The sequence below is a fragment of the Lissotriton helveticus genome, chromosome 7 (genome assembly GCF_964261635.1).
Source record: "Lissotriton helveticus chromosome 7, aLisHel1.1, whole genome shotgun sequence".
Lineage (NCBI taxonomy): Eukaryota > Metazoa > Chordata > Amphibia > Caudata > Salamandridae > Lissotriton > Lissotriton helveticus.
In genome coordinates this window covers 350,738,387-351,026,744 of record NC_136068.1, presented here as the reverse complement: position 1 = coordinate 351,026,744, position 288,358 = coordinate 350,738,387, and the positions used below count along the sequence as shown (strand labels likewise).

At 45.1% G+C, this 288,358-nt stretch overlaps 1 protein-coding gene across 3 annotated transcripts; it reads left to right on the top strand.

The window, feature by feature from the left end:
• The first annotated feature begins 125,843 nt into the window (after positions 1-125,843).
• ZHX3 (zinc fingers and homeoboxes 3) lies at positions 125,844-238,230 on the top strand. Of its 3 annotated transcripts, XM_078652161.1 has the most exons (5): positions 125,855-126,239; positions 132,108-132,160; positions 177,068-177,191; positions 200,567-203,519; positions 237,586-238,230. In XM_078652161.1, exons 4-5 carry the CDS (start codon positions 200,690-200,692, stop codon positions 237,594-237,596), a joined length of 2,841 nt encoding a protein of 946 aa, XP_078508287.1. In that variant the 5' UTR covers positions 125,855-126,239; positions 132,108-132,160; positions 177,068-177,191; positions 200,567-200,689; the 3' UTR covers positions 237,597-238,230. The 3 variants fall into 3 exon arrangements, with proteins under 3 accessions (XP_078508288.1, XP_078508287.1, XP_078508286.1); XM_078652160.1 differs by lacking the exon at positions 132,108-132,160 and having other exon boundaries at positions 126,067-126,239; XM_078652162.1 differs by lacking the exons at positions 132,108-132,160; positions 177,068-177,191 and having other exon boundaries at positions 125,844-126,239.
• The last annotated feature ends 50,128 nt before the right edge of the window (positions 238,231-288,358 follow it).

Sequence of the window (288,358 nt, the reverse complement as noted above, 5' to 3'; positions counted from 1 at the left end):
TATATATATATATATATGACGCTCCAAATCCTCCCAGACTCGTGGAAAAATATCACAGCACTCGAAGGTGGGGGGTTTCAACACGCTAGATTTTATTTAGCAAGGGGGTGCACACAGACGCGTTTCGGCGTTCTGCCTTCGTCAGTGTGTGATGCACTGTGTTTACTCCCGGCATGTTTTTAAACTTTCAACGTCACTCCCACATTCACATAAGCATGGACATAGAAAGGGGATTCACACCATACATCAAATGGCGGCGGCCATCTTACAGTGTCTGTTGTAAATAACATTGATCCACAAGAAACGAAAGTTGATGTGCGAGTTAAAGCCCACAAATGGGCAACAGCCATATACAGTAATATATATATATATATTACCTACTGGCGGTCGCCAGTAGGTAGTTATAGTTAGGACCTAGTTTCCATAGGAAATCCGCAACATTCTATTGGGAGTAACTTTGGCGCCGGTTGAGGAATTTGCGTGTAATTTTCCAAAATTTAGGCAAGCTCCGCTCCTTCCCAGGAAGTTTCAGGGGGATTTGTCATGCGGGGGCCGAGAAAAAAGGGTGGTCCCAAAACGTGTTTTCCCCATGTTCATTTCCATAGGACGTTCAGACACGGCTACAGCCCGAACGGCTGGATGGAATAACACCAAACTTTGCAAAATTGTAGGGACTGTTACGCATAAGTGTCTTTTCTATATTTGGTGAAAATTGCTCCAGTGGTTTTTACGAAAATTACCTTCAAAAACACATATATCTATATACGCGTTTCGAGCGCTTACAGGTACGCGTACCGATAAACGCACCCGGCGTGCCACGGAAGTGCACGAGCGGAAAGCTGATTGGCTCTCGGGTGACTGTCAACATTCCAAACAGTCCGGAGAGTCCGCCATCCTGTGTCTCGGTAGAATCGAGACACAAGAGGTGAAAAAAAAAGGGGGAAATGATTAAATGGGGGCAGGGTAGACACCCCCTTACCCCCTAGGTTTTTCTGAGGGGGGCCTAGAAGGACCATGATGGGCAAAAAACAATTTATTTTTTCTTTAAATTTTCACGCGGTAAGCGCTGGGTGCGTTCCCATGTACGCTTCCGGGTACGCGTACCCTAAGCGCACCACGGGGAAAAACAGTGAAAAGAATTAGAGTAAAATAATATTTTTGAGTGCTTTGAGGTAGGGTAGCTCTGAAAATAGCTGTTGTGTTATGTGGGTGATTTAACTACCTACAAGTAGGTACCAATGCAGAGTCTAAAATTCAAGAGGAAGACTCTATTCCCCTCATCTGTAAAATGTACACCATCTCTCCTATAGATGCCTTGCATGTTGTAACGCAAGTTGTTGTGGTATAAAGAACCCATACCATAGTCTCTGAGGATAGCAGAAACATATTTATTCACATGTTTCCTTGCTTTCTCAATCTGTGGACAAAATTGGTTGGACCAGTTCCATTTTTGCCTTTGGCATATATTAGAATATACCAAGGCAGTTTTTGGAAAAAGTGACATCAATTGCCCAAAGGTGTCCTTTAAAAGCATTTCCAGACCCACCCCAGTCAAAGTGCCCAGGTCATTGCCACCACAGTGCACAATTATGAGGTCAGGGTGTGGTAGATGCATAAAGGATTTTACCAATGGTATCAATTGGTGACATCTCAATCCTCTCTGGCCAATCCACATAATATCCACATTTGGTAAATCAAGGTTGTGAATACCTCTAATTGCTGCATATCTTTCACTCCAGTGAACAAAGCTATGACCCACAATCCAGACTTTAGGCATCTTGAAGGTAGATGTGGTTGTATTCAGATGAGTTGTGGAAATTAAATGGCAGTTTGAAAGTAGGAGTTATGAAAAAAAGTGGTTGAGATTCAGTGCACTTGAAAAAGAAGAAATGATTGGTGGTTTTTTAAAATTGTCCACTGAAAATTAGGGTGCATGCTTCTGTTTTTTGAAAGAAGTAATTCTAATGGTTGCGAAAAAGTCATTGAAAGAAACATTGCACATTATTAGCTAGTATATTGAGAGGTCAAACACCCTTGCTGAGTTCATTTGCAACATAGTATGATGAACTTTTCACCTGTGTGCTGAGTTAGGTGGGAGTTACCATGGTAACAGGCTGAATGAGCACTGGGGGATGGGTGAATATTATGTGAGTTTGAAAGTGTTGAAATGTAGAACCAATTAAAATGTTAGTTTGGTTTTGAAATCGTGTGGGAAGAATTTTGATTGGTTAAGTCAAGGGATATGTGTGAAGAATTACAGGGAATCAGGGCCATTTGTGGTTGCAGTGTCTGAGGTGCATTTCAGAGATTCTGCTTAAGAAAATCTGGTGTGTGTGACTGACACTGTTCTAAATCTTCAAAAGCATTTTTAAAGGTGAGTAATGATTCATTTAATATAGATAGAGTGCTCTATACACTATGGGGAAGATTAAGAAGCATATTGGGCTTCTTTATTCTTGCATTGTGTGTCATGTTTTTTTGTAATGCTGGTAAAAAATGTAATGGTGCATATTGGAAATGTATTTTAGAAATGAGTCAAGTGTGTGCACTGTAATGTAGTGGTCATTTAAATGGGCTGTGCTCTGTGTCTAAAACGATTTACTATGCTAAATGTTTTTGGGTAAAATGTATGGCTTTAACTTTTTTGACAAGGATCACACTGAGTGTCTGTGTGAAATAAGGAATTATATTTTCAAATTTTTCTATAATGTCACCTGTGTCTGCTCACAGTTTGCATCTCTTAGCTTAAAGGGTACTCTGTGCCTGTGTCTCATCTCACTCTGTGCATGTGTCTCATCTCACTCTGTGCCTGTGTGTCATCTCACTCTGAGCCTGTGTCTCATCTCACTAATTTTTGACAAGGATCACACTGAGTGTCTGTGTGAAATAAGAAATTATATTTTCACATTTGTCTATAATGTCACCTGTGTCTGCTCACAGTTTGCATCTCTTAGCTTAAAGGGTACTGTTTCATTTTGCATTGTGTCTCATGTTAGTATGTAATGCTGGCAAAAAAATGAATGGTGCATATTGGAAAAGTATTTTGGAAATGAGTCACATTTCTGCCTTGTAATGTAGTGGTCTGTGCCTATGTCTCGTCTAACTCTGTGCCTGTGTCTCATCTCACTCTGTGCCTGTGTATAATCTCACTCTGTGCCTGTGTCTCATCTAACTAATTTTTGACAAGGATCACACTGAGTGTCTGTGTGAAATAAGGAATTCTATTTTCAAATTTTTCAATACTGTCACCTGTGTCTGCTCACAGTTTGCATCTCTTAGCTTAAAGGGTACTCTTTGCCTGTGTCTCATCTCACTCTGTGCCTGTGTCTCATCTCACTCTGTGCCTGTGTCTCATCTCACTCTGTGCCTGTGTCTCATCTCACTAATTTTTGACAAGGATCACACTGAGTGTCTGTGTGAAATAAGGAATTATATGTTCACATTTTTCAATAATGTCACCTGTGTCTGCTCACAGTTTGCATCTCTTAGCTTGAAGGGTACTCTGTGCCTGTGTCTCATCTCACTCTGTGCCTGTGTCTCATGTGACTCTGTGCCTGTGTCTCATCTCACTCATTTTTTACAAGGATCACACTGAGTGTCTGTGTGAAATAAGGAATTATATTTTCACATTTTTCAATAATGTCACCTGTGTCTGCTCACAGTTTGCATCTCTTACCTTAAAGAGTACTCTGTGCCTGTGTCTCATCTCACTCTGTGCCTGTGTCTAATCTCACTATGTGCCTGTGTCTCATCTCACTCTGTGCCTGTGTCTCATCTCACTCTGTGTCTGCCCCATCTCTCTCTTTGTGTGTGTCATTTCTCTCTTTGCGTGTCTCATCTCACTCTGTGCCTGTGTCTCATCTCACTCTGTGCCTGTGTGTCATCTCACTCTGAGCCTGTGTCTCATCTCACTAATTTTTGACAAGGATCACACTGAGTGTCTGTGTGAAATAAGAAATTATATTTTCACATTTGTCTATAATGTCACCTGTGTCTGCTCACAGTTTGCATCTCTTAGCTTAAAGGGTACTGTTTCTTTTTGCATTGTGTCTCATGTTAGTATGTAATGCTGGCAAAAAAATGAATGGTGCATATTGGAAAAGTATTTTGGAAATGAGTCACATTTCGGCCTTGTAATGTAGTGGTCTGTGCCTATGTCTCATCTAACTCTGTGCCTGTGTCTAATCTCACTCTGTGCCTGTGTATAATCTCAATCTGTGCCTGTGTCTCATCTAACTCATTTTTGACAAGGATCACACTGAGTGTCTGTGTGAAATAAGGAATTATATTTTCAAATGTTTCAATACTGTCACCTGTGTCTGCTCACAGTTTGCATCTCTTAGCTTAAAGGGTACTCTTTGCCTGTGTCTCATCTCACTCTGTGCCTGTGTCTCATCTCACTCTGTGCCTGTGTCTCATCTCACTCTGTGCCTGTGTCTCATCTCACTAATTTTTGACAAGGATCACACTGAGTGTCTGTGTGAAATAAGGAATTATGGCCTAGATGTATCAAGCCTTTTGCGATTCGTTAAGGCCGAAATTCGCAGAATTTCGGCCTTAACGAATCGCAAACGGACATTTTGCATCTTTTGGGATGTATTAGAAATTAGCAAAATAAGGAATCGCAAAAAAATGCGATTCCTTATTTTGCTTAAGCATTTAAGGAATCGCAATTTTGCGATTCCTTAAATGCCATGTATGAAATTTTTTTACATTGCGAATTCAGGTTAAGGAATCGCAAATTAACACCAATTTGAGGTTTGTGTTAATTTGCGATATCCTTTCAAAAACCAAAATATGACAATTTTGAAGGTGGCATGTGACACACATACATGCCCATAGGGCATGTATGTGTGCCATATGCACACACATGTAAGTTTCAGGGGTGCATCAGGGTGTCCATGAGACACCCCTGCACCCTTGAAATAATTCTCAAATTGCGATTAGCAAATTGCGAATTCGCAATTTGAGAATTACTTCACAATCATTCCTAAGGGCCTCCTGGCCCATAGGAATGCATGGGAAATTATTCCTTATTTGCGAATTCGCAAAATGCGAATTCGCAAATAAAGATTAATAAGGAATCGCTAAAAAAAAGCGATTTTTTACATACATTCCGTTTTGCGAATCTTAAATAGCGATTCGCTAAAAATCGCTATTTAAGATTCGCAAAATGGAATCTTGATACATCTAGGCCTATATGTTCACATTTTTCAATAATGTCACCTGTGTCTGCTCACAGTTTGCATCTCTTAGCTTGAAGGGTACTCTGTGCCTGTGTCTCATCTCACTCTGTGCCTGTGTCTCATGTGACTCTGTGCCTGTGTCTCATCTCACTAATTTTTTACAAGGATCACACTGAGTGTCTGTGTGAAATAAGGAATTATATTTTCACATTTTTCAATAATGTCACCTGTGTCTGCTCACAGTTTGCATCTCTTAGCTTAAAGAGTACTCTGTGCCTGTGTCTCATCTCACTCTGTGCCTGTGTCTAATCTCACTATGTGCCTGTGTCTCATCTCACTCTGTGCCTCTGTCTCATCTCACTCTGTGTCTGCCCCATCTCTCTCTTTGTGTGTGTCATTTCTCTCTTTGCGTGTCTCATCTCACTCTGTGCCTGTGTCTCATCTCACTCTGTGCCTGTGTGTCATCTCACTCTGAGCCTGTGTCTCATCTCACTAATTTTTGACAAGGATCACACTGAGTGTCTGTGTGAAATAAGAAATTATATTTTCACATTTGTCTATAATGTCACCTGTGTCTGCTCACAGTTTGCATCTCTTAGCTTAAAGGGTACTGTTTCTTTTTGCATTGTGTCTCATGTTAGTATGTAATGCTGGCAAAAAAATGAATGGTGCATATTGGAAAAGTATTTTGGAAATGAGTCACATTTCTGCCTTGTAATGTAGTGGTCTGTGCCTATGTCTCATCTAACTCTGTGCCTGTGTCTCATCTCACTCTGTGCCTGTGTATAATCTCAATCTGTGCCTGTGTCTCATCTAACTCATTTTTTACAAGGATCACACTGAGTGTCTGTGTGAAATAAGGAATTATATTTTCAAATGTTTCAATACTGTCACCTGTGTCTGCTCACAGTTTGCATCTCTTAGCTTAAAGGGTACTCTTTGCCTGTGTCTCATCTCACTCTGTGCCTGTGTCTCATCTCACTCTGTGCCTGTGTCTCATCTCACTAATTTTTGACAAGGATCACACTGAGTGTCTGTGTGAAATAAGGAATTATATTTTCACATTTTTCAATAATGTCACCTGTGTCTGCTCACAGTTTGCATCTCTCAGCTTGAAGGGTACTCTCTGCCTGTGTCTCATCTCACTCTGTGCCTGTGTCTCATGTGACTCTGTGCCTGTGTCTCATCTCACTCATTTTTGACAAGGATCACACTGAGTGTCTGTGTGAAATAAGGAATTATATTTTCACATTTTCAATAATGTCACCTGTGTCTGCTCACAGTTTGCATCTCTTAGCTTAAAGAGTACTCTGTGCCTGTGTCTCATCTCACTCTGTGCCTGTGTCTCATCTCACTATGTGCCTGTGTCTCATCTCACTCTGTGCCTGTGTCTCATCTCACTCTGTGTCTGCCCCATCTCTCTCTTTGTGTGTGTCATTTCTCTCTTTGCGTGTCTCATCTCACTCTGTGCCTGGGTCTCATCTCACTCTGTGCCTGTGTCTCATCTCACTCTGTGCCTGTGTCTCATCTCACTCTGTGTCTGCCCCATCTCTCTCTTTGTGTGTGTCATTTCTCTCTTTGCGTGTCTCATCTCACTCTGTGCCTGGGTCTCATCTCACTCTGTGCCTGTGTCTCATCTCACTCTGTGCCTGTGTCTCATCTCCCTCTGTGCCTGTGTCTCATCTCACTCATTTTTGACAAGGATCACACTGAGTGTCTGTGTGAAATAAGGAATTATATTTTCACATTTTTCAATAATGTCACCTGTGTCTGCTCACAGTGTGCATCTCCTAGCTTAAAGGGTACTCTGTGCCTGTGTCTCATCTCACTCTGTGCCTGTGTCTCATCTCACTCGGTGCCTGTGTCTCATCTAACTCATTTTTGACAAGGATCACATTGAGTGTCTGTGTGAAATAAGGAATTATATTTTCACATTTTTCAATAATGTCACCTGTGTCTGCTCACAGTTTGCATCTCTTAGCTTAAAGGGTACTCTGTGCCTGTGTCTCATCTCACTCTGTGCCTGTGTCTCATCTCACTCTGTGCCTGTGTCTCATCTCAGTCTGTGCCTGTGTGTCATCTCACTCTGTGCCTGCCCCATCTCTCTCTTTGTGTGTGTCATTTCTCTCTTTGTGTGTCTCATCTCACTCTGTGCCTGTGTCTCATCTCACTCTGTGCCTGTGTCTCATCTCACTCTGTGCCTGTGTCTCATCTCACTCACTTTGACAAGGATCACACTGAGTGTCTGTGTGAAATAAGGAATTATATTTTTACATTTTTCAATAATGTCACCTGTGTCTGCTCACAGTTTGCATCTCTTAGCTTAAAGGGTACTCTGTGCCTGTGTCTCATCTCACTCTGTGCCTGTGTCTCATCTCACTCTGTGCCTGTGTCTCATCTCACTCTGTGCCTTTCCCATCTCTCTCCAACCGGGCATTTCAATGCGATACCTAGGCTTGACAATAGTAAAAGATATTAATAAACTAGTCCAAGTTAATTTGTCTACAGTTCTTAAAGATTGCCGTAAGCTTCTCCAATCATGGTCACACTTGCCTCTTTCATTAATAGGTAGAGCCAATCTTATCAAAATGTCTATTCTTCCAAAAATGTCCTTTTTATTTAACACCATTCCTTTATACTTTGATCAAAATACTTTAGCCAAGTTTTCAATCAAATATCTCATCCTTTATTTGGAACAATCATCTTCCACGGATTGCCTGGAAAAAACTAAGACGGCGACGTGATAAGGGTGGCTTGGCGGCTCCAGACCTAAAAATCTATGCTTGGGCATTTCAATTATCCCACTCACGAATGCTGTTGAAGGGTCCCGTAGTCTCGGGGTGGGGCTTATGTATGCAGCTATGTTGGATGGGGAAAGAAACAATCATTCTGGTTTTCTTTTTAAGTTTGGTAATCCTAAGTTTTTAAAAAAAATTAAACTGAAGACCCTACAAGGTCTTGCCAGAACTTGGCTGAAGTCATGAAATCCATAAAATTAAATTACTTTTGTGAAAAAACTCCGCTGTGGGACTTGCCTGAAAATCCTGCCTGGCTTGATGACACTCTAGCAATTCCTTTGAGAGAGGCAGGCCTGGAAGTGTGGGGTGACCTCTTTTATGAGGGGGATTTACTTTCGTGGGAACATCTGCAAGCCAAGGTTGGCCCCAATTTTTCACGTTTCAAATATATACAGATTCATAGCTGGACTGTAGCCTATAAAACATCTCCTGCCAATAAGAATAAGTTCAAACTCGGAGGGCATAGCCCACTTATCTCTGATCTACTAAGCAGCGGTCCAGCTAAAAAAGAAATATCTAAATGGTATAATTTTATTTTGGAGGAGTCAGATGGGGACTTTGTTCTTCCGGAGTCATTATGGGGCTCCGTTCTGATGGACCAGAATTTACAAAATCTTTGGATGACTTCTTTCGAGCTTCTGTGGAACATTGTCAAGCCGTCCTGGCTTCGCAGAATTCATATTTTTACCCTGCATAGGGCATACTATTCCCCTCTTAGACTATCTAAATTTGCATGAGGCCAGTCAGTGTCTTGTACTAAATGTGGTTTGATCGCTGCGTCAGATACACATATGTTTTTTGAGTGCCCATTATTAACCACATTTTGGAAGGATATCAGCAATTCCCTCAGAGAATCATTGGGAAGACTTGTCACCATAGACTTGTCTCTAATAGTATTTGGTGTCCTAGAAGGCGTACAATACCCAGCCAGATGTCTAGTCTTTTATGCTATCCTGCTTGCAAGAAGGGAGATCTGCAGGAAGTGGAAAGACCCTTTACTTCCTACTTTCAGAGATTGGCAAAACTCAGTGTTGCAGACCTCATGTACAGATCTGGCCAGATCTGGTAATCACAGAAAAAGGGCCTTTTGGTATCTACTTTCGTGGCTTCATTGATCCATCCGGGGGTTTTTTTTCCCCCCGGGTCCAATGATTGATTTCCTATGGTGCTTCTATACTTTGTACCAATGGAACAGCCGTTATCCGGTTCATGCCCGGCCCCCACTTGGCTGCTAAAACTACCCCAAGGTTTGCCGCAGAGTGGTAATATCATAGACTATGTGCCTCCCTGGAATACGGTTGAAAGCTGAGGGATAGTTGGCCCCCATAAGACTTGTCTCCCTTCCAGTTTTTCAGATAAACTGAGACAGCTATTCTCCGTTAATTCCTTTTCGTACTTTGTCTATATGGTGGTTATGAGGACAAAAAAAAAAAAAAATATGCGACAGTCAAAGGATGAAGATTATAAAAATATTCTACAAGATGTAAGAATTGGAAAAGTAAGTGAGCATGGCAAAGAAGCTTTACATGCACGATTAATTTCAAATTTGTTTCCAAACGAAAATATTCTCCCAGAGAATATTTTTAAGAAAATTGCTGAAAACAAATCTGTCATATGCTTGATGCCAACTCTACAAAAATGTTCAATCTTCAACAACAAAATGTTAAAGTTAGAAAATCAAGAGATTGTGAAACTGGAAGCTATTGATAAAATAGAGCATGAAGGAGCAACTATTATTTTGTCAGAAAAGTTGAAATCAAAATTGGATTCTTTAGAGAAGACAATATCTAAAACTGCTGGTTTGGAAAAGACTCTGTATGCATGTTTAAATTGTCGTATAATTTTACGACGGAATTTACATGTGGAAAGAGGTTTAGTAAATGGAGCAATGGGTCATGTTGTTGATTTTGTGAATTACCGAAATAGAGATGGAATTGAATTTTTAAAAATTAAATTTGATGGAATTGAAGAAGTACAACAAATCAGTCGTTGTTCTGCTCGATTTTTGCTTGTGAAAAATATATATGTCCGCCGGAAACAGTTTTCTGTTTCTTTGGCATATGCAGTGACTATTCATAAATCTCAAGGTTTAAGTGTAGATAGTGCTTTGGTGAATATTGGAAGTTCTGTGTTCAAGGAGGGTATGGCATATGTTGCTTTATCTCGAGTCAGAACTTTATCTGGATTGTACTTGATTGATTTTGATGAGACAAAGATTAGTGCAGATCTAAATTGTGTAAAAGAATATAATAGGTTAAGAAGAGAATATGCTCCAAATTTACCTCAGTATCCTCTATTTGAAAAGCGCGTGGTAGCCCGAAAAAAAAGAAATGAGAAAAATTGTAGTGAAGTTGTAGCAAAAAGAAAAAAAGTAGATGAATCAGTAATTGTAAGCAGAAAGGAAAAGGATTCAGTTAAAGATGTTGTTGGATTTCAGTTTGAAAACAGTTCTGGTGTCAACTGCTATGCTAATGTAGTGGTTAATGTTGTTTTTTTCCTCCAAAGTTTACAAGAACAGATTATTGAAAATCGAGATCGAAGATTTTGTTGTTTGTTGAATTCTGTGTTTGAGAAATGTAGCCGTGATAGTACAAAAATAGAAAGTGTTTCTGCAATTCGAAATGTTTTAGTCATATGTTCTGGTCTAAATCAATTTTCACAGAATATTCAGCACGATTGTCAGGAATTTCTAATGTATATGCTTGTTGTATTGCAAGATGAAGGTATAGATGTAGAAAATCTTTTTGGCCTTTCTTATAAATGGCAGCATAACTGCGACAATTGTTCCTTTTCAAGTACTACTACAATAGACACTAAAAGATTTATATATTTGACTTTACCAGACTGCAAATCAGTGTCTTTTAATAATCTAGTTAGAGAAGCAAATCAAAACATGGTCTGTACTCAATGTAAATCTGCAATGCTAGCAACATTATTTATACAAAGATATGGAAAGTATGTAATTTTAATGTTCCAACGATGTAGACCTGATGGAACTAAATTGACAACTTTAATTAAAAATGTGGTGGCTTCTCAATTATCAATTTCAGGAAGAGCCTTTGCAACTGCAGCAATTATTTACCATGATGGTCCTTCGACAACATCAGGACATTACACAGCTTATTTAAAATGTCAAAAAGGCTGGACTAATTGTTATGATACCCAATTGACTTTCAAACAACGTTTGCCTTCTGACTTACAAAATTCTTACCTAGTGTTTTTACAACCAAAATTTTAGGAAACGTAATTGGCCTATGAAGATTGGAGCAGTTAATAAAACTTAGTCTGCTGTTCAAAATTACTTTGTGAGTGAGAGTGATCAAGATATTAAAAAACTTGTAGTTGTCATAGAGGTAGTGTAAGTGTATCACATAGTGAGTGATATCAGTATTATAGGAAATGTTGATCATGAGTGAGCCAGAGGTGGAAATATAAGTATTGTTACATGATGAAAAAGATGTTGGAGCTTTTCTTTCAGAAAGTCGGGTAAATGCAAGTTCAAGAGTCCTACTGAGTAATTTCCAAAGAAAAGGACTTTCCATCTACTATTTGGCCTCGTGGAAAAGTAAGTGGATCACAAATGAGTTAAGATATGTTTCTTCTAAGTTTTATATTATTTATTTAAACGTTGTATGGGTTTTTTTTTGCCCGCTGTCATATGATGAGTAGTATTGAACTCACTGTTTTAAGTGAAATTCAATATATTCTGAGAACAGCAAAAATAAACCATATAACATATAACATGTTGTACAAGTTATTTTGTATTTTGTAATGTGAAATATATATTATACTCCCCTTGTCTCACGCTCACTCACCTTTTTCCACCCTCTATCACCCCTCTTTACTCACCCTCACTGCCCTTCTCTCACTCTCCTTCACCCCCGTTCCCTTACTCCACTTCTCTCACTACCCCTCATTCCCCATTCCTTCACTCCCCTTTCCCTCTCTCCCCTCTACCACTTTCCAGCTCTCAGTCACTCTACTTCACTCCCCTTCCCCTTCTTTCCTTCCTTTGCTCCCTCAGTAATTCCCCTTCCCTCACTCACCTTACTCCACTTCACTCACTCCTTCTCTCACTCCCTCTGTCCTCTCACATCCTCACTCCCCTTCCCTCACTCTCTCACTCTTACCCTCACTCCCTCCATCCCCTCACTTTGTCACTCCCCCTTCCCTCACACTCACTCCCTTCAACTCACCAACACTCCCTCATTTACCTTTCTATGCTCCCTCACTTAGTCCCCTTCTCTCACTCCTTCCTTCACTACCTCTATGTCCTCACTCCCTCACTCCCCTTGTCTTACACTCACTCGCCTTTATCCACCTTCTATCACTCCTCTTTCCTCAACCTCACTGCCCTTCTCTCACCCTCCCTCACCCCTGTTCCCTTACTCCACTTCCCTCACTTATCCTCATTCCCCATCCTTAACTGCCCTTTCCCTCACTCTCCTCCCGCAGTCACCTTTTCACGGTTCTTCTGCTTTACTCCCCTTCCCCTTCTTTCCTTCCTTTGCTACCTCAGTCATTCCCCTTCCCTCACTCACCTTACTCCACTTTACTCACTCCTTCTCTCACTACCTCTGTCCTCTCACTTCCTCTCTCCTCTTCCCTCACTCCCTCTCTGTTACCCTCACTCCCTCTGTCCCCTCACTCTCTCATGCCCCTTCACTCACCCTCACTCACCTTCCATCCCTCATTGTCGTGAATGCACCCTCACTCACTCACCCCTTCCCTGTCACTCACTCCCCTTTCCTTACTCCCCTTTCCTCCTTTTGTTTTGATAACTCACATTCCTTTAGTATCTTACTCACCTTCAGTTCATTTCTCTCTTCCTCTCTTCCTCTCTGTCACTGAATCTATCCGCCTCATTATCCTCTTAGTAATTTGCTCTCCCTCTATTTCTTTTTCCCTCTCTCTGTCCTTCACCATTCCTTTGTTTCCCTTTCTGTGTCCTTCACTCCTATTTTATCTCCTAGTACCCTTTTATGACTTTTAATCTCCTGCCTTGTCTCTTGTATTTTGAAATATATATTATATAAATTATAACTTATTTTTTTTCCCTCTTCCACAGATATTAAATTTAGTAAAAAATGTCATTAAGTTTACATTACTTATAAGGTAAGTTTGACAAACAAAATGTACTTTCTCATCACTCTTTTCCTTAACCTCACTACTCTTTTCTCACCCACCCTCACCCCCGTTCCCTTACTCCGCTTCCCTCACTTATTCTCATTCCCCATGTTTACTCCCCTTTCCCTCACTCCCCTCCCACACTCAACTTCTTTCAGACCCCCTGCCTTACTTACCTTCCCCTCTCTTCCCTTCCTTCGCTCCCTTACTCATTCCCCTTCCCTCACTCACCTTACTCCACTTCACTCACTCCTTCTCTCACTCCCATTGTCCTCTCACATCCTCACTCCCCTTCCCTCCCTCTCTCTTAGCCTTACTCTCTCCGTCCCTTCACTTTCTCACTACTCTTCCGTCACACTCACTCCCTATAACTCACCCACACTCCCTCACTTACCTTTCTTTGCTCCCTTACTCAGTCCTTTTCTCTCACTCTTTCCTTCACTACCTCTATGTCCTCACTCCCTCAGTCCCCTTGTCTTATACTCACTCTAGTTCTAGTTCAAATAACTTTATTCGATTGTAGTCGTTACAATCATAAAAGTACATAGCATCAACATACAATTAAAAACAATCCAAAGAATCATTTGACAAGTGAGGGATCCAGTGCACAGTATAAGTTAAAATGTAGAAAGCAGCGGGCAACATGAACATATACATTATAAAAATTACATTAAAAGCATAAATAATTTCATTATAGTTTCATTGTAAAATTTAAAAGTGCCTAAGGCGTCTTAGCAGCATAATTATCCATCCATGCTTTTCTTAAAGGTGATAGCTGATTTTAAAAAGTTACAGACAAATAAAGTGCAGTCACATTTCAGCAATTGTAGATAATAAAGTGCGGGTTTGATTTGTGCAAAATTCAGTTTTTTGAGGCACGGCTTTAGATATAGTTTCCGTGGTAGGAAGTAATAAGGGCAAATAAATAAAAAGTGTGCCAGATCTTGCGGAGACTTCCCGTCGCAGCCGCAAGCTGGCAACACCTCACCCCGATGGGCCCCACTTGGGACCGCCAATAGGAGATGGAACAGGTCAAGGCGGAACCTTGTGAGCAAAAAACATTCATAGCCAGTCATGTACCATGACAAGTAAGGTTCCATTTGGGGACAGGTTTTGAGAAGCAAATGTTTCCTGACACTGTCCTTCTGTAGCTTGACCTCTTCTCTATCTGAACATCTTAATATTAGCAAAGCATTTTTTACAAGGGTAACATCGGGTTTCATGATCAGGTTGGGACTAAAAAACAGTTCTGACCGGCCAATTGCCGTCAAGCAGTCCTTTATGTACTTCAACCACGGAACTTTAAACCTCCCATCAAGTGTTAAAGCTTCTTTTAGTAGGGCTTGAGTGAGGGGTATATCTGTATTAAGCCAACAATTCAGCCAACATACTACTGGGTTCACTGCTATTCTGTCACTTAGATAGGGGACACCCAGCTCCTCATGTACCGAAAAGTTCCCAGTACCCCTTGGTAGCCTCAAAATCTTTTTCAGGACATTGTTTTCTGTGACCTCTAAGTCCTTTATCTTGCAGTAGCCCCAAAGCTCACTACCATAGCAGGCGACAGCAAAACTTTTTGCCTGATATAGTTTAAGCAGGGCGGCCGTTGGGCAATTTCCAATTTTTTTCGCAAAGCCAACAATGGCCGCATTAACGCATGTTGCCTCACCCTTCTTTTTGGTGACTGCGGGACCCCAAGATAATTTATGATCCAGGAGGACTCCAAGATATGAAAAGCTATTAGTGGTAGGGATTTTCTCACCATTTAAACAGAAAGGGTTTATTTTCCGAGTACCCTGACCTATTTTCATGGCATAGGACTTAGAGTTATTAATGCTTAGGCCACGGGACTCCATGAACTCAAAGAAGGAATTTAATAATTTCTGGAGGCCATTTGCTGTTCTAGAGATGAGTACAGCGTCATCTGCATAAAGCAGCACTGGAACCCCTTTGCGCTCTACAGAGGGGTAGTCTGCTTCTGTTTTTAAAAGAAATTCCTCCAATTCGTTGATATACAAATTGAAGAGGAATGGGGCCAGGATGCACCCCTGTCGTACACCCCGATTGATTCTGAATTCGTCCGTTACTTTTAAATCTTGGGTGTAACGAACATTGGCTCTTGTATCTGAATGCAGATCGGCCAGAAAATTGACAAGATTCCTCTCTACGCCCATTTTTATCAGAGTAGCCCATAAAATGCCTCTGTCCACACAGTCAAAGGCGGACGATAAGTCCATAAATGCCAAATATACAGTTCCTTTTTTGGCCAGGGTATATTTACTTAAAATCAGATACAGGTTCAGACACTGTGTGATTGTCGAATGACCGGGTCTGAAGCCGTATTGTATAGGTGAAAGGATGTTGTTTACTTTGGCCCATGTGGATAGCCTATTTAGAATTATTCCACCTACCACTTTAGCTACTGAGTTTATTAGAGATATCGGCCTGTAACATGATGGGCTACTACGATCGCCCTTTTTAAAAACAGGGACTATAGTTGATAACCCCCACGCTTTTGGACACCCCGTATTCACTGCTGCGTTCACTACCGCCGTGAGAACGGGAGCCCAGAAGGAAACACCGGACTTAAAAAGGTCCGGTGGTAAGCCGTCTGGGCCCGGGGCCTTGTTGCTAGTTAGTCCCTGGATACCCCTTTCAACCTCATTGACTGAAAAGCATAGAGAATTATCGGATGGGGTTAAAAAAACATTTTCTGCCCGTTGCTCATTACTTTTAAAAATCATACTGTAGTGGGACATCCAGTCCTCCTCTGAAATGTTAGTGCCAAGGGCTGTGTCGTTAGGATTAACAAACAAGGGTTTGTTGATAATTTGCCAAAACTTACTGCTATTTCCCAACACTGAGGGGTCAAGAAGGGACTCTATGGTTTTAGCCTTAATTTCTTTTTTCCTAGCGGCTAGTGCCTGCTTATAAATCATACGCAGATTTTTGATTAAAACAAAATCTCTGGGTTTCATTTTTAAGGCATTCTTCAAGTCTCTACTTGTCTTAGAGCAGTTATGATCAAACCATTTAGAGTTATTTTCACTTTGTCCTTTAGTTGGTGCTGTTAACATAGTGCCAATTATTGATACTATCCCCTCAAAACCAGACAAGATGTTCTCAGGGGGTGAGTGGGAAGATGTACAAGTTAACAACTCCTTTTCACATGCATTATTTATTTTAATGTATAGCATATCTTGATTTACCATTGTCCATTTTATGCGGCGTCTGCCGTTTATACAGCTCATCGTTACCCGATCGGTTCGGGGCAGTTGTTGTTTAAAAAGGGTTCCGCCCAGGTTAATAGTTAGGGGGTTATGGTCACTGTAGGCACTCAACAGAATGGTAAAGTTCGAGACCCATATTGCAAGCTCGGTGGAGACTAGTATATAGTCTATAAAGGATCCCTGACCAAGTCCTTTAAAAGTTGGAACATCGTAGATTTTTGTTTCAGAAACCAAGGACATGGCTACAGTTAAGTTATTTTCATTCACTAGATCATTTAAGTTCTTGCCACCCCTAGTATGGGAAAAATGGAAACCTTCTATGTTGTTACATCCCAAGGAACCCATTGGGGTAGAGCCAGGATTACCACATGGGTGTACATTAAAATCTCCTACAATCAACAACTTTCGTGACACAGTGCAAACAGTATTTCTTAACAACTCTGTTAAGAACGCGATATTACAATCACCATTGCCGTTGTTAGCATTATAAAAGTTAATCAAGGTCAAAACACATTTACCACTCTTCAGTTCAAGCATCTGAATGTTACGATTAGCAGTCTGATGGTTGCATGTTTTACAGCACAAACCTAATTTAATAAAGATGGCCAAGCCCCCTTTGCTCTGCCCCTAGTTGATGCAGCTGCAGGTATGACAAAGCTTTGAAAACCCTCAATATGGACATTATTATCCACCAGCCATGTCTCCTGAAGGCATATAATTGTATATTTTTTAATAGATAATAACCAGACAGGATCACATAATTTGTCAGCCAGGCCGGCAATGTTCCAGGATACTAAGTTCATACTACAATCGCCAGGTGCTACATCTATGAGGGTTTCTCTAGTAGTAGACGCTGTCAATGAGTTAGTTAAATCTATGTATATAGTCCCCTGGTTCGCGGTACTGGCCACATCTAGATCTGAATTGGCCAGAGGGGGGATATGGGCCTCACCTTTATCCACCCTCTATCACTACTCTTTCCTCAACCTCACTGCCCTTCTCTTACCCTCCCTCACCCCATTACCTTACTCCAGTTCCCTCACTTATCCTCATTCCCCATCCTTAACCCCCCTTCCCCTCACTCTCCTCCCGCAGTCACCTTTTCACAGTCCCTCTGCTTCACTCCCCTTCCCCTTCTTTCCTTCCTTTGCTCCCTCAGTCATTCCCCTTCCCTCACTCACCTTACTCCACTTTACTCACTCCTTCTCTCACTCCCTCTGTTCTCTCACTTCCTCACTTCTCTTCCCTCACTCCCTCTCTGTTACCCTCACTCCCTCTGTCCCCTCACTCTCTTATGCCCCTACACTCACCCTCACTCACCTTCCATCCCTCATTGTTGTGAATCCACCCTCACTCACTCCCCCTTCCCTGTCACTCACTCATTCCCTTTCCTTACTCCCCTTTCCTCCTTTAGTTTTCCTAACTCACATTCCTTTAGTATCTTACTCACCTTCAGTTCATTTCTCCCTCCCTCTCTTCCTCTCTGTCACTGAATCTATCCACCTCATTATCCTCTTAATAATTTGCTCTCCCTCTATTTCTTTTTCCCTCTCTCTGTCCTTCACCATTCCTTTGTTTCCCTTTCTGTGTCCTTCACTCCTACTTTATCTCTTAGTACCCTTTTATGACTTTTAATCTCCTGCCTTGTCTCTTGTATTTTGAAATATATATTATAAAAATTATAACTTTTTTTTCCCTCTTCCACAGATATTAAATTTAGTAAAAATATGTCATTAAGTTTACATTACTTATAAGGTAAGTTTGACAAACAACATTTAGTTTCTCATCACTCTTTTCCTTAACCTCACTACTCTTCTCTCACCCTCCCTAACCCCCGTTCTCTTACTCCGCTTCCCTCACTTATTCTCATTCCCCATGTTTACTCCCCTTTCCCTCATTCCCCTCCCACACTCAACTTCTTTCAGACCCCCTGCCTTACTTACCTTCCCCTCTCTTCCCTTCCTTCGCTCCCTCACTCATTCCCCTTCCCTCACTCACCTTACTACACTTCACTCACTCCTTCTCTCACTCCCACTGTCCTCTCACATCCTCACTCCCCTTCCTTCACTCTCTCTCTCTTAGCCTCACTCTCTCCGTCCTCTCACTCTCTCACTCCTCTTCCGTCACGCTCACTCCCTATAACTCACCCACACTCCCTCACTTACCTTTCTTTGCTCCCTCACTCAGTCCCTTTCTGTCACTCCTTCCTTCACTCCCTCTATCCCCTCACTCCCTCACTACCCTTGTCCTACCCTCACTCACTTTTATCCACCCTCTTTCACCCCTCTTTACTCACGCTCTCTGCCCTTCTCTCACCCTCTCTCCCCCGTTCCCTTACTCCGGTTCCCTCACTACCCCTCATTCACCATCCTTCTCTCCCCTTCCCTTTCTTTCATCCCCCACTCACCTTCTCTCAGTACCTATGCTTCAGTCCTCTTCGCCTCTATTCCCTTCCTTCCTTCGCTCACTCTCTCATTCCCCTTCCCTCACTCACCTTACTCCACTTCACTCACTCCTTCTCTCACTCCCTCTGTCCTCTCACATCCTCACTCTCCTTTCCTCACTCCCTCTCTCTTAGCCTCACTACCTCCGTCCCCTCACTCTCTCAGTCCCCTTCCCTCATGCTCACTCCCTTTAACTCACCAACACTCCCTCACTTACCTTTCTAAGCTCCCTCACTCAGTCCCCTTCTCTCACTCTTTCCTTCTCTCCCTCTGTCTCCTCACTCCCTCACTCCCCTTGTCTCACGCTCACTTGCCTTTATCCACCCTCTATCACCACTCTTTCCTCAACCTCACTGCTCTTCTCTTACCCTCCCTCACCCCGTTCCCTTACTCGGCTTCCCTCACTTATCCTCATTCCCCATGTTCACTCCCCTTCCCCTCACTCCCCTCCCACACTCACCTTCTTTCAGTCCCCCTGCTTCACTTCCCTTCCCCTCTCGTCCCTTCCTTTGCTCCCTCACTGATTTTCCTTTCCTCTCTCACCGTACTCCACTTCCCTCACTCCTTCTCTCAGTCCCTCTGTCCTCTCACTTCCTCACTCCTCTTCCCTCACTCCCTCTATATTATCCTCACTCCCTCTATCCCCTCACTCTGTGATCCCCCTTCACTCACCCTCACTCACCTTCCATCCCTCACTGTCATCAACTCACCTTCACTCACTCCCCTTCTGTCATTTGTTCCCTCAGTCACTTTCTACCCTTCATTCAGTCATTTTATCCATTCATTTATGCAGTGCACATTCATAGAAAAAAAGAATGAGAGAATATATAAGGAATATAGCTCTTTTTGGAGAATTGGAGGTAGTTCTAAAAAGAACTTTTTTTCTTCTTTTTTCGTTTTTATATTTTTTTTACACTTTTTCAGAACGATTTTATACTTTTTTGGGGTTTTTTGGGGGAGCAAAACAAAACCAGGGAATCCAAATCTGCTCAACAGGAGCAAAAAAAAGGGGAAAAATTAGTGGTGGGTGGAGCAGCGGTGTTCTTGTTTTCTCTGCTCCCCATAACAAATCAATTCATCGCAGTCCTTGCACAGAAATTTCAGACCTGCAAAGACCGGCTGCACGCTGGGAATTAATCTTCCACCTTGTCTACCAGAAGGTGTTGCTCCACCAGTCGAGGTGCTGCCGCCATCTGTTGGGGGATTGCGTGCCAGGTCCCTGACACACTCCCTCGAATAGTTGATGGGGTGTCTCCTCTCCACATGCCTGATTAAAGTGGCATTACCAAAGCTGTATTTTTTGGTTGGGTCACCACGTGACAAGGTGGTGCCACATATTTTGCAGCACACCTTCGCCGCATTCACCGTCTGTTCACCTTTGGGGAAGGTAAAAATTTCCAAATGAAATGTTCTTTGACTTTGCGCCTAGGAGGGTCCTCTGGCACAAAGTCATCATCAGAGTCACTGGAGGTTGTCTGTCTTCCAGCCATTCTTTAGAAAAAGCAAGATATTGCAGAAGAACCAGGGAACAGCTCTTGCTCTCTCCAAGTTCAAAGTGGTAGTGAGGGAAATGGGTGGGGGCTTTCAATATTTGGAAAAAAACTGTTATGAACCAATGAAAAGTGTTGTTTTAAGGTCACATGGCTTGACGCGCTTACGCTACGCGCTCCGGAGCGCTTCCGGGTGCGCTAACGCAGCACGTACGGAGGCGCTTCCGGGGGCGCTTACGCGGTGCGTGTGAATGACGTTTTACTTGATTTTCGGAAATGTGTTTAAAGTTAAAATACGGTTATTGAAAATCAAAATACTACTTTTAGGAGTATGCCACTGAATGTCTTGCATTATTATTTACTTTAAATACATAATTATATATTTTTTTGCTCGCGGGATTAGCGCTTACGCTACGTGTACGGGTGTGTTTATGGGTACGCGCACCCTGAGCGATCCGGAGTTAAAAAATAAAAACACATTGAAAAATTAATGTTACAAAAATATAGAATATTTGAATAATTAAAAAAAATATATAATAATTAATAGCTATAAAAAATAGCTATTAAAAAAACTTAATAATTCACTTTAAAAACCGTAGGTTTCAAACTCGTTATAGTTACGAATTAGCTTTTAAAAAACCTTTGAAATTCACTGAAAAAAACATAGGTTTAACACTCGTTATAGTTAGCTGAACATTTTACTCATACAAAACCATTGAAATTCCCACGTTATAGTTAGTTGGACTTACTATAACTCGCGCGCCCGCAATCCACTGCTGATGATGTCACATATTACATCATTCATGACATGGTCAGTGACATCACTGATGACATCACTGATGAGTGAATATATATATATATATATATATATATATATATATATATATATATATATATATATATATATATCAAAACAAATCCTTTTCAGGCATAGAGTGACGCATAAATTATGCAAAAAAGAAGGAGAGAACTCTGGGTAGGTCTCAGTTTAGGTGGAAAGCAGCTCCTGTTAGAGCACTCTCAACACCAGCGACACTCTAGATCTGCTCACCTCAAATGTCTGTTTTTCTATCAAAGTTTTTAAGCATAGGATTAGACAGTGCTATCCATGCCGGGATAGAAAATGACAAAGTCTTTCGCCATTTAAACAGCAAAGTCTTTAAGCATAGGACTAGTACAGTGCAGTCCTTGCCGAGCTGTCAAATAACAAAAGCCATTTATCACTCCAGGCACAATATTACAGCTTTGAATTGGTAAAATACCAACTCAAGCCAACCTGAAATGCATAAAAGCAACCCCTGACACAGTGTTTCGCTCTAATTAGAGCTCTTCAGAGAGGTATAGCTTTGTCCAGACACAAGGGAGCACCCAGTATTAAGTCAAAACAAATCCTTTTCAGGCATAGAGTGACGCATAAATTATGCAAAAAAGAAGGAGAGAACTCTGGGTAGGTCTCAGTTTAGGTGGAAAGCAGCTCCTGTTAGAGCACTCTCAACACCAGCGACACTCTAGATCTGCTCACCTCAAATGTCTGTTTTTCTATCAAAGTTTTTAAGCATAGGATTAGACAGTGCTATCCATGCCGGGATAGAAAATGACAAAGTCTTTCGCCATTTAAACAGCAAAGTCTTTAAGCATAGGACTAGTACAGTGCAGTCCTTGCCGAGCTGTCAAATAACAAAAGCCATTTATCACTCCAGGCACAATATTACAGCTTTGAATTGGTAAAATACCAACTCAAGCCAACCTGAAATGCATAAAAGCAACCCCTGACACAGTGTTTCGCTCTAATTAGAGCTCTTCAGAGAGGTATAGCTTTGTCCAGACACAAGGGAGCACCCAGTATTAAGTCAAAACAAATCCTTTTCAGGCATAGAGTGACGCATAAATTATGCAAAAAAGAAGGAGAGAACTCTGGGTAGGTCTCAGTTTAGGTGGAAAGCAGCTCCTGTTAGAGCACTCTCAACACCAGCGACACTCTAGATCTGCTCACCTCAAATGTCTGTTTTTCTATCAAAGTTTTTAAGCATAGGATTAGACAGTGCTATCCATGCCGGGATAGAAAATGACAAAGTCTTTCGCCATTTAAACAGCAAAGTCTTTAAGCATAGGACTAGTACAGTGCAGTCCTTGCCGAGCTGTCAAATAACAAAAGCCATTTATCACTCCAGGCACAATATTACAGCTTTGAATTGGTAAAATACCAACTCAAGCCAACCATAAAAGCAACCCCTGACACAGTGTTTCGCTCTAATTAGAGCTCTTCAGAGAGGTATAGCTTTGTCCAGACACAAGGGAGCACCCAGTATTTCAGGGGTTGCTTTTATGCATTTCAGGTTGGCTTGAGTTGGTATTTTACCAATTCAAAGACTTTGCTGTTTAAATGGCGAAAGACTTTGTCATTTTCTATCCCGGCATGGATAGCACTGTCTAATCCTATGCTTAAAAACTTTGATAGAAAAACAGACATTTGAGGTGAGCAGATCTAGAGTGTCGCTGGTGTTGAGAGTGCTCTAACAGGAGCTGCTTTCCACCTAAACTGAGACCTACCCAGAGTTCTCTCCTTCTTTTTTGCATAATTTATGCGTCACTCTATGCCTGAAAAGGATTTGTTTTGACTTAATACTGGGTGCTCCCTTGTGTCTGGACAAAGCTATACCTCTCTGAAGAGCTCTAATTAGAGCGAAACACTGTGTCAGGGGTTGCTTTTATGCATTTCAGGTTGGCTTGAGTTGGTATTTTACCAATTCAAAGCTGTAATATTGTGCCTGGAGTGATAAATGGCTTTTGTTATTTGACAGCTCGGCAAGGACTGCACTGTACTAGTCCTATGCTTAAAGACTTTGCTGTTTAAATGGCGAAAGACTTTGTCATTTTCTATCCCGGCATGGATAGCACTGTCTAATCCTATGCTTAAAAACTTTGATAGAAAAACAGACATTTGAGGTGAGCAGATCTAGAGTGTCGCTGGTGTTGAGAGTGCTCTAACAGGAGCTGCTTTCCACCTAAACTGAGACCTACCCAGAGTTCTCTCCTTCTTTTTTGCATAATTTATGCGTCACTCTATGCCTGAAAAGGATTTGTTTTGACTTAATACTGGGTGCTCCCTTGTGTCTGGACAAAGCTATACCTCTCTGAAGAGCTCTAATTAGAGCGAAACACTGTGTCAGGGGTTGCTTTTATGCATTTCAGGTTGGCTTGAGTTGGTATTTTACCAATTCAAAGCTGTAATATTGTGCCTGGAGTGATAAATGGCTTTTGTTATTTGACAGCTCGGCAAGGACTGCACTGTACTAGTCCTATGCTTAAAGACTTTGCTGTTTAAATGGCGAAAGACTTTGTCATTTTCTATCCCGGCATGGATAGCACTGTCTAATCCTATGCTTAAAAACTTTGATAGAAAAACAGACATTTGAGGTGAGCAGATCTAGAGTGTCGCTGGTGTTGAGAGTGCTCTAACAGGAGCTGCTTTCCACCTAAACTGAGACCTACCCAGAGTTCTCTCCTTCTTTTTTGCATATATATATATATATATATATATATATATATATATATATATATATATATATATATATATATATATATATGAAAACCAAGTCTTCAATACCGCAAAACTCCTGCAACAGAAGACACGGACCCCAGGCTGCAGTAAGGTAGATTTTATTCACCTCTCAGGCGACGCGTTTCGAGCAACTAGTGCTCTTGATCACACACCATACACCTGGTCAGCACACATTTAAATACATTTTTTTCTTTGCAGTGCTCCACCTCCTAAGTGAATCACGTGGTGCATAGACATAGACAAAATACTTTTCTATGTTATTGATCACCGCACCCACCATCATTAAACTAGAAGGGCAAGGAAAACAAATATAACTGCATGAATGCAAAAAATCCAACTTAGTCTCATATATCACTCTTTGTCTATAAATTCATACAAAGATTATATTGTCACCTCCTATAAACCATACTAAAAAACAATAATATAGATTGTTAAAACCATATATATACACATAGAAAAATATATATATATTTCCTATATACATATATTTACATATGATGCATCCCTATACATCTATATACAACATCTACAGATATATACATCTAAATTTTGTGACTTTTATGCCAAAAAAGAATTCTAAATTATTATTGAAATTGGTCTATAGGATGGATATACGAGAACAAAAATTTTGTGGATTAAATATATTTAACAGTTCCCCTAAAGCCCATACTCAAACCCTAAGTGACAACACATACTGAGTGATATTAGATGGTTAAAAAAACAACAAAGTATAAAAAAACACCTTTGTGTTTAGTAAATAACAAAAAAGTGACTATTCTCTAAATTGTACATGATTGTTGGATGAGAGTTTTACAATTTTATCCGTTCATTATCAATTTCATTCTCTTGAAAGATGTAATTTCACAGCTAGTTCCCAATAGGTGCAACTTGATGCAGTTAATGTTCCTGTATTTCATAAAATGTTTTTGAATCCGAAAGACCCTTAAAAAACAAAAAGAACAAAAATCCACATAAGGATTTATTTCATGTTTTTTATATAAACATTTCCTGTATACTACGTAACACAACACAAATAATGTGAATAATTATAACAAATGATGTAAGTCTTCAGTTGTATTCAGCCCATTAGGATATTTACTATCCAGCTCCACTATGTACTCTGTTTCTTTTTTCCTTAAGAGTCCCTCTCTGTCACCTCCCCGACTAAGAGGAGCCACCACATCTATAACAAAATATGTCAACTGTGACAAATCATTGTTATGGGTTGATTTGAAGTGGCGTGCTACTGGGTATGTGTTATCGTTGTTTACTATTGCAGGTAAGTGTTGCAAGATCCTGACATGCACCTGTAACTTGTAACCTGTATATATATATATATATATATATATATATATATATATATATATATATATATATATGTTATACCAAATTGCCCTAAGCATTGAGAAGGCACACGTCACCTCCCGCCTTCCAGGCTGTTGTGCTACTTGCATCTATCTTCCCCGGCATTCCATTATCTTTCGCCGACGCGTTTCGGGGCCAAGCCCCTTCATCTTGGGCGTGAACAAACGAGCTTACAACCTGCATGAGTGATTGCTTGTTTTTATTCCACCTTAACCCCGCCTCCATTGTCACGTGTTTGATCACGCGGGGTGTTGTGGGGCATGTAGTTTGCCATGCAGGAATAAGTTCGAATTTGTAGGTTCAATTAAAGTTACATTATTACTCTGAGTGAGTTCCAGGTAGGATTGGTGCAAGCCCATCATGCACATGGGGACGTGACACTGTTGGCAGCTCGGATCAGTTCCAAACTTCAGCTCCGTGCAGTCGATGGAGGGCGTTTCCTTCAGCTGCCGGTGGTGCCCTTCTCCACGGCCAGGCCGCCGTGCGTTAATGTTATACCAAATTGCCCTAAGCATTGAGAAGGCACACGTCACCTCCCGCCTTCCAGGCTGTTGTGCTACTTGCATCTATCTTCCCCGGCATTCCATTATCTTTCGCCGACGCGTTTCGGGGCCAAGCCCCTTCATCTTGGGCGTGAACAAACGAGCTTACAACCTGCATGAGTGATTGCTTGTTTTTATTCCACCTTAACCCCGCCTCCATTGTCACGTGTTTGATCACGCGGGGTGTTGTGGGGCATGTAGTTTGCCATGCAGGAATAAGTTCGAATTTGTAGGTTCAATTAAAGTTACATTATTACTCTGAGTGAGTTCCAGGTAGGATTGGTGCAAGCCCATCATGCACATGGGGACGTGACACTGTTGGCAGCTCGGATCAGTTCCAAACTTCAGCTCCGTGCAGTCGATGGAGGGCGTTTCCTTCAGCTGCCGGTGGTGCCCTTCTCCACGGCCAGGCCGCCGTGCGTTAATGTTATACCAAATTGCCCTAAGCATTGAGAAGGCACACGTCACCTCCCGCCTTCCAGGCTGTTGTGCTACTTGCATCTATCTTCCCCGGCATTCCATTATCTTTCGCCGACGCGTTTCGGGGCCAAGCCCCTTCATCTTGGGCGTGAACAAACGAGCTTACAACCTGCATGAGTGATTGCTTGTTTTTATTCCACCTTAACCCCGCCTCCATTGTCACGTGTTTGATCACGCGGGGTGTTGTGGGGCATGTAGTTTGCCATGCAGGAATAAGTTCGAATTTGTAGGTTCAATTAAAGTTACATTATTACTCTGAGTGAGTTCCAGGTAGGATTGGTGCAAGCCCATCATGCACATGGGGACGTGACACTGTTGGCAGCTCGGATCAGTTCCAAACTTCAGCTCCGTGCAGTCGATGGAGGGCGTTTCCTTCAGCTGCCGGTGGTGCCCTTCTCCACGGCCAGGCCGCCGTGCGTTAATGTTATACCAAATTGCCCTAAGCATTGAGAAGGCACACGTCACCTCCCGCCTTCCAGGCTGTTGTGCTACTTGCATCTATCTTCCCCGGCATTCCATTATCTTTCGCCGACGCGTTTCGGGGCCAAGCCCCTTCATCTTGGGCGTGAACAAACGAGCTTACAACCTGCATGAGTGATTGCTTGTTTTTATTCCACCTTAACCCCGCCTCCATTGTCACGTGTTTGATCACGCGGGGTGTTGTGGGGCATGTAGTTTGCCATGCAGGAATAAGTTCGAATTTGTAGGTTCAATTAAAGTTACATTATTACTCTGAGTGAGTTCCAGGTAGGATTGGTGCAAGCCCATCATGCACATGGGGACGTGACACTGTTGGCAGCTCGGATCAGTTCCAAACTTCAGCTCCGTGCAGTCGATGGAGGGCGTTTCCTTCAGCTGCCGGTGGTGCCCTTCTCCACGGCCAGGCCGCCGTGCGTTAATGTTATACCAAATTGCCCTAAGCATTGAGAAGGCACACGTCACCTCCCGCCTTCCAGGCTGTTGTGCTACTTGCATCTATCTTCCCCGGCATTCCATTATCTTTCGCCGACGCGTTTCGGGGCCAAGCCCCTTCATCTTGGGCGTGAACAAACGAGCTTACAACCTGCATGAGTGATTGCTTGTTTTTATTCCACCTTAACCCCGCCTCCATTGTCACGTGTTTGATCACGCGGGGTGTTGTGGGGCATGTAGTTTGCCATGCAGGAATAAGTTCGAATTTGTAGGTTCAATTAAAGTTACATTATTACTCTGAGTGAGTTCCAGGTAGGATTGGTGCAAGCCCATCATGCACATGGGGACGTGACACTGTTGGCAGCTCGGATCAGTTCCAAACTTCAGCTCCGTGCAGTCGATGGAGGGCGTTTCCTTCAGCTGCCGGTGGTGCCCTTCTCCACGGCCAGGCCGCCGTGCGTTAATGTTATACCAAATTGCCCTAAGCATTGAGAAGGCACACGTCACCTCCCGCCTTCCAGGCTGTTGTGCTACTTGCATCTATCTTCCCCGGCATTCCATTATCTTTCGCCGACGCGTTTCGGGGCCAAGCCCCTTCATCTTGGGCGTGAACAAACGAGCTTACAACCTGCATGAGTGATTGCTTGTTTTTATTCCACCTTAACCCCGCCTCCATTGTCACGTGTTTGATCACGCGGGGTGTTGTGGGGCATGTAGTTTGCCATGCAGGAATAAGTTCGAATTTGTAGGTTCAATTAAAGTTACATTATTACTCTGAGTGAGTTCCAGGTAGGATTGGTGCAAGCCCATCATGCACATGGGGACGTGACACTGTTGGCAGCTCGGATCAGTTCCAAACTTCAGCTCCGTGCAGTCGATGGAGGGCGTTTCCTTCAGCTGCCGGTGGTGCCCTTCTCCACGGCCAGGCCGCCGTGCGTTAATGTTATACCAAATTGCCCTAAGCATTGAGAAGGCACACGTCACCTCCCGCCTTCCAGGCTGTTGTGCTACTTGCATCTATCTTCCCCGGCATTCCATTATCTTTCGCCGACGCGTTTCGGGGCCAAGCCCCTTCATCTTGGGCGTGAACAAACGAGCTTACAACCTGCATGAGTGATTGCTTGTTTTTATTCCACCTTAACCCCGCCTCCATTGTCACGTGTTTGATCACGCGGGGTGTTGTGGGGCATGTAGTTTGCCATGCAGGAATAAGTTCGAATTTGTAGGTTCAATTAAAGTTACATTATTACTCTGAGTGAGTTCCAGGTAGGATTGGTGCAAGCCCATCATGCACATGGGGACGTGACACTGTTGGCAGCTCGGATCAGTTCCAAACTTCAGCTCCGTGCAGTCGATGGAGGGCGTTTCCTTCAGCTGCCGGTGGTGCCCTTCTCCACGGCCAGGCCGCCGTGCGTTAATGTTATACCAAATTGCCCTAAGCATTGAGAAGGCACACGTCACCTCCCGCCTTCCAGGCTGTTGTGCTACTTGCATCTATCTTCCCCGGCATTCCATTATCTTTCGCCGACGCGTTTCGGGGCCAAGCCCCTTCATCTTGGGCGTGAACAAACGAGCTTACAACCTGCATGAGTGATCACGTCCCCATGTGCATGATGGGCTTGCACCAATCCTACCTGGAACTCACTCAGAGTAATAATGTAACTTTAATTGAACCTACAAATTCGAACTTATTCCTGCATGGCAAACTACATGCCCCACAACACCCCGCGTGATCAAACACGTGACAATGGAGGCGGGGTTAAGGTGGAATAAAAACAAGCAATCACTCATGCAGGTTGTAAGCTCGTTTGTTCACGCCCAAGATGAAGGGGCTTGGCCCCGAAACGCGTCGGCGAAAGATAATGGAATGCCGGGGAAGATAGATGCAAGTAGCACAACAGCCTGGAAGGCGGGAGGTGACGTGTGCCTTCTCAATGCTTAGGGCAATTTGGTATAACATTAACGCACGGCGGCCTGGCCGTGGAGAAGGGCACCACCGGCAGCTGAAGGAAACGCCCTCCATCGACTGCACGGAGCTGAAGTTTGGAACTGATCCGAGCTGCCAACAGTGTCACGTCCCCATGTGCATGATGGGCTTGCACCAATCCTACCTGGAACTCACTCAGAGTAATAATGTAACTTTAATTGAACCTACAAATTCGAACTTATTCCTGCATGGCAAACTACATGCCCCACAACACCCCGCGTGATCAAACACGTGACAATGGAGGCGGGGTTAAGGTGGAATAAAAACAAGCAATCACTCATGCAGGTTGTAAGCTCGTTTGTTCACGCCCAAGATGAAGGGGCTTGGCCCCGAAACGCGTCGGCGAAAGATAATGGAATGCCGGGGAAGATAGATGCAAGTAGCACAACAGCCTGGAAGGCGGGAGGTGACGTGTGCCTTCTCAATGCTTAGGGCAATTTGGTATAACATTAACGCACGGCGGCCTGGCCGTGGAGAAGGGCACCACCGGCAGCTGAAGGAAACGCCCTCCATCGACTGCACGGAGCTGAAGTTTGGAACTGATCCGAGCTGCCAACAGTGTCACGTCCCCATGTGCATGATGGGCTTGCACCAATCCTACCTGGAACTCACTCAGAGTAATAATGTAACTTTAATTGAACCTACAAATTCGAACTTATTCCTGCATGGCAAACTACATGCCCCACAACACCCCGCGTGATCAAACACGTGACAATGGAGGCGGGGTTAAGGTGGAATAAAAACAAGCAATCACTCATGCAGGTTGTAAGCTCGTTTGTTCACGCCCAAGATGAAGGGGCTTGGCCCCGAAACGCGTCGGCGAAAGATAATGGAATGCCGGGGAAGATAGATGCAAGTAGCACAACAGCCTGGAAGGCGGGAGGTGACGTGTGCCTTCTCAATGCTTAGGGCAATTTGGTATAACATTAACGCACGGCGGCCTGGCCGTGGAGAAGGGCACCACCGGCAGCTGAAGGAAACGCCCTCCATCGACTGCACGGAGCTGAAGTTTGGAACTGATCCGAGCTGCCAACAGTGTCACGTCCCCATGTGCATGATGGGCTTGCACCAATCCTACCTGGAACTCACTCAGAGTAATAATGTAACTTTAATTGAACCTACAAATTCGAACTTATTCCTGCATGGCAAACTACATGCCCCACAACACCCCGCGTGATCAAACACGTGACAATGGAGGCGGGGTTAAGGTGGAATAAAAACAAGCAATCACTCATGCAGGTTGTAAGCTCGTTTGTTCACGCCCAAGATGAAGGGGCTTGGCCCCGAAACGCGTCGGCGAAAGATAATGGAATGCCGGGGAAGATAGATGCAAGTAGCACAACAGCCTGGAAGGCGGGAGGTGACGTGTGCCTTCTCAATGCTTAGGGCAATTTGGTATAACATTAACGCACGGCGGCCTGGCCGTGGAGAAGGGCACCACCGGCAGCTGAAGGAAACGCCCTCCATCGACTGCACGGAGCTGAAGTTTGGAACTGATCCGAGCTGCCAACAGTGTCACGTCCCCATGTGCATGATGGGCTTGCACCAATCCTACCTGGAACTCACTCAGAGTAATAATGTAACTTTAATTGAACCTACAAATTCGAACTTATTCCTGCATGGCAAACTACATGCCCCACAACACCCCGCGTGATCAAACACGTGACAATGGAGGCGGGGTTAAGGTGGAATAAAAACAAGCAATCACTCATGCAGGTTGTAAGCTCGTTTGTTCACGCCCAAGATGAAGGGGCTTGGCCCCGAAACGCGTCGGCGAAAGATAATGGAATGCCGGGGAAGATAGATGCAAGTAGCACAACAGCCTGGAAGGCGGGAGGTGACGTGTGCCTTCTCAATGCTTAGGGCAATTTGGTATAACATTAACGCACGGCGGCCTGGCCGTGGAGAAGGGCACCACCGGCAGCTGAAGGAAACGCCCTCCATCGACTGCACGGAGCTGAAGTTTGGAACTGATCCGAGCTGCCAACAGTGTCACGTCCCCATGTGCATGATGGGCTTGCACCAATCCTACCTGGAACTCACTCAGAGTAATAATGTAACTTTAATTGAACCTACAAATTCGAACTTATTCCTGCATGGCAAACTACATGCCCCACAACACCCCGCGTGATCAAACACGTGACAATGGAGGCGGGGTTAAGGTGGAATAAAAACAAGCAATCACTCATGCAGGTTGTAAGCTCGTTTGTTCACGCCCAAGATGAAGGGGCTTGGCCCCGAAACGCGTCGGCGAAAGATAATGGAATGCCGGGGAAGATAGATGCAAGTAGCACAACAGCCTGGAAGGCGGGAGGTGACGTGTGCCTTCTCAATGCTTAGGGCAATTTGGTATAACATTAACGCACGGCGGCCTGGCCGTGGAGAAGGGCACCACCGGCAGCTGAAGGAAACGCCCTCCATCGACTGCACGGAGCTGAAGTTTGGAACTGATCCGAGCTGCCAACAGTGTCACGTCCCCATGTGCATGATGGGCTTGCACCAATCCTACCTGGAACTCACTCAGAGTAATAATGTAACTTTAATTGAACCTACAAATTCGAACTTATTCCTGCATGGCAAACTACATGCCCCACAACACCCCGCGTGATCAAACACGTGACAATGGAGGCGGGGTTAAGGTGGAATAAAAACAAGCAATCACTCATGCAGGTTGTAAGCTCGTTTGTTCACGCCCAAGATGAAGGGGCTTGGCCCCGAAACGCGTCGGCGAAAGATAATGGAATGCCGGGGAAGATAGATGCAAGTAGCACAACAGCCTGGAAGGCGGGAGGTGACGTGTGCCTTCTCAATGCTTAGGGCAATTTGGTATAACATATATATATATATATATATATATATATATATATATATATATATATATATATATATATATATATATATATATACATAATATATAGTGTTTTGGTACTTTTATTGCACAAAATGTACTGGTGTAAAAACCCATATATCAAAGGAAACTGAAATATGGGATATATGGGATATATTTCATGGTTGCCTCTGAAATAGGGATTTCATCTTCATAATGACAGCCCCTTAACCACTCGGTAGAGCTTTAACTGGGGTTATGCAGCATGGCAGACCAAATTATGTGGCAAGGCTATCTAAACTATGTGGCAAAAATGATTATGTAGTATATTCTCTGGCAATATTATTTTCATCCATTTGGGCTAGAAAAACCATTGTAGGCGAAATCTGAAAATGTTGAAATTAAGTGGCAAAAACACTAATCCTTAATTATACAGTACACGCTGCAAGCCTCTGAACCACATAAAGCCACTGACCCTCAATATTGCTTATTGATTTATCAGCAAATTATTCAAGAAAGATAAATGTGGAGTGGCAGCGGCACATACCTCGGCGCAACGAAGTCCGAGCGCGGGGGTCCTGTCCCCCGCGCCCGGTCAATTAACGTCCCGGACACCCAGGACACCTTCTCTTTTTCGTCCCCTGCAGGTACTGACACCGGAGCTTGAAGGACCGGAAACACTCGCCAGTGACCCCGGAAGCGACAGTGGGACGACCCCTAGCGACCCGGAAGCAATCGGCCCTGACCCCGGAAGTGGACAGCCAGACAACCACCCGGAAGGTAGAAAAAGCCCCGAGGACGAAGGAGAGGCGTTCGGAGCAACCGACTCATGGCAGGAGGCAGCGGACAGCGACGAACCCCCGAGAGAGAGAGGAGCAGCACTGCGAGACCGAAGCGAGGACGAGGAAGAGGACGTCTGGACGGAGGACTGGTGGCGTCCTCAGGAGGAAGCTGGAGAGCGGCCGCAACTCGGACGAGAGTTGCGGCGGGGCACGTGAGTACCCGTCACCCTTTCTCCGTGTCCCCTCCTGTATATAGCGGTAGTTGTAAATAGACTTGTATATAGCTTAGACTGCACGAGCACAGGGATAGAGTATATTTACCATCTTTTCACGCACACTGTAACAAAGACCGAGCACTGCCCAGCACCTGACAGCCTTCTTCCCTCCCATCTCTTCCTTGCCTGTTCCATCCTCCCTTACCATCCCCTCCTCACAGGCCCTTCTCAGTACCCTCTCACTCCCCGGTGTAGGTGGTGGTATTCCGACTGTGTACTCGGACTAAAGCCCTACGCTTCTCTCCTTTTTTCAAGCCTCCAAGGAGCCCCAGTACCATACCGAGGAGACTACTGGAGGAACAAGGAGAAGCAGGACCTGATCCCCAACTACCTCGCCAAGCCTGGTCCACAGCCGTATCCATTAGACCACCACCCCTCGGAATCCGCCCTGCGACCCTCCCTCATTGTGACTTTGTCCATCTGCTGAATAAAAACTCCTGTCATAGCTCACTATATCCGGCCTCCCCGCCTGTTATTCCGGTCCGCCTGTCACCCAATTCCACAAGTGGTGTCAGAAGTGGGATTACCCGGAGGCATGGAGGCCGCAGTCAAGCAACTGGCGCAATGCCAGGAACAACTGGGAAAAATGATGGAGAGGTTCCTCAAGACGGCCGAAGACGATCGGGGCCAACTGCATGACGTGCTGAAGGGTCAGGGAAGCGCACAGGACCAAGCCCTCGAGAAACTCACTACCGTCATGGGGCAACAAAGACCAGCCACCTCCCTACCCTCAGTCGTTCTACAGAAGTACGTACCCGGAGAGGACTCCGATTACTTCTTCACAAACTTTGAACGCCTAGCCCAGGCGGCTGCCTGGCCTGCTGATCGGTGGGGCCACTACCTGGGTCCCCTGTTGACTGGTGAGCTGCAAGCTGCCTACCAGCAAGCAAACATCCAGGGACAAACCCCATACGCCGACATCAAGACCTGCATCCTGGAACGGCTAGGAATAGATGACGAGACATATAGGGTTCGGCTGCGTCAAGCCAGGGAAGGGCCCCAAGAAACGCCTCGGGCTTTGTCCTTCCGTATACAAGATTTGGCAAATCGGTGGTTGAAACCTGCTACGGCCACCAAGGAGAACATTCTGGCCAAAATATATTTGGAACAGTATTTGGCTTCCCTGCATCCTGCCACCCAAAAGTGGGTACGCCAACATGCTCGCCTAACGCTCGACAGCGCTGTAGAAATTGCCAGCGCCTACAGCCGAGCCCAGGAAACCCAACGACCAAAGGAGGAACACCCTTCCCGCATAACTCCAGGAAGCCATCCCCGGGCCCCACGACCCCCTCAGGTGGTCAGGAAACCTGACCCCGCTCCCCTGATGCCATACCCTATCCTGCCTCGACCCCACCCACCTGGACCTCAGTGTTACCACTGCGGTGGGTACGGGCATATTGCTCGCGTCTGTCCCCAAAAGGAGGAACCCATGGACATAGGGATGGCTAGAAACTATGCATGTCTCACCGCGGACACCACCCCTCCTCCATTTCGGTGCCCGGTGCGGATAGACGGACACGGAATGATGGCCCTGGCCGACACTGGATGCAGGCAAAGCGTTCTAAGACCCCAGGAGCTACCCCACCCTGTCAGTCCAGTGACAGGCACCGTGGCTATCACGTGTGTACATGGCGACACCAAGAACTATCCGACCACCCGAGTCCATGTACAACACCCCACAGACGCGGGCAGTCTGCTAACAGTGGGCCTGATTCCCAATCTCCCGGAACAAGCGATATTGGGCAGCGATTACAGTGGGATTCCCCGTCTACTCCAAGACACAACCGATTCCCTGAGGAAATGGTGGGCCGAGGCCCCGTTCTCCCATGAACTCTCTCCTGTGAATCCAGTGACCAGACCTACCAAGACCCGAAGACAGAAGAAAAAGGAAAAAAGAGAGTTCGCTATGGCCTTTCCTGCTCAAGTAGAAGTACATCCATGGGAAACCAACCGGGAATTCCGCGCCACGCTACAGGAAGACCCGGTGTTGCAGGAGGCTTGGGCCCGTGCTCTGGATGCTGAGGACCCGCTGCATGTAGGTCCTTATTTCTTCCGAAAAAACGGGCTCCTCTACAGAAAGGGGGGACCCCAACAGCCAACCCAGCTGGTTATCCCAGGGTTATTCCGGGATAAAGTACTGTTCCTAGCCCATAGCCACTTGTTGGGAGGTCATTTCAGTGATGAGAAAACCGGACGCACGATCCTGGATAAGTTTTATTGGCCCGGGGTACACGGACAAATCAAACAGTATTGCCGGTATGCCAACGAAACAGCCGCTACCGTCCCCCCAGGGTTCCTCTACAACCCCTCCCCCTCATTGATGTCCCTTTCACAAGAGTAGGCATGGACATCATCGGACCATTGTTGCCCTCACGAACCGGTTGTCGGTATGCTCTTGTGTTGGTAGACTATGCCACCCGCTTCCCTGAAGCGGTACCCCTACGCCATCCCACAACTCAAAACATATCCAAGGCCCTCATATCCATCTTCTCGAGGGTGGGTTTCCCCCGCGAGATACTAACCGATCAGGGGACACCCTTCGTATCCTCCCTTATGCGCCAAGTCTGCTCCCACCTAGGCATCAAGCAAATAAGGACCTCGGCCTACCACCCCCAGACAGACGGGTTGGTGGAGCGCTACAATGCCACCCTCAAAACGACACTGAAGAAACTCCTAGGCCTCGAAAGCAAAGGTGGGAGGAGATGCTTCCCCTGGCGCTGTTTGCCATCAGGTGCAAGCCGCAAAGCAGTACTGGTTACTCTCCTTATGAGTTGTTGTATGGCCGAGCCCCACGGACACTCTTGGATATGGCTAGGGAAGCGTGGGAAGCCGAACCCGACAGAACCCGACCCCTACCCGAATACGTGGACAATCTAAAGACCCACTTAGAACAGATAAGGGTCATCGTGAGGCAGAACCGGGTGGCCGCTCAAAACACCCAGAAACACCAATACGACAAGGGAACCAAAGCCCGGAAATTTAATCCTGGGGATCTAGTGTTGTTGTTACTACCTTCTTCCGACCATAAGCTGCTAGTGCAGTGGCAGGGCCCCTTCCCTGTTCTAAGAGCCGTGACCCCTGTTACGTACGAAGTAGAAACCGAACCCACCCGAGGAATCACCCAAATCTATCACGTGAACCTCCTAAAGAAGTGGGAGGGACCCCGTCCTGTCCTGTCTAGTACAACAGCCCCTCCCTTCGAAGGGTGCATAGACCCTGACCTCCCAGAACAGAACAAACGGGATCTCAGACGGACCTTGTCCTCCGTGCAACCCGTATTTTCCTCCCTACCCGGACACTCCACTGTGGTAGAACATGCCATCCACACGGAACCAGGAAAGACAGTGAGGCAAAGGCCTTACCGCATCCCCGAGGCTCGTAGAGCCATCATCAAAGAGGAGACGGACCAAATGCTGAAAATGGGCATCATAGAACCCTCCAGTAGCAGCTGGAACTCCCCGATTGTTCTAGTCCCCAAGCCAGATGGCTCCACTAGATTTTGTATAGACTTTAGGGAAGTAAATAAGATATCGGCCTTCGACACCTACCCCCTACCCCGCGTAGATGAAATGGTGGAACGAATAGGCAAAGCCAAGTACATAAGTACCCTTGATCTCTGCAAGGGGTACTGGCAGATCCCCCTCAAAGCAACCGACAAACCCAAGACCGCCTTCTCCACCCCTGAGGGCTTGTTTCAGTTTAAAGTGATGCCCTTTGGACTTCACGGGGCCCCGGCTACGTTTCAAAGGGCCATGAACTTGGTGCTACAACCGCATATCAAGTACGCCGGGGCATACCTTGACGACATCGTTATTTATAGCGATAGTTGGGAGCAGCATCTACGACATCTAAGACCCCTAATCACCTCTCTAGGGAACAATGGTTTCACCATCAACCCCTCCAAGACCACCTTAGCGGCCCAGAGTGTGAAATACCTCGGTTACCTGTTAGGGGAAGGGCTCATCCGGCCTCAGGACAATAAGATCAAGGCCATTCAGGCCATCCCCTTCCCTCAAACCCGGAAGGAACTCCGTGCCTTTCTTGGATTATTAGGGTACTATAGGAGGTTTATCCCGAATTTCTCCCAAACGGCGGCCCCTTTGACCGACCTGTTGAAGAAAACCACGAACACAGAAGAACTACTCAGACATCCCGCAACCCTGGTGGTCCACGCCTTTGAACGACTGAAACAGTCCCTGATAACCGAACCAGTGTTAGTCAGTCCAGACTATACCCGAACATTCATACTGCAGACTGATGCCTCTGATCAGGGCTTAGGGGCGGTGCTCTCACAGAGGGATTCCACAGGGGTCGAACGGCCTATCCTCTACCTCAGCAGGAAACTGTTTCCCCGTGAAGTAAACTATGCTGTGGTAGAGAGAGAGGCCCTAGCCATCAAATGGGCAGTGGAAAGCCTTCGGTACTATCTGGAGGGGCGTGAATTCGTACTCTACACTGATCATGCCCCTCTGGAGTGGATGGCCCGCAATAGGGGCCACAATGACCGAGTACTCCGGTGGTTCCTCTCCCTACAGCCATTCAGGTTTAAAACATTGCACAGGAAAGGACTGCAACAGGGCAACGCTGATTATCTGTCCCGATATCCGCCTCCCAGTCCCCCTACAAGAAAGACAGCTAGGGAAAGGGGATGTGGAGTGGCAGCGGCACATACCTCTGCGCAACGAAGTCCGAGTGCGGGGGTCCTGTCCCCCGCGCCCGGTCAATTAACGTCCCGGACACCCAGGACACCTTCTCTTTTTCGTCCCCTGCAGGTACCGACACCGGAGCTTGAAGGACCGGAAACACTCGCCAGTGACCCCGGAAGCGACAGTGGGACGACCCCTAGCGACCCGGAAGCAATCGGCCCTGACCCCGGAAGTGGACAGCCAGACAACCACCCGGAAGGTAGAAAAAGCCCCGAGGACGAAGGAGAGGCGTTCGGAGCAACCGACTCGTGGCAGGAGGCAGCGGACAGCGACGAACCCCGGAGAGAGAGAGGAGCAGCACTGCGAGACCGAAGCGAGGACGAGGAAGAGGACGTCTGGACGGAGGACTGGTGGCGTCCTCAGGAGGAAGCTGGAGAGCGGCCGCAACTCGGACGAGAGTTGCGGCGGGGCACGTGAGTACCCGTCACCCTTTCTCCGTGTCCCCTCCTGCATATAGCGGTAGTTGTAAATAGACTTGTATATAGCTTAGACTGCACGAGCACAGGGATAGAGTATATTTACCATCTTTTCACGCGCACTGTAACAAAGACCGAGCACTGCCCAGCACCTGACAGCCTTCTTCCCTCCCATCTCTTCCTTGCCTGTTCCATCCTCCCTTACCATCCCCTCCTCACAGGCCCTTCTCAGTACCCTCTCACTCCCCGGTGTAGGTGGTGGTATTCCGACTGTGTACTCGGACTAAAGCCCTACGCTTCTCTCCTTTTTTCAAGCCTCCAAGGAGCCCCAGTACCATACCGAGGAGACTACTGGAGGAACAAGGAGAAGCAGGACCTGATCCCCAACTACCTCGCCGAGCCTGGTCCACAGCCATATCCATTAGACCACCACCCCTCGGAATCCGCCCTGCGACCCTCCCTCATTGTGACTTTGTCCATCTGCTGAATAAAAACTCCTGTCATAGCTCACTATATCCGGCCTCCCCGCCTGTTATTCCGGTCCGCCCGTCACCCAATTCCACAATAAACCAAACCGAAACATACTAATTCCAGTCAGTGCACACTGTTAGCTGCTCTTTGAAGAATACAGCATTTTAAAGGAACCTATCCCAAAATTAACATATAAAATTTAAAAAATACATATCGGGTAACGTGTAATATCAATCAGTATTCCCATCTTGGGGTTCTAATGAATTCCTTTGCCTTCAGCCTTCTGGTTCATCAGGTCATCAAAACTCCTCAATGGCAATATTGGACCATATTACATGGTTGCCAGTTATGTATATATGTATATATATAAAATATTCATTGAAAAAACCATAGGTTTCACACACGTTATAGTTAGGAATTAGCATTTAAAAAACCATGCACATTCATTGAAAAATCCCTAGTTTTCACACGTTATAGTTAGCTGAACATTTCTCTCATACAAAACCTTTGAAATTCCTCCGTTATAGTTAGCTCAGCTAACTATAACTTGCGCAACTGCAATGCACTGCTGATGACGTCACATATAACATCACTCATGACATGGTCAGTGACATCACTCATGACATCACTGATGACATCTCAGATGACATCACTGATGACATCACTGATGACATCATCCACTGAATGTGTGTCTTTCAGAAAAATAAATATTTTATATATGTATATCTAAAGGTCGATGGAAGAATAAATGGGTAAATAAGTGTCTAAATGGATGTTTTCTTTGTAAATTTCATTCTATAACTGACTTATTAAGTGTATCTTAGTGAATACATGTATTAGCGAGAAATGTTTAAATATGTAAATATCTGTATCAGTGACTCACTTTGTGTATAAGTGGCTGCATGGGTTAGTGAGTAGCTACATGAGTGTCTATATGGGTTATTAGTTGTTTTTCTGAGTATCAGAATGAGTGTCTGTATGGTTTGGTGGCGGGTATTACTTAGGGCACAGATGCATGAATGACTGACTCACTGTTTGTATGTGTTTTGAAGACAGCATGTGTGCAGGACTGCACGGGTGGATGAATGTGTGTATGGGTGTGCTAGTGAGTGAATGACTGCCTCAATAGTGTCTCTATGACTAAGTACATATGTTTTAAACATGTGTGAGTATCGATGTATATAAGTAAGGATATATGACAGTGACAAATTCAAAAAGTTCCTGTATAAATAAGTATGTGTTTCTATCACTGATTGTTTAAGAGAGTAAGTATGTGTACGTTTCTGTAAAAGTAAGTTTAATGGTGTGTATAGCTGTATATGCAAACAAATGGATGTTTGATAGTTTATTTGCATATGTGAGTATGTGTGTGAGTAACTGTATGAATGAGTGTCGGTGTGTAACAGTATTTATAAGTATATGAGTACATATGATGAGTGAGTACATGTATAAGTGACTATATAGAACTGTTGGTGAATGAGTGCATGGGTATGTAGATGGCGGAATTACTGAATAGGTTGTTGGTAAGTGATATTGGTATCTCCTTTTTTGTTTTTTAATTTTTACTTTCTATTTCTGAAGGTGTGTATCAAAGGTTATATTACGCCAAAAAGAGGTCTGCCATTCTTTCACAAGGATGACTTTGAAGTACTCCTGAGGCGGAAGCCAGGAGAATCTGCTCGCTGTTTTTTAAAAACGGAAATTGTATTCTGTGTGTTTTTAACTCACCCTTCACCGATTCTGAGCACTTTTCCCCTGGTAGCAGCTGGAGAATCACTCGCACAGCGGACCTTAGCGCTGTTGCAGGTGGGGAACCGCGCTGCCGCCATCGCGCGCTCGAATCTCGGGCCACGCCTACTTTTGAGGCCACGCCCACTGATCCCTAGACCTATAAAATCGCGCTGACTCACTAGCGCGCCCTAAGACTTTGAAGTACTCCTGAGGCGGAAGCCGGGAGAATCTGCTCGCTGTTTTTTAAAAACTGAAATTGTATTCTGTGTGTTTTTAACTCACCCTTCACCGATTCTGAGCACTTTTCCCCTGGTAGCAGCTGGAGAATCACTCGCACAGCGGACCTTAGCGCTGTTGCAGGTGGGGAACCGCGCTGCCGCCATCGCGCGCTCGAATCTCGGGCCACGCCCACTTTTGAGGCCACGCCTCCCACCTTTCTACATCAATGTGCTTTTACCGGACGCGCAGCGGACGAGCACAGCGGGTGCGCAGTCATCGCGCCGAAGTCGCGCCAAAGTCAAGCCCGTCTGCGCCCGTCCGCGATCGTGCGCAGTCCAGGGCTAGACCCTATGTCCATCGGGTGGGACACATACGGTGGAGCAGGCAGGAGCTGTTGGCTTTCCGCAATACCATTGCCAACACATGCTCGCATACTATGCGAGTGGAGGATAATATAGCCTGTGAACATTGCCACTTCTCCTATGATCTAGGTAGAAAGGTGGCATCGGGAGACCTTACCCTGGCCTGTGGTCTGCTCAACGTACGTTCCCTGCGGAAGCACAGACTAGACCTTTACGACTTACTCACTGAGCAACAGTGGGATCTTTTGTTTCTCACTGAGACATGGCTGGATGAAGGCTCTACCCCATATGCTTTAGAAGCACTACCGGAGGGCTATACTATGCTTAGGCAGGATAGACCCACTGGTAGAGGAGGGGGTATCGCTATTATAGCTAAGCAAAGCCTACGATGTCAACTGGATATTTCCCCCATTTTAGATAGTGAGGCGGGGAACTTCACCATCAAAGTAAAAGAAGGCTGTACGCTGAAGGGCTTCCTTATCTATAGACCTCCAGGCCCTATGGCCTATGATCACTATCTGGTACCATTCTCCGTACGTATTCCCGGGACAAGAGTATTGGTGCCAGTACCACTATACCACTCTAGGCAGAGATGGGTAAACTTCTCCCAGGCAAAGTTCTGTGCGGCACTTATCAAAGGAGGGAGTCCTGGGGGGGATGATGCGGACACTGCTAACTCCAACCTCTGCAAACGTATCACTGAGGCGCTTGACTGCATGGCCCCACTCTCTCGTACTAAATTAGGTGTCCGCACTCAGAAAACAGCCCCGTGGTACAGTGATGAGCTGCGGGTTGCAAAAGCAGCACTGAAGCGAGTAGAAAGGCAATGGCGAGTGGCCTTTTCAACGGAGACTAGGGAGATTTACCTAACTGAGAGGCGACTCTATCATGGACTAATTAGGAAGTCCAAAGCTGTACACTATGCCACCAGAATCAGTGAAGCTGGCAACTCCACGAAGGAGCTTTTTCTGCTTTATAAATCTCTCTCGTGTGGGAAACCAGCTACTGCCCCAGATGACTGTTCGGCGGAATCTTGTGATAAGATCGCGAATTTTTTCGCCGAGAAGGTAACTAAAATCTACTTGGCATTTCCTAGTCACCCCATGGCAGGGACTGAGTTCGTGGAAATCCCGAGGGATTGGGGGGATAGACACATATTGACCAACTTTGTCACCCCGCCCCCGGAGGACCTCCTAAAGATATGCAGATCTATCAAGTCTGGATCCCCTCGGGACCCCACCACGCCTAAACGGCTAGCCGATAGCTTGCCAGTATTGGAACCCTACATCAGGCACGTGCTAGACTTGTCATTTGAGACTGGGACAGTGCCTAGAGACTGGAAGCAGGCGGTGGTTCTACCCCTTAGGAAGAAATCTAACATCAGTTTCGAAAAATTAGAGAACCTCCGACCTATCTCCCTCCTGCCCTACCTGGCTAAAGTGGCAGAAAAAACGATTAACGCCCAACTGATGGATTTCGTGGAGGAGGCTGTCCTCCTGCATGACACCCAGTTTGGTTTCCGCCCCCACCACTCAACTGAATCGGCGCTCCTGATGGCAGTGGAGACCCTACGCCAGGGGGTGGATGAAGGGCAGACCATGGCCCTCATCCTACTGAACCTAAGTGCAGCATTCGACACTGTAGCTCATACCACCTTGCTACAGTGTCTGAATAATGGAGGAATATCGGGTACTGCACTTAAATGGTTCCAGTCCTTCCTGACAGGGAGAGGCTTCCAGGTCCGCCAGGGCGAATGCTATTCCGGGGAGATCTGTTTGGGACAGGGCGTGCCCCAGGGCTCGTCCCTGAGCCCCACCTTATTTCATTTATATGTCTCCCCAGTGGCATCTATTGTGGAGGGTCATGGCCTGCACATAGTATCCTACGCCGACGATACACAGCTGGTTATCTCCCTATCGCGCGCGCCCGGTCTTGCGGTGGACCGATTCAGAACCTGTATGCAGGAGTTGGCAACCTGGATGTCCACCAATTGCCTCAAATTAAATGGCAATAAGACCGAGGTGCTCGTGGTGGGGGGAGCCCATCTGTGTGGTCGTCGGCGTGGTGGCCCTCTTGCCTAGGCGAGGCTCCAACCCCCTGTCGGGAAGCCAAGAATCTTGGAGTTTGGCTTGATGCTGATTTGTCCTTTGGACCTCAGATAGGCCGTGTGGTGGGTGTCTGCTTCAGCGTCCTAAAAAGTCTGCGGAAGGTCTTAGATCTCCTTCCCATGTCTGCCCGTAGGACGCTGGTGCATGCCCTCGTCACATCGCGCCTGGACTACGGCAACCTACTGTACCTAGGAGCAACCAGTAAGGTATTAAATCGTCTCCAGGTACTGCAGAATGCGGCAGCTCGCCTCATTCTGAAGTTCCCTAAAAGATCGGCCTCCAAAGTAGCCCTTCAGACTCTTCACTGGCTTCCAGTGAAGAGTAGGGTCGAGTTTAAGGCCCTCTGCACCTGCCATCGAATCCTTAATGGGAGGGCACCAGCACCACTCCAGAGTCTGGTTTCCAGATACGAACCTATGCGAGCTCTGCGCTCCTCCCATGGTGGCCTATTAAAGGTCCCTAGGACAAGAAAGTCTCGCATGGGAGGCAGATCCTTTCGCTACTTGGTGGTGAAAGGTTGGAACGCCTTACCTCTGGACCTTCGCCTAGAATCGTCTGAAGCCAGCTTCAGGAAGAAGCTAAAAACACATCTCTACACACGGTAACTCGAGCTGACTCTGCGGCCTGCTTGCATGAGTTTTTTCTGTCTTAGCGCGGGGACACGCCATATGAGCGTAACCGGGCGCTTTATAAAACTCCCTTATTATTATCAGTGATGTAATTTGAGATGTCATTAGTGATGTCATGAGTGATGTCACTGACCATGTCATGATTGATGTTATATGTGACGTCATCAGCAGTGCATTGTGGGCGCGCAAGTTATAGTTAGCTGAGCTAACTATAACGGAGGAATTTCAAAGGTTTTGTATGAGAGAAATGTTCAGCTAACTAGAACGTGTGAAAACTAGGATTTTTTCAATGAATTTGCATGGTTTTTTAAATGCTAATTCCTAACTATAACGTGTGTGAAACCTATGGTTTTTTCAATGAATTTGCAAGGTTTTTTAAATGCTAATTCCTAACTTTAACGTGTGTGAAACCTATGGTTTTTTCAGTGAATTTCAAAGGTTTTGTAAATGATAAGTTCTAAATGAATTACTTATATTGTCTTTCTTTTTACACTAATTTCTTATATTTTTAATATAAATATTTATATGTATTTAATTTTTTAGATTATATTTCATATTCATATTATAAAATAATAACAAAACTAAATTGCAAAGTAATTTTTGGATTAATTATTGCTTGACTTCGGTTAGAAGTATAACACAACTCCAGCAATGCTCTGGGGCCCTATGCTCACAAAGCTGTATCAATCCTTACACCTGCTTCAAACATGTGCAAGGTTTTGACGCAGCATAAGCTCAAAAGTGACTGAATGAAATGGATGTATGACGTTATAACGCATACTTTTACTCCGCAGACCATTACAACGCGACTTTTACTCCGCATACCGTTACAACGCATAGCGCCTTGGGGCGCTGGATAGTGGTAAGTATAATTTACTATTCTAACTCCAGTCCCCGTGGACCCTAGGGAAGGTGTTGGATAGTAAATTATACTTATCCCCTATCCTAGAGCGCCCCCCAGCGCAATGCGTTGTAATGGTATGCGGAGTAATGGTCGCGTTGTAATGGGTCTGCGGAGTAAAAGATCCGTTGTAACGGGTGTATACCGAATGAAATGTAATACATTTCACTCAATCACTTATAGGAGGCTTTGTTGCACCCCCTTCTGCACAGGAAAGCCTCTTCTGGCGCAGGGCTTTACAATGTAATGCACCCTCCAAATGCGTCACATTGTTAATATCACACACCATGGCACATCTTTTGCACCACCGCTGTGCCACAAAAATGACGCAACGGCTGTGTAAAAGAGGCACAAGGGGATTTTAAATACGCCCCTAACACATACAAATTCACCCAGGCAGTTTCACCAGCAGCCAAATTGAAGCATAGACTTCTAACATATTTATGTACATATGTTACATTCAAGTGCTTCGCACATACTACAGTATACTATAGGTAAACACCTTATAGATTTATGCTGTAGCACTTCCTTATAGCTCTGCACTTTCACATTCTCCATACACTAGTATTATATTCATTCATTCATTTATGAACTACACATTCATTCTGACAAACTTTTACACACTAATATAGAAATATAGTTCTTTCTTTGACCAGTGAAGGTAGTTCTAAAAAGAACTGTTTTTTTTGTTTTGTATTTTTTGTGTTTTCTCAACAAATTCCAACCAGAACAAAAGAATGAAAAAAAGAACAACTAATGTCGAGGACAGAAATGATCCTGTATCCTGCGTTTTATCAGGTCGATAGACTGTTCCCCATAACACAAAAGTTTATCGTAATAAATGCAAAGAAATTAAACTTTAGCAAAGTCAGAATCAATATGTGGCTGTGGACTGCTTGCTGAAAATACTGGCGCAGATGATGTGCTTGGTGTAGCAGCAGGTGGGTTCTCGTGCAACCTCCGTCTTTCAGCTCGAGCAAAGTTCTTGGGGTGCAAGTTCTTCACGTGTCGCACCATATTTGCTGTGCCAGGGGAGTATTTTTTACATGGATCACCCCTTGAAAGAGTTGTTTGGCAAATTTTACAGGTTACTTTTGCAGCATTAACCTTTATTTGACCTTCTGGAAAAGGGAAAAACTTCCAAATTAGAGCTTCTTTCCTCTTCTTTGGAGCTTCTTCAGGAATGAAATCTCCCTCTGAAGAACTGCTGGAAGATGACTCCATTGCTCTTACTATGGTGATCTTCCTTCTATTTGAGAAGATTCTCACAACAAATGCTTCTTCTTAGAAAGTCAAAGTCGAATAATTGTAATGTGACAGAACTTTCAACACTCGCAATAGGAAAAGTTACGAACCAATCAAATCTCTACTTTTAAAGTCACATGGCTTTGCGTACGCTTATGATGCGCTTTCAATACGAGTATGCATGATCTTCTACCGCGATGTGTGTAATTCTTTTTAAAAGTAATATAGGATTATTAAAAGTATTTTAAAAAAATCATAGTTATCCCAAACGTCTGCCCTTAGTATCTACATTAAATACAAACATGTTTTAAACCAAGTAGAAACATTGCCCCCTTTCGCATACACAACGCTGTACATGACGTCACACCGAAGCTTTAATGCGACTCGTAACGTCAAAGCATATTCGTACCATATGCGCGGGTACACACTGAGTATGATAAGCAGTACAAACTATGGTGCAATCACCCTCTCAGTGACAAATCAGAGCTCAGGGCGCGCTAAGAAAAATGATTAGAAGTGCTGACTCATTGCACATCCGATTCTGGGCCTGCCTCTGCGCACATTATAACACCGCCCCCATCTCTCTCTGTTGTTAATTGTTGGTGCACACACTCATACTTGCACATACGCGGTGCACATCCGCCCACACTACACACATCCCACCACCAAGCATGCTTGCTATCATTTAGCCTGGAAACCAATACATTACCCAATGGCATGTCCCCCAGGGCCATCATTCTTACAGACCGTGAAAACGCTACCAATGGTCAGCCCCCGCGGTTCCCATATAATGCGGGCACTGACGTGAGCACGCTCTCTTTTGCCTGCCTCTGCTGCAATGACAGACAGACTGTCGAAAACATCCCAAACTCAGCAAAACCGCAACCTTTCAAGACACGACAAAAGACGACAGAAACAAAGGTAAGAGAAGACGTCATAACATCAGCCTCCACTTTAAATTTATATGCATAACACTATTTTTTTATCCTTCATATGGCTTTCCTACCCCTCAATGGTTTTAAAATGTACTTACATATTTGAAATATTTCTTCATAAGTCACGAGGTCCTATACACTTCTAATCCTAAAAATTGTGCGTGCATAAATTTCTGTGTCGTATTTCTGTACTACGCCACGTGCTTAGGCCTCTATTATTATTAATTGTGCATCCATGATAGTATTTTTTTTTCTGCGTCCCGAGGCCGTCCCGAGCCTTTATTAACTTATTGATCTTCCTTTGTTTGCTGGAGCTGCAACAGTCTTAACTACGGAATATTAAGAACCCACATTAAAATTCACTTTTGATAGTAGTTACGCAACTCAGTTTACGATGACTAATCAAAACGTCCTTTTGTTTCCTTCAGCAAACATCCTTCAGAAGCAACCACGGCCTATCGAGCAACAGCAATGGAATTCTCTGCAACTTATTGAAAATACTTTGACGTATAGAAGCAGAGTTCAAGTCGAGTGATGAACTCCGGTGGCCGCACTCTTTATACAAGGTAAGCACAGCAGCCTATATATACATTGCCTTCATAGCAATGCATTAGAAATAAGTCGCCATAACAGGCGTCAGTAACGCAGTAGGCACTTCCATATAGACACCACTTGAACGCGGCACTATAACAAGTAAAATGTACCAGGTACACTGCACTCGTAAAACTGTAGTGTAACTTTTATTTATGAAAGGAGGGAGGGCCATATTATCAAACCTTGGCAACAGAATTATCGCCACTTTATCGGCAGCAAACTGCCCCTAAAGTTATAGGTTTGATAATATGCTCTATGGAATTCCAATCGAAGCTCATGTTAGATGTGAAGGGCATCTGACATGAGCTTCGATTGGAATTCCATAGAGCATATTATCAAACCCATTATCGCCACTTTAGCAACACTTTCCTGCCGATAAAGTGGCAATAATTTTGGTCGCCAAAGGCTTGATATTATTGCCCAGAGTGCGTAGTGTACAGCAGCTTCTCTGTAAAATGTATAATTACCTCCGAGTAGTGACAACAAATAGGTTACAACCGTCTGCAAACAGATCATCAACCTTATTACGCCACTTTTGAGTCACTTTTAACATGGGTAAAGTGATGCAAGGAGCTAGTAAATCTACGTCTGGGTCAACAAAAAATCCCAACTCCAGACTCTGCGACACAGTTTTAATGTTGTTTTCTCTCTCTCACTCTCTGTGACATCATTTCTCTATCTCTCTTAAACTTAGACACTGTTGTCTACTTGGACTTGTAGAAGATCAGCCCACCTGAAGTTGTCAACTCCACTTCCTAATGTGTTTGGCGCAAAGTTTACACAACGGTAAGCACAGAGGCCTAGATCTACAAATCCTTCATAGGAATGCATTAGAAATAATTTGGCATAACGGGCGTCAGTAACGCAGTAGGCACTTCCATATAGACACCACTTGAATGCGGCACTACAACAAGTAAAATGTACCAGGTACACTGCACTCGTAAAACTGTAGTGTTAGCTTTATTTGTGAAACGAGAGAGGGCCATATTATCAACCCTCGGCGACAAAATTATCGCCACTTTATCGGCAGCAAACTGCCGCTAAAGTAGCCATAATAGGTTTGATAATATGCTCTATGGAATTCCATTCAAAGCTCATGTTAGATATGAAGGACATCTGACATGAGCTTCGATTGGAATTCCATAGAGCATATTATCAAACCCATTATCGCCACTTTAGCGACACTTTCCTGCCGATAAAGTGGCAATAATTTTTGTCGCCAAAGGCTTGATATTATGGCCCAGAGTGCGTAGTGTACAGCAGCTTCTCTGTAAAATGTATAATTACCTCCAAGCAGTGACAACAGATAGGTTACAACAGTCTGACAAACAGATCATCAACCTTATTACGCCACTTTTGAGTCACTTTTAACATGGGTAAAGTGATGCAAGGAGCTAGTAAATCTACATCTGGTTCAACAAAAAATCTCAACTCCAGACTCTGAGACACAGTTTTAATGTTGTTTTCTCTCTCACTCTCACTCTCTGTGACATCATTTTTCTATCTCTCTTAAACTTTGACACTGCTGTGTACTTGGACATGTAGAAGATCAGCCCACCTGAAGTTGTCCATCCCAGTGGCTGCAGTGTTTGGCCGCAAGCTTTATACAATGGTAAGCACAGAGGCCTAGATCTACAAATCCTTCATAGGAATGCATTAGAAATAAGTCACCATAACGGGCGCAGTAACGCAATAGGCACTTCCATATAGACACCACTTGAACGCGGCACTATAACAGAACAGGTATATACGAGTCACACTGCACACTTAAAACTGTAGAGTTACCATAACTTGTAATGCTTCAGCTCATTTACTCACATCTACATAATTCTAAACTCAAATTTTCTTTTTTCTTTTGCAGATTACCAATCGGACACCTTTTGGAATCCATTTCACAATTTCTTTATAACATTGTTTAACCTTTTTTGCCAGTTCTAATGTAGTTAAAATTGAGTTTCATTTATATTTATTGTTTAATAAAAGTTAATTGAGTTTCGTTTATATTTATTGTTTAATAAAAGTTAATTAAAAAAAACGACATACTTCTTTTATTTTGTGGGGGAGGGGTATGACGGTCCACAATAAAAATAATGTTGGAATACTATAGTAAGATATTCAAGACTAGGATTGAAAACTACTGAGTTCTAACTAACTGATATAATAAATACAACGGTGAGAAACTACTAAAATGGCTGTGGATGGAGTACGTAATCAACGTTTGGCGCCTCGGCACTACCTTTCAAATAAATATATAAAAAATATGACTATTAATACTGTACAAAAGTACAGCACCGATTGAATCACACGAAGCGGGAAAAGGAAGCAACAGATTTACTAAATGATATAAACAAAGGTTTGCCTGTTGAACTTGAAGATAAAAACGTGAACTTCGAAATGACGCTGAGCATGCGAAGAGAATACAACTGCTACACCAAAAAAAAGGAAAGCTTTACATACAAAAGGCGATACATTATCGCCGCTTTTATCGTCAGGAAACTGCCGATAAAGCAGTGATAATGTGCTTGATAATAGGCCCTTGTAACTTCCCATAGCAGCCCTGGTTCTGATCCTAACCTAGGCTGCTATGGTTATTCACAAGTACATATTATCAAGCCCATTATCTCCGCTTTATCGGCAGTTTCCTGCCAATAAATGCGACGATAATGTATCGCCTTTTGTTGACAATATGGACCATTGCTCTTTTTTTTCACCAGTAAACTTAGATGCATATTATCAAGGACCGGTGTTAAAATGATCGCAGTTTTATTGGCAAGAAACTGCGGATAAAACGGCGATAATGAGCTTCATAATACGGCCTTGGTATTTCCCATAGAAGCCCATGTTAACACCAGAACATAGGCTTCTATGGGAATTTACAAGGACGTATTATCAAGCCCACACTCCCAACATTAATAAAAAACTCCAGACAATGCACGTACCCGGAGCTGGAAGGTCATTTTACATATCACTGCCCCAGAAAGGTGGTGTTCCCCGCGACGTGTACGGGGACAGAGAGAGAGAGAGCTCAAAACATATATTTTTTTTAAAAACACCCGAGAGGTGCCGCTCCCCGAGACTGCGGAGAGTAGGACCGTAACCCCGTGCATACTTCAAAATAAAACCAGAGGAGTGCCGTTCCCCAGTGCTCGGGGCACCTTACAAGCCCCCATTATGCAGAAAAATTGCCCCCGTAATTTACCCCCCCCGGGAGCTAATGAATAAAACGGACTTCTACTTTTTTTTCACCTTTTCCACCGCGTACAAGTACTGCACGAGTACCCCGCCATTTTTTTTTTTTTAAATAAAAATTGAGCCTAAAGATCCATGTACCACCCCCTGACCAAGGCTATAGGCTCAGAATGTTTCTACCCTGCCCCTTTTCCTTATTTCTCAACTTTGTTTTACTGTTTTCTTGTGACTCTGCTCTTCCGACAAACAACATGGCTGCCAATCCTTCCTGGTTTGGAGTATTGACAGCCAATCAGCATGCAGCTCCTGCTCGTACTTACTTGAGCCATCTGATGCAGTTTGGGAGATGTATGCCATACCAGTCATGTGACCCAGGACGTTTTAAAAGAACACACGCACGTAGGCACTTTGCTACTGCTTCTTCCCGTGACCAAGGCAGAAGCGCCGAAACCTGTAGGGTTTAGGGAAGCGCTTGGTGCAGTGTTATTTCTGAAATAAAGAAACTGACTCCAGTAACCGGCCTCTGTTCTTTGTACTCACTTGCTGTGGATTGACAGGCTTCTCCATTGACAGCCTGTTGCTGAGAGGCCGCCCTGAAGGGTCGAGGGCTCCCTTTTTGGAGGATATATTGTGGATATATATATATATATATATATATATATATATATATATATATATATGTGTGTATATATATATATATATATATATATTATATAACTGCTCCCAAACACCAGCCAGTTGCACTCAGGAATGGGTGCACGCCAAGCGGGGTGTTCCCGCTTCAACATACCGCTCACAGCTCCATCGGGTAATCGTACCCGTAACAGAAGACGGCACTCTGGGGGGGGAATTCAAAAGTTTTTATTCGGAACTCCCGGCAGACAAGACGCGTTTCGGCGCTTAGCCTTTGTCAATTTCTGCACAAAACGATGCAGCCATATTTGCATTTTTTTACATACAAACTTCTTTCCGGTATGAAAATAGAGAACAGACTAGTCACCAGTTCTACAGTCTACATTCAGCCGCTATCTTAGAGTGTATAAAGACAAGCTTAAAGTGCAACAAAATCAAGTATTGCATAAGCATTTCAAATGTGTGCGTTCACCAATATTAAACATTAGATCTCAAATATGATTGATGATTGGCGATGCGTCATAATGCCGTATATCGGCAAAAACAATTTTAACTTCGTATCAATTATACAAAGAAAAAAGACTGTCAACATAAGAGTAAAAATACAAAGTAATAGTGCTAATGTGTGAAAAGTAACACTACAGAGGAGAGGTCACAAAGTAAATAGAAGTTTAGAAAATCTATCACATGTGGGATGGATTTTGTAGTTTATGCTATTACCTGTTGCTGTGTCAGACGGTATGTAGGCTTTATTACATTACCAGTCAAGAAAATGCCATCACAATTACTATCAAAAGCAAATATCTTTGCTATGACATTTAGGTAATATATTGTTGCTAATATATATTTTTTTAGGAATTGTAATTATACTTAATAACTTTATTTACCTGTTAATGTTTTCAGGTGTACTTTGGTTTATATATATATATATATATATATATTTTTTTTTTTTTCTCCAAACAACCTGAAATCCGAAGTCCGTGGCCCATTGACAGATGGCGAGAAAAAGGCCGAGCAGGTCTCCCGGCAAATTTAATATCCACAGCAGCTTTCTTCAAAGAAATACTCGCACTCAGAATATGCCACAGTTTATTTTACAAAGGCTACGCGTTTCGACAGCAAGCTGTCTTGATCACACCATTTGCCTAATGTTACAGGAAGTCTATACATAGGTGTAGACACCAAGGAAGGACTGAATGTTTGATAAGTGGTGTCTGGCTAACATGGCGGCCATCTTAGAACGGTATACAAATATACATAGTCAAAAGCGCTTATTTGTACGTGAAACAAACAATATAAACTATATACAACCATAGTGGCTCAATCCTTATATGGATACAGTCCCCCAGATTCCTCTATTCTTAATATTCTAATAAGATTATTTGTATACAATGCAAGACAAAATTTACATATTTACATATTCACATATTCATGTATATATTGTTAATCTTGTTTATCAAATATTCATTCGACATAGTGTCGTATTAGAGGTGGGAAGGAAGGTAAGAAAAGGGGGGTGGGTACCATATATGATACTGTATATACACATTGATACATGGCATAGTGCCTAGAAATATAGTAGCACAACAAAATCAATTGCATTCATATATATACATGTTAGATAGACCGAATTACAGTCGTTAACAACCTAAGCAGTCTTCTTTGTAACAAGTGAAAAAGGAGAAAAAGAAGTGCACAAAATATGATAATGAAGTGAATTAAAATCTTATCTGAGAATGGCCCATGGAAGAAAGGGATAGGTTATCCAGAACGGATGAGACAGTCCGCAACTCAAGTAACCCTTCCTTTCCTCCTACAAAGAGAAAAAAGAAAGAAATATAGAGAAATATTACCCACCGTGCAATTATATATATAAAATAATTTTTATATGATGCACTATTACTACATAGTAAATAGGTCATACTGTAAAATCATATCAAACAGCAAAATATACATGGTTGCAGTTTATACCAAAAGTCAGACAATGTTCCTAAAAAACAAGATTATTAGTCCCGCAGATGTGAGGCTAATTCCTCGTCAAGGTTGTGACCTTTAGGATACATGGTTTCGAGTTCAATTATCCACTTTGATTCCCGTTTACGTAGGGCCAAAGTTCTATTCCCACCCCTTGGACCAATGTGGACTTGTTACAATGCAAAGAAGCTTAACAGTGCGCTATTGGATAGATGGAAAAGCTTGACATGTCTGGCTATGGGGTAGTGTGGGTCCTTGTTGTTTATAGCCCGCATATGTTCGAGCACTCTTTTTTTGGTTGTCAATGTGGTACTCCCCACATACCTCGTTTTACACGGGCACATCAGTACGTATACACAGTGAGTGGAGCTACACGTTAGAAATTGGTTGATAATTTTAGGTGAGGCATGACCAGGAACAGAGACAGATTTAACCATGCTACTATTAAGACAGGCTTTACAGTGCCCACAGGGATAAAAACCTTTCAACCGATGTTCACTGTCAGGTCTTTTAGGCATAATGTCATTGTGTACAATGATATCTCTGATACTCCTCCCCTTTCTGTATGTTATTTGTGGTCTTCGTGGCATCGCAGAACCAATAATGGGATCGCTAGTTAGCACATCCCATTTATCTGCTAATATTTTAGAGATTTGTGTGGAGTTACTGTTATAGGTGAGTATTACCCTAGTGATGTCATCCGACTCACTATTGTTGGTCTTTATTTCCACCTCCTCTTTAGGACTGAGCAGCAAGTTACGATCTATACCATTGACTCGATTTATAGCTCTCGCCAATACCCATTCCGGATATCCCCGTTCTTTAAACGTTTTAATCATGATATCCATTTCATGATGAAAGGCAGCAGTACTACTACAGTTTCTTCTCGCCCTCAGCAGCTCCCCATAAGGGATACTCCACTTGAGAGTATCTGGGTGGCTGCTGAGAGCGTGAAGAAGTATATTTCCTGCCGTGGCCTTCCTAAAAAGGCTAGTTGTCAAGATATTACCCTCTGGTGTAACGAGAAGGTCTAGGAATTCAATCGATGTATTACTGATGTTGCTCGTCAGTGTTATGTTGTGGGTATTGGTGTTTAAGATGTTAATAAACTCCGCTGCTTGTACTTCGGTACCCGTCCAAATCAGGAAAAGATCGTCTATGTATCGGAGCCACACTTTTACTTTAGAGAAATAAGATTTCAAAGTGTGGTCCTGTCTGATCTCCTCCTCCCACTTGCCCAGAAAGAGGTTGGCAAAACTTGGGGCAAAACATGCGCCCATAGCCGTGACACGGATCTGTTTGAAGAGGGTACCATTAAACATGAATATGTTATTTGTCAGACACAGTGACATCATGTCCAGTAACATTTTGGTGTGTTCCAGATACTGTATAGGTCTTTTTTGCAGGAAATGGTAACTCGCCTGTACACCATCAGTATGGTTAATAATGGTGTACAGGGAGTTAACATCCATGGTGATTAGTAAGTCAGTTGCTTCCCAATTCACCTCTTGTATTTTACAGATAAAATCTGTACTATCTTTTACATATGATGGCAATCCAATGACATACTCACGTAGGAAAAAATCTACATATTTAGAGACATTCTCTAGGGCACTCCCTATAGAAGACACTATATTTTGTCTTGCATTGTATACAAATAATCTTATTAGTTTATTAAGAATAGAGGAATCTGGGGAACTGTATCCATATAAGGATTGAGCCATTATGGTTGTATAAAGTTTATATTGTTTGTTTCACGTACAAATAAGCGCTTTTGACTATGTATATTTGTATACCGTTCTAAGATGGCCGCCATGTTAGCCAGACACCACTTATCAAACATTCAGTGCTTCTTTGGTGTCTACACCTATGTATAGAATTCCTGTAACATTAGGCAAATGATGTGATCAAGACAGCTTGTTGTCGAAACACGTAGCCTTTGTAAAATAAACTGTGGCATATTCTGAGTGTGAGTGTTTCTTTGAAGAAAGCTGCTGTGGATATATATATATATATATATATATATATATATATATATATATATATATATATATATATATATATATATATATATATCCACGCTCCTGCACACCAATTACGAGTCACTCCTGCAGCGGGTGCCGTTTTTCGCGGTGGTGCGCCGCGATCGAAAATGCTTGCTCCACTCACTCCAAATTCTCCCAGCCGGGATTGAAGATAAAGTAAGGCACTCACGGGGTTCATTTAGCTCAGCAGCAGTATTTATTTTACAGACGCGTTTCGGGAGAACGCTCCCTTCGTCAGTGTTTTACAAAAAACGCGCGCAGTGTCAGCATATATTATCATTTCATTTCCGGTTTACAGGCATAGACATAAACATAGGACAAGCTTCGAATCTAATCGTGCGCTCCATCTTGTAATGTCTAATGCCATCTTTTGCAATAGTGGGTGTGTAGTTTCATATAACCGAATTGCCTAAATGAAAATTATTGTTCATATTATTCAATGTGTATGGCCATGATGCTTACTGGTAATTCACAAGTCGAAATTGTGAACACTTTAAAAACGCCATAATGCGTATTTTGTGACCCTCTAGTTGAATAGGTGGTCATAATGTAGCCGTGGATCGGCTATGGCAGCAATAAAGCTACCAGTATTTACAAGCACCAACATAGTGCAAAGCGACTGCAGACCAACCGGTCTACCTGTCATGATCTCGCCGTGGATCGGTAAATACGAGGTAAATACGCATTATGGCGTTTTTAAAGTGTTCACAATTTCGACTTGTGAATTACCAGTAAGCATCATGGCCATACACATTGAATAATATGAACAATAATTTTCATTTAGGCAATTCGGTTATATGAAACTACACACCCACTATTGCAAAAGATGGCATTAGACATTACAAGATGGAGCGCACGATTAGATTCGAAGCTTGTCCTATGTTTATGTCTATGCCTGTAAACCGGAAATGAAATGATAATATATGCTGCCACTGCGCGCGTTTTTTGTAAAACACTGACAAAGGGAGCGTTCTCCCGAAACGCGTCTGTAAAATAAATACTGCTGCTGAGCTAAATGAACCCCGTGAGTGCCTTACTTTATCTTCAATCCCGGCTGGGAGAATTTGGAGTGAGTGGAGCAAGCATATATATATATATATATATATATATATATATATATATATATATATATATGCGTATGATGCTCCCCGGATGCACCGTAACAAAACAGCACTACCAGGCAGAAAAAACGGACACAACTCCGGTAGGTTCTGCAGCAGATTTTATTTTTTATTTTTTCATAAATGCAGTGTCAAGGGTGCCGCGATCCGACGCGTTTCGGCGATCCTGTCGCCTTGCTCACTTATATATTTAAATACATATATATATATATATATATATATATGTGTACATGTAATAAATACCTTTAATTTGTCTTTTTTATAGTATGTGGCAATATATATGTGTATATAAACATATTATATATATATATATGCAAGTATTTATAGCACATTAAATACATATTTTTTTGTTATTTGTTGCATATATATGTTATAGACATTGTTTTTACGTATTTGTGAAAATATATTATTAATTGATATGCTTTTTAATACATTTTGTAAACGGATTTATAAACATATATATTTATTATATATTATATTAATGCAATATACATTTCTTTGTGTATTTATAACAATTTACTTACCTAATATTGCTTGTAATGTATTTCCTTGGGTTAGGGATGATACTTACGAATATTCACATTTGCAAATATTTAAATTAACATTTGTACATAGTAACATACATTTAGTTATATTATTAGGCATACTTATTTGATACATGTTGTGTTAATTATTGTTGGATAACAGATATTAGGAAAATGCATTTAATAAGTAAGATAATTTAACTCACTTTTGATATTGTTCTTGACACACTTAATAGTGTAATTGTAATTATACTTAGTAACTTTACTTACCTGTTAATGTTTTCATATATACTTTGGTAAAAAAATATATATACATATAGTATGTGGCAATATATATGTGTATATATACAAATTATATGTATACATATATTTTTAGCACATTAAATATACAATATCTGTGTTATTTCTTACATATATGTTATAGAGATTGTTTTAACATATTTGTGAAAATATATACATTATTGATATGTTTTTTGAGACATTTTGTAAACACATTTATTTACATATATATGTATTATACTTTATATTAATGCAATATACATGTGTTTGTGTGTTTAGAACAATTTACTTACCTAATGTTAGTAACATACATTTAGTTATACTAATAGGCATACTTATATGATTTTTGTCATGTAAAATATTGTTGGATAACAGATATTAGGAAAATGCATTTAATAGGTAAGATAATTTAACTCACCTCTGATATTGTTCCTGACACACTTAGGGGCCTATTCCGATGTCGGACGGACCTAAGTCCGTCCCTCATCGGGCCGGAGCTGTAACCGACCGACCTGGCCGGAGCTGTAACCGACCGACCTGCTGTCATCGGTTACAGCCCTGCTAGTACGATGCGACCGAACAGGGTTCGGTCGCATTTGTATACCTTACAATGCAAGCATGCTTTCTGACCGGAAAGCATGCTTGCAATGTAGAAAGCAGGGGTGCAGTTCATCCCTGCACCCTGTGGCCGGCCCCCCTAGGTGCCTGCTACCGGGTGCAGGGATCAACGGAGGGGTACCATAGGTGCCCCCAGGCCGTCATCCGGCGGCATCACACCCATCGGGGCCCTGCTGGGGGCCCCCAGAGACAGCTTCCGACTGCCTTTTTGGTCCGGACTGACCGGCACGAAAAGGCAGTGAAAAGATGCCATCGTACTCCCTCGGTCGCACAGAGGTGACCGGGGGAGTACTGGAGGATTTCCGGACTGCGGACAGGCTCCGAGCCTGTCGTCCGCAACCTGGAAATCCGAGTCGGATTCTTTCCCGACCGAGCCCATCAGAATGCACTACCGATTCAGTCGGAAGGGCTCCGAACATGGCTCGGAGCCCTTCCTGCCGAAATCGGAATTGGCCCCTTAATAGTGTCTTAATATTTGCCTCTCTGACTGTCTTTATCGGATACAGTGGTGGGGCTGGTGGCTTTAAAATATATTCCGCTTCTTGGATGATAGCTAGTGCTATAGTAATTGGTGGCATTCTTGAAATTTTTGTTTGTTTGGGTAAAATTAAAATTGCGTTTTTGATGATATAATTGCAAATTAGCATTCCATTTTGTTCCTTTGTTTGAGTATAATAATCTTCATTATAACATGTTGCTTTAATAGAGCCACTTTGATCCGCCAAAGCCATATGATACAATACTTTGTTTTGTTGTTTTGCACTGTGATAATGGGTCTTATTTGAACATTTAATAATGTTGACACGTACTGCCTGAAAATGCAGTGGTTAATAAAATATTTCAGTTAAATATTGTTGAAGCAATTATCTGTAAATAAAAATGGCGTTATGTTATACATTTTAGTTAAATAGCTATCCATATTGGTTTATAATCATTGTAATATGATTCTAATGTTCCATAATGTGGTGTATCTTCATTTGTAAAAATATGATCTAACAAAGAACTGTAGTCTGTTGTAAGTGTGTTTATTTTTTGGATGCAGTTAAAGTTTGTTTTCATGTAGTCTAATAACACATTACTATTGTGTGTTGCTGTTTGCAAGTCTATATTTAAATCGCCCATTATTACATACTTATAGTTGGGATAGGCATTATGTGGTAATTAAAACTTGCAATAATGTTTGTATTGGGACTTTTGGGAGTTTGTATATAATTACAATAAGGTAGTTTGTGTTATTAATATGCTTTCTAAATTGTAAAATGTCAATTTGCTGGTGTGTTGTAAATATTGGTTGTAAGATGTATTTTTTGTTGTAATATACTGCAATGCCATTGTTTGTATTTTGGTTATGATATTTGTCATATAACATCATATGGTAATGGTCTATTATACGGCTATTAGCATTTGCTTTTTGTGTTGTATTTATTTCTGTTAAACATAAAATATCAGCATTTACTATATTAGTGTCAGTTATCATTACTTTGAATTTCTTTTCTGATTAGCGTATATTATGAATTATAATTGTAAAATGGATGTTATAATGTTTAGTTTGTGGTATAGATATTTCTAATAACATATATGTTTTTAAGCGTAGCATCTCTTCATGAACTTTTGGGTGTATTAGTATTTTTGTTTCATCAAAGTTTTTAATATATATGTTTTTAATGATTTTGCCCTGCTTATAACTACATAATGTAAATGATGTGTTTTGCTATTATTATTTTTTTTTTAAAACCTTTATTTGCAGTTCTGTAAGACATATTTCGACGCCTACAACCCAGGGGCCGGCAGACATAATCATAACTACGTCAAAGCAACACAGCCCTTCAGCTGACAACCCTGGGGTCCGGCGGCGTGCTATTATTAAAATGTATATACAGGGGTTCAATTGTTTGGCCTTGTGTTCTATGTATTGTACGTGCAGATGATTGTCGCAATGGAAATTGTTTTCGTATTATTGTGATACATTTTTTAGTAAACTGAAAATGCCTTGATATAGGTACTATTGGAGTACAATTATGTGAAATGCTTATATGATATAGGTGTTTGTTTTGTTGTCTTGTAGATTTACCTACATTGCAATTATCAAAATGTATCCATACTACAATTGGTGTATTATTTGCATTATCCACATATTCGACTAATCCTGTTTCACAGTTAGTTAAGCCATCATTTACATTAATATTACAAGTTAAATCATAGCGTAGTTTAATTGAAATATGCAATATGTTTGCTAAGCCCATTGTTTTTGTTGAGTCTGCTGGTAATTGTTTTACTATTGCTTGCTTTACTTTTTGACTTAAGTCTGAAGCAACTGTATCTATTGCAAATGTTGTTTAAATTGCATTGTGTTGTATTTGGTGCTTTAAAACGGTGTTATTTATTTCATTTACTTCTTTGTTAGTAACCTTTATATATAGTATAGTTTGTATAATACTTTGGGGAGGTTCTATTTCTTGAAGTTTTATGGTTTATATATCAGTTTGTGTATGCTCACCTATTCTTAATCTATTAAGCATTTGTGCAAATGGTAGGTCATTTAGCTGTCTCATTATTTTTGTGAGTTCATATAATTCAAAATGTGTTTGCCATAAGTTTGTACTTAATAGTACTTAATAGTCCATAAAAATGTTTTGAATTGTCAAATATGAATGTGTCAAAAACAGGCTTTAATTGGTGAAAATCTCCAATTGCTAAAATAGATATGCCTCCAAAAGGCTGGTTAGATGATTTTATTTCTTGCAATCTATTGTGTATGAAATTAAACATATTTGTACCTACCATTGAAATTTCATCTAGAATTAGTACTTTTAAATGCCTAAGTTGGTTTTGTAGGTACTTATGTTTTCATGGGTTAGCTGTTTATATGTTAAGGTTTGTGACACAGGTATTTTATATGTGCTATGTAGTGTTATGCCATTTATATTATGTGCTGCTTTTCCTGTTGGTGCTGTAAGTAATATATAAATGTTGTCAGGGTTATCTCCTGCTTTAGTATTGTAATATCGTTAAAGGGTTTGATAAAGCGCAGGTATAAGGAAGTTTTTACCTACTCCAGCACCACCAGTTACAAAAAGTATAACAAGGTGTGTCTCGTGTTTTAATCCAATTTAAGTGGTGATATAAAAAGTTAAGTTGTTCAGGTGCTAAATGTTGCATTATATGATAGTATTTTTCTTGTGGTAGTATATTATTAATTAATATTTCTTCTTCAGTAGTACTTCTAATACCTAAATCTAATGATATGTCATATTGTGGTTGCTGTTCATATAATTGTGTTTCATTGTCTATATTATCAATAGGTATTGCTGATATGGGTGATTGTGTAGGTATAAGCATAGGGTCATTGACTGTAGATGTATTACATTTTTTAGGTATTTCAGTTTGGTTATTATATATAATATGGTTTTCATCAACTTTTTTGGGACTGGTAGGTATCTTTCATAGTATGTGTCTTTAGTATTAATTATGTTACTCTCTATTCTCCATGGATAATTCTCTGTAATAATTCTCTGAGTCATTTAGTTTGCTAAATCTACAATAACTGATCATTTTTTGCTGTTTACGCTTTGTATATAATATGCTGCTTTTTTCTTCAAGTAAGTTACTTATTGGAAGTTCTTCTTCATCTGAGCTATAAAAGTTAGTTTCTAAAAGTAAATTATCATAGTTGTTTGGGATATTTATTTTTTGCTTAGTTGTTTTATTGTATTTCGATGCATAGTCAGCTAATGTACACTGTTCTAATGTTATTGGGTGATAGCTGTATTTAACAATTATATTGTCAAATTGTATATTACTTGATGTATCTGGCAATGAGTTAATTGTATTCATATCTTTCTTTATGTATGTTCGTTTATCTGGCATGTTTGTATTAATTAATACAAATGACCTTGAACTTTTTCTTAATGAAATTTGCAAAATGAGATAAGCTGCCTCTTGTGCACTAATTTCAGTACAGTTTAAAAATGTGTTGCCTACGTGCTTTAATTGTTTTGTAATGATTGGATTATGATATACTTCTTTTGCAGCTTGTGCAATTATTTTACTTAATCCTCGCTGTGATTTACTAATATATGAAACAATATATACAGCACAAGCATAAACATCTAAAATATACTGTAAATCTATGTTAGCTTGCCATGCTTGTAAAATATTTCATTATAATTATCAATAAAACATTCAGCTGGTGTTCTTTCTAAAACTATAGTTGTTTTTTTTTCTATTTGAGTTTTTATGCATGTTATATATTGTTCTTCAGTTAAGTGCATATATTGTAACAATTGTTCAAATGTATAGCTATTAAATTGTTGTGTATTCATTGTTGTATGTATTAATTCTATGTGTTGTTTTAAGATTTCATCTGTTTTGTCTAGTTGTGATGGTTCTAGTATAACAGTATGTTACATAGGATATTTAGGATATTGATATTTGCATGTACTCTTATGTTTTATGCGACAATTTTTTGTATGTCCATGTTTTTTTAATGGTAACAAAGGTTCAATGTCTGTGTTTTGTGTCTTTCTACATGTTATGTGTTGGTCTATAAATTGTATAACTTCACTGTCTTTTGATTTGCCATATTGAGGAGCATTATTAATCCATAGCAAAGCATGTATATGTGGTGATCACCGTTGTTGAAATTCTTTTCTGTAAAAGTAATCAACAATATTGCAGATGGGATTACTTTTGTGTAATATATACAATTGAGTAATTTTCTAACTTTATAGTCAAAATGACGTGCACATGTAATAGGGTCTTGCTGTATTAGTGTGCATTTTGTTTCCCAAGACATACTTTGAAATTCTTGCCTAGTGCATTCATTTTTATTGTCAATGTGCAATAGTATATTATTAAATGATACCATTTTGTTTCTGCTGCTGATAAAGTCAAAAAGAATGTTGGAATGCCCAATTGCCTTAGCATTGCAAATATATCTTTTTTGCAATTTTTCCAGTATGGAGGAGAACTCCGTATAGTTTTTAGTATTTTGTATCCTTCATTATATTGTAGTATGCCTTGTAGATTGTCTTTTATATCTTTTACTGTAATAACTTTACCACTATTAAAATGTTTTTTAGTGATATATATATTTTGTCTTGTATTTGTTTTATATGTAATTTTTTCAGCTTAAAAATATATTTGTTGGGGAGGAGCTTCGCGCGATTCCAAGATGGACGCGTGAGCTAAGAGCTCCCGGGACCCCTTCCACCTCCGGCGACTATCCTGTCATCTATCCTGATTCAGACGACGGATATTTTTCATTGACGCCCTGCTGATGTCAGCGCTCTTTTCGTGACTTGTTTTGGCCGTCGCACGCTGAACTTACTGCGACCTGAACTTTGAGGCCTACCACGTATGCCAACCGGGGGCTCGAGTCCCCGAGGTACCCAGGTGGCAATCGAACAACAACGGCTGGTAGGCCACGCCCTCTGCCCCTGGTGTGCTTTCGGTTTCGTTTCTGCTCCTTGTGCCAGCCCACTTCCCGATTGGAGTTCTTACTCTGCAACTGCCAGCCTGGTGCTTGTGCTGTGCCCTTATTCACTCGCAATTCGGCGCCTGCCACGACGGAGGTTGTTTTGTCCGAGTTTCGCAATTCCAGTTGGAGTTTCTCCCCGGTCATGACGGGCAGGACAGTGGTCGAGAGACGCGGCGCAAGAGGTTCGTCCCGAGGGGGGGGCCACCCAATCTCAGACCATTGATCGCTTTACTCGACCCAAGGGCTCCCCGGGCGGATCGAGTGGTGCCCTGGAGGAAGCTGGGGACAGTGCTCCTGATGACGAGGAGCCTACTCTGAAAGACGTGATGGGCGCCATTGCGAGTATTCAATCCAGCATGGGCCAGCAGTATGAAACCCTGGCTGCTAAAATAGACACAATGGCGGTTGATGTTTCCCTTATCAGAGCGGACCTTGGGAAAACTAACGAGCGTGTCAAATCTCTTGATCTTAAGACCGCTAGTCTGACCACGGATGTCTCGGACCTCCAGACCACGGTCCGTAATCTCCGGACCACTTGTGACCTATTTGCCAATCGGTTGGAGGATTTTGAGGGCCGGGCCAGGCGCAACAACGTCCGCATCGTTGGTGTCCCGGAGAATTCTGCCGATATGCCTGTTGATATCCTGGTGGAGGACCTTGTGTTAAAACATCTGGCGGCGAAGGGCCTAAGTAAATTTTTTGCGGTCGAAAGGGCCCATCGTGTTCCGGGAGGCAAGCCGAAGCTGGGTGCCGCTCCACGGCCTATTATAGCTAGACTGTTTAACTTTCGCGATAGAGACGCTATCCTGCAGGCATCGCGAACCACTGGGCCCATTAAATTTGAGAACGCTTCCATAAGTTTCTATCCAGACTTCACGCAAGCTGTCCAGAAACAGAGGATGGGCTTTACGGGCGTGAAGAGGCGCCTCAGGGACCTGGGACTGAAGTATGCCATGCTTTTCCCGGCCCGCCTGAGGATCGAACATGCTGAGCGTGCCTTTTTCTTCGACCACCCTGAGGTGGTGAGTGACTGGTTGGACACTTTACCGAAGCGTACCGAGGGCCCGGAAGACTCGAGAGGGGCCGAGGGAGGAGTGGAGGACCAGGAGCAGTGAGTCTACGTTGGCGAGCCGGATTACATCGCAGGGGCTGCCGGACTGTGTTTTGAGTATTATGTGACTGCCCGGGGGTGTGGGGGGGTCTGAGGGGTCTTCCTCCTCTGGGGATTTCTTTCTCTCTTTCTGTAGGTTAGTTTAATGGGGCGACAGGCACACTGCAAGTTGGGGTGGCTTTTGGGTCTACCGCAGGGGTGCAGGGTGGGGGGTTCGACACTGTTGGGTTCCTTGGGGGTGGGGGGGGCTTTTTTCTTCTTGTTTGTTTCGAGGCTGTGCTCTGTCTATCACTTGCTTTCACTTGACTGTTTCGAGGTGGGGAGTGCGGTCGGTTTGCTTCAGGGATGGGGGGTAGGGGGCTTAGGGTTTTGAGCTGGAATGTTAATGGTCTTGGGGACAGGATAAAACGTGGGATTGTGCTGCAATACTTGAAGAGGTGCTCCCCGGATGTGGTCCTGCTTCAGGAGACCCATTTGGTGGGCAACACATGCCACGCTTTGCACAGGAGAGGCTATCGTTTGGTGGCGCACTCCGGCTTCACCTCGGGATCGAGGGGGGCTGGTATCCTGGTCAGGAATTCCCTTCCCTTGGAGGTGGATACCACACTGTTAGATGATAGGGGCCGCTATGCTGGCATTACCGGGAGATGGGAGGGGAAATTGATCTCCATACTGTCTATTTATGTTCCGCCTGGGCTGCAGTCTACCACGTTCGCTGACTTGGGCAAGGTCATTCTGGGCCTGCCCGAAGGCTTGCTTGTGCTGGGTGGCGATTTCAATTCAGTGGCAAATGGTGAGAGTGATCGTAGCCCCCCCCGGCTCCTCCCTGCATCGCAGTTGTGGTTGGGGAAATTCCTTGATGCCTTTGGGTTGGCCGATTGTTGGAGGCAGCTGCACCCTGGCCAACTTCAGTATACCTTTCATTCGGGGGCTCACGGAAGTCTCTCGAGACTTGATTATATTGTCGTGCCTATGGTGCAGTTGGCCTCGGTGCGTGAAATCAGACACTTGGCTAGGGGGATCTCGGACCATTCCCCGATATGGTTTCACTTAGACGTTTGTTTGGGGACGGGGGGCCGTATCGCCCCGATCAATCCGTGGCATTTCCAGAACCCTAGACTCAGATCCGAGGTGGTCAAATGTGTGGACTATTACTTTGCAGAAAATGAGGGTTCTGTCTCCTCCCCGGTTTCATTGTGGGAGGCCTATAAGACGGTGATCCGAGGTCAGACCTTGTCCCTTGTGGCCGATGAGAAACGGCGCAACCAAGAGGAGGTGGTGCGTTTGGAATCTGAGATTGCGGTGCTTGAGGGGCGATTGGAGGCTAGAGTGACGCCTGAGATTCTGCATGTTTTGGCTCTTAAGCAAACTGAATACAGGGCACTTGTGACTGCCGCTGCTGAGGGGATGCATCGCATGCAGCAAGGGCGACTTTATGATGTGGGTGATAAGGCCGGGAAATTGATTGCGTGGCTGGACAGGAGAGACAGATTGAATCGTGTGGTGCCAGTGATTGAGAGAGATGATGGAGTGCGAGTCGTGGACCCGGTGGAGATAGTTGAGGTGTTTGCTCAGCATTTTCGGGTCGTATATGCCCCGGTTTCGGGCCTCCCGGAGGAGGACTCGTGCTTGTTACTTCGCGACCTTGCGCTGCCAAGTCTCTCGGAGTCGGACGAGGTGTTAATGGAGGCTGATTTCTCCACCGATGAGGTTGCGCTTGCCATTCGCTCCCTTCGCTCGGGGAAGGCTTCGGGCCCTAATGGTATACCGGTTGAGTTGTATAAATTGTGTCCAGACAAAATGGCGCCGTATTTGCTGCGTCTGTTTGCGGCCTCGCGAGATCTTGGTTCTCTTCCCAGGGACCAGAGGCTGGCTTCCATTGTGGTCATTCATAAAGATGGTAAGCCCCGCGAGCGTTGCTCATCGTATCGTCCAATCTCCCTTCTGAACGCTGAACCGAAGATATTGGCAAAAATACTGGCAAATCGACTGGTCACGGTGATCAGCGGACTGGTTCACCCAGATCAGTCCGGTTTTATCCCCCAGCGCAATACTGCTCTCAATCTTCGCCGTCTACATGGCGTCGTCGCGAGGGCGGGATCTCTTCGTGAGCCGGCCATCTTGGTTTCTCTCGATGCTTCGATGGCCTTTGACACGGTTGAGTGGCCGTATTTGTGGGCCGCCCTCGCCAAGTTCGGTTTTGGCCCTAAATTCATCACTTGGGTTAAACTCCTGTATGAACAGCCGCTTGCGCAGGTGGTGGTTAATGGCAGAGCCTCGGCGCCCTTCGCTCTCGGGCGTGGCATGAGGCAGGGTTGTCCTTTGTCGCCGTTGTTGTTTGCGCTTGCGCTTGAACCGCTGGCCGCCTGGCTTCGGTGGGAACCCTCTCTGAAAGGTATACGCTGGTCTCCGGATTTTGAAGACAGAGTCTCTCTCTATGCTGATGACATCCTGTTATATCTGACGTCCCCCCGCAAATCGCTGGGAGTTCTTATTGACGTATTGCGCTCTTTTGGCCGCAACTCCGGGTTGGTTATCAATTGGTCTAAATCCTGTATCTTTCCGCTTACTAGTGACCCTCTTTCTCTGTCCCGAATATGTCCGATCCCGGTCTGCACTGATGGTTTTAAATATTTGGGGATTTATATTTCACTTGACCCTGTGCTGCGTTATGATCGGAACTTGCTGCCTCCGCTCGCTCGGCTCCGGTCGGACGTTGCGGCGTGGTGCAATCTGCCTCTCTCCCCCTTGGGACGTGCGGCGCTGTTCAAAATGATGTCCCTCCCCCGGTTCCTGTATGCCGTACACAACACGCTAGATTTGGTGCCGGCTCACTATTTTCGTGAAATAGAGTGCCTCCAGAGGAAGCTGGTGTGGGAAGGTCGGCACTGTATAGCACTGGCTAAACTCACGCTACCCTGGTATGACGGGGGCATTGCATTACCCGACATACGACGATATTATTGGGCATCCCAGTTGAGTGCCGTGAACCATGCTATGTATGGTCCTGTCCCGAACCCGGCTTTTGAAATGGACCGATGGCTCTTACCTGGGGGGGATTACTACAGGGCATTTTATTCTAGGAGTGCTAGGAGGAACTTGACGGGTCCCACGGCAGTGGCGGTGCGGGTTTGGAGCAGCGCGACTGCGGCTACCGGGTGGACAGATAGGCTTACCAGGGCGACCCCTTTATTTGCTGCGGAGAGGCTGGGTGAACTATGGACGTCAAAGGGGTTCGATAGATGGGACCTCATCGGGATTAGTAAATTGAGCGATCTTTGGGTTAAGGATAGAGTGAAGACCTTTGCGGAACTACAGCAAGAGTATGGTCTGCATGACTCGGAATTTTTTCGATATCTTCAGGTTCGCCATGCCGTTGGGTCGGTTTTTCCGACCGGTTCTGATGTTCCGGAGAGTTCCCCCCTGGAGGATAGAGTGCTGGACGGTCATGTTCCAGACAGCACTATTTCTCTTATTTACAAAAAACGTATTAATGTTCGGTCGGACTTGCTTGTCCATTTGCGTGGCGCCTGGACTGCCGATGGGCTGGAGCTAGACGATGAGGATTGGCAGGCTGCGGTGTCCTCTCCTAACGAGGTCGCGATTCCGGCGTGCTTGCGACTTGTTCAGCTGAAAGTCCTGCACCGAGTCTATGTCACTGGTCCCCGACTGATGCGTATGGGTTTTTCTGATGATGGACTGTGTCAGCGGGGTTGTGGTATGCTTGCTACTTTCCTCCATATTGTATGGGAGTGCCTGGTGGTTGAGTCCTTCTGGAGGGGAGTGCATGAAGTGATGAATGTAGTCACGAATGTTCGGCTGCTACCTGAACCTAGGCGCTGTCTATTGAATGTGTGGGAACCGACCGACTGTAATGTTGCTCAGACTCAATGGGTGACTCTAGGCAACATGATCGCAAAGAGGGACATTGCGCAGTTATGGGGGTCTCAGAGGGCTCCCTTGGTTTCCGGGTGGGAAGATAACATGGACTGGTGCATGTTCAGAGAGAAAATTGTCTACATTTCCCGTGGCAGGCCCCGAAAATGGGGTAGGATATGGAACCAGTGGAATGCATTCCGTGGGGACATTTGTGAACCCCCCCTCGTAGATCCCCCTGATACTCCTTGTTCCCCTTGACTGTACACTTCGGCTCTCACATGTACAGATTTATCGATATTTTCACTGGCTCTGGGCTCCCGTTCTGTCTCTCCCTCCCTTTCTTTTTTTCTGTCCTGAACCATCTCCTGTCTACCATATTGTTTCCTGACCGCTTCTTCCTGCCACATACGAAACGACCATACTGATCGGAGTGCAGCCTTGTTTCTTTTGTTGTTTGACTGTTATAAAATGAAACCGCTCGTATCCTGTCGTTTGGAACTTAACGATTTTCTTACCATGGCTGCCGGACCCCTGGTTGTCGGCTGATGAGCTGTGTATTATGCTATACCTTGTGATGTTTTCTTGGCCGGCCCGAAGGGTTGTAGGCGAGAATTTGTATTTCCATACTTTTGCTAAATAAAGGTTTTTTCAACAAAAAAAAAATATATATATATATATATATATTTGTTATACAATTAGCTACACTTCTGTCACAACTTCTTAATTCCCATTGATATATTGTACTGTAATGTACTGGTATATGTCTATCTTTATTTGATGGTCTACGCTCTCCACCAAATATTGTTGGAAAGGCTAAATATTCAGAATGTTTATCTTCATATAAACCACGTGGTGTGTTATATTCTGCAGGGCCTAAACTTAAAATATTAATGTTATCTGTTGTAATTGTTTCATTAGTTAATAATGTATCCAAATTGCCTACTGGTATATTACCTGTACTACTAGATGTATCATTTGCTTCAGAAGTGTTTGTTACAGTTTGTTTCTTGTGGTGTGTATTCCCAATCTGTATTTACTGTTATCCCATATTCTTTGTACAAATTGCTATTGTATGCTAACCATAAAACTGCATTTTTACTATGTTAGGTCTTACATTTTCAAAATGTGTGTATGATTTATAGCTTAATTTGCCTTTTAACTTAATTGGTATTGTCATAATATCATTTATTTGTCTTGGTAATATTGTAACAGTTGTCATAACATCAGATGGAACATTAACAACAGCGCCTGATAATGATTTCTGGAAGCCACCTGGCAATGTTCTAACTTGCAAAAAAGGTATTCTTTATGTAAATATAGTTCAGGTGGTATATTAGGAAAGTCAATTCCATTATAAACAGAACATGGTGGTATTTTGTCCTTGCTAATATATTTGTAGCATGTAGTGCATATATGGTTATGTTTTATTTGCTAATGTTACATAACATAAATGTTTTTTGTTTATCAATATTGTGTGTTCCTTTTACTGTTTGTTTGTGCCACTTTGGATTACAAATAGTACAAACATATTCTGGACCATATTGTATTTCTGCATGAAAGTTATCAATTATAGACTTTTGTAATGTTATTTGTGTGCCTTTATTACTTGTATTATGTTTAGTAATCTTTTCAGTATGAGGAAGTTTTTTAGTATGCTTTTTTTTGTAAAGAGCTTTCATTAATTGAGTTACTAAACTTTAAATTAAATATTGGTGTAGTTTGATTGGTGTTATGTGTTATTCGGATACTGGTTTGGTTTTGTACATTAATAGTATTTGTTAGTATACTTGTAGGTAAAATAGTTGAAGTTGTATTTGGCAATGCTTTAGTAGAGTGCATATACATTTGTTGAATATGTTTTAGTGGTTTTTTTCAAAATTATTCTTTTTAGTGCTTTTTTAAGGGATCTTTTTAATGGTACGTACATTAATTGGTATTATTGTTAATAACCTAAAAGTTGCATCAGGGGGTATTACATTAATTGCAAGTTTTATTATATGTTGTGTAAGGTTATCAAATGTGTTTAATTTCATTGCTATATTTTTCCAATTAATATTTACGGATTCTTTCATATTTGTTCTATGTGAATGAAATGTAAAATATAACTTGTCAGTTTTGTCAATTGAAATTATATTTGTATGTATGCATATTATTATAGCATTATGTGTACTTGATGCACTGTATAATGCAGACTTGATGTCTTCTTCTAATGTATTATGTATTGATATGTTATGTAAATATGGTTTGCTAAGTTTTAGTGAATATATTATAGTATTATGTTCTATGTAAGTAGGTAATCTTCCAATTGTATGTGTTCATTATCATAAAAACATTTCATTTCTAAATACATAGTGTTGCCTAGATGCCTTATATTATGTACATCTTGTGCAGTCCATGTAGACGCACGTCTTTGGTGGTTATGGATAATAGCAAATACACAATTGCTAATACATGGGTTGTCCTTTGTATTTTGTTGAAACTCTATGTTGTACTTGAAAATCTGCTTGTATTAATATGTTAGTGTTTTGCTCTGCATTACTGCTACTTTGTTTTTTCATGCTACGTGATTGGTTTATTTGATATTGTTGTTTTGGAAATGTTTGTGTTTTATTCAGTACTGTCGATATGGTAGTTAGAGTATTATTTTTATGTATTATCGTTTGAGTTTTTGTCGCATCTATGTTAACATGATGTGCTACATCTGGAAGTGTATTAGTTGTATGTGTTTTATCTATTGTTGTACTTTGTTTTGTGTATTTGTTTGCAGAAGTTTTACTAATATCTAATGCTATATTGGGTACATTTGCAGTTAATGGAATCTTTTTTTGTGAGTATGTTTGTATTAGTTGGATTACTTTTACTACTACTTTCTGTTATATCATTTTGTAGTGTCTTGCTATACTTACTTCTTTTAAGTGTTTTATAATTAGCTGTGTTTGTATTATGTCTTTTGCTAACTTTTGTTTGCATAACAATTGTATGTGTTGTATTTAATGACGAAATTGATACTTGTGCATTTTTTGTGGTATTAGTATTTGTTTTTTGTAATTGTAATGTTGTTGCTTGTTCAGTATAGCAATTAGTATTACTATTAACTTTTGTATAGAGTTTAGTGTTATGCACAAAAAATGTATTTGCTTTACCTGAAGTTTTTTGTTTATTCATGTTTTTGTATCGTATTAAATCAATTGCAGTTAATTTAAATGGGACATCATCTGCATTATGTAGCTTTATATCATTTGCTAAATTGTTAATGTAGTTCATTAGGTCGTTAAAAGTTTTTAGGGAGGAACTACACATGTTCCATTTGGATGGGGCATGCCATTGCTGTTTCGACTATGTGAATCAAAAATGAAATATTTATCTTAATTTTTTATTATAAAAATAACATACAAATCCATGCAAAGTAAAACTCCAGAATGTCTTAACGATATAGTTATGGCTGATTGTATATCTGGGTATAATAAATCAAAAGGCTTAAATATGTTCCCATAGTATGGTTGATTAAGTTTAATAGAATATACATTGTCCATATGTTCAATATATTGGGAGAGGGGTTGGCCTAACGGCTAAGGTGCTCGACCTCGGACCTGGGGAACTTGGTTCGAGTCTCGGTAACAACGCCAAAAACCCCCTGTGATTCTGGGTAAATCACTTAATCTCCCCGTGCCTAAAATGAAAGTGTGTCCTCATGTAACGTAACTGGTGCTATGTAAAGCGCTCTGATAACTGATTCGGTTCGGTTCTAGTTCGCGCTATATAAAACTGCAAAAAAATATATATATATATTTAGGGAAATCATCAGGATGCATAAGATCTTGTTTATTAATGGAGTGTATTTCTATATATAAAGCATCTCCTAAGTCCATTATATAATGTACATCTTCTACATCCCATATTTCTGCTGGTTTGTCATAATTGTGGATAATAGCAAATGTGCTATTTGGGAAACACTGCTTGCCTCTTGAAGAAGCTGAAATTTTTTCATGCCCTTGGTGGTAATTGGCTTGTATTATATTATGTATTTTAATATGTATCTGTTAAGATGGTGTGTTTGAAGTATTGCTACTCATATTTGTTTATTTATAGTTAGAACTTTATAGATATATAGCTTCTTATATGTATTTATATATAGATGTGTAGTTACTGTAAATATGGAAGTATAACTTTTAGTGTGTTTACCTAGTTAATATTACAAATGCTGATATGATTTGGTGAAAGTTTTACATTAAAGTATATATACACAATGTCTATCTAAAATGCATAAATTAATTGTAATTACATAAATCTTACCTTGCTGATGTTTTCTTTCTTTTGTAAGTATCTGCAAATAAAAATAAAGGTTAGAACACAGTAGTTTGAAATGATGCTTGTATATATACAATTGTAGCATTAATTAAGCAATACAAGTGTTTAGCAAAAAAATGCAGTCTATTAATTAAATGTACACTTGTGATGTACATATCACATGTTATTAATAGCATGTACATTTTACTTAATCCTCCTTTGTCTCATTGTGTGGGGAATACACAAAGGCTACTTGCCAATTAACTAGCCAATTATCACGGCTATATGACAAAAACTTACTAAATTGTGAAGACAAACAAAAGAGTGGCATTTTCAGAATTGTGCTTTAAAATGTAGCTTTATGGGGGCGTGGCTAGCAGCCAAGCATGGCGGCAGCATAGCGTGAGAGCTCCTGAGGGCACTGCGTCCTAAACATAAATCCGGTACACAAATCCGCTACACTGCACACCTGAAGAGGCGGCGTTCGGGTCCGGGCACGAAGCGGTGTCACCGGACCAACTTTCGGAGGAATCTGACGGCCGGAACCTAACTGAATCCTCACGAACGTGTCTGGGCCTACACGTAAGACGTGAGCACCGGGCTTGCGTAGCACACCGACCCCGGCGGAAGTGAGACCGGGCCGGCCTGGCTGGGAGGAGGCGTCCCGACACCCGCCTGACGGAGAAAAGTAGCGGCCTGACACTCAGCATAGTGGTGTCGCTCCACGGGGCGCAGGCAGACATCTGTGCACCGCTCGTGTAGGGCTGGTGTGGAGGGCGGCAGCGAGTGAAACCCGGAGCGGCCGAGGGCGCACTGCACAGCGGTGGTGCCCCCCCCCCCCCCCGGGGCCCTAACGAACTACACGGGACAGCAGGGGCGATCCTCGCGCCTCAATTGACCGCGAAGACGGAATGAGCACGATTGCAGGCCCTGACCAGAGGTGAGAAGCGCAGGCACCCCCGGGGGACAGTGGCTAATAGTGGTTACATACAGCGACTCTCAGGAGGGGCCCAGGGATCACGTAATACCCCAGAAGTATCAGCGGCCCTGGCACTGTGAGGAGACGTATACGCCTAGTGAGGGCGCCATCTGGCCTGCCTGGCCTATCAGCGGTGTCGCAGATACATAGGACGGAACCTCCGCCGTCCGAGGTGCACGACTGAGGTGGACCTGCCCAGGTGGCTAGAGCTCGGGACGGACTCACTGAGGGGCAGGAACGCAGAACACGTGGCGCGGCCTGCAGTGAGAAGAACCGCAATCAAAGGAGATATCACGCGCCGCAGACAATCTGTCCTGTGCAAGAGGCAAGAGATAGTATTCAGCGGGTCGCGCGCCGGACATCTACTCACTGAATAGTGGTTACGAACCGCGGAGCACAACGAAGCGCTACTACCGACTCGGAAGGGATCGACTCCGATATCCACGAGCCCCAGAAGCATGGCGGGCAAAGGCACCAGGAGCGGGTCCACGCAGGCCAAGCTGGATAAATTTGCCTACGGACAGCAAAATCACGCGCACAATACGGGGCGCAACTCCACGGGTAATGCCCAGGACGCGGAGGGGTCCAAAAGAATAACGCTGGAGGACATTATGAAAACCCTTTCGGAGGTAAAAACTACAGTGGGCGCCATCTCCTCCGAAGTCACGCTGTTGCGAGCTGACTTCCACAAAATGGCTGAAAGAGTTTCCCAGGTGGAGGTGGTCACGAAATCTCTTGTAGAAGATACATCGGACCTGCAGGTCACCATGGAACGCATGCAGAAAGTCGCCAAGCTCCTGCAAGACAAGCTGGATGACCAAGAAGGACGCTCGCGAAGAAACAACGTCCGCATCCTTGGACTTCCGGAGACGGAGGGGAAGGTGGCCATGGACCTCTACATAGAGAATCTCATTCAAAACGAACTGAAACCCAAAGGACTGTCCCACTTCTTTTCAGTGGAAAGGGCGCACAGGGTTCCGGGAGGGCCGCCCAAGACAGGAGCGGCACCACGGCCTGTGCTGGCCAGGCTTTTCAATTTTAGGGACAGGGATGCGATCCTGCAGGCAGCTAGAAGCTCACCGCCTATTAAGATCCAAAATGCGACCTTGGCTTTCTTCCCGGACTACACGGCTGAGGTGGCCAGACGCCGTAAATCCTTCACGGAGGTGAAAAAAGCCCTACGAGACAGGGAATTGCCGTACTCTATGCTGTTTCCTGCTAAATTGCGAATTGTGGCCGACGGTAAGACATGGTTCTTCGACACGCCGGAGATGGCACAAGACTGGCTGGATGGCTGGAGGCCGGTAGGACAGCGACATCGCCCGAATCGAGATCGACCTGCTCATCGAAACGGATCGACCATGAACAGTCAGGCCTCTCACTCACCCCGTCAGGGGGGCGCCGAAGAAACCGAATCTGACCTTGAAAGGGACCCTCTTGAATCTGGACAACCGGTTCCGGTCTGAAGGCAGACTGTATCTATACGGGACTATGTGTGGCACAGAGGGCCTTGGACCTGGCGCAGCTGAGTAAGGTGGGCACAGTCAGTGCCCGTAAGGGACTCACCAACCCCACGAGCAAGTAAGATAGTTGGGGAAGGACTAAAGCACTCTGCAAAGTTGGGGAAACGGGCGGGGGGTTGTCCGTGGAGCAGGGTAGCAGGGTGGGGGGAAGGGGATGAAGTTTTCTTGTTGATGTTCGTGTTCGTGTTTTTCTTCATAGTCATCATTCACCCATTACGTTGTACTACTGCCCCGAGTATCGGCATGCTCCTACGCAATGTATTACGACACACTACATGCACCAGCCCAATGGACGCACTACGTGCGACACACACACACCGACTCAATGGCCAGGCCACCTTCTGACACACCCGCTGAGGGCTCCCCTGTGACTAGGGGGGTGCCCCCACTGCGCATACTGACCTGGAATGTCAGAGGACTGGGGGACAAAATAAAGAGAGGCTTAGTGCTACAGGCCATAAAACGGCAGGACCCTGACCTGGTCCTGCTACAAGAAACCCACCTGGCGGGGACGACCTGCAAAGCACTTGATAGGCGCGGCTATGCCATGGCAGTACATGCTGAATTCACTTCTGGCTCCAGGGGGACTGGGATACTAATGAAAAAGTCATCTTCCTTTATCATAACACACCGCATAGCGGATGATCAGGGTCGCTTCGCTGCAGTGCATGGTCAGTGGGAGGGCAGACCTCTTAATATAATATCTGTATATATCCCCCCGGCACTTCACTCTGTGGCCCTGCCTGCACTAGGCAAATTCCTCCTTGACCTTCCTGAAGGGGATACGATTGTGGGGGGAGACCTGAATGCAATCATTGATCCAACAATGGACACCTTGCCCGCTAGAGCCCGATCACGGGGAACCACATTGCTCTCGGAATTTTTAGAAGCCCTGGGCATTATAGACATCTGGCGACACCTGCACCCCGAAGACACTCAATACACTTTTTACTCAGCAGTCCATAATAGCTTATCCCGTATAGATTACTTTCTATCCATGGGGTTAGGTTTGGGGACGGTGGACAAAGTAGACATTCTACCCAGAGGCATCTCTGACCACTCACCGATTATTTTATCTCTTACCACTAGGGAAAAAATGTGCGCAAGAAATTACCCGATATACCCAAACTTTTTAAAAGTCCCGAAGATTCGTAAGACACTTAAACTGGTAACAACGCACTATTTTGCTGAAAACACAGCGACAGTGGCCTCACCATCGATCCTGTGGGAGGCATACAAAACAGTCCTCAGGGGGGAGGCTATAGCAGCGATAACGGGGCACAAACGGGATTCCCGGAAAGAACTCGTAACGTTGGAACTAGCCCTCAACGACGCCAACACTGCGCACATGGCGACCCCGTCCCCGGCCACAACACACACACTCATGCTTCGGCAACAGCAATACCAGGCCCACCTTACGGCGACAGAGAGGGGGTACATCGCAAACACTAAACATAGAATATATGAAGTGGGGGACAAAGCGGGGAAAATGCTGGCCTGGTTAGATAAGCGAGGGGGTGGAGCGAAAGGCATTCAGAAACTACACACGGAAGAAGGACAGGAACTGACACACCCAAGGGACATAGTATGCACATTGGCTCAGCACTATCAGGCAGTGTACACCCCGGGCCATGTAGTCACCGAGCAAATGGCAGCGGCATCACTGGCGGACATTGCCGTCCCCAGCATCACGCAAGAAAATATGCAAGCCCTAGAGGTAGACCCGACGGAAGAGGAAATTCAGCAGGTAATTCAGACACTACAGTCTGGCAAAGCACTGGGTCCGAACGGGATACCCGTGGAATGGTATAAATCCATGGCCCTGGAGCTCAGTGCACCACTACTGGCCATGTATTTAGAAAGTAGGGAAAGGGCGGAATTGCCACTGGACCAACGCACGGCCACGATTGTGGCGATACCTAAGCCAGGAAAACCCCCGACTGCATGCACCTCATATCGCCCAATATCGTTGCTTAACGTTGAGGCCAAGGTGCTGGCTAAGCTTCTGGCCGCCCGGTTGCTGCCGCACCTGAGTACCCTGATCCACCCTGACCAGTCCGGTTTTATGCCTCACCGGAGCACGGCGCTGAATCTCCGAAGAGTTCATGGAGTACTGGCCCGCTCGCACCTCCTCTCGGAGAGGGCTGTGATTCTCTCCCTTGACGCCAAAATGGCTTTCGACCTCGTGGAATGGGAGTATCTCTTCATGGTACTCACACGTATGGGGTTTGGGCCAAAGTACATAGCTTGGGTAAGACTGCTATATACAAAGCCGGTCGCACAAGTGGTAGCGAATGGCCACATTTCACCGAGGTTCCAACTAGGCAGGGGGACCAGACAGGGTTGCCCCTTGTCGCCCTTGCTCTTTGCGCTGGTGCTTGAGCCCCTGGCGACTCAGATCAGGACTACGCCCTTATTTAAGGGGATTCAGTGGGAAGAGGGGTGGGAGGATAAAATCTCCCTATACGCCGACGACATGCTCATCTACATGACTGCACCTGACGACGGTATCCCAGCCCTACTGGAACTCTGTAATACACACGGGCACTCATCAGGCTATACCCTGAATTGGTCAAAATCTGTCATATACACTCTGAAAGGCCCGGCGCCGAGGTTGCCGGCTGACTGTCCCCTGGCTACGTCCACGACCTCCTTCAAATACCTAGGTATTGTCATTACGAATAATGAAACGGATTTCTTTACCGGTAACTTAAAACCGCCTATAGATCGCTTACGTGCGGACGTTAAACATTGGGCGGCCCTGCCCCTGACCCTACTGGGAAGGGCAGCCTTATACAAAATGATGGCACTCCCGAGGCTCCTATACGTCTTGGAAAACGCCCCACACCTAGTACCACAGCGATACTTTAAACAAATTGTGGCGCTGGTCTCTACCCTACTCTGGAATAATGGCCCGGCACGCATTGCTTACGACAAATTGGTTAAAAGCTGGTATGAGGGAGGGATAGCACTCCCTAACATTCAGCTATATTACTGGGCCGCCCAGCTTAAGGTAATTAATCATTGGATCCACACCCCAAAAGAGGACCCAGCATTTCGGGCAGATTGGTCACAGCTGGGGACGGAATGCATGCTATCAGTACTATACAATAAGTCACAACTTAAAAGTCTAATTGGTCCAACACAACACACGGTGGCTCTATGGCACATGGCGCAGGCACGACTGGGCTGGGCAGGGAAAATCACCAAAATGACACCATTGTGGAACACGAAGGCCTTGGGAAACCTCGGAGGGTGTAAGGGATTTGCGCGGTGGGACTCCATAGGCATTTCTACAGTGGGAGACCTCTGGGACAAGGACACGGTAATACCATTTCCACATCTACAGCAGCAATATGAGCTCGGGCCCACGGAAACATTCAGGTATATACAGATTAGACACGCATTACTCCAGGCGATTCCTGAGGGCACTCCTCTGCCGGAATCTTCACCGTTAGAAGATAGACTGCTAACAGAATTCATGATCCAAAGCGCGACCTCACTTACATATAAAAAGCTGATCAATAACCTGAAAGACCCCACACTGAAACTTAGAGAAAAATGGGAGGGGGAAATAGGTGAGGCGGATGAATCTGAATGGAATGAGGCGTTGGCCTCCCCAAGAGAAGTGGGGATCTCGACTAAATTCAGATTGGTGCAACTCAAAATTTTACACCGCATCTACTACACCAGGACACTTCTCCACAAAATACAGAGGGCGCCACATCCCTTTTGCTTGAGAGGCTGCGGGGAGAAGGGGACACTCTTTCATACATTATGGGAATGCCCACAGATACGTGAATTCTGGAGGCAGATACTGCGCACGATCTCCCAGACGCTTGGAACCTCCGTGTTGCCTGAACCGCGCAAATGCCTTTTGAACATATGGGACCCCAATGACCTGGGTAGATATGAACTAATTTGGGCAACACTGGCCATGACAGTGGCCAAGCGAGATATTGCACAGAAGTGGGGCGCTCCAGAACTACCCACCGCGAGCAGATGGGCTAAAAACATGGACATTCTAATGGTTACAGAAAGGGCTGTATATGTCATGCGGGCGGCGCCCCGCAAATGGAACAAAGTATGGACGGCGTGGAATGTATTTAGGGGAGAGATCTGTGACCCTTTGCTAGAGGGTGACGACCTAGATTCCGAAGGAGAAGATGAATGAGGGGTAGCTGCGGGGGTACTAACCTCAGCGGAACAAATACACAACAAAGTTTGAGTATGCCTGGCTTTGTAACGACGAAAGGGCTAAGAGTATTGCTGATCGGGGAAACGAGTAAGGTCACATTGGTGATGATGACACGTGTTTTGGGGGAGGAGGGGAGGGGTGGTTATTACTTCTATAGTGTTAAGGAATGTTACTGTTGAACTAGGCATACCGAGGGGAAACTGTCAAGAACTACAATGATTTTGATTAGACCACATGGAAGCATGTTTAAGGAATGTCACAGGTTTATAACGTCACAATTTATGCTTTTTGTCAGTAATGCAGCCACATACGAAGATATATATGTAATGATACAACCCTACCCGTATGAATGTACAATATTATCTGCATATTATGCCTTCATGTTAATAAAGATTTAAAAAAAAAAAAAAATGTAGCTTTATCATTAAAGACTTTATATTATAATTCTGGTTAGACAAAACATGATACTTTAACCCGTTGTGAATGAATTTAGTGCTTAAAAAATGTAATAAGGTATGCGATTATTATTCTATTAGATAGGTGTCACAGTAGTATACATAAATATAGTAGTTATTCATTAGTTGTATATGTAAAACTGAAACACATTTGATATGTTTTAAATGCAATGCACTTTGATTATAAGCTGTTTAAGGCTTGTACTGAAAGTGATGTGTATGTGATAAATGTGATAAATGAAGGCTTAGGCACGGCAAAACATTTATTTTGATTAGGCAAATCACAGTACAAAACTACACATAGATTGCAATAGCAGTTCTAAGACATGTTTTAAAGGGCTACTGAAGGGAGCACCACCTTATGTGCTGCATACTTGTTGCTAGGAATATATACTCTTTATACATCTGCTGAAACCCTCCCTAAATTCCCTTTCAGGAACATCTTTACCCAGTCCTCGTCCTGAGGAGAACCTAGACTAAACAAGGTTCGAAACGCGTTGACCCCCAGCCTGTGTCAAGAATAAAGGGTGCAGCTAGGGACAAACTCATACCACATGTGTGGGCCCTATCTGTAATTTCTTACAAACTCACTATTCACAGGTGTTGTGTGACAGGCAGGCTATTCCATCTTAGTTCCGTCCTGTTCACAGGTTTTGTTATCATAGGACTGGTTTATTTCGTTTATGAAATGTAAAAAAAGTGTTTAACTTGCAATTATGTGCTATTGATTCCGTATCTCAGACAATAGCTGGTGTCATTATAATAATTTGATTATATGTTTTTTTCCATTGTTTCCTTAATTGTATGTTGCCTTGATTGTGACATTGTTGTATATATTTGTATATATTCGTTCATGTTTTTGTACCAACTGTTGTGATGGAGTGTTTATTTGATGCCATTGTTTTCATGAAATAATACAAAAGTTTTTTTCAAAAAATACATAAGTTGTTGGGTAATATCTAAACCCTTGGTTGCACGGCACTTTTTGGCTGTGTAGTTCCATACTCTATCTTTAACTATCCTGATCAGCCATCCTGTTCTGTTTCTTGCATACTTGTTTATAACATTTAATTTTGAGACCCTGAGTAATGCCGTAGCATATTAATAGGGACTTACAAGTTAATTATTTGTGCTATTTGGATGTAAGCCAATTAAAACATGTTTAAGGAGTGAATACAAGTACATATCATTGGTTAGCAAGTGCTAAAATACACAAAACATAAAGACAACAAAAATATATATTTAGGAAACAATATGGAAAAAGGCAAAAAGTTTGGGATGAAAATATAAAAGTGTGTTAAGCAAGCATGTCTTAATATATTACTAAAACAATGAATAGTTCTTTTTAAAAATATTTTGTGATTAAGTTTATAATATTTAATGATTTCATATTTGTGGTATTGGACGAGTTTATTAGACTAGCTTAAATAACGTGCAACTTTTTGTAACATAACAAACGCTTAATGCACTAAATGTTGAACTATGGGTGGATGAGTGGGTGAAAATGAAACGTAATGTTTGATCTTCATATATACGCAAGGGTTTGGTTTGACTAAACATAAAACTTGTCTTGTATAGAATAACAAAAACAAATGATACAATTCTTAACATTTTATATGCAGTGCTTTTAGTATAATGAACAAGGTCATGTAGCTGAGATCAAGTGTTATTTGAAAAGGCTGCAATAGCATTGTTGAGCCATGTTTTAAAGTGCTACTTAAGGGAGTACTACCTTATGTGCTGCACACTTGCTTATAACATTTAATTTTGAGGCCTTGTGTAATGCAGTAGCACTTTACTAGGGACTTATAAGTAAATACATTAATTGTGCTTTTTGGATGTAAGCTAATTAATCAATGTTTAAGGAGTGAACACAAATGCATAGCATTGGTAACAGTGGTAAAGTAAACAAAACATATGGGTAACAAAAATATATTTTAGTAAACAATATGGGAAAAAGGCAAAAATTTAGGGGAGACACACAAAAGTGTGCTGAGCAAGCATGTCTTAACCTATCAGTATAATAATCAATAGCATTTATTTCAAATATTTTGTAATGTAGTTTATAGTATTAAATGATTTAATATTTGTAGGGTGGGAGGAGTAAATTAGACTAGCTGTACACAACGTGCAACTTTTGGTAATATAACAAAGGTATAATGCAATAAATGTTGAGCTTATGGGTGGATGAATAGGTAAAAATTAAACTTTACATTTTGTCTTTATATTTACACAAGAGTCTGCGTTTAGTAAACATAGAGCCTGTGTTGTGTGGTACAACAAAATTAAATAATACAATGTTAAATATGTTATATGCAATGCTTTCACTAAAGGAACAAGGTGATGGAGCTGGAATCTAGTGTGATTTGAAAAGGCTGCAATAGCAATCCCGAGACATGTTTAAAGGGCTACTTAAGGGAGTACCACCTTATGTGCTGCACATTTGATCATAACATTTAATATTGAGGCCATAGGTAATGCAGTAGCACTTTACTAGGGACTTACAAGTATATTGATTGTGTTATTTGGGTGTAAGCTATTTAAACCATGTTTAAGGAGTGAGCAAAAGTACATAGTATTGGTTATCAAGTAATACACAAATCCTAAGGGTAACAAATAGATATTTTAGTAAACAATATTAGAGAAGATTAACAGTTATGGAGATACACATAAGTGTATTGAGCAAGCATGCGCTAACATATCACTAATACAATAAATAACACCTATTAAGAATATTTTAATACTAGTTTATAGTATTTAATGATTTAATATTTGTAGAGTGGGAGGAGTATATTATACCAGCTTTACACAACATGCACCTTTTTGCACCATAACTAAGATTCAATGCAGTAAATGTAGATCTTTGGTTGGCTAAGGCTTGCGCCAAAGCTAGGCAGAGACCACCACTCTAGTCAGGGTTTGGGAGTTACACGCCAAAGATAACCCCAGCTCACCCCCTTGGTAGCTTGGCACGAGCAGTCAGGCCTATCACAGATGCAATGTGTAAAGTGTTTGTGCAACACACACATAGCAGCAACACACTAGGCACACCACAAAAGGAACTCCACACAAGGTTATATATAAAAATAGCCTTTGTATTACCATAAACACATTAGATCATAATCACACAATTTACACTGTGCCAACTGGCACTGGGCAGTATGTACAAATGATTATATACACCTGACAAGGTCCACTGGACCACTGTCAGAACCATCACAAAGCAAACTTAGTAAAAGTAAAACATTTCATAAACGTACAACCAGTAACTACTGGTAATCACTGTACTTAGCCTCAGCCTGTAACATAAACTACATTATGCACAGTATCATATCAGGCTCGAATTACATTCTGCGCCAATTTCACCAGCATAAACCATAATAGGCAATACAACCTCCTAATCATAAAAACAGATTTAGAGGTATCAACAGGGTGCATAAAACATAGTACATACATTACATTCCCTAGCACCATATAATACATTTAGCACAGTCTCCTAATAAAGACCATAGTAGACATACATCACATTAGGGTCTGGTGCCTTACAAACCTCACAGTCCCCGTGGCCAACTAGCCATCTCAAAGGAACTGAAATGCCCTGTGTCCAGAATGTCAGGGCTGCTGCCTATGCAGCGAAATCTAATGGCGCCATTGCGCAAACCTAAACGGTGCAGCTGCCCGCTACTTGCTGGGCAGCTGAGAAAGTATGGGGCAAAGGAGTGCATGTCACTCCTAACTCAACAACATGCCCCCAAAGAATTGCGTCCTAAACGATGCAGCGGCCCACTACTTGCTGGCATCTGCTGCCACTCCTGTAGAGATTATAATTTTCCAATCCCTCTCTTATCACCTCCAAGGACTTAACTTAATGCACTTTTGTTGCCAACCTTGAAAGAATGAAGCACTAAGACGGTTGTCTCCTGAGATGTTGTGTGCATGATGTAGGTAAGCAGCAAGTGTGCATGTAGCCAGTTATGCGAAGTTCATCTTTTTAGAAAGAGGTGTGCCCCCCCAATGTCAGGTACACCTTTTCCTGTCAGAGCAACTTATAGCCCGTGATGTGTGACACATTTATAGGGCACATGACATCCCAGGCAGTGCAGGCCAGAACTGGTTGGAGTTAACACCCTTCCCTCAAGTGGCATTATTATTTGTATTAAGGTTCTATACTAATGTTAAATAGTAAAGCGCTATAAGGCACTGCTAAGAGTTTGGGGCTATAATAAATGTATCTAAGGAGCAGTGGAGGAGACATATATATAGGTTTGCTCTAGTTTTAAGTTTTCTGTTTATAAATAACTTAATAAGATGAGTTAGCAACAGGTACTGGGCCTACTTTAGAAAGATAATTAAATGTTAATATTTTGTATAGAGTGCCACGTTAGAACTTTTAAAAAATAATTTATAGGGGTGAGCTGGCACTAGCAATCATAGTTTTTTGCAGGACTCCTCACTCTAAGTAGAGCATACAGTCTAGATAAGCTCTACCAACAGAGCAGGTTTTACTGCACAGCTAACTAAAATTTAGCAGGAAGTGATGGGGCCAATATGATTGAAAAATGTTGCTTGTTTGAGCACAGGCAGTACTATCCATTGACAAAGGGTCCCTATTGCTTCCAGAAGTGGCATGCACTTTGGAGAAAAGTTCACTTTAAATGCCATTATTAGGAATTATTTATAAACTATGTAATATATAATATTGTTCTAGCTGAAACAATGTGATTTTTTATCAGTTAATCTTCTTATTAATTGGCGTATTTAAGGCACTCACAGCTACCTGACAGCATTTTCAGTTACTTGTAACATAATACATCTTGTGTGACTCTCTAATGAAATACTCGTTTTAGCTGCTTGTAGGGACAAATGATAAGTGATAAATGTCATACACAGGTTCATTTAGGAATTTAGTAAATAATATTGCTTCTCATTAACTGCAAAAAAACAAAATACAAGCCTTAATTATATAAGGACATTATAAATAAGAGCAAGACAGATAGTAAAAACATAAAAGCTTTGTTTGCTTGGTGCAAGAAAATTTAGTTAAGAACAGAAAAGGCAAGAAGTCAAAAATTGCAGGTGGATAAATTGGGATGCTACATAGCAACAGTTGGAACTTTAGTTCATTAAGTAACTGTTTACTTTGGCTAATGTTATGTGTTGCATGCCAGGTAGACTATAGTGTACACAGTTTAATTAGTGCTTGTAACATTAGTGAAGCCGCAGAACAGCATGCACAGTGTGATAATCTCTGATAAATTAATTTAGTCTAATACACACATTAAATTTTGTTTTAAATGTTCAGGCAGGGCAGCTCAGTTTTATCATCCTTCTGAGTGAGCTTAGTTTATCTGCAGGTCTTATTTAATCATACTAAATCTGAAGGCCAGGCAACAGGTTTGCTCTGTTTTGTTACCCTTATTATAGACGCCGTGACTAACTACGTTTATTTTTACAGAGTTCGAGTCAGTAAATGGCAGTTTTACTAGCAGGCTTTTGCTGCTCTCTCAGCATTGGGGCCAGGCCAGGCGAAGGGGGTGGGGGTGGAGGAGACAGGAAGAGGTGTTCACTATGTAAGTGCTGCTTACAATTATGGCACTGGCAGCAGTATTGCATCGGCTGTGCTTGGCTAATAGTGCGGTGTATTAACAATTGTTATTACCTCTTATTTTAAATTCTTTACATCTAATTGTAGCTAACGAAAAAAAGAAGTCAGTTATACTGGGGTCACTTCATAACACAGACTACATGGCGCTTGTTTTGAATGGTTAGTGAAACTTTGCAGCTTCATGTCTGATTGGTAATTGTTACTGTGAGACCGCGTATGCGTGTGCTAAGAGTTCAGGTGCTGAGTAAGCTTTCACTTGCAGATTTTTGCTGCATATTATTGATTTATCTTTAGTGAAGCTTTAAGAGAGACTGTGGGTGGCTGAAGCAGCCTGTAGTCTTGTTTAATTTATGTTAAAGAAGCTCCCTTCATTGAAACTGTATGTTTTATCAGTGGCAGGTTTCTTTTTTTCTTAAGTAGATAATAATTATAAAAGCAGCAGAAAGACGCGCAGTATTCTTTACTTATTGCAGAACTCCTTAGGCTCACAAACCCAGGGCAATATTCGTAACAGTGCACTTTTATAGTGTAATGGCTGCAAATGATTTTTAAATGTAGTATTGTAGGGGTGACACAAAGACACATAACACGTGTAAGCTTGTAAACCTTCTTTACCATGTGTATATTATGTATTCAACTGGGTATTTACTGAGACTGTACGCATTGGAGCAACATTTTATTAGCAAATACTGTAGACACTCCTTTGTACACACAGCCTTTTTTTTACTTAGAAAACGGGTTTTTATATTGTATGTCCCTCACCACTGTAATGGCTGCACGGGCTTTTGTTAAGCCCCTGCGAGATGCATGTTTCAACATTTACTGATAAAGGTGCTCGACACCGCTAGCCGCATGCTGCAAAAAAAAAAAAAAAGCTAACATGCTAGGACTTGGCTTCCGTGCTCGTGCACATTGCTGTTCATGGCGTTTTGACTACGACGCCATACATGTGCACAATGCTGTATGATAGCTGGCTGTGGGGAGCGAAGCTGCTTCGGAGATGTATTTTTTAATGGCGTCAAAACTGTAAGTTCATCAAAAAATATATATTAATGTGTAGTTTATAATATAGTGTGACTTTTAACTGCTATAATTATATAGCGTGTTTTTATTGGGAAATTTACAGTTGACATATCGAGCGGACCTAATAGTGACTTTAGTACAGCAACGATGTAAACTATGTTAGCCTATTTTTCAGTTTATAAAGTATAAAAAGGTTTTTTATGTGTTGCGAAAAGGCTTAATAGCAAAATATATTAAGGTGTATAATACATGGCATGCAATGTGTGGCTAATTTTGCATAAAGAGCGATTCAGAATACCGAAGTATAAATGCAACGTTTGCTTACAAATGTATAGGCGGTTATAGAATTTAATTTTACTGCAGTTTGGGTACATATGTTCAATCTTTGTTTACTAAAAAGGCAGCTGTACACAGGTACAGAAATGTGTGATGAGCTTTAAAAAAATACAAAAGTGAGCAGTATATAAACACACCATAAGTTAGAAGAAGGCGCGTGAATTTTTTTAATTTTATTTACTAAAACTGACGCGTGCTATATTTGATGTTCGTTTATCCCAAAACTTAGTAACACGTGTCTACTAACGTGTTATAGGCTAACGCATGCATTGAGAAACCCTCCTGTGCACGCATGGGAAAAGCTACTGTGTGCAGATTTTTATATGCATACTATTATAATTTTTTGACGACAAAGCCAGTAAACCATGTAATTTGCCAAACTAGCTGTAAAAAAGCAATGCAAACAGATATAATAAAACACAGAGCTGTGGAAGATAACATGTGCATGTTTTCAGTGTTTCTAGGTAAAAAGCTACTTGTAGACGCACACACAATCGTGTAATAGGCAGTTGCATGTAAATATATAATTGTTTTTATTTAGCGGCTTTAAAAAAGGAGCAAAAAATATTTAAATACACCATTGGTAGCAGCTGCAGTGTGCGTATTTTAGATGATGATTTAGTGGAAAAGCGAGTAGTTATACGCCTACTAACATGTTTTGTACAGCAAGTAAATGAAATGCCATGAAAAAGCCCGTTAAAAATATTGTGTGCAGAAGTTAAATTAACTATGTTTAAACAAAGATCAGTAAAGTGGTAAATAGATACAAGCAAAGTAATTGCTACCAAGTCATTAAAAGCAGGAATAAAACTGTTTTGTATTGAAACTGAAAAACTTTATCAACAAGTATTCTACGTACAAATATGCATTGCGTGTGAAATTGGCAAAGGAAGGATAATAAGATAATGCAGATATACACATATGTTTTACGTAAAAAAAAATAGTGGGCAGTATATAAACACACGCTATAGGCTAATGCATGCAAATAATACATCATGGTTGCTTGCACTGAGTAACCTTGCTGTACACGTATAATATAAGTTACTGTGCATACTATTATCGTTTTTTAACGATAAAGCCAGTAAAACATGTGTTCACTAATTTGCCATACACTATGCCATGCATATATGAAATTGTTTGCAGACTAGCTATAAAAAAGCAAGTCAAAGAGCTATACTAAAACACAGCGCTGTTGAAGCTAACACGTGGATATTTTTAGTGTTCCTAGTTAAAAGGCTAATTGTAGACGCAGACACAATCGCGTAATAGGCAGTTGCATGTAAATATATAATGTTTGCATTTAGCAGCTTAAAACAGAAGCAACAAATATTTAAACACATCTTTGACGGAAGCTGCAGTGTGCATATTTTAGATGCTTATTCAGTGGAAAAGCCAATAGTTATGCGCCTACTAACGTGCTGTACAGCAAGTAAATGAAACGTCATTAAAGCCCCTTAAAAATATTTTGTGCAGAAGTTAAACTAACTACGTTTTAACAAAGATCAGTAAAGTAGTAGATAGGTACAAAGCAAGTAATTGGTGCCAAGTAATTAAAAGCAGGAATAAAAGTGTTTGGTATTGAAACTGGAAAACTTTATCGACAAGTATTCTACGCATGAAGATACATTGCGTGTGTGACTGGCAAAGGAAGGGTAATAAGATAATGCAAATATACACATATGTTTTGTTCGGTTCAATGTATCATTTTGAAACAGCACTGGATTAAAATTGAGTACTTGTACAGCGTGCTACCTATACTTTTGTGTACTGTAAGACCGCACAGCTAAATATGTTAGATGGAGAGCGCTAGCAATTATACTTAATATAGTAAAAATGTGACGAAAATCAACAGGCACACAAAACTTGTAGCAAAACGGCAATAGGCATACTGTAATAAGAACTGCTAATAAAAACAAAGTGAACGTAATACAGTATTACATTCATGATGTTTAATTATTGCTGTTTTATTAAAAGTACTCTACTAACACTAATATTGCAATTGATGAAGCGTTTTATAAACATCTTAGCGATTACTTACTGGTATTTTCTGCAAAGTAGTATTTGGAAGTATAGTAATGTCAAGCAAGTTAAATAGTTGTTGTGACGATATGTTTTAATGATTTCTGTCCTGTAATTAAATAAAAGAGATTATTAAATACGGTTTGTTGTAAATAAATCGGAAGTTTAATTATTAAGAGGTACAATATATAACAAGGTAAACGAGTAATGCTCATAAAACATACGAATCTGTAATGCTTTAGTTTATAGAGCGGTAGAGCGCAAAATATGTTTGAACGATTGCTGCATTACAATAAATTAATGTTGGCAAAAAGTTTTTAAGCCGTATTTAAAAGCCATATTTTTTGTATTATAAGCGTTTTAAAAGACTGTAATTTATAATGCACTGCTTTATGTAGCGATAGAGTTTAAGTTGCGGTTTTAACGAACGTTGCATTTTCATATGTGTATGTTTGCAAGTAAGTTTTTGGTGCGTTCGTAAAAGCAATATTGTGTGCAATAACGCATTGTTATACCAAAGCGGCATAACGAGTAGATAGATGATCTTAAGTAAACAATTGCAACAGTAAAATATAACATTAAATAGCACAGGTACACAAGCAGTAAAATAGAACGGTGGATTATGGTACATTGTAATAATGTAAAAAGAGGAACGGAAATAAAATAAATATAAAAACAAGTTTTGCTAAAACTTACCGCTTGCAAGGACTAGTGGCTGTTGATATGTGTAGCTTGTACGATGCATAGCCGCTGCTTTGTGTTTGCAAATGTTCAATGCATTGCATTTAAATAGAGCAGTGGAAGCACAATAACTATCTGTAAGAGCAATAAAATTGGAAAACACATGGCGAAAGGAAATGCATGGCGATGGTGTGAAGATGGCTAGGTGCTACTAAACAGCGTGTGGTAATTGTAAATGTAGATAAAGAGCCTAAAATGAACTATTTAGCTTAGAAGAGTACGTGTTTACGTTAAAAGAAAAGTAAATTTAATGAAATACGTGATATACGCATAATGTACAAAAAGCATGTAAATAAAAAAAGTATTTCCGATGGTGCAGCTTATATACCATAAAGCACGTTTGCACTAGTTTGCATTATAGGTGGATGCTTTTAAGTGTATGCCAATGACAGATGTGAAAACATAAACAACAAAAGCATAAAAGAGTATTACAAAATAGTAGCATGCACATTACGGTCTGTATTGTACTTTATAAACAACTAAACTCCTCATGCGAAAACACACGTACAGCATGTATACAAGAAGACCTTTTGTGCCCTATGAGCTTACTTGTAAAAGACCATAAATAATGAATGTATAGCTTTTAGTGGCCTGCGTTACTACAATTCTCCTTAGTTGGGGACAGTAACACATTTGCAGTACCTCTTAGCAAGCCTCAATTTCCATAAGAAGAAAGGTGTACAAGCTCTACAAGAGCACCTACTATGCTAGCTTTAGATGACTATGAATATATGAAGTTCTCAATTCCATTGTTTACTGTGAATAATAACACAAAATAGACTTGCATGCTGCCTACACAAGAATGTTACTGCAAGCTGAAACATAAAGATTTAAAAAACACAGAATTGCAATGGAAATAGTAGTCCATAAGCCATTCTAATTAAATTAATTCGTAAAAAAAAGGCATGCAGATCTTCATAGTACTGGACAGCATTTGTAAGCACCGCAGGAATGCTCAAAGATGGATTTGTTAGCCGCAGCATTTAAGGGAGACCACAGGTATAATGTTCCCATAAGCCTCACATGAAAGCGACCCGCCAGCTTGGTACATAATTTTGTAACACTACAAAGAAGGACAGGCCCTTGGCATGGGAAAGGCCTAGTACCTGGTAGGCAGTGTACCATGGTTGAAACTGTGAAAGAAGCAATAGGCCCCTATAGTGCTGGACCGTATTTGTAAGCACCGCAAAAGTGCTCAGACATGGATTCCTGGTCCTGCAGCATTTAAGGGAGACAACATGCATAATGGTGTTTTCAGAAGCCTTTAATGAAGGCGAGCCCCCAGCGTGGTACATGGTTGTTTAACGCTACAAGGACATACAGACCCTTTGCAGCAGTGAGCCTTGTTATGCTTTATAAGAGAGGCCTGTTACCCGGTGGGCAGAGTGCCATAAACTCTGAAAGAAGCAGCAGGCACCTATAGTGCTGGATGACGTTTGTAAGCACCGCAGAAGTGCTCGGAAGTGGATTCCTGGTCCTGCAGCATTTAAGGGAGACCACATGCATAATGTTGTTTCCAGAAGCCTTTAATAAAGGCGAGCCCCCTACGTGGTACATGGTTGTTTAACACCACACGGACACACAGGTCCTTTGCAGCTGTAAGCCTTTTTATGCTTTATGGGAGAGGCCTGGTACCCTGTAGGCAGTGTACTACAGCGTTAAACTCTAAAAGAAGCCCTTATAGTGCTGGACGGTGTTTGTAAGCCCCACAGGAGTGCTCGGAAATGGATTCCTGGTCCTACAGCATTTAAGGGAGACCACATGTATAATGTTGTTTCCAGAAGCCTTTAATAAAGGTGAGCCCCGGCGTGGTACATGGTTTTTTAACACCACAAGGACACACAGGCCCTTTGCATCAGTATGCCTTGTCATGCTTTATGGGAGAGGCTTGGTACCTGGTGGGCTGTGTGCCACAACTTCAAACTCTAAGGGAAGCAGCAGGCCCCTATAGTGCTGTGCCTTATGGGAGAGGCCTAGTACCCGGTGGACAGAGTGCCAGGCCTTTAAAGTTTGAAAGAAGCAGCAGGCCCCCATAGTGCTGGACGGTATTTGTAAGCACCGCAGAAGTGCTAGAAGATGGATTCCTGGTCCTGCAACATTTAAGGGAGACCACATGCATAATGTTATTCCTACAAGCCTTCCATAAAAACGAGCCCCCAGCGTGATACATGTTTTTTTAACACCACAAGAACGGAAAAGCCCCTTACAGCAGTGAGCCTTGTTATGCTTTATAGGAGAGGCCTCATACCCGGTGAGCAGTGTGCTAGGGCTTTAAACTCTAAAAGAAGCAGCAGGCCCCTGTAGTGCTGGGCGGCGTTTTTAAGCACCACCGGAGTGCCCGGAAATTGATTTCTAGTTTTGCGTCGGCAGCCTAGGCAGAGAGGAGTCGCACTAATCCCCACACCCCGGCGTGCCAGTGTTAGCATAATACAGAGCCATTATGGAATTGTTTACACAGATTCACACAAAACCTTTACAGTTCTCATTTTTGTGCACACTGTTGCCACGCGGCTCTTATAGCAGTGTCTTGGAGTGAATTAACATGGAAAGCTGTATTTTAGGAGAGACCACATACATAATGTTTTATCAAAAGCCTCCAAGAAGGAGAGCCTCTGACGTGGCACATAGTTTTCTAACACCAGAAACACAAATAGGCCCCCTTGCAGCAGTGAGTTTTGTTATGCCTCATAGGACAGGCCTTATACCTGGCTGGTCAGCACATTGCCCACCGCATTAGCCATTTTCTCCGTCTCATTAATAGGGTGGGACATTCACAAAAAGGAACACATTCAGTATGCGGTATATAGTACAATAACACACTTTTAGCAGCTACTCCACCGCAACCTGCCCATATACAGTTTTAGCTACTGCTGTGTTGATAATTTTATTTATTTACGCAACTTTTATAGCGCAACAAATACCCTAAGGTGTCTCGGCGCTGTGGAGCTACTGAATTCGGCTATCCTCTTACTGGTTAAACAACCAAGTTTTTAAGAGCCTGCGAAAGCTCATCAGGTACGGGGCAGTTTTGATGGCGAGTGGCAAAGAATTCCAGAGTCTTGGTGTGGCTACAAGAAAACGCCTGTCTCCCCAAGTGACCGTTCTTGTACGTGGCACAGAGAGGAGACTGATGTTAGCCGATCTTAATTGCCTTCTAGGGACATAAAGCTGAAAGGCTTCAGTCAGGAACCTGGGTCCTATGCCATGTACTGCCTTATATGCAATACAGAGGGCCTTACATTTTATGCGGCTCTCAACTCTCAGCCAGTGGAGCTGACGGATGCCATAAGTAGTGGATTTGCGGCGAGGAATGTTTAGAAGGATCCTAGCAGCCGCATTCTGAATGGATTGCAGCTTAGTTATGACAAGCTTCTGGGTGTGAAGAAAGAGAGCGTTCCCATAATCTATTTTTGAGAAGACTAAGGTGGAAACCAGAGTCTTCCCAGCTGAGGGTGGGAGATAAGGCAGTAGTTTCTTTATTTTTTTCAAAATAAAGAATGATGACGAGACAACCTTGTTAGTATGAAGGTCAAAAGCCAGCTTGCTATCAAATATCACTCCCAGATTTCTGGCTTTTTCCACTGGGACAGGTGGAGGGCCAAGCATTTCCGGCCACCAACTGGAAGACCATTCAGGGGAGAGTTTTCCGAAAGTCATAATCTCGGTCTTGTCCGAGTTGAGCCTAAGACAGTTCGAGGTCATCCAGGTACTGATCTCAAGCATAGCTCTCTGGAAGTTAGCTGCCACAGCAAGGCCGTCCCTATGGATAGCCAGGACCAGCTGGGTATCATCTGCGTAAGATGTAGCCGTACCCCATAGGCCTTTATTACCCTCGCTAAGTCCGCTACATAGATATTAAATAGCATCGGACTTAGCGAGGAGCCATGTATAATAATATAGAGCCATTATGGAATTGTTTACACAGATACACAAAACCTCCTCTGTTCTTTATTTTGTGCACACTGTTGCCACGCAACTCTTTTAGCAGTGGTTTGGAGCGATTTAACATGGAAGGCTTTATTTTAAGGGAGACCACATGCATAATGTTCTTCCCACAAGCCTTTAGGAAGGCGAACTCCCAGCGTGGCACGTAGTTTTCTAACACCAGAAACACAAAGAGGCCCCCTTGCAGCAGTGAGCCTTGTTATGCCTTATAGGAGAGGCCTTATACCCGGCGGCTCACCATATTGCCTACCTCCTTAGCCATTTTCTCCCTTACATTAATAGGGTGGGACATTCACATAAAGGAACACATCCAGCATGCGATATATAGTGCAATAACACGCTTTTAGCAGCTAATCCACCGCAACGTGCCCGCATACAGTTTCAGCTACTGGCGTGTTGATAATAAAAAGAATGAAATCATTTTAAGTGAAGCCTAAAACGTCCCTGTATGTTTATAAACAAAAGCACAACATGTGCATAAACTCTTGTATGCATTTGGAAAATGTATTTCTTTGTTGATTAAACAAACAGTACGCAGCAACTATAAGTAAGTAGAAAACAAACACCATTAATAGGGTAGGACATTCACAAAGAGGAACACATCCAACATGCGGTATAGAGTACAATAACCCGCTTTTAGCAGCTAACCCCCCGCAACTTGTTAGCATACAGTTTTAGCTACTGGTGTGTTGATAATAAAGAATGAAGTTATTTTAAGTGAAAACTAAAACGTCCCTGTATGTTTATAAACAAAAGCACAACATGTGCATAAACTATTGTATGCATTTGGAAAAATTATTCATTTGTTGATTAAACAAACAGTACGCAGCAACCATAAGTAAGTAAAATAAGAAACACAAATACAGAGGAGGCATATTACAACAGCCCATCGCTAAAGCAAGCATGCATTTCTCGTGTGTTTGTTAATTAAAGAAGCACAAATGGCGCCAGTGAGATGGCCGCCTATTTCTCTCCTGGGAGTTGTTACAATAGAAAGCAGAGGCATCAATTGTTGCACAACAAAGCAGGGGGCTAATTAACGTGGCACAGAGCTAGGCGCCAGCTGTACACGTGGATATCTTCAACACTGAACACTGGCGCATCTTCATGAGCGCGTTCCCAAGAGAACTAACGCTTCGGACCTCATTAACGCGGCGCCAGCTGTAGCTGTACACGTGCAGATCTTATACACTTGATGCTAGCGCGTGTTCACGAGCGCGTTCACGACCTTCATTAGCTCTGCGTGTGCCTATCTTCTGTCTCCCTTCCGAGGCAAGTCAGCAACAATAGATCTCGCCAGGCGAGACCTAAAATGTGCACTTGAAAGACCTTTTTAAGAGCCACTTGAGCTTTGTCAAGCAAGGCAAAAGTTTTAACAAATTATACCGCTTCTTTAATAAAAATGTCCCTGAACAAGAATCCTCTTGCTGACTGTCCCACCTCAATATCAGCCACCTTGCACTTTCATATCTATGCGCAGAGGATGGATCTGTGCCGTTCCACTGAAATTGCACAATTGGCATGCCTCAGAAGGAAAATAGCCCTCTGGGTCTTGTCAGCCAAGAGTTCGAAGACAACAAGGGTCCCCTGGTTTATGACAGAAAATACCAAATCAAAACTTTGAAGATTGTTCTGGAACTCTCTACAGGATCTGTCTACACCCACTCTTGGCCAGTTTAAATTTCCCCAGAAAGGTTAGCAGTTTTCTTTATTTAAATCGAAGGTATTGGGTACATGGTCCTCTAGATCTGGTCAAGGACATTCTGCTATGAGTGATGTGGGCACTTCCTTTGTTGTGACTGGACATATGAGGCTGTCTTAGAAGTTGGAGTTCAAGCAGACAAATGAAGATTAATAACACCTATGGGTCAAGTGTTTCACTCAATAGTGATGGAAGTGTAGTACTGTGGGATGTGTCCTCACCTGCCTCAGAGTCAAGCAATCCCGATCAGAGGAAGCTTTGTTTGACATCTGCTCCTTCACTTCACCCTGAGGTATTCTCGGAAATACATTTAAGTAGGCCACTTTTTCATTTTCTAAGGCATCAAACTTTGATTGAGAGAGCATGATTTGGTGTTTGGAGGAGGAACATTCAAGGGAGCATGAGAAAGGTGCAATGAAGGGTCGGGGAGACAGGAAAAGAGAGCATTAAGCTGGTGTGCCAAGGGGCTAACTGATTTTAACAAAGACTTATGTGTGTAGTTTTGTATTCCTTGATTGGCTGCATCCTCACCAGTAAGGTCAACAGTAGTTGGAGCCACCTGTCCCTGAGATATTTTAAGTATAGAGTACCAATCTGGCAGTATGTACTGAAGTCCTTTCTTAACAGACCCTAAAATATATTGGGCACTTGCCACTGCCAACATTTTGATAGAAGAGGAGCACCATCTGACAAGGCATGTGTGTAGCTCAGCACAAGAAGCTCCCACAACCCTCTACATTCACAGTCAATGACAGTTACAGCCCTGGCTTTCTAAGAATCTAGACGTCAATAAATCACAGAGAATACAATGTCAGTTCTAAAGAAAATATACTATTCAGTGGTTAGCTTGTGATGGTGATGGAGCGCGATGGTGCTCTGTTATTTGTAGGGGTGTATCATAATCACGGATAGTCCACACCCACATATATTCCTTTTTTGTGTTAACATTTGATCATTAGAAAGAGGTCAGTAATAACATGTGAAAGTGTAAATGTTCGGAAAAGTGTTGTGCCATGTAAAGAGACAACGTAGCATTCATGTTATAATTTTGTAATCCATAGTTTTTGATGTCATTTACTTAACAAAATTTTCACAAGTGATTTAATGCATTTTGGCTTAAATGCGCATCATATAAAGGTTGAATGTTGATGTCATTATTTATGGTTAACATGTAGGATTTCATAAGATGCTTGCAATTAGAATGAATTTACTGTATTTTTGTAATGTAATGAAGTAGAAATGCCTAAGTGAAATGTTCACTCATGTGTGTATTTGAGAGGTCTATGTATTCCACTCTTATGTTGGCCTAAAATTTATTTTCCCTGGGAGCTCAGGAACAGCGCTGCTAGAAATTTCATGTGCATGTTGAATTTGTTCTGTTCTCACGTTTCTGTTGCAGGTGAAAAAAGTCGTCTTTGTTAGTTAGAATAACGTCTTTTGTTTAAGAGAGTTAGGTTTGAGAGTATGTGATACAAATGAGCGAGGAGAACTGATAATTGGGAGCCAGTGTTCTTTCTCACTGAGGGAGTCCTGGGAATCAAGGTCATCGAGCCAGGAGCTGGGAGCACCGAAACCCGTGGAAAATCACCTATCAATCAATCAATCAATCAATCAGGGCATTTCTATAGCGCGCTACTCACCCGGAGGGTCTCAAGGCGCTTGGGGGAGGGGGGGCCGCTACTGCTCGAACAGCCAGGTCTTGAGTTGCTTCCTGAAGGCGAGGTGGTCTTGGGTCAGGCGGAGGTGGATGGGGAGGGAGTTCCACGTCTTGGCAGCCAGGTAGGAGAAGGATCTTCCTCCCACGGTGGCTCTTCGGATGCGGGGAACGGCAGCGAGGGCGTGGCTGGTGGAACGTAGTTGGCGGGCGGGAGCGTAGAAGGTCAGGCGATCATTGAGGTATCTGGGGCCTTGGTTGTGGAGAGCTTTGTGTGCATTGGTGAGGAGTCGCACGTGATTCTCTTGCTGACGGGGAGCCAGTGCAGGTCTTTCAGGTGTCCGGAGATGTGGCTGTGTCGGGGGATGTCCAGGATGAGTCGTGCTGAGGCGTTCTGAATGCGCTGGAGCCTTTTCTGAAGTCTGGTAGTGGTTCCGGCGTAGAGGGTGTTACCGTAGTCCAGACGGCTGGTGACGAGGGCCTGGGTGACCGTCTTCCTGGTTTCGGTGGGGATCCACCGGAAGATCTTCCGTAGCATGCGAAGGATGTTGAAGCATGACGAGGAGACGGCGTTGACTTGTCTGGTCATCGAGAGGGAGGAGTCGAGGATGAAGCCCAGGTTGCGTGCGTGGTCCGACGGTTTGGGTGCGCTGCCCAGGGCAGGGGGCCACCAGGAGTCGTCCCAGGCAGAGGGTGATGATCCCAGGATGAGGACTTCCGTCTTGTCTGAATTCAGTTTCAGGCGGATGTTCGTCATCCACTTGGCTACGTCTTTCATCCCTTCGTGTAGGCTGGTTCTGGCGGTGGCGGGGTCGTTGGTGAGGGAGAGGATCAGCTGAGTGTCGTCGGCGTAGGAGATGATGTTGAGGTTGTGTTGGCATGCGATGGCCGCGAGGGGGCTCATGTAGACGTTGAAGAGGGTGGGGCTGAGCGATGATCCTTGTGGTACGCCACAGATGACTTTGGTGGCCTCGGATCTGAACGGGGGGAGGCGGACTCTCTGTGTTCTTCCGGCGAGGAAGGAGATGATCCACTCCAGTGCCTTCTCCTGGATTCCGATGTCGAAGAGGCGCAGCACTAGGGTGCGGTGGCAGACAGTGTCGAACGCTGCGGAGAGGTCCAGGAGGATGAGTGCCGCTGTTTCCCAGTTGTCGAGCAGGGCTCGGATGTCGTCTGTGGCTGCGATGAGGGCGGTCTCGGTGCTGTGGTTGGCTCTGAAACCGGACTGCGAGTGGTCGTGGGAACCATTCGTCTCGAGGAAGGCGGCCAGCTGTCTGTTAATGGTCTTCTCGATGACTTTGGCAGGAAAAGGAAGGAGCGAGATGGGACGGTAATTTTTGAGGTCGGTGGGGTCCCCTGAATGGTTTCTTCAGTAGGGCACTGAGTTCGGCGTGCTTCCAGGTCTCTGGGAAGGTGGCGGTGTTGAAGGAGGTGTTGATGATGTCCTGGAGATGGGGTGCGATGATGGCGTCGGCCTTGTTGAAGACGTGGTGAGGGCAGGGGCCGGTTGGTGATCCAGAGTGGATGGAGTTCATTGTGCGGATGGTGTCTTCGGTGTTGATCGGGGTCCAGGCGCGGAGGGTGGTGGTGGGGGGCGTTGGTGTGGTCGTCGGGTGCGTCGGCTGTGCGTTGAAACTGTTGTGTATGTCTGCGATCTTGCTGTGGAAGAACGAGGCGAGTGAGTCACAGAGGTCTTGTGAGGGAGTGATATCGTTGTTTCCGGCGCTTGGGTTGGAGAGCTCTTTGACGATGTTGAAGAGTTCCTTGCTGTTGTGGGCGTTGTTGTCTAGTCGTTCCTTGAAAGCGGTTTTCTTGGTGGTGTGAATCAGCTGGTGGTGTTTTCGAGTGGCAAGCTTGAGGGTGGTCATGTTGTCTGTAGTCGGGTCTCTGCACCAGGCTTTCTCGAGGGCCCGGCAGTTCTTCTTGGAGTTCTTGAGTTCGTCGGTGAACCAGGGTGCTCTCTTGTTGCCGGGTCTGACGGGGGGTCTTCAGTGGAGCGAGGTCGTCTGCGCAATTGCTGATCTACCTTGTGAGGTTGTTGGAGGCTTGGTTGGGGTTCGTAGAGCTGGCGGGAGGGTGCTGGCTCGGGGATGTGGTGAGCTGGTGGGATGTGATCTTGTTCCAGCTTCTGGGGGAACCTGTTGCGGGTGGTGGTGGAACGTGGTCCTTCTGAAGCTGAAGTGGACGCAGCTGTGGTCTGTCCAGTGGAGTCCGGTGGCGTGGCAGAAGGAGACGTCTTTGCTGGAGCAGAAGACGGGGTCGAGCGTGTGGCCGGCGTAGTGGGTGGGGGTGGTCCCCAGTTGCTTGAGTCCGAGGTTGGCGAGGTTGTCCTGCAGGGTGGTTGTGTTGCGGTCGTTGCAGTTCTCCAGGTGGAAGTTGAGGTCCCCTAGGAGGATGTAGTCGGCGGAGGGGAGGGCGTGCGGGCTGATGAAGTCGGCGAGGTCTTCGCTGAATTGTGTGCGAGGTCCCGGGGGTCTGTAGATGAGGGTGCCTCTGAGGGTGGTCTTGGGGTCGGTGTGTATCTGGAAGTGCAGGTGTTCGGCGGCGGTGAGGGTGTCGTCGGTGTTGGTTGTGATGCGGAAGGTGTTCTTGTGGATGATGGCGATTCCTCCTCCGGTCCGGTTGACTCGGTCCCTCCTGGTGATCTTGTACCCGTCCGGGATGGCGATGGCGATGTCGGGCGCTGAGGAGGCGTTCATCCAGGTTTCTGTGAGGAAGGCGACGTCTGGAGATGTGGAGTCGAGGAGGTTCCAGAGTTCGACGGCGTGTCTGTGGACGGAGCGGGTGTTGAGCAGGATGCACTTCAGGTGGTTGCTGCTTGGGGTCGGCTTGGCGGGTGCGGTGCAGGTCCGGATGCAGGAGAACTTGCAGGATTGGCAGGTGAAGGGTCCGTGGGTGCGTCCTGGGGTGGCTCGGTGGCAGCCGGGGTTTCGGCCGGTGTTGAGTGTGGTGAGGGTAGCGGCGTCGTAGGTCCGGCGGGTGGGCTGGCATCTTCGGGGGCCAGGGGTCTGGCACTGGGCGCGGTCCAGGCGCGGAGGGGCGCAGACGGGCTTACCTTTGGCGCGCAATCGGCACGCCCGCTGCGCGTACGCATGCACTCTGCCATAAATGGAGAGTGGGGGGGCGGGGCGAGGGAGGGGCAGCTGGGAGGCGGAAGCGGGGTGGCGAGTGGGGGGGAGTGGTGAGGAGATGCGGAGGGAGAGTGGGTGGGGCCCCGGGGGAGCAGCGGCAGGGAGCGGGGTGGGCAGGGGAACAGGGCAGGGTTCAGAAACAAAGTTAGGACACAAAATACAGTAGGCACAGCAAGGGCGACAACAGGCGGAGGGGCAGTGAGAAATGGAGCAAAAGTTACAAGGGGCAGGGGATCAATCAAAAAATCAGCAACACGAGCAGAACACGACACAGATGGCAAACCTTAGCGGCACAGAAAAGAGCGGGCAAGGACAGGGGGCCACTCCACACAGGGGCAGAGACTCGGCCTGGCAGCGGCGGCGGGAGGAGCGACCGGGACTGACCAGGTCAGGTCAGGTCGCAGCTCCTCGTCCCGCGCGCCCGGCTTAAGTACTACTTAGTGGGAGGGAGGGGCAGCTGGGAGGCGGGAGCGGGGTGGCGATTGGGGGGGCGGTTAGGAGATGCGGAGGGAGCGTGAGTGGGGCCGCGGGGGAGCAGCGGCAGGGAGCGGGGTGGGCAGGGGAACAGCGCAGGGTACAGAAACAAAGTTAGGACACAAAATACAGTAGGCACAGCAAGGGCGACAACAGGCGGAGGGGCAGTGAGACAAGGAGCAAAAGTTACAAGGGGCAGGGGATCGACGGAAAAAAAAATGCAACACGAGCAGAACACGACACAGATGGAAAACCTTAGCAGCACAGGAGAGAGCGGGCAAGGACAGGGGGCCACTCCACACAGGGGCAGAGACTCGGCCTGGCAGCGGCAGCGGGAGGAGCGACCGGGACTGATCAGGTCGCCTATGGGAAGTGTCCAGCGAGATGAGGTGATCTGTGGGTGTGTTTTATGTTTTGTGATTGTATATTAGGAACAGTGCCCCAGGGTGGAGTCGAGGTGAGGAGATCAAATGAGAGAGAAGGAGCATCTTAGAACGAGCTCTGTAGCTTTGGCTACTTGACCCATACAACGTGTGTGTACTTCTTAGGAAGTCTTTATGCGCTGTCACCTTTTTCCAGATCTTGTCACGGTAGTGGTAGTGTAGGGACAGGCTAATGCTTTCCATTCATTCACCACTGATGAAAGCCGAACTTGACATGGGGGCAATCATTGCCTGCATTCTGCTTCTGGAAATTGTTATTCTCTTTATGATTCATCACATTAAAATAGCCCGTAGGTTTGGATTTGTATTAGTTCCCATGTACTTTTATAACCTTGTGATGAGGTGCTTGTGCATCCATTTTTTCTTGGCTTTGTAATAAACCCACTAACTTGGAATTTGGAGTCTGTAATTCGTCCTATAGTCAATATGGTCATAACAATCTCTCCAATCACTGTCTACCATGTCAACTGAGGGTAATTACCATCCCAGCCTACTGCTTGATTACTATGTATGTCTCGACATTCCCACCATTCATTCATGCGCCCATCTAACCCCACCCGGAACTCTAATCTCGTGCGTTACGGATCCAACTCCTGGTCCATTAATTACCCTAACAAAATGACCAGTAATGCAAAAAAGAACTTCAAGCACAGCACTCTAAAACAACACCCTGAAACACTCATTGTAGATAACTATCACTCAGCGACCAACGGAAGCACGAAAACTAACTTTATTTTCTACACTAATCGCCCGGCTAAATGGAAAAACACCTTCTCTCTTCAACTTCAAGTCGCCAAGTCAGTAACAATTCCCTATGGTGAAAACATCTCCACTACCATCTCCCCGACCTTCAAAGGGGATCTCACCATTTACATCTACATACCTGGAACCATTCTCATACAGGCCACCGACCCGCACCTGACCACTTTTGACCGCCACTTCCCAACACTTCTCTACTCGCTAACTCAACTGAGCCATCAAACCCTTTCTCCCCTATTCCCCACTACCCTAACTAATATTGTGGAACCGATCCAATCTCCCTGCCCTGAAGACCATCTCCTCAACTCATGGACTTCCACCATCACTCACTACAATCACACTACCCCTATTATTACTCTCCGTCGCCAAACACCCACCATTTTCACATCTACTGATCACACCAGGAGCAACAAACTCATAACTAACAATCCCCTCAAGGCCAATCTTAACAGCTTGGTCTCTAACCAAAGCCCTCCGGCGACTAAATTCCCCACAGGCACTCCCCTCTCTACCCCTGAGAATCTGAACCCTCCCCCACAACCTTCCCCTACCTCCTACACAGACCCTGTTCCCACGACCCTTACTTCCCCCTGGTCTAACGTCATTTCCAATCCAGTGGTCTCTCTCCCCCCTTCTTCAACTGCACTATCCCCTTCTGTTGTCACACTCCCCCATACACAACCCGCCTTCAACTCTATCCTCTCTGACATTCCCCGGAACTCCGATGGCCTTTCTATAATTTCTCTTCCTCCTCACCTGGACACTAGTCCCACTTCTCCTCCTCTGAACTCCTCGAATGGGAACATTACAAATCTGGCTCCCTGCGTCCAACCTCTCCCCTCTCCTAATCCCAAGGACCTCACAGACACTCCCCTCTCTACCCCTGATAATCGGAACCCTCCCTCACAATCTTCCCCTACCACCTACACTGTCCCTGTTCCCCCGACCCGTACTTCTCCCCTGTCTAATGTAATTTCCAATCCAGTTGTCTCTCTCCCCCCTTCTACCACTGCACACTCCCCTTCCGCTGTCACACTCCCACAATCACAACCTGCCTCCACCGCCAATCTCTCTGACAATGCCCGGAACTCTGACGTCCGCCCCGGAATTTCCTTCACTCCTCACTTGAACACTAGTCCCACTTCTCCTCTACCGAACTCCTCGAATAAGAATATTACAATTCCAACTCCCTACGTGCAACCTCTCTCCTCTCCTAATCCCAGGGACTCCATCCAATCCCGGACCCCTGCTCAATCTCCCTTCATAGACTCAAGTCATCCTTGACCCCTGCCTAAAACCTTAAACTTTTTCAGCTCAATAGCACAGCAACTGAACAGAATGGAGCAGAAAATGAACTCCCATGCTGCTGATTTCCTTTATTTACAACAAGACCTTCTCAACAGGGCCAAGCGACTGTGCTCCCTCCCCCCGAGGTGTTTTGCTCCTACTCCACTCAATACATCTCCCATGGCCCCAAAGATCACCCCTGGAGCATCCAGCCCATCATCGAGCCAGGCTCTCAGTCCCAACGGGGATAGCCAACCCTTTTTTGGTACCGAAACCTAAGGTGCTCTACGACTCTCACCTCGCTTTGAACCAGAAGTCAGCCCCACTCCACATCCCTGTTATTATCGGCACTAACAGAATCACGAATACTGTACACTTGCCTAGACCCCCTGCTCAATACACCTCTATCCACCTAACTCCCCCCATCATCGAGGCTCCCCGTCCTCTCTCTTGCATGATCCTAAACTGCAGATCAGCAGTACAACACACTACTGACATTGCTGAAGCTCTTCTCGCTGAAGAAATTGACATCGCTTTCCTCACGGAATCCTGTCTCAATGTCCACTCCACCCCCATTCTTGACATTCTCACCCCTCCAGGATACAACATCTTCAGACAAGACAGGCAGATCAAAACTGGGGGGACTAGCCATTATTCACAGAGCTGGAATACAGATTACCAAACTCAAACCTGCAGAATACCTATCGTTTGAATACCTAGGCATCAAACTCACTACCAAGGGGATCCCACCCATCAAATTCCACACCATCTACCATCCTCCTCGAGAGCGTACCCTTTTCCCCGAAGAACTAACAGACCTAATAACACGATTCTCCTTGACTGACACCAAAGACGTGTTCCTGGGTGACCTAGATATTCACTGGAACGACCCAGAAGACTCCACTGTCCTGAACCTATCCAACCTTCTGGAAATATATAACCTCAAGCAACTCTGCAATAAACCAACTCTCATCAAAGGTGCAACACTAGATGCGATCATTACCAACAACAAACTGGTCTCCCTGAGAGCGATTTCTCCCATTGACTGGTCCGAGCACCACCTTATTCTGTTCAGGATTGACACACTTGTCAGCCTCCAACCTATTTGTGATGTCAAACCTAAACTCTTGACCAGAAACATCAAAGCAGTACCTTTATCCGAACTTGAAGCCAAGATTCATCCCCATCTTCAACTCCATTACTCATCATGGACGGCTGATGACCTCACTTCACACTTTAACTCAAGAATGACAGAGGTTTTAGAACAAGTAGCTCCTCTCAAACTCAAACAACGGAGGAGAACCAAATCAAAACCCTGGTTTAACATGGAGCTGAATGATGAACGGCGTCAACTCAGACAAACGGAAAGGTCTTGGAGACAAAATCCCTCGACCTTGCTCCTAACACAACTTAGATCTGCTCGGCGGTCATACAAAAAACACATTTTCATGGAAAAGGCATCTTTTTTCCGCAGCCAACTAGATCTGGTGAAAAACAGACCAAGAGAACTCTTCAACATTGTTAAAAGCCAAATTAACTGCACTCCCTCTCAAGAAATCGAAGCCACCAATGAGCGACGTGAAGAAATTGCCACCTTCTTCACTAATAAAGTCTCTACAATTGATCAATCCTTCTTACTAACTGCTAACCCTCCTTCCCCCTTAACCTGCCCCCCTTCAACCACCCTTGACCTCTCGGAAAGAGTTTTTAACAAGGACAATCAGACCTACCTCCAGCTAAAAAACAATGCACATTGGTCCGACTTTGAGCTTATGTCGGTAAGCGAGGTCTTCAATATAATTCCTAATCTAAAACTTCCTCCCACACTATGGACCCCCTCCCATCCACAAATATAAAAAAACTTAACCACACCATTTCCCCTTTTTGGACAAAAATAATCAACGCCTCTCTCACCTCAGGCTGTGTCCCAGACTCCCTTCAACTAGGACAAATCACACCCATTCTCAAGAAACCCGGGGCTGACCCTAATGATCTTAACAACCTCAGACTTATCGCTAACCTCCCATTCCTTGCAAAAACATTGGAGAAATGTGTTCTCCACCAACTCAATAAACACATTGATGAGTTCAACCTCGTCGACGCCTTTCAGTCTGGATTCAGAAAAGGCTGTAGCACGGAAACAGCTATGATCAACGTCTCCGACGACATTCACAGGGCCCTAGATGTAGGTGATGCCTGCCTACTCATCCTTATTGACCTATCTGCGGGATTTGACACAGTAAACCATCCAGGCCTACTGGAGACTCTGTCGAAGCGTTCCGGCATTAATGGCACAGTACTAAAATGGTTCACCTCCTTCGTTCAACACTGCTCGCAACAAATTAAAATCAACTCCTGTCTCTCAAAGCCAACAAAACTCACACTTGGGGTCCCACAAGGCTCGATCCTCTCCCCGTCCCTCTTCAATCTCTTCATGGAGCCCCTCACAATCATCTTGAAAAAAGCTGGAGTGAATTACCACCTTTACGTGGACGACACCCAAATCTATTTCAGGATCAAGTCTCCCAGCGACATCCAACTCCCCAATACCACCCTAACCGAGATCCAAACTTGGTTCTACGTTAACCACTTAAAGTTCAACCAGGCCAAAACGGAACTAATCCTATTCCCTCCAAAAAGTAACCATCGTCCAATCCAAGAGTGGCTCAAGAAGCTGGTTGCCCTAAACTGCCCCCTTACCCTATCCAACTCAGTTAAGTCTCTAGGCATCACCCTTGACAAGAACTTATCAATGGAGGCCCACATCAAAAACTCTGCAAAAAGTGCTCTTTTCTCTCTAAAACACCTCAAGAAATTGAAACCTTTTCTCCCCCCCCCCCGATGACCTCAAGACAGTAGTCCAATCCCTAGTTCTCTCTAAAATCGACTACGGGAACGCCATCCTTACTGGGACTCCAAAAGCTCACCTAGCCCCTCTTAGGGCAGTGCTGAACATGTCCGCTCGACTCGTATCTGGAGTTAAAAGCTTTGAACACATCACTCCAGCCCTCAACTGCCTCAATTGGTTTCCCATGGAAGGGAGGTGTATCTATAAGCTGGCCTGCATCACACACACAAAACCGTTCACTCCCCTGCCCCCAACTACCTAAACAACAAACTGGTAAGAGCAGGTCAATCCAGAACGCTGAGAAGCTCCAACTCACTCCTTCTTATTCCTCCGAAACTGAAAAAGAAAACCACCCAATACTGATCGTTTTCTGGCAACGCTCCCAGGATATGGAACGCTTGTGAGAAGTTAGCCTGGCATATGATGTCCACTAGTTCTAGTGGGCACCTTACACCAGTCTAATCAACCCTTATTGATTTTTTTTTTGATTTTTTTTTATTGCAGAATTAGAAACAAGACCTCAGAATAGGCCAACCAGTACACTTATGGCATCACAAAAAATATAAACGACGCGGAAGTCGTACACAGCCATTTAGCCCACATCCCGGAGGCTGGGCGGCGCGCCAAGTCTTTCATTTTCAAGAAGATGCCACAGTGTTCACCTCTCCTGGGCGTTTGGTCAACTTCACCATTCAGTATCTGCTTTAACCCCCCTAAAATCCCACCCCCCATGCACCGTCAAACAGACACAGATGTCCCGCGGGGACAACGTCAGTAGTGAACACCCGCACCAATGCAGTCCCGCCAATGTCTTTCTAGAGACCTCCCCCTGTGTCCCACTCTTATCACTTCCCGGGTACCTGCCTGTGGTCCTCGGGAACCCCCCTTACTATAATCCAGTCCTATGTCCCAGCTGCCGGTACCCTCCTAACTGTGTCGCAGTGCCTAACTACCCCTCTTAAATCATCCCCCCCCCTCCACCCCCCCAACTGCTGCTGATGCGGGTGCATGTAGTCCGTACCAACACTGGAGCACGTCACTCATCAGGAGTTGCTTTCGGTCACTTAATCTACATGGAGCCCTATTCATTCAATGCGCCTCATCTTCATCCTCTATCATGTAGTCACGCAAGGCTTGGACTACCATTTCCCATGCTCTCGCCATTTCTAAACTTTTCTCGCTGTCAGTCCTAGTAGCTTGTCGCATTTTGAGAACACTTTCACACCCGGACCATTTCAACAGCTCATTCATCCACCTCCTCACTGACGGGCCTTCTTTAGATTTCCAGTGCCAAGTAATCTCTCTCTGAGCCTACATGAGTCCCAGGACAATAAATTTACTCGTGACTTTCGTCCTCTTCGTATGAGGGAACCAAAGCAGTAGACACGCCGCCATGTCAAAGTCCACTTCCCTATCCGTAACCACATTCAGAAGTTCCCCCACTTCAGGCCAGTACGTCCCTAGCCTCGGACAGCTCCACAACAGGTGATCCAGATCAACCTCAGGCGCCAAGCATCTCGGGCACATTGCGTCATGTACCCGAAAGTACCGCTTGATCCTCTCCGGGGTCAGGTAGGCCCTATGGATGATGAAGAAATGTACCTGCTGGATTCGTGCGTTCCTTGTACCCTTCCATGTCCGTCTCAGAACATGGTACCAGCAAGTATGGGCTTGCCTATGCTATCCTCCCATCGCGCCTTCAGTGCCAGCAGAGGTACCAGTCCCTCATTTAACATTCTTGTGTGGAGGCAAGTTACCGCTTTAGCAGTGCCCGCAGCCATCACCACGTATTGGATTTGGGCCCAGATCTTTTGACTGGGGGAGTGTGTGACATTGATCCACATTCAGTCCATCACTTGTTGTTTTTGCAATTGCCGCCCTAAGTGCGCTGGGGATGCCCAGACGTGGGTCCCAGGCACTCCACACCACTTGGAGTCAAGCTAGCCGGGCTGAAGAGAGGTGTTACCTCGAAACCGGTCCGGTCCTCGGATGCTTGATTCCGTTCTGGGAAGGACATGGCTTTTGTAGTTCGGACTGGACTGTTCCCATGGGGCAACAGGGTCAGAGCTGATTTGCATATCGCCATTGTCTAACCCAGGGTGGTGTGGAGTGCAAAAAAACGATGGATTTGGGCCCAGATCTTTTGACTGGGGGAGTGTGTGACATTGATCCACATTCAGTCCATCACTTGTTGTTTTTGCAATTGCCGCCCTAAGTGCGCTGGGGATGCCCAGACGTGGGTCCCAGGCACTCCACACCACTTGGAGTCAAGCTAGCCGGGCTGAAGAGAGGTGTTACCTCGAAACCGGTCCGGTCCTCGGATGCTTGATTCCGTTCTGGGAAGGACATGGCTTTTGTAGTTCGGACTGGACTGTTCCCATGGGGCAACAGGGTCAGAGCTGATTTGCATATCGCCATTGTCTAACCCAGGGTGGTGTGGAGTGCAAAAAAACGATGGATTTGGGCCCAGATCTTTTGACTGGGGGAGTGTGTGACATTGATCCACATTCAGTCCATCACTTGTTGTTTTTGCAATTGCCGCCCTAAGTGCGCTGGGGATGCCCAGACGTGGGTCCCAGGCACTCCACACCACTTGGAGTCAAGCTAGCCGGGCTGAAGAGAGGTGTTACCTCGAAACCGGTCCGGTCCTCGGATGCTTGATTCCGTTCTGGGAAGGACATGGCTTTTGTAGTTCGGACTGGACTGTTCCCATGGGGCAACAGGGTCAGAGCTGATTTGCATATCGCCATTGTCTAACCCAGGGTGGTGTGGAGTGCAAAAAAACGATGGATTTGGGCCCAGATCTTTTGACTGGGGGAGTGTGTGACATTGATCCACATTCAGTCCATCACTTGTTGTTTTTGCAATTGCCGCCCTAAGTGCGCTGGGGATGCCCAGACGTGGGTCCCAGGCACTCCACACCACTTGGAGTCAAGCTAGCCGGGCTGAAGAGAGGTGTTACCTCGAAACCGGTCCGGTCCTCGGATGCTTGATTCCGTTCTGGGAAGGACATGGCTTTTGTAGTTCGGACTGGACTGTTCCCATGGGGCAACAGGGTCAGAGCTGATTTGCATATCGCCATTGTCTAACCCAGGGTGGTGTGGAGTGCAAAAAAACGATGGATTTGGGCCCAGATCTTTTGACTGGGGGAGTGTGTGACATTGATCCACATTCAGTCCATCACTTGTTGTTTTTGCAATTGCCGCCCTAAGTGCGCTGGGGATGCCCAGACGTGGGTCCCAGGCACTCCACACCACTTGGAGTCAAGCTAGCCGGGCTGAAGAGAGGTGTTACCTCGAAACCGGTCCGGTCCTCGGATGCTTGATTCCGTTCTGGGAAGGACATGGCTTTTGTAGTTCGGACTGGACTGTTCCCATGGGGCAACAGGGTCAGAGCTGATTTGCATATCGCCATTGTCTAACCCAGGGTGGTGTGGAGTGCAAAAAAACGATGGATTTGGGCCCAGATCTTTTGACTGGGGGAGTGTGTGACATTGATCCACATTCAGTCCATCACTTGTTGTTTTTGCAATTGCCGCCCTAAGTGCGCTGGGGATGCCCAGACGTGGGTCCCAGGCACTCCACACCACTTGGAGTCAAGCTAGCCGGGCTGAAGAGAGGTGTTACCTCGAAACCGGTCCGGTCCTCGGATGCTTGATTCCGTTCTGGGAAGGACATGGCTTTTGTAGTTCGGACTGGACTGTTCCCATGGGGCAACAGGGTCAGAGCTGATTTGCATATCGCCATTGTCTAACCCAGGGTGGTGTGGAGTGCAAAAAAACGATGGATTTGGGCCCAGATCTTTTGACTGGGGGAGTGTGTGACATTGATCCACATTCAGTCCATCACTTGTTGTTTTTGCAATTGCCGCCCTAAGTGCGCTGGGGATGCCCAGACGTGGGTCCCAGGCACTCCACACCACTTGGAGTCAAGCTAGCCGGGCTGAAGAGAGGTGTTACCTCGAAACCGGTCCGGTCCTCGGATGCTTGATTCCGTTCTGGGAAGGACATGGCTTTTGTAGTTCGGACTGGACTGATCCCATGGGGCAACAGGGTCAGAGCTGATTTGCATATCGCCATTGTCTAACCCAGGGTGGTGTGGAGTGCAAAAAAACGATGGATTTGGGCCCAGATCTTTTGACTGGGGGAGTGTGTGACATTGATCCACATTCAGTCCATCACTTGTTGTTTTTGCAATTGCCGCCCTAAGTGCGCTGGGGATGCCCAGACGTGGGTCCCAGGCACTCCACACCACTTGGAGTCAAGCTAGCCGGGCTGAAGAGAGGTGTTACCTCGAAACCGGTCCGGTCCTCGGATGCTTGATTCCGTTCTGGGAAGGACATGGCTTTTGTAGTTCGGACTGGACTGTTCCCATGGGGCAACAGGGTCAGAGCTGATTTGCATATCGCCATTGTCTAACCCAGGGTGGTGTGGAGTGCAAAAAAACGATGGATTTGGGCCCAGATCTTTTGACTGGGGGAGTGTGTGACATTGATCCACATTCAGTCCATCACTTGTTGTTTTTGCAATTGCCGCCCTAAGTGCGCTGGGGATGCCCAGACGTGGGTCCCAGGCACTCCACACCACTTGGAGTCAAGCTAGCCGGGCTGAAGAGAGGTGTTACCTCGAAACCGGTCCGGTCCTCGGATGCTTGATTCCGTTCTGGGAAGGACATGGCTTTTGTAGTTCGGACTGGACTGTTCCCATGGGGCAACAGGGTCAGAGCTGATTTGCATATCGCCATTGTCTAACCCAGGGTGGTGTGGAGTGCAAAAAAACGATGGATTTGAGCCCAGATCTTTTGACTGGGGGAGTGTGTGACATTGATCCACATTCAGTCCATCACTTGTTGTTTTTGCAATTGCCGCCCTAAGTGCGCTGGGGATGCCCAGACGTGGGTCCCAGGCACTCCACACCACTTGGAGTCAAGCTAGCCGGGCTGAAGAGAGGTGTTACCTCGAAACCGGTCCGGTCCGGTCCTCGGATGCTTGATTCCGTTCTGGGAAGGACATGGCTTTTGTAGTTCGGACTGGACTGTTCCCATGGGGCAACAGGGTCAGAGCTGATTTGCATATCGCCATTGTCTAACCCAGGGTGGTGTGGAGTGCAAAAAAACGATGGATTTGGGCCCAGATCTTTTGACTGGGGGAGTGTGTGACATTGATCCACATTCAGTCCATCACTTGTTGTTTTTGCAATTGCTGCCCTAAGTGCGCTGGGGATGCCCAGACGTGGGTCCCAGGCACTCCACACCACTTGGAGTCAAGCTAGCCGGGCTGAAGAGAGGTGTTACCTCGAAACCGGTCCGGTCCTCGGATGCTTGATTCCGTTCTGGGAAGGACATGGCTTTTGTAGTTCGGACTGGACTGTTCCCATGGGGCAACAGGGTCAGAGCTGATTTGCATATCGCCATTGTCTAACCCAGGGTGGTGTGGAGTGCAAAAAAACGATGGATTTGGGCCCAGATCTTTTGACTGGGGGAGTGTGTGACATTGATCCACATTCAGTCCATCACTTGTTGTTTTTGCAATTGCCGCCCTAAGTGCGCTGGGGATGCCCAGACGTGGGTCCCAGGCACTCCACACCACTTGGAGTCAAGCTAGCCGGGCTGAAGAGAGGTGTTACCTCGAAACCGGTCCGGTCCTCGGATGCTTGATTCCGTTCTGGGAAGGACATGGCTTTTGTAGTTCGGACTGGACTGTTCCCATGGGGCAACAGGGTCAGAGCTGATTTGCATATCGCCATTGTCTAACCCAGGGTGGTGTGGAGTGCAAAAAAACGATGGATTTGGGCCCAGATCTTTTGACTGGGGGAGTGTGTGACATTGATCCACATTCAGTCCATCACTTGTTGTTTTTGCCATCACCAAGTATTGGCATGCCATGGTCGCTTCCGGTTCGGTTAGCCCTCCCTTCCAGTGCCTCTGCATCGCCGCAATCACTGCTGCGTGCAGTAGAAAATTCCCGTCTGGCAGGCCAAACTGCTCCTGCAACGTCTGATAGGGGACCAATACCCCATCTATGTACAAGTCTCCCACCATCTGCAAGCCCGACTCCTCCCATTCTGACAACGGGGACCAATCGCCCCCATGCGGCAGCGCGGTCAGCATCCCCAGCGGTATCTCCGGTGCATACAGCCGGGTTCTTTTCGCTCTCTTCAGACTCCTGTGCCAACACAATTGAAGTGTTCTTTCCTCCATCGCTAGGTCCCTCATATCTAGTTTCTGTTGCATGACTATGTATGACAAGATATGCCTCTGGATACCTGTCCCACGTTCGTGTTCAGGACCCCTGAATTCTCTGGCAATGTGTTGCGTTAATATCTGCAGTTGTGCAGCCAGGTAATATAATTCAAAATCGGGGACTGCCATCCCCCCTTCGAGCTTGGGCCTAGACAGAGTGTCCAGCGCCACCCTACGCCGTCCGTGACCCCAAAGGAAGCCAGTTATCAACATCTTCAGTTCTTTAAAGACCCGCTGTGGGATCCATATCGGCAGTGTCCGGAAATTTTAAAGCAGCCGCGGAAGTGCCACCATCTTCAGTAATGCCACTCGTCCTAACACCGACAGAGGGAGGGAGGCCCAAAAAGCCATGCAACCCTTCAGCGCGCGCACGCAACGTCCTACGTTACCCTCCAATAGGTCCGTGGCCTCATGGTAGATGCGCACGCCCAGGTAAGTGAAGCAGGAGGGCTCCCACACCACCTTCTTCGCAAGGGGGGGCAGGGTGTGCCCGCCTGCAATGGAAACACACAGGTTTTAGTCCAATTCACCCGAAGGCCTGACAGCTGCCCGAATCTAGCCAGCATATCCACTGCTCCCTCTAGGGAGCGTCCGGTGTCCGCTAGGTATAATAGCAGATCATCAGCATATAATGATATATAATGCGACTCTACTCCTTGCGCGATCCCTCTGTATACTGCACCTGACCTCGCCCGTGCCGCCAGCGGCTCCATCGCCAATGCGAACAACAAGGGGGACAGTGAGCAGCCCTGCCTCGTCCCCCTACATACAGGGTAAGCCGAAGATATAGTCGGCCCCAGCCGCACCCTTGCCGTCGCCGCCGAGTAGAGAACCTTTGTCCACCTCCTAAATCCGTTTCCTACTCCGAATTTCACTAATACCTCGTCTAGGTACCTCCACTCAAGGCTGTCGAAAGCTTTTTCGACATCAACTGATAGCACTGCAGGGCCATGAGCTGAGGCCCTGGCACTATCTAAAATCCGGACCAGTCGGCGTATATTCATTGATGTATTCCTAGTTGGGATAAATCCCGCTTGGTCCCTATGCACTAGTGTGGTCATGTGCGGCAGTAATCTGGTGGCCAGGATGCGACTCAAGATCTTATAGTCCACCGTCAGCATAGACAAGGGTCGGTAAGATGTTACATCCAATGCCTCTCTGCCTGGTTTCAACAGTGGTACCACTAGCGCCTCCCTCATTGACTCAGGCTAGTATCCCAACTGCCCTGCTTCCGAGTACACCACCAATAGTTTGGGTGCTAAGATGTCAATAAATTTGGCATAGAATTCAATCGGTAATCCATCCACCCCTGGTGTTTTATTTCTGGCCATCTGTTTAATAGCTGCCCTAATCTCCGCCAATGTTATGGGTCCTCCCAGGTCTTTCGCTTCCTCGCCATCCAGCACCGGCAGTGGGACCAATTCCAAGTATTCACCTATCCCAGAGACCTCCGCCTCTAGTTGGCATTCGTATAAACCCGTATAATAAGATTGAAAGCGCGCCAGAACTGCTGATTGCGAGTAGACTATATCCCCCTTCTCCGTTCTTATACTCATGACCGGGCACCCTCTAGGCTCCGGGTTGGCGAGCTTGGCAAGGAGTGTGCCCACTTTATCCCGCTCCGCGTGCACCTTAATGGTGTACAACTTATAGTCATAGCACCGCAGCCGTTCAGTTTCAGTCGCCACCACCTCCTTAGCTTCTAGCAAGCGCTCCTGCAGGTCCGGTCTCCCAGGCCTTCGCTGTTCCAATCCCCTTAATACCTCTTCCGCTTTCGCCAGATAATTCAAGACTGCCGTCCTCGCATTCGAGAATCTGCCCATGCACACACCTCTCACCACCACTTTCATCGCGTCCCATTCTACCGATCTCGTTGTGGCTGAGCCCTCATTCACCTTAAAATAGCGTTCAATGCCCTGTCGGACCGTGTCACTAAACACCAGATCCTCTAGTGTATCAGGCCGCAGCCGCCATGTCGGAACCGCCGACCTCGCCTGCTGCCACTGCAATGACACCATTAGGGGATTATGATCCGAGATGGTCCTGGTCAGATATTCCGTATGAGTTACCACAGCAGCCAAGGGGCCACTACACAGCACCGAGTCTAGTCTAACATGCAATGCGTGTATCGTTGAGAAGTAGGAATAGTCCTTAATCTCAGGGTGCTGTGTCCTCCATACATCTATCAGTCCCCACCTCTCCTGCCAGTCCTTCCTGTGAGCCGCTAGCCTGCGCACTGGGGAGTCGGCCAATGGTGGATGCGATCTATCCAGTATCACATCAGTGATCGAGTTAAAGTCACCCCCTAATATGACGGGGCCTGCCAGGAAACAGGCCAGCGAGCTTGTTAAACTATCAAAAAAGCGGGCCTGATCGGCATTGGGGGCATATACACTACACAGGACCACCTCTCTACCGTATAGTCGTCCCTCCACCCCCACATATCTACCCTCAGGGTCCACCCGCTGGTTCGTGACCTGGAATGGTGTCCCCGCCCTTATCCATATTAGCACCCCTCTGGCAAATGCTGAGTATGTGGTGCCAAACACCTGACCACGCCACCTCTTCTGTAGGGCATTGCATTCCTTCTTGGTCAAATGAGTTTCCTGTAACATTGCTATCTGGACGCCACGCCTCACCAAATGGGCATGCACCATATGACGTCTCACCATTGTTCGAAGTCCACGGACATTCCATGTAATGCATTTGAAATTAGGTAACGTCCCCATAATAGCCATCTCTGCACAGTATCAGTAACAAACCGTCGTTCCCCACATTGCAGCAGTTGTACCCCCCCCCCCTCAAAACACCCCACAAAACTCCCCAAACCCCTCTCCCCAGGACAGGACCTAATAACCCAGCTTCAGCCCCGTTCCAAACCGTCAACACAGCACCCATTACACTAATCTGTGGTCGTCACCACAGAAGGCCTTAAGGGCCGCAAGAGGGTGATTGAGCGCCAACCCAGGGTAGGCAGAGCTCCCACCCCGCGCCCTCGATCCCATGCTGCATTCACAGCTCCATACCTGACAGTCCACCAAATATCTGGAGAGTCTGCCCCAATAGGGAAATCGGAATTGCTCAGTTCACCAAAACGTCACTCATTAAATAGTCCTTCCGAAGTCTGTGGGGTGACCGCTGGTCCCTTCACGCTCCCTGTTTCCGACTCGTCTTCTCCAGATTTCTCTCCCTCCTCCTCCGAATCCGACCCCCCCATGTCCTCTCTTGCTGCGACCACGTGATGATCGCCATCGCAGCCAATGCTCCTTTTCTGTCCGCCGCCATCTGAACCTCCCGCATGGCTCTTTTGAGTTTATTCCATTTGCGAATGCGCTGCGATTTCCTTATCTGGACTGGTTTTTGCCTTTCCCTCCCACTTTTGTTTGTGCGGTCCGTCCCAGCACGGTACAATTCAAGCCATGACCATGCCTCATCTGGGGTCTGGAAGAAGTGGGTCTTGTCATCGAGGATCACTCTTAACTTGGCCGGAAAGAGCAAGGAGTATTGAATCCCCTCTTCCCTCAGTTCTTTTTTCACAGATAAGAAGGACGCTCTGCTTTTCTGGACTTCCTGTGTGTAATCCGGGAATACCGTAACTTTGTTATTGTCCACTTGGAAGGGGCCCTGAGAACGTGCTCTCTGTATCAGCAGATCGCGATCTTTGTAGTGCAACAGTTTTACTATCATCGGCCTAGGTGGTCGGCCATGTAGGGGTGGGCGGGCCGGAACCCTGTGTGCCCGCTCCAGGGAGAAGAAGGGAGACAGACCCTCCGGCGCCACAACCGTTTGAAACCAGTTCTCCATATAGGTCACTGCGTCACCCCCTTCAATTTTTTCCGGAAGGCCCACCACCCTCACGTTATTCCTCCGGTTGCGACTTTCAGCATCTTCTGCCCGTCGCTCCAGAGTTGCCAGGCGGCCAAGGATATCCGTCAGTTTGTGTTCCGCGGTCACCACCGCCGGTTTCAGCTCCCGAAGCAGTTGTTCATTCTCCTTTAGTCTGTCCGAGAGCTTGGCATGGTCCGCCTTCAGGAGACCCAGCCCCGTCGCGACCTGCGCTATGTCTTGGTGCAGCGATTCCTTCGTCGCGGTTATCGCCTCTAGTATGTTGTCAAGACGCAGGTTCAGCCTTTGTTCCTGTGTCGATGTATCCGGTGGGGCATGGGTCCCGCCATCTTGGACCAAGGTGTCCTCATCGTCTCGACCTTGTGGCACACTCGAGACACCGCCGGTAGCGGCCATCTCGTTCGCGTCAGGTGCTGCCCCAGGGCCACCTCCAGGGGCCACGTCAGTTCCCAGGTCCCCTAGTACAGGCACACCGTCCACCGACACTTCTCAGCCGGGCCCAGTTTTTATTAGTACAAGGGCTCAGTACCCACAACCAAAGAATCGTTCATGCCCTCACCTCCTTTCCCCTGTACCCTCAGAGCACACTCGTCCCATGGGCCTCCACATACGGTCTATGGCTATTTGCTGTGTAGGTCCACCATACCTCCACCTCAGACCCAGGGAGCGTCCAAACCAGCCTCGGGGAACCAGCAACGCGACTCCAAAAGAGCAGGCGGGCGTCTTCCAGAACCGGCAGCGCCGGCCGCCCACGGATATTGCGCCGTGCGAGGCTTATATCGCCGTCCTAAGCCACGCTCTGAGTCCGTTCTATCACCATGCCGTGAGCTGTCTAATTGGGTGGGATTCACCGCCCATTATGGCTCCCCGCAGCCCCTGCCGGCGATCAGGGCACGTCAAAGATCGGTTCTAGACACCCCCGGCAGCCGCACCTCTCCTCGGTGCGCAGGATCCGGAAAAGTTCCCGCTCCGGGTCCGCTCCGGCAGCTGCACGGGAGCCCGCCGCCGGTGCGCGACGCCCCTCGTGTAGGCGGCTGAATCTGCCTCCCCACGTAGCCCCCTCCAAAGAATCTCAGCCTGTTCCTCGACGATTCCAGCAGCCGTTGACTGCAGGCGTCGCCTCCTGAGAGCAGTCCGCTATTCACTCGGCCACCATGCCGGGGAGCGGGGGGGGGATGGGCGCCGCACTCACCGATCTCTGGGGCGACGAGGTCTTCGCGCTTCTCCAGCGCAGCGCCGGAGAGTCCCTCCGTCGAGCCCCCGCTCCACTTGCGTTACGAGGCAATCGCCGGTACTCCGGCTCAGCTTGGGTTTGCTCCGTCCCGTGGGCTGTCTTTCAGTTTCCCTGTGCCGCCATTTTCCTTTGTTCTCGGCCCGGCTCCTCCGAACTCCGGTATCGGACCCCCGTGCTGTCTCCGAGGTCCCGTTGGCTCCCAGACTCTTCCCTCAGTTCCTGCAACACCTCGTGCGGTAAAACCGCACCTCCGGGAGCACCAACGGCAGGGTTTTCAGGATGAATATCGGGACTAGGCGCGGAGCTGCACGCTCACACAGCCATCCCGGTCGGCGTCCAAACCACGCCCCCCCTAATCAACCCTTATTGATGGTGGTTGTAAAGTCAACCTTATAGAAAGCTATCCTAGTGGTAGCATGGACCAGCAGTCAATAGGCTAAGACTTCAGAGAGCATGTGAAGCCAGTTGTTTTACCAATTATAATCCCTTGAATACCAAATGAAAGGACACCACACAAGGTATATATCAAATATATATGTATTTATTCTAAACACAACCCCTCTGCACTCTTTATGAGGTCGGAGGTAAAAGTACATCACAAGTTACTCAATTAGCATACGATAAGTTGCACATATACAGTTATGCCCTAGGGGCCTCACAAACCATATACTAAGAAAGTGGTATAAGAACCACGTGAGAGTTAGAAAGCAGGCCTAGGGCCTGTAGAATCGCTGAGGCTACACTAAACAACCAAAGGTTAGGAAGTAGGAGGCCCACGGGAGACGCGTGCAGTGTCTAAACACAGTCGGAGTTACCATTGATGTATAATGGGAAACGAAGAAGTTACTGTTTAAGGACACTTCAGGATGGACTAGGATGGAACCCTTTTAAACTAGGACACTTTCAGAGTCAAGACCCACGGGAACACCGGAGTACTCGTGTTACCTCACCCAGGGAAGCCGGGTGCATAGGTGTCTTTTCGTGTCAGGTTTTGTCGTCGTTTTCTATGGAGATCTGCAAAGAAGTGCTGCAGGCGACCAGAGGAAAAGTGTCCGGGTGGATCCAAGGGTGGATCGGGGATGTGAAGAACCTGAAAGCAGAGGGGACAGAGTCTGGGTCACTAGCCAGTGACCAGGAAGGAACCAGGCAATGTCACGTGCTTGAGGTGAAGAAGGTGAGTTTGTCTCTTCAGCCACGAGGTCCAGGAGGCATCGATGATGACCAGGCGCTTGATTCAAGCTGTCCCACAAAGGATCTAGTTGACTGCGGTGTCGGAATCCGGATTGGACCCAACAAGCCTTGGCAACCGCAACCCACGCAGGATGTCGAGATTGGCTCTGTTGCAGACCAGCAAGGTCTGTGGCGCTTTTCCTTTTATGGGAAGCTGGAGCAAGCCTGGAGCAACCAGGATCGTAAGTTAGATTCAAGATGGAGTCTTCAGGGGGCTCACTAGCCAACGGGAAAGGAACCGGGAAGATGTGTCGAGCACAAATGTAAAGGCGGGGCCCACGGGACACTCGCGGAGTGTGGGGGCCTGAGCTTCCGTTCAAATGGTGCTCGGGGCTGGGGCTTCTCGTACCCCAATGCACAACTTACTGAGGCTTCAGAAAAGGAGTGCAGGTAGCAAAATGCAGGATTTCCAAGATATCCGGTCCCACGTCTCTCCTGTCCGCCACGGGTCTCAGCTTTGCTGTGGATGTGGGTCGGGGTCAGAGAAGTCTGGAAGTCCAGTTCTTGAGTCGCAGAGTCTTCGGGTTCCGGCGGGAGCATTGAAACTGCAGACTGGCAAAGATGCTGATGGTGCCTGTTTGAACAGGGTACCACAAGGGAGATGTCTTACGTCTTCTAGTCAGAAAAGAATGTCAAAGGTCCAAGAGTTCTGTATCAAAGTTTCTTTCCAGGATAATCTGAAGTCCTGGGGACACAGCTCCTATACTTATTCTAAGGACGGGGGCTGGATTACCTGCCTAGTGTCAGATGTCACCCACTTGGAACCACGCTGCAGGAGCGACGATATTCCCAAAACTCTACCCCCGCACAGACTGCAGTCCGCGATACTTATACCACCACAATCTACAGTCTGGGCCAGGGGAGAGGGAAGGGTAAAAAAGAAACAAAGGGAAGAAGAAGGCTTCAATGGACTCAATGCGTCTCCAGCTCCCTTTCTACTCGAGGGGAAGATAGGATTAGCCTCCCGCCCTGCAGAAGAGAGACAAAAGAAAGGACAATGATGAGAATCACCCACCGGCCCTCTCTCTCTGCGCATACCATAACATAGTGTAACAACAACCCCTTCCTACCTGATAAAGGATTCAATAGTCCTTTGTTGGAGACTCTGATTCCACAGACTTGACAGGAGTCTTCTTATGGAAAAAACTAGACTCAAAAACGGTGCTTGTGTACATAAACAAAAAGTAGGGGGAAAAGTCTTCTGGACTGAAAAAAACCCTTCTTTGTTGCTGCTTGATATGTAAAGCTCCTTCTGTAACTTCCCAGAAAAACCCGAAAAAACAGTGGCCACCCAACACGCAAAACAAAACACCGACTAACAGCCGGTCCGTGAAAACACCTCAACTTCACACAATGAGGCCGATAGAACCAAAATACCCGGAAGTCAATCCTCCGGCGTGTTTCTCCCGTCTGCACACAGCCGCGTACAGACCACAAATGAAGGTAAGATGAGTAACTGTCCACTCGATTAGAACAGCGCTCCAGCGGCCTGAATAAAAGTCCTGCACCCAATAGATTTCGTAGTAGCAGAAACGAAGCCTCGCTCTGCTATTTGGAACAGTCCATAGTCTTTCTTTGAACACGGCCGAAAAATCCCAAGGGCAAGGCACAGGAAGACTCGAACAGGAAAGACAACGTGACCGGTAGCTAAACCAAGCAAAGAACGCCCAGTCCTGCTCCACTTTATACAGTCACATGGAAAGAAGGGGAGTGACCACAGCATGCGCAGAGAGAGAGGACCAAGGGTCAACCCTGTCTAAATCCCAACACCTAGGACCCTCCTATGGGTGGACCTGAGAAGGGAGTGGTTACACCCCTTTCCCTTTGTCCAGTTTTGCACTAGAGCTGGGGCTGGAGTGCCCCAGCAACTGGTTTGAACCGGGCTATGCATGGAGCACCTTGTGTGCCCCAGGCAGTGTCTAGATGCATTCACTGAATGCAGCCCTTGCTGCCCCCAATACACAACTCCCCTGTCTGGGGAGGTGCTGGCACCTCCCTGGACAGGAAACCTATTGTCCAGGCCGCCCTTGCTGGAGTTTCCCCCAGCAACAGGAGGTCAGACTCGTGTCTGTGGCAACAGCATCCATTTTGTGATGCTGAGGCTCTGTTTAACTTTAACCGGGTAAAGCAGTAACATACATGTCTTTTCCCTCTAGAAGGGTGGAATGCTACCCCCACTGCCAGAATTTGCGGGGGGTAGTATTTTATTTTTCCTTGGACGAATATAGCTTATTCTGTCCTCACTGTTGCAGTAGTGTAATATTATCAATAGGTCCTGAAGAAAGCCATGATTGGCGCAAACATGTTGACCATTCAGTCCCATCTACTGATAGTAGTATTTGTTGACACACTATCTACACTCTGTTTTTAATCTTGCCATTATGGTGACCCCTCTAATAAAGTCTCCGTTTTGGCAACATAATAGGCAATCTTAAGCATCACTCTTTATTATTCATATTATTTTTCTACACACTTTTTGAGCACTGCAACTTCCTCCATTCAGCACTAGTACCACAGCTTGTTGGCTCTCCATCACTGGTGGATCTGACACTAGCATCCCTCAGGATACCCTGAAGTGAGGAACCTAGTAGATACCAGTTTACAGAAAAATCCCAGATGATGAGATTCCGCCAACTGGTGGGCTGATGGGTGTCTTTTCTTTTCTTTCCTTACACTGACTAGTCTTTACACGCACTACACCTGATAAAGCAGACAATATTTACCCTTATTCAGACCCTTGGCATCTCCCACTGCCCATCGTAATATGGCTGGCGGTGTCTGATAGGCACCGCCACCATATAAACCCATTTCCGCCCCGGCCGCAAGGCGACCGGGGCGGAAAAGCAGCGGACGGTGTGTCCGTCCGCCGCTGTCTGGTGGGGTGAAATGGGTGGCGGGAGGGCAAGGATGTCGGGCGGATCACCACCGCCCGCATGGCGGTGGCGATCCGCCCGACATCCTAATGGGCCCCTAAATGTTTTCCTACTAGAACCTTTCTAGGAGTTGTAGTCAGGGTGTACTAGGCTCTTACCACCTACAACTGCTAAGTTCAGTAGAACTTATGTATTATAAGAACTTGATTTATATGTACCTACAGGTACCTTAATGTGATCTTTCAAATGATATCTCAAGATTATATGGTAAAACAACAGCAAGCTCTTATCCCATCCGCTGCACACCAATGTGAGAAGTTAGCCTGGAATATGATGTCCACTAGTTCTAGTGGGCGCCTTGCACCAGTCTAATCAACCCTTTTTGATGGTGGTTGTAAAGTCAACCTTATAGAAAGCTATCCTAGTGGTAGCATGGACCAGCAGTCAATAGGCTAAGACTTCAGAGAGCATGTGAAGCCCGTTGTTTTACCAAATATAATCCCTTGAATACCAAATGAAAGGCCACCACACAAGGTATATATCAAATATATATGTATTTATTCTGAACACAACCCCTCTGCACTCTTTATGAGGTCAGAGGTAAAAGTACATCACAAGTTACTCAATTAGCATACGATAAGTTGCACATATAGTTATGCCCTAGGGGCCTCACGAACCATATACTAAGAAAGTGGTATAAGAACCACGTGAGAGTTAGAAAGCAGGCCTAAGGCCTGTAGAATCGCTGGGGCTACACTAATCAACCAAAGGTTAGGACGTAGGAGGCCCACGGGAGACGCGTGCAGTGTCTAAACACAGTTGCGAGTTACCATTAACTTATAATGGGAAACAAAGAAGTTACAAAGTTATTGTTTAAGAACACTTTCGGATGGACTAGGATGGAACCCTTTTAAACTAGGACACTTCGAGAGTCAAGACCCACGGGAGCACTGGAGTACTCGTGTTACCTCACCCAGGGAAGCCGGGTGCATAGGTGTCTTTTCGTGTCGGGTTTCGTCGTCGTTTTCTATGGAGATCTGCAAAGTAGTGCTGCAGGCGACCAGAGGAAAAGTGTCCGGGTGGATTCAAGGGTGGATCGGCGATGTGAAGAACCTGAAACCAGAGGGCACAGAGTCTGGGTCACTAGCCAGTGACCAGGAAGGAACCATGCAATGTTGCGTGCTTGAAGGTGAAGAAGGTGAGTTTGTCTCTTCAGCCACGAGTTCCAGGAGGCATCGACGATGAACAGGCGCTGGATTCGAGCTGTCCCACAAAGGATCTAGTTGACTGCGGTGTCGGTATCCGGATTGGACGCAACAAGCCTTGGCAACCGCAACCCACGCAGGATGTCGAGATTGGCTCTGTTGCAAACCAGCAAGGTCTGTGGGGCTTCTCCTTTTCAGGGAAGATGGAGCAAGCCTGGAGCAACCAGGATCACAAGTTAGATTCAAGATGGCGTCTTCAGGGGGCTTGCTAACCAACGGGCAAGGAACCGGGAAGATGCGTCGAGCACAAATGTAAAGGCGGGGCCCACGGGACACTCGCGGAGTGTGGGGGCCTGAGCTTCGGCTCAAATGGTGCTCGGGGCTGGGGCTTCTCGTACCCCAATGCACAACTTACTGAGGCTTCAGAAAAGGAGTGCAGGTAGCAAAATGCAGGATGTCCGGTCCCACGTCTCTCGTTTCCGCCACGGGTCTCAGCTTTGCTGTGGATGTGGGTCGGGGTCAGAGAAGTCTGGAAGTCCAGTTCTTGAGTCGCAGAGTCTTCGGGTTCCGGAGGAAGCCTTGAAACTGCAGACCGGCGAAGTTGCTGATGGTGCCTGTTTGAACAGGGTGGTCACTCCTTGACCACAAGGGAGATGCATTCCGTCTTCTAGTCAGAATAGAATGTTGATGGTCCAAGAGTTCTGTATCAAAGTTTGTTTCCAGGATAATCTGAAGTCCTGGGGACACAGCTCCTATACTTATACTAAGGATGGGGGCTGGATTACCTGCCTAGGTCCCTCCTATGGGTGGACCTGAGAAGGGGGAGGTTACACCCCTTTCCTTTTGTCCAGTTTCGCGCCAGAGCTGGGGCTGGAGTGCCCCAGCAATTGGTTTGAACCGGGCTATGCATGGAGCACCTTGTGTGCCCCAGGCAGTGTCTAGATGCATTCACTGAATGCAGCCCTCCCTGCCCCAATACACAAAACCCCTATCTGGGGAGGTGCTGGCACTTCCCTGGACAGGAAACCTATTGTCCAGGCCGCCCTTGCTGGAGTTTCCCCCAGCAACAGGAGGTCAGACTTGTGTCTGTGGCAGCAGCCTCCATTTTGTGATTCTGAGGCTCTGTTTAACTTTAACCGGGTAAAGCAGTAACATACATGTCTTTTCCCTCTAGAAGGCTGGAATGCTACCCCCGCCGCCAGAATTGGCGGGGGTGGGGGTAGTATTCCAAAGTGTTTGACACCTTACACGACATGTTTTGATAAAGCCAAACCAAAGTTAGCATTAACCGCGAGGATTATAATGCACTTAAGAGTATATGGTATGGCTATATCATAGAACAGCTATAAGGAGATGGTTCAGAAAGCTGCAGAGCGGCTCGGCTCATGCTAGGGCACCCTCTCACATAAAACCAAGCACTCTGCCTCCAGGATTGTCGAGGCCTACCATAGGAGTGATTTATAGGTGCATATGTGTCTATTTATAAGGTAGATATAGGTATACTATATCTAAGAAAGGGGTGATTACACCACCTTACACAGGCTGTGTGAACAGACCTGTGGTGTCAGTTTGGAGGGCCAGCCAGGGGTGGCCGCAGCCCCTGGTAGGCCTTGGATGCCCCCATGCCCTGGGTACCTATGGTACACTATACAGGGGCTCACAAGAGTGACCCAGTTACCAATCTGGTATGAACCTAAAGTACATGGAGTCCATTTTATAGAGAAAGCAGATAGTCTGGGGCCCTGAATAGCTGGGTCCCAGGCCAACTAAGTCGAAAACCAGCAAAACACCAGGAAAAAAGTTGGGGTAACCATATAGTCAGATTCCACCTTCCTACAACACTCTCCCTGGAGTCCTCAGATCCAACCCCTCCTTCTCCTGTTTCAAAGGGTACCTGAAACTCCATCTCCGAAACAAATACTTTCCTGACCAACGTCAACTAACCTAGACTTCTATATCCGAGTTGTCTCCTCTCTCTCTGGACATTCAAGGATAGTGGGTGATCGGACTATGTCGTTTTCACCTTTTTCTTTTTATTGTTCTCTCCCCCTCCGCTGCACTGCATATTTGTTTCCCATGCTGTATTTTTGTCTTTGGTTTGCTTCCTTACTGCCGGCCTACTATGTAATGTAATGTCCTTCTGTTTTTTACTGTGTGTATGTAAAGCGATCTGATACCTACGGGTCAAGCTAGCGCTATATAAAACTTTTAAAATAAATACAAATTAACAATAAATTTGGAGTTGTTTTGATGATTTATTTCTCCCCTCTACACTTCTCAGAAGGTAACAAAAGATCCAATGACCCGGAGTTCCAAAGTAAATTTGTAGGGCGGAACTCGACCCCATCAGTGGGGACGGGACAATAACAACAGAGACCACCTGAAGGAGTCTCTAGGGGCCGTATGAAGACTGAGTTGGTAGGTAGCAGGGAGGCGTTGGGGTTAGAAGGCTCTGTATCAGAACTGGAGCCCCAGATTATCTTCGTACAGGAAAGAGGCACGTGTTTCTGAGGTGGACAGACCATTGGTGGATAACAAGGGGAACAGATCTAAAAACTACCAGGAAAAGAGAAGGCACTCTGTGTCCTGTGAGCTAAAAAAAAATTTGAGCTGGCGCAGAACTCTAAAAGAAAAAGGTGCACAAAACGCGCTGGTGAGCACACAAGCAGGACACATCGAAATGCAAACCGGCATCGCCAATAACAATTTGCCCTGCGCCGGATGGTATGGGCCATATGCTGAAATAAGAATGATTTAGCATACAATAACAATAAAGTTCTTTTTTTATTATTAAAGAAATGAGATTCCTAATATGGCTTCTCAGTAGCAAGAAAGAGGCAGTCTTAATAGTGACAAGGATGTGTATATGGAGATGGCGTTTGCCACTTTGCGAAGTTTCACAGGAATTGTAGGTTTTTTTCGTAAGCATTAATGTCGTTTTTTCTGGTGCATACTATAAATAAAATCAGTTTTATTGTTTTTCATGTCTGCTGTAATAACCATGCAAAAAATGGAATGCATAATCTGAAGTCTCTGGTACGGTCATTGAATTCCTTTAGAGTTAATGCAAAAGTTATCTTCTTATACCTAAAATGATGACCAGTGGGTAGGCTGCCAATGTATCCTGGATTTATGTGGACAGACCTAGTGCTGTCCTAACAAAATATATTTAGCACATGCACTGCTTTTCAGAGGATCGACTGGACAGAGTGGGACACGTTTTCACGTGTTCTGGTGCCCAATGAGCATCGATTATGAAAAATCTATTTAACAACTTTGTGTGTGTGAGTTGCGTTTAATTTCTATTTGAGCTTCGTTGAAAGTTTATTTCTGCGTCAGTAAGCACTGCCAATTTAGATATCCTGAGTCCAATGGTCATTGCAAAATTGTTGTCCTGCATTTATGTTATTTGGAACGTGGTCAAAGTCTGGTCACCCTACCACTGCGGTGGGAAACAGTAGCAAGCTATTACGGGCCAAAGGTAATTAATTTTGTTTTTCGTCGTCTTATGTAAATGGCCAATATCAGTAGAATTCTACACAAATAACTACATGGGGTAGTAGTCCTCTAAACTGTAGGTGCAAAGAGAGAGAGCGGCACGTCACACTGGCCGTCCTCGCGGCTGCGCAGCACGTCACACTCGCCTTCTTCGTGAAGGGGGCAGTGCGTCACACCTACCGAGCTCAGGCAGGGGGTGGACTGAGGAGTGCAGCGAGCGGCTGGGGTCGTTCCTGCACCCTTAAGGGAAACTCTAACTCTCCGACACGCATGTGGCAGTAGCAGTGCACCGGAGAGAGTGCCTCAAGTAAAGCGCCACAGGAGACTAGAAGCGACGCTCTCGTGACGCAGAGTACGGCCCGGATGGTGCTTGTCGGCGGAAGTACGCTGGCAAAAAACGGGGCCGGTTAGCATCGGAGGGGGTTTTGCTGTTTGTCCAGCCCGTGGCTCTCAGTGAGAGGCACTGCAGTCACCCAGTGATGAAAAGTCCGGGAGCCCGTCAGTGGACAGAAGGCGGGACTTGCAGCAGGTAAATAAAGTGCTAGAGGCGAGGTATGTCTTGTGCTTCTGACAGTAAGGGGGAGGGGGCGCTTGCTCTTTGTGGGCCTGCTGTAGCTGTGACTTGGTGCAGTCCTACTAAGTCAGGCTGTGCTGCTCCTCAGCGTGTCCGAGCCTCTGCTACGAAACCGCCTTCCCGCAGGCCCACGCCGGTGATCGGTAACTGCAGGGGAGGTGTGCCCGAGTTTTCTGACCCGCCCCTGCTTGATATACTTTGGGCGAGAGTGGGCGAGCAATTATCATCAGGCCTGTCCAGCACGAGTTTAGCATCTCTCCACTGACTCTTGACACATGCTGCTGATGTGTGAGTAGTGAGGTCTGCCTGGGGGTACAGAGTGCTTGATCTTTGGTTCTACAGGAGCATTTGGCAATTGTGTTGCTCTTTCGGGCATGTATAACAAGCATTTGCAATGCAATACGTCTCGCATTTGCGAGAGTTTAAACTAGCGGCACTGTAAATGAAAATGTATTTTATTTTTGTTTTGATAAAACATAAATAAAAGGCATTGTCATTTACAATGCCAATAGCTCAAACTCTTGTATTGGGAGACGTATTTCATTTCAAAGAAGCAGCCACCATTGTCCCGGGCTGCTTTGAAAGTGAAAGCGCGCATGCCGCGCTGAATGTTGCAGGAAAGCATGCTGTACCTGCACTAGGAGAAACTCATTAAAGAAATTGGTGCTTACAGACAAAATACGACATGCCGTGTAACAGAAGTAAAAGGGCCATTCCTCATGGAAGGTTACAAATGAAGACAAGGCGGTACTAAGGAGGGACTGACAAGCCTATTAATGAATCAGGAGCCAGCATTTACAAAGGACAATGACACAAGCCAATGAAAAATATGGGCGGATAGATGGCGAATCTTCAAGTCCATACTTGAATAAAGCATGCCTTGCAGAGCAGCGAATACGCTGACCAGTCTCGACCTAAAAACTGAACCTTTCTGCGTAAAGATGGGCACTCTGAATTGAGGTTCAGCTATCTCAAGTCCAAACAGGAGGGAGGTTTACGTCTGGATCAAAAATTAATGTTTGTAACATAATTAAAAAGTTTGAGAATCCATTAAAGTCAAAGAGGCAGACTAAGAGTGCGTCCGGAGTGTGAGACTACAGGAATGAGACTTTAAGTGGTTTGCGGTTATGGTGACTAGATGATGCAGTCACTGGGATACCAACCTATCAATCAATCAAAACAACTATATTCAGTTTTACGAAAAGAGTAACTTTTATGTTTTAAGACAACCACATCTCATTTAAAACTAGATACATTAAAATTGCAGTTCATGCCATTAAATATGGAGCAGATGGATCTATGTAAGAAAAAGTCACGTTTGCCAAGTATTCAAACAAGAGGTGCCCACTTCCATTAAAATAACTAAAATTCCAGGCAGGCCCTTGTTCTTACTGTAGATTTCAGGTAGCCCACAATAAAAAAAATACAGTCTGGCTTCAACAGTTGCAGGTACGAAAGTGCTGGGCGTACTTGGCTAACATTAAACCTCTTTAAAAGGGGAAATAAAAAATGTCTCCGTGGTACCTCGTAAAATTTACAGAGTAACATAAAGTGTTGCAGATCCTGTGGAGCCACACCACCGCAGCCACAGGGTGCTAACACCTGTCCTCTGCAACACCCTTTTGGAGCAGCAAGTAACAAATGGAAAAGATCCAAACGAAACCTGGACAATAAAAACCGCTCATATGCGGACAGAGAACCCAGGAGGTAAGGCTCTGTCGATGGGTTGGTTTTTAGCGCCAAAAACTTTCGGACGCTGGGTTTTCGCAGTTCCAAATCGTCTCTTTCTAACTTCCTAATACAGCTAAAGGCTTTCTTGACAAACTCCACTTACTTTTTTACAATGATGTCAGGATTTTAAAAAAGTTCGGGTGACCCAAGTCTGTAAAGCAGCCTCTAATGTACTGGGATACCACTTTTCCATTCCTGGGTTTTGCCTTTGTCTTTTGGCTCTCTAGCTACCTCGTAACCTTCTGTCTTATTGTTGCAGAAATTGTTTACAGCAGTGTTTTGGGTGTCCTTCAGCCTACTCATCGATGAGGTGGGGTGGCTCATTGACTTTTATTTTAAGAAATTGAGTTTGAACAGGATGCTCTTTAATTCCCATAGTTTTCTTGTTTTTCAAGTCTGGTATCACATAGGGTGTGCATTTGTGATACATGATCTGGCATTGGGATCATTATGGTTGTTAATATAACTCGCGCTGGCTGCTAACCGAACTACTGTACCATATTCAGAGCTTTGTTTGTTACTTCTTTTTGCAGAGACTTTTAGAGTTGGCTGTTATTATTATTTTTAACATCTCTTTATTGTTTTCAACGAAAGATATAACATGTTGACCCATCCACCAATTGAGCTCACAGTCCAAATTCTTTAAATCGCAGTTAGCCACTGCCATCACAGATACCACCACGCATTTACAAAGCCATTGTTTCATAGTCGTAGCTTATCAAGAAGTCTCCATACCTCCCCCAATCAGTCTATCTTACTTTGTGTTACGGATCAGTTTCCTCGATAGGATCTTTGATTGCCCTTTGTATACTAATATCTTGACTTGGCTTTCAGTCAACACAGTCGCTGTGATACATTTTAATCAAACTGTATTTTTCTTCCTATTTGTGTATTTACTTTTCAGTGTGTAATGAAAGAACGTCAACGCGCAGCTTGAGTACACACTAAAGACAGTATATCAGCCTATTGCAATCATATCATGGCACACAGTTCCAAAACAATATTTCTTGGTCTTTATATTCTTCTTTTTAGCTGTCCAGCCAACACGTGTGTCGTCGTCAGGGCCGGTAATCCACGACTTCCTCAGGGCTGGAAAAATAATTATAAACAATTGTAGTGTGTCTCAGACCGCACACACTATGTTTATTAAGTATTGTGGAAACCTAAAACCAATGCATTCAAAATGGTGTATAGTCCATCATAATACTGAATCCATCGCACCAAATAATTTGTTTCAAAATTATTGTGCATATGCGAAACAAGGATGCTATACAAGTTTGTACATAAATATCGTACATATACAATATAAAAAATGGAACGCGGTGCACATAGCCATACCCATCTGTGTACAAGCTTGTAAACAAATATGGTACAATCAAAGCGTAATACAGTGGGACATGGTGCACTTATCCATATCACTCTCTGTGTGAGTGAGAAACCATTGTGCCCTTAAAAAGGTCCAAAAAATACCTTTCAAGCGTGAAACCATGCTTTGATTCCGTACACAACAAAAGTCTGTTGTCATACCTGTCTTGCTATGTCAGATCACTCTGAACCTAAGTATTTGAGGTAAACAAAATTGAGTCTGGCTAAAAACTGGGATGATATCAATTTCACCACATCTTCAAACAATCTATCAGGATCATAAGAGTATCCTACCTCTGTGCTGGTTGTACTTCCGTCCCGGCCAGTAGAGTACTAGAATTCTAAATCTGTACAAGGAGGAACATTTGTATCAGTGTGCGTATATGGCGCCACCATTTTCAAAACTTCATAAAAGTGCAGAAAGCATCTCACCTACAATCAATCAATCATATCATTTGTAAAGCGCACTACTTACCCCTGAGGGTCTCAAGGTGCTGGGGGGTGGGGAATGCTGCTACTGCTCGAAAAGCTAGGTCTTGAGGAGTCTTCTGAAGGTCAGCAGGTCTTGGGTCTGCCGTAGGTGGATGGGGAGGGTGTTCCAGGTCTTGGCGGTGAGGTGGGAGAACGATCTGCCGCAGGAGGTCGCTCTTCGGATGCGGGGGACGGTGACAAGGGCGAGGTCGGCAGAGCTGGCGGGTGGGGGTGTAGAAGCTGAGTCGTCTATTGAGGTGCGACCTACAAATCTTCAAGTCGCAGCCAGAGGAATGTGAGGCAGTGGAGGACGCACCCCGCTGCTTCTGTGGGTTTGAACTTTTCAAGGTTCTTTACCGGCGAGTTTCTTTGCCTTCTTTTCTACTTATTATACGACTGAGAGGGCACGTATGTCTCTCCTGTAAATTTGGAGATATTTTACCAATTTTTGTTATTGTGGGGTGCCCTACTGTATACAACATTGGTGTTTTCTGCAGTGAGGAGTGACAAACGTTTTAATAAGGACTTTTATGTAGGGCACTGATTGCTGGTGCGCTGGAGAATTTTGAAGAACAGTCTTGAGAATTAAGGTTGTGGATCTTGCATTATCAGAAGTACAAGGAATCTTTGTGGTTTGATTGAACAGTAGGACAAAGAACTTTGTGCCCATCGTCTTGATAAAGTCTCAGTGGAGACGAAACACGTGTTGGCAACCTATTTTGATGGATGTAACAGCTACAAGAAAATAAAAGGATTACATTTGAAGAAACTAAAAAAAGTGGACTGTTTATATCGTATGAACTTGGAATTTGGAAGGATTTTCACTAAGTGGCCAAATTGTTTAAGGAATAAATCTTTATTTTTGGGTCAGAAATAATCTCTCAAACTGAAAATTGTTTGTGGGATGAGTTGCTCTTTTTTTTCATAAAGCCCCAAAAACAGTAGATCACCCAAAATCATCAGGCTCCGTATGTTCGTTAACTGTTTACAATCTGGAATAAAATAGAACCATATAAAATCTCCGTCCGTAAGATTGATTAAATGGCTCACTGGAACTTATAGCCAGACTTAATCCAATCCGTGTCAAGTGTAAAAGTGGGCACTGATATCATATAAAAAAAGCAACAGGAACGCTCTAACACGTTTAACTGTTTGATCTTTGCCGAAGCGGGTGCCATATTGGGGGCGATCTCTACATAACAACACAATGCTGTGTCCAAAGAAATAAAATAAAGATAAACACCCAGGTACCTAATTTTGTACAATCCGACTGGTAACGTGATTTCTTTGTGTGTTCCATGTATGACAGCAGTCTTTTGTTGTGTACGGTATCGAAGCATGGTTTCACGTGTGAAAGGTCTTTTTTGGACCTTTTTAAGGGCACAGTGGTTACTCACTCACACAGAGAGTGATATGAATAAGTGCATCACGTCCCACCGTATTGCACTGTGAATGTGCGATATTTGTTTACAAACTCGCACACAGATTTGATATGGATAAGTGCACTGCTTTCCATTATTTTATATTGTATATGTACGATATTTATGCACAAACCTGTATAGCATCCTTGGTTCGGATAGGCACACTAATTTTGAAACAAATTAATTGGTGTGATGAATTCAGTATTATGATGGACTATATACTATTTTGAATGCATTGGTTTTGGGTTTCCACAATACTTAATAAACATAGTGTGTGCTGTTTTCGACACACTACAATTGTTTATAATTATTTTTCCAGGCCTATAGAAGTCGTTGGTTACCGACCCAGACGACGAAACACGTGTTGGCTGGACAACTATAAAGAAGAAAATAAAGACCAAAAAATATTGTTTTGGAACTGTGTGCCATGATATGATTGCAATAAGCTGATATACTGTATTTTGTGTGTGCTTGGGCAGCATTTTGATATTAACACCGATCATTTTGGATCGCATTGAAGAGATACAGGTGGTTCCCCCCTCCCTTGGAGCACCATACCTGCATACTTTTAGCTTTGACGTATCATTAAAGAGTGAGCACCATCTCCACACTGTGTTTCTTCACCCACCATGTGGCAATTCATAATGAAAGAATGGTTTGCAATGATTTTAATTAATCATGCAACAGAATAAAATCCTTGAACCCTTTACATAGTGCAATCTGGGAGTTGTACTTTTGCTTCAATTTAATTGAACCAGTACATCTGGCAACAATAGTATGTAATAGCAAAAGCCAGAAGTGATGACTTGAAGCCATCTTTGGAATTATTTTACAGCTTGTACAGATTGTGATCAGCAGACGTGGAACCAGTGCGTGATTTCCTACCAGGTACATTTTATTATGCATGAAAACCTTTGCATATATTAAATACATTTAAAAATAGAAGTTCCTTTTTCATAGTACATTAAATAAAACTGTTAAAAATCCACATTTGTACTGTAAATAAAACAGTTCTAAAATCCTCATAAAAAAGTGCACTCATGATTTTTACAGTCTTAAAAGCACTAGAATCCTTGCGCGTCAGAGAAGTCGGTGGGAATAAGTTATCAAATTGAGCTGCTGACCTATCTTTAGCCCTCCGCTGTGCTTGTTACTGTACTCAATGCATTGAGGTAAAGTGCCAGGACAGCAATAGAGTGCTCTTTTAAAGTGCTTGTGCAGCCATAGGGTATGCTTAAAAGATTTTACGGGACAAGTCTCATATGATGCCTGGTTCCACTGTGTTAGGTTGACTCGCGGCCAGTGACTAAGAGTTTTTAAGGCGCTTTGCAACGGTGTCAAAGAATTTTGTGAGCCCGCAGTTTAGTTGCACCTCAGATGGATTGAAGCACAGCTTTACTGCCTGCCTGCAAGTCCTGATGCCGTGCTGCTTAAATATTGGTCTTAATAAAGTACACCTTTATATCCCTTAGATTATGGCAAATACAGATGACGTGAATAAGGTCCTCAGGCGACATGGCTGTTCGTCTCCTCTTCTTTCACATGGGGGTAGAAGCTGGGTAATTGAAACGACACCTAGATGGAGCTTTAGAAATCTTTCCTTGGTTACCATTTTTATTCCCATTTTAAAGTAGGATTGGGTTTTGAGGGCTTTATGGTTGTTGAGCACTACTCAGCTGTGCGCCCGTTTGGCCAGCATTTCTTTGTACGCTAGGGCAGATATCAATTGAGTTGCCTTTGTCTCTGTTTTTTGTGAATGAATGGTGCTCCATTGAAGTACTCTAGAGATCTGTCAGTCCCAGGAGTTCAATGTAGTCTAAAAAGATATTCTCTGGCTGGCCATTTTCCAAGGCGATACAGCTCAATCCAGAGGTGGAAGTTTAGGGATCCTTCTTTGGCTCTTCGGATTTTATTCCAACCAGTGCTTTGATTATTTCAATGTTAAGAACGTAGCCTGTTTTTTTCTTGGGTGCTTTAGGACACCAATCCCTAATTTTAAATTCTGGGGTTTAATTAAGAAGGATCCCCCCCCAACCCCCATTCAATTTGGGGTGATGTACATTTGTGAAGTTTAATACCATTCCCACACAGAAAATCCTCCATTCTCTTGCCCAAAATTGCAGTGATCCATTAAAACTGATGTAGGTGGACGTTAATCTAAAGCAAAAATCACTTCTAGTAACTCTAAAATTCCTTGCAAGCTAATGCAACACACATATTTAACTGCTGGATAATGTGAAAATAAATCTACCAAAATAATATGGTATGGCATGATCATCTCTTCAGTTATTGGCCTCTCAGTGTTGAGATCAATCTTCTCCCAGGGCCTGTAACGCAACCCCTTGCACTGCATAAGAAGTTTGCTCGTGATTAGTACCAATCAATACGAAGCCACCAGATAGCTAATCTTAATCTCTCCTTTATTTTACTAATTCCCAAGTGACTTCAAGGCCCAAACAGATCAGCATATTTCTCACGGCCTGTGGCAGAACCACCCTTATGCTGCAAAACAGATAACTCTCCTTTATGACCAATTCCTATATTATTTTGCGAAATTAGTTTATCTGGTCATCACTTCTTTCCTTACACTTCCAGTATCAACATCATCGCCTTCATCAGGCTCTGCTCTTTTTCAGCTCTGACTTCCTCTCTTACTATTTCGATGATCACACAAACCTTTTCTTGACAACAGATCTCCTCCTCTTCACCTTCTTTCTCCAAGCCTGCAACATCTTCAACTGGCACCACTGCGACAGTCTGCTGCCACATTACAAACACTGGGAATGTACACCACTTCAAATGTATGTTTCTGTAGTCTGATAACCCACCTGCATTTTCTGCTAGATGCAGTGTCTAAACAGTTCTTGTCGATTTCTCTAGGGGATTTGTGGTTTGACATTATGGCAAAGCAAGTTTTTTTCACAAGAAACTCTTGAACTTATTTATGTCTAAGAACTCCATCAATGCCTTCTTTTCAAGGACAGAGTAGTTAACTCCACTTAATGACTTTAAGGCAAAATCAATTGTTTCTTCTCCTTTATTTGACCTCTGTAGCAGCAGGAGCAAGGGTCTTAAGACTCAGTTCCTCAGACAAATACAGCTTCAACATGACCAGTTCCTTCTCACACCTGTCATCCCAAACAAATTCCACTTTGCTCTTAATGAGCTCTCTAGTGACATGTATTGCATGCAAGATTCCTGAGGGATTTGCTATCCTTCATGCATTTCAGTGAGCACCTCAACCCTACAAGTCTTGCAGATTTAATATCTTCTACACCAATTCCTTCTTGAAGGCGTAAATAAGTGACCTAGGTAAACATTTCTCTGCGTTCAAAACAGCACTTCTCCTTCAACGTGAGGCAATATTCCTGAAATCTCTCGTAGTCCTTTCTCACACTAAACATCATGCTTCTCCCTAGTACTTCATACCAAAACACCATACATCATCTTGATGAAAGAAACTGCTCTCTGAAATATAGTTGCCTCTACGATCAATCTAAATGTCATCCTTTTAAATTTGTAAGCCCCAATATGTTCTGTAAAAGCTTATTTCGTAAGCAAATCTGATGGTAAGTTGTTCAAAATTTTCCTCCAGGCAAGGTTACCATCGATGCCACGTTATTTGGCAATGGGGGCTTATCCACTAAGACAGCTTTATTTTAGGGCTCTTAAATCAACACTAAGCCTTAGGTTCCCACTAGCCTTCAGAGCCTCAACTTTTGGGGCCAGCTACTCAGTTGCGTCCACAGATGCTGTTGCACAACTTGTATAACTCTCCTTCTCCTCCATACATAAAGGCAATTTTCTTACTCTAGCTATCACAGGGACAGCATTTTCTTCAGTTGAAATTTTATGTTCAGGAAATCCAAACACCCTCTTATTTCTGAACACCCTCCCTAGGAAAACCCGTCTCCAAGTCCATTCTGTACCCAGTTTGTTTGATCTGCACCTAGGGTTGAGCATTAGGGTGGCAGAAACAACCCAAAGCCCTTTTGTTGTGGCCATCCCAAAATGTTACCCCCTATTTTTTATTAGTTACCCATATCCACGAGGACGCATATCAATTTTATGTGTTCATCTTACCTTCAAACATTTTAGTATTGATGTTATCAGAAATTATCATTAGGCAAGAACAACTTGAGTTCCAACGTCTACTCTTCCACATTCAGTCACTCCTTAGCCGTGTTGTACATCAGCGTTACTGCTGTCCATTGTATGGTATGGCTTGTCATTGTACTGTATAGTATGGCCTGTCGTATATTATGGGCCGGTATTATATGGTTTGTCATTGTATAGTATAGTATGGTATGGCCTGTCATTGTATGGTATGGTATGGCTTGGCTGTCATTGTATAGAATGGTATGGCTTGTCATTGTATGGTATGGCCTGTCATTGTATGATATGGCATGTTATGGTATGGCCTGTCATTGTATGTATGGTATGGTATGCCTGTCCTTGTATGGTATGGTGTGCTTCTTAATGGAGAGGGGTCAAACGTCACGGGACAGGGTGGGAGGGAGGGAGACAGTCAACACGAAGGGATGGAGGGTGGGAGGAAGGGCTGGTGGTGGGCATATAGACTGAGGTGGGGGTGCAGCCTGTAACAGCAACACAACAAACCAAAACAAGAAGGCAATACAATGTGACACACACTTCATATGGTATCGCCTGACATTGTATAATATGGTATGGCCTGTCATTGTATGGTATGACGTCATTGTATCATGGTACGTCTTTTCATTGTATAAGATGGTATAGCATGTCATTGTATGGTAAAGTATAGTATGGCTTGTCATTATATGGTACAGCCTGTTGTACAATATGGTTTGGTATGGTATGGTATGGCCTATCATTGTACAGCATGGCCTGGAACTGTATAGTGTGGTTTATTATGTAATGGCTTGTCAGTGTATAGTATGGTATGGCCTGTAACAGTATAGTATGGGTTGGTATGGCCTGTCATACAGAATGGTATGGTACGGTTTGGCTTAACATTAATAGTATGATATTGCCTAGCATAGCATGTATGACTTATCTTTGTATAGAATGGGTAGGTATGGTACGCCCTGTCTTTGTATAGTATGGTACGTCCTGTCATTTTGTAGTATGATATGAAATGGTATGGTCTGTCATAGTATGGTATGGCATGTCCTTGTATTCTAGGGTTTGGTATAGTATGGCCTGTCATTGTATAGTATGGATAGGTATGGTAACAGAGAATAGGGTCAACGGCCACAGGGAAGAAGGGCACAAAGTCACATGGACGGAGAATAGGAGGGAGGGAATGGATAAAGGCAACATGTAGGGAGAGAGGACAACATGAAGTAAAATCATATCTCCAATACAACAAAAGTTAGAAAAGGTTCTGACGCGCACTCGGAAAAGAAAGATTTTCATTTATGGTGTAGTGTGTTTGAAGTAGTAACAAAGACAGAGAAAGGGGTCAAAAGCCACAGGGGCAGGAGGTGGGATAGAGGGGGCAAAGGCAACAGGGACAGAAGGAACATATCATAGCCAATACGGAAGGACATGTCTGTCATACAACAAAAACAACTACATTCCAAAAAATATAATGAACACATGTAGTCTGAAAATAAACTTTCTCTGCCACAGTGAAGCATGTTTGAAGCAGGAGAGGGACAGAAATAGGCAGCCTGCAAACAGATGAAGTATTACGGAGTGCTTCCTCAAAAAGAAAAAAAAAAATGGCAGCTGTCAAAGCGCGAGCAGCGGAAAGACACTCAGCGGTAAGGAAAGCTGTACTTTGGCCTTGCGCCACCCGGAGGGCCTTGCACACAAAAAGGATAAGAAAAAACCCAGCGTGTGCTAACCAAATAAAAGTATGGAAATAAGAGTGACTATGAAGCCAACCAGTGGGTTGGCTTCATGCCCCTTTAATTTAACAACATTTTTTGCAAGAGACGGCACATGCTCCTTATCAGACGAGACCTAAAAAACTGAAAGATTACAAGTGTCCAATCCGGGGTAAATAATTGATGCAAAAGTCACTTTACAGAAGTAGTGATCTTCATTCAGCAAGAACACCTCACCATGGGACTCCAACAGGTGGCAGGCTGAACTCAAACCCACACCCTTGAACAGTGCCAAAAACCTCAGAGAGCTACACTGGCTACCAGTTCCGAAGTGGAGGCAGTTCACTGCACACTCGTGCATACAAAGCTTTCCACACTGTTTGACCTGCCTACCTCAATGTCTACTAACCCACCAAGCAACTGCGTTCAGTCTCACATCTCCTAGCACCAACACCCCGCATTCGAAGGAGCAAGTTTGGAGGACACTTTTTTCCTATATCGCTGCCAAATGCTGGAGCGACCTCCAAACCAGGACCATCGCTTTTCAAATTCGGCCAGAAACTGAAAACATGGCTATTTGACTAGGAGCCCGATCAACCCACTCCAGCGCCTGGATACCCCTCTGGTGATCTCCTATCTGCTATATCCTATCTCCCTCCTCCAAATCTTTTGTGATATTGGCTCTGGTATTAAACTTCCGAACTAAGGCTAGTTCATGTGGAATTACAACTATTTACACTATGAGAGTTTACAGTGATAGTATTAAAGTGGTAAGTTATATTTATGATCAGATGTCAATATGTTCCATCACTATTGTTTATAATTATATCAACATTATTTGTATGTGACATGGCAGTCAAGATTACTCTTTTACCAGGGGTGCTGTTATTTGTATTGATAGTGCAGGCAGGAAGTACTGGACAGCATGACTAATCTGATTCGGAAGTACATTATTGGTAGCCTTAAGGCTAACTGTAGTATCCCATACCTACTTTTTTGTTGTGTTCTGTCTTCTAAGTTCCTTACATGCCACAATGTCCCATGTAGAGAATCTTTTGTGATAAGTCAGTTAACTTTGCAAAATGTTTTCAGATGTCCATGCAGTGTTACTGACTAGGATTTGGGGGATTACTGTCTAGGTAGAAAAGAACCCTTGTGCTAAGAAAGGTACTTGGTTACAAGATTGAATCCTCTCTTCCTGTTTTCGAGAGAGAATCTTTAATAGTAAGCACAAGCTTGGGAGAACCTGTAAATATAGCCACTGAATGGTATGGAAGGGAAGGACTGAACTGTGCAAACCTTGACTCTTCTACCATGTCTGAAAGTCCCAGATCGAAATGTAAATACGGCTTCCAATGGTGTTCCGTCTTCTTTGATCAAAGTTTTTAGGGTTGACTTGTTCTAAAACCAATTTTTTAAAAGCAATTAGATTAAATGTAGAAGACTTGCTAGGAAAATATGTTATCTGATCATTTCCAACCCTGTGAATACTTTATCTCTCTACCCTTCCTTCTTTCTCTTGCATTTAAGTGGTTACTGTGCTACTAATTATATGGTTTCTGAGTGGTTTATATACAATATCTAGTAGATGAGGATGTTGCTTCTTGCGTTTGTGTGTATGTATGTGTGTGTGTGTGTGTGTGTATATATGTGTGTATATATATATATATATATATATATATATATCCAGGCTCAGAAACTCTGTTCCATTCTCCAAACAAAGTACAAGCACTCCAAGGTGGGTGATCAGAACGTTTTAATCCGGCAAACAAAATAGACGCGTTTCGGACGTCAAGTCCTTCGTCAGTGTTTAGCGCATAGCACGTATTTCCTGGCTATATCGACACGTCATTGCAAGCAGTCATAGAAAGCAATGAGGGCATAACAAAACATTTCATTTACCATGCAAAAAGCGCGGCCATTATTCAATGTGTGTATATACAGGTTTTAATTACTTAGTGCTCAGAATTTACTGCGCTAAGTTTCAAAGGGAAACTTAATTAAGCCATGTATCGGCAGATTGGCCGCTACGGGCCAGTGTGAAAGCAACAATAAAGCCGTGTATCGGCACCACACCAGCCATCATACTGCATGTAATAATGAGCATAAAACCACAATAATGACATCATGATCATACAATATATCTGTAGTTAGGATACTGTGGGATTAGGAGATAAGCTTATAAGCATTTCTTAAGAATTGCATATTACCACAAGATTTTAGCCAAAATCTTTTTCAAAAGAGAGAAAAGACATATTCAACAGAGATTCACATTCATAATTATAATCAAAGTCACCAGTTATTTGATCCATAACGTTCCTAGTATTGAAATATGATTTTACATTATACTGTTCTGTAAAATATTGTAAATTATTATTTCTCCAAGTGTACTGTCAATTCTTCTCCGCTATTCGTTCCCAGGGGTGTCTTAGTGTCTAGGTCAATGATGTAACGTGACTCTAGTCTTCTCAATTTGAGAAGTCTTTTCCCCCCTCTTGGTTGTGGGGGTACATGATCTACACCCCAATACTGCAATAGATCCCTGTTGCTATTGTGTGTTTTCACAAAATGACGGGCAACCGGGTATGTTACATCCCGATTTGTTATTGCTCGTTGATGTTCTAGGACTCGCAGTTTCACACTCTTTATTGTGCTGCCAATATATTTGAGGCCGCATGGGCAGGATAGGCAGTACACTACAAAAGGAGTTGAACATGTGATGAAATTGTTGATCTCCCTATTTCTAGATTGACCCGGTACTTTATAGGTTAGTACCCTTCGACTGTTTTCACATGCTCGGCATTTCCCACACGGGAAAAAGCCTTTCATTTCTTTCAGGGTTCCACTGTTTTTGGGTTTCTGTGGCATCAGGTGACTCTGGACTATGGTGTCTTTGATTGATTTCAATTTCCGAAATGTGATTAATGGACAGTCCGGGACATCCTTACCTATTACAGGATCAGTTTTTAGTATATTCCAATTTTTTGTCAATATTTTCTTAGATGATTAACATCATCCGAAAAGGTTGTTATTAACCGAAATTTGTTGGTGATAGGAAGAAGTTCACCCGTTTTTTCATTGGGCACTAGTAGCCTGTCTCTAGGGATCTTTGCCACTTTGTTATAAGTTTTCTGTAAGAGTGTGCTGTTGTATCCTCTAGTTTCAAACCTCTTGATAGATTCCTTAGCCTCTTTGGAGAAATCGCAGTCTCGCGAGCAATTGCATCTAATCCTTAGCAATTCTCCATACGGTATGCTACGGACTAGACTAGGGGGATGACTGCTTTTGGCGTGTAAGACGCTATTCCCCGCGGTGGGTTTTCTATATAGAGTTGTATCCAACTTGTTACCACCATTGTTAAAGTCCCTGATATCTAGGTAATGGACCTCCCTGCTATTAATTTCGCTGGTGAATCTCAGGCCCAGATTGTTCAAATTTAAGGCGCAAATGAAATCCTCTGCCTCGCTGGAGGAGCCCCTCCATACGAGGAAAAGGTCATCAATATAGCGTCTCCATGCTACCACCTGGGTTGCCCATTTGGCATTTTCTCCTGCAAGGGCCACCTGCTCCTCCCACCAGCCGACGAAAAGATTTGCGTAGCTGGGGGCAAATCAGGTTCCCATGGCAGTCCCGGATATCTGTTTGTAGTAAGTATCCTGAAACAAAAAGACGTTATGAGTTAAGCAGAATTCTAACAGTTCCATTATCATGACCCCATGTTCTGTATATTTGGCTGGTCTTTTGTTAAGAAAGAATTGTATTGCCTCAACCCCCTTTTCATGCTTGATGCAAGTATACAAACTTGCAATGTCAAGGGTGATCAATATATAGTTGGGGTCCCAAACAATTGTCTCGATTTGACGAATGAAATCCTTAGTGTCTTTTACATGTGATTTTAACTTGATAACATGAGGTTGCAAGAAAGAGTCAATAAAGATTGAAAGGTTTTCAGTGAGTCCGCCTTTGGAAGAGACTATCGGTCTGCCAGGGGGTGATTTCATGTCTTTATGTACTTTGGGCAATTGGTAGAATGTGGGTACAATCGGTTCAGGATTTCTTAGAAATAGGAATTCATCCATGTCCAGCATTTGTCTGTTGCGCCATTTATTTAGGAGTTCATGGTATGTTTCCACGCTCAGTAGATATTCCTCTTTGTTGGTTTTCACGTAATCATGAGGATTCTCTAATTGTCTTAATGACTCCTGGCAATATTGTTGTCTACTCAGTAGCACAATGTTCCCACCCTTATCCGAGGGCTTTACTATTACCTCGTCCATGGCTCCAATATCCTTAATTGTGTTGGCCTGCATGGTGGTCAAATTGTTGTTTTTCTTATTGTGCTGTTGCGTCATTCTCAACTTTGTGAGATCCAAGGTTACTGCCTCCGAAAAACTGTCGATGGCATCATACGGCATTTGTGGGTTAAATTGGGAAGGTGCCTTGAAATCTGTGACAGGGGCCCGTTGTTCAATTCCAGCTCTTCTTGCCCTTGATATATCATCAGCACATTCTTCCTGTGTCTGTCCCAGTCGTATGCCTTCCAATAATTCTATGGTATCTCCTAATCCCACAGAATCCTAACTACAGATATATTGTATGATCATGATGTCATTATTGTGGTTTTATGTTCATTATTACATGCAGTATGATGGCTGGTGTGGTGCCGATACACGGCTTTATTGTTGCCTTCACACCGGCCCGTAGCGGCCAATATGCCGATACACGGCTTAATTAAGTTTCCCTTTGAAACTTAGCGCAGTAAATTCTGAGCACTAAGTGATTAAAACCTGTATATACACACATTGAATAATGGCCGCGCTTTTTGCATGGTAAATTAAATGTTTTGTTATGCCCTCATTGCTTTCTATGACTGCTTGCAATGACGTGTCGATATAGCCAGGAAATACGTGCTATGCGCTAAACACTGACGAAGGACTTGACGTCCGAAACGCGTCTGTTTTGTTTGCCGGATTAAAAAGTTCTGATCACCCAGATCTTTGGACTGGGGTGAATGTGTGACATTGATCCACATTCTGTCCATCACTGTTGTGTTTGCAATTACCGCTCTAAGTGTACTGGGGATGCTCAGACGTGAGTCCCAGGCACTCTACACCACTGGAGTCAAGCTAGCCGGGCTGATGAGAGGTGTTACCTCGAAACCGGGCCGGTCCTCGGATGCTTGATTCCGTTCTGGGAAGGACATGGCTTTTGTAGTTCGGACTGGACTGTTCCCATGGGGCACAGGGTCAGCGCTGATTTGCATATCGCCATTGTCTAACCCAGGGTGGTGTGGAGTGGAAAAACGATGGATTTGGGCCCAGATCTTTGGACTGGGGTGAATGTGTGACATTGATCCACATTCTGTCCATCACTGTTGTGTTTGCAATTTGTACTTTGTTTGGAGAATAGAACAGAGTTTCTGAGCCTGGATCTGAAACACGCGGTACCGGCGTGTTGAAGCACCCGCCCACGAGTGCCTTGGGATTTTTTGGTACCTTGGAGCTGGATATATATATATATATATATATATATATATATATATATATATATATATATATATATATATATATATATATATATATATATATATATATATATATATATATATATATATATATATATATATATATATATATATATATATATATATATATATATATATTTATTTCACTGAAAAAACCATAGGTTTCAGGCCTTATATAGTTAGGAATTAGCATTTAAAAAACCTTTGAAATTCACTGAAAAAACCATAGGTTTCAGGCCTTATATAGTTAGGAATCATCTTTTGCAAAACCATTGAAATTCACTCAAAAAACTATAAGTTTTAGGGGTGTTAGCTGGACATTTCACTCATACAAAACCATTGAAATTGCTCCTATATAGTTAGTTGTACTAACTATATTTCGCGCACCCGCAATCCACTGCTGATGATGTCGCATATTAGATCATTCATGACATGGTGAGTGACATCACATGACCCCGCGACTTTAAAAAAAAAAAGTATTTTTTTTGTGCCTTGGGGGTCCTTGTGGGACCCCCTGAGCAGGCCTAGGGGGTCAGGGTGCTTCTACCCTGCCCCCTTTTTGAGTTCTACACATTTGTTTTTCTGCTTTCCTGCACCTCACTCTACCGAGGCACAAGATGGCTGCCCACAATTTCTGTTTTAGAGTGTTGACAGACAGTGGCAGCCAATCAGCATGCAGCTCGAGCACTTAAGGGTACGCGTACGGTACGCGTACTGGTAAGCTTAGGAGTAAGCTTAGGGTGAGCTGCTATAGATATATATGTGTTTTTGAAGTTAATTTTCATAAAAAGCACTGGAGCAATTTTCACCAAACATAGCAAAGGCACATCTGCGTACCAGTCCCTACAATTTTCCCAAGTTTGGTGTAATTCCGTTCAGCGGTTCGGGCTGTAGACTCGTCAGACCGTCCTATGGAAATTAACATGGGGAAAACACGTTTTGGGACCCCCCTTTTTTCTCAGCCCCCACTTCACAAATCCACCCGAAACCTCCAGGGAAGGAGTGCAGCGGAGCTGGCCAAAATTTTGGAAAATTACATGCAAATTTCTCAACCGGCGCCAAAGTTATTCCCAATAGAATGTTGCGGATTTCCTATGGTAGCCAATCCTAACTATATATACCTATCGGCTATCGCCAGTAGGTAAAATATATATATAAGTGGAAACTTGATTTGGAAAAAATTGTTTTTGTCCGGAACATAGCAAATTCACAATTGAAGTAATTTATTTACTGTCTTTTTTGCGTAAATAAGTTTTCGTATTTATACGGATAAAAATGAGACAGTGAACTTGACTTTCACAAATGTATTTGTACAGAAAGTATTTTGTCTATTTCCATTTGGACATGTGATGCACTTGCACTTTAAAATGGGCTGAGCATATTGCATTGTCATGTGACCAAGGCCGCAGGGACGGTCGAAACGCGTCATGACTAGCTGTTTATTGGGCAAATAAACTGTATGCTGCAACAAAGTGGTCCATGCCTTGTATTTCACCCGAGTGGTGAAGCGCTGCGAGGTATTGCAGATAATTACCGGCATTTGACTGTTGCCGGTGTTGGACCCCCTCCTCTGCAGGAAGGCTTCACTGCAAGCCGTCTACCGTGCCTCCAGTCTCCGTTATTTTCTGCCGGCCGGTGGGAACTTTGGCGGGGACCCCGGGGGCGCCTTTTGAGTCCCATCTAAGGGAAGGAGTGAGGCCATCCAATCAGCCGTAAGCAAGTGGAGTAACATCCGGAAGAAGCCAGCGACTAGTAGTTTGCAGGATCGGAGCGCGAGGGAAAAGGAACCTGTGGCGCCGTTTCGAGTAAGCAGGCGAAGGGACCAAGAACGCGCTAAAACGAACTTTGCAGCTGCGGTAAGAGCGCTACATGCGTACATGTGTGGCTGATTGGAGAGGGGAGGTGTGCGCACGAAGCTGAGAGAGGTCGACCGAGGTTGGCAATAAGCCGCCGAAGACCGGAGCATCAAGTCCGCTCCTGTGTGTTAAGCAAGCACAAAATAGTAAGCCCAGTAGGCAGTGATGTCAGGCGATGCACGAAGAGCCCGTGAGCTCGCCGCACAGGAAATGTTCTCAGATGAGATAGAGAACGAAACCAATGTGAACAAGGGAATTGGAGGGGAGTCAAGCGTGGCAGAGCCAAGCAACATCAGAACGACCTTCAAAGAGTTGGAAAAACTCAAGCGAAATGAACAATCTAAATGGTGGGAGGCACGTTCGTTAAAAAGATACCTGGATGTTGGGAGTTCCTAGAGGACTACGCATAATGCTGGCCCCCAAATTCCCTTATGATGGTGGCATGGGGTGAGTGTAATCTAGACTCGTCCCGTCGATTAATGCAGATTTTGGTTCAGTACGCCAAGATAGACGGGGAAGAGTTACAGAAGAAAATAGATGCACTTGAGGAGACAATTAAGGCACAAATAGGTGGGAAAGAGACCCCAGAGACCACCAAACTAAGGGATGACATGGTAACAAGATTGGCAAAGGAGGAGGAAAAAAATTAAGGCCCGAAAAATTCATAAATTCAAGAGGGACAGAGTTGATTATGCCAACGGGCAAATATTCACATTTGCGCGCCGTTATGATAATTTAAGAGCGGTCACAGCAAGTAAACGTGGCACAAAAAATACTAAGACAACTCAATCAACAGAGGACGATTCGGTGGTATACAGCTCCGCTGTGGAAAGTGGTTCGGATAATGAGGGACCAAGAGAGAAAATCAGCGTTGCCCTTACTTTGGGGGAAGAATTGGAAATTTTAAAAGACAGCAGAAAGGATACCCTGAGGTCACGATTCAAGGGCAAAACCGCGCAACAAAATCCCAACGTAGGAGGGGCAGGCGCATTGCCGCTAAACAAAGGAGAACAAAGCAAGCGTGGTCGGGGAGTCGCCCGGAAACCACGGCAGTAAATCCCGCTGAAGAGCCAGAAACAGAGACTGGCGAAAATACTCAGGTAGTGGATGCAACAAAACCAACTAATCCAAGATCCATTATTAACCTGAGCCCCACAGTACTAACCGAGCGGAGGAACAACTCCTTAGTTTAGGCCTTAGCTTTTGCCCGGAATCTAACTTTTGTTATACAAGAACAAGGGCAGATGTGTACCAATATATACGGAAATTGAAATTAAAAAACAGTTTCTGCATAAATCATCAAACACAGCTACGGAACCACCCAAGTCTGGATTGGGTAATGAAGAACTAACAGTGAGGGATATCGGCCTTTTTCATGACATGTGTCAGTTGGGAAGTGAGGACAGCTTGGGGACACAAGAAAGAGTGGCATTGAGTGGACAAAGAAAACCCACTACCCCATTTAAACCCAAATCAAAGTATATCCCCCTGGCAGCTCGTGATGGGCTAGATGCCTTTAGTGAGGCAGTGGTGACGCAGATAAAAAGGTTGGCCCAAGTAAATAATGAAAAGGAGAAAAAATATATAAGCCAAGAAAGGAAACTGAATCAATTGGTGATGAAGTTGCAGGAGGCAGAATCCGTAATTCGGACAAAGGCGGGAACATCGTCTAATGGCCAATCAAAGATTATCTTCAGGAAGCATACAGTCAGTTGGATGATATTCATTGTTACAGGAGAAGCAATCCGCAAAAATATAGGATGATGCAGGAAAACCTGTGTAAGAACTTGGTGGCCTGGAAGGGGTTAGGCATGCTGAGTGGGGATGAGTTCAAGTACATTAAAAAGGATCACCCACTAACCCCATATATATATATATACTTTATACCAAAGGTTCATAAAAATCTTACAGAACCGCCAGGAAGACCAATAATTGCGGCATGCGGTGGGCCTTTGGAAAATGTATCGAAATACATCGATTATTTTTTTACAGGCACATATGACATCTTTGAACTCATATGTCCAAGACATTAGTGATTTCCTGCGGAAAATTGAAGAGATTGAGTGGAAATCGGACTTCCTCTTAGTAACATTAGATGTAAGTTCCCTGTATACCTGTATTAAACATAGGGATGACTTACGAGCATGCGAGTATTATCTAAGCAGTAGGCCAATGGAATTAACTCACCACACTAAAATGCTTCTTGAAATGTTATCCTTCTGTCTAGAGAATAATTATTTTATGTTTAATGGCCAATTGTTCCAACAGATCCAGGGTGTAGCCATGGGGGCCAGTTTCTCCCCAAGTTATGCCTGCCTCTTTATGGGGTGGTGGGAGGAACTGGTCCTCGGGCGTAAATATATGCACTACTGTACATCCAATATAATATCTTGGCTCCGTTTTATTGATGATCTTTTTATAGTATGGCATGGATCTGAAGAAAGTGTTTTAAATTTTATACAGGAAATTAATGTGAATGATCTTAATTTGAATTTTACTTCTAGTATCAGTAAGGAATCGGTGACCTTTTTAGATGTGCAGGTTTTTTTATCCAACAATGTTCTTAGTACTACCCTTTTTAGAAAACCAACCGCGGGTAACACTCTGTTCCATGCAACGAGTGCCCATCCGCAACACTTGATCAAATCAATACCATACGGAGAGATGCTACGCATCCGCCGTATTTGTAGTAATGAAGAGGATATGATCATGAAGCAACAAGAAAGTCCATCTAGATTTGTGGACAGAGGATATAGTACTAGAATAGTAGAAACCGCCATGAGAAAGTCACAACAGAAGGCTAGAAGTGATCTCCTAATATACAACCCGAAAAGGAGTCCAACTCCGAGTGTAGATACTAATCCAGTTTGGTTAGTACTGACATACTCCAAACAAGAAAAGGAGTTAAGGAGTATAGTCAGACGTAACTGGCATTTTGTACAGGATGATCCCATCATTGGAGAATTGATGCCCGCTAATCCATCAATAACGTATCGTAAGGGTATGAGTCTGGGCACAATTCTAACCAAGAAGAGTAAGGAATGTCTCGGTAAAGAACCCTGGCGGCCTACAAGCAAGGGGTTCTACAAATGTTTTACATGTAAGGCATGTCAATATGGTGTGAACACTAAAAAAGACACCACGGCCATCCCAAAGGCAACCAGGGAGATCGAGCAACACCTTACATGTAAAACGGAATATTGTGTATACATCCTGGAATGCGATTGTCATCTGAAATATGTAGGCAGAACGAAGCTGCCGGTTCATAAGTGAATTCTGCAGCATTTGCGTGCTATAACCAATAAAGATCAGAGTTACCCGGTTGCGAGGCATTTTGAGGCATGTCACAATAGTAAACCTCAATGCCTAAAATATTACGCAATTGAGTCTATCCCAATAACTAAAAGAGGAGGGGATAGGGAGGCCTGCATGCGAAGAACTGAAACCAACTACATTTTAGAATTCGATTCGAAGTGGCCCGGGGGATTGAACACTACAGAAGACCTTCACACATATTTATAAATGATCAATAAATAATTTCAATGTGAGGTCTTTCATGGAAATGTAGGATAGGAAGTTAAGGTAAATAACATCCAATATTGTGAAACAGATAAATAGGATAATTAGGATACTAACTTGCTAGATTTGCACAATTTTTGTACTAAAACATATTTATTTCTTTTAAACTATTATGGTTTTTAGATATATTACAGGTGCAAAAGGTGTATATGCATTGACCCATGATTAACTCTAGCTGTCTTTTAGATATTAGGGTAGGTTTTATCCATATGTCTTTTAGATAGTTGGTTTTAACTATGTCACCGATATCCTTTTATAAATAGGCTGCTTTTACAATGTTGTTTTAAATGTAACTATTTTATCACTGATTATAGTGTTATAATGAAAGCAGCAAATTTGATATTTTGTTAATCACATTGAGTACTGTATAAATTAATTTGAAACTGTCCTTTTAAGATCATTAGATATATGAATTTCCCTCCAAATATATCCGATGTAACATTGAACAAACCATTGAACCAATGTAATTATGAACTGATAATTGATAGTTATTTATGGTTTTATTATCTTTATAAGCATGAGTCACTTTAGCTGTATTGCACTATGGCACGAGATCACTTTAGTAATATCACTGGAGGGGCTCCTCCTTTGTATGTTAAACAATATATAATTATGTGTTCGACTTAGTATGTATTTAGGCTTCACCTAGAAATATCTATGCTATTGAATATGACTCGTTCATAATGTCTAGTGACTCAAATCACACTTATACTGTATTTCCTGTGCAGTTTTTTTCTTAATACATAAGGTTAATATTAGTAATAATAGGATTTTCTTAAAGTTTTCTTCATTAAGATTTATAGTTTATGCACGTTATGGTGAGCACGTGTTAAAATCAACGACCTGGCAAATGGTTATGGTTTTTGTGAATTATGTTTTGGAATAAGGAATAAGCATTCATGCTGTCAGTGGAAACTTAATTTGGAAAAAATTGTTTTTGTCCGGAACATAGCAAATTCACAATTGAAGCAATTTATTTACTTTCTTTTTTGCGTAATTAAGTTTTCGTATTTATACGGATAGAAATGAGACAGTGAACTTGACTTTCACAAATGTATTTGTACAGAAAGTATTTTGTCTATTTCCATTTGGACATGTGATGCACTTGCACTTTAAAATGGGCTGAGCATATTGCATTGTCATGTGACCAAGGCCGCAGGTACGGTCGAAACGCGTCATGACTAGCTGTTTATTGGGCAAATAAACTGTATGCTGCAACAAAGTGGTCCATGCCTTGTATTTCACCCGAGTAGTGAAGCGCTGCGAGGTATTGCAGATATATATATATATATATATATATATATATATATATATATATATATATATATATATCTCAAACACAAAGTGCCCGTTTTGAGAGGCACACGACAGTACCCCGCCCTCCGGGCTTTAACACATGACCTGCCTTTCTGCTCCTTAATATTATGTTTGCCGACGCGTTTCGGGGGAAGCACCCCCTTCTTCATGGGCTGCAGCAGGAAACACTCGATGTGCAACATTGACATTGGGTGACCTTTTATTAATTCAAGCCTCCAGATAGGCGTGTGCTGCGCACACCGCTCACACTGCATGATGGGACTTGAGGTCCTGAATGATGCAAATTGGGTTTCTTTACCTTTGGTAAGGTCGAGTGTTCTTGCTCCGGTTGTGCATTAATGTTCATTGCCTATAGTAGGCTGGGATACAGTCCGGCACGTTTTCATTTCAGTTTGGAGTCCTGTGCTCATAAGGTCCCAAACAGTTTAGAACTCAGAGCCTCGTGTAGCTGCCAGTTCCGCTTCGATGTCAGCACACGATGGTGCACTCTCCACGGCCGAGCTGCCGTGCGAAAATGTCAAACACAAAGTGCCCGTTTTGAGAGGCACACGACAGTACCCCGCCCTCCGGGCTTTAACACATGACATGCCTTTCTGCTCCTTAATATTATGTTTGCCGACGCGTTTCGGGGGAAGCACCCCCTTCTTCATGGGCTGCAGCAGGAAACACTCGATGTGCAACATTGACATTGGGTGACCTTTTATTAATTCAAGCCTCCAGATGGGCGTGTGCTGCGCACACCGCTCACACTGCATGATGGGACTTGAGGTCCTGAATGATGCAAATTGGGTTTCTTTACCTTTGGTAAGGTCGAGTGTTCTTGCTCCGGTTGTGCATTAATGTTCATTGCCTATAGTAGGCTGGGATACAGTCCGGCACGTTTTCATTTCAGTTTGGAGTCCTGTGCTCATAAGGTCCCAAACAGTTTAGAACTCAGAGCCTCGTGTAGCTGCCAGTTCCGCTTCGATGTCAGCACACGATGGTGCACTCTCCACGGCCGAGCTGCCGTGCGAAAATGTCAAACACAAAGTGCCCGTTTTGAGAGGCACACGACAGTACCCCGCCCTCCGGGCTTTAACACATGACATGCCTTTCTGCTCCTTAATATTATGTTTGCCGACGCGTTTCGGGGGAAGCACCCCCTTCTTCATGGGCTGCAGCAGGAAACACTCGATGTGCAACATTGACATTGGGTGACCTTTTATTAATTCAAGCCTCCAGATGGGCGTGTGCTGCGCACACCGCTCACACTGCATGATGGGACTTGAGGTCCTGAATGATGCAAATTGGGTTTCTTTACCTTTGGTAAGGTCGAGTGTTCTTGCTCCGGTTGTGCATTAATGTTCATTGCCTATAGTAGGCTGGGATACAGTCCGGCACGTTTTCATTTCAGTTTGGAGTCCTGTGCTCATAAGGTCCCAAACAGTTTAGAACTCAGAGCCTCGTGTAGCTGCCAGTTCCGCTTCGATGTCAGCACACGATGGTGCACTCTCCACGGCCGAGCTGCCGTGCGAAAATGTCAAACACAAAGTGCCCGTTTTGAGAGGCACACGACAGTACCCCGCCCTCCGGGCTTTAACACATGACATGCCTTTCTGCTCCTTAATATTATGTTTGCCGACGCGTTTCGGGGGAAGCACCCCCTTCTTCATGGGCTGCAGCAGGAAACACTCGATGTGCAACATTGACATTGGGTGACCTTTTATTAATTCAAGCCTCCAGATGGGTGTGTGCTGCGCACACCGCTCACACTGCATGATGGGACTTGAGGTCCTGAATGATGCAAATTGGGTTTCTTTACCTTTGGTAAGGTCGAGTGTTCTTGCTCCGGTTGTGCATTAATGTTCATTGCCTATAGTAGGCTGGGATACAGTCCGGCACGTTTTCATTTCAGTTTGGAGTCCTGTGCTCATAAGGTCCCAAACAGTTTAGAACTCAGAGCCTCGTGTAGCTGCCAGTTCCGCTTCGATGTCAGCACACGATGGTGCACTCTCCACGGCCGAGCTGCCGTGCGAAAATGTCAAAACGGGCACTTTGTGTTTGATATATATATATATATATATATATATATATATATATATATATATATATATATATAATTTTGTTCATAACTCTCCTACCCTCCCTTGCCCTCTTTTCCCCTTCCCCCTATAAAATATAAACACTTTATTGTTTGATTACGATTTTGTTTTCTATATACAGTATATTTATTGATGAATTCTTATTTGTTATATTATGTATACTTTGTTATACTGTATTTTGTGGTACTAAATACAGTATATTTAACACAGAAAAATGCAATGTCTAGCCTTTTGACCAGAGAGGGCCCCTGAGGGCTGCAGCATGTATTATGCCAGCCACTGTTGAATAGCAGTTTTCTTCGGTTAAAACTACAATTGCCATTACTGAACTTTATTATATCACATTTACGTTATTTACAGATTGGGGTATAACTTGCCCCGACACTGACACTGACACGCGTTGTATCGCTCTAGACACAAGGCTAGGGTAAGTGATCAGTAGCTATTTCTACCACACAATGCTGGTGGGACTTAATAGAGTTAGGTGACACCATGTCAAACATATACAAGGCTGATGGGTCTTATAGAGTGAGGAGATATTCTGTTAAACACATCACATAGGTGATGATCACTTGTTTCGTTTTTGCACTTTCGGTTGGTGGCGGCAGCTGGTGATTCATAGGCTTTCACCTTTCTTCTTATTCATTACCTCATACACATTTGGAAATCAGTGTTAATTCTAATTGTTAATTATGTACATAGCGTTGAGCATAACGTCATATCATATTATTTTGTAGTGCCTAGAAACGGAACTGAGGTGCAAACCACCTGAACGAATACTGAATACAAGAATTGACCTTAAAAAGTTACACTCCCCTGAAGAAGGGTCGAATCAGACCCGAAATGCATTGGGAAATGTTATATTTTTTTTCTTTTTTGATTATTGTCGTTCAAAGTACAGATAAGAGTGTATTACATTCATTTATGTTTGTTTAGATTCATGCAAACCCTGTAATGCTTACAGTATGAAAATTCTTGAAGTGTAGCAGTAAACTTTGAAGCAGTATTGTAACACATAGTGTAATATTGTTTATTCATCGTATTAGTTGGGACTAAAGTTGCGAAAAAAGTTGTTGAAAGGTTTAGAAACCCGAGGGACAAAGGGTGAGCTCCCGGTTAGACCTGGTTGCTTCTAGGTCTCTACAGGGCTGATTCTCATAAGATTGTGGGCACAATTTACCACTGGGATGCTCCCGACAATAGTTTGAATTTCTTACATTTGATTAATTGGTTTAATTTAAAGGTGTGCAGGCTAGACAATTACATTGCAGTTTGAGTACGGCCCATTCACTAGACCAGCACCCACATAACCATTGATAATGGCTTCCTTTAAAGAGATATCGAACCTCACGCTTAATCAGGCTGAAACGAAAGTATATGGCACAGATGAAGCAGCAACTATCTACTCATTGATTGAACAAGTACGCACGTTCAGCACGTCGAAAGGCACCACAACACAAATGCTGAAGCAACTGAGTTGGGGGTAGACAATGCCATTATCTGCTTCTTGCGAGATCTATATTCCGGGGCCAATGCAAGTGTCCGTTTTGGGAAAGATGGTGAATGCACAAGACAGTTTGGGATTGGTCGGGGTGTACGCCAAGGGTGTGTTTTAGCCCCATTTTTATTTCTGCTATACATAAATGGCTTTGAGAAACGACTCGTGCAGGAGGGTAGGGACATGCCTATGGTGGGTGGAAGGCCTGTCCCAGCCTTGATGTACGCGGACGATGCCGTTTTGATGGCACGAACCCCAATGGCGTTACAAACTTTGGTTTCCTCTTTTAACAGTTTCATGCTTGGTTTAGATTTAAAGATCAATTGTTCAAAAACACTGTCCATGTTTTGTGGGCCTAGATCAAACAAGCTTTTGAAACCTATTTTTATAAATTCCAATCCCCTGGAAAAAAACCCCACTTTTCCCTATTTGGGAATTCTGTTCCACGAAAGTGGTTCATGGACTAGTGCAATCCAGGCCAGATCTTTGTTGTTCTCCAAAACTATTATGGCCTTAAAATGTTTTATGAGAAAATTAGGGAAAAAACCCATAAAAGAGATTTTAACTATTTATAGGGCAACCTGCTTAGCAGTTGCTACCTATGGATCAGGGCTGTGGGGTTACTCTAACATTAGCACAATTCAAACCATGGAAAATAAATTTTTACGCCACATCCTGTCTGTACCTGAAAGTACTGCAACTATGATATGCCATGTTGAATTGGGAGTAATTTATGTTACTGATACTATTAAGATTCAACCAATCCTCCTCTGGCATAGGGTGTGGACAAATGATGAATGTTTGGTTAATCGGGCTATTTTAAAGGACGTTTTAGTATTGGACAATATTAATGATTCTAAATGGATATGTTATGTCAAGAACTTTCTCAGTGAAATGAATTGTGTTCAATATTTTGAGGACCCACCAACTATGGCATACATATCGAGAAGAGACTTGAAAAATTTGTGTATTGCCCATCTTAGGGACAAAAGACATTTAGAGGAGGCAAGGAAAAAGACTGTCTCTGCCCATCAGGATATTTTATGCGGAGATAAATTACAGCCATACTTGTCCCTATATATGTCTAATCATGAACGTTTCCTTTTAACCCGGTTTAGACTCAATATTGTTTTTAGAGTCTTGTCTTTTCCCGTGATGAATTGTTGGTTGAAAGAATTACCCTTTTGCCCATGTGATGATGTCTCCCCACAGTCTGATATTCATATTTTATTCTTTTGTAAATTTTATACCTTTGCGCGAAAGAAATGTATCATCACGATTTTTAAAGACTTAAATATACGAAGATGTCGCTTAGCGTTTTTAGAGTGCCAGAAACTGGAAACTGTTTTTATGGTAGCCTCAATGGGTGAATTTTTTAAATCTATTTTTAAATGTCGTAAATCGATCTTAATGAACTAACCTCCTTATTGTACATAGGTATTTTAAAAACGAATACATGACTCCCGTGTAAACTGTATTTTCTATATGCTACTTTTATGGTTATTTTTGTCTTTTTAACCGAATAAAGTATTTTGAATTGAATTGACCTGGTTGCTTCTAGGTCTCTACAGGGCTGATTCTCATAAGATTGTGGGCACAATTTACCACTGGGATGCTCCCGACAATAGTTTGAATTTCTTACATTTGATTAATTGGTTTAATTTAAAGGTGTGCAGGCTAGACAATTACATTGCAGTTTGAGTACGGCCCATTCACTAGACCAGCACCCACATAACCATTGATAATGGCTTCCTTTAAAGAGATATCGAACCTCACGCTTAATCAGGCTGAAACGAAAGTATATGGCACAGATGAAGCAGCAACTATCTACTCATTGATTGAACAAGTACGCACGTTCAGCACGTCGAAAGGCACCACAACACAAATGCTGAAGCAACTCGAATATACTATGCGCAGAGAGGTTAACCAACGTTTACATGCAACAACATTGATTGAATATCATAAAGTTAAGAGAATACCCAGAGGACTACGCATTGCGCTCAAACCGATGCTGTTTAAATTTAATAAGGTGTTCATGACCAAGTGGCAAGCAATCTTGAATAAATGTTCGTTGGACCTCATCCTGTTGATAATAGAGGAACTTTCACAAATACTAAATGATCTAAAAGAAGATATCTACAAACTCCAGCAAGAATTAACAAAGAACATACCAGAGGAGGACTGGACGAAGATATTGGAAGATATTAATACAAGGTTGGACGTTCATGCTAAGGAGGTACATGACCGCAAGATCCGCAAATTTCGTAGAGATAAGATAGATTATAAACTGGACGAAGTTTACACATGGGCGGAAGCCTATGCACAAAAAAGATTCACCAGCAGACCAACTCCTATGCAAACCTCATCCGAGGAAAGTGTAGTGCAGGATGACGAGCTCTCATTACAAAGAGCACCGGCGCCTACTCTCATAAGAGTTGACTCATCAGAAACAACCGCGGCTGGACCATCAAGGAGCACGAAACCGTCTTTTTTAGCAGAAGGCCAATCATCCATTCATCCACCGGATCAAACACCAGAAAAAAGAACAGACGTACCCGCAGGGGACAAAGTTACAAAAAAAACTCAGGAAAGCGGACGACCACAACGGGTGGTCACAAAAAAAGTAACTTAGTGGTTAACATATCCAACAGGGAGTTAACACAGGAAGAGAAACGAGTTTTAAACAAGGGGACTTCGTTCGTCCCAACGTATGTTTCGAACGGATTAGAAACAGAAATTGCTCTGTTTAAATTTTTACGAAAACTACGACTGAAGTGGGTTTTTTCAACCACAAGTATGAATGGGACCCAACGTCCACCTGAAAAATTCAAACCTAAAAGCAAATTCATGTCCCCTAGCTCACATAAAATTTTGGACAATTTTGAAATCTTAGTGAGAAAAGACCTGGAGGCTATCAGGTATGAAACACCTAAAAAACAGAACCTATCAACAAGAGAAAAACGAATCCTAAATAACTTGAAACAAGACACCTCGATTACATTCCAACCAGCCGATAAAGGAGGTGCACTTGTGATGATGGACACCACATTCTATGACCACAAAGTCAACGAGCATGTACATGGCGTTGAGACATACATTCAACTTGATCACAACCCTACACAGGAATTCTCTAAACTGTTAGATGAAATAATTTCCAGGGCTGAGAATTCAGGAATCATCAACTCCAACACAGGCAAATATCTGAGAACTAACACACCGCAAGTGCCACATATATATATGTTGCCCAAAATTCATAAGAGCATCAGTGATCCACCGTTTAGACCCATCGTGGCAGGATGCGGCTCTATTCATGAACCAATCGGACACTTTGTTGATCACCACCTGCAACCATTGGTACAAGCCTTGACTACATATTTGAAAGATACAACTGACTGTCTGACAAAACTAGCAGAAGTGAATGATTCCATTGATGACACCACCATATTATGCACTATTGATGTGGTGGCACTTTATACGTCGATAGCACACATGGAGGGCTTAGAAGCCATAGAATGGAGGCTTTTACAATCCGACCTTGACCAACCATTAAGTGTCTTTCTACTGGAGCTCTTACATTTTTCACTATTCCACGGTTATTTCAGTTGGAAATCTCAGTACTTTTTGCAGAAAACAGGTACATCCATGGGCTTTTCCAGGGCCCCTTCCTATGCGAATACATTCGTGGCGCAATTTGAACAACAACACATCTTAACAAATTCAAGATGGACAGACAATTTGGTTTTATTCTTACGATTCATAGATGACATCTTGGTAATTTGGCGTGGCAGCAAACAGGAGTTGGAAGACAGAATTAAAGAACTTAATGATTGGAACCCTAGAATCAAATTCACTCATAACATTCAAGACCGTAAGATACAGTTTTTGGATATAGAGATTTGCAAAACACCTGAAGGCATTTCGACCACTGTTTTTCGAAAATCAACGGATGTGAATAATGCGCTACACTACACAAGTGCACACCCCATGAATTTGAAGAATCATTTACCCACTTCACAGTTGATTCGCATCAAAAGGATAACTTCCGACCAAATAGAGTGTGAAACGCTATTTAAAGAACAGATAGAGAGATACACTGAGAGAGGCTATCCGATGAACATACTGGCAGATTCAGTACAAAAAGTCTCCACTATGGATCGAAAAAGACTGTTGCAGAAGACAGAGAAATCACCTAATGAAAGAATTGTATTTGTGATGAAACATTCGACGCAATTTCAGAGGATTAAACAGATTCTCAAGAAACGTTGGGAAATGATAGCCAACGAACCAGACTTCGCTAACTTATTCAAGAATTTTCCGATAGTGGCACACACTCGTGCAAAAAACATTAGGGAGATACTTAAGAACCCAAGGAAAATTCAAGCAACCAATTTTAAAGGGATGAGAAAATGCCACAACTGTGGTCAATCTAACAATGTCATTGTGAGCAAGGTGTTTTCGCCCCTCACACTGGTAAAGACATCATTCTCAAACATAGTGCTGACTGTAATACCACAGGTGTAATTTATGCGATTCTTTGCCCATGTGGTTTGACTTATGTGGGAAGAACTTCCAGAAAAATAAAAACGCGCATAATTGAACACGAGCACAATACGTAACAGATCATCCACTTCCAGTTTAGCCACTCACTGGACCAAGTCAACCCACACCATACCACAACTGAGATTCACAGTGTTAGAACCTGTAGAAAAACACACAGGCACAGACCACAATATTGCATTATCCCGCCGGAAACATTTTGGATTAAGAAATTGGGTACCTTGACACCGGGTGGGCTTAATGATCAATATGAAATGCTATGTTTTTTATAAAACAAGCTTACAATTTCTGGATCGGTTTTGTTTACTTCTTTTAAAATCAGTACTGACATTATCAATGCATGTGAATTATGTGCACGGTACTTATCTTTACATCTCATTATGAATATAAGAGTTTGCTTTACATTTGGGTTTCATGCTCATTTATGCAGCAAGTAAAAGAGCGCTGAGGATGCAATGTTTTCTTACTTACACAATGACTCCACATTTCTCGCTTATCTTTTAAGAGATGTTGTAAATACTCATATGCATATATTAATATGTTTAGCGCAAGAATATAGCATCTATGTTAGGTTTTTTAAGGTTCCATTGTCATTTACATATATGTCACGTTACTAAAGTCATGTTCACAGCCATGCAACATTTTGTACAGGATTGATACCTAATTTCTGTGTATGTCACATACTTTCCTTTTTCTATCGCTATTTAACTTTCACGTTTCATCATACATCATACATTTTATTTTTCTCCATCCTCGCTAAACTCGGGACGCAATGACACTTTTCATATCATTTTCTGAGAATACTTAGTAGCGCGTCCACTTTCTATTTTGAATAATTCTCACTGGCCCGGCAGCGCCGCGCTATAAATTGAAACTGAAAACGGACCGGATGTTTATGCCGGAAGCTAACAGTGGGTCAGAGTTCGCAGGACGCCGCGTTGTAGCGAGGTAGGAATCTTGTCGATCACGTTATTATCTGTGCATGGCACAGTGCACCGGAGGGCCTAAGCAGTTTTGATTCTTGACTCGTTTTTTCATTTATTATTTAAGTGGGCACCTTTTGGATGAAATTCGATGAACAGGAGAAGAGGAAATAGAGCACAGAAGGCTCACCATTAGAACTGGGTAAGCGTCAGGCACTGTTGAATAGCAGTTTTCTTCGGTTAAAACTACAATTGCCATTACTGAACTTTATTATATCACATTTACGTTATTTACAGATTGGGGTATAACTTGCCCCGACACTGACACGCGTTGTATCGCTCTAGACACAAGGCTAGGGTAAGTGATCAGTAGCTATTTCTACCACACAATGCTAGTGGGACTTAATAGAGTTAGGTGACACCATGTCAAACATATACAAGGCTGATGGGTCTTATAGAGTGAGGAGATATTCTGTTAAACACATCACATAGGTGATGATCACTTGTTTCGTTTTTGCACTTTCGGTTGGTGTCGGCAGCTGGTGATTCATAGGCTTTCACCTTTCTTCTTATTCATTACCTCATACACATTTGGAAATCAGTGTTAATTCTAATTGTTAATTATGTACATAGCGTTGAGCATAACGTCATATCATATTATTTTGTAGTGCCTAGAAACGGAACTGAGGTGCAAACCACCTGAACGAATACTGAATACAAGAATTGACCTTAAAAAGTTACACTCCCCTGAAGAAGGGTCGAATCAGACCCGAAATGCATTGGGAAATGTTATATATTTTTTTTCTTTTTTGATTATTGTCGTTCAAAGGGCAGATAAGCGTGTATTACATTCATTTATGTTTGTTTAGATTTATGCAAACCCTGTAATGCTTACAGTATGAAAATTCTTGAAGTGTATCAGTAAACTTTGAAGCAGTATTGTAACACATAGTGTAATATTGTTTATTCATCGTATTAGTTGGGACTAAAGTTGCGAAAAAAGTTGTTGAAAGGTTTAGAAACCCGAGGGACAAAGGGTGAGCTCCCGGTTAGACCTGGTTGCTTCTAGGTCTCTACAGGGCTGATTCTCATAAAATTGTGGGCACAATTTACCACTGGGATGCTCCCGACAATAGTTTGAATTTCTTACATTTGATTAATTGGTTTAATTTAAAGGTGTGCAGGCTAGACAATTACATTGCAGCCTCTGAAACACCTCGCCTTAGCACCCCCTACCCTGCCGTTGTAGACTGGGTGTTTTGGTGCAAACCAAACTAAAGAGTCAACATGGCACCCGCCCCTGGGTGTCATGCCCACCAACACTGCGAGTGGCATGGATAAGTCACTCCTCTAGTAGGCCTTGCAGCCCTAAAGACCGGGTGCACCATACCACAGGCGAGGGCATAGCTGCATGAGCACTATGCCCCCACTGTGCCTGTGCCATTCACAGACATTGTGAGTGCAGTGGAGCCATTTTGGATACATGGGCTAGGAGTTTGCCAACACGGACCCCACAACTCAATGATGGCTTTACTGAAGTCTGGGAAGTTTGGTATCAAACTCTCCAGCACATTACACACACACTGATGCCATTGTTGGATCTAATGAAAAATGCACACAGAGGGCATCTTAGAGATGCCTCCTGAAAAACGACCAACTCTGATGTGGTTCCTGACTGGCTTCCAGCCATCTGCCAACACCAGACAGGGTTCTGGACCCATAGGTAGAGAGCCCTCTGTTCTCTGGGTCCTGGAACAAAGCACAGTCTGGATAGAGGTGTCATGCCTCCTCCCCCAAGATGGGCAGGGTCCTCGAAGAGGGAGCATCAAAGGCATGCTCGTCTTGCTAGGAGCAAAAGGCTGGGGGTAGTTATCAGCAACTGGCTCCCACCTGTTCTGACACCCATTTTGGGCATGTGCACCTGTGGGAAAATCTAGCCAGGGACGGTAGGTTTGCCCACCTTTACCAACCCCACCCCTCAGGTGGGAGAGGCAAGGTGAAGCACAGATCTCAGTTCCCGCCATCTTGTAGAAGGGGAACCCTGCAATCAGGAAGAGGCTTATGCCGTCCGCCCATTGGAGGATCACATACTATGGGGTGTAGACACCCTAGGGAAGGGACCCATTGGTCCCAACATACAGACCCTTGTAACACCCCTAAATCTAATATTTAGGGGCACCACTGAACCTTGCCTCTTCAGATTTGACGTGAGAAGGAGGAGGACCTAAGAGCCGTGCTGCAGAAGAGGAGGATTACGACAACTGCTTTGGCCCCGGCCCTACCTACCTGGCTCCGGCTCTGAACCACTGCGAGCTGAACTCGGTGTGTCCTGCAGCCAGTAGCCTCCAAGAACCCTGGGGCCCCGACCTGCCTTCACAAGGTACTCCTATCTCCAGTAAACACTGGATTTGTCCAGCACCAACCCAAGCCAGGACTCTAGATCCAGCTGGATCTGCGAGTCCTCACCACTCTGCACCCAACGCCCATGGGCCGAGTTCGAGTGGCCCACTTCCCCAGCGAGGTCCCTCCGGCGAGCCTGACCTGAGTGCCAGCATTGGACGACGTCTACCAACCTTCTCCTCGAAGCCTCCAACCTCATCCTGTCGCCAACCGGAACCGGTGAGAAGAATCCAACACGAAAGTACACCCTTGCACCATCAGCTTAGAAGTTCTGAGGTGCCCGACTGACGGTGTCCTGGTGTACAGCAACTCTTCAACTTCATCCTCCAGTCGTTGGTTCCCTTCATCGAGTCTTCTGGCTCTAGCCTGCAGTCCTTTTCCGTGACCGACATCCTCCATTGAAGAGCATTGGCCCCTCCTAAGCACCTTGCTGCTCCTGTGCCGCTGGTGGTGTGGACTTGGTGCCAGCCTGGGACCCACTCTGCCCCAATCGTAACCCTAGGAGCTTGGCTCTTGAAATCGAGTGGCCTGCCCGTGAGCATCCCCCAACCAAGGTGATCCCCTAGCCCCATTGGCTAACGTTGGTACCCTGCACTCTGCACACAGCTGCCCTAGTGCTGCTGGTGGTGCCCCTTGAGTGCCAACCTGAACCTTGTGGAACATTGGTTGTACCCCAAAAACTCCTTTTCCAAAACCATCTACTTACCTGTACGTAACACTGTGTTTCTCCATAGGACTGATGGTGGGTTTTTCTGAAAATTCTTGTAAGTGTTAACTGTTTTGTACTGTACAAAAAGTTACCTATTGACTTCAAAAGAGTTAACCTGCTTGTAAATATTCTGTGTTGTTTAAACTATGCTAGGAGTGTGTTTCATGCCAAACTAGGCAAGAAATCCAAAAGTAAAAAGTAATTATACGCATTTTTGAACAGTTTACAAATCGTTTTCCCCATTGAAATCTGAATGTTCCTGCAAATCCAGTATTCACTGTATTGCTAACAGTAACATTGTATGTGAAGTATCACGTACCTGCTACTAAGTATACCTTGGTTCTGGAAATAAAGTAACACTACAACAATTTTTTTATACAAACAATTGGTCTGGGTTCAGTCTTTTAGTGTGTGGCATAATTCCTTACCTGAGTGTGAACAACAAATGCTTAACTCTGCCCTCCTGATAAGCCTGACCACACTGCCATAAAGGAGAGTAAGGTATTATCTACTGTAGCCTCTGCTATACCTCTGGGGATCCTCTGGACTCTGCACACTATACCTTACTTTGGTGTAGTATATACGGAGCCGGCTTCCTACAGGCAGCCTTTGAACCTGCTTTTATTGCAGTAAATGGCTTGTTGGGTAGCAAAATATTTGCCCGTTTCCAAATGTATTTTAGGTTGATTCTACCACCCACACAAGGTCTGTTTCCTTTTTAGAGGCATTTGGTGCATAAAAAAAATTCCTAAATGAAGTCACCATTCTTCTTTAATGTGAGCCATCAAATGGCAAAAGGTACCTTTTTAGAAACAGTAATAACATTTTCCTTTAAAAAAAAAAAATATCTTTATTGAATTTTATATTTACAAAGCAGCCCTTCCCCCCCCCCCCCCCCCCCCCCCCCGGGAGACAAGACAAAAGAAAAAAGAAAGAAGAATATACGGAGAATAATTCGGATACAAACATATAGGAATTAGGGAAATTGGATTAATAGTTCATACAATAGTAGCTTGATGCAATAATCAATCAAAACATTTCCCTTCTGTTAAGAGTAATACAAACATAATCTGAGTTATAAACTACAAATAATTTACAGACGTTACAAATTGATATTTACAGTTTTTAAATCCAAACTTGATTGGTACGACATGTTACAGGGAATTACCTTGGGATTGAGACCATTCGATTAAAGGATTCCAGATTTTGAGCCCCCTGGCCCTTCGCCACCTACCTTTTCTTTTATATATAGCCATTTCTAGGTTAAATATGGCTAACAGTCTAGAAAACCATTGTTGAAAAAATGGAGGATTAGGATCCAGCCAGGCAGAGGCAATACAAATTCTTAAGACTGCCATAGGTATGAATACTAGTTCATGTCCCGGGAGGGGGTCGACAAGACTAGTTGCCCCCAGCATAATTACTTGAGGGCTAGTTCAGATTTTAAAACGCTCGTTAAAAACCTTTCAATGCTACGTTTTTGGGAAGATAGGTTTATACAGGAAGAAAATGTGTATGCAATCAGCATTAGGCGTCATACATCTAAAACAGCAAGTACCCCCCCCCCCCCCCAAATTAGCAATTCTGTCTGGAGTGTAATACATAAAAAAGCAGGTTTTTAGGTCTCGCGCCTGCGATGCATATGGCGAAGCCATATGCACATCGCGGAGGCGCGATACTATAGTTGCCGGGTCTGCTTCCCAGGAGACAGTAGACTGGCAGGCGCAGGAAAGCGATCGGAGCCGGCCGCGCGCGCGCGTTCCCAATCTTCTGTCTCTCTGGGAAGCACACAAGCAAGCCCAACAAGCCCCGCTAAGGCATCACGAGCACGTCCCACGTGGGCGCCTACCACGAGGACAACCGCAGCAGCAGGGCAGCCCCGCCGGAGAGCGCGCGGCCCCGCGCAGCCCGCAAACTGCAAGCGGAAGCCGAGACAATTCTTTGAGGCGTTTCTGGCGAGAATATGGAAGAAGGGCCTGCATCATCTACGTTACAAGGTACAAAATAGCGTCCTTGTTTTTTTATGTCAAGCTTTGTCTTTATCAATGGCGGTCACGTGTCTTTTCTTATGTAGCGCGCGGCCGCCTATCTCAACGCTTGTGACTGTATGGCTTCCACTGTGAGCTCCGCACTGAGCCTTGGCACAAAACAATTAAAAACTATGGCACAGCGAGGACACCAGCGTCACAGGCAGGAAGCTTGCACCACCCATGGGGCACGGACAGATACCGTGCAGCATCCTAACTCAAAGCTTGAGACTGTAAGGCACCCACTGTGAGCTCTGCACTGAGCCACGTATGTTTAATGTATTTGTTTAGTTATATACATTTTTTATTATTTTTTTGTCTTCGCCACGGCATTCTTTCCAGTCTTGTAATTACGCACATATCGTTGATTCACACATCAATTGATGCGTTGCTTGCAAGTCATTCCTCTAATGGAAACTTTGCACAGCATGTTTGTGTAGGTCTAGGCACCGACCCCGACGGACATTGTAAACATCCTACCATGGGTGAGCGTGTAGCTAAAGCCCTCCTCCCAGATGTTTTGAGGTGAGGAGAACAAAAGCAGGCAAAGGAAAGAATGGTGAGGGCCCTGTTCTTGGAGTACTCCTTCCGTATCTAGCTCCCTCACCTGTACTCAGTTTCATCTCGCTTCCCCACTACTTTAATGTTTTTTTCTTTTTAATGGATTACCGGTCCAGGCACATATTAGGAGTGCTATTGTTTTAATGAATGGCGAGTACCGAGTTAATACATTTTTTTGTTTATCGCGTGCCGCCTGGCTCCTGTTTGCCACGTTCATTGGTAACTCCTAAACGCCTCTCGATGCTTATTTTTTGGGGGCAGTTTTGTATAGTGTTCCCTCACTCCCCCCCCCCCCCCGTTTTTGCTTTCATACAGTCACCCTTCTTCCCTCATCGTCGTCCCCCTCCCCCAGCAGCATGCCTCCAGGACAAGAGATGCAGTAGGTCTTGGATTTTGGCAGCACATTAATCATGTACATCATATGGCTTAGCGCGATAGGCTGAAAAACAGGTACTTGTGTGCTTGTGTAGGGTCTGGACATTGTTGATATTTCATTTCCGCTAGGGGAAGGTTGTTGACAAAGTTATTGGAATTGGAAATTGTTACTAGCCATAATATAAGTTTCCCTCAGCATCTGTCATCTAGAAATTGTTATTTCAAATGTGACTTAATCCAGCACTGCTTTTGAAGTGCTAGTGCTGTCCCGTTTAAAGCACAATAACTGTGCTAAAAATTGCCAGGCGTTACATTAACGGACTTGTGCCATGGAAGTATAGCGAGCGAGCTTCTAACTGCTGCATTGCCAAGTTAAAGGTACAGGGCTGGCTTTAGGGGTGTGCCTGCACTGATTTTGGTGTGGGCGCTGTTTTTAATAAGCATTTGCAATGCAATAGCTCTTGCATTTACGCAAGTTTAAGCTATTGGCATTGTAAATAACAATGTCTTTTATGTTTATTTATGTTTTTAAAACGGAAACAAAAATAAAAGGCATTGTCATTTGCAATGTCAATAGCTCAAACTCGCGTAAATGCAAGACCTATTGCATTGCAAATGCTTGTATAGAACTGAGTTTGAAGTTTTGTTGACATAAGGATAGTTCGGGACAAGCCATACGCATGATTGAACTCTTCCGTAGTGATAGCTATTTTTCCCTGCCACTTCTGCGCCGTTTTCTCGAGATTGTCCGGAAAAAGGGATTATAGGAGAGAATACATCCCCCCAATAGTAAATTTCTTGGATATTTTTAGTGCTTCTGCTGTCATTATTTTATCAAATGCGGTATTTCCCCATATCTGTTGTAATAAAAAATCTCTGATTTGCAGATATTTAAAAAAATCTCTCCACTCCAATTGATATATCTCTCTTAAAGTTTCAAAAGAGTGTAACCCTTCAATTGAAAAAAGGCATCCAATATGCGTGATTCCAGCTGTGATCCATTTATCAATACAGGCACCTCTAAAAATTTCAGGAAGGGCCGGGTTATTGCCTAAAGGAGAATAGAATGAAAGTTGTCCAATACCCAACAGTTTCTTCACTGCTTTCTATGCTTTAAACCCCCCCCAGCAAGGTCTTTAGGCGGACCTTTTTGTGGTAGCTATAAAAGAGAAATCGCCACAAATAGCCCTTACTCTTATTACCCAATACTAGCTGATGAATTGAGGGTTGATCTTCCCCTGATGTTATCTCAGTGCTATCTAATAAAAAAAAGTTTGTGATTATATAATAACATAGATGCCCAATAATATACCTTAAGGTTAGGGAGGGCTAAACCTCCTTTTTCTTTGGGAAGGGTCAGAAACTTGTAGGCCCTTCGGGGTTGGGAATACGCCCAGATGAAACTGGTAAAGGTGTGTTCCATCAATTTGAACCAATGTTCCGATCTTTCCAGAATAATTGCCCTGAACATATAGAGTAGTTTAGGGAAATAAACCATTTTAATGCGTTTGCCCGACCGATCAAGGATAGATGTAGGTTATCCATGCGGCGGAGATCTTTCTGCATTTTGTCTAGCAAGGGGCTCAAATTTAAATCAACCAATTTATTGAGTTTGGATGTAATACATACCCCCAGATAGGTTGCTGTTGCTGTCACACGAGGATCTATCATAGTGTATTTATCATTTAGGACCACTTGGGTTTTACAGATTTTTTTTTTTTTAAAGGAAGACGACTATTTTGGCTTTTGACCATGATCTTGGTGGTTGTCCCCCACGAAATATGTACGCAAATAGATCTAACAGAATCTCTTTAATTTGGTCTAGAAATATACAATTCTAAAGGGATAGAGTCCAGGCCTGTTGCCTTTCCTCTAGGTAAATCTTTAACTGTCTCTAGAATTTCTTCAAGTACTGGAATCTCCTCTAGTGCATCTCGATCTTCTTCAATAAGTCTATTAGGTGTATCTTACTCCAGGTATTCACTCATGCTGTCTATATCAGCCCCTCCTTCCTCTGAATATAAAATGCTGTAAAAGCGCCAAAATGCTTCTCTAATCTTATCGCTCTCTGAGACCAAACCTTCCACTGGGTCCACTATTTCACGTATGAGGTTCTGAGATGTTTGTTGCCTCGTACGTATGGCCAGTTGATGGCCAACCAGCTCGCTTACTTCATAGACTTTCTCACTATGAGCGGTGGCCTTTTTAACCGCTTTGGTGGTGAATGTGTTCATGATAGCCGCTTTATTAATTGCCACCTGATATTGCATTTTGGTCAGTTCTTCTACCATTAAAGAGTCACGGGTTGCCCTAATGAGTTCTTCCTCAGACCCCTTTAGTTTCTCCAATGATAATCTATGGGAATCTCTAGCCATTTTATTAACCCTCATTGAATATTGCATGGTTTCCCCGCGGATCCCTGCTTTTAGAGCATCCCACACCATTTCTATTGTGGTGCTCCCTACATTATCTAGTAGGAAGTTGGGAATCCATGTTCGCATATGATTACAATAGTCCTCTTCAAGGTGCAGGGATTTCTCAAAGGTCCAATTTCTCAGTTTCTGGCCCGTTTGTGTTAGCCTTAGAGTGCAGACAAGGGGGTTGTGATCAGAGAGTACGCGGGGTAGTTTTTCTACTTGTGTAATAGATCGTAATGTCTGTGATAAAAGGAAGTAATCGAGCCTTGCATGAACACGGTGTGGGTTTGAGAAGAAAGTATAACCAGGATCCTCAGAGTTAGAGATTTGCCACCCATCCAGGAGTCCGTGCATATGACATAGATGTTTTAAGGCTTTGAAGACTTTAGGTTTCCGCCCATGGTACACCCAGTTATCACTTATTGACTAATCGGAGGGTAAGTTAATATTAAGATCCCCGCAGATAAGTAGTGGTAGTGGCCAATGTGCGAGTTCACTAGAGACCTCATTGATCACAGTGGGATCATCACAGTTGCTCCCATAGATTGAGCAGATGGTAACTAGTCGTGATTGTTCAACCTGACATTCTGCGTTTGCCCATCTGCTGAATTTATCTGTTTTGTATCGGTTGAAGCTAAATCCTCCGCCTCTAGCTAATATTGCCACCCGCCCCCCCCCCCTAACGCATGCACCCTGAGAGGTAGCACAAACTAGTTTGTACCCCAGTGATTTTAAAAGATGTGCCTGCGAACCCTCGATATCTGTTTCCTGCATGCACCATATGTTGGCGCCTGCCGTTTGTAGACCTACCGTAACAGCTTGTCTTTTTTTAATATCGTTTAGTCCGCAGATGTTAAGTGACATAATCTTCAGTGCCCCCATTCATTTATACAAGGCATCCTAAAAGAATATCCCCTCATAGGCAAAGTGTTAGCTAAGACTTTGTAGCTTCCTTTTTCCCTGTAGCTTTTAAAGAACCTGTCTGACCTTCCTCCTGAACCCCACCCCCGTTTCCCACCCCTCCACCAACCACCACCAATGGAGGTTACCTGGCCCCGGGGCCAGGGACGTGACATCTGCCGAGAACACCCCAGTGAGCCCGCCGAGCTCACCCCGAAAACAACAAAGAAAATATATAAATCACACAACCTGGAAAAGAACATCCCCGACACGCTATACTAGAGGTACCATCCGTACAGCAAAAAAAGGCCTTTCTATTAGCATGAAGTCTAATACACTCTTTACATCGTTAACTTGTGAGCCTGTTAGGTTTACTGTATTACAAAGTCCTTCATGAAACATAGATAGTCGCCTGAAGTGACTTCAGCTTAAGGGAGTAGGGATAGCCAGTGTTGCGCATGGAAGGAAAAACAAAGTGTTGAGTAAAGAAGCCAGTACAATATAGTCTTGTAAGATTTACCCCACCAAATTGTGAGCCTAAAAAGAAAGGGGAAAAAAAAGGAAAAAAAGAAGAGAATAAAAGAGAAAGCGCAGTTTTTGTCAACCTATACTATACACTACCCAAGCTAGTTATATGTATAGATTTATCTACATTCACAGGATTTTACGAAGTATATATGTTTTTGGTTGTTTTTTTTTTTACACCCCCCCTCCATTTCGCCTTATTTATGTCTTGAGATCTCATCTAGGTAGTTTTTTGCTTGAATCTTCGAAACAAAACTGCGAGTACGACCTTGATAAACAATCTTTAGCCTTGCCGGTTTCTGAAGAAGCACTGAGGCTCCTATTTTTTGGAAGGGGTCAAACAATTGCCTCAAACGCCACCGCCTCTCAACTGTTGCATGCGCAAAGTCCGGCCTAGTAAAAAAGGTTGCCCCCTCAAATGTTCTCTTACTGGTGGGTCGGCTAAGTCAAAGAGAGCCTGTCGGAGCAAGACGTTTCCAAAAAGAAGCAGCATGGCTCTTGGATGTTGTTGGGATGCTGATTTATGGGGTTTGATCATTAAGGGAAACCTATGAGCCCTTTGAACCTCTTTCTCCTAGTCCCAGGATTGAAGTTCCGGGAATGTATTTTTGAGGAGGGCAATCATGTACTTCCTTGCATCGTCCTTTTCAGTCCCCTCGGGTATACCGAGGACGTGGAGATTGTTCCGGCGCTGCCGATTTTCCTGCTCTTCGAGTTTCCACATAATGTCTTTGACGGCTTCTTCATGTTCCTCAGATTTAGCCTGGAGTGATGTAACGTTCTTCTCAAGTTGTTCAGTCCTTTCCTCAACTGCCGCCATCCGATCTACGATCTCGGTGCAGGTTCTGCCCACCTTCCTCACTACCCCTTGAATTTTTTTTGCTGCCATGCGGGATCTGCAGCTGTCTGCCTTGGCTTCAGCTTGAAAGCTTTTGATGGACCCCAAGATATCAGCCAGGGCGGGTTCTCTGTCGTGCCTGCCTTGCAAATCCTTTGATTCGATGTTGGCATTAATGATGGTCTGGTTCCCCCCAGACAGGTCGGCAGAATTCGAGTGCACTAACAGAGGTGGGGTTCCGCTATAATCCCATTTTAATTCAGGAATGGCTTCTTTATCGGAAGAGTCTGGCTCCTTGCTGTGGCGTACTCTATCCCTTTTTTTCTTGAATAGTTTCTTAGAAGGCGAATACTGCTCCTGCTGCCCAGAATTCGAGCTTTTATACCAGTTTCCACCTGCCTCCTCCTCCTCGCTGGACAAGGAGATGCTCACATCTGACATTACAGAGTCATTGGTCAGTGAGTAGTAGAGTTCGGTGTTGTCCGGTGTGTTCATCAGCCCTCCTTGTGGCTCTTTCCCCATAGCTTCGGATAGTTGAAAGGGACCGCTCCTTCAGCTCTTGGGGATGTGCATGGGGGAGGGATATGCGATGAGGTGGCAGTGAGGGGCTTCTGACTGCTGGATGGCAGGGGATTTGTAGGTATATCCGGACATGAAACTGTAGCCGTATTGATGCCCTATGTGGTCGAAGCTGTTGAGATTTGCGGTGTCTTGGTTACTGCCCCCTCAACTGGTTTGTCCATTCTCGCTGCGGCCACCTCATTACTCACCGCCTCAAAGCTAGCAGTGATTAGAGGCTGGCAGCCCACAGGCTTTTCAAGGTAGATGTAGGGGCCCAGGTAGGGGCCGAGGAGCTTTCACCAGGGAGCCTGGGTGCTGTTATATATTTTTTTTGTAATTTATCCGTGCATGCTCTGCCTTTTGCCATCGGTAGCTCTGGCTTTGGGAGTGCGTCAGGTTTCCTCTGCCGGAGAGGCATAGAAGTTAAGCCCTGTTGAATAGCAGGATTCACATTGTTAACATTGTTTGCAGTGCTAGTTGGGTTTTTAGGCTTAGTCACTCGGCCCCCCTTACCAGACATCTCCAGTGTTGAGCCTGAGACAGAAATTCCGGGCTCGAGAAATCCTTTTAGCTTTGCTGTGCTTTGTCCGCCTTTCGCGTGAGAGCCGCTCCTCAGGCCTTCGCTCTGTCAGTGCTAATGCCGCTGTGAGGAGCCTGTCAGTTTTAGCCTTGACATCCGCCTTCTACTGGATCTGCTGAAGCCGTGATTCAATCTGCTGCTCGGCAGACCTGTGCGGGGCTTACTCAAACCTGCCAGCATCCATGAAGCCAGAGCCAGAGCCCGGTCTGGATAGTCACGCAGGGGCAATAGCAGCCGTGGGAGACTGCAGTTGATCTGTAAGGAGCAGGTGAGGACCACAAAGACATTTGCCCTTTGCTGTATGTTCCGCATGCCTTCCTGAATTACATCAGTTTCAGATTAGCGCGTTTCTGGGCTCAGTGACCGGGTAAATGATGAAAGATCGGGATGCTTGGCGGAGCATCACTACCGTGAAACTAGAAGGACGCCATCTTTTCGGCCCACAATAACATATTTTCCTAAAGCATAGTGACTACACTTGCTGTGGTCCGGTGTCAGAGGTCTGTTTCTCTCCTGTGCCTGTTACTTCATGACCTCTGAGATGGGAATTGCCACTCAAAATGTGAGTTGATTTTGTAACCATTTTGTTGGAGTGAATGTTCTTCAGAGCCATGTGCCTCGTTCTCTCCTAGCCTAGAGTTGGTATCCTCTAAGGCTGCAGTGCTGTTAGTTGGGATCAGGTAATGGAGAATGTGTGACAAATTGAGGAGGAAGGTGTTTGTGTACTTGGACAAAGGATTAACTGCATCCAGGACTTCTTTAAAGGGGCCCCCAAGTTATTTTTCTTAGGCGTTTTCTGCTTTGGATCCTTCTTCCCTTGTGTCCTATTAATCCGGGTGAAGAGGATACTTCTCATAAAGAAATTTACAATCAATGAGGTAGTTGATGCCGTCATATTGAAGCTAGTGTTTAAGGGAGTGTTGTCATTGTGAATAAGCCCTTTGACTACATTGATCATTTTCCAGGGGGATGCTCAGTTTATTACGAACTTTAATGGGAACATAGTATTGGAAACTAGAGGCACAAACAGAACAAGCAAAGGCACTAGTGTGAATAAACAAAAAAGTGAGAGGTGAGCATGTGGATTTTGTTGGCATAATTGCATGCTTGAATATAGAAAAATGAGACTTGGAAATCTAAGATGGGTTGTGAGTGAAGTTGCTGTTTCATTCCATTTATGTTGTGTTTGATTGTCACATTAAACAGCAAACAAGAAGCACAAGTAGTAGTGCCTTACTCTCATCACACATACTGTGAAAAGTATTGGTGTCTGGTTCATCATTCTTCATTCTATTATACCAGAATTGCCCATATTTGTCTTGAAATATTTGCTGTGTAAAATGTCTGTTCGGTATAGGAATGCCAGATCCAGCACCAGTTTTCACAATAGCCCCACAGATAAATTTGCATTCACTGAATTCAGGTTGTAATAATTTAAATAGATCTTATCCTGGTATTCTGACACATATATAATCCTTCTGGATGTCTCTGACAACACTGCTTTGTAAGGAAAATGCATTGAAATGCACACATGCTCCTCAGGGATGAAAAAAGGCCAAGGCACGTCCTGAGGAAAGGAACTCCAAAGTCACAGTTAAGATTGCAAATTCAAGTGTCCTGCTTATTTTTGCTTTCTCCCATAAGCTAGGTTTGATGATATGTTTTTTGTGGCAAAATGCTTCTCCTGTGTAAACCCAATACAAAGACTGCCTCCTAAATCAAATATGTTGAACTGTTATCCGCAGTCAAGAGTTCTGGTAAAGTGCTTTTCTGCAGTATACTGCATGTTTACATGAAACATTGCGAACACTGGACTGTGCTAATTTATGATTAAAAAAAACCTATAATAATTGCCAACCCCCATTATTAGAATGAATTTATTGAGGAACTTTAAAGGAAACAAAGATTTTAAGTTTAAACCACATATATTTTAGAATAAACCTTTGCCAATTCACATTGTGTAGGCATTGATTCAGAAATTGTTATAATTTGGATCTGTTTACTTGTTAACAAACCAAAAATATAAATCCAGCAGAAAACAGCTCTAGAAATCCATTTTAAATTCAAAGGCTATTTGTCAAACACTTCCTATGTGAACAACAACCAGGTGATGGATGCAGGAATATGAAATTTCACAATTTACTACATTTGACAACAAATAGTTGCACAGAGCTATTTCCAATATTACTTATTTTATTAATGATCAAATACGTATTTGTCAGTCCATAGCTGTTTATTTGGGCAGGCGTTCTTAACATTTTGAATTCTGTGGTCAAGTTCAAGTTTAAAATTTGTATAGCGCACTACTCACCCAGAGGGTCTCAAGGCGCTTGAGGGAGGGGGGTACTTTACTTATCGAATATCCAAGTTTTTAGTTGTTTTCTGAAGGAGAGGTGGTTCTGTGTAAGGCGGAGGTGGGGGGGAGAGAATTCCAGGTCTTGGCCGCTAAGTAGGAGAAGGATCTTCCCCCCCCATGGTGGATCTTTGGATGCGTGGAATTGCGGCGAGGGCTTGATTGGACGATCGAAGTTGGTGGGTGGGGGTGTAAAAGGACAGGCGTGTGTTGAGGTATTCAGGTCCTAGGTTGTAGAGGGCTTTGTGTGCGTGGGTGAGGAGACGGAACGTTATTCTCTTGTTGACGGGGAGCCAGTGGAGGTATTTCAGGTGACCAGAAATGTGAGCTTGGCGGGGGACGTCTAGGATGAGTCTGGCTGAGGCGTTTTGGATGCGTTGGAGTTTTTTCTGTAGTTTGGCTGTGGTTCCGGCGTAAAGTGTGTTTCCGTAGTCCAGTCGGCTTGTGACCAGTGCATGGGTGACCGTCTTTCTTGTTTCGGTGGGGATCCAACGGACGATTTTTTTGAGCTGGCAGACTTTTTGTCTGGTCATCGAGAGGGAGGAGTCCAGGATGAAGCCCAGGTTACGTGCGTGATCCGTTGGTGTGGGTGCGGTTCCTAGGGCCGGTGGCCACCATATGTCGTCCCAGGCGGAGGGGGATGATCCTAAGATGAGGACTTCCGTTTTGTCCGAGTTCAGTTTTAAACGGCTGTTCTTCATCCACTCGGCTACTTCTTTCATCCCTTCGTGTAGGTTGGTTTTTGGCGGTGTTTGGGTCTTTGGTGAGGGAGAGGATCAGCTGGGTGTCGTCTGCGTAGGATATGATGTTGAGGTTGTGTTGGCGCGCGATGGATGCGAGGGGACTCATGTATACGTTGAAGAGGGATGGACTGAGAGATGATCCTTGCGGTACGCCGCCGATGACTTCGGTGGCCTCTGATCCGAAAGGGGGGAGGCGGACTCTCTGGGTTCTTCCGTCGAGGAACGAGATGATCCAGTCCAGTGCTTTTCCTTGTATTCCGATGTTGCTGAGGCGTTGTATAAGGGTGCTATGACAGACTGTGTCGAAGGCTGCGGAGAGGTCAAGTAGGATGAGGGCAGCTGTTTCTCCGTTGTCCAGTAGAGTTCGAATGTCGTCTGTTGCTGCGATGAGGGCGGTCTCGGTGCTGTGTTTGGCTCGGAAGCCAGACTGTGAAGGGTCGAGGGATTTGTTGGATTCGAGGAAGGCGGCGAGCTGACTGTTGACGGCTTTTTCAATTACTTTGGCAGGGAATGGGAGGAGCGAAATGGGGCGGTAGTTCTTAAGTTCAGTGGGGTCAGCTGTGGGTTTCTTCAGGAGGGGGCTGAGTTCGGCATGTTTCCAGCTTTCCGGGAAGGTAGCGGAGTTGAGGGAGCAGTTGATGACGTCTCGGAGATGGGGTGCGATAATGGAGTCTGCTTTGTTGAAAATGTGGTGGGGACATGGGTCGGTTGGCGATCCTGAGTGGATGGTGTTCATCAGGCGGATGGTGTCTTCAGTGGTGATTGGGTTCCAGGCGTAAAGGTTGTTGGAGGGGGGTATTAGTTCGTAGGTGGGTGGGGTGGACTGGTCTCCAAAGCTGTTATGTATGTCAGCGATTTTTGTTGTGGAAGAACGAGGCTAGAGAGTCGCAGAGGTCTTGGGAGGGAGTGATGTCGTTGGTGCCGGCGGTGGGGTTGGTAAACTCTTTGACGATGTTGAATAGTTCCTTGCTGTTGTGGGCGTTGTTGTCGAGTCGATCCTTGAATGCTGATTTCTTGGTGGATCGGATCAGTTGGTGGTGTTTGCGGGTGGCGTTCTTGAAGGTGGCCAGGTTGTCAGTGGTAGGGTTTTTACGCCAGGCTTTTTCGAGGGTGCGACAGATCTTCTTGGATTTCTTAAGGTCATCATTGAACCAGGGGGCTTTTTTGCTGCCTTGCTTCATTTGATGGTTTTTCAAGGGTGCTAATTTGTCCGCGCTGTGGGTGATCCATTGTGTGAGGTTGGTGGCTGCTTGGTTTGGGTCCGATGATTTGGCAGGAGGATTTTGGTGGAGCGATGTGAAGAGCTGGTCGGTGGTAATTTTGTTCCAGTTTCTGCAGGGAATTGGTTGTGGGTGGTTGTGGGTCGTAGTTTTTTTGTAGTTGAAGTGAACGCAGCTGTGGTCCGTCCAATGGAGAGCTGTGGTGTGATTGAAGGAGATGTGCTTGCTGGAGGTGAAGATTGTGTCGAGCGTGTGTCCGGCATAGTGGGTGGGGGTGTCAACAAGTTGTTTGAGTCCGAGATTGGCGAGGTTGTCCAGAAGGGTGGTGGTGTTGCTGTCGTTGTTCTTTTCCAGGTGGAAGTTGAGGTCTCCCAGTAGAATGTAGTCCTCGGAGGGGAGGGCGTGTGGGCTGATGAATTCTGTGATGTCTTCGCTGAATTGTGTGCGGGGTCCTGGTGGCCTGTAGATGAGGGTGCCTCTGAGTGTGGTCTTGGGGTCGGTGTGGATCTGGAAGTGAAGGTGTTCGGTGTCTGCTTTGTTGTCTGTTTTGGTGGCTGCGAGGTTATCGTCGGAACTGGTTGTAATGCCGATGGTGTTCTTATGGACGATGGCGATGCCTCATCCTGTTTGGTTGATGCGGTCCTTTCGGATGATCTTGTAGCCGTCCGGGATGGCTATGGCGATGTCGGGTGCTGATGAGGCGTTCATCCAGGTTTCTGTAAGAAAGGCGACGTCCGGCGAAGTGGTGTCGAGTAGGTTCCAAAGTTCAGTGGCGTGTCTGTGGACCGAGCGGGTGTTGAGCAGGATGCACTTCAGGTGGTTAGTGTCGGAGCTCTGTTTGGAGTGTGTGGATTTGGTGCGGGTCCCGATGCAGTCGAACTTGCAGGAATGGCAGGTGAAGGGTCCATGGGTGAGTCCTGGGGCGGCTTGGTAGCAAGTTGGGAGTCGGACGGGGTTAAGTGCTGAAAGGGTTGCGGCGTTGTACGTTATGCGGGAGTAGTGGATTTTGCGGGGTCTGGCTCGGGGCGCGGACGGGCGTAGACGGGCTTACCTTTGGCGCGCCTTCGGCGCGCATAGTGCGCGCCCGCTGCGCGCAAGTGCATCTGACATAAGTGGATAGAGGGGGGGGGGGGGGAGCGAGGGAGGGGCAGCTGGGAGGCGGGAGTGGGGTGGAGGGCCGGGCTGGGAGGCACAACAACAAACAACAAAATGGCAGCAAGCCAAAGGCCAAACAGGACGAGACTGGGAACAATTGCTTTGAAAAGGGAAGCGTCACCGGCACAATCAGGCACAGATTAATCAAGCAGGTAAAGGCAGCAATGCACAATCGAGTATCAATTAATGCGCAGCTGAGCAGTATAGCGCTATGATACAATTACATTCAGGCACAAATAAATGCAGGAGCAATGCGAGCAAAGCGCAACTGATTTCAGAGGTAAAGAGCAATTTCAGAGGTAAAGAGCAGTCTGGCACTATAGCGCTACGATACCAGATCCAGGGCAGGGAGCAGCGTGAGGAGCGACCGCTTCTGAGGAGCTTAGGACGGTCACAGCGCTGCTCTGGAGGTTAGAGCCTAACCTTTCTGTGGGAGGGAGGGGCAGCTGGGAGGCGGGAGCGGGGTGGAGGGCCGGGCTGGGAGGCACAACAACAAACAACAAAATGGCAGCAAGCCAAAGGCCAAACAGGACGAGACTGGGAACAATCGCTATGAAAAGGGAAGCGTCACCGGCACAATCAGGCACAGATTAATCAAGCAGGTAAAGGCAGCAATGCACAATCGAGTATCAATTAATGCGCAGCTCAGCAGTATAGCGCTACGATACAATTACATTCAGGCACAAATAAATGCAGGAGCAATGCGAGCAAAGCGCAACTGATTTCAGAGGTAAAGAGCAATTTCAGAGGTAAAGAGCAGTCTGGTTTTGATTTGAATTTTACTCGATTTATAATTATTAATCTACTACTAATATTTTAAAATTTCTAAACAGTTGAGTACCCCCGGGGTAAGTGTCTCGGACCCCAGCTCAAGAACTGATTTGTTACAGGATTTGGTAAGGATTTTCTAATGTATCGAAATCTGAGTATTATTAAATATTAAGTAATATTTTATTAAATATGACTAGTAGTGCTCTTACTAGGAGATTTTAATATTCGCCCCCTGTCATTCCTCGTGTTAAGTCAGTGACAAGAGCTCATCGGATGATCATCACCTTTTTCAACACACAAGGCAAGGAGATTTGCTAAGTATAATGTTGACTGACCATAACCTGGTATTTTTAGATCAGAACAACCAAAGTCCAGGATCCCCAGAAGTTATCCCTAGATTCACTGGCAGAGGTTTTAATCCTAATATTAATTATATAGTTATCCCTGCATTATGCAATTTAGAGTTAATTAGAACCATTTTAGTGACCATAATGTATTACTTTTTTGTATAGATTGGAGATTAGAGGCGGAAGCAGTGCTTAAAGAAGGACCCCTAAGACTCAACACCTCAAGTCTGTTGAACAGGGACGTAGATTGAAGTGGAATAAGGTGCCTCCAGAGTACTTCCTAAACAAGGTATATACTAAAAGTTGTCAGGACATCAGTATTTATTTAGAGGCTACTTCTCAACCTGAAGCATTTTAGACCGCTTTTAACAGGCTTTGTATAAAAGTCTCAAAGGATTTAACCCGAGTGAATGGGAAAAATCAAGGTGTTCAGTGATAGATGGTTTGCCCACAGCTGCTTGGTGGCTCACCAGATTGCCTACAACCCCGAAAACTCTCCAAGAAGTAATAAAACAAGTCACTTTGTGTAGGAAGAGATATATGGCAGTATTAGCCGACCGGACAAAATGTAATCAGTGTAACCTGGAATCAACTTCTCCAGGCTAAAATATTAAAATGTTGTCATATTTTGGGAAATAGTAAATCGCCCTTATTTTACAGGAGATGTCAATAGAGCAGTGGGGTACCACATATCCCCTGATCTCACGGTGCATCGCTTTCCGGGGATAAATTGTTCTGATACTGCTGAAACTATAGCTACCAATAGCGAGGGTCCTTCTGAAAAGTTTATCAAGGAATTTTTGAGGAGGAGACAAATGAGGCAATAATCTATATGGTTCACACATTTCCTTCCCTCCGTTGGTATTGTACCTTGATCGCGTCTCCCTTACTTTCTCAGATCGACGTACGAATACTTTGCTAAAGCGCGGTCTGTGTAGACCGTGGCCACTCCTGGGTCTCGGCAGCCAGGGCCTACTCCCATATCTCCACCGTGCCTCGCCGGTGATGTAACGGACACCATTTCACTATTGTCCTTGCTGCCTTGTAAAAAATCCTCGGACCGATCTTCATCAGGGCAGCAATTCATGCCTCAAGCCAGAACACGATGAGGCCGCCTGCATCTCCATCCGCTCCTTCTGCTCTAAAAAGACTCTTCGCGACTTTCTACTCGCGATGTTGTATAGGGGCAGAGATGACACTCCAGGCCTCTTCGGTCCCGAGGACATAGACGAACAGCACCCACAATCGTCTGCTGCACATGAAGAGGCTTTCTACTCTGGAGAAAGTTGGGGCTTCGACCTGGAGTTTGAGAACCTTCCAGCAGCTTACAGTCCATGAGTATGGCACCCTCGACGCAACTTTCATTCCAAGCAGTCTTCAGCCATTGGGCACTCACCAACTCAGAAACACCAGAGACAGGCTTTCAGACCACCACTGCTGTCAGAACGTGGTCGGCACTGGCCAGTTGCTTCGGACCCCCAGCTCTGGCTCTGCGCTGAAAAAGCCTTCAAGACCGACCGCTTTAACGCCAGCCACCCCGGCACCTACTGAAGGCGCGTTCGGAGCCGAAGACTTTGCATTGACCAGCAAGTCCCACACCATCGCAACCGAACCAATTCTCCATAAGATGCAGGAACAGCTTGACTAAAGGCAGAAACACCTGGTCATCCAACTCCACATGGGCCGCATCCTTGCCTGCACGCTCTCCACCCTAGAAACATCAGCTGTCCTTCAAGGAGGCCTTGGACATTCTGGTTCCGGCAACTGAGCGCAATGAAGCAGATAAGGCTGTCAGCCCCTTCCTCAATGCACCATCATCACCTCACCCTGTTCCTTAGACACTTGATCCTCCCTCCCACCACACAGGGTGGCCCATGGGACTTCTATGATGTAGACTCCCCAGGGGACACAGTCCTTTACCCTGCTCACCACTCCAGATGATTTCACATCCTGTCAGGAACTCATTGGTAGAGCAGTCTCCTTTTATAAGGTGGAACTCCACACTGAGCCATTATAGGAGAACTTACTCTCTGAAACCCTCTTCCTCTCACTACTCCACTCAGTACCTCCCCATGCTCAATGGTATGTTACCTAGCATCCCAGACATTTTAAAGACCTTGTCCAGGCTAGGGTTATAACACCTAGGATGGATAAAAAAATATAAAACGTCCCCTTCTGACCTAGTCAGCTGCCGCCTGATTCTCTGGTAGTCACCACTCCTGTAAGCGAGCCACTCCCTGGCCAGCAGGGATGCTCCCCCCAACAGATAAGAAAAGCAAATGCATAGATGCAGGAGAGAAACTGGTGGCAGCGTAATCAGCCAACCTCTGACGAATGGCTTATTCTGTCTGCCTTCTTGCAAGGTATAATCATGCTCACTGGGACGAAATTGAGGCACTCCTCCAATACACTCTGAAGAGCATAGAAAGCGGGGGTCAAGAGATGGTTTCTGAGAGCATGCTGATCTCAACGACCTGTATTCACTTTGCCCTAGAAACAGCCAACACCCCTGCCAAATGGATATATTCTAGCATTCTGCTACGCACACACACTTTGCTCCGTATCTCTGGCTTCAAGTCAGAAGTTCAGCAGAACATGCTGAACATGCCTTTTGATGGTGAGCACCACTTTGGTCTACAAGTGCACCAACCTATGAAAAAAAATAAAAAGAATATGGAGACATAGCGATGGGAGCATTGCAAGCACCCTCTCTCTGTAGCTCCTTTTGCCGCAACCCTTATGGTGAGGGCTAGATGATCACCTCCCCTGACGCCTCCCCATCTTATTAGCGCACCCATGGTCAACTATCTTCTCCCAGGGGTTATTCTATATATTCATATAGAGGCAACAATTCCAAAGGCAAATGTAGCTCCCCAAAAGGATCTACAACCACCACCAAACCCCGACATCTACCCCCAACTCCCCTCTCCAAATCCCCCCTACCCAACCACACAACACCCGTTAACGGTCACCTACAAGGCTTCTTTCCCACTGGCAGACTGTCACCGCAGACCAGTTGGATATTATCATGAAGTTGAAGTTGAGGGAATTTATAAAGCGCACGTGCACCAAAAAGGTTTCATGGCACTAACCAGACCGGCAGCAAAACAGGGCAACAATTTTAGACCTCAAAAGCTCTAGTAAAGAGCCAGGTCTTCAGGTCTTTACGGAACTCCAAGTATGATTGGGAAGAACGAAGGTTATCAGGAAGAGAATTCCCAAATCGAGGGGCCTGAAAAGAAAATCTCAGTCCCCCATGTTTCTTCCTAACAAAACGTGGAACAACCAAAAGGTTCTTGGAGGAAGAACGTAAGTTTCTAGAGGGAGTGTAGGTCCTAAGCCTAGATGCTACATGGTTCTTGTCTCGAGCTCACTTCCATGCCGCCCACCATTCCACCTTGTAAACACACTCTCAAGGGAACATCACAGCCAGGTCGAAGCTGTCCTCCTCATAGGGACTATAAAACCCATCCATGACATCAGCAAGGTACACAAGTGTACTCGCTATACTTCCTAATGCCCAAAAAAGACGTGTTCCTTAGGCCCATTCTGGACCTCAGGCCCCTAAAGTAATATATCATATCGAAGGATTTTTCCTATCTGAGGGTTTTCACATGGTGGCCATTCAGGATGTCCTTCTCCAGCAAGGTGACTTTATGGCTGCACTTGACATAAAAAAGGCCTGTTTCCAAGTATCAATATATCTGGCTTATCACCGGTGTCTCAGATTTGTGGTCAGCGGAGGACATTACCAGTTCAAAGTGCTCCCCTTTGGAATCCCTGCTGCACTTCTGGTGCTCTCCAAATACCTTCAGATAGTAGCTGCACACCTGCGCAGACAGGGCTTCCATGTTTTCTCATATCTATGCGATTGGCTTATCAAAAGTACGACCCGTCAGTAGTGCCGCAAACACAGACAAGCCTGTCCTATAGATTTCTTCATTTATTGGGATTGATCATCAAAGCTTCAAAATTCCACCGCCAACCCCTCCAGATCCAGACCTCCATATGGGCTGTCCTCAGCTCGGAGGTAGGAATAGCCTATCCATATTCTGCCAGAATCCAGTCCTTTCAGGCACTGCTCCCCTTGATTCAACAACTCCCCATCAGAACAGCCATGTGCCTTCTAGGCATGATGGCCTCACGCTTTGCCATAGTTCCTCATGCCAGGCTTCACAGGCGTCTGTTGCAAGAATGTTTAGCGCAGCAATGGTCTCAGGTCTCAAGTCATTGGGATCTAGTGTTGATTGGCCACTACACTCAGCGCTCTCTGCAGTGGTGTAACACCAATAGCCTGTCACAGGAGTTTCCTATCTTCAACCCAGTTCCACAGAGGATTATTATAACGGACATCTCTTATGGGCTGGGGTGCACACTTAAAGGATCTGACCGTACAGCATCAATGGGAAACCAAGTACCAGGGCCTCCACATCCACTACCTGGAACTCCTAGCCATTCACCCATCATTGAAGGCTTTCCCACCTCACCTTCTAGGCATGATTGTTCTTGTGTGGGCGGACAATACAGCAGCCATGTATTACCATCAGAAGCAGGGAGGGACACGCTCTCCACAGCTGTCCCAGAACATTTGGTGTGGGACTCTCCATACCTCGCCTCCAGGTTCCCACACCCACAGTTCACTGGCAATGCACTGTGGATGAACTGGTCAGGAATATTTCCCTAAACTTTTTCTCCTCCTCCCCTTCTCCCTCCCTTTGTAGTTCTTAGGCATGAGCAGACTTCCCTCATGCTTATCCTGGTGGCAACCACATGGGCCCACCAGACCTGGTTTACGGCTCTCCTCGAACTCTTACTAGTTTGCACAAAAGGCACCCCAAAAAACCGGACCTTCTCATGAAGAACCATGGCAAAATCAGGCACACAAATTCCTCAACCTTGAGATCTGGCTCCTGGATCATAGAATTTGAATACCTTAATCTTCCACCTGAATGCATTAGCATTCTTAAGCATGCAGATCTCACGTCCTTCCAGCAACTCAGCCAAGTGTAAGAGATTTGTCTGCTACTGTCAATAAAGAAATTACCCCATTGAAAGCCACGGTACAAAACATTGTTACTTACTTCACTTGCAGGTTTCTGGGCTACCCTTTACCACAATATGATTGCATCTAACCACAGTGGCTGCATATCATACTAGACAACACTTCTCTCATTAGGCTACCAGTCATTTAAAGGTTCACGGAAGGTCTTGAGTGTCATTCCTCCCTGGGTCTCACCGGGTGAGACCCAGGGACTTGTGGAGTCTCATCATTATTCTCACATGACTCATGGGTTCTCCATTTCGAGCTCCTCCACACCTGAACCCTCCAAATCCTCTTGGAAGGTCGCATTTCTACTTGCTGTGACTTCACTCAGGCATGTCACTGAGCTTAAGGCATTTACTCTGGAAGAACCCTTTTTCCAAGTACATTGGGAAGTACATAGGGATAGAGTTGTCCTCTGCACCAACCCTGAATTCCTCCCTAAGGTAGATTCTCACTTCCACCATAATCAGTGCACTGGCCTTCCTGTTTTTCCCCTATAGCCTAATTCAGTTGCGATGTAAAACAAACCCTTATGTAATATGTTGATAAAACCAGACCATTTAGAAAAACACAATGTTTTGTTGCTTTCTCCAAATCCCACAAAGAAAAGGCTTCATCCAAGTTGGGCATGGCAAGATGCGTAGTTAAGTGCATCCAGACATGCTGTGCTCAAGAGAAGAGACTCTACACCGACCTCCTAGGGCACCCTCAACTCTGAACAAAGGAGCCTCTATGGCCTTCCTCGGAAACATCCCAAAAGATGATATATTCAAATCAGTTACCTGATTCACACCACACACTTTTACAAAACCTTACTGTGTGGATGTCCTAGCCCCCCAACAAGCTAATGTTGGCCAGGCAGTCCTTTGTACACTATTTCAGTCTACTGCAACACCCATTTGCTAGCCACTGGTTTTTGGGAGGATTGCTTTACAGTCTAGGCACAGCATGTGTATCTGCAGCCACACTTGCCTCAAACAGAAAATTTCACCCTGTAAGCATCTGTTCGTGGCATGTAGTGATAAAGATTCACATACGCCTGCCCTCATCCCCGGACACCTGTGGCCTTTGCAGTCTCTCTTACTTTCCTTTCTTCGTCTTATGTATGGAAATCTCTTTACATATCGCTTTGCTTCACATTCCATCCTCACCCGCGGTGTAGTAAAACGATCTAACCGTGGAGTCGGTGACCATGTGCATTGTTGCCAGGTAGAGGAGTCTCAGTGCCTTGTAGCAGGGACTTCTGGGAAGAGGAACGGCTTTCGCCCATCCAGACCCAACACTAGATGTGGGTGTGTGTACAGCATGTGAATATACAGCACTCTATGCCACGTACAGATGTTTAGAGGGTAAGTAAAAAAAATGTTCTTATCCACTCATGTTATTAAATGTATCTGAAAGGAAATGGATAGGCATTGGGCATAAAAATGGAAAACGTGAGTTGTGAGAATGGCATGTCTCTAATGATCAATCTCACTTGCCTTAGGTGTTGTCCTTACCTCACACTTTCCTTCGGCAAAACGTTTTGTTCCGTTTTCAGATTTCTTCTTAATCTTTGGTGACATTTTCTTACTGTCGGGGCACTCGAGGCATTTTTTCTGTTAACAGTGTTTCATGACTGTGCTTCTACCGTTTGTTTGTGCTGTAGTACTGACTGTTATTTCTAAACTGTAATTGAGTTTCTGCCATCTACTGAAGCTGTGTGACACTTGCCTACCTGTGTGTCTTCCCTAATTACCTTTGAAATAGTGTGATGTGTATGTGAAAATATTCTACTGCTTTGAGCTTCAGGCATGTGACTGGTGTTGGTTTCAAAGACCAGCAAGTCCATTATGCGTTTGCTATGAGCACTCCATGGATGAAAGAATGGGCTGGTTTCTTTGCGCCTTCTTGGACCTTCTACATTTAGAGGGGTACGTTCTTGGTACTGTTATCATTTCAACTTGGAAAGACATGCCCAAGTATTAAATGCAGTAATTTAGTTTAGGCCTACACAGATCTGACATGCCCTTTAAAGCTAGAGCATCTTTGTTGTTTGTGTTAGAGAAGTGGAATGAAACTACTGTGGATAGTTGTGAGATTTGCCATAGTATCCTATGATGACTTTGTCTGTTGAAGGTGCTACTCTTCCATAAGGCTGAAGGTATTTGGGTCCCATCATATGGACTTGTTTTGTCCTGAGGAGGTATGATAAAGTATTATAGTATTTATATAAACCTCCATACTCAGCTGGGTGGCGCCAAAGTGCAGTGGCTGGGAGGGTAATGTATGGTAGCTTTGCCTTATGTACCTCCTTTCCTGCAGACAGACAGTCTGGCCTTTTGTGTTTTGCAAAGTCTTAAAGATGTGCAGTAGTGTTTTAGTGTGACTTTTAATCTAAAACCATTGTACTTTGGTATTTTCACCAGTGTTACTAGTCCACTGCAAATCAAATAGGAGATATCTTTGATTGTGAAACTTTGGGTGTAACATTGAGTGCTTGGACCTGCACTAAACTGTGGGCCAAAAGTTAAGGACAGTTGTTCAATGATTTAAATGCTACTTCTACAAACATACTAAACAGACACTTTGGTTTTCCCTAGCATGTTCTCTTTCAAGGTCTGTATGTACTTTAGAGGGAATAAAGTCTGTCCCATACCAGTCTGAATTCAGATAGGAACTCCACTTAAGTCACGCAACACAACACTCCACATTTGATGCTGACAGAGTTTAATAAAAGGCTATGGTCCTTTTGAAAGGAAGGAGAAATCCCCAGCCACTCAGACGGCAACAGACGAATGCTCAAAGTATCTATCTCCTAGTGTACAATTTCGAAGAATAGAAAATCAAAACAAAAAGTTGATTGATGTATTCAGTTCAAATAATGAGGGTGGAAATCCCATCCTAAATCTTTCACTTCCCACACCACAGAACTGTTGACCTCTGCTGGCCAAAATCCTCAGTGATGTTGTACCGTCACACTTCACCAGTGAGAGGGCATCCCTGGAGCAGTGTTCAACGAAAATTTATGTGGTGGTCTAAGACTTGAAATGTATGGGATATTCTGGTTTGTTTGACCATGTCTCCTAACCCATGCAGATGGTAGTCTTCTATGCCGCATTGCATAGGCCTTCGTCAACCAGAAGTTCAACACCTGGTTGATTTGGAGGGAACTGAAAAATGTAGTCCTCTTCATTCCCAAATCATAGGCTACCTCACTTTATTTTCTTTCCCAGGTGGGTTACAAGTGACCCACCACCTGGAGCTCCATTACAGAAGTAGACTTTGTTTACAAAAACAGACCGTCTTGAAAAGCTCCACGGCTCCCTAATTCTAGGCATATCTTTGAAGTTCAGGCTTATTATTCCCTACAGTCGTATAGATATGCTTTTCTGTCTTAAATACCTACTGTTTCTGCCCTTCCCAAGGTTTCCTGATAGCTGCATCATAGTTAATACAGCCAGATGTTTCTTTCTTATTTCGAGGAAAGGCATTGCAGCTACCATCTACTTCATTGTAAAGAGGCTGTTAGTTGCTGATGGAAACCTTTGTACTGTGGAACTGATTGGTAACCAAGAATCTATTTGAAGCTCACAGCCTTTTCGGTGGCTGCTTCAGAACTATTATCTGATGATCTTAATGCCCCCATCTTTTGCAACAGATGCTTTTGGCTTTTTTTCCTGCTCTGCATTTGAGAAAAGGCAAGTGTTTTTAACAGCGAATGTCCCCTTGATACCATCATATGCAGATGAATAGACTAGAAAGCTCTTGAATCCTATGTATCTTGACAACCTGTTCCTCTTGGTGGTGGAATCGTCCCTGGTAATGCAAGGTGTTTGGGATATCATAGATGTGATTCCCTTCTAGAAGCATTGTTTGCCCCTTACATTGTAGGTGACAAATACGGCACATTCATGAGCCTCACCATCAGACACCAGCAACATTCTGCCTTCGAAGCACCTAGTTGTGCACAGACTTTTTAGTAATGTAATTCTGATATCTTCCTTAGGACTGTAATTTGCACAGTGATCTGAAAACAACAACTGACAACTTATGGCATGGCTAGAAAACACAAAACAGTAGTATTTTTGCATTGGGCAGGAAATAACTTTAAAAATTTGCTCTAAAAATAAACAAATCGTATTAAGTACACTATACAGTTTTTGGGCATGTTTTGATGTGTGGTTGAGTACATTCATATGTATGCATAAATATTGTTATTGTGTATGCAGAAATTCCGTGGTAGGCTATTGATTAACCATGTTGTAATAGGTTATACAACACAAGTTCGTAAATAACGGCAAGTTAGAGTACCGGAATTACATTATTGTATTGCACAACAAAATCAGTGTAACAATGGTATGTAAAGGCACAATGAAACACTAGAAACAAGTTGGACAAGTGTGAACTGAATAAACAGTAAAAAGTCTTCAAACACAGTTGAAAAGTCGTTGTTGAACTGATCAGAAAGCGAAGATTATGAAGATATAATATCCAAGACTTTTCATACGCGGATATGAACAGCTGACATATGTTTCATCTAAGACAACTTCCTCAAGGCTTGTTTGAACTACCCAAAAGAAGAAAGCAAATATAGTAAAGGGATTTTCTGCTTGCATGCCAGATCTTTGGCTCGTGAATACTCCTCTCAAGGTATACTATTAAACGAAACAAAAGCCAATGCTGGAATTACCTATTCATCAAACAATATCCTTCAGAAAAAGCTGCTTTGGATTAGGCAAAAACAACCTGTTTTGATTTAACACCATACAAATTTATTCTATTTTGGTAAAGTTCTTTTTTCTTTTTTGAGCACACTATTTTTCGTGCATGGAAAATACAAAATACAAAGTACAACAAATTTTATATACAATATATACATACACATGAATAAACAATTTCATACACACTTGGCCATACATTCACACACAAACCATTCAAAACAGCTGGAAAAAAGAAAACAATGCGTCCACGCATCGGTAAATAATTCGATCGAAAATACTTCTTTTCGTGATTTTAGAGTCTGTTATTTTTTTTTTTTTTGAAATATGTTTTTATTGCAGAATCAGGAATAAACATATCCAACAAGCCAACCTAGATCCCAATGGTACCCAGCATACAGTGCGATAGTAACACAATACACAGCCGATTAGCCCACATCCCGGAGGCTGGGCGGCGCTTCAATGACTTAGTACACTGGGGGTATCTCGGTGCGTGCTCCATCCGGGGCACAGGTCAAATGCAGCACCTCGTTTCTGCTTTTATCCCAAAACAACCAACCCACCCTCTCCATCTAGTCCTTGGCCACTCCAACGTCACGACACTGAAACATCACAATTACCTCCCTGGGCCATCCGGTTCCGGGAGGTTGCCGCTAGCCGGCAAACCACCCCCTCCCACGACTCCCTCCCAGTGCCCTCCCCTTCAACTGCTGCTAATGCGGGTTCTACCATCCCTTTCTAGCTCTAAGGTGACAACTATCAGGAAGAGTCGACAAGCAAGTAGTCACACGGAATCCCTCCCTATACCTGATCAGCTTCTTCGCCTTCAGTTAGGTAGTCCCTTAATGCTTGCACCACCAGCTCCCAGGACCTTGCCAGGTCCAAACTCTTTTCGTTACCAGTTCTAGTCGCCTGGCGCATTCGTGACACACTCTCACAACCCGACCACTTCACCAGTTCATTCCTCCACCTCCGTACTGACGGCCCCTCTTTGGACTTCCAGTTCCAAGTGATTTCACGCTGTGCCAGTATCAATCCCAACCCAATGAATTTGCTTGTCACCTTGGTCTTTTTGGTGTGCGGGAACCAAAGAAGCAGGCAAGCGGCCATGTCAAAGTCTACCTCCCGATCCGTGACAGCATTCAAGAGGTCCCCTACCTCAGACCAATAGTTCCCCAATTTCGGACAGCCCCACAGCATGTGGTCAAGATCCACCTCAGGTTCTAGACAACGTGGGCACATGGCATCAAGCACCTGGAAGTGTCGGCGCAACCTCTCCGGGGTCAAATACGCCCTATGGAGCACGAAAAAATGCACCTGTTGGAATCTCGCATTCCTCGTTCCTTTCCAGGTCCTATGTAGCACCTGACCCCAAATGGAGTCCGGGATCTGTTTACCGACGCTGGCCTTCCAACGCGACTTCAACTCAACCAACGGGGCCAGACCTTCATTTAACATCCTATTGTGGAGGCAGGTCACCGCCTTGACGGTGCCCGCTGCCATCACCACATATTGGCACACCATCGTCACCTCCGGTTCAGCCAGTCCGCCCCCCCAGTGCCTCTGCACGGCCGCAACAACCGCCGCATGCAACAGGAAGGAACCACTTGGCAGGCCGAATTGACCTTGTAAGGTCTGGAACGGGGCCAGCGTCCCGTCCACATAGAGGTCTCCTACCATCTGCAAACCTAGGTCCTCCCACTCTAACAATTGGGACCAATCACCTCCGTGCGGTAAGGCAGTGAGCATTCCCAGCGGGATCTCCGGTGCATATGGCCGGCGCTTCCCAGCCCTCCTCAGGTTCCTGTTCCAACACAATCTAAGCGTCCTTTCCTCCATCGTGAGGTCCCTACTAACCAGTCTCTGTTGCATCACGATCGACGACAAGACATGCCTCTGAACGCCGATCCCCCGGCCGTCCTCAGGTCCTCTGAATTCCCTGGCCACGTTCTGCGTCAGGACCTGGAGCTGCGCTGGCAGATAGTATAGCTCATAGTCGGGGACAGCCATCCCTCCTTCACACTTGGGTCGCATCAAGGTGGCTAATGCCACCCGTCGGCGACCGTGGCCCCAGAGAAAGCCAGTCACCAACGTCCTTAGCTCTCGAAAAATACCCTGCGGGATCCACACCGGCAACGTTCTAAAATAATACAGGAGCCTCGGGAGTGCCACCATTTTCAACAGTGCCACACGGCCTAGTACAGACAGCGGGAGAGATGCCCAGAAGTCCACACTGCCTCTCAGTGCTCGAATACAGCGCCCCACATTCCCCTCAAGGAGGTCCGCCGCCGCATGGTAGATGCGCACTCCCAGGTAAACAAAACAAGAGGGTTCCCACACTACCGGCCTCGTGAGCTGCGGGCAGAGCGTGGTCTTCCGCAACGGAAACACACAGGTCTTAGTCCAGTTCACTCTGAGGCCTGAAAGCCTCCCGAACCTGCCCAACATGTCCACTGCGCCTTCTAGAGCCCTTCCAGAATCCGCCAGGTACAGTAACAAGTCGTCGGCATACAATGAAATGTAATGCGAGTCAGGTCCCTGCGCAATCCCGTCGAAAACAACTCCTGTTCTCGCCTGCGCCGCTAGCGGTTCCACTGCGAGGGCAAAGAGCAGAGGGGATAGCGAACAGCCTTGCCTCGTGCCCCTACAGACCGGATAAACCGAGGAGACCAAGGTCCCCAGCCGCACCCGCGCCTTAGCCGAAGAATAGAGCACTCTCGTCCAGCCCCGGAACCCCTCCCCAACCCCGAACTTCAACAGCACGCCATCTAGAAAATCCCATTCTAAGCTATCAAACGCCTTTTCAATATCAACCGTCAGCACTACTGGGCCTGCTTCCGCTGTGGCAGCACTATCAATGACCCCAATCAGCCGACGGACATTCATCGAAGTGCTCCTAGAGGGGATGAATCCCGCTTGATCCTTATGCACTAAAGAGGTCATTAGTGGTAGGAGCCTGGTGGCTAGGATTCGGCTCAAAATCTTGTAATCTACAGTCAGCATAGACAACGGACGAAAAGAAGAGACATCCAAAGCATCTCTGCCCGGCTTCAGCAGGGGCACAACCAGCGCCTCCGTCATAGAGTCAGGCAACCGCCCTAATTGTTTCGCCTCCGCATACACAACCTGCAGTCTGGGCGCCAACACTTCCATGAATTTGACGTAGAACTCGATCTGCAATCCATCCACCCCAGGAGTTTTGTTCCGCGCCATATGACTAATCGCCCCTCTTATTTCCGCTAGGGTGACGGGGCCCCCCAGATCCCGGGCTTCCTCCTCATCCAATACCGGCAAAGGGACCTGATCTAAGTAATTACCAATGTCCGTGGCCCCCACTTCGAGGTGGCTGGCGTACAGACCCGTGTAGTAGGACTGAAAGCGCCCCAGGACAGCTGACTGCGGATAAACCACCTCCGCGTCTTCCTGCCGCACACTCATAACCAGACATCCTCTAGGGTTCGGATCAGCCAACTTCGCAAGGAGCGTGCCCACTTTGTCTCGCTCCTCATGCACTTTCACCGCATACAACTTATAATCATAGCACCGCAATCTCTCCGTCTCAGTTGCCACCGCCTCCTTAGCACGCAACAAGCTGTCTTGCAGCTCCGGCTTCTCGGGTCGCTGCTGTTCCACCCCTCTCAGCACTTCCTCCGCCTTCGCGAGGTCATTCAGCACAGTCCCTCTCACAGTCAGAAACCGTCCCATACATATCCCCCTCACCACCACTTTCATCGCATCCCATTCATTCGCTCTAGTCGCTGTTGACCCATCATTGACCGTGAAGTAGTCGTCTATGCCCTGTCGGACCGTGTCACAGAACGCCGGGTCATCCAGCGTCTCCGGACGAAGTCTCCATGTAGGGACCGCCGATCTCGCCCGCTGCCATTGCACAGAAATCAGCAGTGGGTTATGATCCGAAATGGTCCTAGACAAATACTCAGAGTGAATCACCACATTCGCCAGAGACTCGCAACACAGCACCGAATCCAGTCTAACATGCAGATCATGCAGTGCTGAGAAGTAGGAGTAATCACGGGTTTCGGGGTGCTGCGCCCTCCAGACATCCACCAAGCCCCACCTCTCCTGCCAATCCCGCCTATGGGTCGCGAGTCTGCGCACTGGGGAGTCCACCAAAGGCGGGTGTGACCTGTCCAACAGCACATCTGAAATGGAGTTAAAATCCCCCGCCAGCAATATAGGGCCCGCCAAATAATACGCCAGTGAGCGCGACAAACCCTCAAAGAAGTGCGCTTGATCAGCGTTGGGGGCATAAATGTTACACAGGACCACCTCCCTACCACACAGCCGTCCTTCCACCACCACATAACGGCCCTCCGGATCTATTTTCTGGCTCGTGACTTGGAATGGCGTGCCCGCTCTGATCCATATTAACACCCCTCTGGCAAATGCTGAGTAGGTCGTGCCAAACACCTGACCCCGCCACCTCCTCTGTAACGCCCCACATTCCTGCTGAGTCAAGTGAGTCTCCTGAAGCATCGCTATCTGAATGCCCCGCCTCACCAAGTAGGCATGTACCTTGTGGCGCTTAACCATAGTTCGAATACCCCGGACATTCCATGTGACACATTTCAAGTTAGGTAACGTCCCCATAGAGCATCACCCCCAACAGTGGCGCACGCCAATAAATGTGACCCGCATCGCAGCAATTGTACAACCCCTTCAAAACACACCCCTTAACTCCCATCCACCCCCTCCCCAGGACAGGGCCTAGTAACCCAGCTTCAGCCCCGTTCCAAACCGCAAACACCCAACACATCACACTAGTCTGTAGTCGACACCACAGAAGACCTTAAGGGTCTGATGAGGACTATGGAGCCCCAAACCAGGACGACAGAGCGACCACCCCGCGCCCATAGCCCCATACTGCTAAAGCAGCCCCATACCTGGCAGTCCAATAGGAGTCAGGAGCGTCCAGGCCTTACAAGCAGTTCAGCGGCCACGAGCTTCACCCATTAAATATACCATCTGAAGTTTGTGGGGTGACCTCCGGCCCCTGCGCTCCCCCCACCTCCGAGTCTTCATCACCGGTCTTCTCCCCTACCCCTTCCGAAGCCGAACCCCTGGAAGTGTCTTCTCGTTGCGAGCCCGTGATGTTCGCCGTGGCCTCCAACGCACTCTGTCTATCGGCCAGCATTTGCGCCTCTCGCTCGGCCCGTTGGCGCCTATTCCGGGAGCGGATGCGCTGCGACTTCCTGACCCTGACCGGCTGCGCACGATCCCTGGCGGGCCTGTGTGCACGATCCGTCCCCGCACGATACAGTTCCAGCCAGGACCATGCTTCATCCGGTGTCTGGAAAAAGTGGGTTCTGTCATCCACGACAATCCGCAGCTTGGCTGGAAAAAGCAGGGAGTATTGAATCCCTTCCTCCCTCAGCTCTTTCTTCACCGACAGAAAGGAAGCCCTGCCCCGCTGCACTTCCTGCGTGTAGTCCGGAAAAATCGTCACCTTGCTGTTTTCCACCTGGAAGGGCCCTTGGGATCTCGCCCTTTGGATCAGCAGATCCCGGTCTTTGTAGTGCAGCAGTTTGACCACCATCGGTCGGGGCGGTCTGCCCTCCAGGGGCGGTTTGGCGGGCACTCTGTGCGCTCGTTCCAGCGAGAAGAAGGGTGACAGACCCTCCGGCGCCACCACTGTCCGAAACCAGTCCTCCATGTAGGCCACTGCGTCACCCTTCTCGATTTTCTCCGGGAGCCCCACCACCCGCACATTGTTCCGGCGGTTGCGTCCTTCCGCATCCTCTGCCCTACGCTCCAGGAGTGCCAGGCGACGAACCACGTCCTCGAGTTTATGCTCCGCGGTGACCACGGCCGGTTTCAGCTCCTGGAGCAATTGTTCGTTGGATTTCACTCTATCAGAGAGCTTAGCGTGGTCCGCTCTCAGCAGGCCAAGCCCCGTCGCCACCTGCGCTATGTCCTGGTGCAGTTCGTCCTTCGTGGCAGTAATCGCGGCCAATATCGCATCGAGGCGGAGATTCAACCTTTGCTCTTGCGACGAGGGCTCCGTCGTGAAACCGTCCTCAGCTTCCTCCGATCTCCTTTCCCTGTGCGCCTGTGTCGCGGCGGCTCCAGTCCCCTGCGCTGCCATCTCGAGCGCGGGACGCCTGCCTCTCGTGCAGCCTCCTCCAAAGGTGGCCGGTGACGACAGACCCACCGAAAGTACCAATCCCGGGCCCGCTCAGCACCAACGACGAGACAGCCAAGTAGGCGCAGATCACTTATCCCCGGGCTAGCGTGGTTATGTGGAGCCAGCTGTCCCACGCCCTCGCCCCGTCGCCAACCTCTGGCCCAGAAGGCGTAAGCCCCACCGATCAGGCCGGCAGCCGTGAGTCCGTTGTCCCGGGCTGAGCAAGCCCTCTGCTCCTAGTAGTTTCAGACACTGTGCATCGCAGCCAGGGCGACCAAGCTTCTCCACCGTGTGCGGTTGGGCCTCACGGTACCCCGCTGTCTCAGCCAGTAGCAAGCGGGCAACACACTGCCCCTGGTGCGGAGAGGATCAAGTCAGGGCCGCGGGGGGCGCCCCAATCTAGGTGCCAGGCAGGGACCGGCAGCCTCCTCCCCCAGCAAGCAGGTCATTCCATTGGCCATGTGCCGGGCAGAAACGGCAGTCTCCCCATGGTGCTTTTGCCCAACTCCAAAGGGGCTACCAGCAATCACTTCCAGCACGCCAGGCCCAAATGCAGCCCCCCTGGCAGTGCCCTGAGACGCCCCTATGTGGGCCGGAGTGCGCCGGCCACCCCGGTCACAGTGCACCCCACAGTTCCAAGCCTGTGCTCCCACGCTGGTCACCAAGCAGGGCGATCGACCCTCCAGCTGCCACTCAGCCCGCTCACCCTCCGGGGCGTGCAAGCGCCGTGCTCCGCTGCTCCACCAGCGCCCTGATGAGTTTCCGCTCGCTGCAGTATTTCGGCGGCCCCCACTGCAGCACACACAGCAGCCGGGCGGCCCTTCTCATCCGTGGGATCTCCGGCCGCGTTGCTCGAGCCCAGCCCCAGCGCTCCAGTCGGCCGGAGGAGCCGGTGGGGGAGGGGGTGCCGCTACCGTCAGTCCTCCGCACTGCTCTCCGCCGCCGCACCGGGTCCGCACCCGCTGTCCTTCCCTCAGTTCTCCGCCTCGCGACGGACCTCCAGGCGCCTCCAGACGGCCCCGCACCGCTCCTCACACAGGTTCCGGAGCTTCACTCCGACGGCGCCGCCATCTTGATTCCTTTGTCCTGCCAGCCGGGCCGATCTCCAGGTCCGGTCCACGCGGCTTCCAGGGTCCCGACGGGGATTAGACGGTCCCCACCAGGTCAGCGACCCGCCAAGGCCTCATTTGTGGCTGCCAGGTGGCATGGGGCAAGGTAAATCAGGAGTAAGGACGGGACTCAGCGCGGAGCAACTCGCTCACGCTGCCATCCCGGTCGGCGCCGAAACCACGCCCCCATTTTAGAGTCTGTTATATTCGTAGTTTTCACAAAATCACTCATGAAACCACATAAATGCAAAGACTGTTCCAAGATAATAATGGTAACCAGATGCGGGACAAAAAACTGGTCGACGCGTTTCAAACCCCTTCACTTTGGTGGGGTTCTCCTCAGGACCGGATTGGTTCTGTAACAATAGAAATAACTAGCTTAGGAAAGTCTATTCAAAAAATCAAAAAAGGGGGCAACCCCCTATGTCCTGCTACGGCTCCCTACCTTTATCCGATAGTCAATAGTCACAATCAGTGGCGGGCGGGTGAATTCCCAAAGTAGAGTTTGTATTTCCCAATAGTAGTGATCACAGCGGCTATGTAGGGAAAACAACACAAAGAACGACATTCAGTGTTGTGTCAAAACACCTCAATTCATTCATTCTGATCATATGCAGCAAAGGGGAGGGGGGAACTTCCTACTCACCCGCGGGCGAACAGCTTCTAACTCACTGCTCTGTTCTTCTTTACTCGTGAGCGGCCGCTCTTTTGCTGGAAATAGAAGGAAACGATTGTTAGCAGCCTTGCGTCTCAGGCGCGATGGCGCTTATTCTCAGTCTGGCGAGACAACGTACCAATGTAGGAACAAGGCGTCCATCCTTCTCCTTAGGTGAAACTCATGATTCACGCGAATGGTTCCCTCGAGTGGAAGTGTTGTAATAGGACTTCTTGGTTCAAGGCAGAAACCGGGAGTTCTGGGACTTGTAGTTCTAAGACAAAGTCACACAGTAATTGAAAAAGGCTGGACTGGACTTTTTGGTCTATATAACCAGCACAGCTTAGGCGTTAGGTTTATAAATTTCAGATATTTCATTCAATCCCCGTGTGGCGGTATTGAACTTCATTATAAGCATTGCTTCGCGTTGTGATAGTTTAGCATCGAAGTCACCGCCCCTGGGGTCTTTTTCAATTTTGGACAATACTATATGTAGACTATAGGTAGAATCTTAAACTTTTGAGCGGGCAGTTGCTCGCGAGGTCCTGATAGGTAGAATCTTAAACTTCCCTCTCAAGGTATAGGCATGAGCCATATAGTAAACCAAGTGGAAATTCTTGAATGAGAATCGAGCTACTTTGCACTTTACTTTGCACTAGCAGGGTGATCGCAGTCTCCTTACCTGTATCTCGGACGCCCATTGTTCCCGACTGACTCTTTAGCCACACATGGAGGCGACGCGCAGCGGGCGCGTTTGGCAGCGCGCCGAAGGCAAGCCTGTCTGCGCCCGTCCGGCCGGGGCCAGGGGCCACAGCCCCTAGGCAATTTCTTTGGGCTCCCCCCAACTAGTATCACTCAGATCTTAATGTGTTTCGCCCTAAGTGACAACAAAACTGTGAGATTGCACTATTGAATTAACACTTTTTTAACTGCTCCTGCTGCAAATTTTCCTTCTCTCCGGCTCATGTGGTCATAGCGACCCAATAGAGGTCCCGTTGCACCATTCAGAGCATAAAAAGGAAGTAACCTCTAAATAATTTTGTTCTTTAGTATTAACTGTAGGTCGCTTCCGAAACACAAAGAAGATATTTTTTGACTTACTTCTTAATTCTCAACCGGATGCCATCTTCATGACAGAAACTTGGCTGAATGATGGCTCCGGCCCTGATGTAGCCATTGCTTTACCCCATAATTACTTAGGAAGGATCGTGTGAATAAAATAGGAAGGGGCATTGGAATCATTTTAAAAAATGAATTTAATTGCAAATGGGAAGATCTTCCAATTAATAATTGTGAAGCCGGCTTGTTTAAGCTTGCTCTTACACCCCAATTTACCTTTTCGGGGATGTTAATTTATCGACCGCCGGGCGCAGCTGGTGCCTGGGCAGCGGCGCTTCCTGATCTTATTGCTCCCTTTATTCTTGAAGCCACGAACTTTTCTATATTAGGAGACCTGAACCTTCATCTTAATGATGCTAACTGCGCAATCAGTGCTACGCTGATCGCTGACTTAGCAGCTCTAAATGTTACTTTGTGTAATACTGGCCCTACTCACAAAGCTGGACACCAACTGGACACAGTTTTTTCCAACCTAAGCAACATTATATGTGAACAAGCCCTTCCTTTGACATGGTCTGACCATTTTTTAATTAGTTTTAAGATTAATCGGGCTTTGGGACAAGATCCCAAGACCATCAAGGATGTTACTGCTGGAATGAGAAACTGGAAAAAACTGAATATTGAACGACTCAATGCTCATCTTTTGTTTTCCAGACCAGATATAAAGCTAGTCAGTACTACAGATGCAGACACTATCCATAGCTGGCTAAGTTTGTTGTTAGACACGTGTCTTCCTTTAACCAAGAACAAAATTAATAACCACCGGCTTCCGGCTCCTTGGTTTTCAGATAAACTTAAATTAGAAAAAACAAAATGCAAAGGTCTAGAGAGGAAATGGAGAAAACACTATGACCCAATTGGAAAACAGAATTATAAACAAGCCATCAAAAGCTATCAGGCACTATGTAAAGCAGCACGTGCAGAACATATTAAAAACAATATCAGGTTATCCCAAAATAATGCGAAAACACTTTTTAAAATGGTGCAAGAATTGTCAGGCGCTTCACACCAACCAAAACCGCCTAATCTTATGGAAACACAATGTGAAAATTTAGCAACATTCTTTAATGAGAAAATATACTTAGAATTTGATACGAATGGAACACAAAGTCCGCAGTCTATTAGTCCGCTAACGCATTCTACTTCTCCTCCTCAATTACTGGTGGATACGAAGGATATGCTGGATAGATGGTCACCTTTTGACATTACATCGTTTATAGACACCCTGAATAGTATCAAATCAGGCTCTCCTAAGGACTTCTTCTCAATTTAAATGTTTAAAAAATTGGACCCTCTGATCCTTAAATGGATCATGGACCTTCTCCATGCCTCAGTTGCTGAAGCAATAATACCTGCCAATTGGAAACATGCGATGATCCTTCCTCTGTTGAAGAAAACTAATGCCGATCCGGAGGTTCCTTCTAATTTCCGCCCAGTTTCCATACTTCCTGCTTTCTCCAAAAATGTAGAAAAGCATGTTAATGGTCAGCTGTCCCAATTTGTGAATTCCCGAAATATTCTGCACCCGTCTCAATCTGCTTTTAGATCTGGATTCTCCATGGAATCGACACTTCTGGGAGTCACGGAAACCATCCGCCAGCAACTGGACGGAGGCGATACAGTGGTACTCATCTTGTTAGATTTGAGTGCCGCTTTCGACACCATATCACATGAGACTCTTATCCAAATCCTTAATTCTAAGGGCATTGATGGCCTTGCATTGGCTCGCATGCTTTTTAAATAATCGTACATTCCAAGTGTTCTCCTCAACATCTAACTCCAGATGTCTCATCCTATGGAGTTCCACAGAGATCAATTTTAAGCCCTCTACTTTTTAAAGTTTACATCAGTCCATTAGCGGACATAGCAGAAGATACTCAGCTTATTTTCTCTCTTTCGACTAATAACATTGCTAAGTAACCATCTCTCAAAACGGGTCTACAAAATATCGCAAGATGGATGCATGCAAACAAATTTAAATTGAACAGAGGAAAAACAGAACTCTTGATTTTAGGCGGCAATAAAGATCTATGGGGACCTCAACATTGGCCTCAAGAAATGGGTCCCCCTCCCTTACCTTCTCAGTCCGTCCGTAACCTGGGCATTATAATAGATGGCCAGTTGACTATGAGTCAACAAGCAACTAAGGTTATGTCAATGTGTTTTACCATTCTAAAATGGTTAAAAAAGATCTTATGGATGCTGCCTTTGACAACTCAGAAAAACGTTGTCCAGGCCCTAATTATATCAAGATTAGATTACGGAAACATCCAGTACTTAGGGGCAAACAAGGATGTAATCCGTAGACTACAAGTGGTCCAAAACTCGGCAGCCAGACTCCTATGTCAGCTACCTCGAACAGCTTCCATTTCCAAATCACTCCGGGACTTACATTGGCTAAGAATTGATAACCGCTCTAAATTCAAAGCCTTGTGCTATACGCACAAAATCAATGTTGGCACGGCCCCGCATTATTTGAACGCTCTGGTTCACAAATATAGGCCAACTCGTGCCCTTAGATCCTCGAAGAAAGCCAAATTTGTGACCCCTAGATTTGAACTGACCTGCATAGGTGGCCGCTCCTTTTCTTCTCTCGCTCCTGCTCTGTAGAATTCTATGCCTCTCTCTCTCTTCGCTTGGAACAAAACTACATCAAATTTAGGAAAGGTATCAAAACTTGGCTATTTAATTTATAGTCCATCTCTCTGGTTGCTTTGCTCATTAGCTTGTGTCTATAGGCGCCGGGAAACCTCCGGGTAGCTGTTGCGCCATATAAGCTTAAATATAATAATATTAATATGTATCATATAGTTGAAAGCAGTCTGTGGAGTGAAGCAAGTCTTTCACGTTGCACATTGTGTCACATGCTATTATCTTCTCTATAGGACAGACTGCATTTTCTGCAAGGAAGGTCTGCTTAAATTCTCACATACACATATACAAGCTCTGACTTTGAGAATAGCCTGTTTGCAAGTGCACTCTTCACTGCACCCAAGACACACACACACACACAATTAATACACCGTAAATATTCCATGCCACACCACATGCGCCCAACATATGTTCTATAGCCCCTAATCTGCATTTCTTCAGATTTCCAACAGCACGATTGATCAAAGAAAATCATCACACACCTTGTTCCAGACTATCCTTCAAATGGCCATCTTCAAGTGTATTAGACTAAACTATCATGCCTTTGTGGGTACAAGTAGCCAAAAAGTTGGCAAAATGCAACAAGATCAACAACACTGTTGCACACAACAGCAAAATATATTTTAGAACCACTCCAATAAACCTAGTATAAACACACCACTCTTTATATGCAAAACCTTGAACCACAATTACCTGCTTAGACTGTGATGCAAAGATGTAGAACACTTTCTTCGGCTAAGCGGAGCACAACCGACCTCCCAATGCAGAAAAAACAAACATCCTACATTAAATTGCACAACCACTTCCATACTAAACAACAGAGACCCTCTTCCAAGTTTACACAACAAGCGCATGTGAGTAAAATGAAGACTTGGAATGCCTCTTATGTGTTGATGGTTGTAGCTTGAGTACCATCAGTGGCTTATGGTTGAGTTTTGAAGCAGAGACGTTGTGACTGGAAAGTAAGTGGCTATACCATCAGGAAATCACACACTGTTATTTAACCACAGGAGATGCAGAAAAGGTAAGAGTAGCATGAACGTGGAGGATGGTGATTAGAAGAAAAGTGTTGATGAATCTCATTCAGCATGCTAAGTGATGAGAATCCAAATAAGTGTTTAGTTGATATTAATTGGATTGTATTTAAGTTTTTATTTTTTTGTAATGTCTGAGTCATGTGCATGAAGTAGGTTATTGCCCTAATTGCATGCATTGCAATTCGATCAGTATTTGTAATGTATGATGTTTTTGTTCAGATAGCATTGGAAACGTCTAAAATATTGTTTCTTTGTTATTTTGGGCTTACTAATACGTTGAGGTACAAGAACTGTATAATAGGTTTTCTATGTGTTTGAATGAGAGAGACTTTTAGGCCTCACCATGAGGGCCGCAAGTTGACAAGGACAGTTGCTATTTTATTTCTTTGTTACAGCCTCTCCTGTCCTTGATTGCCACAATTCACCCTCCCCAAGAGTAGGTTGACATGGTACTAGTGACTTGTTGGAAACAGCCATCTTCTAACTTTGCAATCTAATTTTTTTCTCACCAGTTATAGTGCAATTCTTGCTATTGTGGTTGATCAGCTGTCTGCTACTGACATTTTATTGCCTGTATCTAAAACCAGTTGGGAAGTTGCTCAGATTTTCTTCACCACTTGTACGTTTTTGCCGTTTTCTAAGTTTTATGTGGTGCGGTTGCTGATTCTTAAATGTAGATTTCACATTGCTTGTCTCGGACTGTACAATATTATTTACTTAATTATGTGGTGTAGTACATGTTTTAATGCCTTTTTAAAAAAAATGTTTAAAGAGTTTTATATAGCACAAACGTGACGCGAAAATACACGGTTTCAGAGCGCTAGCACCAATTTCGTTACACAAGGATACATTCATTTTTTTATAGGCACGGGGAGATTAAGTGATTTGCTCAGAATCACAGGATGTTGAGCATCGTTGCAGAGGCTCGAACCCGGTTCCCCAGCTTCGCCGTCGACTGATCTAGCCATATCGCTACATCCTCTCCCCAATCTTTCCAGTCGCCCTAAACATAGTTTGTAATATGGGCTTTACTTGTGTTTTCATACAGTCTGAATTATTTGAAATTCCCCCTTTATTCTGTCTTAGCTCATATCTGATGTTAACAAATAGTTTAACAGTTCAACATTGACTTTCACATTTATTTCATTGTCTGAAGTCTACAATCCAAATTACAGTTTCAGTTTTTGTTTGTCTTCCTTATAGGTTCTGGGGGAAAATTGATCTTCAGGGCCAGCATGATGAGAGACTACCCCTTAGAAGCTAATGGATAAAGTTTGATCTTCACAAAAGTACTCTCATAGAGCCAGTTATTAACCAGCAGCAGCAATGGCCAGTAAACGAAAATCTACCACTCCTTGCATGATACCACTAAAAAGAATGGCATTGTCAGATAAGGACAGAGAGAATACTGAAGAAGCTGAGGATGGTGATCAGGAGAAGGTGTCCCCTAAAACGCAAGCAGTGAGCAACCTTACCACCAGTGAGGTGGAGAATTCAGCAGCAGACATTAATTTGTCCAATGGTCACCACAATATCATGGAAAGTGACAAGTACATTTGTAAATACTGTGAATTTGGAACTCAAGAGATAGACATGTTTGCAGGGCACATTAAATCTAAGCACTTAGACTTCCTTAATGACCCTTCCTATGTTTGTATAAAGTGCAGTTTCCTTGTAAAAACTCATGAAGAGCTTGTTCATCACAATGGGGAGTGCCACTCTGATGAGCCTAACTTTATGTGGAACGTGGTCAAACATGACAGTCAAACAACAGTGGAGCAGAGTTTCTCCGATGTCAACAACAGCCAGGACTTGCAAGGGGATTTCTATGATGGGGCAGTTGATGGGCAGTCTGAAATCACCATAAGCAAAACTCCTATTATGAAGTTAATGAAAAGTAAACCTGACACCAAAAAAAATCTCACAGTAAATGAAAAACTACCACATCTGTTACTCAGTGAAACCAATGAAAATAAGGCAAATTCCTCGCCCTCCATAAAGACATTGCCAGTAACCCACACCCAGTCTCCATTTGTTAATAGTTCATTAGTAGGGACGGTGACTAGTCCATTGGTAGGTAACGTTCCTCTGATACAGGCTGGTCTAACACAGCTTGTATCATTGCCGCTGCATCAACATCCAGCAGTGCTGCAGCAGCTGCAACAACAGTCACAGCCTCTTCAACACCAGCAACAACTACCCAATTCAAAAACCCTTCCCAAAGTGATGATTCCCCTGAGCTGCATTCCGACCTATGATGGGACCATGGACTCCAACGCTTTCTTGAAAAATTCTTTCACTAAATTCCCCTACCCCACTAAAGCTGAACTTTGTTACTTGACAGTTGTCACAAAATACCCAGAGGAACAGATAAAGATTTGGTTTACTGCACAGCGATTAAAACAAGGCATTAGCTGGTCCCCGGAGGAGATTGAAGAAGCACGCAAAAAAATGTTCAACACAATCATCCAAACCGTTTCACAACCCACCTTCACAGTTCTGAATACTCCAATTGTTGCAAATGCAAGTAGTGTCCAACAGCTTTTCCAGACCACTTTACCTGGACATTTTGTTGGACAACCTAAAGGAGCAGGAGGATTGCTAGTGACACAGCCATTTATAACCAATGGAATGCAGGCTACCAGCTCCACACTCACATTAGCAGTTGCATCGATTCCAAAGGAACCAAGTCCTGATCAGCCCAACACTTCACAGGTAAAAGTGGTAAATGCTACTCAATCTTTGATCAGTTCCTGCCCTAACATCTCATCACAAAGTGTAATTGATGCTAATTTTGGTAGGTGCAAGAAGTCCCATATCCAAAAGGATGCACTGAAAACTAGTTTTCTTAAAAGTCAGTTTCCTGCCCATAGTGAAGTTGAAAGGCTTACAAAGATAACAGGACTCACTAGAAAAGATGTACGAAAATGGTTCAGTGACAAGAGATATCATTGGCGATTTAACAGAGGTCCGAAATCGTTCCACATGGATGAAAATAGTCCAGAAGCGAGTGATTCTTACCCAGAGGTTTCCTGTGATGTATCTGTGAAAGATCATGATCTTGATGTCTCCTCACCTGCAACTCCTCCTGTTGTTCCACATGTAACGAGGCGACAGGGGTGGCACCAAACACCAGATTTTACGCCAACAAAATACAAAGAAAGGGCACCAGAACAACTGAGAGCTCTGGAAGGAAGTTTTGCTTTAAATAATTTCCCTTCAGCAGAGGAAGTTGATCGTTTGCGAAGTGAAACTAAAATGACCAGACGAGAAATTGATGGTTGGTTTTCTGAAAGGAGAAAGAAGTCCGCTGAGGAAAGTAAGAAGGAAGCAAAAATGCAACAAGATTCAGAAGAGGAAGAATCTGAAGAAAAGGAAATATTGACAGAAGAGCCAATGAAGCCTGATGAGGATGAATCCCTCGATATGGGAAAAAATAGTCCACTATCAGGTGAACGCAAAGTGAGCCCTATTAAAATCAATCTTAAGAATCTTAAGGTTACAGATACAATTGGTAAAGGTGCGTTACCAGAGATTGCTGTAAACACCCCACAAAATGATAATCCAAGTAGGCCATCAACACCACCAAAAGGCAAGCTTCAGTATAAAAAGACAGCCCAACAGAGGCATTTACTAAAAAAACTATTTGTTAAAACGCAGTGGCCAACCCACCGTGAATACGATAGTGTGGCCGTACAGGCTTGTCTCCCAAGACCTGAGGTTGTCCGTTGGTTCGGGGACAACAGATACGCCTTTAAAAATGGGCAGTTGAAGTGGTATGATGATTACAGCAAGGGCATTTTCCCCCCAGGGTTGGATGGCATCAAATTAAGCAGCATAGAATTATTACGGGATTACTACAAAGAACATAACATGCTGTATGAAGACGACATGGAAATGTTGTGCGAAAAAACTGAAATGATACCTGAGGAAATACGGATGTGGTTTGCAGAAATGATGAGTGAAGACAGTAAGACATTGTCTGAAGCTGGCAGTGAAGATCAGCATTCCAGTTTTGGTGAACAAACAGAGAGTCAGCGACAAGCATCTGATGCATATTCGGAGGTGTCTGATAATAGTGAGTCCGGGGAGCCCAGTGTTGCAGAAAGATGCCAAGAGCTTCTTAAAGCACCCAGTCCAAAGAGGATTGAGATAAGTAAGTACCTGATTTGCGTAGATAAATGTATGTAACATTTAGCCTGCATATGTATTACATGTTATTGAATTTCTGTGTCCATAAACCATAGTGTCAAAGTGAAAATTGCCAACGTTCTCCTTTTGAATTGTAAGGCTAAAATTGGATTGATTATAAGTGACATGTCTGATGTTATTTGGTATAGATTGTAGACTGCCCTATATTTGCAGTCTACAGGAGATAGAAAAAGTCCATATACATGTCAGAGGTGGCCACTTCGTGTGGTTATTGCAGAATATAACAGAAAAAGTAACCACATCTAAATTGCATGCCTAATATGTACTTGGAAATACAGGCCACTTCCCCTTTGTGGAGATCGGGCCTGTCAGTGCCTAGCATTGTATGTTTTCCAGTTGGGCATTTGGGGTTTGTGAGGAGCATGCTCACGCCCGGTGTGAAGTGGCCCTTGATCATATTGTGGTGCTTGCATGGTTTGCAATTCATTGGATTTCCTATTGAAAAGAAGGGGGTGAAGTTAGCTGATAAACACATAGGCTTGAACTCTGTTTAATTGTTGCTGCGGAGGGGACATTAGGCCTCTATTGAGAGGGCTCCTGTTGGGGCTGCTCTGTACTTGTAGGAGCTTGTGTGGCTACCCATTTGGTACAAGGCAATTTAGACTGCTATTTAACTAGCAGTTTAAAACCACTACTTAGCAAAATGGTGACATTCATGAAGATAACATTCCATAAACTTTGGCCCAATGATGGAAAAGAAAAATCAATTTGCATGCTTGAGGACCTGGTTAAGATACGAGAACCATGTAGCTTCTAACCTAGATGGCATTGTGAAAACAAGTGTCATGCCATCATTTTGTGACCTTTGTGCACAGTGACCAATTTTAATATTGTTAGCTGGTCCTTTCATCAGCAAACACACCTTGATGGCAGTAATGCCACTTAAGATTCCAGCAGCAACTCTCGGGCTTGCAGTTCATATCGCTACCTGACTTTCAAAGACTCACTGGTAATTCTCTTCTTGCTCAGGTAGCTGGGTTGTACCTTTTAACAGATCCAATCTACAGCTTCCCCAAAAAGTAGAATGACGATGCAAAATGTAGTCTGTAGATCTGCTGGAAAAGTAGTGCTTACCTACTAAATCAGTGAGGAGGGCGAGTATGATAAGGAGATTTCTCTCCCAATGTCCCAATTGTCTTCATGACAACACTGTTTACACCTCTTTGAGAGTACCTTGATGAGCTCTTGTGTCCTGGCTATATTCTACTCGACGCTTTTTCTGGCATTTCATACCACCTGTACATTGTTCCTGCAGTGTGACAGAGTAAGAGACTGTAGTGTTTGGGTTGAGGTGGGTGATATCCTTATGTGGGTTCGAAGCAGGGCCTTAGGTTGTTGGGTGCTAATTGCTAAGGGATTAGTGTGCTAAACTACAGTGGTCTAGGCTCACTGTATTTCCCAGGACCTAAAACCTGGTTGGCGTTACTTCGCAACCTATGGCCCAAGAACATGAAGGTTGCGGAGGGTGGAGAGCAATAACCAGTAGCGTGAGGTACTCAGTATGTTTGATTTTCCTTATACTTTTAACTGTAGATTCTTTAACTTTTGAATTACCATTGGTGCTAGAACGCATCTGGAAAGTTTCCAGCACTTGCTCCCAAGCGCCAACTTGTGATATTATCAGACTCCACAGTGACATAGCACTGCCTCTAGAAGTGATGACGGGGAAGTTTATGGAGGCCACTCTTCAACACTGACATAGTCTACTTCTTTCCTCGTTTTTGATGCAGATCTGACTGTCTGATTCCAAAATTTGGCCTGTGTCCTACTGACACATTCTTTTTCACTAGTGTACTTGGTCTGCAGTCTCACATGACTGAGTCGTACAACAAATGCTCCCAAAAGCTATCCAGTAATAAAAGACAAACGTAAAAGACTGCTCTCGTCATCAAGTTTAAACAGGATTTGTATAATTCCAAGATGCACAATCAGCATTCAAAGGACCTGACTCTGCCACAGTCGCCCAACTTGGAACCCATTGCTAAACTAGTTCTGGTGTGCCCCAGGTTCCCTAGGCCTCCTTCAACTCCACATCAAGTGGGGGTCTTTCGAAGAGGCCATGCTGCATTTGTTTCAGATGATGCAGAGTCCTTCTGAAGAACCTCAGGTCCCAAATTATCTGCTGGGGTTCCCGTTTTGAACTTGCCCCAGCTGGCACCGACCCATAATTCTACACCTGTGCTGAAGGCCATGCTGGTCTCAAATGCTCCCATGCCAGTCTGCTACAGAGGTGCCAATTCCTGATCAGACCCAAATGCCAGTTTCATATCCAGAGCCATTGTTTGCCCAATTCCAGCTGATGTCATTGACACAGTAATTTTTTTTTTAAGTGCAGCCTCTTGTTTGTGAGAAGTTTCAGCCGGCAGCACACGGACTCTTTGTCAGTACTTCTGCAGGCATGAGGCTCTATATCGATCGCAATATGACACTGTTGAAGGTCTTCAAAATATTCTGATTAATGATGGTGATGAGGAGAAGGCTGATTTTTTACTCCCTCTCCATTCTGCTGATGATGGCCTGTATTTTGAGTTAAAGAATGCTAGTGGCCTAGATACCACACCTGAGACAGAATTGGATATACAGTGCTATTCCTGCAACATTTTGGTGCTGAAGAAGAGAGACCGGCTTAGACTAATGATAGATTTAGTATTTGATCACGTTATTTCCACAGGAAAGATTCAAGCTTCTGACTCTACCTTGGATCATGGGAACTAGATTGTGTCTTTGGACTTCCTTCCCATACTTTCATGTACCCATCCTGTAGTTCCATTGATCCTTCCCTTTGTTTGTGGTAGGATCAGAGCTCTTCCAGTTTGTCGTCCTGCCATTTGGCCTCACCATTGCACCTCAGGTGTGTACAAATGTGGTAGCAGATCGTTGCAGTCCACCTCTGCATTTTTGAGAAATTCATATGTATTCTTTTAGTGCAGCGATTGACTGCTGAAATTGAGATTGTCACACTCAGTCACAGGCCACTTACAGTCTCACTGCTCTCCTCCCTGGGATTCTCCATAAAGAAGCTGAAGTCCCATCTGCAATCAATGTAGCTGAGTCCATTCATTGGGGCCATCATGGACATGGTGGCTTTCAAGGCCTTTCCATCCATGCAGCAAGTTAGTCATTCAGGGTATGATCCCAGTGCTTTGACTAAGTCCTGTGTCTGGCGCAAATGGTTCTGGGGCTTTGTACTAGTTCCTACTGCCACTTGATATACCAGCAGTAGAACTTCCGCCTTTTTTAGGATCAGCATTGGGGGATGCCTCTTGGAGAACAGTTGTATCTCAGATGAGGCAGTCTGGGACCTTCAATGGTAGCTGATGGATAGCCGCCTATCTGTAGCAGACCGTTCTCCCTTCCTCACCCAGAACTCGCAGTAGTGACAGTGACATGTCATCTCTGTGCTGCAGGGTGTGGGGGAATTGCGCATAGTTGAATTCAGGGTTCTTTCGCCTCTGGTGAAGCAGGAGCACTGTATCAATGTTCTTAAGCTGCAGGCCATAACGTTCTCCCATTCATCAAGGAGAAGCAGACAGACGGCACAGCCACCAAGTGTCATTGCAACAAGCAGAGTGATTTGGATTTGTGGGTTCTCTGCCTCAAAACACAGACTGGTGGTGCCTCCACCTCCAAGGGATCTCTCTGATTGCCAATCGCATGGCAGGCTCGCTGAATGCCTTGGCCAGCAAGCCTAGTAGATATCATCACAAAAAAAACAGTTGATGGACAGAATGTAGAACAATGTCATACATTCACCCCAGTACAAGGATCTGGGCCTAAATCCATCGTTTTTTTGCACTCCACACCACCCTGGGTTAGACACTGGCTTATATGCAAATCAGCTCTGACCCTGTACCTCATGGGAACAGTCCAGTCCGAACTACCAAGCCATGTCTTTCCCAGACCGGAATCAAGCATCCAAGGACCGGTTTCTGGCTATCAGCCTTCATTCAGCCTGGATAGCTTGACTCCAGTGGTGTGGAGAGCCTGGGACTCACGTCTGAGCATACCCAGCCCACTCGGGGTGAAAATTGCAAAAAACACAGTTGATGGACAGAATGTAGAACAACGTCATACATTCACCCCAGTACAAGGATCTGGGCCTAAATCCATCGTTTTTTTGCACTCCACACCACCCTGGGTTAGACACTGGCTATATGCAAATCGGCTCTGACCCTGTGCCTCATGGGAACAGTCCAGTCCGAACTACCAAGCCATGTCTAAGTGTGGCAGGGTATGCTCAGACGTGAGTCCCTTGCTCACTTTGCCACTGGATTCAAGCAAGCTGGGCTGAAGACGGCTGTAATGCCAGAAACCGGTCCTCGGAAGCTTGTTTCCGGTCCAGGGAAGGCATGGCTTGGCAGTTCGGGCTGGACTGTTCCCATGAGGCACAGGGTCAGACTGATTTGTATTAGCCATGTCTGAACTGGGGTGGCAGAGTGGGCTAAAGAACGGTGATGGATTAAACCCAGATCTTTTGACTGGGTGTGAGTGTTTGATTGGTTCAGATGCTCCGTCCATCACCACCCCCTTTTGTACCGCTTTTGGCCACCATAAGTGTGGCAGGGTATGCTCAGACGTGAGTCCCTTGCTCACTTTGCCACTGGATTCAAGCAAGCTGGTCTGAAGACGGCTGGAATGCCAGAAACCGGTCCTCGGAAGCTTGTTTCCGGTCCAGGGAAGGCATGGCTTGGCAGTTCGGGCTGGACTGTTCCCATGAGGCACAGGGTCAGACTGATTTGTATTAGCCATGTCTGAACTGGGGTGGCAGAGTGGGCTAAAGAACGGTGATGGATTAAACCCAGATCTTTTGACTGGGTGTGAGTGTTTGATTGGTTCAGATGCTCCGTCCATCACCACCCCCTTTTGTACCGCGTAGTAGATATCATCAGGCAGACCTTGAATAGCAGTCTACACTCAGAGTAGTTCAAGGTGGGTTGGCCCATTGGTGTGTGCCTTAGGTAGATCATTCTGCTACTGCAGAGAATGTTCGGTGTCCAAGCTCCTGCAGGCAGCCTTTTCTGCTTGCTGGCCGGGCAGCCGCATCCAGTAGGCCTTTCTGCTGCTGCCATTGTCGCCCCAAGTTCTGAAAGGGTTCAGTAAAACCAGGATTTGTATCCTCCTGATCGCCCTGGATTAGGCCTGGAGAGTGTGGGTATCTCTCGTAGAGTACTTTTTCTAACAACAACTATGCAGGGCTCTCTACAATGTCCATCTCCATGGGATTAGAACAAGCTGAGTAGTTTTGACCAGTCTGTGGAGGTAGTAGATGTGATCTACTTGATGCGCATCTAATACACTTACTTTGATCACTAAGCAAATCTTGGGTTCTGGTGGGAGGACTGTTGTGTTGACCCACTTCAAGACCAAGTTAACTGATGTGCTGGTTGTGTTATCGCTAATCCATCTGGTTTTAGATGTGGTCACCATTAAAGTTTATTTATTAGCCTTTCAGCCTTTCCATGTGTGCTTGACCGGCCTTTGTTGTTTAAGTCACTGATTGTAATCTATTTGCTGAAAGGGCTCACATTTGTTTCTTCCTGCACTCTGTATTGTGTGTGACCTGTAGGAAATTGGGTTATTAGGTGTGAAGGACCTAAGTCCTTCACAAGTAATGTCTGCAGTTGTCTCTTTGCTAGAAACCAAATACCACATTGTAGCATCTGACTCTCAGGATAGTGGAGCAGAGCAGTCCAAGACCTACTTGGGGGAGGTGGTATGGACTAGTAACCCCAGTCAATTGGTACTCAACAACAAAGCTCAATAAATTAAATTATTGTTTGGTCAGTGCTTTTTATTTGAAAAATGAAAAGTAATTTTATATCTGATAGAGATTTGTATTCAGAAGACCAAATGGGGTGAAAGATCAGTCTTCTACTTATCGCCCAAACCGTGGAACACATTGCCAGTCAGTCTAGGAACTGAGTTGGATGAGGCCATATTCATAAAACGTCTTAAAACATGGCTATATCCTAATTAGCTAGGACACAACTCCAGACCAGTAGATGCAGGGTTTTCTCACATCGCTGGAACACCTTTTGGTAGCTATGCGCTTTATAAGTCAAGATAAGATAAGTTGCAGATTCTTACCTTAGAATAATCCCCAGGCGCCTGGCTGGATACATAAACTATTTCAGCAATACCTCTGTGCGCCAGTAGGTGAGATCATTTGGCTCTGTGTTGACATTGCTCATGCCAGAAGTGGTGCTTATATATGCTACCCCAGCGCACTGATATCAGTTATTTTCTTTCCGCAACAACGCAGATCCGGGAGAGCTATACTCCAGTGATTTATTTTTTTACTGACTTTTTCGATGTTTTGTGAAGACTTGTTTTTTTTTAGACTTGTCTTCCAGTGTGTCAGGTAAATCCCCCAAGAAACTGGGTGGTATTAAGCCTAGTAGTACGTGTCACATACAGCTGCCTGAGACGGACCCCCATCAGGTTTGACTTTAGTGCTTGCAGTCAGACCACGACTCCAAGACTTGTGAGGGCATGAACTCTAAGGTACTGAGGGAGTGCTCATTGAAGGTCCTTTTTGCCAGAGCCTGGCTGACTCCTCGATGCTGCAGATCCTGGTTGGGCGGAAGGTCCCGTGCCCATTTGCGGAGTTGTTCCAGGCACCCGTCTTCCCACTTAAAGTCTTCAGGTATGTCCCACAAAAAATCTAAGGAATCGAAGAAGCCAAATTATTCTTCAACTTCACCACACCGGTCCAAATCTTTGGATGAGGTGCTGGAACGTCTTCACTCTAGGTCCCGCTCCTATGCAGAGCCTACCTTTTGGTCCTCTCTGCACCTCCATGAGTTTACCAGAGTGACTCCCGTCCAACTCTGTGAGTTCTATGAGGCCATGCCCCTCAATTTTGGATGGACAAATCCCTCTGGAGTGCCTTTGGGCCCCATGGGTTCAGCAGGTGCCCCACTGGATTTCCAGCAATGGGTCCACCTGTGGCACCAGTCGAGCTCCTTGGATTCGGTGGTGGATTTGGTACAGCTCCGATAAGGAGACCGTGACCTTCCCGGCGCCTGTTACAGTAGCGCCGTTCCCGGCGCTGCCGACCCCCCCAAAGCAGCACTGACCCAATCATTATACCAGACTCCAAGACGGTCCTCAAAAGTCAGCCCTAGCGCATTCCCTACAACACCACCGGATAAAGAATCCAAGAGGCTGGACACCTTTGGCAAGAGGATGTTCTCTTCCATCGGCCTTGCACTGCGGTTGGTGAACACCCCATGCCTTTTAGGCCGATATACCCACACAGGATGGGATTCCATTGCCAAAGTGTGCCCATGGTCTCGGAGGAGGCCTGAGCCATGCTGTCACAGGCTATTGCGCAGCAAAGTTCACCATTCGCTGCTGAATGGATATGACCAGCTCACTAGGCAGATCGATTGCGTTGTCAGTGGCACTGAGTCACCAAACATGGCTTAGATTGACTGGATTTTCAGGGGATGTCCAGGCATCCCCAATGGCATGCACTTCGATGGCACCTGTCTCTTCTGCACCTGTCTCTTCGGCGACTAGGCTGATTCACGCCGGAGCTCTTAAGAACAGCTGAGCCACTGCCAATTCCTTAGATCTCTCCATGGCCCCACACCAACCTCACTGCCTTTCGCTGCTATGGTAGGACCTATCAACCATGTTCACTCTTGCCCTGCCACCAAGGCAAACAGACTCCCTAGTCCTTTTGTGGCTGTGGAAAAACAGCCGATCTTTAACGAATAACAAGGCTGTTTGGCGCATGACGCCTCTAATTCCCAATATCAATGAAGAGACAGGCGCTGGAAACTGGACTGCAAAGAACAGGTTTATTCACTCCAGAGGAGAACACAACAGGCCTGACACAAGTTAATGTCTTCAGGAGGTGTTCTAACAACTTCTCCGCTGCCCCACATTTTATACCATTTTCAGTAACTTTATTAGTGGTGAAACATCCTAGGAATTCCTGCCTCCACCCGGTTCCCACACAGACCCACCAGCTGTCATTCCCCCTCCCAAATCTAACAGATGATTGCCATCTTGTAGTTGGACATTCTAGCAGGACATAAAAGTGTGTGGGATCGGTCAGATCTAAAGGTTGTGCAAGTGATAAGATCACGCATTTCTTTTTGTGCAACAGTGTCTTGCTGTGCGGGGGCAATGTGTTTTAGGGTGGGAAGTGGCTCCGGGGCTTTGTCAGTCTGACAAGGTTTTATGACTTGAGTGCATTTGGTCATGCTGAATCTGGGCACCGGGGATGGTTGCAGGGTCAGGGTGAATCATAGGTGACTTGCAAAGCGCGAGATGGCCGCGGCACCTAAAATGGATGCAGTTTACATGTGGTCGATGGCTTCTTGTTAGTAGGCAAGATGGCGCCGGTGATGTTCATGCTTGTCGATTATTTTCTAACATGGCCATGAACGCAGTTCTCATAAGCCTTATGGGAAAACCAGACTGATGTCTCCATATAGCGCCACCCCCCCCCCCCCCCTACCAGCAGCCGCAGCCTCCATAGCACTTTAATTTTCCCTCTTACCATCCCGGGCACCCAGTTGGTAGCAGTATCCGACATCACCTGCCCCACTGGCTGTCCGTAACATCTGACTTTTGGGTATTTCAGATTGTTCTGCGGGGTACAAACTCTTTTGGCCAAAGGAGCCATTGAGAGGGTGCCGGCATCAGAAGTAGATCATGGTTGTTATTCCCACTCATCTGGTGCCCATAAGAAGGATGGAGGCCTTCGCCTTATTTTAGACCCATATCAATTCCTTCATGAAGGAGGAGTGTCTGTTTGCGCTAGACCCTGGATGATTGCGCTGGACTTGCAGGACACCTACTTCCATTTTCCCGTCCTGCCTGCCCACTGGCGCTATCAGCAGTTCACGGTGGGCTGCAAGCATTATCAGTTCCCTGTGCTCCCCTTTGGCCTTACCAGTACCCCTCAGGTGTTCAGCATGGTGATGGATGTGGCTGTGGCATACCTGCAGATGTCGGGGGTTCTAACCTTCCCCAACTTCCATGTTGTACTGCTTAAGGCCAGGTCGCCCCAGACTTTGTTCACTATAAGCGTGCCGTAGTTGCACCCTGATTCCCTCTTAGACGCTCCCTTTCTTCTGAACTGTTCTGGATACTGTACAATTTCAGGCATATCCTATGGAATGATGAGTCCTTGATATTCAGGCTATGATTACAATGTTTCAGCCTCTGTCATGGATTTCTGTGAGACTGACTGTGTGGCTGCTGGGTTTCCTGGCCTCCTGCAACCTGCTGATAGCATAATATGCCAGTTGGCATATGTATGCTCTAAAGTGGAACCTGAAGTCCCAGCGGGTGCAGCACAAGGGGAATCTCTCTGGCTTGGTCCAGATATCAGAGAGGTCTGCAAAAGTTCTGCAGTGGTAGCTGCCGAACTGTGATTGAGTCCATGGCAGACCGTCTCCATTCTCCATTCAGAGCAGACTGTAGTGACAGATGCGTCACTCCTTGGCTGGGGGCTGCCATCTAGGGGAGGTGGAAATTAGAGGACTCTGTAGTCCGAGCTCTACATCAACTTGCTTGAGCAGAGAGCGATCCTACTGGCATTTAAAACCTTTCTTCCTTCTACCAAGGGCAGGCTAATTCAGATGTTATTGGGCAACACCACAGCCATGTGGTATTGCAACAAACAAGCCGGGTGGGGTTATGAACATTCTGTGATTAGGCCCTGTGTCTCTGGACATGACTGAAATGTAATGGCATTTCCCTGATGATTCAACATCTGGCAGGCTCTCTAAACATCTGAGTTGGCAAACAGCCATCGAAGCCCAGTGGATCACACATGGCGTCTCCAGCGGAGGTGGTGCAAGGTCTCTTCAGAAATTGGGGAGAACCTCAGTTAGATCTATTTGCCACCGCTGAGCACATGCAATGTCCACACTTCTGCAAGCTGGCGTTTCCAAGGTGACTCGTTTGGAGATGCTTTTCATCTGGGGTGGAGATGAACTTAAGGAGAAATTAGCAGGTGAACCATTAAGGCGTGAAGCACACAAAATATACATCTCTAGTTTAATGGCAGTTTCTCTGTTTGCAACCCATATGGATGACACATACCAAAAAGTTAAAGCTGAGGCAGAGAGCACATCATCCATATCTCATAGTTCTTACTAGCAGATTCAAGTCCTTGACTGGCACCAACCAGTTTCTCCTCTGTATCTTGAGGGGCGCCTAGAAGCTGGACAGTGCTCACATATATAGAAATAAGTATTATCACAACATAATGTTAACATTCCAGGCAATGTTGTATATTCCCATCAGCTACTAGAAAACCTCAGAAGTCATTGCACTAAAGGAGTGACTCCCTTTATCATTCTGCCTAACAACATCCCAATTGGGGGGGATACCTGCATTTTTATTGTAATAGGAGGAAATATTTTTCATCAAGGGACCTATGGATTCTGGTAACTGTGTGCAATTTTTACAAAATATACAGGAAATATACTTATTGGATATGTAATTCCAAATGATCACATTTTTTATGGATATACATCAGAGACAAGTGTATTTAACTTATTTACTTGTGGTCTGAAGCAGAGAAGCTGGCTATTCTAAATCTAAGGATCAACTTCTTTCGTTTTCCATTTCAGGATGGTAACTGGGAAGTTATTGTGGAAATCTGGTGCTGTTACCATTTCGTGTAGTAATTCCCTATTTCTCTGAGAGCCCTTGGAGGCAAACTCTGAATCTCACAGGATTCCTGTATGGCAAAATGATCAATATAAATAGAACTTCAAATTTAGTGACCTGATATACTTAAGTGGGCTTTCCATGCACTTTTGTAATCAAACCTTCACAGGTATTTAGCTACTTTGTGTGGAGGCTTGGGCAAGAGTTTGACCAAGAGGAGGTGTGTAGTTTGGGGTACACCACCAGAGTAAGCATTGAAGGGGTGCCAGAAAGGGTTGCTTCATAGTACCATTATTAGACATTCTCTTTAAGTCTATATAAGACTTAAGGTTATCCCAGTTGTATGTGTTAGCTCTGTTTTACTCTGATGATCTGTTTTTGCTAAGGTATACACCATTAGTAATTCAGCATTCTGTGCACAAGTTGTGGAATGTACCATGAAATGAACTCCCTGATAATAAACCACAATGATATCATGATCTCTGTGATCAAAAGCCTAGAAATAATGGTGATAAGGGTAATACATAATGTACATAGAGAGAATAGGTATTTAGGTCTCCATTCGGACAGTTGTCTGACCTGGAAAGGTTGGGTATCATATCAAGAAACACATGACCAGAAAAGCTACCGGTAGCTTGGTTATGTTTAATAACAAATACAATGGGTTAGTCCTCCAGGGCCTCACAGTTAAAAGGCACACCATATTTGATTAGGAAAAAGATTTTAAGTGCCATTCTCTAGGTAGCGATCTGAGCTTCAAAGAAGAGAACCTTGACATTGACTAATCTGTGGCCATTAAAGCCACACAGCCTGATCTCACTCTAGGTTGGGCCAGAATGACACTCTTACTGGCACTGATGTTATTCTTTAATAAGTATTACAATTGTGAATTGTAACAGTATTCTTTTACTGGTTTGTTTAGATTTGAAAAATCCCATCTTTATCAATTTGAGATATACTGGTTGCCCTATTTTTTCACTATTGTGGGTCCTGTATCCCTACAGAAAGAGCAACTTTAAAAAAAAATGTTTTATAAAAAAGTACTCAGGTTTTCAGGTTTTAAAGTCTTTATTTCGATTTTTTTAAATCATAAAAGACAATTTAAAAAACAATAAAATGGAGCATACATGGTAAAATATAATTAAAAGGAGTTTCTTTTAAAACCATCATAATTACAATTTGGAATTTCATGTATCTCAAGACATTTCAACACATTTCTACACTAATACTAGGGTTAAAGTAAAACAAGTAAAACCAGTTTAAAAAGTTGGGAGACAGAGACAGAATCAGAATCAGGGTGCCTGTAGGAGTCTTGATCTAATAGCCCATGTCCAACCCAGGAATTTTGCTATGGCAACCACTACCACCTCCGAGGTGTTGGTACGAAGTGCCCACATGGCCTCTGCGCTCCCCCTCACTTTAAGGTGTCGACATATGGGCCCTAGCCATTTACTTCTTGGGGCATGATAAACCTCACATACAAACAGGAGATGGCCCATACTCTCCTTATGTCCAGGGCACCAAGGACAGGAATCACTCACTCGATTGGACCAGTTCCTGGTAAAAGATCTTAAGGGCAGAGTACCTACACGGAACTGGTGATAGTTTTTTGTCTAATGGCTTGGTTATGACATCCCAATAATTCTCTAGGAGGGGGTCTAGTTTATGACACAAAAACCAACCTGTTAGACTGGCTCTATCTGAGGCAATAACTAGCCCTTTGCGAACAGAGGCCCAATAGAGTGCTTTGTATTCCTGTTTTGAAGGAAAACTAGTAGACCCCGGAGAAACCCACAACTGATTGAGGCCCATTTCGTCCAGGATCAATTTCACTTCGCGCAACCAAGGTATACTGCTAGACCCCCAGATGGATCTAACTTCCTCGAGTTCCCTTGCAAAAAGGCTTAGGTCTGGAGAGGTCCAGACACGTCTCCACATGGCTACTAATCTATATCTAGCCATTTCATTGATTGGGTTACAGCCCAAGTCCAGACAAAGCGGTTTAGTGGGGGTCGATTGTGGAAGACCCACTAGTTTCCGCATAAATTTATTCTGAACTTTCACCAGGGTTGATAGGTCCATATGTCCCCAAAGGTCAGCCCCGTACAATATTGCGGAGCTTACCTTAGTGACATAAATCTTAAGTGCGGGTTTGATACGTTTAGTTAAGGATCTTTTTTGCTCCTGTAAAAGACAACCCGTAAGGCGAGCAAATTTTAGGTGTAGTGTGTCAACCTGAGGTTTCCAGCGGAGACGATAGTCCAGAGTGACTCCTAAATAAGTCATTACCTCGACTTGTTCCAGGCCCACTCCGTGCAAGCTCACTGAGCTCGTAATGGGGCGACTTTTTGTTAAGACCATAAATTTAGTTTTATTTATATTAATTTTTAAGTCATTGACAATACAAAACTCCTCGAAGCGGGTCAGTGCTGTTTGCAACCCGCTGCGAGTCTTTGAGAGGAGTAAAGTGTCGTCAGCAAAGATGAGCATGGGGAACCTTGTCCCCCCCAAAGATGGTGCATCGGTGGGTGTGTTTGCAAAGAATTTGGCCACCTGATCAATGAACAGTAAAAAAAGTGTTGGTGCCAGGACACAACCCTGGCGGACGCCGCGAGTTACGGGGAAGCAGTCCGTCACCTGCCCTTGGCCTCCCCACCTCACCCTAGCAAAGGTGCCCTCATGTAATCTGACAACCATATCCAATATCTCTAATGGCAGTCCCAAATCTCTAAGAACAGTCCATAGTTTGGCCCTTGGCACAAGGTCGAATGCCGATTTCAGATCAATAAATGCGGCATAGATCGTTCCACCGCCCAACAGCACCACCTTCCAGTAGATCATGCAAAATCTAAAGACCTGGTCGATGGTGCTGGTGCCTGATCTGAATCCGGCCTGTAGGGGGGGACAAGATACCCTCCAACTCCATCCACCCCTGGACTCTAGCAAGGACCATCCTTGCAATGACTTTTTGCAGTGAGTCTATTAAACTTATTGGACGGTAGTTTCCGGGGTCTGAACGGTCCTCTTTTTTATAAATTGGGAGAATCTCCGCCCCCTTCAAGGACACAGGGATCCTGGCCCCCAAGGCAATAGCATTCGCTAACGTGGTTATGTAGGGGACCCAAAGTTGGGGGTTGACCTTAAATAAGTCAGCCGGAATGCAGTCCATCCCTCGCGCCTTCCCCCTTAGGACCAGGCGGAGCGCAGACTCAGTTTCCAGTTGCGTAAATTTTAACTCCTGATTGGGAATGAGGAAAATTACCTGCCTGGATTGGACTGTGTCGATTTCTAGGTCCGGGTCCATAAACTGACCGGAATAGAAATCCACCCAGGCTTCTGCGGGCACATGGTTAACTGGGGCTTGAGAGTCAGAATTTCTGCCCCACTTAACAATTTCCCAAAACTTAATCTGATTGGAAGATAAGCACGCATCCAATAGGTCAGACCAGTGTAGATCGTCCCACTCCCTTTTCGCCTCCCACTGGGTCCTTTTATACATTGTTCGTGCCTCCTTTATATCACTAGAAATCCTAGATTTCACAGCTTTAACTAAACGACTATGGGCCTCCCTACAGTTTTTATTGTACCATTTTTCCTGGGGACCATGTACCTTTATGGTGCCTTGCGTTGGTGGAATCGACAGAAGGTCCTTAAGATGAGCAAAGCACCGTTCGTGAAGGGCGCAAATCTGATTAAAAGCGACCCTACTGTGAGCAAGAGACAAAATGTCGCTCAAGGTCGATGAAACTGCCTTCATTATGCTATCAAGAAGGGTCGGGTTCTCCACAACCCTTGGCCATCTGAGCCTTCTTCTATCATTTGTTAAAAGAGCATCCCCTGTTACATGAACCGCAGAAGGGGGCCTGCCGGGTCCACCTGGAAGTCTCATGTTAAGTGACAAGGGGTTATGGTCACTTTCAGGGCGGGGCACTACTTCCATATCTATCAAAAGTGACCAATATTCAATTTTAAGCAGGATATAATCTATCCGACTTTTCCTCGCCCCATTATCAAAAGTGGGTCTGCCAACTTTGTCGGAGGCTGAACGACCGTTCGTTGCCCTTAACCCCCACTCTAGGCACAGCCCCATCCAGTGTAAGGCTGCCTCGGAGGCTCTTTTAATAGTATCCAGGGACAACATCGGGATATTCCAGACAGTCTCCTCCGCAACCCCCAAGTACTCCTCCACAGTAAAAAGCGGCTCGAAAGTACAATTGAGGTCCCCTGCAAGAACAAGTAGCTTGTCTCTCCCTACTCCCTCAAGATATAAGTCCAACACATCTACGATACTGGGGCAACGCCCACCCGGTTGGCCACGTGCATAGATGTTGACGATTACAATGTCCTGACAATTTTCTTTACTTAGCCTAATTCCCAAAAGATCCAGGTTATCCACACACATTTCCGTTGGTCGATAGCCGATGGACTGTTTAACCCAGATCACTAGTCCCCCCGATGCTCGACCCTTATTGCCCCTAATTGCTGGTTTATAAAAGTTTAGGAACCCTACCCTATAAATTGGATCGGGGGCCCAACTTTCCTGAAACAAAAGAACATCGAAGATGTCAATAAAATCCAACCACTCTTCTGAGTCCATACGACCCTTCATCCCTGCCACATTCCATGATGCTAATTTGAGTGTTGCAACCTCACTAGATGTTATAATACTATGCAATCCACTATGAACCGCTCCCAAAGGTGCTACCATGCTCAGTTGTGGATCCACCAGCGTGTTATCCTCCTGATGAGGGTATACAGCAGCTACCACTGACTCCCTCTCTATACTGAGATCCCCCTGTATAGACACTTCAGTACCAACTCCGTCCACCCCATCTACTTGATTATCCAATGCCCTCCCATTGCCACCTACTGGGTGAAGTCAATCGATACACTCCAGGCCAGAGAGGGGTTCAAAACGATTATACAATAGTGGGAGCTGCGGAATGTGAGGTGTTCTATCAGAGTGATATCTTCTAACAGGTATTCTTTGGAAGGTGTGACTAGAGGGGAACTCATAGGGACGTCTGGGATAAAAATACCCAAGGCCAATGGTCTGCACATCCCCCAGCCTCCCAAACCTTGCTTCCCTACGCACAAAATCTACCACCCAGGGATCCTTAAAGGATATAATGATGCAATCCCCCTCTAGGTCCTTGGTACTGTGGCCCACCCATTCAACTCTTCTTACAAATAATATTTCAGTCGAAGAGGAGGGGGGAAGGGGACGATTTTTTTTAAGCCAAAATACAACCTTATTTCGGAGATCCTCATATGATTCATTCGAGCCCTCCCTAAGAGGGGCAACACCGGTTAGAACTATCGTATATGGTGTTGCTTCCAGGGGAAGGTCTGTGCATGGGGGTGTCCGTTTGCTAGCTTTCGCAAAGGGAGTAGGGCGATTGCTGAATCTGCTCCCTTTTGCACCTTGGGTTAATTTGGACTGAGACTAAGTACTTGGGGCATCTAAAGCACCGTCCTTTGCTGAATAGCCGCATGAGGTATGGAACTATTTGGCTGGTGATGATGGTTGGATTTATAGGGAGACTTTTTTGGCAACTGCTGTAAGGGGACTAATGCTATCGTAGTATCATTATTCCCAGCACTCCCTCATGCCTCTAAGCCCTTGTTTTTATTAAGACCAAAAGCAGGTAATGAGCCAGAAATTGCTTTTGGCGGAATTCAGGTAATGAGCCAGAAATTGCTTTTGGCGGAATTAAGCAGGTAATGAGCCAGAAATTGCTTTTGGCGGAATTTACACACTGAAATTCTGTGGCCTGCTTCAAGTCCTCGCCCGTAATACAGTTACAGCCACACGGGCTCAACTTCTCATGGAGGGAGATCAATATCTTATTCTTGTGGAGAGATCTGCAAAAATTATTAAAATTGACCAAAGGAGATCCCTTATTCGCGGTATGTTTTTTTTAAGGGTCCTTTGGCAAATTTTACATTTATTTCAGATGTCGCTGTAGTAATTTGGTCATCCTGTATCTGTGGACTTGGTCTACATGTTTCAGCTGTTACCAATCTGACCCTTGGGTTTCTGTGGGTCCAGAAAAGTTAAGATGTGATATGATCATTTACATCTTTAATTCTTGCACCAAATATCCGAAGGTGGTGTATATTCCATCAGTCACTGCACACTTGGCTACTGGTGCATTGGCGTGTAACACATTCAATATTATCCAGTCCTGCAATTTTAGCTTGGAAACACTGCAAAAGAACACCCTTGCGTTATCGCTTCAGTAATGCACCCAGCATGCGAATTCACATCATGCACGATATATTCATAACACCGGTTTTTGTAGGCACACTCTATAACATGCACATATTATCAGCCACTGTCAATGTATGCCGTTCACATGCATTACGTATCATAAGTCAGTGTGTATTTCTAAGGACACATGCTTAGATTTGAGGTTAAAGACTATAGATGGGCGAATCTTGTAGGTAAAAATATATATTTATTTATTCTGCCTTACTGGCGATGGATCATTAACCTAAGACAATACCCACGCTTTGTCAAAGATCATGCCCTGCATTTAGTCTACTCACGTCGCTGGCCCCTGAATATTGAAATTCTGAGGTAGTGTGCACCTTTTTAGTTTATCATCTGAGTCTTTTGGGTCATATCCTGGTGTCAACACGTAATGATGCTTCACGTACGTGTCAGATGCCATCACCCCTACTCCACTTGCTGCACTACTAGTGCCTATACCATCGCTGTTGTGTGATGAAGTACCTGGATACCAGAAATTACCATAGTTATTTCTTGTGATAAAAGCAGATAGGTAATCTGTAGGCCAGTAATCTCGGTGAATATCACTAGGGGCATACCATATAAACCAAACCACTGGTCTACTGAGTCTTGTGCCGCTTGAAGCCGGATTGGGACTTTGCTTTGTGACCGCCTGCGCCGGAGGAGAACCCTGCCTTTGTGACCGCCTGCGCCGGAGGAGAACCCTGCCTGGAGATTGGAAATACCGCTGGAGACCGGGACTGCGAGGCCCACCAGGCTGTGCGACAGAACATCCCGCACACCTGCTGCCTCTTCCCGTGTCTCCTCCCCTCTGACTGCTTCACTATCTGGCCCTTTAAAGTCGACTCGCGGCCCCCGCTCCTCGGGTGCCGCTCGAAGCCGAATTGGGACTTTGCTTTGTGACCGCCTGCGCCGGAGGAGAACCCTGCCTTTGTGACCGCCTGCGCCGGAGGAGAACCCTGCCTGGAGATTGGAAATACCGCTGGAGACCGGGACTGCGAGGCCCACCAGGCTGTGCGACAGAACATCCCGCACACCTGCTGCCTCTTCCCGTGTCTCCTCCCCTACAGCCTGCTATCGGTATATTAGTTGGGACTCCCACGCGTGAGCGGGACGAAGCCCGGACAAAGGGCGGACCCTCTGAGACCCTCAGAGGCCTGAGGACACGGGACTGGGCACAATCCCTTGACAGATTTTTATCCTTGTATACGTTGTGAGTAAGACCACCCTGTTCTATCATTTATAGCCGGTTGTTTTTCATAAATGTCACTGCCACCGCTAAGCACAGACCTAGTCATGTCGGACAAGTCAGGGGGTGTGTTTAACGGAACACTGGACAATTATTTTACAAAGACTGTTGCTGATGTCCCCAAGGAAATTGCTTTAGCAGAACGACGAGCGGAACGCCGCCGTTCTGTAGAAAGTATGAAGAATAGGTTAGTGACACAGTCACCCTTACCTGTTGCTTCCATTGATGAAGGGAGCCAAAATGGCAACAAAAGTGTACTTTTATTGGATAGCCTACCTCTAGTATTTAGAGATTGCCCGTTGACACCCAGTACTTGCACAAAGTTAATTACGAATGGTCCTTCGCCCACCAATTACATTAGCACTCCTAGTATAACTAAGGCATTGATTACCCCTGCACCTACGCCATGTATAATTACACGAAACAGGGCTAAAAAAATCACGCCGCTGCCCAGAATTTATGGCCCACCCCCTAACAAAAAAAGGCGGAAAAGGGGGGAATCCCACCAACAAAAGCTGAGCCATACTGACTTTGGCAAAAGGGCAAAGATTGCCACTGGGAGTGATAAGGCCCCAATAGCTGCACATGAGGCTACAAATACAACGCCCCTACCCTCGCCTACCATGCATATAGATAGGGAGGTTAGCACTGATATCCGCCCAGTAGATATTGTGCCTCAAGTAGCCCAAAACCTTGTTACATTGGATAGCATTGAAAGCTTAATTAGGAGCTATTCCCTAGCAATTATAGAGAGACTGAACAAGGTGGAAGAAAGACTAGGGGAAATTGAGCAGGCACTGGGAAGAAAGGAAGTCTCCATTAAGACAGCTGTAAATAATGCTACGCAAATCATTACACTGTCTACTCAACCCACTACGTCTGCCCCGATTCCTGTTTCAAATATGAACTCAATTACTTCGAAACCCCCCGACAATAAAAATAACAAACCGCAAAATCCACCTCTTAATTTGCCAAAAAGCAAACCCGACCAGACCCCGGCTATTTCAGCCAGTAGACCATCTAAGGGCCTGGGTAATACATCACTGGGGAGACCAACAAGGGAAGCGGAAAGTACTAGGCATACCTGAAGGAGACCAAATCCGGCCCCACTTCCAGAACTTCCACCGGAAGCAGTACCTTTCGTTGTAGTCCTTACAGGGGTGCCTGTGTTGGAAGAGAATAAGCGGGAGGGTTTTGCTCAACTGAAGAATAAGATCATGCACTGGCTGAGTTTATATAGGCCAATTGCAAGCAACATCAGCGGCGAAATTGTACACCTTCGCCGCCTTCAGTGGTTGGGGGGCAGACCCAAGGATACTGAGGGTGATGTGGTGGTAGTGATCTTTAGGGATCCAAATGCTGTTTATTTCATATTAAATTGGCCCCCAGGTAATGCCAACAATCGCATTATTCCCCGACCACTGACGTACTTCTATCCAAGATCAGTGGTGTTCCCATCTCAGCACCAACCTCCTCAACATATGCAAATACAAGCTCATCCTAATACCCACCCTCCGATCATACAAAATGTCAGGAATCCTCAATATGCGCCCTATCCCATGCTGGTCCCTGATCCCTATGGGTGGAACTTTGTACCAACTAGGTCCAATACTACCTCCAACAGGAGAATGGACCACTTAAAACCATTTACGCCATTGGAGACCACAAATAGGTTCGACATATTTAACGGCCTAGATGACTGTGATTGATGTTTTGTGAGTCCAGGGGTTGAGGGAAGTGGAATTCATACCCTCAGTATGGAGGGTATTGATAATGGAGCTGAAGTGATGGGGACTTTTGGGGTCAACTTCTTAACTACTGCAATAAACTCAAGTAGTCTGACTGGAAGAACAGAAACGGTAGCCCTAAGACTGATTGACAATGTCCAGAGGCCTATGGGGTGCGATGAGCACTCAGGTCCCCCAACCTTACATGGGGAAGGATGTTTACAATATAACTTGGCCCTAATGGTGCCCCCCCAACGAGTTTGGAGACCAGGGATCCTTGGGGTATTGTCATGACCAAGTCACAGGACCTATCCCAGGGTGTCCAACTGCAGTAAATTCACAAATGGCCAATATGGCAGTGAGGGATGAAAGTGTTCAGGGGGAGAGCAGAAGAGGTCCTAATGTATTAGGAGAAGCAGAAGAAATGCCGATACGAATGTCGACAATTGAGGAAACAACATTGGTGGCCCAATCTGAGATCCTAGCCGAAATGATGGAGCCTCTAAAACTAGTCTCCTGGAATATAGCCGGAGTCTCAAAAAATCTAAGGGACCCCGAATGGGCAAGATTCATTGATACCAATGATTTTTGTCTGCTACAGGAGACCTGGGCGGTGGTAACACCGCATAGACTAGGGTTTAAGTCTTTTGGAATAGGCGCCATCCCATCCAAAAGTGGAAGGCCCTCGGGCGGCTTATTAATCTGGGTGAAAGTAAACCTGAGGATACAGATTGAGGTGGTAGACGCAAACTCTCCTGACATATTAGCGTTAAAAATTACCACATGTGAAGGGAAAAAATTCCTTCTAATAAATGTCTATAATAGACCAATATCCTTATCCAAAGAATCACCCACACTAGCCAAACTAGACCGTCTTCTAAGCAGCTTGGATGGTAAAGAGGACTATGTTATTCTGGCTGGTGACCTAAATTGCAATTACGAACCAGTCCTGGGGCTCCGCGACATTTTCGAAGACGAGGACCAAGCTAACAAAATTCCAGCATTGGAGAATGCCAACCCGGTTAAATGTTCGGTTTTGGCAGTCCAAATAACAAAATTATGTGCTGAGCATTGTCTCAGGGCCTGTAATGGACGGCTTCCGTCTGATAGTCTGAAAAGACCAACCTTCAGTAGAAATAATTACAAAAGCAATTTAGATTTTGTGATTGTTTCTATTCCTATTTGGTCGAGTATCCTAGACCTCGAGGTAAAGGAAAGGCTAGAAAGTGACCATTTCCCCTTGAGCCTCTTAATGGAGGCTTCTTTGTTTCAGGGAGTAGTGCGCCCGTTATCAGCAGATGTAAACAATGGAGATAACGCTGAGATACATATTAGTAATAACAGACGAGTACTCAAATGGCCATTTATATTGGACCATGGCGAGATTCTCGCTGACATATACACACTTTTTGCAGGGACCTTTGGCTCATACATAGGTTCCATAGTAGATGAGGAAAATCCTACTCATTTTATGTCACTCCACAATTTTTTTTTATAGATTTAAAAATGTTAGTTACTAAAATGCCCAAGAAAAACCAACAAAAGATACAGAATCTGTCCCATAGTAAACCATGGTATGATAGAATCTGTAGGGAATCTAAAAGGGCGCTTTTATCAGCTATTAAATCTAAGACACTATCTGATATAAAAATAGCAAGGAATAATTACAAGACAGTACAAAAGGCTTCTAAAAAAGCCTGGGAGGAAGAAAAATGGGCTGACATGCTGCTAGCTGTTAAAACAAATGATAGTGTAGGTTTTTGGAGGTTAGTAGCTAATGGGAACCATGTAGGGAGAGTGATTAAGGACGTCTACTTGGACGAGCTAACATGGGTTAACCACTTTACTAACCTCTATAAAAAGTATGATGATGCCCAATTCGATGTGGATGTCCCATGCTTCGAACACCCTATTGATTGCCTGGACTTTACACTAGGCGAAACCGAGTTGGCAATTAACCTAGTTAAGACTGGCAAAGCTCCAGGCCTAGATAAGATCCCTGGGGACTTATACAAACATGATTTAAAAGTATGGGCACCATATATAAACTACCTGTGCAATAGGTTATCCCTTAGCTTAGATGTCCCCGAAAGTTGGAGGGGAGCTGAAATTGTTTTAATTTTTAAAAAAGGGGATCGGATGGACCCCTCTAATTACCGGCCAATCCGCTTGATGGACATTCTCCAGAAAATCTACTCACGACATATCTTAATTCGTGTCAGTGACTGGATGCAGGAGAACGCAATCTTAACCAAATTCCAAGCTGGTTTCCGATGTAAAGTAAGCACAATAGATCAGATATTTAGATTCTGCTGCCTTTATTGGAAATACGTACATATCAAAAAGGGTCGTCTATACGTTGCTTTCGTAGATTTGAGAGCAGCGTTCGATTTAGTGCCACGCAATCTTTTATGGAAAACATTGAGCGTAGTAGGGCTGCCAAATAGTCTATTGGTCCAGATAAAAGAGCTGCACGAAGGGAACTTTGCGAAAATCCGATGGGGCCCAAGTGGGGAATTGACCCAAACAATTCCTGTTGAGCGTGGCGTTCGCCAAGGCTGTGTATTGGCCCCCACACTTTTTTCCCTTTTCGTGAATGACATCCCCACACATCTAGAGGGGTGCATAAATGATTCACCAAAACTGAATGGAGAAAGGGTAACATCATTATTATTTGCAGACGACACTATTTTGATTTCCCAAACCAAGAAAGGTCTCCAGGCACTACTTAATTCTTTTAGTGAATATTGTAGTAAGAAAGGACTGGAAATAAATGGGAAAAAGACAAAAAGGATGACCCTCATCCACCAAAAACTAATAAAGGCTGTTTAACACTGAATGGCGTTAAACTAGAATCGGTCTCACATTTCTCATATTTACTGGTTACTTTAGACTCTAACTTTTCCTGGAGAGCCCAAATGGAAACAAGCATTAGAAATGCAATCGGGCTCGGATTTTTTGAGTTTGAGCTAATGGCATTGTAAATGGTAATGTATTTTTGCTAAGTGTTATGGAGTGTGTTAATGTGGTGTGTAGTGGCATTATGTGTGTTAGATTGTAATTGTAGCAATGGGGGCATGCACCCCTGCTGCCTGTGAGTATGAGAAGATTGCATTGTGCATCTCTGTGCTGTTCCAGTTCTTTGTAAGGGACTCTTCCTCTGTTGCTGCTGCTGGCTTGGCACAGTACCTGCTGTGAGTGTGTAAGGGAAGCTTGCACCACTGCTGTTTGTGATGTCGTTCTTGCGAGTGTGAGAAGCTTGCACCTCTGCTGCCTGTGGTCTCCTTGTGAGTGTAAGAAGCTTGCACAGCTGCTGTTTGTGATGTCGTTCTTGCGAGTGTGAGAAGCTTGCACCTCTGCTGCCTGTGGTCTCCTTGTGAGTGTGAGAAGCTTGCACTGCTGCTGCCTGTGATGTCCTTTTTGTGAGTGTGAGAAGCTTGCAGCACTGCTGCTTGTGATGTCCTTCTTGTGAGTGGGAGAATCTTGTACCTCAGCTGCCTGTGGTCTCCTTGTGAGTGTAAGAAGCTTGCACAGCTGCTGGCTGTGATGTCCTTCTTGTGAGTGTGAAAAGCTTGCACCGCTGCTGCCTGTGAGTATGAGAAGATTGCATTGTGCATCTCTGTGCTGTTCCTGTTCTTTGTAAAGGACTCTTGCTCTGTTGCTGCTGCTGCCTTGGCACAGTACCTGCTGTGAGTGTGTAAGGGAATTTTGCACCACTGCTGCTTGTGATGTCGTTCTTGCGAGTGTGAGAAGCTTGCACCTCTGCTGCCTGTGGTCTCCTTGTGAGTGTGAGAAGCTTGCACTGCTGCTGCCTGTGATGTCGTTCTTGTGAGTGTGAGAAGCTTGCACCACTGCTGCTTGTGATGTCCTTCTTGTGAGTGGGAGAAGCTTGCACCTCAGCTGCCTGTGAGTATGAGAAGATTGCATTGTGCATCTCTGTGCTGTTCCTGTTCTTTGTAAGGGACTCTTGCTCTGTTGCTGCTGCTGCCTTGGCACAGTACCTGCTGTGAGTGTGTAAGGGAAGCTTGCACCACTGCTGTTTGTGATGTCGTTCTTGCGAGTGTGAGAAGCTTGCACCTCTGCTGCCAGTGGTCTCCTTGTGAGTGTGAGAAGCTTGCACTGCTGCTGCCTGTGATGTCGTTCTTGTGAGTGTGAGAAGCTTGTACCACTGCTGTTTGTGATGTCCTTCTTGTGAGTGGGAGAAGCTTGCACCTCAGCTGCCTGTGGTCTCCTTATGAGTGTAAGAAGCTTGCACAGTTGCTGGCTGTGAGTATGAGAAGATTGCATTGTGCATCTCTGTGCTGTTCCTGTTCTTTGTAAGGGACTCTTGCTCTGTTGCTGCTGCTGCCTTGGCACAGTACCTGCTGTGAGTGTGTAAGGGAATCTTGCACCACTGCTGCTTGTGATGTCGTTCTTGCGAGTGTGAGAAGCTTGCACCTCTGCTGCCTGTGGTCTCCTTGTGAGTGAGAGAAGCTTGCACTGCTGCTGCCTGTGATGTCGTTCTTGTGAGTGTGAGAAGCTTGCACCACTGCTGCTTGTGATGTCCTTGTGAGTGGGAGAAGCTTGTGAGTATGAGAATATTGCATTGTGCATCTGTGCTGTTCCTGTTCTTTGTTCTTGCGAGTGTGAGAAGCTTGCACCTCAGCTGCCTGCGAGTATGAGAATATTGCATTGTGCATCTCTGTGCTGTTCCTATTCTTTGTTCTTGCGAGTGTGAGAAGCTTGCACCTCTGCTGCCTGTGGTCTCCTTGTGAGTGTGAGAAGCTTGCACTGCTGCTGCCTGTAATGTCGTTCTTGTGAGTGTGAAAAGCTTGCACCACTGCTGCTTGTGATGTCCTTCTTGTGAGTGGGAGAAGCTTGCACCTCAGCTGCCTGTTGGCTCCTTGTGAGTGTAAAAAGCTTGCACAGCTGCTGACTGTGATGTCCTTCTTGTGAGTGTGAGAAGCGTGCACCGCTGCTGCCTGTGAGTATGAGAAGATTGCATTGTGCATCTCTGTGCTGTTCCTGTTCTTTGTAAGGGACTCTTGCTCTGTTGCTGCTGCTGCCTTGGCACAGTACCTGCTGTGAGTGTGTAAGGGAAGCTTGCACCACTGCTGCTTGTGATGTCGTTCTTGCGAATGTGAGAAGCTTGCACCTCTGCTGCCTGTGGTCTCCTTGTGAGTGTGAGAACTTTGCACTGCTGTTGTCTGTGATGTCCTTTTTGTGAGTGTGAGAAGCTTGCACCACTGCTGCTTGTGATGTCCTTCTTGTGAGTGGGAGAATATTGCACCTCAGCTGCCTGTGGTCTCCTTGTGAGTGTAAGAAGCTTGCACAGCTGCTGGCTGTGATGTGGTCTCCTTGTGAGTGTAAGAAGCTTGCACAGCTGCTGGCTGTTATGTCCTTCTTGTGAGTGTGAGAAGCTTGCACCGCTGCTGCCTGTGAGTATGAGAATATTGCATTGTGCATGTCTGTGCTGTTCCTGTTCTTTGTAAGGGACTCTTGCCCTGTTGCTGCTGCTGCCTTGGCACAGTACCTGCTGTGAGTGTGTAAGGGAAGCTTGCACCACTGCTGTTTGTGATGTCGTTCTTGCGAGTGTGAGAAGCTTGCACCTCTGCTGCCAGTGGTCTCCTTGTGAGTGTGAGAAGCTTGCACTGCTGCTGCCTGTGATGTCGTTCTTGTGAGTGTGAGAAGCTTGTACCACTGCTGTTTGTGATGTCCTTCTTGTGAGTGGGAGAAGCTTGCACCTCAGCTGCCTGTGGTCTCCTTGTGAGTGTAAGAAGCTTGCACAGTTGCTGGCTGTGATGTCCTTCTTGTGAGTGTGAGAAGCTTGCACCGCTGCTGCCTGTGAGTATGAGAATATTGCATTGTGCATCTCTGTGCTGTTCCTGTTCTTTGTAAGGGACTGTTGCTGCTGCTGCCTTGGCACAGTACCTGCTGTGAGTGTGTAAGGGAATCTTGCACCACTGCTGCTTGTGATGTCGTTCTTGCGAGTGTGAGAAGCTTGCACCTCTGCTGCCTGTGGTCTCCTTGTGAGTGTGAGAACTTTGCTCTGCTGCTGCCTGTGATGTCCTTATTGTGAGTGTGAGAAGCTTGCACCACTGCTGCTTGTGATGTCCTTCTTGTGAGTGGGAGAATCTTGCACCTCAGCTGCCTGTGGTCTCCTTGTGAGTGTAAGAAGCTTGCACAGCTGCTGGCTGTGATGTCCTTCTTGTTAGTGTGAAAAGCTTGCACCGCTGCTGCCTGTGAGTATGAGAAGATTGAATTGTGCATCTCTTTGCTGTTCGTGTTCTTCGTAAGGGACTCTTGCTCTGTTGCTGCTGCTGCCTTGGCACAGTACCTGCTGTGAGTGTGTAAGGGAAGCTTGCACCACTGCTGTTTGTGATGTTGTTCTTGCGAGTGTGAGAAGCTTGCACCTCTGCTGCCTCCTTGTGAGTGTGAGAAGCTTGCACTGCTGCTGCCTGTAATGTCGTTCTTGTGAGTGTGAAAAGCTTTCACCGCTGCTGCTTGTGATGCCCTTCTTGTGAGTGGGAGAAGCTTGCACCTCAGCTGCCTGTGGTCTCCTTGTGAGTGTAAAAAGCTTGCACAGCTGCTGACTGTAATGTCCTTCTTGTGAGTGTGAGAAGCTTGCACCGCTGCTGCCTGTGAGTATGAGAAGATTGCATTGTGCACCTCTGTGCTGTTCCTGTTCTTTGTAAGGGACTCTTGCTCTGTTGCTGCTGCTGCCTTGGCACAGTACCTGCTGCGAGTGTGTAAGGGAAGCTTGCACCACTGCTGCTTGTGATGTCGTTCTTGCGAGTGTGAGAAGCTTGCACTTCTGCTGCCTGTTGTCTCCTTGTGAGTGTCTGCACTCCCTATGCACTCCCTATGCACTCTGCACTCCCTATGCACTATGCGCTCCCTATGCACTCTGCGCTCCCTATGCACTCTGCGCTCCCTATGCACTCTGCGCTCCCTATGCACTCTGCGCTCCCTATGCACTCTGCGCTCCCTATGCACTCTGCGCTCCCTATGCACTCTGCGCTCCCTGTGCACTCTGCGCTCCCTGTGCACTCTGCGCTCCCTGTGCACTCTGCGCTCCCTGTGCACTCTGCACTCTGCGCTCCCTGTGCACTCTGCACTCTGCGCTCCCTATGCACTCTGCACTCTGCGCTCCCTATGCACTCTGCGCTCCCTATGCACTCTGCGCTCCCTATGCACTCTGCGCTCCCTATGCACTCTGCGCTCCCTATGCACTCTGCGCTCCCTATGCACTCTGCGCTCCCTATGCACTCTGCGCTCCCTATGCACTCTGCGCTCCCTATGCACTCTGCACTCCCTATGCACTCTGCGCTCCCTATGTACTCTGCGCTCCCTATGCACTCTGCGCTCCCTATGCACTCTGCGCTCCCTATGCACTCTGCGCTCCCTATGCACTCTGCGCTCCCTATGCACTCTGCGCTCCCTATGCACTCTGCGCTCCCTATGCACTCTGCGCTCCCTATGCACTCTGCGCTCCCTATGCACTCTGCGCTCCCTATGCACTCTGCGCTCCCTATGCACTCTGCGCTCCCTATGCACTCTGCGCTCCCTATGCACTCTGCGCTCCCTATGCACTCTGCGCTCCCTATGCACTCTGCGCTCCCTATGCACTCTGCGCTCCCTATGCACTCTGCACTCCCTATGCACTCTGCACTCCCTATGCACTCTGCACTCCCTATGCACTCTGCACTCCCTATGCACTCTGCACTCCCTATGCACTCTGCACTCCCTATGCACTCTGCACTCCCTATGCACTCTGCACTCTTCCTATGCACTCTGCACTCCCTATGCACTCTGCACTCCCTATGCACTCTGCACTCCCTATGCACTCTGCACTCCCTATGCACTCTGCACTCCCTATGCACTCTGCACTCCCTATGCACTCTGCACTCCCTATGCACTCTGCACTCCCTATGCACTCCCTATGCACTCTGCACTCCCTATGCACTCTGCACTCTTCACTCCCTATGCACTGTGCACTCTTCACTCCCTATGCACTGTGCACTCTTCATTTCCTATGCACTCTGCACTCCCTATGCACTATGCACTCCCTATGCACTCCCTATGCACTCTGCACTCCCTATGCACTCTGCACGCACTCTGCACTCCCTATGCACTCTGCACTCCCTATGCACTCTGCACTCCCTATGCACTGTGCACTCTGCGCTCCCTATGCACTCTGCGCTCCCTATGCACTCTGCACTCCCTATGCACTCCCTATGCACACTGCACTCCCTATGCACTCTGCACTCCCTATGCACTCTGCACTCCCAATGCACTCTGCACTCTGCACTCCCTATGCACTCTGCACTCTGCACTCCCTATGCACTCTGCACTCCCTATGCACTCTGCACTCCCTATGCACTCTGCACTCCCTATGCACTCTGCACTTCCTATGCACTCTGCACTTCCTATGCACTCTGCACTCCCTATGCACTCTGCACTCCCTATGCACTCTGCACTCCCTATGCACTCTGCACTCCCTATGCACTCTGCACTCCCTATGCACTCTGCACTCCCTATGCACTCTGCACTCCCTATGCACTCTGCACTCTGCACTCCCTATGCACTCTGCACTCCCTATGCACTCTGCACTCCCTATGTACTCTGCACTCCCTATGCACTCTGCACTCCATATGCACTCTGCACTCCCTATGCACTCTGCACTCGCTATGCACTCCCTATGCACTCTGCACTCCCTATGCACTCTGCACTCCCTATGCACTCTGCGCTCCCTATGCACTCTGCGCTCCCTATGCACTCTGCGCTCCCTATGCACTCTGCGCTCCCTATGCACTCTGCGCTCCCTATGCACTCTGCGCTCCCTATGCACTCTGCACTCCCTATGCACTCTGCCCTCCCTATGAACTCTGCCCTCCCTATGCACTCTGCACTCCCTATGCACTCTGCACTCCCTATGCACTGTGCACTCTGCACTCCCTATGCACTGTGCACTCTACACTCCCTATGCACTCTGCACTCCCTATGCACTCTGCACTCCCTATGCACTCTGCACTCCCTATGCACTCTGCACTCCCTATGCACTCTGCACTCCCTATGCACTCTGCACTCCCTATGCACTCTGCACTCTGCACTCCCTAGCAGTAGTATTGGTGGTGGTGGTACTGCTGGCTGTAGTACTGGTAGTGGTAGTACTGGTGGTGGTAGTACTGGTGGTGGTGGTACTGGTGGTGGTAGTACTGGTGGTGGTGGTACTGGTAGTGATAGTACTGGGGGTGGTGGTACTGGTAGTACTGGTGGTGGTGGTAGTGGTGGTGGTGGTGCTGGTAGTACTGGTGGCTAAAGTAGTGGTAGTACTGGTAGCTGTAGTAGTGGTAGTACTGGTGGTGGTAGTACTGGTAGTACTGATGGTGGTAGTACTGGTAGTACTAGTGGTGGTAGTGGTACTGGTAGTGGTAGTACTGGTAGTGGCAGTACTGGTGGTGATGGTACTGGTAGTACTGGTGGTGGTGGTAGTACTGTTGGTGGTGGTATTGGTAGTACTGGTGGCTGTAGTAATGGTAGTACTGGTGGCTGTAGTAGTGGTAGTACTGGTGGTGGTAGTACTGGTAGTACTGATGGTGGTACTACTGGTGGTACTGGTGGTGGTACTGGTAGTGGTAGTACTGGTGGTGGTGGTAGTGGTAGTACTGGTGGTAGTAGTACTGATGATGGTAGTACTGGTAGTACTGGTGGTGGTGGTACTGGTGGTGGTAGTGGTACTGGTAGTGGTAGTACTGGTGGTCGTGGTACTGGTAGTACTGGTGGTGGTGGTAGCGGTAGTACTGGTGGCTATAGTACTGGTAGTACTGGTGGTGGTGGTGGTACTGGTAGTGGTAGTACTGGTGGTGGTGGTACTGGTAGTGGTAGTACTGGTGGTGGTAGTACTGGTAGTACTGATGGTGGTAGTACTGGTAGTACTAGTGGTGGTGGTACTGGTGGTGGTAGTACTGGTGGTGTTAGTGGTACTGGTAGTGGTAGTACTGGTGGTCGTGGTACTGGTAGTACTGGTGGTGGTGGTGGTACTGGTAGTGTTAGTACTGGTGGTGGTGGTGGTACTGGTAGTACTGGTGGTGGTAGTACTGGTGGTCGTGGTACTGGTGGTGGTGGTAGTGGTACTGGTAGTACTGGTTGTGGTAGTACTGTTGGTGGTGGTACTGGTATTACTGATGGTGGTGGTAGTACTGGTGGTGGTGGTAGTGGTAGTACTGGTGGCTGTAGTAGTGGTAGTACTGGTGGCTGTAGTAGTGGTAGTACTGGTGGTGGTAGTACTGGTAGTACTGATGGTGTAAGTACTGGTGATGGTGGTGGTACTGGTAGTGGTAGTACTGGTGGTGGTGGTAGTGGTAGTACTGGTGGTGGTGTTACTTGTAGTACTGGTGGTGGTGGTACTGGTAGTGTTAGTAGTGGTAGTACTGGAGGTGGTGGTACTGGTAGTACTGGAGGTGGTGGTACTGGTAGTACTGATGGTGGTGGTAGTGGTAGTACTGGTGGCTATAGTACTGGTAGTACTGGTGGTGGTGGTGGTACTGGTAGTGTTAGTACTGGTGGTGGTGGTACTGGTAGTACTGGTGGTGGTAGTACTGGTGGTGGTGGTAGTGGTACTGGTAGTACTGGTTGTGGTAGTACTGTTGGTGGTGGTACTGGTATTACTGATGGTGGTGGTAGTACTGATGGTAGTGGTAGTACTGGTGGCTATAGTACTGGTGGTGGTACTGGTAGTGTTAGTACTGGTGGTGGTGGTGGTACTGGTAGTACTGGTGGTGGTAGTACTGGTGGTGGTGGTACTGGTGGTGGTGGTACTGGTGGTGGTGGTACTGGTGGTGGTAGTGGTACTGGTAGTACTGGCTGTGGTAGTACTGTTGGTGGTGGTACTGGTATTACTGATGGTGGTGGTAGTACTGGTGGTGGTGGTAGTGGTAGTACTTGTGGCTGTAGTAGTGGTAGTACTGGTGGCTGTAGTAGTGGTAGTACTGGTGGTGGTAGTACTGGTAGTACGGATGGTGTTAGTACTGGTGGTGGTGGTGGTACTGGTAGTGGTAGTACTGGTGGTGGTGGTACTGGTAGTGGTAGTACTGGTGGTGGTGGTGGTACTGGTAGTGGTAGTACTGGTGGTGGTGGTGGTACTGGTAGTGGTAGTACTGGTGGTGGTATCCAAAGTACGTGTTGCTATTAAAGGGAAATACATATCAGACAGCGCTTCAAAGGAAATAAGCGAACACCATGTCCTTGTATTCGGGAACACTTCCTTGCAAACACACATTTTTCAGAGCAATGATAAATCACATAAAAGTTCAATACAATAGACGTCCACATTTCTCAGCCCCAAAAACGCTGCAGACGAACGCGCGCCCTATACATGCAATGCAGAATGGTGAACGCGCTCCCACCATCTGGATTGCATTACCAGGGTACTCTGACAGCTCCTAATTAAAATTAATGGTCTGCTGTGCACGTAACCGCACAGAATATGCCAAAAATGGCCGACTAACATTACATATGCCCTATCACATGGAGACTACTAAAAAAAACAGCACCGCGACGACCAATCACTATTCAGATAATAAAATAGCGCACTGAAAATGCACGAGCAAAGAAAAATGTATCCAGCATGAACGAAAAAGCCGCTACAATACGGCTCGCAGCACCTCCCCACTTCTGACGAAGTGGTGACGTCGCCGAGCCCGTAAAAAGTAAGCTGGCATTCATTCAGAATGTAAAGCCAATTTTTAGGAAACAAAGTTTGAGTACTAGTAAAGCAGTGTCTCCGGTAGTTGAGCTCTTTAAATTTAAGGTCCAACCAGCAGCGTTGTACGGTGCAGAAATTTGGGGACCAGGGTCAAAGGATACTTTCTGTGTCCTGGACAATAATTTTATGAGAAGTCTGGTAAGGGTCCCAAGAGGCACTCCTTTAGTGCCCCTTCAACTGGATTTAATGTCAAAAGAACTGACCATTACACCATAATTCGCCCATTGATGTTATGGGTTAGACTGTGGCGGGTGCCTGAATTGCATGACTACAGAGATGGTCTAAAAGAAATCATGGGGTTGGATAATTCAAAAACCATCCCATGGCTAAAACATGTTAAAATTTGGCTCACCAAACTAGGTTTAAAGCATTTTTGGGAGAACCCAGAACATCTACCGTCTAACCCAAAACTAATTCTAAAAAGGGCCTTTTGGAGTTTTATAGTTAGCATGGCAGCAAATGTTTCGGTTGCTGGAACTTTAGTTACAAACTTTCTTAGTTTCAAGGATGAGCCACTATTTGAGACTTTTCTTGATGAGATAGAGCCCCCACTTGCCAAAACCCTATTTTTAAAACTAAGATATGGGAATCTTTTGACCAAAACAACTTTGGCACGTTGGTCAAGGAGGTCTAATGTTCCACCTCTAGTGGCAGATGAAATTTGCTCTATGTGTGATTGCAACCAGATTGAAAATGAGTTTCACATCTTCTTTTTCTGCCCCGCCTATGCATTGGCTAGAAAAAGATGGATCAAACCACTATGCCTATTGTTAGGCCTGAGATCATGCAACCAGGCCCTGAGAATACTTAAAACAAACCCAAATCAAACAATAATATTTAGTGTTAGTTGATTCTTACACTCAATCTTTTTCCTAAGGAAAAAAAAGGGGCAACAGTTATAAATGAAGTATATCCTTAAGAACAGAATGAGAATGTGCCCTAGTAATTATAGGGGGATCTTTGGTACTTATAAACGGTTGTGCTTCGATTTATTTGTATTAAGAAATGTATTTTTTTAATGTATTTAAATCCTTCTTGACAAAAAGTTTATTTTAATGTAATGAATTGTGTTGTGACTCTTTTATGGCATTTATGCCGAAATAAAGAAATTCAAATCGAAATCGAGTCTTGTAACACCCAAATAATATATGTAAAAAATTGCATCTTGGTTTTATCATTGTAATATGCATCATGGGATTTGTTTTTTAAATGTTCATATTTATACACATTGTCACTCAGACAACCCAGTGATGTCTTTGTGTCCCACTACCCTCATGAAAGACCTTCACTTCCAAAGAATGAAGGTGCATCCTTACTGATGAAGTGTGTAAGATTTAGGTAATGATTACCTAAATTAACCCAAGTAGTAAATTGTGTAGGTGTTTTCATTGTCATGCTTTCAGATTATAAGATTATTATCAGTGAATCTACTCCATAATTGTATATGCCCTCTACAATGTTTATTGGGGTTAATAATCTTTGCCTTTTCACAGTGATGTACGCAAAGGCTGGTTATTATAGGAGCAAATGTGCTGCCCATGAAAGGTCTGTATTTGTAGACAACATTTTCCACAGGCTGCTAAACTTGCAGGACGGGATAATATTAAATGTGTGGCACTGCAGTGCACTGATAGTCAAATGTGCAGTAAATAACAAAATACACACCACTTTCGGATACCAGAAACGATAATTAAGGATGTAAATAATCATGTCCTAACTTTTCTATACCAACATATATCGCAACAATGACAAGAGTGGGCAACATCTCTTTGTTCATTATCTCTATAATCTGTTAGGAAGATGAGTTAGCTTATTGATTGATCAAAGCTTCTAGCTCTCTATTTGCATCTAGAGCAGTTAAAACGTACCTTGCACCGTTGGTAGAGTGTATCATCCAAAAAGCACGAGGAGGCCTGGTCATTTGGCCTAAAGATAAGTATACAACAGATAGGGATCATTAACTAAAAACATATCCCACACAGTCCTGGAGCTTAGCCCCATGGTTTAGGAACTCTAACAAAGTCAGTTAAAATAGTTATTTTGCATAGAGTTCCAATATGTCATGAGTCTTGACAAATTATAGGTGTGCTGTGACTAATGCACTTTTTAATCAATGTGAATTATGTATTTCCTCATTGAAATAATTGTTTTCATCCTATGTATTGATTTATTATGAGAACTAAGTGTATCGTTTTATATTTTGGCATGCATTTGAATGTTACAAAATATGTTAAAAGGTGTTTAATATCGGCAATGATATAGCCAGGACCAAGTCACAGTATTTCCATTGGTCCTTAATAATAAACAGCAAGAACTAAAATAAGGTGGTCAGATCTTTTTTTTTTTTTTAACCATAAACTTTAACATGTTTTTCTTCCTCTTGAATTTCAGAAGGCGATTGAACTGGGGAAGGACGTGCACAAAGAAGTGGTTGCAAAATTGAGTTACATTGTGAAGTCTGATCTGAATCTTAGAAGAAGTACATGAATTGAATGTTCTGAAAGATCACAATGCTGTTTCTGCGGCACACATTATACAGTCTAAACCTCCCCAATGCTGACAAAAGTAGTGTGTTGGTTTCTTAAGCTAGGACCCTTCTTACCGGACTACTAACGCACTCAATTTAACAGTGCTCTTAGGCATTATCATGTAGTGGCATATGGGTCTCTTGCCCAGCAATAGCACATGGCATGTATGCCCAGTGCAGTTGGGGTTATGAGAAATAATGCAGCCTTGACAGACAATTTATTATAAAAGTATCTATGTATATAGACTAAAACTTCAGCAAGAGACTGTAAATTGTTTTCTATTGCATAGCAGTTGTACATCTTGGCAGTGCATTTTCCTATTTTCTCTATATTTGTAATGTGATATTCATTTGTGTGTTTTTAAATAGGCTTATTTAAAGAGACAGTTCATTGGTGTTCATTTTTGTTGCATAATATGAAGATAATTACATTTTTCTAAAAAAACAAATTGCTATATCTAATCAAGTATTACAATAAGAAAAATAAAACCATTCTCTAATTTCTTTAATTCAGTTCCTTGAAAACAAATACTTTTTATGTACTAAAAGTCAACACTCGTAAGTAATCGTTCTACATTAGCACATCAGATTCATGTGAAGTTAAATAAGCGGGATAAAAACCTCTTTTCCAAAGGATGATCTAATCAAAATCTCCAAAATGTGTTTAATCTTGAACCTTATCATTATTCATGTCACTCACCCAAAAATATAACATATATTTAACCCCTTCCATGCTGCCGTCGGCCATTGACCGATCTATATAGCAAAACAATGACCAATGCTGAGAGTTTCAGTTAACCTCGCTGGTGCTGCCGTCGGCCAATGGCCGACGCGGCCCCGCCCGTTTTGCGGAAGTGCCGCACTTCCGCAAAATCGTGGCCAAATGGAAGGTGTTAAAGAATGTTGGTATTTGAACGCTAACTTTTTGTCATGAGTGAATGTGTTAAACAACGCCGTACACTCTAAGGATCATTGAGGTTGTTTGAGTCGATTTCGATTCCCTGTATTCCCAAGAGATATGTGGAATAGATTCAGAATGCTAACAGGCCTACAGCCCACATGCTCGTATGATTGTTGTCCATGTGTACCCCTTCTATTTTGGGTCACTCTATAATTGTGGGGGTGATTCCCTCAGTAGATGCAATTACCCTTAAGTGCATTTGGCATGTTGTACTGGAATAAGATCAGGTGACATTTTAAATATCCATTCTGTTAAAATCATCCTCACCTGTGGTTTAATGTGACACACGCCTGTGAACATCCTCAGCAGTGGAAACTGAAGACACCCTCCTCCCGATTTTGGAGAAAACATAGATAATGAGATCTACCACATGGAATAGGAGCCGAAGGGAATCTGTTTTCTTCACTCCCCATACATAATTTATTTTTTGATTATTCCAGTGTCCTTCATGCTTAAATAGGTGGACATCTGGGATGGCTCCACTGATTCATGATGTCACAAGAGCCAACACTAGTAGTTTTGCCTCCTTCCCTGCTTACTCTTTTGAGGCACCAATATCATTAGTGGAGAGAAGATCTGACAGTGGTTGGGTAGAACATTTGTCGCCAACCTATTTGTTCACTTACATATAATGTCTTTTTAATGACATCTGTATAGTGTGCCCAAGAGCATGTAACCCATCAGAGGTTGGCAATGCCTTTTAAAGTGGAGTGATTTTTTTGTTTCTTAATTTATTTTAAATTACTTTCATGGTTTTAACTTTCTTGGAGGTTGTAATGGAGTATAAACTGCTGAATGCTAGACCCCACCTCTGGCGTTTTTTTTCTACGATTGCTGGTACTTTTTAAAAATGTTTTTGTGGGTTAAATATAGCCACTGAGAGGCTTATATCTGAGTATGTTTGAGGTTAAATAGTTCATCTTTTTGCTGTGTAAAGTTTTGTTAGCTGTGGGGAGAGCCTTCAAAGCAATTCTACCTCCTGGTGGAAGATAATGTAACTGGTAGAGAATAGTTCAGTCAATTCTATTTGCTCAGTCTACTGTTCTGGAAAAGAGGTATTGATTTTAGAAGGTGAGATGCAGTTGGTACATTCATCTTGCCATTTCATGGACACGATCAATCATCCCATGACATTACAGAAGGGGCTTTTTATGGTGCAGAACTTCTATTGAATCACACACTCCTGGAGGGTTGAAAGTCCTGTCCGAATGAATGCAACCACTCCAATGCCCTTCCATATTTTCCCAGAGAGTGGGGGAAGCAGCCATGTATTCTTTTCTTATGACAAACCTCTGTGCTCAGGTTCTGAGCCTTCAGGTTATAAACTGCGGACAGGTGCTACCTAAGATTCAACAAGATGCAACAAGGGATCTGTCGAAGCTCTTGAACGTTCCTTATGGACTATGTAAGAGGACTCCCAAATCAGTCGGCACTCAATAGAGCTATCCCTGGCCCTCTAGTACTCCCAACAGAAGTTAAAACTTTCTGGCTTCTGGTCTTGGTGGAAAATGCTTTATCAAACTTGTATTATCACTTTCTGTGACTTTTAGAAGCTCCTGAAGCATGCTTTTCCACTTGATGATTCAGCATTGCTAGTAGAATAAAACTTTCCTAACCTAAAGAAAAGTTTCAATTCCATTAGGGAAATGGAGGCGAGGATTATGCATTCTTTATCCTTAATTATATCTTAGGAGTTGTGCGTAAAACTACACAGACCAACTGGATAAACTACATTTCATAGGGTTTTGAGAAGGAAACAGGAAATAAGCAAACTGAACCAGTATAATCCATGTAATCATAACACTTGAAAGAAACTCTGAAATTCCACTTTCTTGCTGTGAAATCAGCTTGGGATGTTTCTCAATGTTTCTACACATTCTATTCCTGGTTCTCGTCTACACTTTTTATAAAACAAGAAGGGAACTACTGTTATAACATATTGCCAGCTGAACAACAAGGAATTTTCTTATAATCAGCTTTCAGAGTCCTCTACCAGATAAATCAAAAACGAATTACTCACACCATATGCTGTACTATTTTGGGTGAGTATACAGTAAAAGTTTGTGCCATCAGGTGGCATAATCTTTATCTCGAGGTTCCTAATAGAACTGACACTTTCCTTGACATTCAGAAATATTTCATTTCATTTCAGACTGCAGGTAATGATTATGCATATTCAAAGCTTCTGTGCTAACAGAGAAGCCAATTCCTCTAAGGTTTATAATGGTATCAAGCCACGTCTATGATGTCCTTGAAGCAGCTCCCCATTACAGAGACCTTGGACTCAATAGCGTCTCTGCCTGAATGTACTCCACACCTAGATACATCGTGTGCCTCAGCCATAATGCCCTAACTGGTTTCCTAATAGAAATAAGTATTGGGGTGACCCCTGCATGTCTAACTGCTGCCATTGTGTTTTCATAATCCTTGATGCAGCTGAATATGCATAACTTTGGTGTAGCAATAAAGGCTGGACAGGAAATAATCTTAGTATTGGGCTTAGTCCTTTTGGCAAACGTTATACTGGAAGGCACGAAAAAAACTGCCTGACAAGTGCAGCTCTCTTATGTCTGAAACATTTCGGCCAGAAAACCAGGCATAAAAGGATGTCCAGTTGTACACAACTCTTTCCTGGAGAGTGAATTGTCTTGTGCCCACAACAAGAATAAGTTTAGGATTGTGTTAACATCCCAAAGTTTAGGAGCACTTGGCCTCCTCTGAATAGGAAAGGCGAGCTCCCTAAGACACCTGCCTTCAGTGGAATTTCCCCCGCGGTGCTTATGCTTCCTATGGAGGTAATGGTCCTATAGTCATCCCACCATTCACCTGTTCAGTTAAGAAATGTAATACATGGACTGACCAGCTTGGGATTCAAACCCTCTTCCACCCACAGACTAGGCCATCACCTCCATGACAAGTTATGTTTGATCTTTCCATCAGCCAATGACTTGAAGAAAAGTTCCTCTGCCTGTGCTGAAAGTCCTGGGATTTTTCATCTATCCTTGAAATCAGTCATACTGAGTGTCTCTTCCTCACCAACTTCTGTACCTGCCCTAGAGGATGCACTAGAAGATCCTGAAACGTTGAAATGCTATGCTAGTTCCAATAGGCCTGGAGTCCAGACTTTAGGAACTCCGCAACAGAGCCACTTAAACCAAGTTTGCCCTCTGCCTCCTTACTCCACTATCCCCCATGTGACCATTCCAGTGGGTGAGAAAGCATCCTTTTAACTTTCCCCTGCTTTTGCAGCGCACTATCTACCACTTCTACTTCTGGACACCAGCAGAAAAATTTGAGAATCTGATAATTGAGTTGGGAGACAAAATGATGCTCCTCACTTGTGCCCTCTCTGTCCATGGGGGCCTGACAAACCTTACATTGAACTTTCCACTTGATGGCTTCCAACAGGAAATTGGAGTTCCAGTCTGCTACCTTATTTTGATGGCCTTAAGGTACTTTGCTGTAAGTGATAGTTTTTTTGTCTATCTAGAAGTGCCAAATGTTCTTGGCTATCTTCACTAAACTCTTGAAGCAAGTACCACACAGTCTTTTATGTACATGATTGGTAAGACCTTGCACATCTTCTGCAATAAACAGAACGTCACCTTGTCCTTCATCAGGCTCTTGAGAAAGACTCTACTAGGAACTCTAGGCAAGTGATATGCCCATCGAGGCTGACTAGCCTTCTCAGTAACCTAGACATCATAAACACCATTATCGGTCTCAAAGCTTTGTTAAGCACCAAGACATTGATTTAGACTAAATAGGAGATCCCTGAACTTCCAAATCGAGTCCCTCAAAAGCAAGTGAAAGAGATTTTAATGAGGCTTTAAGGTGGGCACAGTGAGATACACAACCTCCAGGTCTAACCTGACTATTCCGTTGCAGGAAATAATTTTTCTTAGAAGATGGAATCACTCTATCTTGAAAGGCCAGTACACCAGCTATTTGTTAGATTCTCTCAGATTGATTAAGAGAAAACCCACTTGCCCTGTTTTTCATTGAGAACAAGTTACTTGTGAAAACTTTGGGATGAAGGGGCATTATTACAAATACCCCTTTGTTCAAACTTCCCCACTTCATTGTCTGTCTGTGCTGTGTCCTGCTATATTTGTCCTGCCATTGACCTCCTGTTTTTGAGCCTTAACCTCTTTGGGGATTGGCAGGGTGGAAGAGTCTTTTCCAGTAATGCTACCACATGGGAGTATGTGGCACTGTGTGGTTCCGGAGAGACTACATACGGCTCTGTAAGTGACAGAGCAGAGGTGCATATAAACACACTCCTCTGCACATTAAGTCCGTTCCTTTCTTTCGGCACCCTTTAGTGTTGATTCGGAGCTCCGCTTCCAACTTTGTCAGTCTTCCAACTATTTATATTCTTACTACAGCAGTTTGCTAGGAAGCATGCCCCACCAAAGATGACTGGATTCAAATCATGCCGGGACTACAAAAGCAGATGTTGGTCATGGATCCGCATTAAGTGGGTTTGTGATGCTTGGGGTTTGTTCATGAATCAAAGTAAAGCAATATGTGCACCCTTATGCACCAAGAGGGGATCTGGGTATAAGAGGCAATTCCCTGTCACTGGGCATAAGAAGAGGTTGCATTGCGTTAGAAGCACAAGTGCAACCTCCACTTTACCAGGCTGCTCGCTGTCCCAGTCACAAGGCAGCTCCCATGAAAAGTCAAGATCCCTGTCAAAATCTTCCTCTAAGTCCAAATCGAAGATACACCATAAGTGTAAGAGATCCAAGAGGGTCTCAACCCCATCCCACTACTCGAAGTCTGGCGAGAAAATATGAGCGCATCTAGGTAAGGATCTTACACTCCGGTATCATCTGGAACAGCTCCTGGGTCACTCTGAATTTCCTATGCTGTCCTCAATTCCACTTCAAACATCTGCTATCAAGGAAGCTGTGCTGCAACTATTTCAGGTGATTCCGGCCCCTCTGATATGGCTTTGTTTCCCATGAAGCACAAGTGCCCTCAGTCTGATTTCCACTCACAGATTCAACCCGGATGCTGACTGAGACCTCAGGACAAGGTTCTAGATTCCATACTCGTACTAATGCCAATTCCGACTTCCATTCCATGGTCCATGCCAGTTCCTTCCATGACAATTCCGACTCCATCAGGGCTGACTCAATTTAAATGCTGGAATCTGACCCTAAATTAATCTCGGCCGGCTAAAGGCATATGTCGCACTACAAAATGACAAAGATGCAGCCAGTTGTTATGCAGCCAGACACCGATCGAACGTCTCTTCTGCAACCTCCGTACTACCAGAGGCTACAGGCTTTTTTGGATCTAATTCTGGTGCGATACAGAACGTCCCTAATGATTCTTGTGACACTGATGATGATGATGAGACCAATAATTTACTTCCTCCTCATTACACTTAGTTTGGCTCATATTTGCACTTAAAAATGCCAGAAACACTTTCCTGAGACAGAGCTAGACTTACCAGTCTGCCAGTGAAGGAAAGTACCTCTATTGCAGATGCGTTATTGGTGATGACAGGAGCTGGCGTAGAGAACTTGCAATTACTCACTATCAAAACTAAGACAACTTTGCTCACTGAAATTCTTTAACCAAGAAAGCTACTTCTGAACCACTCGCCATTTGTTAAAGTCCCTGATAACACATTCATGGCTACATGGCTAAGCCATGTTCTGGCCCTCTGGTTAGTCGACTAGTGGCTAGGCAACATAGACCTGCATCCGTGGCATGAATTTTCTGACTAAACTTTCTACCCCTAAAAGACTGGTGGGGAATACATTAACAAGTAAAGTGAACCGCAATAGTTTCTTGACCAATCCTATAGCTAGGGAGTCTAAACAAATCCATGCTTTTAGAAGGAAAATGTTCTCTGAGGCTAGCTTTGTCATCTGATTCCTCAATGCAGAATGCCTCTTTGGTAGATGCACTCATGCTTTGTCATGGCCAGCAAGATCATGTCCAGTGGTCCAGGAATATCTTGGGACCTCATTGGTCAAAACAGTAGGAGATGGTCAGGATGCTGCCAAGTATGTACTGCTTAATCAGTCTTATTCAAGTTTTTCGGTCTATTGCATTTAATAACTTTGAAACAAGCAACAACCCCCCTTCCCCCCCACCCACTCACCCACTCGGACGGACACATCTTTTGGACCATCTTTTGCAAAATATACATGACAACAGTACAAAAAAGTACATTTCAGAGGAGTGCAATCAATTGACTCACGAGTTCCATCACCACCGTGACAGCCCCAGATTTGCCTCCTGCCTTCATCTTTCCTCACCTGTCATCCCAAAGCATGTACCAAAGTACCGAATGTGGCTCCTTACGAGGTTTCATCTGCCGGGCTCTTCCGTGGGCCTTATACTTTGGTAAATTGTCTTGGACATGCACGGGCTGTGTATAGATGTTCCTCTGCCCACATGCACCAGTCCATGTTGACTTCCCTTTTGTCTACTGTTGAGATAGTGGCGCTGCCCCACTTCAGGATGGCATCTCAACTTGCAACCATTAGGGTTATGTTACAGAAAAGAAGCGCATATCTACCTTTCGATCCCCCTTCAAACCCCCCCACTCCCCGATTCAGAGCATAACCATCCGTGCATTGAGCTCCAGCTGCCCTCCAGGACCTGTGACACCCTTCAGTGGACCCCATCCCAGAATGGACGTATCCTCAGGCATTCCCATAGTGCATGTATGCGTGCACCATTGTGTGTACCCTCTTACTCTCTTTGCAGTCCTAGCCATAGCAAACAGCCTATAGCGTGACTTGTTTGTCTGGACAGGTTTAATATTGCCCTTCTTTTATCTATTTTCTCTCTCAAACTTTAGGGTCCTTGTATGGGAAATCCCCCCAACCCCCTTTGCCTTCTTAAAGGGACTGCCTCAAAATGTGACTGCCCAGTCAGTATGGGAATATCGTAAAGGCCTCTCCAGCACTGCAATTCCCTTCACCATGTTATTCTCGGGGGCCATGAGGTCATGGCCTTGATAGTACGTGTTTGGCTCGAGGCAGCCAGACGGAGCAAGGGGAATGTTGTGTTCGAGCTTCCAAGTGAGGCTAAAGCACAGCAGGGAGTGGAGCTGCTGCAGGGTAGTCCAGTCGGCCTGCAGAGCCCAACTGTATCCAGTGCACCAGCAGGCAAAAATGACAAATGAGTATTGAATTCTATTACAGGACCGGAGGCTTCGAATTATGCTTTCTCTTTCGTTTATTGCCACTCACAGCAGCCAATGAAAAACATTCATTACATTTCCCATGAGACTCGTCATTACATCGCATCCGGTCTGATCCTATAAGAGCCACCATTTCCTTTTCCTGAGCCTCTGTCTTTGCTGCACATAGCAGAGATAAGCGACAGTCCTTATTCTTCTATAACGATATTGAATGCATTCATGCTAAGTTGCATGTTGACTGGTTTTTTTTTCTAAAATGCTTATCGTGCGATGCACGCGTATTTATTGAGAACAGCAGGCTTTTTTAACTGATTGTGAGTACGCGCGTGACACACAATTACCCTGTACTTAATTACCGCTTCATGTCTAGGCAATTCATTTTGTTGACGCGTGGCTGCCGTGTAGGAGTGCAGAAAGAGTAGTTAAGCTCCGACGGGAGTGGAGGTGACTCGGCGCTACAGCTGCGCACCTCAAAGCCTTGGGGCCTAGTTTCCCTGCAAATATTCACAGTGCCTGATATCGCCGACGTCCGAGGCCTTCCCTCATTTGGCCCGACATATAATGCAAGCCAGTAGACGTCTGACGTGCGTAGCCCAATTGAGCTACATTTGGGCTATTTTTGGCTACGCACATCACACGTTGGCCTTCTGCTCGTCCAGATCTAACAATAGCCTGGATTTACATCGAGCAGCACACTTTTGTGGACGCCTGACCGGCTACAACAGTAGTCTGCCCTGGAGTGCGCACACGCTCCACAGAATTAAATAATTTGGCTCTTTTACGCCCTTTAACATAGGGCTGCAAGAAGAAGGACTACAGCTTTGCTGAAGAGCATTGAGAATGAGACATTGTGTTTTGGTGTGCACGTGGGTGGCTCCCCCCTTACTCTTCCTGTTATATATTAACTTGGGGCCTTAAGTTGGCAAACCCTACTGTTTCTCACAATGGAAGAATGGGTGAGTTTTGAGGAGAATCAACCTTCTGAGGAGGGATAACAAAAACATGCCCTTGAAGACCATATAGTTGATGCTCTGGACGCCTCGGTCTAGCAGTCAGTCAACAGGGCCATAGAAAGCACGGTCCCTGGTCAGTGCAACAAGCCTTGGCAGCGGCTTTAAAGCCAATAACCAAACAACTAGAGAAGTTTGCAAAAAGACATGGGTTTACCAACCCCCTGGAACCTCAAAAACAGAGTCCCACAGATGACACTCTGGCACACTCTGGGTCATGACCCTATGCTGATGCATTAGCTAATCTGCCTAAGGCAAATACAGTGGATCATGGTTATACCACACCATCCACCACCGAGGGTGGTAAAGCAAAATGCAAGCAAAGAGTCTACACTGACACAGTCACTGACACAACCGACGAAGAGGCGCCCCCGAAAAAGAGATCAAAGAAAACAGCTAATCGACAAGATAAGTATCCTAACACACCTTTTACTTTTGATCCAACAAGTATAGTTCACCCCAGGTCTTCCGACTGGGTTCCCGCCCCAGAGGTGGCAGACTACCTACATGATAACCTCAGGAGGGGTTTCGACAAGGAGGTGCGCAATAGGTTGCGCTCGGAGTGCCCTCGGCCAGATATACCAGATAAGGTGGCTGAAACTCCAGACATTGATGTTAGCCTCCTGACGTTCCTTAAAAAAATCCCGAAAGACCCTAAAAAGGGCATTGATCGAGCCTGGCGAGGCTGCCAGGACAAGCTACTCAACTCAACTCAGGGCCTATGCCATAGGAGCAGAGCAACTCGTTGAGTCCAGTCTGGAGTTTGCAGCTGACCGTCCGTTTGAGAGAGCCGTTGATGAGATTGAGCAGCAGCGGCAGCTGACTGAGGCGGTGCGGCGTGGCCTCGGAGCTCGGGGGGACAATTTCCCGAGAAACCGCGAGAGACCGAGCAGCAGCAGCTGCCTGAGGCGGCGAAGTGCGGCGGTGTGGCGGTGGAGCCTCAGAAGGACTGGCGGGCAGCGTGCGGGGAGGCGCTGCCCCACCGGAGGCTTGCCGAGAAAATACCTCGGACCCCGGAGAGGGCTCTAAGCGGCATTATAGTGGTGTTGTGCTGGGACTAGCGCAAGAGTGATAGCGCGGCCAGAGCCCCCACGGAGTCTTTAGGAGCTGCCAGGCAGAACCGTGTCGCGCAGCGGGAGAGAGTCGGTAAGCGGGCTCGAGTTGACCTTGCCCCAGGAGAAAGGAGAGGGGAAAGCCGAGCCCGAACAGACCTAAGAGGTCCACTAAAGATCTAAGAGCCAGAGCGTGACAGGTAGGAAGGACTACCAGTATACCTAGAAACCCCAGAATTTTAAGAATAAAGAAGAGTGGGGAGAAGGAGTTCTAGGTGCCAACTTCTCCCCCTCCCCCCCCCCCCCCCCCCCCCGGCAGTCCCAGACGCATAAAGAATAACTAGCTGGGAATAAGGGGGAAGTGGAAGGAGGAAGGTACCTGGCTTGTGTCCCTCTAAAATCCAACAACTGTCACTACTTGGACTCCCGGTCAAAAGAGTGAGCGAGAAGCAGACAGTGCTGTGTTGCGCTGCTGAGAGCATGCTGTCCGGTGAGGTTAGGTAAATAAGTATTTATTTAAGTAAGAAGTCAAAGACATTGCAGTATGCCACCAAAAAAGACTAAAAACCTAAAATGTCAGAAAGAGCTGGATAACACCTTTAAGGAAACGGCGCCTGAAAATGAGTTCCAGGGAGTGAGTGTGGGATCACCCAGAAGTGTGCCAAAAAGGTCTTCCAAAAGAAATAAAGACACAAGCGAAGGCACACAAGGCTGATTAAAGGGAGGCGCACACGTTTCCAAATCAATTAAAGACTTTGTAGGGAAGCATTTAAAAAAATTACAAACCCCTGTGACAACCCCGGATTTGAACAAAGATTTAAATAAAGAACTATTGTATGAACAAACGGACCTGGAGGACTGTGTAAGCAGCCTGGATGTACCCTTCAGTAACCAACTGAATCAAAGTCCTATCAAGGGCATTCCGGAACCAAGATTATCCTCTTCACCTCGGATTTTCTCTTTGATAGATGGTATTGATCTGTCTTGTGAAGGTATGAACTTAACCAACTACAGAAGAGAACAGAGGAGTGACTCTGATCAGATTAGAACATCGGCAACCGTAAAGAGCATAGAGCATCATGGAATGCAAGGTGCAGGGCTCACAGAAAATTCAGCGTGTAGCAATACTTTGGGTATAGATATATCAGTGACCGCTTCAGCGCCAATGCTAGATATAATGTTAATGCTGCAAAAAACCTTGCAAGGGCTGCTGGAAGCGGCAATGTTAAATAATAATATTCTAAAAACTCATGAAGTCCAATTTCAGAATATTGTTGGGGAATTGCAAGGAATTAGGGGTCTGATGCCAACAATACTGAAACCATTAATCGAAATGGGGTAACCCAAAATGTCAAAGACCTGGGTATTATATACAATTGAAATACAATGATCTGTGACTATTACTTTCCTTCCAATGAATTAATCAGTGTATGCTTAATATTACCACATAGTTAAGGGATATGTCTCTCAGATCAACCCTAAACATTCAATGTTTAGAATTTATACAGAACAACGAAAAACTAAAAAAAGCAACAGCAACAATTTACAAATTCTGGGGCAATTTTAATTCTAATTTTAATTTTAAAAGAAAATAGAAGAAGACATAGAGATATTCAAAAACTTATTGCACCAGAAAATGTGTTTCAAAATCCAGGTATTGAAATAAGGGGGGATGACATGGTGCAATAAGTTTTTGGAAGCTATGTCTCCATTGAATGAAAAATGTGTATAATTGTTAGACGGTGAACTGTACGACCGATCTATTGTATATAAGATTGTGAATATCTCTATGTCTTCTTCTATTTTCTTTTCATTGAGCACTTGATAATTCTTTATTTCTTGAACGCCTCCTTTGGGCAACCTATAAACTTTTGATATAGGGATAGTGGTAAATGCAATGAATTAAAATTGCCCCTGAATTTGTAAATTGTTGCTGATGCTTTTTTTAGTTTTTCGTTGTTCTGTATAAATTCTATACATTAAATGTTTAGGGTTGATCTGAGAGACGTATCCCTTAACTATGTGGTAATATTGAGCATACATTGATTAATTCATTGGAAGGAAAGTAATGGTCAAAGATCATTGTATTTCAATTGCCAATAATACTGAGGCCGGTCCAGACTCAGGACCCCCCATTGCAGGCAGAGGAGAGGGACAGGGAGCAGCCGAATGATCACCAGGAGATTTATATATCGAGACGCCCGATGTTAGTAAATAGATGGAAGGACCTATATGGATATAGGCGATATAATATGCAAAGAGAAGAATAGTACCCTTAAAAAAGAAGCCAAGGGCAGTGGAAAAAAGGCTGGAGGGAATCCCAAACACTGCGAAGAAAGGGAGAGAAGAATCAGTAAGCCCCCTAGAAGACAGAGTTATAGCAAGAAATAGAAGGACAATGAGGTTCCCAAAAAATAGCGTACGGGTGGGGGCGGTAGCAATGGTAAGGAAGGAGCAAACAAAACTAGCGCCATCAAATAAAGGAGACGTTAAGGCGATCAATTCATGGAGTTTACCTCAGGGGCAAATGAACACGAATAAAGTAGTATACAGGGGAGAGACCTCGGTAAAAAGAGGAAGGGAACGGTATGGGATGGAGGAGATGCAATCCGGTACCATTCCTGTAAAGGGTGTGGACAATCTATGGCTATAATTCGAACCCGTGGAGTTAGAGAAAGGGGGAAAAAAAGGGAGGAAGGTTATACCCCTAAATCGCTCCCAACTCGTATACTCCTTCGCTAAATGTCCTAGACCAGATGTAGGTAGAATTGATTTACCGATTCTTAATTACCGAATTTTACCGATTCGGTAATTAAGAATCGGTAAATCAGAGGGGTGGAGATGTAGGTATTCCAGATGTGCTGGAATACCGAATCGGAACAATTCGGTATTTACCGAATCGGTAATGCCCATTCATTCCTATGGGCTTTGAAGCCCATAGGAATGAATGGGCTTTACCGATTTGGTGTTTACCGAATCGGTAAATACCGATTTTCACAAGGGTGTAGGGGGTGTCACTTTGACACCCTCTGGCCCCCCCAAAACAGGCTCGGTGCCATGTGGCAGGCATACATGCCCTAATGGCAGGTCTGCCTGTCATATGGCATAGGTGTGCATGCACACATGTGCATGCACACCGGAATCGGTATTTTACCATCAAATTGGATTTGATGGTAAAATACCGATTCGGTAAGGCTTGTGGGACTCAGAAGAGTCCCACCTACATCTCAGATTTACCGAATCAGTAAAAATACCGATTCGGTATTTTACAGAATCGGAAAATTTACCGAATCGGTACATTTACCGATTCTGTAAAATAATGCCCCAACATACCATTTCTGAAATACCGGTCGGTAACGGCCGAAAATACCGATTTTCGTCCGTTACCGATCGACCTACATCTGGCCCCTAGTCTGAGGGGGTTGGGATCAAAGGATTTAAAACAAGTAGGCTTTAGTAATGATATTGACGGAAAAGAATTTAATATGGTATTATTGTACTCAAGTTTGATCAAAACAGCAATTGTGAGGGCGGAAAATGAGATAATAAAGGAAGGTATAAGGTTGATACCAGCCAGGGAAATGGAGAAGAGGAATCAGCAGGACAGAACCTTTTTAGCTTGCCACTTAGGCTTGGGAAGAAGACAGATAAATCTGGTTTTAGGCGAGGGAAGGGCAGGAGAAAACATGAGACTGGTAGTTGAGAACCATGGGACAGGAAACCCGTGGGGTGACTGATCCCTTAATGACAGCTGGCCAGGCGCCCAATTTGGGCAAAATTTCGTAGATGACCGTCTCAGCGATGTTGATTAGGGAGGAGGGTGTCGCATAGCATGAACCTGTTATCCTGGAATATAAATGGGCTAGGAGGGGAGTTAAAGGTAGAAAGTATAAAGACCCTAGCCTAAGGTGCTGAAATAGTAGGGCTGCAGGAAACCTGGCTATGCGACAATACCCCCGTTTTTGAAGGTTTTGTACAACTACATAGACCAGCGAGAAGGAAAATATTTGGTCGTCCTGCTGGGGGCATTATGACGGTTGTCTCGACTAAGATCGCAACAAGCATTTGCAATGCAATAGGTCTCTCATTAGGAAAGTTTGAGCTATTGGTATTGTAATGGCAAAGTTTTTATTTATGTTTTTTTTTAATAGCTAAATTAATAGCTTTGTCATTTACAATGCTAATAGTTATAACTTTCGCAAATGTGATACCTATAGCATTTGTAATGCAATATGTTTTGTATTTACATGACTTAGATGTATTGATATTACAAATAACAATGGCGTTTAATTTTTTTAAATAACTAATACTTAAATAAAAGTTATTGTAATTTATAATGGCAATAGCTTAAACTTTTCTAAAGAACTTTTGTGAAATTATGTTCAGTGTATTTTATTGTGACGAAAATCCAAGAACAGAAGTGAAATATAAAAAAAAAAATTGTGACATTTGCAATAAAGCTTGAAACATTGATAGCGTATATTTGAACCAGTTGTTGTTGAATGGTTGCACAGATTGATTCTGTGAGGAAAGACAACGTACTTCCAGACAATGTATTTCACAAAAACAGGGCAGTGCTTAGAAGCATTAGGGAGCCAAGTGAAGCATTTGTTGCAGTTTTCTCTTACCTTACAACAACTGCGAGGGCAGGGAAATCTTCGCGAGAGCGCGTGCTGCAGTCCGTCCAAAGCTCGCGCCGCCGGCCTGCGACCAGGAAGTCAGGCAGGCCGGCTGGGACAACCGGAAACAGGAAGTAGGAGGGCGGGAGCCTACCCCGCCTCCCATGGAAGAGCCGCGATTGTTTGGAGCACCGGAGCAGGCAGGAGCCTACCCTGCGAAGAAGGGAGGAAGAGTCCTGCTGCTGGTGAGAGCCGCTGCACCTAGGAAGCCGGTGAGTGGGGCTTCGCCTTGTTATTTGCTGGGCTGCGAGGGCGGGGGGCATGTGTGTGTGCGCGCGCGTGGCGGGCTGTGTATGTGTGTGAGCGTGCGTGTATGTGTCTTGGAGTCTGTGTGTATGCGTGTGTGACTGTGGGGGGGGGTTGCCTGTCTGGGTGCCTGCGTGTCTGTGTAAGTGTAAGTGCGTGTGTGTGTCTGTGTGCATGCATGCGCGTTAGGCTGACTTGCTGGGAGTATGGGAGGGAAGTGCACGGCGCGGCGCAGGACGGAACGTGCGCGTTCGCGCACACAAATCCAGGAAAAAAGCTTGTAACACCCTCTTGTCCTCCTTCCCCCGTGACAGGCAACATTAGGTCTCCAGCTGGACACCTGCATCCTTCGGATGCAGTTTACCAGCTCGACCTAAAAATAGAGATTCTTCCTTCCACAGTCATCACATGATGTGGCCTGCGAGAGCATTGAGAACCAAGTATGTTTATAACACATCTCTGCTCTGGAAGGGGGGAGGCGGGGCACATCCATGCGCTCACTGGAGTGCGGTGCAGAAGTGGGAGGGGCCTTCCTGTGCTCGATCTGGACGCCCGACACCCCCCAGGAGATAAAAGGACGGAGCTTTTCGTCCATAGAGGTGGAGAGGAGGGATTCATCCCAAAAATTATAAGCAGGTTTGTTTTGGTAGGACTTTTGAAGCTGCTCTGCAAATGTGCGGTATTTGTCTTCGAAAATATAAAAATGCCAGTCTCCAGGTCTCCGTGACTCTTTCCACCTGTCACACTACTGAGTCTCAAAGGAGGGTGCAATCAGGGGCTTTTGGGGGGTGGGTCGTGGATGTTAACAGAAGAGAAACAGTTTTTGGAGGGTGAGGAAGATTTGCAGAGCTGGTGAGCCCCTCCGATTCTGTGGGAAGCATTTATCATGTTGGGAGGGTGGACATCCTTTCAAGGCCGGTGACACTTTTAAAAGAACATTGGTGAAGAGTCTGTAATAGATCTGTGCCCCCGAGAGGCGAACAGGATTATAGAAGAGCCAGACGTATCGTGGTACTCAACTAAGTCTCCCCAGGCCCTTCTCTGTAGGCTGGTCATCCTTGCCGCTAAGAAACCTCCTGGCACATCACTGTGTTGCTGTTTTCGAACAGTCCATGTTGAAATAGTTTTTGATTTTTGTTTATTTAGATAATTCTTCAGGCACATGCTGCTGCCATTCCTTAAATCAGCTACAACTGAAGTAACATAAAGGGTCAACATTTTCAAGAAACCTGGCAAACAATGATTGATTGCCTGCTTTAGAAAAGGATTTAATAGCGTTTTGCAAGTTCCCATTTAACCGCTAAGCTATACCTAAGGGTCAATGTGCCTGCTGGAAAATCTTTACTCAGTAAAATATACTAAGAACCCAGGTCATTAATTTTGACCAAATGCACCTCCTAGCTATGGATATAGCCCCATCGAGGGCATCTTATGTAGGACGATACCAGAAAGAGACATTATTTCCCTTGTGGGTCAGGTCTCAGGTATTGCAGGTCAACAGTGACCATGCGCAATTTGTATCTGCAGAGTCTATGTCGCATGTATCACAGGTCGACAATTGCAGGTATGAAATGTCAGAGCTCAAAATGCACTTTCTCTGGCAATTGAGATTGCCTTCGGCTAACATGCTACGACTAATAAAAACATAAATAAAATCAACACTAGCGTCTGACTGGAATTGTCACTTGTGAAACAAGCAAGGTAGCTAACTCTAGCACTGTCCAACTGCTCCCACCGTCCAACATCAAGTGTCCAGGAGACAAATAATATTCAATATAAGCACTTGAGCTATGGCACTCATCAGATTACAACCCGTTGTTCTTCTTAAGAGCCCTAAACAGCCAGCACTTAGCCTAGGCCACAGGTGACATTGTAGAAGTTACTTTTCCTTGGTCAACCCTTAGAAGGCAATCCTGATCCATACCACATTCCAGCCAAAGTGACAAATGTACCTAGAGATGGATTTGTTTGTGATATATGTGCTATGCACCCTAGAGGTGAGTTGATCGTTCCAAAATGCAAATTTCTGTGTTCCAACAATGTCCTCTGATCCCTGTAGAGTAGATATACATTCACCGTGGCTCAGGGAAGAAGGCCAGTGTCTGGAAGAGTTCCAGAAATTCATTGAAAAGCCAACCACTATCCTACTATAATTTGCTTCTGTGTTGAACAAATCTAACCAGTGTTAATGTTTATGGTAGGGAGGAATAGGAGAGGTGGAAAGTGACGCAAAAAGAGGAGTGAAGCAAGTGAAAAGAATAAAAAAAACAAAGATGAAGTAAAGAAAGGCACGAATGAAAGAAGACAGAAGCTGGAACGGGAGCAACAAGAGGACATGGAAGAGTTGATTTCGAGTCACTATGATGCAGACTTTGGAACAAGAACATTCAGATTCTGATCTTGATTTCACTTTATCTCGCCATGCGTCTGTTTTGCCTATGCCTCATTTCTCCCGAATTTAGGACACCTTACAGATTGGTTAGAGCATACAACAGTATTATGTGCTGCTATGTAAAAGAAAATAAATGTACTGGAAAGGAAAAGAGAAGGTGCTACTGCGACTTGTGTATCGTTATTTTGTTACACATACGACATAAGGACATTAGTGTGATACGAGTGACGGCGCAGAGTTAGACACATCGCACTGCCACCCCTCTGACGTGTGACAGACAGGCTGAGCACTGCTGGCCCTTCACAGGCATTACTAGCCTGTCACCATCCACCCGATCACCCTACAGCCGATCATCCTTCAAAATTCATGCATAAATGGCAGGACTTTCTCGAGTCACATATTGATTATCGAATGTTTGTTTAAGTTTCTTCTGTGCATATACACATATAATAAAATGCGTGCTGTGCAGCTTGGTAGTAAGACGTACTTTAGTTTCTTGAAATGTGCTGCTCCTGTAAAAATATTTGTCTCACTCGACTACAGTCCGTTTACAGAGTAAACGTTTGCTACGTTTGCCTCATTTCTGTATATGTATTTTAAAAATCAATAAAAATGTAGCGCAAAGAGCGGGGCGGACTCTCAGGCCAGTCCCCTCTTGTCATAGCTGAGCCAGTTTTATCATCAATTTTCCCGCGGCTTTACACATTCCAGCTTTGATTTGCTTCACGGTGACTTTATCGGCTGTCGGTGGATCACCCACTGTATCATTTCCATTCACTCAGATTAGGGTGCAGAATCCAGCAGCGCCGCTGTTCACAGCAGACAGGTCCCAGCATGACCTCCAATCCTAGCTCCTCCCCGAATCCTCGGACCACGCCCAGGCTCTGTCCACGTGCAGCAGGCCACCTAACCCTGTTACAGCCCGTTCCCAGAGAAGGCACCCGAGGCGGCTACGTCCTCATAATTGGATTTGAAATCTGCACAGCATTATTGACATTCTCATTGTGTGTCCCCGGGGCTTCCACGCCCTGACCTGGGTGCACAGCCCTGTCCTTGAAAAGGCACCAGGGCGAAGGGCTCTTCTGGCCTGCACAGGGGATTTTCTGGTGATATAATTAATTTCCAAGCACGTTACCCCTTTCCCATATATGTATTTGGGACCTGTCTTAATTCAGACTGGAGTGCATATCGTGGGCCTTCTTTCCTAAGCAGAACTGAGAGTGAAAGGTTACAATGGTATACATGTCATACATGCATGTATCCTCCTTTTGTATGAATTATTAGGTTGTAACTCTTTGTGGGCATTGCATCCTGTTGTGGCTGTGCAATGCAAAACGGAAGTCAGGCACTTTTGCCTGAGACGGGGGCGGGGCCTGCAATCCGGCAGGAAGTCCCGCCTGCCGCCGCCGCCGAGGAAGAAGTGGAGCCGGCCGACTGATGGCCTCTCCGCAGCCCGGGGCTCCCAGGTGCTGGAGGGAGCCCCGGAAGTGAATTCCTGCCCCCTGGTACCAGCGCTGCCGTAGATGAGACACTGAACACGCCGAAAGAGCCCGGTAAGTGGTGGGGGTTGGGGGGGGGGGAGGGCATGTGTGTGCGCGCGCGCGTGCGGGGGGGCTGTGTATGTGTGTGTGCGTGCGTGTGTGTATGTGTCTTGGAGTGCGTGTGTGTGACTGGGGGAGGGGGTGTGTGTGTGAGCGAGTGTCTGTATGCGCGCGCATGTGTACGGCGCGGGCGGGACGTGCGCGTTCGCGCACACAAATCCAGGGAAAAAGCTCATACACCCTCTTGTCCTCCTTCCCCCCAGACCGATAACTATACGTCTCCAGCTGGACACATGCATCCTTTGGATGCATTACCAGCGAGACCCAAAAAGGGTCACGACTGTAAATATGACTTGCAAATGGTTACTGGTTAGTGATGTATCCTTGCTGGGCTCGGAAGGGTTGTATGATCACATGATAATTGTGAATGGTTATATGCAATGGGAATCAAATGAAGACTACGAGAGTGAAATGCGATGTTTTGAACATGACCTGGATATACTGTGTGAAAAGTTTGGAAACTATGCAATAATCGTAATGGGGGATTTCAATCATAAATTGAACCCCATGAGAAATGATCAATGGTTTAAAGATCTCTTGAGCTCAAATAACATACCCCCAGCATTGTTTCCAAAGTGTATAATCTCTAAACAAGACATGAAGTTGGGCAAACGTTTGGGGCAAAAAGGACTGTTTTGCTTAAACGGCAGATGGGAAACAGCCTGTCCGGCAAAGCAGACCTTTAAGTTTGGTTCCCAACTTTGTCCGATCGATTACGTATTTATGCAAGCGTGGAATTTTGACCTTATCGAGGGGTTTCAGATAACCCCTTGTGACGGTAGTGACCACAATATTTTGCAATTTGCATTAGCATGGGGACCCCTAAGCTCTAGAAAACTGGTGCTCCCTCAACAAGTAGAGTACCCTAAACGGCTGACAACAAGATTAACCGAGCCGTATATGGAAAAGTTGGCAGGATTCCAACATAAAGTGGGTTTGGAAGACGCTAGGACTAAGAAAGTGCCATGGTTCGAGAAAAAGATAAAAGAAATGGCGCAGTGCCTTAAGGTAGACCTAAAAAGCAGGAACTCATATACCACTACAAAACAATCAAAGCAAGGTAAACAGCCAAGTTGGTTCAATGAGGAGTGTCTAAATAAGAAAAGAGAAATAAGAAGAGAAGAAAGAACCCTGAGGAAAAAATATGATCCAATAAGGCATAAAAATCTAAGTGACATGAGGAAGGAATATAAAACATTAGTTAGAAACCAGAAGAGGGTATTCAAAGAGAAATGCTGGGCTAACTTGCTGGAAACTATTGAATCTAAAAACTTGCGTAAGTTTTGGAATTTGATAAAGGAAGCATCAGGACCGGCTAACGGGGCTATGCCCTGTGTAGTAGAGGAAGCCGCTTGGGAAGAATATCTAGGTGAGTTATATGGAACATACGCTGAAGAAGAAGGTGGGGATATTGGTCCCTGGATGGAGGCGGTAGTAGATTTAAAACCTTTGTTTACAACAGAAAAGGTATATTCAATCATAAGAAACTTAAACCTAACCCGTGCTGCAGGTCCTGATAACCTGCCAGCAATTATTATAAAATCCCAGCAAGATTGGTGGGCGCAATTTTTCTCCTACATGTTTCTGGCTATATTGGAGTCAGGCACGATCCCTGAAAAGTGGAGGGGAGCAGTAATTAGACCGATCCACAAGAAGGGTGCTAGAAAAGCACCCAACAATTATAGACTCATTAATTTGCTAGATATCTGGGAAAAGGTATTCTCCAAAATAATTTTGGGCAGTTTGAACGACTGGGCGGAGCGGTGGTCGATCGTGCCAGTGGAGCAAGGAGGCTTCAAGAAGGGGCATTCCACGATCGATCACTGCTTCGCACTGTGGGCTGTGGCGAGGAAGTCTATGGAAAAGCAAGGGAAGTTATGCTGCTGTTTCGTGGACTTCCGCGCGGCATTCGACGTAGTAGACCAGAATTGCCTGTGGGAGTCTCTAAGAAAACTTAATATCCCCGAGGGGCTCTTGAAAATTATCCAGGAGTTACATAAACATAACTGGGCGCAAGTCATTAAAGACGTAGACGGAGCCTTGACTCCTAAATTATTGATTAGGAATGGCCTAAGACAGGGATGTGTGTTAGCCCCCTTATTATTTGCAATATACCTGGCTGATCTCCCATCTATTCTAGAAGTGAGTAGAAGTGCTAGCCCCAAAATGCCTTGGAAACATCTGTCCTGTCTGCTGTACGCCGATGATTTGGTAATTTTTGACCAAACGGAAATCGGATTGCAAAGGAAGTTAGCTGCCTTCAATAAATATTGCTTGGCTAAACGCCTGACGGTAAATATGGATAAAACTAAAATCCTATGTTTTGGGAAGAAAACCCTGAATTTTAAATGGTACCTGGGAACTACTAAACTAGAAATTGTGAACGAATACAGATACCTCGGTATTTGGTTTGAAAAGTCTTTAAAATGGGATATCCATTTAGTAGCCCAGACTGCCAAAGCCCATACATCAGGATGCGGGCTAAGGAAATTTAGCCAAGTTTACAGGGATATGTCACATAGACCATTACTGAAAGCCTATAAGGCAATGATACCCCCACAAGTGCAGTATGGAGCCGAAGTTTTATATTTGAGCGGGAAGAATAATTGGGTCATTGAGGAGGGGAAATGTGTAAAATCATTGATGTCACTGCCCGGCTCCTCCATGATTCAGGCAATCCGCTTGGAATTAGGCGTGACCTCATGGAACATACAGGTACAAGTGGCCCTTTTAAGATTTTGGAAAAGATTGGGATCCGAGGAAGTCACAAAAGTGTCACAATGGTGTAAAGAGGAGATCTTGCACAGCGACCTAAATTGGGCCAGCAGGATCAGAATGAAATTGTGCGCACTGTGTAAAAATGTAAATGTCAAATTTGACCAGGCGACACTGTCGGTTGAAGCCTCAAATGCGGAGCTTAGAACAACAGGAAGAGAAATATCCAGGTAAAATGATATGATATATTTGAAAAAGAAAGTGTCAGTCCATCATATGATAAATAGCTGGGAGAATGATACATGGTATCCCTATTTGGATACACTACCTAATGCTGGATTAAGAGCCGAGGTGCTCCGATGGAGAATAGGGATTAACTGTTGGGTATCTCAGAGAAACAGAAAAGCAGAATTGGAACAACCGGATGGTAAATGCCGCTGTGGATTAGGTACCAAGTGTGATAACCTACATATCTTTCTAGACTGTCAAAAATGGGTGTCACAGCGAAAACTATTTTTGCGACACTTATTTTTAAAATATGGTATAACTGAGCGCCTCTTAGCAATTAACCTACTTACCGACATGCAAATCTTGATATAGCAATCGCCATGGAAAAATATATGAAGGCGGTAAAAAGGACTCTGTTGGAACCAAATATGGTTGGATAGATATTGGCATGAAGTAATAGTAGGTCACGCTCTAGAAAATTGTGTCTAGGGTGGAACGCTATACCTAAGTGTAGGGTCTGCTATCCTATGGTCACCCCAAATTTTTGCTTTTTGCTTCACTGGTTTTCGACTAACTGAGGCTGTGGGCCTGCTAATCAGACCCCCAGCCTGCTGTTCTCTCTCTAAATTGGTAATACATGTGCTATAGGTACATACCACAATTGGAAATGGACTCCTTGTCAGCCCCTGTACTATGCACTATAGGTGCTCAGGGCATAGGTGCCACCAAGGCCTACCAGGGGCTGCAGCATATCTTTTGCCACCCCTGGCTGGTTCTTAAATTGACACAACGGGCTGATCACTCAGCTGGGGCAAGATGGTGTAATCACCTCTTGCTTAGATATAGTATACCTATATCTAAACCTATATCTGGACACATATAAACCTGTGAGCCTCTCCTATGGAAGGCCTTATCAATCCTGGAGGCAGAGTGCGTGGTTTAATGTGAGATGGAGCTCTAGCATGAGCTGAGCCTGTCTGCAGCTGTCGGGAACAACTCCCTAAGCAGTTCCGGGATAATGCCATACCATATACTATTAAGTGCATTATAATCCTCGCGGTTATATGTCAACTTTGGTTTGGCTTTATCAAAACATGTCGTGTAAGCTGTCATACGATTTGGAATACTATCCCCTCGCCAGTCCTGGCGACGGGGATAGCATTCCACCCCTCTAGAGGGAGAAGACATGTTACTTTACTGAAATGCGGTTGATTTTTAAAAGAGCCTCAGATCCACAAAATGGATGCTTCTGCCACAGACACGGGTCTGACCTCCTGCAGCTGACCGAAACTCAGCCAAGGATGCCTGGACAAAGGGTTTCCTGTCGCAGGGAGGTGTCACACCCCCCCAGACAGGAGATAGTGGATTGTAGCAGGGAGGTTTGAAAGAAACCAGGCACTGCTTGGGGAGCACAAGGCTGCCCCTTGCATAATCCGGCCAAACCGGTTCTGGGGCACACCAGCCCCCGTCCCAGCGCGGCCTGGATCAAAGGAAAGGGGTGTATCCACCCCCTTCCTGGGTCCCACCCATAGGAGGGGACCTAGCAGGTAATCCAGCCCCCTAGATTGGTATAAGAATGGGAGCAGTGCCAATGCACTTCAGATTATCCTGATGAAACATAAGAAACGAAACTCTGGACCCTTCGACATCCTACTCGACGTAGAAGACTGAAGAATCTCCCTTGTGGTCAAGGAGTGACCACCCTGTGCAAACAGGCACCATCCAGCACCTCGATGTCTGCTTTGTTGCAGTTCCCGCCGGAACTCGAGCGACCGACATCGACGAGATTAAGCTTGCCTGCCTTCTTACAGCCCGATCCACAGTCCCTGCAGAGCTGAGACCCGTGGAGGCGACCGGAAGCGTGGGGCACGCCATCTTGAAAAGACCACGAGACGCTGACCGTGCAGCCCACGAGTGACCCTCGAAGCTGTACACCGGGGTTTGAGAAACCCCAACCCTGAGCCACTCTTGCACCGAAGCTCACCCCTCTACTCTCGACGAGTGCTGCGTGGGGCCCTTCTGCTTTCTTTGGCTCAACGCGTTGGCCCGGTCACTTGCCAGCTGGCTTGTGGCCCCTGTGCCGGCAAAACCTAAATACGACTTGTGATTCTGGTTGCTCCAGACTTGCACCCGCTCCTTTGAAAAGGAGCACCCGCTCTGACCCTCCTGGTCCGAGTGAGAAGCAATCTTCCAGTTCCGCGTGGATTGCTCTTGCCAAGTGTTGTTTGCTCCAATCTTGAAGCCGACAGCGCCAACGGTGAGAGCCTACGTGGGACAGCTCGTGACCCGCTCCTGGACGTCGCAGATGCCCCAGAGCCCACGTGACAGCGGAGAGACGCTCCTCGACAACCACCTGATTGCGCCCGACATTGCCTGGTTCCGCCCTGGTTCCACCCTGGTCACTGCTGAGTGACCCAGACTCTGTCCCCTCTGCTTTCAGGTATTTTTCTACTCTGATCCACCCTTGGATCACACCGGACACTTCTCCTTCACATCGCCTGCAGCATCTTCAGCTTCAAGCACCCAGAACCTGCGTGACGAAACCCGACGCCACTTCGACCCTATGCACCCGCTTCCTGTGGGTGAGGTAACATTGCAACGCCGGTGTTCCCTCACTGGTACACACCTCTAGGGTCTGTGTCTAAAGTTTTGTCCTTCTAGGTTCATCGGAAGTATCCTAAAACTCTATTTGTGTAACTTTTACGCACCATTGACTTAACATTGGTGCATGCGTGTGCTTTAAGCACTGCACCCGAATCCCGCGGACTTTTCCCGACTTCAGCATTGCTTGTCCCGACTGCTCCCAGCGATTCCCTAGGCCCTAGGCCTAACCACTGTTCGATTGGTATCTCTTATACCACTTGTTTAGTATATGGTATGAGTGGCCACCCGCCCTCATCCATAATTGTGCAACTTTGTATGTTATACTGTGCATTTGATTTAACGCTTGTGCCCCTTTGTTCATAAAGAGTACTGGGGATTATTTTTAGAAATAAACACATATTTTTATAATATATACTTGTGTGGTGTCCTTTCATTTGATATTACAGGACTGTGATTGGTAAAACAGCTCGCTTAACACGACTTCTTGAGTTTAGCCTTTAAGGCTGCTTAGTCTATGCTACCATTAGGATAGCTTGTCTACAAGGTTGACGTACAACCAGACACCATAAGGGATAATTTGGACTGATACAAGGTGGTTCCAGAATTTGAAACATCATATATCAGGCCAACTTCTCACATTGGTGCGCAGCGGTGCGGATTTGAGCTTGCTGTTGTTTTACCATTGCAATCTTTTTATCAAATTGAAAGATCACATCAAGTACCTTAGGTACATATAAATCAAAAGCTTAGCATATTTAAGTTCTACTGAACTTAGTAGTTGTAGATTAAAGGGAGTAGCACACCCTGACTACAACTCACTAGCAAGGTAAAGTAGGAAAACATTTAGTGTAGGTAAGTGCATCACTTACACCTCACTAGCAGTCATGTCTGACACAGGAAAAGCTTCAGGCTTGACCCCTGTGACAGTTTACCTTACCAAGGCAGCTTCCAGCTATGACAAACTTAGCCACAAAGACTTGAGTGCCTTGTGCATTGCAAGGGGGCTAAAAAGGGGCAGAAGTCCCACCAGTCCTACCCTGATAGCCATTCTGGACAAGGATGACTTAGATAAGGCGAGTGCAGCTCCCATAGACTTAGGAGATGGAGTGGACCCGCTGTGACTGAGACCCCTCCAGAGGAGGAAGAAGAAGAGGAGGAGGAGGACTCCGAAGTAGAGGAACCTGAAGATCAGGATCAGAGGGGTAACCAGGTTATAGTTGCCAGGCTTAACCAGGCCAACTTAGACCTACTTGGGAATGGAGAGGGCCAGCACCTCCCCAGATCCCATAACATCATTCTCCCAGGCAACAGAAGAGTGAGATCTCCATCAGGGGACTCTCATATTTCTAGTGCCTCAAGAGAATCTCAGAGAGGAATGACTCCCTCTCAGAGGAAAGAGCATAAGGCAAGGATGAGGGCTGTCAAACTCCAGATAGAGAGGGAGGAGGTAGCCCTGGCTCAAGCTAGACTTGCTTTAGCAAGAGAACAGAAGTTGTGTGGCTTAGATGCCACTGGTGGCAGCATAATTCCTAGAGAGAAAGACAGGAGCTATGATAATAGAAACCTGACAAAAATTGTGCCCTCTACAAGGAAGGGGATGACATCCACAAATGGATGACTGCTCTTGAGAGAGCCTGCATGGTACAGCAGGTTCCTCCGGATCAGTGGGCTGCAATTTTATGGTACTCCTTTTCTGAGAAAGGGAGGGATAGGCTCCTCACAGTTAGACCTGAGGATGCCAAAAAGTACTCTGTCCTGAAGAGTGCTCTTATTGAAGGGTTTGGCCTAACCACTGAGCAATACAGGTTGTTGTTCAGAGACACCCAAAAAGCACAGACTCAGGACTGGACTGATTTTGTTGATTGTGCCACTAAGGCTCTGGAGGGTTGGCTGCAGGGAAGTAAAGTCTCAGACTATACAGGATTGTACAATCTTATAATTAGAGAGCAGATCCTTAATAACTGTCAGAACCAGCTGTTGCATCAATACCTTATTGACTCTGATCTGACCTCTCCCCAAGAATTGGGAAAGAAGGCAGACAAATGGGTCAGAACAAAGATTAAGCAGAAACCCCAGAACCAAGGTGGTAACCAGAAGAAAACAGACCAGAAGGGTGGGAATCAGAAAGATAAAGAAAAGGACCAGAAGTCTTCAGGCCCCCAAACTAGTAATAAGGAGGGTGGTTCCCAAAATGGAAACAAGAAAAAGAAGAACGATGGCCCAAAGAAACCTTGGTGTAATACCTGCAAATCAGTTTCACACTGGGGCAGTGAATGCACCAAGAAAAATCCAGTCCCCACCACTGCAGCTCCTAAAGCACCTGCACCCCCTAGTACAGTTAGCAGTGGTGGTACACAACCAAAGGGTATAGTAGGGTTAACCTTGGGTACTGAGATGGAATCTGGCCTAGTCAGAGTCCCTACTCAGGCAGTTCTCCTATATGATGTGGACTTATCTTTGTCCACTACAGTGAGTCCCAGTAACCTGGGCAAATATAGGCAGACGCCTTTGATAAATGAGAGACTGGCTCAGGCCTACAGGGACACATGTGCCAGTGTCACTATGGTGACACCTGACTTTGTGGACCCTGGACAGATTGTACTAGGTGAGAGTTACCTAGTGACCAATGCAAGCAACTCCACTACTGCACATAGTGTGGCTGTTGTGAACTTCTCCTGGGGAGGGGTAGATGACCTAAAGAAAGTTGTTGTGAGTGCAGACCTCCCAGTAGACTGTCTGTTAGGCAATGATCTTGAAAGCTCAGTTTGGTCAGAAGTGGAGTACAGGACTCATGCAGAAATGCTAGGGATTTCAGCACATGTCCTTGCAGTGACAAGGACTCAGGCTAAGAAGTGCCTTCCTGAACCAGTGGTGGATCTTGGAACAATAGACCAACCACAACCCAAGAGAAGGAGCAAGAGGGTAAAGGCTGTGCCTTCCCCCTTGCCCCAGGTTGAGGATCAGATTTCACAGGAAGCTGATTCTGCAGTCCAAGAGGAGACTGTCTTGCTCGCTTACTCCCCGGTCCACCGCAGCAACCAGTGCTGTTTGTTGTGGAGGGAGGCAAGCGGTACCACTTCCTGGTTGCTGCATTCTAGGCGGCCATTTTCGGAGGGTTGACGCGCTAGTCTCCCCCTTCGCCCTCAGTACTTAAGGGTTTGAACCAGTCGCGCTCGAAAGTTGACTCACGAACATCGCAGCGCAAAGCGCCTGGCAGCGATTAAGGACTGCTACAAGCGTTCTCATTGTTTTACCTGTATTTTAAAAATTGTATTTGTATTATCTGTACTTTGCTCGCTTACTCCCCGGTCCACCGCAGCAACCAGTGCTGTTTGTTGTGGAGGGAGGCAAGCGGTACCACTTCCTGGTTGCTCCATTCTAGGCGGCCATTTTCGGAGGGTTGACGCGCTAGTCTCCCCCTTCGCCTAATCTACTTAGTCCATTATTTGTCCGCGCAGCGGTGACGCGCAGCTGTAGCGCCGTAGACGCGCCGAAGAGGCGCCAAAGAGAAGCCAGTCTGCGCCAGTCCGCGTCCAGACGCCTCCCGCCTACCTGCGGTCAGGTCCACCATGGTAGGGTCTCCGCTCTCCTATAACTCCTCATCCCTTCTTTCCCTACGTCCTCCCACGAATCTGTCATGCTATCACTCGTTCCTTCCATCCCATACCAAGTATCATTGTCTAAACTGTAACTGGAGCCCACTCCCTTTACACACCTGTCACTTGCCCCCTGTTCAGGAATGGAGAATGTTTCTTCTCAATTGCCGTTCTCTGCCTAAACATCACACTGAATTGCATATATTGATTGAAGAGCTCAATCCGGATGCTCTCTTTCTAACAGAAACGTGGCTCCAGACAGATCATGACCCGACCACTGTATGGGCCACTCCCCAAGGCTACACGCTTAAAAGACTGGATCGCCAATCTGGGAGAGGTGGCGGACTGGCTATTATATATCGAGACAGCTATAAATGCCGCATTATTCCTACCACCTTTCCATCTTGCGAGTGTCTTCATTTCTCGCTAGAATTCTCCCCCACCACCACTTTCTCCGGCATCCTAGCTTATCGTCCACCTGGCTCCCTTAACAATTTTACCATGAAAATAACAGACCTTGCTGCAAGTGTAGTGCTGTCTTCGCCGAACTTTACTTTGCTGGGGGATCTTAACCTACATCTAGATGATCCCCACGACACTACAGCTAACAATCTCCGTTCCAATCTACAAGCTATGGATCTATATCAAAAGGGCTTTCATGTAACCCATAATAGGGGCCACCTTCTTGACCACATCTACAGTAATGTAGATGATCTAATGGTGGAGACCCCTACACCACTACCCTGGACCGACCACTTTTTAATACCTTTTATTTGGCGCACTAACCTCCCTTCCTCCTCTCAATACTTTGCTAGGCATCGAGGTAGGAAGTGGTCCTCACTTCCCCTCCATGCGTGGGAAGCCACCCTCGCCAGAGTCCCACCTAGGAAGGCAATAAATCCTAATACGGCCACTAACAATTTCGACAATTGGATTTCGAGTACCCTTGACCTGGTCCTTCCCAAACACTCTTGCAATTCCATAAAAAGACCCAAAGTTGCCCCATGGTATACTCCCTCCCTTAGAATCATGAAATTAGCCTGCCGTAAACTTGAGAGAGCATGGAGGCATGATCACTCTCAACTCAGAAAGGCTGAGTACAGAGCTGCCATAAAGCTCTATAAACAGGAGATAAAGGCAACACAAGCCTCCTTTTATGGAGGGAAAATCAACGCGGCCGCGAACGCCCCAAAGGAAATTTTCAAAATCGTCAAATCTCTCATCTCACCTTCGGCGGAGCGTCCCTCTGCTGAAGGTGCTCAAAATCGTTGTAATGACCTGGCTGTCTTCTTTTCCCAAAAAATCCGGGTCATATATTCTTTATTTGGGGACGCTAAGAATGAATTGGAACTCCGCCTGCCCACTACCTTTGATCCCTCTGCTTCTTGCACATTCGATACAATCCCACTCCTGGACATTCCTGGCTTGGATGGACTAACCACCAAGATCACTTCTGGCTCCCCCAACGACCCAGCACCCCCTCAGACCCTCACTAAGGTTATGGACGTTATCCGCCCGGTCATATTGGACGTTCTCAATACATCCATCACCTCCAAATCCGTACCACCTCCTTGGAAGTGTGCGATGGGGAGAGCCCTATTGAAGAAGCCCAATCATGACCAGAACAACCTGGTGAATTATCGTCCCATCTCCTTACTCCCCTGGCTGAGCAAATTGCTTGAGAGGCACGTAAATAACATCTTGGTGGACTACTTAGAGTCCAACAGCCTGTTGCGCGCCTCTCAGACAGGGTTTCGCCCTTTACACGGGACTGAAACTGCCCTTTTAGCGGTAACGGAAGAAGCGAGAGCTGTGTTGGACCGGGGTGGAAAAGTCGCCATTATTTTATTAGATCTCAGCGCCGCGTTCGACGCGGTTAACCATGTCACGCTACTACAATGACTGGCGGACATGGGCGTGTCGGGCGCGGCCCTGGAATGGCTGACATCCTTCCTGGCTAACCGCTTTTTCCAGGTCTTTGAGGGTGAGACGGTGTCTCCTAAACACCCACTCAGGTGTGGGGTCCCTCAGGGCTCCTCCCTGAGCCCCACCCTCTTTAACGCCTACATGGAACCCCTAGACAGGATAGTCCATCCCTTCGGTGTGCGTATTGTCACCTACGCGGACGATACCCAACTGGTGGTCTCCTTAGACCACTCTGAGGGATCGTCCCACACCTTAGGTCCCTGTCTAGAGGCTGTTGCCAGATGGATGCAATCTTCCTGTTTGAAACTCAATGGGGAGAAGACAGACATCATTCTCTTGGGCAACCCTTCTCCCGCTGCCCTTGCATCCATCTGGCCTCCATGTTTGGGCTCGCCCCCCGTCCCCAAATCCCAAATAAAGAGCCTCGGGATCTGGCTCGACAAAGCTTTGGACTTCTCGGCCCAAGCAACTAAGACCGCCGCCACTTGCTTTGGGATTATGAGGATGTTGCGGAAGGTGCTCCCTCTGCTCCCATTCCAGGCAAGGAGGGTTCTGGTCCAGGCCCTCATACTCTCCCGCCTGGACTATGGGAATGCTCTTTATATGGGAGCTCCGATTTCCGTCACCCAGAAGCTCCAAGTCACACAAAACAGCGCGGCCTGTCTACTCTATAACCTCCCCTGCTGGCAGTCAGCGAGGAATGCCCTAAAGGAGCTCCACTGGCTCCCTGTAGGGGCAAGAGTACAATTCAAGGCTATGTGCATTCTACACAAAGTCTTTCATCGTACAGGTCCCGCAATTCTTCATCCTCTGGCTACACCCTACGTCCCGTCCCGCTCCCTTCGCTCCTGCACCCTCCAGCTGGCCACCCCCACCAGAGTTAGGAAAGCCCGCTGGGGAGGCCGCTCCTTCTCCCATACTGCGGCTAAGCTCTGGAACACTCTCCCTTTATCTCTCCGAGGTAACAGTAACCACATGTCCTTCAGGAAAACTCTGAAAACGCACTTGTACAGTAAAATCTCCTGAACTGCCCGAGCCCGCGTTGAGTACTCAGTCACAAGCGCTGCGAGGCCTCCGGGTAGTCTAGCGCTATACAAGTGCAATTTTCATTCATTCATTCAACTTGAGCCTGACCAGGTTGAGTTTTTGGGGACAGGGGGACCCTCAAGGGCAGACCTGGGGCAGGCCCAATTAGATTGCCCTTCACTTGAACCCCTCAGACAGCAAGCTGCTGCTGAGGCTGCAGGGAATGCTCAAGGTGCCCATAAAGTATATTGGGATGATGGAATCCTTTACTCAGAGGCTAGAGACCCCGAGCCTGGTACCACCAGGAGGTTGGTTATACCGTTGAAGTTTATGGGGTTTCCTTCTCACCTTGGCCCATGATATTCCCCTTGCAGGACACTTAGGCCAGAACAAGACTTGGGACAGGCTTGTTCCACACTTTCACTGGCCTCATATGTCAGAAAATGTCAAGGAGTTTTGTCGCTCCTGTGTCACTTGCCAAGCCATTGGTAAGTCAGGTGGCACAACAAAGGCCCCCCTCATACCACTACCTGTGGTGGGGGTACCCTTTGAAAGAGTTGGAATAGACATTGTGGGTCCCATGGATCCTCAAACAGCATCTGGGCACAGATTTATACTGGTGGTAGTGGATCATGCCACCAGGTACCCAGAGGCAATTCCCCTGAGGACCACCACAGCCCCTGTGGTGGCAAAAGCCCTCATTGCAGTTTTCTCAAGAGTGGGCTTTCCAAAGGAGATTATTTCAGACAGAGGTACCAACTTCATGTCTGGATACTTAAAAGCAATGTGGAAGGAGTGTGGAGTAAACTACAAGTTTACCACACCCTATCACCCACAGTGCAATGGGCGTGTAGAGAGATTCAACAAGACCCTCAAGGGAATGATAAAAGGATTACCAGAGAAGCTTAGGCGGAAATGGGACATCCTTTTACCCTGCTTGCTCTTTGCTTACAGAGAGGTCCCACAGAAGGGGGTTGGCTACAGCCCTTTTTAACTTTTGTTTGGCCACCCTGTGAGGGGTCCACTATGTTTGGTGAAGGAAGGATGGGAGGTACCTCTCAAAAAGCCTAAGCTAGATGTTGTGGACTATGTACTTGGTCTCCGCTCCAGGATGGCTGAGTATATGGAGAGAGCATCCAAAAACCTGGAGGCCAGTCAAGAATTACAGAAAGCTTGGCATGACCAAAAGGCTGTTCTGGTTGAGTTCCAGCCAGGGCAGAAGGTGTGGGTGTTGGAGCCAATATCCCCAGCAGCACTCCAGGACAAATGGACTGGACCCTACCCTATTATTGAGAAAAAGGGAGAAGTCACCTATCTGGTTGACTTTGGAACCCCTAGGAGCCCCCACAGGGTGCTCCATGTAAATCGTTTGAAAGCATTTTTGGACAGGGAGGACATGAGCTTGCTCATGGCCACAGATGGGGAACAGGAGGAAGAGAGTGACCCTCTCCCAGACCTGCTTTCCCAGAACCCTGATGATGGATCAGTTGATGGAGTGGCCTTGGCAGGCAGCCTCACTGACCAGCAACAGATGGACTGCAGACAGGTTTTGCAAGCCCACAGACACTTGTTTTCACTCACACCCAGTCAAACTAACTGGTGCACCCATGAGGTGGACACTGGTGACAGTCTGCCTGTGAAGAATAAGATCTACAGGCAACCTGACCATGTCAGGGATTGTATAAATGCTGAGGTGCAAAAGATGTTGGAGCTTGGAGTGATTGAGCCATCGGAGAGCCCATGGGCTAGCCCAGTGGTCCTTGTGCCAAAACCTCATACCCAAGATGGAAAGAGAGAAATGAGGTTTTGTGTGGACTACAGATGTCTCAATGCTGTCACTAGGACAGATGCACATCCCATTCCAAGAGCAGATGAGCTCATTGATAAATTGGCTTCTGCCAAGTTTCTGAGCACATTTGATTTGACAGCTGGCTACTGGCAGATCAGACTAGCTGAAGAGTCAAAAGCCAAGATAGCATTCCCTACCCCTAGTGGACATTATCAGTTTGTGGTAATGCCCTTTGGTTTGAAGAATGCACCTGCCACCTTCCAAAGGTTGGTGAATCAAGTCCTTGCTGGGCTGGATGACTTCTGTGCAGCATATCTAGATGATATTGCTGTCTTTAGCTCCACCTGGGAGTATCACCTGATCCACCTGAAGAAGGTTCTGGAGGCCCTGCAAAAGGCAGGCCTGACTATCAAGGCTACCAAGTGCCAGATAGGGCAGAGCAAGGTTGTGTACCTGGGCCACCTAGTAGGTGGGGGGTCAGGTTCAGCCACTGGAGAGCAAGATCCAGACCATACAGGACTGGGCTCCTCCAACTACCCAGACACAAGTCAGAGCCTTCTTGGGCCTGACTGGGTATTACAGAAAATTTGTAAAGAACTATGGGTCCATTGTGACACCATTGAATGACTTGACATCCAAGAAGATGCCCAAAAAGGTTCAGTGGACAGTTAGCTGTCAAAAGGCATTTGATGACCCGAAGAAGGCCATGTGCTCTGCATCTATCCTGAAGAGTCCTGACTACTCCAAACAGTTCATTGTACAGACAGATGCTTCTGAGTTGGGGGTGGGAGCTGTGCTTTCACAACTTAATCAAGATGGTCAAGACCAGCCCATTGCTTTTATTAGCAGAAGGCTGACCCCCAGGGAGAAACGTTGGTCAGCTATTGAGAGGGAGGCCTTTGCTGTGGTTTGGGCCCTGAAGAAGTTGAGGCCATACTTGTTTGGAACTCACTTCCTAGTTCAGACAGACCATAAGCCCCTCTTGTGGCTAAATCAGATGAAGGGTGAAAATCCCAAACTGCTCAGGTGGTCCATTTCCCTACAGGGGATGGACTTTACAGTGGAGCACCGCCCAGAGACTGACCATGGTAATGCAGATGGTCTCTCCAGGTACTTCCACTTAGAACATGAAGACTTATCTGGTCAAGGTTAAGTTTAATGTCCCTGCGTTTGGGGAGGGGTTGTGTAGGAGAGTAGGGTCTGCTATCCTATGGTCACCCCAAATGTTTGCTTTTTGCTTCACTGGTTTTCGACTTACTGAGGCTGTGGGCCTGCTAATCAGACCCCCAGCCTGCTGTTCTCTCTCTAAATTAGTAATACATGTGCTATAGGTACATACCACAATCGGAAATGGACTCCTTGTCAGCCCCTGTACTATGCACTATAGGTGCTCAGGGCATAGGTGCCACCAAGGCCTACCAGGGGCTGCAGCATATCTTTTGCCACCCCTGGCTGGTTCTTAAATTGACACAACTGGCTGATCACTCAGCTGGGGTAAGATGGTGTAATCACCTCTTGCTTAGATATAGTATACCTATATCTAAACCTATATCTGGACACATATAAACCTGTGAAGGCCTTATCAATCCTGGAGGCAGAGTGCGTGGTTTAATGTGAGATGGAGCTCTAGCATGAGCTGAGCCCGTCTGCAGCTGTCGGGAACAACTCCCTAAGCTGTTCCGGGATAATGCCATACCATATACTATTAAGTGCATTATAATCCTCGCGGTTATATGGCAACTTTGGTTTGGCTTTATCAAAACATGTCGTGTAAGGTGTCATACGATTTGGAATACTATCCCCTCGCCAGTCCTGGCGACGGGGATAGCATTCCACCCCTCTAGAGGCAGAAGACATGTTACTTTACTGAAATGCGGTTGATTTTTAAAAGAGCCTCAGATCCACAAAATGGATGCTTCTGCCACAGACACGGGTCTGACCTCCTGCAGCTGACCGAAACTCAGCCAAGGAGGCCTGGACAAAGGGTTTCCTGTCGCAGGGAGGTGTCACACCCCCCCAGACAGGAGATAGTGGATTGTAGCAGGGAGGTTTGAAAGAAACCAGACACTGCTTGGGGAGCACAAGGCTGCCCCTTGCATAATCCGGCCAAACCGGTTCTGGGGCACACCAGCCCCCGTCCCAGCGCAGCCTGGATCAAAGGAAAGGGGTGTATCTACCCCCTTCCTGGGTCCCACCCATAGGAGGGGACCTAGCAGGTAATCCAGCCCCCTAGATTGGTATACGAATGGGAGCAGTGCCAATGCACTTCAGATTATGCTGATGAAACATAAGAAACGAAACTCTTGACCCTTCGACATTCTACTCGACGTAGAAGACTGAAGAATCTCCCTTGTGGTCAAGGAGTGACCACCCTGTGCAAACAGGCACCATCCAGCACCTCGATGTCTGCTTTGTTGCAGTTCCCGCCGGAACTCGAGCGTCAGAGATCGACGAGATCAAGCTTGCCTGCCTTCTTACAGCCCGATCCACAGTCCCTGCAGAGCTGAGACCCGTGGAGGCGACCGGAAGCGTGGGGCACGCCATCTTGAAAAGACTACGAGACGCTGACCGTGCAGCCCACGAGTGACCCTCGAAGCTGTACACCGGGGTTTGAGAAACCCCAACCCTGAGCCACTCTTGCACCGAAGCTCACCCCTCTACACTCGACGAGTGCTGCGTGGGGCCCTTCTGCTTTCTTTGGCTCAACACGTTGGCCCGGTCACTTGCCAGCTGGCTTGTGGCCCCTGTGCAGGCGAAAACCTAAATACGACTTGTGATTCTGGTTGCTCTAGACTTGCACCCGCTCCTCTGAAAAGGAGCACCCGCTCTGACCCTCCTGGTCCGAGTGAGAAGCAATCTTCCAGTTCCGCGTGGATTGCTCTTGCCAAGTGTTGTTTGCTCCAATCTTGAAGCCGCCAGCGCCGACGGTGAGAGCCTACGTGGGACAGCTCGTGACCCGCTCCTGGACGTCGCAGATGCCCCAGAGCCCACGTGGCAGCGGAGAGAAGCTCCTCGACAACCTCCTGATTGCGCCCGCCATTGCCTGGTTCCGTCCCGGTTCCACCCTGGTCACTGCTGAGTGACCCAGACTCTGTCCCCTCTGCTTTCAGGTACTTTTCTACTCTGATCCACCCTTGGATCACACCGGACACTTCTCCTTCACATCGCCTGCAGCATCTTCAGCTTCAAGCACCCAGAACCTGCGTGACGAAACCCGACGCCACTTTGACCCTATGCACCCGCTTCCTGTGGGTGAGGTAACATTGCAACGCCGGTGTTCCCACACTGGTATCAACCTCTAGGGTCTGTGTCTAAAGTTTTGTCCTTCTAGGTTCATCGGAAGTATCCTAAAACTCTATTTGTGTAACTTTTACGCACCATTGACTTAACATTGGTGCATGCGTGTGCTTTAAGCACTGCATCCGAATCCCACGGGCTTTTCCCGACTTCAGCATTGCTTGTCCCGACTGCTCCCAGCGATTCCCTAGGCCCTAGGCCTAACCACTGTTCGATTGGTATCTCTGACACCACTTGTTTAGTATATGGTCTGAGTGGCCACCCGCCCTCATCCATAATTGTGCAACTTTGTATGTTATACTGTGCTTTTGATTTAACGCTTGTGCCCCTTTGTTCATAAAGAGTACTGGGGATTATTTTTAGAAATAAACACATATATTTTTATAATATATACTTGTGTGGTGTCCTTTCATTTGATATTACAGGACTGTGATTGGTAAAACAGCTCGCTTAACATGACCTCTTGAGTTTAGCCTTTAAGGCTGCTTAGTCTATGCTACCATTAAGATAGCTTGTCTACAAGGTTGACTTACAACCAGACACCATAAGGGATAATTTGGACTGATACAAGGTGGTTCCAGAATTGGAAACATCATATATCAGGCCAACTTCTCACACTAAGTTAAAGCTTCACTGTATTGCTGATTACAATATTGGGTGTAGTGCTGTATGAAAATTTGTCTCTTTTTAATGTATCTGTGGAATTTTTTATACATGTTTTAAACTATTTATTGTAATATGTATTTTGTTTGGAGACCAATGGTCTAATAATCATACTTTTACTACTACTACTCCTCAATGTTGCAGGCCCACTGCCAAAAATCCTGGAGATGGCTGTCATTGGCAAGGATTCGGCCACTCCTATAGATCTCGATATTTTAGCTGGGTGGACACAAAGGTCAATCTGCCTTTTGGGAAAAACAAACTGCGCCATCTCTACGGAGAGACGCAAATCCTTTATATTGAGGATGGACTCCAACATGACCGAATTAGCCTCATATTTTTGGAGATATATTTGGCAAGGACATGTCAAAGTATCTAGGGACATTTACCTCCCTAGACAAAGCACAGTCCGGTATCAAACGTGTTTTCAATGCTGGCCTTTTTGGCCTGGCAAGGCAGATGACACTCGCCAGGCTGACAGTCCTACAAAAGTCCTCCCAGAGGAGACTATGGAAGAGGTAGAGGTGACTGGGACTCTACCAGGGGTGGAACCTTCTACCCGACAAAGATTTAGATGCTGGTTCAACAGAGGTAGACACCGGACAGGATTCCAATCCCCAAAACGCTGCAAGTAAGTCTACCGCAGTTACTTCAAACACCCTTGGGGGGTCGTACACAGTTCTTCATACACAATTGGAGGGTTATCTCAGGATGCTTGGGTCTTACAGGTAGAATTTTACCGGACACCTATTCAAGACAAATTTCCCAGACAACGGAATTTTTCCCAATAAGAATGTGCCTTTATAGACGCATAGATAGAAGAATTGCTACAGAAGCACGCAATTGCTTACTGCGACAATAGGGCTCGCTGCTTCTGCAGCAAGTTTTTCTTGGTACTGAAGAAGGGTGGAGTTTACAGGTTGGTTTTAAACCTGAGAAATTTAAATCATTTCATGGTGTACAAACATTTAAGATGGAAGGCATCCATCTCTTAACCGATCTTTTAAAGAAAGGGGACTGGATGGTCCGGCTGGACCTAAAGGGCATCTACTTGGCGTTCCTATATACCCTCCTCATCAGCGATTTCTTCAGTTCCAATAGCGGAACCGATGGTTAGAATATTTGGCCCATCCTTTTGGGCTTTACTCAGCACCATGGTGTTTCACCAAAGTGCTAAAACCGGTCATAGCCCATCTCAGAACACAGGGAATTCGCATGATAATATATCTAGACGTATGCTGATCATGGCCCAGACTCCAACGTTGGCACAGCAATTTCCCTAGGTGTTGTAATCAATGATCCCAAGTCAGTATACTTCCTTGGATTTGTAATAGACTCACAGGCGACTTAATTGAGTCTCCCCAAGTCAAAGCTACGGGATCTCAAGATCACCTCAGTTTTATCCACACAGAGGGTATCGCTACCAACGATTGCAAGAATAGTGGGGCTATTGGCCTCTTCCATACAAACTATATTTCCGGGCTCATTGCAATATCGGACCCTACAGAGATTAATGATCCAACACCTACGCAAGGGACTTTCATATACAGATCTGGTTCCCCTGATGCAAGAAGTCAGGGAAGAAATGCAATGGTGGCTAGGTCACATAGAGGCCTGGAATGGCCGAGCCATATTCAGCTCTCAACCAGAAATAGTTATTGAGTCAGACGCCAGCCGGTGGGGCTGGGGAGCGGGTTGCGGATATATGTCCACAGGAGGCCGATAGTCTCTTCAAGAATTATTGCTCCATACCAACTGTCTGGACTGCTAGCAGGGTCATCTGCAATACGAACTCTCTCTCCCAAACCAGTGTCTTGTTGCGGCCTTCACAGGCTGGACAATATCTCTGTGGTGAGATATACCAACAATTTGGGAGGTACAAGGTCATCACTACTAGTGGAAATAGCGAAGGACTTCTGGCCCTACTGCCTGAAGCAGCGGATATCGGTGATTGCGGAATACATTCCGGGGGCAGTCAAACACTGTCGCGGACTGGAATTCCAGATATCTGAAGGATTACAGCGACTGGCAACTCCAGCCGCAGTTGTTCCAATGATTACAGGAAGTATGGGGTCTTTGCGAAAGATCTATTTGCATCCAGACTGAATGGTCAGCTACAGAGCTCCTTCAGCTGGAGATCAGATCCCCTGAGGACAGCAACAGACGCTTTCACCCAGAGTTGGACGTGAAATTTCAATTACGCTTTCCCCCCCATTCATCCAAATTCCTCGAGTGACCTCTCACATAGCTCGACAACAGGCAGAGGTGATATTGGTAACGCCGCTTTGGAAAGCGCAACCAAGATTCCCGGTTCTGTTGGAAATGAGTTGCGACTTTCCCAATATGCTCCCTTGGTCTCAGACGATGCTCCAGGGCCCTCACAGGGAACTGCACCCATTGGTAACATCGGGGCAGTTGTCACTGATAACATGGAGTCTTTCCAGCAGCAATGAAAAATGCCATGAATTTCGGACAAGGCTTCTGACTTCATTAGACAGGCCTGGGCCCCCTCCACTCGAAAGAGATATTCTTTAGCCTGGAAATGCTAGATATGTTGGTGCGTGGAACGGCACATGGACCTCGTGGGGGCATAACTATCCCAAGTTGCTAATCTTCTGTCTGAAAAAGCCTCTGAAGATTTGGCATATCGTTCTATCAACAGTTTCAGATCTGCCATTTCTGCAGGACATACACAGGTAGATGGTAAGCCAATAGGTATGCACCCAGTTGTTTGTAAATTGCTTAAGGGTAGTAGAGTAGCTAATCCCCCAAAACCAAAATATTCCTGTTTATGGGATGTATCCTTAGCGCTAAATATTTTTGATAAATGGCCCAGTAATTCTCTGCTGTCTAGAAAACAATTGTCTATCAAACTAGCTATGCTATTGTGTTTATCTGCCTGCAGACGTTCTTCTGACGTAAAAGCTCTAGACATAAGAGGTAGAGTATATACTTCAGTGGGAGTATCATTTAATATCACTGGCAGGACATAATGTTAAGTAACATTAAATATAATGCTTTTCCTAGTAATGAGAAATTGTGTATGGTACAATGTTTAAAAGCATATGAAGAGAGAAACCTTTCAAGCCAGTATCTATGGCGACAATAGCAAGATGGTTAAAATCAGTTATGAAAGTGGCTGGGGTAGATACCAAGTTGTTTGGTGTACATTCTGTGTGTGGCGCTATGGTGTCCAAAACCATATGTTGGGTTCAACCATTCAAGGCATTGAGATATGCTGATTGGTCTTCTGAATCTGTGTTTAAACTATTTTATTATAAACCGGTGGGTGATATTACTACTGTGGTTTTTGATGAGCGTTAAACAAGCATAATACGAAGCCTCCGGTCCTGTAATATAATAGAAAATTTGCTAGCATTCGCGCCAATAATTTTCAATTCTATTAAGGACATGAAGGCGAGGATTATCCCACCCCGTTATATTACAATATATATAATAAATGCCCACCTGTATATATTTTGTACTGTGTAGACAGCAATTATGGGTTTTTTCCTATATTTTCATTTCAGACTCCGAGAAGAAGTTGGGATAAATGTACTTCTGGGTGAAGAAAAGGAATAAGATCCCCAGTTTGGTTATAGTTCTTCCACGTTGGAGGATGACAGTTTGTACTTCATTTAATGTTACATGGTTCTACATTCAAGCAAAGAAAGAGGCTCAGGAAAAGGAAGTGGTGGCTCTTATAGGGTCAGACTGGATGTGATGTAATGACAAGCATCATGGGAAATGTAGTTTATTTACATAATAAACGTTATTTTCATTGTCTGCTGTGAATGGCAATAAAAGAAATAGTAAGCATAATCCTCGCCTCCGTGTCCTTAATAGAATTGAAAATTCTTGGCGCGAATGCTAGCAATTTTTTAGCCCTGGATTCCTGCAGCACCCGAGGCCAATGTAACTTGTCAGCCCAGGGACATGGCCTCTGATTCAACCTGCTCAGCTCTGGCCCCCTGCTGAGTGTTTGTTGCTGTTCCCCACTACAGTCTGGTCACCTTACTCATTCAGCTATTCGCAATGCACTCAGACCAAGGTCAATCCTGTCAGTAATGAAAAGAAACGGAGTTCCTTTCAATTAAATCAAAACATTTAGGGGTTTTAAATTTCTTATGAATCGCGTAATATGGATTATGATTAGTTCAGTTTGTTTATTTCCTTGCTTTCCTTCTTTGAACCCTGGTAAATGTAGTTTATCCAATTGTTCTGTTGAGCTTTATGTGGTCTAAACATACAATTCTGAGCCTTTATATAAAGGTTTCCATGCTCTATATCAATAAGCAAAAGAACATATACTTTTGAATGCGGAGTCCAAGGAAAGCTAACGTAGTACATAGTTTTTCTTGATTTTTCAATGGCTTACCTGCTTCTAGTGCCTAATAGAATAAGGATAGGCAGTAGGATTGCTATTGTGTAGGGCATACAGATCTAATGAAAAAATGTATCCACCATAAACATATGTCACTCATTCATTAATGCATACTGATCCACAGAACAACAGGTGTTTAAGCAAGTAGACAAAAAAATCCAAATGCACAGATCAACAACCGAAGGATAACTAGGTTGTTAATGCCCACAGGTCGGGACACAACACAGACATACATGCACCCAAACAAAAAGACAACAATTTACACAGCACAACACACAGGGATGGTGGAAATAACTAATGGAACCCGGACAGTGGAATGCTGGTTTCATTAGCACTTAAAGGCAGAGTTACTAAGAACTTGCATTGTCCTTGCGTGACACAAGTCTTTAGCCTTTACAAAGCCACGCATGAGACTATGCCGCCTTGTGTGACTTTATAAGAAATGTATCCCAACGCAGCAGCTTGCTCTGCATCACATTTTGTTGTGGAAGGCCTTCCATGGAAGGAGCTTGGGTGATCCCAGGCAGTAAACCTGGGATTGTGCTTAAATGCTGTGCCTACCACAGAGAGGTGTAACAAGGAGAAAAATCTTTATTTCTGACTGTTACTTCCTCTGTGTGATGTATTCTGTATCACACATAGAGAAAGAGGAAATTGCCTCTTAGGATTGTGTTTTATCGCAGGAAGGTATTCCTTCCTGCACAGTAACAATCCTGCCTATAATGCAGATACCGTTGTAGCACCGAGCAAGGGTGCCTGCTTTGATGTTTGCCAGTGCTAGGAGAGGGTGGAAGTGTGCCATATATTAGCAGATATGGCACATTTCTGCTCTTTCCCTTCTTGATAAACAAGCTTGTTTTAAAGCAGAATGCAAATGACAATGCAATCAAAACAGCCATATCACAGACATTGCTACATCCCACGTACATAAACTGATCAGTTATCCAGACCCAAACCGTGATACTCCCTCCATTTGCCCGAGATCTTCCCATGGGTCTGCTGGCAACCCTTGGCTGTGTAGATGGGCTTTTTTTGTTGAGCACACCAGTCCACCCCTGCCCACCATGCAGCCATTGTGTGAAGAGCTGTGGAGTCCCATCATGGGCAACTTTCTGCTTGCCCCGCCCCCCCATCCTTCAGTAGGCCACCGTGTGCGACTTTAGGGGAGAGCTCTCCTACTGTCCCCAGCCAGTACAGTGTCATCACAGGATAGGACCCGAGAATAACATTTAATATATTATAACAAACCACCCAAGTCATTTGGACTCTGAAACTTTTGTAGTAGGCATTGCACCTCTTTTAGGGTGATACATAAATGAAAGTGGCGTTTAAACAGTGCTTTCAGTATCGACTATTGGGCTATTGAGGCCTGAGCATCAGCTGCTCTAAATTGTCCTACCAGCCCTAGAAAGTCCCACCGCCAATGAGCCGCTACAGTGGACATATCTGAGAAGACTGGAATCTGTACCTTGTGGGACATCAAAAGACTTTTCTCCTGGATCGCCTTTGTGAGAATACTCTCCTTTACACAGTAACCTGCAAAGTTCACAATAATGGTGCAGAGATATTACTCGCGCACTGGAAGGAAATCCGATGAGCCCTCATAATATAAAGATCTGGCGGAGTGTTCTCAAGAATGCATGTTTTAATCAAGGGTTCCATAAAATTGAGAGTACTTTTATGACACCCGTATATTTGGCTCCTTCCAGAACCCCCACGAAGCACAAATTAGTTTTTCTGGCGTAAATTTTCATCTCATCAATTTTATTCTGTGAATCCAACAGCTTCTTTTGAATATTGCCTATGTCCTTATCCCAAGAGGGAGTGATCCTCAAGTTTAGACACCCTTTGCTCGATCACTTGCAGTCATTCAAGTATCTGCAGCACAATCTCCTTTATTTTGTTTAACCTTTGATGAAGCGCTGCTATTTCTTGTGCCTGGATAGCCTTGCGATCTCGAATTTATGCCAAAATGGTATCTAAAAGAGGCTGAAGTGATATACAAGTTAATGGAACTTAGAAGGCTATGTAAGTGAGCTGATCGGGCGGTGCCCACATTAGCCGGCAGCTGATGTTGAGCCCAAATTTCGCTGTTTTGACTGAACAAATGTTTCATCATAGTCGGCTGTCCTGGGGAAGACTGCTCTAAAACGTGTCTCAACATATTGAAGGGTTGATTCATTACGGGCCGAGTTGTAGAGAATAGTTCTGGATTTTTCCTAAATACAGGTCCCGAAGGGGAGAATTGTGGCTTAGGATTTCAGCAGTTTTGTGCAGCCCTTTTGAAACCTTTGTAAATAGTGGGTTGTCCTTTAACCCTTTATCAGTCCTTTTCGAACACTCCAAATTATATGGCTTTCTCATGAGCAGCTGTCCCCATCCCCTTCCTCCAAAGATCTGTTGCCAGGCCCTGTGTCACAGGGGTTATAACTCTCGACTTAAGACAGCACCACACCCCTCTGCCGAGGGCTAGAAGCACTACTGTGATTCAATATTGTTTCCTTGCTGGACAGGAGACCCAAGGGTATCTACCAAAGTAGTTTTTTTTCCATACTGGCACCATGCAATTTGTTTCTATGCATTTATACTTTTTCTCGGTGAGCTGTAATGTGTGCCTGTGCAGCGCGTCTCTTCACTTTATACATGAGGCGATGAACTCGTAGCTGGAGATGTCTCTCCTTGAGAATGCTCTTCCTTCATACTAACCATTTCAAAGCTATAGTCTTGAAGGGGCCACTAGCCACAGCAGTAGAAAATAACAATGTCCTCAGCGAGCTCAAGATGGGATTATCAATAGGGGAAGGACTTCTCAATAGGGGAAACAATGCCTAGGAGAGCCTACCCAGGGACCCTCAGTCTGGCAGTGAAAGACTCCGCTGTCTCGACTCCTCGTGGCAGAGCGCTGCACTAACCGAAGAGAAACACCTGGTGCCTCATCTGCGTAACCCTAATGTGCTGCAAATTTTGGCCAAGCCATGGTTGGAACACGGTTAAAACCAGGGGCTGTAAAGAGCTTTAGCCCAGTTGTTGTCATCATTCGATATCGCTGGTCAGAGCATATCTCAGTGCGTCCTAGCCTCTGCACCCTCTGCTTTCATCATCTGGAAGCAGAACCTGAAGCATCATCATACTGGGGGGAGGTCTGAAGCGTGTTAGCAGAAGTCATGTGGACTCCACTGCCGCAGAGACCAACGCTAATATCCCTAGTGAATGAGATACTGATGGCAAGCCAGATTAAATGGTGGACATTAAAGTACTCCACTCTTTAGCAGTCATCTGCTTGACTTGCTACAATTGTCCACTTATTTGCAATGTGCTAGTCTCCACAACAGGAGACATGGCATTAGAAGAGGCAGTAGAATCAAAGCTGGACCATAGCTAATACATTTTATCATTAAAAAGCTGTACCAAATCCTTAAATCGCTCCTGAGAATGATTAATGATGTTGGAACAAACAGAAGTAAGCATAAAATTAATAAGAATAGTAGAAACCTCCTTAGATGATTTTTTGCACTCTCAATCCTGTAGGCCTAAAACTCAACTCGAAACATATGTATGAGTTGTTGATACTTCATGATGGCCTTAATTAATATAGCAGCTAAAGAAATCTAGAGTCTTTCCTCCATAAGATGCTCGAGCATTGAGGTGATATTTTGCTGCTTTCAGATCTTCAGAAAACAATGGAGCAGGTGGCTTTCTTCAACAAGATTTACTATTAGCAAGAAATAGCGATATTTATTGCTAAACGTGGTTAGCAACTTTTTTTATCATTGGATATTTTTAGAGAAAACATGCTATTAGCAACGTTTTTCTCCATTGTGCTAAAATATCCAGCGATAGCGGCGAAATGCGAGAATATCGCTGGAAATCCAGCGATATTCTCGCATTAACGCCAATGGGGGCTTAATCTGATAATCCACCCCCATTGACTATACAGGTAAGACAACTTTTTAGCAGGCGTTAGTTTATAGCGATAATCGCGCTTACGAAATATTTTTTATCGCTTCGCCTGCCTTGCTAATAGGCGATAGCTGTGTTAGCGACTGTTTTCAGTCGCTAACAGTTTGGGTACGCCCACTTTGCATGTCAATAGCGATAAATATCGCTGACATGCAAAGCGGGCCCCACGCCTGTAGCTATCGCCTAAAAGCTGTTGCTAACTGCTGTTAGCCACAGCTTGCTAATAGGGCGATAAAATATCGCCGCTTTAGCGGGGAAAAGTCCCGCTAAATCGGCGATATTGCCCTTGCTAATATGCCCCTTAGTATTTTGAGCAGGAGCAATTTTGTCAAGCGAGCGGCAGATCCAGTTATTGAAAGCCTACACACCCTCTGCAATTGAAAAGGATGATTTATAAGTGAACTTAGAGCTCAAACTAACTTTTTTTCCAGTAACTTTGTATCATGGTCTTACAATTTCTGAGTGCGAAGGTCATCACTCAGAATAATATGACACTCTACCTGACAGTGGTCAGACCAGACTAGGGATACTGGTGTACCTACAGTAAGGTTATTTAGAGTTGTGATGATTTAATCTAAAATATATTCTACCAAATCCCTGGGATGTAATGTGACTGGTTTCGTTCCTAGAACATCAACAGCACTAGTTCGCTCCATAGTGTCTTAATCCTCTATCTTATCAAGATGAAAGTAAAATCCCCAAAAGAGTGAAATTGGAGGATTTAAGAACTAAGGATAAAATCAGTTCAACCAGCTCCGCTACAAATCGAGTTTTGGCTTCACGAGTGTTATTAATGAACATCGCTGTCATAATGAAGGTATGGCTGATCTTAAGAGTAAACACTATACATTCACCATTGCGAGAGTATGAAACATTGATTAGCGTACAGGGCGGTCTGTCTTATGAATGATGGCCACCCAACCAGCCCACATATTTAAACATTCTGCATTTTTCATTGAAAAGCCCTTCGGATTTTTAGCAAAGTTTCCAATAAAAACATAACATTTATTTATTTAAATGTTTGACAGGTGATCTCGCATTGAGTAGAAAGCAGGCTACAATATCAGTTGCGCTTGCTTTTGAGTATGCTATAGTGTGGGGGCCTTAAAGCATGCTCACTTGAAAATGTGCAATATCAAAAGCATACAGGGCCTACTATGCCAGTTTCTGGGGGGGGGGGAAAGAAAAGCGCAACAACTATCAACGCCACTAAGGGTTTGTAATTCGTTAATCAATAAACATGACTATATTCCCTATTAAAAGGACTAGGGGGAGTGGTGCTGCTTGCTTTTACGGGTGCAGACAGGCTTTCTATTGGCACACCTGCTACATGAACGTACAGCAACCTTATTTATGTAGCAGCTCTCGTCAAATCTATCCGCACTGTAAAGCATCTTTCATAATGAATCACGCCTCATCATCATTGGTCTCCAAATGTTCTGAATAACACCTATGCTCGGAGATCTCCATTGGTTTCACTGCTTGCTTCATCTTCATAAAGGCTGCATCATCTACAAGGCAGTTAGTGATGGTACACCACCATACCTGGCACCCAAAACCAAGACTTCAGGAGTGCTCCAAAAGACCAGCATTAACAGCATCGCTTCACTAAAGACTAGGAAGGCGAAAACTAGACATTGTGCCATCACCTGCTAAAGTTCAACGGTGTGGGACACCATCACAATCAGCATACATAACAGTTAAATTATTTGACGGTGACTTATTGCACATAAGTTGTTTTTTTCAGGATTTCAGAAGCCTGTGGCTACTAGTTAACTTTAACCAAGTTACACTGGGACTACATGTATACCTGTCATGTGGATACCTAATTGGATTCACTCATAATTCACCACATTGCATTATTTATTGATTGTGTGGGACATTCTGAAGGTTATTTATAGCAAATATCATGTCTTTGCAGGTGTGTATCATCTCTTCTCTCCCCTTTACTAATGTTCAACCACACTTTCTCACCATGGGTACCATTGGGCATGTGTGCATACATGAGGTGTCATTAAACACACTTTTGGTAACAGTTTCAGTTTCATACGTCTTTATTTCGGTAAAATTAACCATAAAAGACATCACAAAAGATACAATTAAAACATAAAAAAAACACAACATAATACATAATTTGTATAATACAAAATCACATCTTAAAAATTCTAATTACATTTTGTCAAAAAGACGTACATATAACCTCACTCATAGGTTTAATCAGGAATAGACTATCACTGTGGATATCTAACTCTAATGATCCAAGACCAGCCCAAAAATGTTGCTACTGATATGGCCACTGGGAGTGATGTTACCGTCCCTAGCAACCTTAAGGCCTCATTGGCCCCTCTAGTGTTAAGGTTTCGACAGATTGGTTACAGCCATTTTTTCCGTGGGGGCGACATATGCAGGACAAACAAAAAAAAATGTCCCACAGTTTCTTCCTGTTCTTTACACCATGGACACGAGTTCCCAGAACCACCCTTCCATTTATGTGTGAACGATCTCAAAGGTAGTGTTCCTATTCTAAATTGGTGAAAAAGTTTTCTATCAATACTCATTGTTATGGCGTCCCAGTAGCTTTCCAGAACTGGGTCCAACTTGTGACTCAAAAACCTAACAGAAAGGGTTAGCGAGCTGTATTCCATAATCAGCTTATTTCTATATACAGCCCAAAACTGATCCTTGAGATCCTTTTTTGATGGGAACACACTGGTCCTGGGGTCGGACCATAGCTGAGTAAGGCCCACATCTAACAAAATAGATTTTACAGCTTTAAACCAAGGGAGATTTCCACAACCCATTATACGTCTAAGATCTTCTATTCCCGCAGCAAATGTAGCCAATTCAGGGGTTACCCAGATTCTCCTCCAAAGTAAAATAATTCTCAGTTTTGCCAATTCCTCTATTGGATTACAGCCCAGGTCCAACAATAATGGAAGCATAGGGGTCAATTGTGGAAGACCCACCAAGTTTCGTAAAAACTTATTTTGGATTTTCTCGAGTTGGGACAAATCAACATAGCCCCAAAGATCTGCTCCGTATACAATGGCCGATCTAATCTTGATGTTATATATCTTGAGAGCTGGGCTTATTCTCTTGGTTAGGGAGGATCTCTGCTCCCTAACCAATGTCCCACTCAACTGTGAAAACTTTAATGACAATACATCCATCTGGGCAGTCCATCTTAATCTATAATCAAGTACCACCCCCAGGTAAGTCATCTCATTTACCTGTTCCAAATTTATGCCATTAAGACTTACTTGGCCTAATCTTGGTCTATTTTTAGTAAAAACCACAAACTTGGTTTTACTTGTGTTGACCTGCAGGTCATTGGCATCACAGAATTCTACAAATTTGTTGAGTGCCAGTTGTAACCCCTTTTGTGTTTTTGAAAGTATGAGTGTGTCATCCGCAAAGATGAGAAGGGGAAACTTTATACCACCCAAACTAGGTGCATCGGTAGGAGTATCCGAGAAATATGTAACCACTCTATTAATGAATAAAAGAAAGAGGGTTGGAGCAAGGACACATCCTTGACGGACTCCTCGTGTTACCGGAAACTTTTTAGTGACTTGGCCCTGCATGCCCCATCGAACCTGGGCATAATTCTTCTCATGAAGTCTCATAATTATGTCCAACAGGTCCTTCGGAAGTCCCATTTGTGTCAGAGCTTCCCACAATTTGGCTCTTGGAACCAAATCGAAAGCGGACTTCAGGTCCACGAAGGCCGCATAGATCACACCTCCACTTAAGACCACCACCTTCCAATATATGAGAATAAATCTTAAAATCTGATCTATTGTGCTTACGCAGGGCCTGAAGCCAGCCTGCATGGGTGACAGTATTGACATTTCGTCCATCCATGCTGAGATCTTGAGCAGCACCATCCGAGAGATGATTTTTTGGATGGCGTCAATAAGGCTAATCGGACGATAATTTGCTGGCAGGGAGCGATCCCCCTTTTTAAATATTGGAAGGATTTCCGCCCCCCTGCCATGAGTCAGGTATCGGGGCTCCATCAGCCACAGCGTTAGCAACTTTCAAAATATAGGGGACCCATGCTGCTTGATCAAATTTAAAAAGGTCTGAGGGAATACAATCTATGCCAGGAGCTTTCCCCCCTTTGGTCAGGCTTAAAGCCAGCTCTACATCTAAACGATCAAAGAGGGCAACTAAGCCCGGAGTTCTTAGCGGGGCCACACACATACTTGCTACTGGGGCTACTAAGGGACCAAAGTTACTAAACTGTGCCCCAAAATGTGCAACCCATCCTTCTTCCGCTACATGATTGGAGGGGAGTTGAGACTCATAGGAATTCCCCCACTTAAGAACATGCCAGAACCTCGATTGGTTGGAGGATAAACTCGCTTCATAAAGATCCTGCCAGTGTTTGTCGTCCCAAGCTGATTTAGCCTCCTTCTGGCACTTTTTATATTCCTGCCTACCCTTCTGTATTGCTGCACTATCACGTGACTTGAGTGCTGCTAATAGGTCGATATGGTCTTGGCGACACAATCGATTATACCACTTGCCCCCACCCAGTGGTGTTTGGGATTTTTTTCCGGGTTTTTTAAGAGGTAAAAAAGAGGGATTTCAAAAAGTTAAAAAGATTATCATGTAACCCACAAATATCAACAGGGTCAGTCGTATTCTCCATAGCGAGTGTTACCTCCACGACTTTCCCTGAAATTATTTTTAGGGTGGCGGGCTCTTCCACAATCCTACACCACTGTACCCTTCTTCTATCATTCTCCAAAAACGCATCTGCCGTGGCACATTTGTGCGAGACTCCCATCCCATGGTTACTATCAAGAGCTAGGCTGAGTGCCAGTGGATTATGATCACTCTCCGGACGATCCATCACTATCATATCAACCAGAGAGGACCAGCACTCAGCCCTAATAAGGATGTAATAAATCCTACTCGTCCTATGGCCATTGTCAAATGTATGCTTCCCATGTTTGTCTGAAGCGGGACGCCCATTCGCGGCTCTCAGTCCCCTTTCTAGGCAGAACCCCATCCAGTGGAAAGCTGCTTCTGTCCCTTTCTTAATAGGTGCTAGTTCTAGGGATGGAATATCCCAAAGTTTGTCCTCTTCTACCAGGAAGTCCATCTCACTTCCAAAATGTGTCTCAAAGGTGCAATTTAAGTCACCTGCCAGAATAATAAAGGATTCCCTTCCAACTTGGTTAAAAATTAGCTCTAGATCATTAAACATGCCAGTTGGACTACGTCCACCCGGTATTCCCTGTACATAGACATTTATAATAACTATAGCCTGGGAGCCAGGTCTTGAAAGCTTGATCACAAGAATATCAAGATTTGTGGTGGGCA

What these genes read in the sequence shown, in the direction of transcription:
- ZHX3 (XM_078652162.1), top strand. Translation starts at nt 200,690, where the DNA reads ATGGCCAGTAAACGAAAATCTACCACTCCTTGCATGATACCACTAAAA.